At 38.0% G+C, this 244,373-nt stretch overlaps 6 protein-coding genes and 1 non-coding gene across 7 annotated transcripts; 2 read left to right on the top strand and 5 right to left on the bottom strand.

The window, feature by feature from the left end:
- Nucleotides 1-10,053: 10,053 nt before the first annotated feature.
- LOC139726968 (uncharacterized) lies at nucleotides 10,054-17,820 on the bottom strand. Its single transcript, XM_071637955.1, has 4 exons — nucleotides 17,301-17,820; nucleotides 15,866-16,243; nucleotides 14,753-15,285; nucleotides 10,054-14,135 (listed from the first exon to the last, which is right to left on the bottom strand). The coding sequence occupies exons 2-4, from the start codon at nucleotides 16,206-16,208 to the stop codon at nucleotides 13,935-13,937; spliced, it is 1,077 nt and encodes a 358-aa protein (XP_071494056.1). The 5' UTR covers nucleotides 16,209-16,243; nucleotides 17,301-17,820; the 3' UTR covers nucleotides 10,054-13,934.
- Nucleotides 17,821-18,041: 221 nt separating this feature from the next.
- On the top strand, nucleotides 18,042-30,837 carry LOC139726958 (tRNA (adenine(58)-N(1))-methyltransferase, mitochondrial-like). The gene is made up of 8 exons (XM_071637945.1): nucleotides 18,042-18,122; nucleotides 20,901-21,721; nucleotides 22,428-22,530; nucleotides 23,449-23,639; nucleotides 25,015-25,106; nucleotides 25,925-26,103; nucleotides 27,816-27,887; nucleotides 29,715-30,837. Exons 2-8 carry the CDS (start codon nucleotides 20,915-20,917, stop codon nucleotides 29,768-29,770), a joined length of 1,500 nt encoding a protein of 499 aa, XP_071494046.1. The 5' UTR covers nucleotides 18,042-18,122; nucleotides 20,901-20,914; the 3' UTR covers nucleotides 29,771-30,837.
- A 1,030-nt stretch (nucleotides 30,838-31,867) lies between these two features.
- Nucleotides 31,868-41,521, bottom strand: LOC139726964 (speedy protein A-like). Its single transcript, XM_071637952.1, has 6 exons — nucleotides 41,434-41,521; nucleotides 35,668-35,726; nucleotides 34,954-35,039; nucleotides 33,466-33,637; nucleotides 32,436-32,757; nucleotides 31,868-31,923 (listed from the first exon to the last, which is right to left on the bottom strand). The coding sequence occupies exons 1-6, from the start codon at nucleotides 41,519-41,521 to the stop codon at nucleotides 31,868-31,870; spliced, it is 783 nt and encodes a 260-aa protein (XP_071494053.1).
- A 4,320-nt stretch (nucleotides 41,522-45,841) lies between these two features.
- On the bottom strand, nucleotides 45,842-114,677 carry LOC139726963 (uncharacterized). The gene is made up of 11 exons (XM_071637951.1): nucleotides 113,955-114,677; nucleotides 79,565-79,729; nucleotides 71,459-71,530; nucleotides 68,830-69,882; nucleotides 62,804-63,826; nucleotides 61,685-61,967; nucleotides 61,405-61,652; nucleotides 60,795-60,993; nucleotides 55,557-55,689; nucleotides 53,497-53,590; nucleotides 45,842-49,884 (listed from the first exon to the last, which is right to left on the bottom strand). Exons 1-11 carry the CDS (start codon nucleotides 114,141-114,143, stop codon nucleotides 49,834-49,836), a joined length of 3,510 nt encoding a protein of 1,169 aa, XP_071494052.1. The 5' UTR covers nucleotides 114,144-114,677; the 3' UTR covers nucleotides 45,842-49,833.
- A 17,310-nt stretch (nucleotides 114,678-131,987) lies between these two features.
- On the top strand, nucleotides 131,988-132,069 carry Trnal-uag (transfer RNA leucine (anticodon UAG)). Its single transcript has one exon. It is a non-coding gene; the product is annotated as a tRNA-Leu (tRNA).
- A 6,397-nt stretch (nucleotides 132,070-138,466) lies between these two features.
- On the bottom strand, nucleotides 138,467-167,545 carry LOC139726962 (tRNA (32-2'-O)-methyltransferase regulator THADA-like). The gene is made up of 30 exons (XM_071637950.1): nucleotides 167,496-167,545; nucleotides 165,522-165,741; nucleotides 164,946-165,060; nucleotides 164,225-164,541; nucleotides 163,169-163,289; nucleotides 161,270-161,460; nucleotides 160,321-160,408; nucleotides 159,561-159,802; nucleotides 158,806-159,131; nucleotides 158,041-158,245; nucleotides 156,693-156,985; nucleotides 155,898-156,124; nucleotides 154,673-154,736; nucleotides 153,986-154,210; nucleotides 152,024-152,235; nucleotides 150,916-151,457; nucleotides 150,236-150,373; nucleotides 148,835-149,050; nucleotides 148,126-148,369; nucleotides 147,589-147,850; nucleotides 146,653-146,898; nucleotides 145,612-145,834; nucleotides 144,226-144,668; nucleotides 143,117-143,287; nucleotides 142,436-142,583; nucleotides 141,630-141,754; nucleotides 140,707-140,791; nucleotides 140,086-140,212; nucleotides 139,341-139,510; nucleotides 138,467-138,553 (listed from the first exon to the last, which is right to left on the bottom strand). The coding sequence occupies exons 1-30, from the start codon at nucleotides 167,543-167,545 to the stop codon at nucleotides 138,467-138,469; spliced, it is 6,123 nt and encodes a 2,040-aa protein (XP_071494051.1).
- A 16,011-nt stretch (nucleotides 167,546-183,556) lies between these two features.
- LOC139726966 (TNF receptor-associated factor 3-like) lies at nucleotides 183,557-238,447 on the bottom strand. The gene is made up of 8 exons (XM_071637954.1): nucleotides 238,293-238,447; nucleotides 207,236-207,867; nucleotides 206,253-206,583; nucleotides 192,271-192,318; nucleotides 191,269-191,502; nucleotides 189,874-190,096; nucleotides 188,411-188,754; nucleotides 183,557-185,963 (listed from the first exon to the last, which is right to left on the bottom strand). The coding sequence occupies exons 2-8, from the start codon at nucleotides 207,772-207,774 to the stop codon at nucleotides 185,736-185,738; spliced, it is 1,947 nt and encodes a 648-aa protein (XP_071494055.1). The 5' UTR covers nucleotides 207,775-207,867; nucleotides 238,293-238,447; the 3' UTR covers nucleotides 183,557-185,735.
- Between the last annotated feature and the right edge of the window lie 5,926 nt (nucleotides 238,448-244,373).

The raw sequence follows: 244,373 nt of genomic DNA, 5'->3' as shown, positions 1-244,373 counted from the left end.
GAAATTACTGTTCAGTATATTGTTCAAATAACACTGTCCACAATGATTATTCATGCTGTATATTCACATTTCTGAGGGGCCCACATTCTACAAGACTTGTCTTTTTAGTGGGTCCCTCCATTTTTCGAATTATCCACAATGTTTACTTACTGTCAAATCACTCGAGTTTTATAATAATCTGTAATGATTGTAAGGTGCTACAATTATTGTATTCTTTTCATCCTACATAGTTTTGAGCACCTGATTTTCTGTTACCAAAAAAGAAGAAGTGATGTTTATATGTTCTTGTCGAAAAATGAAATAAAACATTGAATTGAATTGAATTGAATTGAATTTACAAATAAGCATGCTGAAAGTGTATTCTCTGTGAATAGATTTTGCTTACATCGTTTTAGGCTGATTTCATGTGGGTTATAGTGTCAAAATTGAATTGAACTAATGCCATTGGTAGATGCTTTCACATTTTAGATATCAGGATCACTCGAGAGTGGAAATGTTCATTTTCATTCCTTTTAGAGTGATCTCAGGGATCACTCAAAGAGTGACGAGTGATCCCTAAGGTCACTCTAAAATGAGTGAAAATGAAAATTTTCACTCAAAATTCACCCCAATTTTACTTTAAATTTACTGATTTCCGTTATTAACTCCTTCAAAAAATGAAACTTCCACTCGATTTTTTTTCTTTTTCGGAGTAGAATATCACTGGTTTTAAAAATATCTCCATAAAAACCCATGACGGTTTGAAATAGCACTACAATGTTCAAATTATATAAAAACTATAAATAGATAGCACAACAGACAAGATTGTACCAAAATTGAAATAATACATTTAATTTGGCGCAATAAACTATGTCAGCTTTGATGGCCTGCAATCTTGAAGGTTTTGAGTGATTGATCCAAATTTTGTTTTAAACTTTCTATCACTGGCGTAGCCAGGGGGGGGGGGGGGGGGCGATGGGGGCGGTCGCCCCCCCTAAGATTTGGACCGGGGATTTGGGAGGCGGAAAAAAAATGCGTGTATACTGTATGCATGCACATGAAGCGGGTCTCCTTTGCAACCTTTCATCAAGTAAGATATTTTTATTGAATATTTCACTCAAAGTGTGCACCAGATCGTTGAATTTCAATTCAAAATATGCAAAATCTCTCGTGCTTGGGAGGGGGTATCCCCCTCCCAAACCCTCCCCCTCTGTGCCTCTTTCCCTAGCTAACTACACTTTTTAGATTTACAAAAAAAAATTATGAATAATTCTGAGTGCATAAGACTTATCACTTATATTCCGAAAACTCAAGGTTCCCTCATGTATAAGGGGAATTTCCCCTTTTAATCGACCCTTTCCTCCTTCGGCCCCCCCCCCCCCCCATCAGTTTGTTTGCTTGTTTGTTTGTTTTTTTTTGTAATTTCCCAAATGTTGATTCCATCAAATATGCGTATACGAGATATCTCAATTTCAACCTTAAAAAGGCAAAAGCTCCATCGGAAGGGAAGGGTGGAGATAACACTCGCCCACGTCTTCTTCCTGCTCGCTCCCCCCCCCCCCCCCCGCCATGCATAGAAGTAGACTGTGGCCATGCCCAGATCGCTTTATTTCAATTCTAAAAACGCAAAAGCTCCGAGAGCGGGAGGGGGAATCCCCCTTCCCCTAAGCTCTACCTCACTAGACTTTATTATATACACACAGATGGTGCACATTCGGAATAAGAGCTAAATTCCGTGATTTTAACACTTCGATGAAAAAGTATTGCACCAAAAATTTGCGCCAGATCGCTGAATTTCAGGCCTGAAAACGCAAAATCACCTTCGTGTGGCAGGGGATATGCCCCTATCTACACCCTTGTGTGCATGCTTTTTCTGTTTGATTGCTGAACAGACAGCGTTCATGATATTCAATGTAAGAATTAATACAAGAAGACTAGTGTATTTAAATTATACCCGGTGAGATAGGCAAATTGTTCAATAATAATCTACACTAAAATATACTGCAACCTTAAACAAGTAGGACTGTTTCAACTCGTTAAAACACGCAAAAACATGCATCAAATTGCACCATTTGCAACATCAAAATGCAAAAAGTTCTCACCGTGGGAGGGGGGACACCCCCCTCCCACACCCTCCCCTCCCCCCTCGGTCGCTCCACTCGCTCGGGTTCAGTTGCGTTCATGATATTCAGTGAAACGAAGTAATACAAGAAGTGTATTTTAATTATATCATTTTATAGGCAAATTGTTCAATAATAATCTACACTAAAATATACTGCTATAAAGCGGGACTGTTTCACGTCGATAAAACGCGCAAAAACAAGCATCAAATTGCACCATTGCAAAATCAAAATGCAAAAAGTTCTTACCGTGGGAGGGGGGAAACCCCCTCCCACACCCTCCCCTCCCCCCTCGCTCGCTCCGCTCGCTCCGCTCGCTCCGCTCTCTAGGGTTCAGTCGCGTTCATGATATTCAATGAAAAGAATTAATATAAGAAGTACATTTAAATTGTACCATTTTATAGGCAAATTGTTCAATAATAATCTACACTGAAATATACTGCTATATACCTTAAACAAGTGGGACTATTTCACGTCGATAAAACGCGCAAAAACATGCATCAAACTGCACCATTTGCAACATCAAAATGCAAAAAGTTCTTATCGTGGGAGGGGGACACCCCCTCCCACACCCTCCCCTCCCCCTTCGCTCGCTCCGCTCGCTCGGGTTCAGTTGCGTTCATGATATCCAGTGAAAAGATTTAATACAAGAAGTGTATTTAAATTATACCATTTTATAGGCAAATTGTTCAATAATAATCTACACTAAAATGTACTGCTATATACCTTAAACAAGTGGGACTGTTTCACGTCGATAAAACGCGCAAAAACATGCATCAAATTGCACCATTGCAAAATCAAAATGCAAAAAGTTCTTACCGTGGGAGGGGGGACACCCCCCTCCCACACCCTCCCCTCCCCCCTCGCTCGCTCCGCTCGCTAGGGTTCAGTCGCGTTCATGATATTCAATGAAAAGAATTAATACATGAGGTGTATTTTAATTATACCATTTTATAGGCAAATTGTTCAATAATAATCTACACTAAAATATACTGCTATATACCTTAAACAAGTGGGACTGTTTCACGTCGATAAAACGCGCAAAAACATGCATCAAACTGCACCATTTGCAACATCAAAATGAAAAAGTTCTTACCGTGGGAGGGGGGACACCCCCCTCCCACACCCTCCCCTACCCCCTCGCTCGCTCCGCTCGCTCGTGTTCAGTCGCGTTCATGATATTCAGTGAAAAGAATTAATACAAGAAGTGTATCTAAATTATATCCTTTTATAGGCAAATTGTTCAATAATAATCTACATCAAAATAAACTGCTACCATAAACAAGTGGGACTGTTTCACGTCGATAAAACGCGCAAAAACATGCATCAAATTGCACCATTTACAACATCAAAATGCAAAAAGTTCTTACCGTGGGAGGGGGGACACCCCCCTCCCACACCCTCCCCCCCCCCCCCCCCCCCCTCGCTCGCTCCGCTCGATCGGGCTCGGTCGCTTCGCTCCCTCGCAGACTAACCGCCCCCCCTTAGATGAAATCCTGGCTACGCCGTTGCTTTCTATAGCATGGTTGTTTCAAGCTTCTACCTCTATTTGAAAGACATTTTTTGCTTCATCTCATCTGCTCCAGAACAATCTACTTTGAAATGATAGCGATCGGCGTCACCTGAGCTACCACTTGGTATGAAAAGTTAGTTTGCAGGCACAAACTCTTGTTTGTCAAAAAAGTCTGCGCGCACCAAGACTACTACACGCACCACTGGCACTGCTACAAGCGTCAGTGCCAGTGGTGCGTGCAGTAGTCTTGGCGTGTGCAGACTCTCTTTACGACCAACAAGTTCTTGTCACAGCTAAAGTGGAAATTTTTACACAGTGAGTTTTCAAGTTTGGGACATTATAACTCCTGATCGCATATGGCACTGACCCCTAATTTTCTCCAAATATTAATTATATATTAAACAACATTCTTTAAAATGTTTCAAGATAATCCTTCAGTCTTTTTCTGATTTATGCTGAATCAAGCATTTTCATGATTTTCCTTTTTTCAGAAAAATATCAAAAAATGAGTGTTTTTCCTTAAAATCTCAATCCAGTTATCACAATCTCCCACAAAAATGGTATCAACTTGTAGGAAATTTTATTCTCTTTCATATGATATCACATTTGTTGAAATCTGATGTTTCTATCAAATTCTATCTTTCAAATAGCAAATTCAGTAAATATGGCGGCCATCTTGGACGCCATTTTGGATTTGGAGGCTTTCGCAACAAATTTTTTTAGGTAGACCAGTGGTATGTTGTTTGTTACAATAGAAATTTGAAAATAAGCATGGTCTACTTAGTTTGTAGAGAGAGTGGAACTCACTTGTTAAGTAAGCGAGTTTTTAGGGTTTGGCCCTCCGGTTATTATGACATTTATTAATTTCGGGAGCTGCGTCTGGCGGCCATGTTGGATTTTCGCACTAAAAAAGAAACTGATTCTAATTTCAATCCACTGAATCTTATTTCTCTTACCATTTATCATCAAATAGAGTAAAAAAAAACCCATCCCCAGACAAATCTTAACCACAGAAGGCACTTATTAGGTCCTCTGGCGGCCATTTTGGATTTTTGGCGGCCATCTTGGATTCGGGACAGATTTCAAGATGGCGCAGAAGCTTATTTTGTTAAGTATGGTCTAAAGTACCAGAATCAAGTGAGAAAACCTTGACTGGAAAAAAGGCAGTTTTTGCCTGGCTCTGCCCTGTCTATACCTGGACAGCACAAGATCTGTTTTTCTGCCGTTGTCCATGTAACGTAGGTACAGGAGTTTTAATGTTTCTGATGTCAATTGGTAAGCTTTTACGCTATTTTACGAAAATAATAACATTTGTCATATTCTGTAATTCTATTAGAGGAAAAAAAACGACATCTAAACCTCTGAACTGGCCAAAAATACTGTGGACGATGATACTGTAGTCCCACATACTGAGATATTTGTTACAGGTTCATGTTCATAATTTTGATTGCCAAATTTTCCGTCCATGCCGGTCTCTGCAAAAGGAGCATATATTCCTCTCTTAGAAAACCATACAAAAGTATATCAGTGTATCTTCACTGCAATATTAAATTGTTTTACCTCCCGATTATTGTGAATTTTTGGACCCTTTTGTCATTAGGTATCTACCAAGGTAGACGTGCTAGAGTTAGTAATAATCACTATATACTAGTTGGAAAACGTAGATGTCCAGACTGCATCTGAACTAGAGAAATAGAGTTTGCCTTATTTTGCTGGTGATATTGAGGGAACTAGGAGCTGTGAAATTCTTTCTCTTTAACAGATTTACTTCGAAAATGTCAATGTTTTCCTTCCAAGATTTCACTGACCTGTTAGATGCTCTGATGAAGTTGTTAACATTTCACAAGGATTCACCATTTCCATTCCATGTTCACCCACTGTGAAGTCTCAAAGCTAAAATGCCAGTGTTCTATTCAGTTTGGGTGGGTAGTGGGTAGGAAAGGCTTCAATAAAATTATGAACCCCAATCAAAATTGGACTATTATTGTTCTACACTATCATTCAAAAAGAGGGCGACAATTTCGATGGGGGATGAATATAAAATAGGGCCTAGTATTATTTTGGGAGTCTATTAAGGACCATAACCGTAAACGTAACCCTGACCCTAGCCCTAACCTTAGCTAGGACACTGGGGGCAGCGACCTGCCCTTCCTACAGTGTAGCTTGCATCTGAAAACAAGTTTTTAGCATAGGAGTATGAAAATGATATTTTCCTATGTTTTACATGCTATATTATTATTATTAATATTTACATCATTTTAAGCATAACCCATTGTTTTTTCAATTTTGGTGGGAGGTACACATGGAACTCTAGCTAATGGGTATGCCAAGAGGTAGAAATGTAAGCAAAATTGTTAAAATTATTTAATTTCATTCATAAACACACAGACACATCAACAGGAATATATAGTCAACCCCGACAAAAATTTTCTTTTAATTTTTTTATTCTATTTCTCTCTACACCTTTTGTTCAGTTTTTTGATGAATCTGCCATGGCTCCTCCTCTACCACCGCTACGTGTTAAACTACATGAAAGAGTGAAAAGGACACATCCACAGCACTCCACAAACAGAGAGGAAGCCGACAAAGCAACACCCAAGAAGAGCGAATGTAACAAACTAGACAAGAAGAAAACTGCACAGAGGGAAAATGGACAGAAGAAAAACAAAAATCGAGGGCTAAATGGACATTGGACAAAAGAGCAGAAATTAATTTCAAACAAAGAACATGGAAAAGACAAGAAGACTTGTCTGATTTCTCTTTATTAGTTTTCTTACTTAGTTGACAACTAGTTGATGATGTTGTTAGTGTATATTAGGTCAAATTGTGTAAAGCTTCACTTTCTTCTTCTTCTTCTGATGAAGTCTGCCTTCTTTCATATCAGAGTTACAAAGAATTGAAGTCTGTGTAACATAGGTATTGTTCCACAGGTGTGCAGTAGATATAATTCCAAAGAACTGTTACAATAGTGTTATTTGTGGGAACATACATAAAGTCTATATGTGTGGGTTTTAACATCTCACACCACAATAAAGGAAATCAGTTGATATGTCGTAGTGTACCTCTGTTACAAAGACATACTGTCCGTGTAACATAGGTAGTACACCGTGGGCGAGGTTGTTGTCTGAAAACCCCTGATTATAACAATAAAATCATGTTTTCACTTGAATACCCATACAAATCACTTGCTTCAAATGTGGTGCTTTTAAGAATATTGTCATTGTATCACTCTTGATGAAAAAGTTAAACCTTTGATTGAAATTGTTAATGGTTTGTAGAAAAAAACATGTTAATAAAAGTGGCTTGCAGTTGACATCAGAACATACAATCTTACTAATAATGATCTCATGCGCCTGTTACATAACATGTTGATGTGCTATGGATGAAAAAAACGTGGATGTGTTCATTGTTATCATTTCAGAACACAAAATGATGAAGGATGTCAACAAATAAAGTCCGTGTAACATAGGTATTTTGCCATACCTGTTTACCCATGCTGACTGAAAGTGTGCGAAGTAATAAACAGATTTCTAGTGGAATATGTTGAAGAATGGGAGTAACAAATCAGGGGGAAAAAGGAAATTTCAATTTGCCCAACTTGAATTTTCAACTTGTATGTCACAATTTCAGTCCCATCCCCATGGAATTGCCCATCTAAACCATATAGCAGTAACATGTGCCAACGCTTCACATCAAAACTTCAAAAACTAAGATTTCGGTAGGCCTACCACATAATTCTCTCTCTCTCTCTCTCCCTCTCTTTCTCTCTATCTATCTATTATATTATATATACTATATATATCATATATATTATATATATTATACATATCACATATACATGTATATATACACATATATATTATTTAGAGAGAGAGAGAGAGAGAGAGAGAGGGAGGGAGGGAGAGGGAGAGGGGGAGAGACAGTGGCAATAATTATGCTCTTACCATGGCAACCCATTGCCTGGCATTGACAAAAAAAAAAATGTCTTGCACATCTAAATATTGTTGTGGACATGTATGTCAAATTTCAAGTCAATTTCTAAAAGTAATTTGAAAGACAATATATTGCAGCGGAGTGCACGCCAACCAACCAACCAACCACACAGTGATTCCTATGTACCCCCTTACACACTTTGTGTGGGCGGGGATGTAAATGATGCAATACATATAAAGGAAAGTCAGGTTTGCATGAACATTTATTTGTAGAGTTATGCTGTTCTGCAACCTTTGAAACTGAAACAGATGATCAAATCGCATATAAAAATAAATTAAATATGTGCAATCTCAGCATTCACAACTGAAAACCATTTCAAATTGTATAAAACCTTGATATGTCATTATGCACTTGCTACTACATTTAATGGGATGGTACAGTTTTGGTTGAGATGGGGTTTGAGGTTTACGCACATAAACAAATCTCAGCATTCACAACTGAAGACCATTTCAAATTGTATAAAACCTTAATATGCCATTATGCACTTGCTACTACCCTTAATGGGATGGTACAGTTTCGGTTGAGATGGGGCTTGAGGTTTCCAATGTTTTTTGATGATTATTTTTCTTTTTTTTTTTTTTACTTAATGGGAAACCTCTGATGAAATATGAAAGAACATAATTCTACAAGGAATTCAAGGTTTATTTGATGAAAATTGGTTTTGAAGTGGCTGAGATATATATCCAAAAAGATCCTAATAAAAGGTGAAACCCACCTTTTATTAGGGTTGCTTTGTTTTACTCTGTTTTTGGATATCTCAGCCATTCAAATTGGATTTTTATCAAATAAACATTGCATTGCTCTTTACCTATAGAATTGTATGCTTTTTAACATTCCTCAAAGTAGTTTTTAAGTATTTCGCAAAAAGTTAAACGCTGCATTCTCACCTCCACCAATACTATACCACAGATCCTTTAACAATTTGCAATAACAAGTGTCCCATATCTTAGGTCATTTCCTTCATCTGATAAGATGAAAAAAAAAAAATAATGTAAGTATACAGTGTAGTATGATTGCTGCAGGAAATATGAAAGATAGTACTGATGATAAACCCACAAAATATATACACATAATCCTCCAAAATTAATGAGCTTTGAAAAGGCATCAAATCACAGCATCATATATGGCAATTTCCTGCTAAAGATTGCAATAGAACAATAGAAATTCAACAAAATAAAATCAAACAAAGAGAATGGGAGAGATTTGATCAGAAATTGGACTTAGAGGACCCTATGAAATATTAGATATCAATTGTTTTCATAAAACAGTGATATTGGTAGAAGCCAAAATTAATGTAGATGAAATGGCAAGCCCATGGATCTGTACATACAGATCTTCAATATACAGTCAACCTTGCTTACACTTATGTAAGTTGACCTTGCATTTATAAGTCAAATAATGACCAAAGTCAAAGGTATTTTTAAGTCCTCTTCTTTTTATATTCTATTGATTTTCGAATTTTCTCAAAGTCGAAGCTATGTCTTGAGTCCACATAGAATAGACTTGGGCTAGGTTGACCATATTTCCTTTTCTGACATACATTCAAGGCTCAATATAAACTTTTCCTTTTGGTGGCCCAACAATGAAATATGGTTGTCCAAGCAGAACTACCTCTTGACATTATTGCCTCTGACATATTCAGCTGATATGATTTCAATCATTTTCATCTTAGACATTTACTTTGGGTCATTTTTATCTGGCTCACCAAAAAGTTACCCTTTGCTGCTCCTGTTATGATAAAAACAATGAGCTCGCTAACAGAGTTATATCAACATGGCATAAATGTAGCAAATTCTTGTTGTTTTTCAACCTACAGCATCCATGAGTTTGACAGCAGAGGCTTTACATACGGAAAATTGACACACAGTTCCCGATAGATCTTCACTGCTAATACTACATCACAGCTGTATGGCTTCATCACAGAAATGCCTATTTTTCTTCATGCATCATTATTGCAAATACCTCCAAATGTCAGTCTGCATATTGACATCAGTTTACATATTAAGTTAGCTTTACTTTTGGTGAAGAGTGAGGGTAATACATGATTCAAATGAAGGGTGACATCACCACTCTTATAATCAACACAAAATCATAAGATTACATTGCAACCATTTAGATGACAAAGTATAATGAAAATAAGGAATGGATATTGCAAGCAAGGTTTAAGAAGAGAGTCTATCACAGATAATACATCAAGACATAAAGACAAATGGGTAACTCAACATGAGAGATTAACCTTTTTCTTCACTTGAGTTGTAGCATCATGCAATTCCATCAAATCTGTGCATACTGGTACATAAAGATCAAAATATACCCTTACAGGGTGTACAAAAAAGAGAGAAGTTATCTAATGACAAAGACTGACATACATGTCGACTCTTTTTAATATAGCATATTTCTGATAAACAGTGATTGCTTTCACATATATCACATTTTTAGAACTTTTTTTTGATTGGTTTTGAAAGTAAGAAACCAAGAAAATTGCAATGCTCAAGAACCATATATATATCTCATATTTACATGTGCTCAATATATGCAAAATCATTTGTGAGTTAGCATGCACCTTTCAGTAAATTCTTCCATCAGTTATAATGTCCATCTTTAAAGAAAAACAAACAAAACATCATTAAGGAGAAAGCACAAGCAAAGTAAACTTCAGTCATAACAACTATTGTTATTCTAAATTCTAAACGCAACATACAGGAATGATGCAAAACCTTGTACCATACACATACATTGTACAGTATTACACCTGCAGGCTTACACCAAAATAATGTGACATCACCATACATGATAACAAATACTTAATGACATATTTCGTCCAGTCCGTCATGTTTCATGACGGATCCTTTTCATCATTCTACAGTGTACTTCAAGACACTTATGTGGGTAACAAATAACACTGCGATTATATACTGTGCCTCAATAACAAGTGCCACAGATGCAACTTTACTTGAGGCCAATAACTGGCCCGAGTCATCATGGCTGGTTTGGTATAGACAAGCTATTACCGGTATACAACACATGTCCAACAGAATGGGAGAATATAGACTTCCTTTCTCTTCTTTTGATTTTCAAGGTTGGGTATTATCATCATACATCTTGTTTTTGCAAAATGACTATTAAAATTGCAATGTAATATTTCTATTTACTATCACTTCAGCACTGTTTTGGAATCAATTGAATTTTTAAATTCAATTACGTGCTCAATTAGTACAGAATAGAATACAGAATTGCCACGAATTAAGGGTTTGTGATAATCTTCTTGGACTGAATAAATACAGTATGTTCATTCAGAAACTTGACACACACATAACTATGCTTTCCCTTTCCATAAAGGTACTCACAAAAACTTGGGTGTTTGAAAGTAATCAGTACATTCATTATCAGAAGCAATGATTGTCTGGCATGCAACAGAAAAATATGCAACTTTGTGCATAGATTATATGTTCATAGTAGCTCAATGCTGCAGATAGATCTATAAATGTAGAAAGATAAGCATATCTCACATTAGCACATTCATAACCCTGAAATGTCTGGAATAAGGGCAGAGAAAAACTGTTATTTGGCACATTAGTTAAAAATGTAAAATATCTTAATGATATTGTTAACCCTTTAACAGATATAAATTACCTGCATCAAATCATCTACATTTTGTATTTTACATGAAAAGCTGTGGATTCTTTGAAAATGCACATTCACAGACCCAACAATGTTGCTTTCAGATATGCTTTACAAGAAGCAAATCCATGGCACACAGAATTTGCAGAAGAGAAAAAGTCACTAGAATGCAGATTACAGAGCATACAAGGTATGAACATATGAGTCAAAGTTTGAGTAAATTTGGATAAATATCATGAAAATATCACACTTTGAAAGTTTGAATGAAAACAACATCATTTAACATGATATTCTATGTGCACCTAACTGAAGCCAGCTTTGTGGTGTGACACTGCATAGCATTAGTTGCCTGAAAATCCTCATTAGTCTTCTAAAGGACATGTTACGTAAATGTCAGATTTGGTGGGCAAAAACAACAAAGAAATCCAATACTGTAACACAACAAAGGAATTCAATACTATAAAATGAGGAATGTTCGTGTGCATTCTAATTTTGCAAATTTAGTGAGAGCCGAGTTTCGCAACATTAAAATGCACACTAAAGATCTTGTCTACACTATATGCATTGAATTTAGAGGCAACTCACGAAAATTTCATGCTGCGAATGAGGCCATCAGCTCCCATTTGCGAAAATTTCATGCTGCGAAAATATTGTGTACACGCTTTTCCTTCTTCGTATGTACTGTCCAACACCCCTTCGTAGGGGCCAACCGGACAGAAGGTGCGCTGGTGTTAAATTGAGCGGAGAGAGAAGTGTGGGGTCTAGCTTGTTTCGATTTGTGTGAACCTTATGGAAAACCACTTTGCTTGACTGAGCAATCAAGCTGAAATAACTGAATGGATGGGTAAAAGGCAGAGTTGTTTCATCCATTCTCAATAACACATTAAGTGAGTCCACCGTAAGAATTCACAGGTGATTTTGAATACATCTGTGTACAAGACAAAAGAGTCACACGACCAATGGGGCTGTCTATATATATTACCAAGAGATTCAGCACTACAATTATTCACTGATATTAATAAAGCTTCATTTAAAGTGTACCAATACCCTAAGTATATGTTTGCTACATTTGTAGAATATACAAATGTACTTGAGACATGACCTCTGCAAAATATCAGAGTTTTTTGTCACTGATTTTTATTTATTGGGGTTTAAATACAAATCTTAAAGAGTATACAAAAACAAACACGACTTGAAATAGACTAGTTGATCACCCGATTCTTTTAATTGAATGATTGTGCTATAGATATTTTTCTCCAAATACATCTTGAACAATAGTAATATGCAATAATGCAGCTAACCGATCGACGTGGTATCTTGATATTATGTGTAAAAACATACGTGTATAGCTAGAATGCACGTTACACATTTAAGTACTGGTGCTCACGGGACAGAACTTAACTATGTGGAGCACAAGTGCCAAATTATTATAGAGAAATGTTCTGATTTATCGAAATATGTATACTTTCTGGGGCTATCACAGGTGAATCATGGCTGTTTTTTGTGTATTCTAGCTGTACACAAATTTGATTTCCAAGGCATTGGTACACTTTAACTGCCATCAACATTTGCCCACTTTCATCCACTTTGTCCTACTTCTTTTGCTAAATTTGGCTTTATTCACAGGCTACAGGTTTATGTATTTGGAACCTACTTCATATATCACACAGCTCCATGTTATTTAACAAAATTTCAGCAGCATGGGTGTGTGTATGTATGCTACATCTACATCAATGAAAGCTAAGAGATACAAAGATATGAGACAGTTTAAGGTTAAAGACAGAACATGGTTCTGGTATGCCTGCAAAATTGTCAAATTTCGCTCCAAAATGTACACGTATGCCTAAGGAATGTGTGGAATAATGCTGTAATAAAGGATAGGATATGTAACAAGGTATTTGTTGGGTAATAAGGAAAATGTGAAATATCAACCAAATATGTTCGCATCTCAGAACTTTCCTGATTGGGGTCAGGCTAACTCAGACTCGGGGACAACTTGGCCTCACTTTGATGGCGGGACCAAGTTGTCCCTCTGAATTTTACAGTGTTTTACTATGGAAGCGCTTCGCAAACCTCTTTGGCGCGCCTACAAAATGAACGCGCACCTATGTATAGAATACTCAGTAACGGCGATCACAAACTGCGTATAAACTGTCTGAAATACGGCCGAGTTGTCCGTGAGACCAAGTTAACCTAGATCCTTCTGGAATAAAAGTCGATATACCGACTTTAATTTTTTATCTCAAAATACTCCGAAACAACTCATCATCCCAGCAAATCATGTCAGCCAGGTAAGTTTCTTGGTAGACTCTGTCGATAAATTGCAAACAAATGCGAAATGGTGCACGATGGGTTCTCGCACCCTTATCAAAACTATGTTTTCACTTTAAGAGTGACTGTTATTCGCATTCATAACATGATTATCTTTAATCAAATAGAGCTGTATGAGGTTGTTACTCATCAGGTTACTCATACAATTGTTATGATACCAAATCAAAATCAAGATGGGTGTTAAAATAAATTCATTCGAGCAGATATAAGATATGGGGCCCATGATAGTCATACCTGTCCCATTCCATAAATTATGAAGTGTTTTAGACACTACAAACACAATGATTAAATCATAACACATGTGGATGCATACTTACATCCTCTGCATCATTCTGATGTTGAAAACAAGTGTTTTTTTCCTTTGAGGATGGGAATGTTTACGGAACAGAAGCAGTGCTGGTGACGTTGGAACACCATGCATCGGGTTTGCAGAACGGGTCAAGACAGAATGCTGGGAAGGAGCAACAGGTACAAATGGCATCATGGACAAGACAGACCTCGGTTGCCAGGTAGCAGCAGCCGGAGTAGTCGCCACAGCATCCCCAGTCTGCACCATAGATGTGCCAGCCATCACCATACTGCAGAGCGAGAGATAAGATTCCAGAAGATTCCAGAAAGGTTACACACATAGAAACGACTTAGGTAATAGTATACTGAATAAGGCTTTCCATCCTTGGACAAGATGTTTTGGCCATGATGACTCTCTTGACCCCGGTGTATATATTGGTACATGTGCCTGGCAACGCTAGAGTAGTAACAAAGGCAGGCCCTCTGGCAGATCTGCCCTAACACTGAAAAGGCTATCCTGGGGAAACAAGACCTTACCACTGTTATAATTGATTTCTGAGTGGAATTACTGGCAAGGTTATATACATAATATAGTTTCTATATCTTTTGAATATATGTGAACTTTGCACTTATGTGCAACCATCAAAACTTGAAGAGAACTGATGCTAAATTGCTCACAGCAAAGCATAATTATGTCACTCATCCAAACAAGGAGGAATGCACTGTAGAATCTTACATACTTACTTTGCCCACAGTAATAACTTAAAGGTCACTCAGAAGGTGACCAATTACAGTTTAACGAATGTTTAGTGGAAACAAAGATTTACTTTTAGACAGTATGAAGTTTAGGGTGCATCAACCTACACTGTATTAGCATATATCCTTGGCACAACCATAAGACACTCACCAACCACATGCCGCAGCCTGGCTCTACACAGCTGATGTTTCCACACGCTATAAGGCGGGCAATCTCTTCTGCCAGCTTGGAGTTGTTCCCGAGGGTGGTGTACAGCTCTTCCGCCATTTCGGCTGCCTCCTTACCATTCAGCTGAGAGAGCATCTTCTCTATGAGACGGCCAATGAAGCTCTGTCTACACACCTCATTGTTGCATGCTGCCAGCAGGTTGGGCAACACCCTGTAGATGTAGTCATTGTACTCTTGCTGGCAGACAAAAAGTCCTGCATGGTCGTACGCTTGGTGGGCGGGGCATGCCGACTCATGTGAAATTCCCTTTGCCAGGCGCTGGGCAGTTTTGATGATTGATACATGATATGTGGCAGATGCATGCACTTGGTTGAAATTACTCTGCAGGTCCACCTTCTGAACCAGGTCATCAATCATGCCTTCGTAGAGGTCAGCCAGGTCTGGCAACATTAATCCTGATGTTTGGATGGCCTCAAGCAGAGACTTGGCTGCGTGAACTATTCTCTTTTCCATATCTGTCACAAGCAAACAAAACAATGCATGTGACATAAACATGTACTTTGCACTCATTAACTCATCCATAACAACACTGCTGAGCACAGTACAATTACAACTGAAAAACTGGTCACCTCTGCCCCAATTCAAATGAAAAATAGACTCAAAGTCCACACAATCACAATGGTCAAGCTTGTTTGGCATAATAAGTAATCAACGCTAGAGCCTGTGAGCACATTTAGTTTAACAGAACAGGAAATTAAATTGTAAACAATGCTGAATGCAACATCACTGCATTGAAAAGCTCGTTTTCTCGAACTCCTATGGGGGCCTGTATGACGTTTGTGAACATGGTACAGGATAATACATCGTATCTCACATATTCAGAGCTGGCACTATCAATCTTTTACTAATATAAATTATCAACAGCTTACTTCCTCCCACTCCTAAACAACAAGATCTGAAACTACTTGGTTGTGTGCACAGACCTGAAACCTGAAACTGTAATTCTCCACAGGTATAAGAACAATATGCATGGAATGCCTACAAGTAACTATGAAACAATAAAAGACTTGCATGTTTGCTTGTTTTTTTTCTTACCAGGGATTTTTCTCTCAAACTGATACTTTGCTGGGAAGGAGACCTGTGACATTATGGTCGACTTTCTTTCATCTCCATTCAACCTGGTGACTGAGACTGTTGAAACGATGTATGACACCACACCAGGTTCTCTCCAAGCAGATGGAATATCTTTTTGGAAACCACAACTTAGGTCAAACTGAAGCTTTCCAGATGTGTAGACAGCCTCTAGACTGCTGGAACTAGTAGTGAGAGACTGGAGTTCCAGGTTCCCCTTGGCAGCAGATACTCCAAACCACTGCCTAACTGAAACCGCTCCAAGTAACAGCAGTGTGGTTTGCATGAGCTGGACTAGACTTTCCATGTCAACAACCACCAGACATTCAACTGTGAAAGCCCCTGCAGATGATAAATCAAGACTAATTGCAATAATCTTCAGGACTGAAGGAGGCAGAACAAACACAAGAATAAGAGAAAACATTGACATGTATTTATGCAACTACAATTAACATTTTTACTTTCAAGCACTTTTAATTACTAATTATTCACTGCAAGAACTTTTTCAAATTTCTCTATCTAGTTTTACTGTAAAACCCATGTAAACAATTATCTAACTAAATAAATGCAAGCTGAAAATTGCCCAATTTCCCCAATATGAAAAGCCTTCTGTTACATCATCAGCTTCTAGCTATACAGCACCTTGCCCGAGCAGAGCATGCGCTTTAGAGGATTCATGCATAAACCTCAAATACATGCTGCTTGAACTCCAACCCTATCTGCCAAAGGATTAAAAATCCTTTAAAAGAATCCATTCAATTTCCTCGATCACTACCAAAATCTAACTATCTCTTCCTTGTGTCATAATCAAGTTTTCCTGCAAGTTTCATTCAAATCCGTTTTTATAAATCCCTCTTTCATAATTGGAACCGTATGAAGCATTTTTCATCCATTCTTCATCATGCCCGGTTTCGAGTTCGACATGCAGGTCAAATATCAATTTCACTTGTAAATTTGAATCTAACATTTGAATATAGAGGTCTACTCCCCTACGGGAACAGTGTACGTCATCATGTCATCGACATCAACATGAAAAGCATCAACTCTAATAACTGCGACCAGCCTGAACACGAATCGTTTGTTCACTTTTGGGATGGTCACTATTATAGAACTCTACATTTATAATTAAACAGCTGATAAATTATTTTAGAATGTCATATTGGATATCACATGGAACCCTTTATTATCATCATCATAAATTTACAATATAAACATACAATGTACAGGGCCGGAGTAACACCCCGCCCTGGGGGTTAATACTAATAGTACAGGGGGTAGGGTAATAATATAGCTACATGTGATGTTAGTATTTAATGTAACTTACTTTATCATATTTCTCTATCATTTATTCATGTATTAAATTTTATATAGGGTCTACCGGTAATAATTGTAACCTTACTTTATCATCAAACGATATCTCCGCTTGTCTTTCGTCCTCGGCCTCCTTTTTGTTTGCCGACGAGCTCGAGTGCTCTCTCTTGATCTTATTAGGTGGGCGCCGGGCTGTAACGTTAGACCTCTCCACTAACGTTACTTGCTTTGCAAGCAGGATACAGGAGGAGCGAGATCGAGATGGAGCAGTAGTACAGTAGTTAGGCCACCTTTCGTCGAGCGGGCTTGTGCGGGGACTCTTCCACGAGCTAGCTAGCTTCTATAGAGCTATCAGTAGTATCACTGCACTGGCTAGTATAGCCTATCGGGCTATGACTAGACTATAGCTAGCTGAAAATGTCGAGTTACCAGCTCGACTTTTGCACTTTTGCCAGTTTGGTTGCGCATGGACAAGCGGGGCTCACAATCATTCCCTGAAACACGAGGTTCTTGTTCGGGTGGTCAATCCTTTGAAAAGAGTACGGCGTGTCACTCGGCTGTACACTCTTGTCTACATCTGCACTCTTTCCGTTTGGCAGAACTGCACACTCTATCTACACAAGCATTCAGTGTCATGTCACACTATGACTACATCATAGAGCTGTATTTACATATCGCTCTACGCACTACATATCGAGTACACTACAGCGAGTAAGGAAACAAATCATGTGATCTCCATTGGTACCCACAAATATCACGTGGTATCAACAGCATGTGCGATACTGTACTACGCTTCCGACTACTACGCTACGCTGCTACTACGGCCGTGATTGATAACAACCTCTAGCTCTGGAAAGTGTGCTCACGTTCACGGATTACGCCCGTCCATTCCGAGGGGAAAAGGCTAAAGGTGAAGATCAATTAAGGAATGCCGGTAATAAATATATTGTACGGTACTGTAGTTGTACTGTACCAGTTATTTGCCCGTTTTTCCATGTGTTAGAAACTGACTGCCATGATTATGGAGATTACCATAAAAGATCTAGTTTGGTGCTAGATCACGCTAAGATCTACAGCTGAAGTAGAAATAGCGACTGGATCTTGGCCTTGGCTTGCTAGAATTATAGAAACGACAAGAATCCAGCTTCCTAGCTGGCCAATCCAGCAAGACAAGAGTTGCATGCTGTCCTAACAAATACATCTTTTAGTTTTATGAAAGGCAGAACAGTGCATCCTCTCTTATAATAATATATGCCACGAGAATTTTTATGTGACAGTGTTAAACTACATTTCTGTAACGTACTCTAGATGAATTACTCGGCAGGGGCCGCGGAACGTTTTTCAGTTGGGGGGGGGGGGGGGGGGGGTGAGGGGTCAAGGTCAAGTCCGCGTGTGCATCATCTGTGTGTATGTACCTTGTAGACCCTGTGTACAAAGTCTTAGAGGGGAGGATGTGGGAGGGGGATGTACCTCCCGCTCGACGGAACTTTTGCGTTTTTAAAATGGAAATAAAGCGATCTGATGCACACGTTTTGTGGGAGATTCGGAAATTGTCATTCCCCAAAGCGTACTAAGTCTATGGAGGGGACAAATCAATGGGAGGGTGGCAAGATACCCCTCCCATATTCGAGGGAGCTTTTGTTTTATTTTTAGAACTGAAATTCAACAATCTGGCGCACAGTTCTGTTGGAATACCTGGAAATTTGTCAATCAAAGAAGTGCAAGTCTGTGGAAGGAGACATAGCAAGATGATGTGGGAGGGGATAAGCACTATTCTCCCTCCTACATAAGGGAGACTGTTTTTTCTGATTGCAGTTGAACGTCTGGTAATTGGTGCACACATTTTGTGGCATATATTTGGAAAACTCAAAGTGTAGCCATAATCCATACTTGCCAACTCTACCGCATTCGCTTTTGAATGATTTCATTAGCATTCAAGCTAGCGCTGCTCGCATAGGCATCCTGGATTCTATTTATCATGTTGGCAAGTATGATAATCTACTTGTATGCGGGGGGGGGGGGGGGGGGGCACAAACAGGGAGAAAGCGTGGAAGAGTGCTATCCCCACCCTTCCCGTACAAGGGAGCTTTTGCCTTTTTAAAGTTGAAATTGAGATATCTCGTATACGCATGATGGAATATTACCTTTGGGAAATATCAAAAGAAAAATGATCGGGGGAACTGAGAGAGGAAAGGTTTCATTAAAAGGGGATATTCCCCTTGAACATGAGTGAACTGTTGATTTTTCGGAAGGTACATAGGTAAGTGATAAGTCTTGTGCACTCAGAATTATTCAGAATCTTAAGAGGGGTCGACAGCCCCCATCGCCTTTCTCCCCCATTTTTGCTATACGCCGGTGCTTAGACGGAAACTTTATGTTAGGGCGGAATCTTTGGAAATTCAAATTCATGGATGTTATGATTTTTTCCCTGATTTTTCCTTCTTTTTTTTTCTATCTTTCTTTTCTTTCTTTTTCTTTTTTTTTTTTCACGACCCAAAAGTGTGGGGGAGCTGTAGCCCCCCCCCCCCCCCCCCCGGTTCCGTGGCCCCTGCTCGGGAATTCTAGTAAAATTTAAATACTTTTGCATGTGCGAATAGAACAGCACGTGCCACCATTTTCTACTATCTATTCTATGGATATAGAGTCAGGGCACTGGCAGTTTGCTGCAGGGGTCCAGTTTGTGGCACCCCTAGGAATATCTAACCATATATTCAAAAGTAGAAGGGTATTTTTTTTTTCTAAATTGTTTTATTTGAAGAGCAACTGAAGAGCTTTCTTTTGATACCAGAATCATGAAATAACTCGGATGATGGCCTTCATAATTCTAATTTAAACTGTCTGTGTCACGCTGTTTTTAAAAAAGTATGACTTTCTTAACAAAACGTTAAGATTTTGTTCTGTTGCTAGGTAACCACCATCATCCTTTGTTTGTATCTTTATACAAAATCTTACTATGAAAAGAGGCCTGGCATGGTAAGGATTCCTCGTGTAATTGTGTTAAATATTCTAAAATTCATTTCCTTTGTCAGTTTTGAGGATTGCAACAGTGACCAAAATGTCGGGGATGGGTCCGGTTTATGGGACCCCTATGGGATTTACACACATTTAACATGTCAAAATGGGTGGAAATTGATGAAATACATGCGATCTTGAAAAACTATGAAATGGTAAAGGATCGAGATAATGAATCCAAATAAAGTGTTCTAACAAGTGGGACCATCAAAAAATATGTGGTTTTTGCAAAATTTTAATGTTTGAAGAAATCAGGGACATTTTTGTGTGGGGTGGTGCAAACTGGACCCCTCTGCCGCAAACCGGGTCCTCTTGGTGGTTGCAAATTTTCTGCATAAAATTGATTATTATGACTAGGGTAATTGTCCACCATACAAAATTGTGATGCAGTGTTGTCAAGAGGCCTTTGGTATCTCTTCCAATAAAAAAAAATTATTTAATTTCTGTTGCCCGTTTTACCAGAATACTACTAATTTAAGTACTAAATACTGTTGAAAAGGCCTTAACCTGCCGCAAATTGGGTCCGCTACTTAGAGTACTTTCCGTCTGGTAACAAATATTTAATCAGAATGAAATAACCTTAAAGTCTTTTTAACCACAAAGACAAGATCTCATCAGAACATTGAGGCTGATGAGTTTAGATTGAACATCTCGGCAGTAATTTTGTTTCTTGCAGAATTGTGAACAAGAATGAGCTCCAGGAGGATCTTGTCTCGGCTCTCTCATATGGCCATTGCACAAGTTGGTGGAGGCAAGTGCAATTTACAAGCTGCTCCTTTTCTTCAACTTACCAAAGCACAAAACCTTACTCTATGGCAAGCAAGAAGACTGTGCAATTCCCCCAACAATGAACCAGGTGAAAGAAGTTGTAGCCACTCAAGAGACTCAGACAGAATTGGAAGCAATGTCGGAGTGGAGAAAGATGCAGGAAGTGGGGACAATGCTGAGGAGCGATTCAGTTACCTCGAAGCTCGTCGCAAGAGCGTTCTCAGAGGCAGGCGCATTCTATCTCCTCTGCAGAGGATTAGTGGGATGCTGCATTCAGCAGAGTCTGAAACTTCTCAAAGTTCTCCCAGTCAACATGAACAGGAAGCAGCTTGCCAAGAAAGTCGAAGTATCAACAGGGAAAATGGTGTTGATGTGGGAGTAATCCATAACAAAAATCAAGACAAGCAAACTGCTATTTTAACAAATGATGGGAAACAAGATGATTCGATTACTTCACTTCCCAGTAATCCTCCTCTTGTGGATGGGGAGTATATTCTTGTCATCAGGGAAAACTTGAAGAGACAGGAGAAGCTTGTGCGCCTTTTGGAACTCGATGCAAACCACCTATTCAAGTCCAAATTTGGCAACATCAGGCATGCAGACATCATCGGTCATCCAAGTGGAAGTGTCTTCCTCACAGATATGGACATCGAGCTCATGGTCAGAAGACCAAGTCTTGAAGAATATGTACTGTACATGAGGAGAGGTCCTGTTATCTCCTACCCCAAGGTATATACGAGTCTAATATTCTTTTTATAGCACTATAATTGATGGCATAGAACCTGAAAGAACGATTCAAGATATATATATTTTTTAACCTAATGTAAGCCCTTAGTATAATCTGACCAAATGCATAATTGTCATTGAGAAGTTTCAGCTACATCGTAACCAGTTCTGATGACATAGAGCTGACACTTCAGTCAGTTGGTGTAAGTTCCATCATACAATGCAGTGGCGGATCCAGAGGGGGGGCGCAACCAACGCACGCCCCCCCTTTTATTTTTCGTAAAAAACAAAAGAAATAAAAAGAAAAACAATGAAATGAAACCCGGAAGTGGCACCAGAAATATTAGTCACGCCCCCCTTTACAGAATTCCTGGAGCCGCCCCTGCAATGAAACGTTCAACCAGTTCTGCTCAAACTGTCATTGATTTGTTGCTTTCTCCTACATGTATCTATGCTCTTTCTCTGACACATTGTTGAGGGCAACTATCCCATTTGGTGGTTTCCATATCTTATTATCTCTCATCAGAACTAAAATTGATACCTTTTTTTACCCTCAAAATTATATTTTTGAGATACCAGGGGTATACCTATATTGCAAGGGAAAAGCATTTGTATCAGTCTTATCCCCTTTATGGAATGCATAGCAGGATAAGGGTTGTAAGCATAGTGTACCTCACATCAAAAGTCCTTTTTATCATGTTTAATACAGGATTGCTGTACCATGCTAATGATGATTGATGCATCTCCTGGAGACACAATAATTGAAGCTGGCAGTGGGTCGGGTGCTATGACCCTATTTCTATCCAGAGCAGGTAGGAACAATAGAATGACTGCCCAAACAACCCCTCCCCAAAGAGATGAATGAATGAATGAATGAATAAATGAATAAATAAATAAATAAATAAATAAATAAATAAATAAATAGATAGCAAGAGCGAAAGAAAACACAGCAATGTCACAACAATATCTCCCACGTATATACCAACACAAACAATAGTTTATCAATGAAGTAAGACTAAGGAACATATAGCAGAGCAAGGTACAGTACTAATACTACTATTATTTAGACTCCATTGTAGGTGAAACACTCTAACAAAAAAGCAAAGCAAAACAAAACAAAAAACACACCAAACAAATGGTATATGTTCGTACAGACATTTTAGAGCACAAAAGGAGTGCAATTTGTGGTTTTCTATATTTATACATGTACCTTCCTGTGAAGGGGGAAATTAATTTTCTTACAAGAAAATGTTCAAAAAGAATTAAAATAAATTTTCAATCTTGAGGTTGCAAGGAATAAATTTAGTGTAATTCATGGTCACAGAACCACATAGATCTGCCTGATTTCACTGCACACAAAAAGAGGGCATATGCTTGTGTCTAGAGCATGTACCGGTATGTGCAATGTATGTATGTCTACTGTAAAAGTGGATATTTTTACGCGACTAGTTTTTCGCTCTCGGCTGGGTACGAAGAATTTTGCGTGTTTTTAATTCCGCGGAATCAAGACATCAAATACTAAAACATACGGTAAGCAGAAATATTCACGTTTTTATTTAGTGCCAGTTTCTGGTTGCGCGAAGTGCGCAAAAATTTCCACTTTTACAGTATGTGAGTGCTTCAGACTTCACCACTTTTCTAAGTGTAAACTGACATTATGAAAAGAACTTACTGAAATCAGAGATCTTGTTTTATGAGGGCCATTTCTTAACCTGTTCTACATCATGCAGTTGGACACTCTGGGGGAGTGCATTCATTTGACCGCGAGGAACCCCACCAAAAGCTTGCTGTGAAAAATTTCAAGAACTGGCGGTCATCCTGGGACATCAGCCACAAGGTCAAATGGCCAGAGAATGTGTCATTTTATCCCTCCTGCTTAGAAGAGTGCAGACGGTTCATAGGAGATCTACAAGTTGATGGAGTAAGCCTTTGTCCTTTTATGTGGTTGCAACCACCCGATTGCTGTAATGGACTTCTTTCCAGTACCGGTATACAGTGGACTCCTGTAGTAATGAAGTCCTCAGGACCGGCAATTTTCTTTTGTTATATCAAAATTTTGTATAACCAAACAAATAAACAATAACAAACTACGGAGAGGATAATATTGCGGCCTGAATTTTTATTTCGTTTAACCGTGTTCATTATAACAGAAGTGCACTGTACTAGAAGGCTTAATGTGTTGCGGGTGCACTTATTGATTGTAAAGGATTCTGACTGTAATATGTAAGCATGTTTATTATGGTCATCATACATGTATACTGCCTTGCAGAGATATCTCACTGTGATGACTGATATAGGCATGTCTTTGTGCAGTTTTTGCCCTATGTTAAAGTGAAAACTAAGTTTCGGTAAGTGCTTGAAAACCCGTCTAGCACCATTTCATTTTTGCTTGCAATATATCGAAAGAGTCCACTAAGAAACTTACCTGGCTGACGCGGTTTGCCGGAATGATGAGTCGGTTTGGAGTATTTCGAGAAAAATAATAATAGTAGGAAAACCGACTTTTATTCCAGAAGGCTCCAGACTAACTCGGTCTTGGGAAAAATTCGGCCCTACTTCAGACAATTCACACGCAGTAAGTGATCGCCACATTCTACTGGCCACTGCATAATACCAAATGAGGCCTAACTGAATGGACAGGAAAATGCGTGCTAACGTAATCCTGTACAAAACAAAACAAAAATGACAGCGCGCGGTCCTCAGTTGCTGAGACGCGCGGTCTTTGGAGTTTTTGTTGTTGTTTATCAAGCGCCTTTTGTTTTAGAGGTGCTTGATAGGCGCACACTAATCTTGCATGCGCGCAAAAGAGGTTTTTGATGCGCGCGTTGTAACAACTCGGACCATTACTGCGAGTAGCCAGAACACGAAGCGCTACTAGTAGTTTATACAGGCCGCTCCCATAGGACAACACTGTACAATCAGAGGGACAACCATTACAACTCATCCCGCTGTCAAAGCGAAGCCGAGTTATCCCCGAGTCCGAGTTTAGCCTGACCCCGTTCGGGTAAGTTCTGAGACTGAACCTTTTTGCTTAATATTTCGCATTTTCGTCGTTACCCATCGAATATCTTGTAATAACATCATTATCCTGCACATTTCCTAAGCATACGTTCACATTTGGGAGCGAAATTTGACAACTTTTGCAGGCGTACCAGAACTTTGTTTGGGCTTTAAACAAGTTACTTCATCATAAACCAGTGTATCCCAATGACTGCACATCTGTTCATCTGTATTTCCTTTACTCTGCACGTTTGTGTTCCAGTTTGAATGATAGATATCATAATTTCTCTTCACAGGCCATTATCGACATGGAGGAAGCCTGGAGAGTGATGCCAACAATGGCCAGTCATTTGAAAGTTGGCAAAGCAATGGCCATCTACACAGCTAAGTGAGTATTGATTATATGGAAGCCATCTTTTTCCTGCCTTGTGGCCTTTTTGTCTGATTTAGTGTGACTGTATTATTTTGCATCTTACAGAGACAATTTCTTGTCAATTTCATAAAAATGTGTTAGGTACTGTACACATAATAGAAATCAGGTGGTGTATAATTATAAGTCCTCTATTCATCTACAACATGTCCACTGTTACCAGTCATATACCCAATTTGAGACAGTGAACATTTTCACAGCCTTACTGCCAGACTACATGCCCGGTATATGTTAATGAGGGGTGGTCATTATACTGCTCGAAAGTCTGTATATTCAATGGTTTGATGGCTCTATGCCTGTCAACATACAAAATACATTTTAAAGGGAGTACCTGGTAGTGAGTGTATGTCTGTGTAATGTGTAAAGAGGGCCTCTGTTTGGATGATGAAACAAAACTATTGTTTACTTTGATGGCATGTTTCATAAGTCTGCAAATATTGTCCTGTCAAGTAATAGGTAGTGGCTGTGACTTACCTGGTAGGTTAAATGACTGTTCCCTAGCCAGTGTCGTGCTAACTGTAAATATCACAAAATGCGTGCTTGATATTTTGTAGAGTTCCCTTTGACGTAAGAACCTAGTGAAACTAGATGTTCAGAGCTACATGATCTTTCACCTCATTCTACATTTCTACTCCTGCTAGCATAAACATCTCATGTACTGACTATGTTTCACATTGCACTATCAATTAATGAAAATTTATGTGCAATTGTAATTCACATGCACATGCTTGTACTATCTTTCTTGATGTTCTGTGCAAACACCTTTTTTTTTCTAGTCTTACCCAAGTCATTGATGTAGCTGAGATCGTGCGTAAAGAGGGGCTCCCTCTGGTGATGGAAACTGTCCTTGAAGTCTCCCACAAATCATGGGTGGTTAATGCAGCCAGGCGATATGGTGGGGCTGTCCTCCACCAACAAAATGTGGTGGATCACGACAAGCAGAGTGCCTCATCTGGTTAGTCATCAACAAACTGCCTCTCTTGTCCATTGTTTTATTTTTCTTTAACTTCTCTTCTTTTTTTATTCTGTACAGAGTCAAAATTGGTAATGCTTCTATACATTGCTCTCCCATTATAACGAACATGGTTATAACAAAATTCTGGTTACGATGAAGTTAAAATTTAGGCCGAAACATTATCCACTCTATGCATTTTTATTGTTTATCTGTTCGGCTATAATGAAATTTTGATATAACGAATGAAAACTGCCGGTCCCAAGGACTTTGTTATAATGGGAGTCCACTGTATTAGTTTGATAATGCAGTTTTCATGAAATTGTAGATACCCAATCTTAATTCTGAAGTATCATAGACGGTATATTGGATTCTTGTGCTAAATGCAATCCTCTTGAAACAGAGCAGAGAGCTAAATTCTGCTATTTGTTAAAGGGCTGTCTCTCTAGGCAAACTTATAGTGCCATGCTTCTATTAAGGAAATATGTATCATAAATGCTGTGTGCACATATTTTGAATTGAAAAAAAGACAGCCAGGCATGGTTGTTGGTTATACACATGTAGATGACTAAGTAATGCTGGGAATCATTTAATGAGGCATCAATTGCTAGATATAAAGGGGCATTCCATTTCATAATTTCACATCATGTAGTACATAAATCGACAGCTCCATGTACAGATTTGTGGAATTTATTGTGGTCCTTGAGTAGAGAAACCAATACTCTGAAAAATCTTCGATGAATTGCACTGAACAGTGTTGATGACATAGACCCCGTTTACAGTGAGTGAAAAGGCCGGGCTCGGCCGCGGCCGATCCCGGCCTTCATTTCAGTGTAAATGCGCAAAAGGCCAAATGCAGGGCCAAAATTGGCCGCGCATTTGGCCACGCTCTGGAGGTGGTCTCATCGGCTGTGGCCGAGCCTGACCTTTTCTCAGTGTAAATGCAAACTGGGCCAAATGCGGTACCAAATTTAGTCTGGCTTCCAGACCCTCTGTCCGTACTATTTCGCTATTCAGGATATCAAGCCTCAATGTCGAAAACTAGTATAGTTTAAGGTGGTTTTGCCCTGCAAAGGATTTTTCCTTCGGCAAAGGCGGCGACAAACGCGGAGTCCAGTTGGCAAAGGGTCTGGAAACCAGAATATACCAAACTGCGCTTGTTTACAAGCAGAGCGCCACTACGACAAAATATTGAAAGGTTTGAATTAAAAGCCCGCGCCGAGCCCAGCAGTGTAAACGGACAAAATTGCGGGGCTTGGCTGCGGCTCAGACCAGCCCCGCACTGTAAACGGGGTCATAGAGCCTCACATATTTCAGAAATGTAGCAGCGTAATTCATTAGAATACCACCTGCTTAACAAGTTCACCTGTGTAGAATCTATGCATGCCTTCTTCTTTTGTTCTGCTTCATTGAGCCCCAACTCTTATTCTTCATCCCAATCACTGTAAACACTGAAACTCAGTACTCAGTATAACTAATTTATAGTTGTTTTATAAACGTAAAAGTCTGAAAATCATCCGGAGGTCTCCTTTAACCATTGCTGATTGCACTCTTATTTTTGTGTAAACCATTGTATCTCTAGAATTTCTTCCTGTCAGTCTCTCCCTTATATGATATAGGCTGTTGTAATCTTGACAATTGGCAAGAGAAAATATATCTAATAGGTTTAAATAGCATCTCTGACATTGAACATTGTCATGTTTTGTTATTGTCAGGTGAGCAATACATGGCTGATCAAGTACCCAAGTATCTTGCCAGACCACACCATGTTCAGGAATCACACACAGGTATGTGAAGCCACGAAAATTACTCTATCGTCAGATGAAGCACATTTACGACAGCACAAAGTATTCCTCTACACAATACCATGTTAAATTACATTAAATTCATTTTTCTTGAACATGAAAATATTGACGTCACAACAAAAGATTGGCCTATATGTTTATTTCCCCTTATAAATACTAGCTAACTTGTTTTTATGTTTGTGATCAACATGTGTGTGTAGCTTACCACTTTGGCCGGGCTATGGTAAAAAAAAAAAAAAATTCCTAACTGAATGAATGGCTAAGAGCCATCACTTGACCAGTCTTTCATTTTGCCTAAAGGCCCAATTTTACTTTCCACAGGGCATTACTACTAATGACCCATACTAATGACCACTTGTCTTTGCTCAGCTGCATTGCCTGTGTGTTACAAATGCATTGCAAATATTTGTGTGTGTGGTTCAGTTAGCTTATGGAGCTGGTGCTGGCATGGGGATTTTGCAAAAATGGCTGCAGCTGAATTTAAATCATGTCACCATTTTATCAAACTAGAGTTCAAAGCATTTTCCAAAGCTTTTGTTGGGGGATAATTCTTCCTAATGCCTTGTGTAATGTGCACGATTTGCATATTAAAACCCCGTTTCATATTCTACCATGACCCTCAACCACCAGACCTTTCATTTGTTTTGCTTACACTCATTTCTGTTGCGTAATATTACATAATTTATCAAATAACCAAGTTTGATTGAGCAAACCACGTGTATACATCTTTTTTAATGTTAGGCAAAATATGGCATTGCATAATTGGACTCTGCACAATGACGTGAAAATCCATTTCATCTTTGTATGATCAGGCTTAATAACAGAAACAAGGTCATTGGGATGATTCAGGTCATCACGATGATAAAAAATAGAAAATAAAAATGTCAGGCGTGGCCATCGAGTTTCGGTTTAATTTATTTTTGCAGAAGTGCAGATACTGCACTGTCGAGTAATAAGAGCTAAAGATTAATGAGAATTTTAGCTAAATGAGATGGATATTCAAGCATTGTAATCATCAGGATCTTAATCACTCGCTGTTTAGAAAGTTGGATTTTTTATCAATTATCAACCCTTTTGGCAAAAGACAGTTTTTGTTTAATATACATGTGTGTGTGATTGCATGCAACATACTATGTTTCTTAATATAACCCCACATCATTCAAGTCATGCCAAGATTCTCTCTTATCTGCATGCATTTCATTGCTGTGGTTCATGCAACTGTTTACATTCAGGGATTTGTCCGTGAAGAAATTCAGTCAACCGCAAAAGTGGAATCCAAAGAGCCTGGAGAAAATCCTTCGACTTACATGAATTATGACACACCCAATAGAATGAACAAGTTTATATCCATCCAGGATAAAACTTTTCTTCAACTTAACCCATTTTTCGGCTTGTGGAAGGTTTTCTCAGGCAAGGTTGACCATTAATATAAAAGACTTAGTGATTTAATAGTACAATTTATTTTAAATTTATTTAGATTCATATACAGTACTTGTTTTGACATTGTGCTGTTTCCAATTACAATCTGATACATTTTGCAATAGTGGTACTGTAAAAGTGAATATTTTCATGGAACTAATTTTCGAAGAGTTTCGCATGTTTTTGATCCCATGGAATCCAGACATATACTAGAACTCACGGCAAGCAAAAATATTTGTGTGCTTTTATTTTTGTGCTGGTTTGGGATTGCGTGAAATACGCGAACATTTCAACACCGCGAAAATTTCCACTTTTACACATCTTGATGTTGACTCAACCTAATTTGTATGTTGTTACCCACCTCTCACTTTCTTTTTTTATGTTCCACAGCATTCCTTGTGAGGATGAGGAGGATAAGATCATCTACAGCAACTTTTAAAGTGTAATGAAGCCACTCCTAGCAAACACTGTAGTGTCATTCATAATTTATTGACTATATACAAACTACAAGGATCTAATCACATAATGCATTCAACCAGATAGGTGGAAATCAAGAATGGAAGTGTGATTAATAAAAAGTAACAAAATCCAAATAAATGCTTACCATTGTGAAATCACAAAGACAAACATAGAAACTTAGTACATTGCATGTACTCACCTCGCCCACATCACAGTAGTTCAGTCTTCCAAGTGACATATCACTACACAAGATGATAAGGTCACCAAAGTCAATTATGTTTGTACAATATACTCTCGTGAAAATGAACACGGTTATAATGAAATTCTGATTACAACAGAGTAAAAATTCAGGTCTCAAATTTGCCATCTATGTATCTTTACATACTGTACTGTTCAGCTATAACGAAAACCACTGGTCCCGAGGACTTTGTTACAACGGGAGTATACTGTACTGCCCAAACAGGGAGGGATTACCATGCTATCTGCAAATTCTTTTACACCACACACAGTTCAACAAAACAAGGGTCTTCTGTATGTCCAGGTTTTGATGGTGGTAAGATATCTTGTCATGTTTTTGTAAGCATTAAATTTCGAGATGATTAGTGGACCCTGCAAAAAATGAAGAATTTTGTTTTGTAAGTTTTTGTTTGTTTTTTGGGGTTTTTTTTGCCCTGCATACTTTTTCCCCACTTCATTTACTTGTTTGCCTGTGAATGTGTGATGGAAAATGAAAGTTCATACTGTGTTGAACATTAAAAAAAAAATGTCTTACTTCATGGAAAAAAGCAAATAATAAAGAAGTTTGTCACAAAATCTACTTGAATGTCTGTTTTGTTCCATTATGTCAATTATAGGTAATCCTTTTCTCTACTTGGCTAACTCTCCTTTTACACACCAAATTCCTGCTGCTGTAAAGGAATTTACATCCTGACAATATCGTCCTAATGAACAACCACCCCCCCCCCAAAAAAAATACAGATAAGCAGAGCGCATTACGTAACATTTTAACACAAAAAATATGGATAAATTAAGCAAGTTATATTCCTGAAATATTGCAGAGTCACAAGCACAACATGTACATATGTTCACTGAAAGATATTGAAAGGCTTCACTGTGTAAAGGAGTATTTTTTTCAAACCTTGAGAGTCATACATAAAATATGCCACTTTAAAGAGACTTCTTCTCATACTAGTATACAAATATATACACATGTATTGCAAAGTCCTCGTATAAATTTCTATATGTTTCATAAAATTTGAATATTTACATTTATCTGACCTCGCATCATATGTATTGCCACATATCATTAATACAAACTTATAATCTCAACTTCTCTGGTAAAATAAATATTTATACAATATGTGATAAATTACTTATAATCTCTGAAGTGGAAAAATATTTCCTTGAAATACATTGTAGTTCTCAAATTATACCAGATTTACATGCATGCTATTCACTAATTACCTGTATTGATGAAGTTTAGATTTTCCATTCTTATCTTAATTTACATTGTATATTAACCCATGTAATAGTAACAAAGCAAAACACATTTTAAGTACATATCGTCATGCGCATGGCAGATTGTTGTTAGCGCACTTCCTCGCGCATGGCAGAATGTTAACCCTATGTGCACTCCCACACCCTAATGACAATCTGCCATGCGCACTCACACTGTAACGACAATCTACCAGGCGCAAGGAAGCGCTGTAATGACAATCTGCCATGCGCACGACGATATACTTTCTTTGCAGATCACAGAGTACAGACATATGCAACTATGCAGCTGAAAGAACACATGATCTGGGATTCATGAAATGAGTATCTGTTTCTGGGTTTTTCCTTTTGTGATCTTTTATAAAGATACAGATACTCTAATCGAAGTAGTAATCCATAAGACATCTGCATTACACAACAGACCCAATTATATTTTGTCAAGGAATCGGGGGTATACTATGAGAAGATGTCAGCTGATTATCTATTGATTATACTGTCGTATCCTTATGTGTCACTTCATAGCTGTTTATTGCTGTGGCTGGGTCAACGTCGGGAGTACTATTTCTCCTTTTCCCTTGGTTTGCTTGGGATTACTCATCCCTAGCTGCCCAGATCGAGGTTTCATCAAACTTGAAGTCTTGTGGACCTGACAGGAAATGTAAAAAGCATGCTCAAGTGTTGTTGTTGGGGTTTTTTTGAATCCTTCGAGTTCTTTTCATCTACAGGCCCTAGAACAATGGTTTGCATTATTATGAACAAAATATTAGATTTAAATTAATTGAACTGAAATTGAACTGAAATTGAAGATTGTATTAAAGTTTTGTACACATGTATCAATATCCAAAGATAGCCTTTTTATCATTCGTCTGAATCTTATATGGCACGAATTGTAACTGCTCATAATTGGCACACACCCCAAAACCCATGCAAATGATTCAGCATTGAGGGTATCCATGCTTTCAGTTTTAATTTCCCCTTGTAAAGAAACAAAAGTGTTTTGAATTATGTTGTCCTTTGAAATTTCTCAAAACTATTTTTGCCTCAAATGAAGGCAATGCTTATATGAACACAATGCTTTGCTCATATGCTGGTCAAAGATCATCCTTATCTCAAATTTAGACTGAAAACAACAAAGTGGAATTGCTGCAAGATCAATACCTGAATGTTTCATTGGTGCATCCCCCAACTTCACGTAGGAAGAGCTTTCCATTTCCTCGACACTGTCCAGTGAGTTGTCAGAGGAGCTGTCTGTACAGGATGAGAGGTAGAGAAAGCCACTATCTGGACTCTGCAAGATGTCCAAATCAAAGGCAAACCCTCCAGCCTTCTCGCATGCTGTACAGTGGATGGGTGTTGCATCCGGACCCAGAGGCATAGCTTCATCCTCCTCACCGTAAGTGGGATATTTGCGAGTAGCTCCTGCATGATGAGCCATTCTCTCACGCTTCCAGATTACGTGGTTGGGAACCAAACTCATGACCTGCATCAAGTGAAATTACCATCAGTTGAATAAGTATATGCCCCACCTATTATTGTTATTATTATTTTTTTATTTAATCCTTGTAACTTTCGCACTTTACATCACTGGGTGCATTCACATTAGAATTATTGTAGTGGTATTAAAGACAGAAAATCAATTTATAACAAAATTCTACCATGAAAATGGTTTAGTGATGTGATGGTCATTGGTTCTTGTCTATTGGCACATTTATGTGTTTATACTTTCAATACATATGTCATGAGAAGAGAATGTGTTTTCTGGGCACACTGTCTTTCTTAGAATGATGTAAACATGGCATTTGATAGAAAAAAAAATTCCCTTTATTTTTTTCCTACTATATACTAAACTTTATATTTTATCTTTATTTGAGCTCAAAATAGAGGTGTACTAGATGTATTCTTCAGTACAGTAACAGGTGTACATTGATTTGACATAAAAAGCAAACAAGGGAGAGAATAGGTATATTTTTGAAGGAGACTTAAATTAGTGAAATGTGCAATAACAATAAAACAAAGAAAATCACAGCATTACAACAGGAACACTTGTATGCCAGGTGCTTTTACATGGCCCTACTTTAACAGCCTCACATTTAAACAGACTGTACTGGACAAGTCTCAGTTAAGGTAAATATCAACTGATATGTCCAAATGATGATGCCACAAGCAAACAGTTACTTGCAATTCTTACCTCTTCACAGCATTTTCTACTCACTGCAGCCCTGTAGTGAATAGATCTAAGCAGTTTATCCCTCTTGCGAAGGAATCCCGGGTAGGTATTCCTCCAGTTCCTTCCAAGGGCCCAGGGGAATATGTCGTATTTGGCATCTTCTTCGTCTTCTTCCATATCATTTGCCAAGTACCTTGAAATACCAAGATGAACAGGGTGTGGACAGGAAACTAGAGTTGAACAATTGTAAATTACCAAGAATCAGGCTATCAGGGAGTAGTATAAAACAGCTTATTTGTCTATAGTTTGGTTGGTGAAATATACAAAAACCAGGACTACTACACTGTCACATTGAAACTTGATTGTGGTTTCCCTAGTAAAAAGGAGTAGGTAGAATGGCAGTTACATGCAACTATTACTGGGACTTTGCACCTGACAAATAAAAGCTGATCATTCAGGATTCCATACACTTGCATTGCAAAATTATGGTATGTCAAGACAATAGGCAAAGAGCAGATATGATATACAATGCAATATGTCCTTGAATGACAATGAAAAACGTAATGGCCATCTACAGTGGACTCCCGCTATAATGAAGTCCTCGGGACCGGCAGTTTTCTTTCGTTATATCGGAATTTTGTTATAACCGAACAAATAAACAATAGAAATACATGGAGTGGATGACATTGCAGCCCAAATTTTTACTTCGTTATAACCGGAATTTCCTAATAACCGTGTTTGTTATAACGGGAGTGCACTGTATATACTATCCCAATCAACTCCCGTTACCACGAAGTCCTTGAGACTGGCAGTTTTCTTTTGTTACATCGACATTTCGTTATAACTGAACAAATAAACAATAACAAATATAGAGCAAATAATGTTGGGCCTGGATTTTTACTTTGTTGTAACCGTAATTTTGTTATATCTGTGTTCGTTATAACGGGAGTTTACTGTATAATTTTTAAAGAAATCCAGTGACTACTGTAAAACAAGAAATGTTCGTGTGCATTTTAATTTCGTGAATTTCGCGAGCGCCAAGATTCGTGAAATTAAAATGCACGTGAAATTTCTTATCTACACTATATGCATTGAACGCAAGAGGCAATTCACGAAAATTTCTTGCCACGAAAAAGGCCGTCGGCTCCAATTCGTGAAAATTTCGTGCCGCGAATATATCATGTTTTACAGTATCAGATACAAGGACGACATTACAAATTCACTGTTACATTGTACTTCTGTCCTCGTAAGGTGTTTGGAAAAATTTACCGGGTACCCTTTTTTCCTTTCATAACTAGTACAGTGGACTCCCGTTATAACGAAGTCCTCGGGACCGGCAGTTTTCTTTCGTTATATCAGAATTTCGTTATAACCGAACAAATAAACAATAGAAATACATAGAGTGAATGACATTGCAGCCTAAATTTTTACTTCGTTATAACCGGAATTTCGTTATAACCGTGTTCGTTATAACGGGAGTGCACTGTACTGAATTTGCAATTTACTCACAATGCTACAAAGAAATTCAGTCTCGTGTACTGCTTTGGAGAATACTGGGCTCTCTTGAAGTAGGCAAAGACCATGGCCAGGAGATACTGTAATAGATCATTGCAAGAGTATGGAAATGGACATTTAAAATGCACATATGTAATATACATATCTTTTTGTTGGTACAAGTCTCCTGAGTGGGCTCGCAAGTACTGGTTGGTTGTATAAACTGAATACAGTACACGTTCTATAATTTTGCAATGATACTTAACAGTGGATGTTTTCGCGTAAGCAATTTTTTAGATGAGATGGGTAAGAGATGAGATTTAGGTAAGATGAAATTTGAGTGTTTTTAATTTTGTGGAATCAAGACATCAATCACTGGAATATATGGCAGACAAAAATATTTGCGTGCTTTTTCGTGTTAGTTTTTGGCTGCACAAAAATTATCACTTTTACAGTACAGTATCAGGATATTTCTGTGATACCTAGTTCATTGATACTCTTCCCCTTGTATCAAGTTTGATAAAAAATCTAATCTAGATTGTGTTTATCAGGCAGGAAAACTGGATAGAATTGCCAGATGGACAACTAGATGCCATTTCTAGCTCATTAAAACAACATTTAACAAGAATATAAAGTAACATATTCTAAGTTTGGAAACAAACATATTATGCACACCTGATGGTGATCATATTTTGAAAACTTCACAAAACCTTATTAATTCAGCCATACCTTATCAGCTGTTTTGGCACAGCAATCCATCCATAAGAAGTCCTGAATGACATCATCATCTGCATTGGGTTAGAACAAAGTGATATTTCAAACTGAAACTGGAGTTCTATTGGCACCTTTGGATCTATAAAACTGAAACTTTGGTTTGCCTCAGACATCTGGTAGTCAATTTTGTGAACTGTTCTTGATGTGAATTATGGTTGTTGATTGTATAGGCCTACTAGACACAATCATACTTCAGCATGACTGTGATCATCCATCTGTATTTGTTTAGGGTTAGCCTCTACACTAGTCATTGTTATTATTATTTATTTATTTTTTTTTTTTGGTTGCATATGCCGCATATTAATTTATTGCATTACCACCACAGGTACTGGACATAGGATTTATGCATGTGTCCTTTAATATGCAACAAGGTTATGAATAGACTGGAAGATATTCAGCCAAGCAAGTTTTTTTTCAACTTGAGAACAGACAGCAGAGCTAGAGGGTACAACAAGTACAACTTATAAGATGACGAAGAACACAACAGATGCAAAACTGAACTAGAAATGTCGCTATGGCGACTGGTATGCCTCCGCCATAATGCATGATTTTCGTAATAGGTCTATAGTACGTGTGGACAATGTGTGATTTCATTTTCAAAAAACTGGCAAACTATTAAAATGACATGTTTGTCACAAATGTGTTGAATGTTCATCTTCCTTGACCTAGGTTTAATTGGATGAATGGGAGAGCATGTATTTGGAGATTTTAGGACTTTTACTTGACTTTGACCCTTTCAAAAGTTTATGCATTAAGTATTTTTCAAGGTATGGAGAAAACGTGCAATTTCTGTATTGAATAGTAAATTGTTACCAATTTCATCTAGCCTTTGACCCTAAAATTCATTATAAGAGAATCCCTGTCAGGCAGAACATGCACACATATGTACTAAGTTTCAAGATTTAATAACTTGAGCCACTTCCGAGATATGGAGGAAGAAGTTAAGTTCAGCACTTTCACTTGATCTTCGACCTTTTGACCTTTGAGGCAAAAAACAAACAAACAACAACTTACCAGAGAATCTCTATTGGGTTATACATGCATACACCAAGTTAAAAAAAAAATAAAATTCCGCAGGCATTGCATAAATATGAGGAAAATAGTAAAATTTTGAAGTGTTGCCCTTGACCTTTGACCCCTGACCTTTGACCCCATGAACCCCCAAATTCCCTAGATAAATACTGCCAGTCAGTACATGCATTCATGGAACATAATATGTTCCATGAAGATACATTAAACCATTTCCAAGATATGGAGAAAAAGGTAAAATTTTAACATTTTTACTTGACCTTTGACCTCATGACCCCAAACTTTCACCAGAGAGTTTTAATTTGGTAACACATGTATACACTCATTTTCAAGAAAATATCTTCAGGCGTTGCATAGATATGGGGGAAATAGTGACATTTTGAGCATTTTGACCATAACCTTTCGACCTTTGACCTTGAGCATGTGCACCCAAAAGTTGATAGGCACAACTTCACCCCCTGATATTGTACATACATGCCAAGTTCCATCAGGATACCTCAAAAGGTTTTTTAGTTACGCTGTCCACAAAATTCATTACGGCCGGACGGAAGGAGGGACGGAAGGACGGACAACCTGAAAACATAATGCCTCCGGCACCACTTCATGGCGGAGGCATAAAGATACGGTCAAATGTCTTGTCACAATGCTGAATGGAATAATCTCACGGACTATGTGGTAAACAGCACATAACTCTTTCAAATCTACTTTGTAACTTGCAGAAAGCATGGAAGACAAAAAAGGACAAGTAGACCTATGTATATCTGATATTACCCTGAGCAGCAATTTTTCATGTCCATATTATTATTCTCATGAAACCGCACAGCACAAAAAACACAGATTTGTTAATGCACTCAGACTAGGGGCCTATACTGTGTCTGGAGCATTTTTGTAACTTTTGAAATTCTGTGAGAAACGAATTGTGAATTATTTCATATGAAAGAGACTTACATCATTAAGACATATTTCAAATTTCATGGCGAAATGATGTTTCTATCTTGAGAAATTTAACTTTGAAATCACAGCAATATCACCCCCTTTTTTTACGAGCACGCATGAAAATGTGACCCAAATCATGTTTGCAAACAACGCCGAAAAGCTGCATTCGCGTGTGGATCTCCAGCGATCAGATAATGAGGGTACAGCGGTTAGAAAATACGCGTAACAAGCGCAGAAGCCACTCCCCCTATGTCTTGTCATACCCTGTGTGCGCTGCGTGCGTACGTACGTGCTCGGTATTCAGTTTACATTCGATTCACATGTACCGTATTGAGCGCCCTACAACACGTACGAACCCCGCGTATGTATGCAGGCGCAGCTAGCTAGCAGCAGCTAGGCAGCTAGCGCAGCCCCGCCGGTAAAGTTCGGGGAGCCGAGCGGAGAGCATCGCGATTGTAGGCCAGGGGAGCCAGCATGGCGAGCATGGTTCGAAGAAATATGCAGTCGATTGTCGAGAGCAGGTGCACGCAGCTCGCGTGAAATGCACAAGCTACAACCTCTACAGCCACAGGCTTGGAATTGATGCCACATTACCACTATTCGTACATGCAAAAATGGCCAAATAAGAGTCTTCCGAAATCTTTTCCACGTCCTTTTTGTCGATCGGGTGTTCGTAATACACCGCTGCCGCTACCACCACAGTAACGTTAGCTAAGGCCTACTTCGTTCGCACTTGGCTAAGCGGACATGATTGTATTCACAACCGATTTCTCGGCTTAGTGCCAGTGACTCGAGCACAGAGACTCCAACCCCAAGCACCTTCTGATCTGGAGGATCTCCCGCCCGAAACCCCTAGCAAACGGGAGACTCCAAGTGGATGTGTGCGAAGCGCGAAGTTCCTAGGGTTCTAGATGTTCTCTGGTGCTATCTACGGCTTATTTTTCAACATACGATAGCAATAAGTAAGAAATCCTGTCCATCGGGGGACACAGAGCCAGGGCGGGAGAAATCAAATCTCAAACGGGAGAACGGGAGATTTTGCAAAATTGGGCTTTCGGCGGGAGATCTCCCGTCAAAAACGGGAGAGTTGGAGTCTCTGCGAGCATTGCGAGTGCACTTTCGAAATATAAATGAACAACGATAAGATCATAACCAATCCACAAGTAAACTAATAGTAGTAGACAGAAATTTAGTAGAGTCTGGTTGTTTTGCAAGACGTACGTGATTTGTGAGCGTGACTGTATTCGATATGTACAGTACAGAGTGCATGCTATGTGATGCGTGTTGTAGGAGCTATTTCCGATCGCAAGCGACAGCCCAGTTTCCTGCCTCGTGATATGCACATCATACACAACACATACACACACAAACGTAGTGACACACACACAGTGGTAGCTCTCTATGTAGCTCTGCTGGCAGCATCTGGCGCGCGCCGCATGCACACGCGATCCATCCCCACACAACCGTAGAGGCCATGTGGTTTTAGACGGCGATGCGTAATCAAATTTACATATGCATTAGCCCCTTCGCGCGAAGTTACTATGGATTCTTGCATACGAAGCCCCGCCTAAAACGTTCGCTGTGACCAAAAAATTATTGCAAGGGGTATCTTCAAGGCGATATCCCCACACCTAGGCGTGGAGCTAGCGAAAAACTAGCGGCACCATCGGATTCAGCATGTCCTCAACTACTAGTATGTCTCACGGCAATACAAATGCCGAAGCAGACGCTGAGATATGGGGATAGATGTGCTTCTATCGATTTTTACATCAATTTATCGTCGGATTCATGTACCGCCGTTCTGATAGGATATGGAGAAAAACTTCCTCTTTCATATGATACCAAATTTGTTAGGATTCGTTAATGGCATGGTCTGGGGATTTGGCAATAAAGGCGAAATTTTGCTCAAAAATGCTGGGTCAAAACGGCGTAGGCGCGCGGCTCCATTGCATTCTATGGGACTTGCGTGTTATGAGATAGGGGCGCGTTTTGGTCGAGGGTTAGCAGTGCGCGATCAGACACCCGAATAGTATGGAGTTGAGCACTGCTACAAAACTTATTTGCCCCTCTGCTAAGCAGTGCTAGACATACTACTACATGTACTTGGCAGAAGGGCAAATAAGTTTTGTATAGTAGGGCTAACTTTTATTTTAAGCCAACAACCAGGTATGTTAACCAGGTAGGTACATGTCAACAAAGAATTCAGATAAACATCTAATCTAGAGTCTAATCTAGATTTCTAGACTTTCTAGTTCGACTCTAGAGTGGTCTAGGTAGACATGTCTAGTAGTACTCTAGTAGAATCTATTGCTTTAGATGTCATGTGGCAAGAGCAGCAAGAATTTAAGAAACTAGCATAGACCAGAAAATAGATTAGGCAAGACTATCAACTTCTATTGTTCTAAGTCAAGTTTATTAAATGGGGCATGGTTCCAGATATTTTAGATAAACTGTGACCAGCCCGCAAGCGAACTGTGTGAAGGAGCGCCCCCAGGGTTAGGTTCCAGACAGCATGTTCTAGAACTAGAAGTGCTAAGTTAGAGTCCTACTTCTAATATTACGTCGCGACTTTTTGAATTGTGAAGAGCCGAATTTGATAAAAATAAAGGACCAAAATAAAACAAAATTCAAACCTCGAGTCTTGCTTCGAGTCGACTTCTAAACACAAGATGTCTAACGTTAAATAACCAATAAGGACACAGAGTACGTGTTCTAGAGTCTAAATCCAAGTCATCTGAAAAAAAAAAATGGATCACTTTTCTAGTTCTAACGTTAAACATCATTTCACATCGAACAGACTTTTTTTTTTTTGGTAGGCCTCAGTAAAAACCTAGACAGAAAGATCCGTCTGTCCGGAGGACTCTTTTATATTTTGCCATTAACGCTGTCCTCCGTGAAGCCAGACGCAGTCTCCGCGGAACATTCCCCGACGGACAGATACAGACCGATCTTTCGGTCAAGTAAAAACCCTGTGTTAGTTCAGATCTAATGTAGAATAGGGTCTAACATGTTACTATAATATGCCCTAACACTGTTAGAACAGTCTACCTAGCTCTACAACTACCCTAAGAGATCAATCTAAAAAACTGTGTGAGATTCTGGAACACCTAACGTTAGATCGATGTCTATTTCGATAACGTTTGACTGTAGAGCTTTCATTCATACTCTAGACCTACTGTCATAAGGAGTCTTTGAGTCTTACTCTTAGCTCCAGAAAAGCCTAGATTGATCTAACGTTAGATAGAGATTCTAATTGTTGTATAGACTCCAGACCAACATGTTTTAGAAACTAGAATCTGTGCTATGGCTTTGTTTCTATATCTGATTTATTCTGACCCATGTCAAGTTTCCAGCGGCAAGATTGCCTAGGCTAGCCCAGGCAGGGCTTGCAGAACTTTCATTCACTCTCACTCAGCCCGGCAACTACGGCCCCACTGGAATCTGGAAACAGATGAGTGAAGAAGTCTAGTTTCTATGCGAGAGCTAATTTCAGCATTTTCAGTCATGGAAGGGGAGGCATAGTTATATAGAGTAGGATCTAACGACAACGTACTGTTGTGTTACTGTTAGTAAATAACAGTTACAGCTAACCCCGCCCGGGGCGCTCCTTGGACTTGGCCTTGTACACTACACACTAACTCCTAACCGCTAGGTTACAGTTGAGTTACAGGGGGTAGGCCTACGCGTTGGGGCTGGTCGCAGTTAAATTTAGTCTAACAAGTAGAAATCTACAGCATACTTGCACCTAGGACTTACCAAAAAGCTCATAAAATGCAGTTATTTCGTTGGAAGTGACGATCATTTTCTGAGGTAATGACCTCTTCCTTCCGGCAGCAGACAGCATCTCTTCTCGGTCGTCGTTCGTTTGCACAAACGTACAAGTAGGCTTTTACTGCAATCCCGCAGGCTGCTTACCCAGTGGTGGGGTAGTGGTAGGACCTTCTGCACGTCTTGCAAGCTTTGTCGAGGGATGTCGACCCTATCGATCTCAAAGTCCGAGCCACACTCGATGCATTTGTCGTCTTAATTTCTCATTTGTCGAAACTAGGCTCAAACATCCATTTACCCTGTCGATCGAGCTTGAAATCGACATTTGTCGAAAATTATTTTGAGTATGGTTTGTTGTCCAAAAGCGACGTTGGCGACGCGCTTAGCATGCGCAGGTACGTAGGTACTAGTCGTCAAGCGCTAAAAAGCGCACCGCAGTGTGTGCCAGCAGATTTGGGATCGGCATGTGTATGCGCAGCTTATTGCGTGCTGGATGGATGCATATCATGCCAATGCAGCCAACTCAGTATCGCTTGTTGAGATCGCCTGCTGCTGCATGCTAGTGCTATGCGCTGTACGTACTGTGTACTTTTGTGTAGAGTACCTCTGCTGCGCGCGAGTGATCTTGAAAAGGCAATGCACTACAATGCACTGTGCGTAAAGCAAGGCGGTGGGATAGCGATACGATTACAGCTGTTCATGGCCATCCTGCATTCATGAACCAGTTTCTCTGCGCGTACTTGTACAACGGCGCGCGCCGAAGTCCCTCGATCCCCGGGGTTCATTCTAGAGAAGTTCATTGCACCATGTTCCTACTGCTGTACTCGCCCCCAGAGGGCAATTACCCCCCCCCCCCCCCCCCCCGCTAAATACTGGTTAGTGGTAAGGTAAGAGTTGAGATTAGGGTTAGGAGCTTTTTGGGTTAGGATTATAGGTTCAGGTTCAGGATTAGGATTAGGATTAGGGCCAGGAGAAGGGTTTGGGGTATTTGCCCAAGGGGTAATTGCCCTAGACTCCTTACTGGTCTGTGGGATTGTCTTGGCAAACGGCAGAAGAAAAAAAAAAACCGCTAGTTACCCCATCCCACCTCTCTTTCTCTCTACGCTAATTAATCTATCCACGACTCGTCAGCAGTAGATGTCAAACTGTCAGAGTCCAGGGGGCGAACTAAGATAATAATAGAATTGTTAAGTTATTGATTATAACATATTGCAGTGGCAGATCTGCGGGGGGGGGGTTAATTTCCCCCCCCCCCTTAGGCTGCCCCCCCCCCCCCAAAAAAAAAAAATTAATGTGCATAGGAAAACGCCATCAGACTCACTAACTTAATAAGTTAATAACCAAACACATGATAACTCTGGATATAACTGTGTATTAAAATTTTCGTCGTTGGGTCAAACCCAGAGACTGGAGCCGGGGGGGGGGGGGGGGCTGCAGCCCCCCCATCCACCCCAATTATTTGGGGGAAAAAAATAGAGCATGTAAGTATGCTTAAAATCGTAAGCTGGAAACCCTAAAAATACAAAATCTCCCGACTGTCGGATGGGGGATAACCCCCCCCCCCCCACACTCGCTTCGCTCGCTGGGACGGTATACTCCCTCGCAATACCGCAGCTCAGCCCCTGAACCCCCTCCCCCCTCATTTACAGTTGGTCTCCATATATCTGGGCCAAACGGCAATGAAAGTGTCCTATATAGCTAATGTATTGATCAGTGGGAAAGAAAAGCATAATAAAAATGCCTTTTCGTTCGTCAGGCATAAACATTATGGGGGATGGCAACCTTAGAACAGAAATTGCAGTATTTTGAGGGCTGAAAAGGAATATATTTTGGGAAAAAACAGTATTTTACATTTTCCTGCGATATGTGTAGTAGGCTATGTGTAATGTAATAAGGAGAAAAATGGAAAAATCGCAAGCTGGCAACCCGAAAATGAAAAATCTCCAGACTAGGTTGGTAACAGGGGAATCCCCCTAACCAGACCCTACCAAGTCTTATCTTACACCTGGAAGAAGAAGAAAAAAGCGGGGGAGGGAATGTGTTGCCAAAACAAAAGTTATATTTTTCGGCTCTTGCTCCAAATGCATGATTAGCCCTCGTGCAATAACATTTTTAATTCCCCTGGGCATATGCATTTTGGGCCTGGTGACATAAATCTGCACTCCGGCTAGCTTTGCATTTGCTGTGCACAATCTGTAGGGCATACAGTGCATTCAATATGATGTACAGTGTATTATGTATAGATGAAGAGTTTGAATTCCAAAAGTGATTACAGTGGACTCCCGTTACAACTAAGTCCCTGGGATGGGCAGTTTTGTTTCATTATATTGAAATTTCGTTATAACCGAACAAATAAACATTAAAATAAAATGTTGTTGCTGCTTAATTATAACTTCGGTGTAGCCAGAGTTTTGTTATAACCATGTTCGTTATAACGGGAGTGTACTGCAACACCATATTCATTTTTTTTAGGTCATGATCGAATAGCAAAACAATCTTTTCAATGATACTGCTTTCATTACATAAGAAATATTTTGAAGATATTCAAATTTATCACATATTTCAGTTATTCTCAAATTTCAGCAGCTTTAACCTCAAATATCTCAAATTGATCAAATTGAGTGCACAATATATCTGCTTTTGTAATCTCTTCATAATATGTACATACATATAGATTAAAATATATATATATATATAAATATAGGGCCTTATACACTCGGCAAAAAGAAAAGCAAACACTTTTGCAAGATCATATTTCTCATAGATTATTTGACTAATCATGTTTTATATAAAGGTTAAAAGTAATTTAATTGGCTATCAACCTGGTAGTCCATAAAAAGGGAAACTAGATTATGCATGAGTGAACACATCCATTTTCACTTCCAATGCACAAAGGAAATGTTTCAAAAATGGACATGTTGTCATTCATGCGTGTGTGCTCTTCCATAACAATGAGAACAAGACAAATTAAACACAATAAGAAATGCAAATTAATTTGCCAATATCAACCTATCATCTCTGTCTTTGTAGCCCCCAAAGATAAAGACAGAAAATAATGCAGGAAAATGAAAAGCCTTCAGTCAAATTTAAACAACAAAGAAGCAAAAGCAAAAGTGAAAAAAAGTTACAAATTGAAATGTAATTTTTAATTAAGAAAATGAAAAATATTTGGTTCTTGAATTTCTCATGAATTCTTAAATTCATAAATTAAAAGAATGAAATAAAGAAATTGTCCATTTCATCACCTGAGCGGCATACCCTGTCATTTAATGTTTAAGTTGACAGAAAATTTGTATTTTCCATCTGTAGTTTCCCACTGTTTTTGTTTGAGGATATAAAGAGATACAAGGGAATAAAAATCTAATTTTACCAATTCTTGTCTCTCATTGTGTTAAACTGGTCTTTTATCATTGCTATCATGAAGGACATTTGCAAATGAATGACAAAATATAAATTTCTGCCATTTTTACTTTTGTGTATTTGAGGGCAAAAGCGGATGTGGTCACTCATGCGTTGATAAACAGGTTGGCAGCCAATTAAATACTCAAGTAACCCTTAATACAGTATCTTATATGACACGATGTTTTTAAAAACATTGATATAAGCCAAAATAATCTGAAAAATGTGAAATGGAATAAGTGTTCACTTTATTTGCTGAATGTATACATGTATATATATATATATATACATTCACATACACATGTACACACACACACACACATAAATGAAGTGCCAGGTCCTTGGAATGGCTGATCAGAAAGAAAATTGATTTTCCACTAAGGAATATAGAACCTACATGTACGGTTGATTCTCTTCTACACTTGTGGAAATTATATCACCAGGACCTGTAAAATTAAGACTACACAAAGTTCAATCCGATACAGGTACAATCATACTAGACCTTACCAATGAAATCTGTGTTTTTGTTGCGTTTCTTGTTGTTTAACTGTTCGGAACTCTACACAGGATTGTGCCTTTTCAAACTGGGGCTGGGGAATTTGCTTTGTGCTCTGTTCTCAGTAATAAACCTCTGTGCTCTTCTACCCTTGCAAATTGTCACACTAGTAACTTGTGCTGACACACATGCAAAGGCACTATAAATATGTGTGTATGTATGTATATGTATGTAAAAAAATATACATACATACATACATACATACAAACATTATGTATATACATCTCTCTCTATATATATATATTATATATATAATACATATATATAATATATATATATGTATATATAATATAATATATAATATATATATACATGTATATACATATATATATATATATATATATATATATATATATATATAGGGCCTATACATTATATAATATACAGTGTATACATTCATATCCTGTGTGAGAGGGTGTGTGTATATAAAGTTACTGCATCTGTGTACGTATTTTACATGTTGTTCCATTTTCATAAACATATTTCCAATGCGAATAATGCCACCAAACAGAAAGACACTAAAATGCTGTGATTGTGGGTAAGTATACATACCAGGCATTTAATTGGCACAAATCAAGTTCATTGTTTCATTTGTGCACCAGCACTCCTGCTTTCACCAAGAAAAGGTAAATTAATAGATAATTGAATAATTGCAAAACAAACAATGCCTGTGTGTGATATTGCAACAAGTAAGGGCATGATCTGGCTAAGACTGTAGGTACATACATGTACATTGAACACTACCTGGGGGCGCATCTTACAAAGCTGATGGATGTGGTCATACATTGTATTTTACATTTGCTGGCACAAAGGATCATACACAATGCCATTTTTCTAACTTCTTGCATGCTCTAAGGAGCAAAATGAGGACGATCTTACATGCAGGGTGAAGTGGAGTGGAGGAAAAGGAATTCACCATCCTGTTTTTAGACCAGAATTATATCTTTTGAGAAACAGAACTTGCTTAGATGGCTGTAAGCCCTTCAGTATCCATGTTGTTAGGGCATGCACAAAGAATGTATTGCAGCTGCCATGGGCTCATGCATGGGCTCATGCATGACTGATGTCTATGCTTTAATAATGCTCATCATTCTATGTTTCATTTTCCTCTCTCTGCTTGATTCATCTGTGGAAAAATGTCACTTTTAAGCATCTTTCCCCAAACCAAAGAAATACAGAGAAAACATTAAATTTGCTCCAACCTGTTGGTCAAACATGAAGGTAGAGGGACCTACTCTAGGGGATGCCCGATTCTAGGGGATGTGGAGCAAAGTCATGGTGTAAGATTACAGGAAATCAACATTGGCTATCATAACTGTATTGCTGCTGTTGCTTTGAAATTAATTGTGACAATTAGGAAATATTTCTAAAATGACATGGTGCAGAAGGGAGAGATAAAGGACAAATGTAGTTCAGAACATGGCACTTTCACATTCCCCCATTCCACTTGTTTTTACAGAAAAAAAAAGAACATGCCAGCTTTACAGATGAGTCAATGGTCAGATATATACATGCCATTTATCATGGAAACATGAACGTTCATTTTCCTTGTCAATACAGCACACAGTCAGTCTAATGGTTGCTCTGTCTATGGGGATGTGGAGTTGAACTTCATTCCCCTCACTTACACCTTCAGAGTTTCAGATTCTCAGGGGAAGTCTTCATTATGAGGACTTGATTTCAGCAGCATGCCACATGCATGGCACCATTGTCTCCATATTCATACACTTGTAATACTATTTCTCATCTTGGAGCTTGATCACTATCATACTTTGCATGCTATATAATACTGCCCTTCTTTTCCTTGCCCTTCTTTAATATGCTCACACCGGATTACACAGTAAAGCTCAATCATCCAACAAGATGAAAACAGATGAACTGAATGCACCGTGAATTACATGAATCTAATCTACCCCTCTTCCCATGTAGCAAGTCTAGGCAAGTGTGTGAACCTCTGTACACAAAATTAGTAAAGCTTGGTGCTTGCTGACCAAAAAAAAAAAGGTTTCAGGGTAAGTGATGTGAAAATATGATGGTTGACTTAAGGAAACTAAAATAAGATTAAAGTATACACAAGCTAATAGATAATCAAAACAATATACTCATAAAGGCTGTCACACAGAGTTGTCCTGTTGTTTTTTGTTTTTTGTGCACAGCTTTTTGTGCACAGCTTTTTATACACAAGATTCTGATTAACAAAGAACAAAAACAAATGCAAAGACATGGCAACAGTCTGTCTCAGAAATACTCTTGGAAAATTCAGAAAATCAGAAATTGACATCTTGCTATGACGGATGTGTAGGCAATGATTGCTTCAAAAATTGGCAAGGCACTAGTTATAGCACACTTTAGCACACTTTTCTGAGTTGTCAGGAAATGAAAAATTAATACTTAGGTTCTCATTTGACTTGATATTCACACCCTCTTTTCAAAGGCACAAAAGCAACTGACGACCCTGGAATTACCATTTTGTAAATACTACTTGGTGATACAACAGCTAGATTACTATGGAAAAAAACCCAACTACTGACTACACAATTAATATTAGTAATAAAAAAACATCTACACTACGCATACATGGCACATATTTAAACAATATTTTGTAACTTGATGATTACCTTTATTGTACCTTTATTAAAACCTCAAATCAGCACATTTTTTTTCCATATTTTCATACAATACATCAATTTACAGGGAAATGCATGTATACCATTCAGCGTGTATTTTGCAATTGGTTACTTTCTGTGATTTAAGATTCTGGCAAATCATGCTTCAAAAAATATAATATGCATGGAAACAAAAGAGGGGTCGTGCCGATGCTTACAAATCACTGCACGGCCAAGAAAATTGCAATGATACGTATTATGAAGATTTACATCAAAGGAAATAACAGGATTTTCCTACAACCCTAAGAGCAAACACAAAATACACAACTCTGTGTGATACATCAATTGCTGGTGTTATATTACTGTTTTACAGGCACTTTATAATATATAAGAATAATTACTGTTTAAATAATTGCAGTGCTGTACAAATTAAGGGTGTTACTACAATCTATAATGGACTGGAGCACATCTAGCTTATCCTTCAAGTAGCATCTACAGGACTACTGACTATATACTACTGAAAAGATCAAATTGCCTATAATTTTGTAGTGTCTTACATCAAACAGTACAATTACATTGCGAGAACAATTCAGAAATACCATGAGACATTTAACTTTGGTGTGATGATTTAAGCAGAGTGCTGGTAATAAGGCAGACCAATTTTCATGACCAAAGAGTGAATTGGTGTTGCAGAATAAAACCTTGACTTTTCGTTACAAACTAGTTTCTCAATTACTCCCCTCTATAAAGGTTTCTACAAAATTGCAGTAAATGGTAAATGGCACTACCATTCCGTCTTTTTCATTCCATCTGCTTACACAGGGAACATGTAACACTTTTGGTGAAATGGTCAGTCTTCTTGAATAATATACAGCATTCATGTCTTTGTGTGACAAACTTTTGAATCTCTTCCAAAAAAATAAAAAATAAAAAAAAATCACAATCCCTATGGACAAAAGGAAACAAACTTATGCAACTTCAAAAAGTTTTCCATCTTTCCTCTATTATTCTTAAATCAATGTGATATAAGATTCCTGTCAATAGATTTAGGATATCTTACTGGGTATGTACAGAGATGGTTCATGGCTTATTTAAGTGACTCGATGATTCAACAAATTGTACCAGTTGAAAGGAATGTCCTTAATTCACAACGGTCCAATATTTGCATTTTCAATGATACAGTTCAAACTTTTATTTTGATAAAACAAGTTTGAACTTATCTATCAACACTGTCCATATCACCTTTATCCATCAATCATCTCTACAACAAAATTTTTTTCTTTTTTTTCTTTCTTTTTGTTTTTCCCAAATAATCTAATGGATAAAAGTAAGATTTACACTCGAGTTTAAGCTTCATTTTCCATGCCTCAAAATCATGCCCATTAAATACACACACCTATTCTCATTACAATTCCAGTTTTCACACTGTGTACGTATGTTACAAAGTACTTTTAACATGATGGGTGATATATAACAAAGTCATTTGATGAAACGGGTACACTTTTAATGAAATTTCCTCAATACAAGTTTATCAGGATATATGCTAACTGTAAAAATATTTTAAAGGAATACATGGATTTTCACAAAACTCTCCAAACTTTTTACACATTGGTATCCTTAAATGAGATGAAGGCTCATTTATACAGGAATGAAAAATTCATATTTTGATTCCTTTTTCTTCCACCAATTATCTCCAACTTATGATCTGCAGGACCAGTGATCAATAAAAAAAAAAGTGGGGAAAAAAGCAGAACATGAAAAGCTGCACAAATGCTGGCTCGCCACTCCGCAGAGGTCACGAACGTCCACTTGCTCCTATCAGCGACTTCATGCTACTGTCAGAGTGTTGTTCACACCAAATTCTCCTTCCACCGTGGCCTGAGAGGCAGAAATGACATACACACACACCAAAGAAAAAGTTACGCAAAGAAGTGATGACAATATTCACAACAACATCTCTCGAATCAATTACTTAAGTTATCAGTTCTTCCATACATAATATCAGAGGAGAAACTCTTACCCACTGGGTCTGATTTGTCTACACGCTTTTGTTTTTTAATTGCAAAACATAACTGCACTTGATATAATCTCTCAAATATTTTTCGAGTGGAGAAGGTTTGTAAGAGACAAACAATTTAAAATTAGCAAAGTTTATAAATTCAGATCATAACTCATTATGTACCATAATTTGTGTGCTTCACTTTAGATGGAATATCCCACTTGCATATAGCTTGACAGCAATGGTATGTTCAAGGCAAAAGAAGGCAGTATGTTCCAAATACAGTCAAACCTGCCTTAGCGGCCACCTCTCTATAGCGGCCACCTGTCTATAGCGGCCACTGAAAAATCCCCCCGAGAGAAAAGCCGTGTTAAAGACCCTGTGTATAGCGGCCACCTGTCTGACGCGGCCAGCGGCCACAAATTTTGTTTCCCGCGGTAGATTTTAACCTGTCTATAGCGGCCAAAAACCCGATGCAGCCGTAGCCGAGCCGATAATTCAGGGTGTTTTTTCTGCTTTTTAGCCGTGCCAGTCATTTCTGGGCAACGTTCAGTGATCGCCACCGTTGCATTCATCACTTATTCAGTCACAATAATGCACTAGTGTTAAGCTTTCTTCATGACTGTGCACCGGCATTGTTCTATGCATGATACACACATACATGTACATGTATATGTATACAACGATGATACATGTACATGTAGGCAATGCAAATAAAGTTGGATTACCTGTCTATAGCGGCCACCTGTCTATAACGGCCACTTTTTCTGTATCCCTTGGGTGGCCGCTATAGACAGGTTTGACTGTAGATTGAGCTGCACTGACCCCTTTTCATAGTGTTGGTTTCTTTTATACAAAGTAATAATAGCTGGGGAAATTGTGAGCAACTAATTATAGTGTAGCTCAAAATCTCTCAATTGTTAGCAGTTTCCTTGTAAGATAACCACACAGCAAACTGTTATTCCTTGGCACACACTCACATGCACTTATTTCTACTTTCAAGTCACAAATCATAGAATCTGGAAGAAAATACATAATGTACATAGCTTGAGAGGAATATCTCATGATATCATAGTACTGTCAGTCCAAAGCTGGGTGGATTGTATTACTTTGAGTCATTCTGAATCATTCTGGCACAACCACACCATCCTTTACTTTTGAAAAAAAAAACCAACACAAACAACGGTAACCAAAAACTACAAGAAAACATATAGTCAGTACCAAAAACTACAAGAAAACATATAGTCAGTTATCACTGAGAATTTTGGAAAATTCCTTGGTGGTATGCTTTCAGATGTAAGTTTTCAAAGAGTATTTGATTTTGCTTTTCCTTTTTGTTTGTCCACTTTGTTTTGTTTGTTGTTTGTTTGTTGTTGTTTTTTGGTGTGTATGTGTGTGTGTGTGTGTGTGTGGGGGGGGGGGGGGGGGTTGATTCTGTGGGGATGGGCTTCATCTGAAAGTAAAGTACTGACATTAAGTGAAATGTTGTAGCCAGGCTGGTCACAGCAAAAAATCACAAGACATGTGAGGAAAGAAGAAATGTCCATGCACATCTAAACATTCAACTTTTGATAACTACCAAGTCCATCAAGGAGTTATGTTACATGGGACCATCGTGCTATTTAAAGAAAACCTTTTTCCCCCCTGTTTTTGCTTTAAAAACATATCCTCCAGTATGCCACATAAATATTTATAAGCATGGCTACAATTTCTGTGAGAAAACCAGGAAATGATTATGCATTACAAATTAATGGAATTTATTCATATATCTGTACATGACTTTTGTCTGTTTGTGCATTTAAATGGTCTGCATACATTTAGTGCTTATTGCTTGTAAAATAGAGTGTCCACTGTATCAATGATAGTAAAGCGTCGGCAGCAAGCATGCACGTCCTGTATGTATAGACTAACAAAATGATTGTGCAATATATCAGTGGCCAAAGATAGTATTGTGCTATGTTACATTGATTCATCAAGTGACACATTGTTACAGACCATCAACCCAGCAAAAGACAGGACAAATATTGTCCTTTTGTAAAGTCAATACTAAATTTGAAATGAAAACAGTTGGGATATATATTGTTATGAATGGTGCATCTGTCATACAGCAACTAGAAATGTTGCTGACGACTGGTAAACCTCCGCTACATTGCATCATTCTCCCACTAGATCTACATTACGTCTTGACAATGCGATACAACAAATTATCACTGTTCTGTTATATATACACCAATTCAGGGTGATACATAACTTGTTTTAAACATGTGCACTCGTAAGCAGATTTTCAAACTGTCGTAAAATACTTGCCCAAACAGAAAGTCCAGAAATCTGAGAAACTGATACAGAAAACCACTTGTAAGTCAAGAGCTTAATAAAACATAGCCATTTGAATTAAGAGCACACACTAATTCACAAGCTCAAACACATTGGAGTAACAAACTTGGTTTGATCGAGCGTTGGTGTTACATTGCATTGGGGCTTCTTCAGGCAAGTGCTGGAAAGCTGCTGAAAAGTAATTTCATGCATCACATCACTGAACAGTCAATTTCCTTGGGCTTCTGTATGCTTGACTTATTGGAATTGTGGGGAGGGGGGAGTGAAAAAAGATGGCTTCCTAACTTTTTTACTTGTCCAATTGCAGCAAGCATTTTCCCCCATCATTCCAAAACACTTGCCTGACTCTGATTTTTGCTTTTCCCGGGCAATTAGGCATGTGCTTATGTAGCACCTTGCGATTTTCATGACAATACTTTGAATCTTTTTCCTTCAGAGCTCAAGGAATCTTCCTTCCTTGAGCTCAGCATGCCCACTATCTAGAGCAGAATGAACTTTCAATGTAAGTCAAGATATGTTCAATTCCCTGTGTTCGATTTGAATTTGTTTGTTTGTTTGTTTGTTTGTTTGTTTGTTTGTTTGTTTGGGTCACATCTAAACTTTCAAACTTAAAAAACAATTAAAAAAAAAAACAACACAAACCAATGCATTCTTTCATCAAGGAACAAGACTTGAAAATCTCCAAATAAGACATCTTTTTAAGGCCCCTTCGTCTTCATGGCCCTGATATTGTTTTGAAATAAATGTTTTTCCAGCCGAAATAGTGCACCTCTGGAAAATTACAATGAAGCTTACAGCAAATGCAGCACTGATTCCCATCTAGAAAATTATCTTCAGATTCACCATTAAAGGATACTTTAAAGTGAAATAGGAATGTTTGTACTTTTGAATCTGGTAATGCTATCCACCAAGAACATGAAAATCTGCATACAAGAGTGCTTGTGCTTGGAACACAGAGACTAGATTGGCATGCAAACAAACTGGCAATGGTCTATAGACGACAACATGTATTGTACATAAATATATTTGTTACTGCCAGCAAAACAGATTGTTAATCGGGGTAAAGTTGCATTAGCACTCTCTGCTGGATAACAGTAAACGGCAATGCAGGATCAACTCACAACTCCCTTTCATCATCCTGCCCATGATGTTCTCACCTTCTTGTTGTCAACTTTGTCTTCACCATCCACAACAAACTTGTAAGTGTAGTCTCCAGCCTGGAGATTCACTTTTACACTGAAGCAGCCATCACTGTAGAGGTGTATGGAGGATCAAGGCAGGGGTACATGTGAGGCATTTTACAGGTGGTTTAAACCATTTAAACAGATACTACAGACTGCTTGAGTGATTTGAAAGTTGCCACATCCTGTCAACAGTGCATCATTGCCATTCATTTATTTGTTTAAAGTCACTGCTGCTTTTACAGCTAAACTGATACATCAATTTCTTTATTGACAGTATTTGAAGCATTAATTTTCTTCACTATTTCATTCTTGCCAATACTTGCTTCTAGCTGCCAAGTCTGAACTATAGCAAGAAAACTCACTGGAATTAAATGAGATGAAATGATGCACAGTTTGAGGTGGGGCAACTATCAAGCCAGCTCACTGGATCGGCCTGGTTGCTCCAGCACCACATAGCCCAATGTTCAACTGACTCAACTATCGTGTGATTCAAAAACTTGTGGGTGGCATGGACCGACAAAGTTTGTAAATGATGGTGTATTGCTGTGATCTGGCATGTATGAACACTGTCACTTTGGAGAATCGAGGCAGTGCGATGGGTATGAGTGTGGAGGAGGTAGACCGACCCAAACCTGTGCAGAATGAAGTATGAAATGAATGGCATCGTTCACACCCACACATCAGTTTACCTGCTTAGCACTAGCCCTCCACTCCCCGTCCACGATAAACTTGTACGTCCAGATCCCGGGGGATAGGGACAGCATTTGTGTGAACTTCCCATCCTCGCTACCTCCGTGAATGATTTTGAAATAGCAAGGGGTAGTTTCAAAGGGAGGTATAGTACATATGACAGGGGGTAGAGGCAGAAGGGTAAGGGGATAGAATTGGGGGGGGGGGGCAGGGGAAGTTTTGAAATGGGAACAGTGCGATAAACAATAAAAACAAAAACCAACATGAACAGTTTGCAGAAAAAAAAGGCAGATGCCAAACAAAAGACACAAATAGACGCATGAGAAATAAATGAGATGGAGGAGATGATGTAGTTTTATGGAAGGAATAATTGTGTAGATAACATGCAAAATGTGATCAAACAATTGAATGAAAAAAATTCAATTAAAGCTCAAATTTCATTGATCATGCAAAAGATTAGAATGATATCATCATGGGAATATATGGCAACAATGTTTATAAATAATGTGACAGATGCAGGTGTCATTCACAGAGAAAATTGTGCATGAGTATTTATGACATTCCATTTTGAATTTCATGGAACAACACACATGTGAAATAAATTGGAGGTTGATATACAAAAAAAAAAAAAAAAACAGTGAGAATTTAGAGTGGAAGACAATGCAGACTTGAGATAAATGGAGATGGACAAAACAGGGTTACAGTATACAGAACAATTAATATGTTAAAAGCAAGTTAGATAACTTCAAGAGGATGCAAAATGAAGAAATTTCAAGGACAATGGGGAAAAATGTCCAGGTTAGAAATGGGTTTGAAAATCACAGATATGATGAGATATGGGGGAAAAATGAAACAATATTGCCAATCATACATGTGCATTCGAAATGAATGACTGTGGTCACTTTAACATACTATAATTCAACAACAACAAAGTGAGATCAGCAAGTCATTCATTTTGATCTGCATAAACTGCAATGTAATAATGCAAATAAGAGAACTCGTGTTAGAATTCTACTCATGGCACTTCACAAGCATCCTATTTCAAGGTTTGGGTTTCAGTAAAGAGATAGCTGAAGCTGCCATATTGAATATAAATGATACTGATACATAGATGTATATCATTCCAATGCCAGGATCAAAATCTTATAGAATGCCATACCATCAGATGCAAGCATTTCAGTAGGTTGTAACAGTTTGTACGAAAAATATCTGATGAAATGCTTCATGAAATGCCCCCCCCCCCCCATGAAGTAGGAGTGAAGAGGGAGACATAGAAAGAGAAAAAGAGAGAGAAAGAAAGAGAGCAAAAGAGCAAAGGGGATAGTGAGAGAAAAACAACTCACGCTTGATCGAGCGGTATCTTGTCCTTCCACTCGTTGAAGCTTCCAGTGACAAAAACTTCCTGGCCACCCTCTTCCCATCGGAACTCCACCTCTGTTTTCTTCTCATCTAGGACCTGGTCCCCTGATGGACCATCTGTGAAAACAACAACAACAACAAAACATAAGGTTAGCAATCATTTGCTGGCCAACACTCAAAAAATAATCATCTGTCCGTAGCTCAGGACACTGCACTGTTGAGGATACCTATTCCTTCTTGCTAGAAGTGGCATTTAAACGATTGTAAATATAGATCAAATCAATATAAACATTGTAATAATTATGATTGTACTGCGTATGCCCGAATGCATCCTATCTAACATATGCATGAACAATCACCACATCACATGCACACTGTCTCGACTGCACTTTCGACTACACTTTCCAACCTCAAGAAGCATTTATGATTCATACAGACGTCATTTTCAAAGACGGCTGGCCATCATCTTCAAGCTATGCTTACGCTTTAAACGTGGCAGCCATCTGCATTTTCTAGCTGTTATAAACTGATATTTGTGTTCTTCCATAATGCAAGCACAAATCAAGTTTATGTGCCGGGTACATATTTTTGTTTTACACACTTCATTACATTTATCTTTTCCTGTTGTTAATTACAGGTAATCTTATGCCAATATATATATATTCATACATTTTTTTTTTGGGGGGGGGGGCTGTGATACATGCAGAAAATGCAGAAATTCAGGCTGTCCTGAACTATGGAAGCAAACCATCCCAAGAGTTGCTAAAAATATTTTCTTCTACACACATATTATGCAGAAGTTGCTTTAGACATTGTACCCAAGTAGCCATGTTACAATCTGAGTTTTGATTGTTACGTAGATCACCTGATCGATCTGTTATTCTTTTAGTCAATTCCATGCATGGCTACCTTGTTGACACTAGTATTAATTTTTTTTTTAATGCTTCTTATCCTCTTTAAGAAAAAGGAAGCATGCTGTTGCCTACGAAGAGTGAATCAGTTGCAAATAAGAGTTCAGAAGAAAGCAGGTTCTTCTTTAATACACACATACTTATTCAGTGCCTCCTGTAAGAATGAACAAATTAAACTCTGTTCTGCACTAGACAACTGGTATGTTTAAGTGGAGTGAAGCTACAATGCAATATTCAAATAAGTTCAGGTGCTGTTGGACAGACAAACTGAAGGAAAACAGGTGGGGATTTTTAAAAAAAAAGTAAACTGCAAGTCACCTAGTACCTTTCAGGCTTAAAATCATGGTGAACGACTGTCTACATTGGAACTCTATCTGAACTCTGACAATCTGAAATATTGAAAGCAATCTAAATATATATGACAGACAACCAACCTAACTCTCCTCAACCATCATTATACATTTATACACACAGACATCAACAAGGGTAAAAAACTATAGATGTGTCAAGAATTCTCCCCCAAACAACGAAAACTATTGAGACAGTACCATCAACTTTTGTGATTCTTACATTCACTCATTCTTCACTTAAACATACGGTAGAGAATTTTAGTTTTAAATTGCAACTTGTTGCGCATTGCAAACTGTCTGATTGCATGTACTATATAACTCTACAAAACAAGATTGACAAATATTTTTGCGCTTGACTTCAGAGGATTAGCTGAACACAATTCATGCAACAACAACAACACCACCACCAAGCCAAATGATCCTTGACATTTTCGATTGCTATTCAGGAATGCGGACACCATATGAAAATGCAATATGGCTGGCGCATATCTTACAGTTCACTGACAGCAGCTGCCGGTTTCTACCAGTAAAATGTTCATATTGGTGTGAAGATCTGGTTTTAAAGCTACTTTACGAAACACTTCCAAAAACTAGGGTATCTGCCATTTCTCAATAACTTTCAGTGTGCAGTAGCATAATAACTATTTTGAAATGTAGCACTTATAAAGTAGATACAACATCAAGCCTGCAATGAACTCGGTACTCTATCATACAATTCGCACTCGAGGCCATAGCATGCTTGACATAGAAATGCTACTTTTATATTATACAGCCGACTCCCGTCTAATGAAGTCCATGGGATAGGCAGTTTTCTTTTGTTATATATCAAAATTTTGTTATAGCTGAACAAAGAACGTATATAAAGATATGAAAATAATAATTTGGGGATGCCTCTACAATGGCTCCAATACTGTGGCCATCTCATTCTCCAAATATTTTTGTCTGCTGGTGAGTTAGACCCCGTTTACAGTGCAAGGCTCGGCCGCGGCTTGGCCGCGGCCGAGTCCACCTTCATTTCAGTGTAAACGCGCAAAAGGCCAAATGCGAGGCCAAAATTGGCCTCGCATTTGGCTATGCTCTGGAGGTGGTCTCGGCCGCGGCCGCGCCCAGCCTTTTCTCAGTGTAAACGCAAAGTGGGCCAAATGCGCGGCCAATTTTAATCTGGCTTCCAAACCCTCTGCCTGTACTATTTTGCTGTTCAGGATATTAACCCCCTAAACGTCAAAAACCAGTATAGTTTAAGGTGGTTTTGTCCTGCAAAGGATTTTTCCTTCGGCAAAGGCCTTTGCCGAACGGCGACTTCGTCGCCACAGAATTCATTTGGCAAAGGGTCTGAAAACCAGACAATACCAAATTGCGTTTGTTTACAAGCAGAGCGCCACTGAATCAAAAGCGCGGCCGAGCCCAGCAGTGTAAACGGACAAAATTGCGGGGCTCGGCCGCGCAATTGAGGCCGGGCTCGGCCGTGGCTGAGCCCGGCCCCGCACTGTAAACGGGGTCTAACAGACAGAAACACATACTTGACTCCACCTATACCCTTATCTAAACTTTTTTTTGACCCATTTGCTCTACATTGTGTGAAACTTCAAAATGTTTGATTATCAAGCAGGCCAGACTCCACTTTATCTTGCTGATAACTCGAGATCCAAACTTGTCTTTTTGATAACTCAACATTGAGCTTATTTGTTTTATTTGCTGAACATTTGACAATGAATGGAAAACATTGGTGGCACTGTAGCATGAAAACTACTTGAACAAGAGACCCGGGGGCCTCACATTCACCTGAGTATCGCAAGTTCACCTTCCACACATTCTTGCAGACTACTACCTGAGAACGTTGCAAAGTAGGGGGCAGCTTTGAGGGCTTTCATGGGGGCATAGTGTTCATTTGCAGATTCCATCACACTGGTAAAATACTTGTAGTACACTACATTTAGACAATTTAACTATGCAGTTAAAAAAAGAGAGACTAAAATGTAAAAACTAGCACTAACTTGGCTTATCGCTTCTGGTTAATAAAAAAAAAAAGAATTAAGAAGATTCCTTAATAATGTAGGGGCTCTATACTAAAGACATATCCCTTCCTGTATTGTATTCTCTGACCCATCAGCTGCACACAACAGTTAACAGCAACAAATTTAATACTTTTAGACTTTTTAAAAACTTGCCAGATGCACAAAGAAAAGAACAAAGTGTCATCTGATTACAGGATATGCACTACAGGAAGAAATCTGAGGGCACACTTTGGCAGTCTATAGTACAGAGCAAAGTTTATCTCATGGCACAGATGTTTGAAGCTTGATCATTCATGATATGCAGCTAAAGAAGTGTCTTGGATTTTTTGGTGTGAAAGTATTGACACTGCTTCGAAGGTGATGTACATGTGCTACAGTTATCATAGTATCGTTAAAGCATAACTGTTTTCTTGAATGCTGACAGCAGGTATGCAGAGGTCAAAACTCAGATGACACCCGCTTTGAATATTAAAGCTAGAACTTAGTTCTCAAAAGGGCTCAAAATTCATCTTCCACCATCAGGCATTTCTTTGCAGTATACTGTAAAACATGATATATTCAGGGCATGAAATTTTCGCGAATTGGAGCCAATGGCCATTTTCGCGGCATGACATATTCGCGAATTGCCACTGGCATTCAACGCATATAGTGTAAACAAGAACTTTTGCATGCATTTTAATTTCGCGAATCTTGGCTCTCGTGAAATTAAGATGCACGCGAACATTCCTTGTTTTACAGTATCAAAAGGCTCACCAAGAAACTTGTCTGGCTGATGTGATTATGTCAGGACGAGTATTTTGAGATCAAATTTGTGACATAATAAAAGTTGGTGTACCAAACTTTTATTCCTTAAGTGCCCTCCCCTTTCAGTAGCGGTAGGTGGAATGTTACTGTGTGTGATGATTGAAACTTTTTAATAGCAGTAGTATTGAATCAAATGCAGCTGAAAAGCTGCAGATGCGATGGCCCGACTGCTATGGCCCGATATATGTTGTAATCATTGTAATCAATTATAAACATCACCTAGCAACCACAATCAGGAATGCTCTGAGATTGCAATACTTTCAAGCATAACTTTTTAGGTAATATTTCATATTTTTGTTGCTACCCAACTGAAACTGTGTTATCACAGCATTATTTTACACGTTTCTGCATACATCTTCACTTTAGAGCAAATATCAATAGTTTCTGCAGTCATATGGAAAGTATGTTTTACCTTTAATACACTGACACAATGATAAATCAGATTTGACCTGGACCTTCTCAAAGAGAGCCTGTCACCTTGGGGCACATTTCACTGCTGTGAAACAAATCTTTTCTTGACATTAGACAGAAAATTGAGTTGACAGCGTATAAATTATTTACCCCGTTTCACAGTGATATGAAAGATGAACTAATAGGTGACATGAACTTTCAAAAATTGCCTGAAACTCATGAAAATATTTTTGAAACACATCAATCAGGCATCAGGTCTGTCATGGATCAACAATCTATCATGCGGTTATCTAGCCATGATCAATTGAGACAGATAAATCATGCTACTTTAGTCTCAATTGAGAGCCGTTTTTTGTTTCTTTCCATGATATGCAAGATTTAGCCAATCATGTTACATTATTTCACCACTATCTGTGATTAGATTACCCTATACAAAATGCATGCTGCTGATGTCAGCAGGGCTGCCCACCTCTGCAGATACCCCCACCAAAAAAAGCACAGCACAGTATACAGAAAATTGAAGACACAAATTGCATCTTTATCACAAAATGAGAAAATCGCCCTTACTTAGAATATCAAATGAAAAAAAAAAAAAAATCAAAAATATATTCTATCATTTAGGCCCTAATGGGGACAATACAAAACATATTAGCTGGCAGCTCTGTGGTTGAGCTCTTCTGTTTTTGCATGCTTGATAGCCAAGGACTTGGAAAAACAAAAAACAAACTCACTTGTGACTGCTACAGAGGTGTCATCCTGCTCTTTGGACTCCTCTGCAACAGACTCCTTGGGTGCACTGGGCTCCTCTGGGGCAGGGGTCTCTGTGGCAGCTGGTTCTGTGGTGGGGGTTGCTTCCCCATTGACAGCATCTGCCTCAGCTGCTGCACTGGGGACCTCATCCTGCTTGTCTGCTTCTACTGCTGCCTCAGGCTGAAGTATCAAAGACATGTGTGAGGTTGTAAATATCTCATGACTCCACAGGGGAAGCAGCAAAGTTATTTTTTTTAACAAACAGACAAGAACTCTAACAATAACAATCAGAATTAGGTCAATCACATGAACCGTGCCACATTTGAGTGTGCTACACAAGTTAAGCTGCATTCATGCAACAGAGTTACAAACAAGAATGTGTCTGAACATTTAAGGCACACACCAGAATACACATATAACATTTGGTGAAGACTTGTTATTATAAGACTGCAATCAATGTTACATCTGGACCTGTATCATGGCATCATTTATCTACTTTGTCCCCTACAACCACCACTCATCACTACCATAAATCGCACATATCATCAAACATCTAATATGGCATATTTTGGTGCATCTCTCCTGGAATACCTGAGCAGGATTTTCTGCAGGTGTTACTGGTGATGGTTCTGCAGGAGCTTGGGTTGGTGTGTTCACCTCTGCTTGTGTTTCCACAGGTGACTCTGCCTCTGCCCGTGCCTCATTTGGTGTTTCAGTTGGTGTTTCTACTGGTGCTTCTGCTGGGGCCTCTTTGAGTGTTTCAGTTGGCTGTTCAGGTACATCTACCAATGGTTCCGTAGTTTTTTCCACTGGTGAACTCGCCGACACTTCAGCTGGTGCTACTACCGGTATTTCAGCTACTGGTGGTGGCATTTCTGCGCTGGTGCTTCTGCCGGTGCTTCTGCCGGTGCTTCTGTCAGTTCCTCAGTTGCTGCCTCAGCTGGTGCTTCAGGCTGAGATTTTGCTTGTGACTCTGCTGGTACCTCTGGTTCTTCTACTGGTGCTGGAGCTTCTACTGAGACTTCTGTCTGTGCCTCATCTGGTGGTGGTACTTGTGTTTCGGCTGATGCTTCTACACATGCTGCAACTGGCACTCCTGGTGTTTCTGTTGTTTCTACTTTTGTTTCTGCTGTAGTTTCTGCTGATGGTTCAGGCTGAGGTAGAAATACCACAGATTGGGCTGTAGTAATCTTTATAAATACTAAATGGAAAACACACTAAATCCTTGTCAAATGGACAAGACTTTAAACAGGTAACACATGATGTGTCAAGAGCAGATACTCTAACCAATATGGGCTTCATGCTACATGCATTCAACTTTATGCATGCGGTAAATTTACATTCAAGAAAAGGGGGGAAAACAATACTCCCGGGGGAAAATATTTAAAAAGAAATGTACGTTGTGGTAAGAAATGTGCTCTTTTACATTAACTCATACAACTAAAATTAAAGTGGCTGGGTTAGGATAATATTTGAAATGTCACATATTTTTTCTCCTGTGCTTGCATGTGTCAGCTGTGCGTTAAATATGACTCAAGGGTAAGTGGTTATTCCAACTGAATATGAAGTTGCACAAACAGAGTAGGTACTTAAAGAAAACATAAATATGTAAATGGCTTGAGCAAGAGAATTTTCAAATTTACAAATTCCAACGGTGCCATCTATTAAAGCACTCTGAAAATGACTTGCCTGTGAAGATAACTGAATTAATCATGCTTTCACTATAGATGGAGAACTTAAGTGAACTGTGCAAAGTTCTGGATTTTATTTTTAATGAGTGTCATGCACAATAAAATGAGGTGTAAATTGAAAGAACTGTGTTTATATTCATTCATTGTGATCTGTTTTGCTGTTAAAAGAAAATTGCTGTTAAAAGAAAACCCCAGTGAACAAACTTAAGTGTTGGTCTTCAAGACAATGCTATAATGTGAGCAAAATGTGTATCATGCATCTGACAAAGTTACGGTGAGATTTATCTGTCATGGAGTACCTGGCCTGGCATTTGTGCAGGTGATGATGCAGGTGCTTTCACTTCCACAGCTGGAGCTGGTGCTGCAGCTGATACTTCGGATTGTGCCACAGGCTGGACTGAGGATTCTACTGGTGCTGCTTCTTGTGATGCTGCAGGTTCTGCCTGAGTATCAACTTGTATTTCTGCTGGTGATTCTGATGGTTCTGCAACACGCTCTGTTACTGGAGTTTCTTTTGGTGCATCTACCGGTGTTTCCCTTGGCGTTTCACCCTGTCCATCCAATTGTGCTTCTCCAGGGGTCTCTGCAGAAGTGTCTGCAACTGCACCTATTGGAGCCTCTGCTGGAATTGTGGATGCTTCCACTGGCACTTCTGGTGACACTGCCTCTGATTCTACTTCTGCTGGCATTTTACTTAGAGAATCATCAGGGGCTTCCACTGATGCTTCTGCTGGTATTTCTTTCTCTACTTCATCTTGCACTTTTACTGCTGATTCAGTTGGTGCTTCTTCTACTTTTGCTGGTGCTTCTGTTGGTGCTTCTGCTGGTGCTTCTGCTGGTGCTTCTGCTAGTGTTTCAGCTGGTACCGGTGCCAGTGCCTGGACAGATACTTGTGTCAGTGTCTCCTTCTCTGCCTCTTCTGTAAGTTCTACTGATTTCTCTGTGTGTGTTTCCTCAGGCTTTGCTGCTTTTTCTTCTGGTATTGATTCTGCTGGTGCATCCAATACAACTTCTGCAGGTTCTTGAGCCAACGGAACTGTGCATGCAGCAATGGGCACCTCTAATGGCACTTCCTCCAGTGTTTCAGCAGATACTTGATCTTGCATTTCCACTTGGGTTTCCTGCAGTGTTTCTGCAGGTGCTTCAGCCAGCACTTGTTTCGGTGCTTCGGCTGGTGCTTTCTCTAGCACTTCTGCTGGTTCCTCCACTGGTGTTTCTGCCAGTGACTTTGGCGGTTCTTCTTCAGGTTTATCAGCCGGTGCTTCGGCGGATACTTCCAACAGTTGTTCCTCTGGTGCTTTTGCTGGTGTCTCAACACGGGTCTACAGACAAGTAAAGAATTCAGTGACATAGTGCATTGACACATTACATATCCCTTACCACCATGTATCACACAAATCACCAAGTCCCTTTTAGAGATCTTGTGACATGGACCATGCAATTTTGTCTATGAAAGTTCCATGGGGTTTCCTTTGGCAGCACATGGAGTTATTGCTTGAGCATGCTTGAAAAGATTGCAAAATTGGCTCATTCATGAAATCTAGAAGTGATTATGTGCATTCAAGATATTGATTCTCTTTAAAGACAAATAATCTTTAGCACCTTAGCACCTTTTGTGAGGGAGGGGGAGCAGTATTTCTTTTTTCCCCCCCCCCCCTTGGTCACTCAGCTGAATTAAGTATTACAGCTATGATACTACTGCTAGGTCATTTCTGATGGCATGTTATCTAATGAAGCAATGAATATCGGTCCCTTTTCTGCCCAACCTCCTCAAGGTTTGGCAAATTGTGACTGTACAGGTTTTGGCTGGAAGCCAGAGCAAAAGCATATCATGCTGTGGAAGTTGTGACCAGCGCCTGCGGCATTTAAGACAATAATACAAGCATACCATACCATCCTTTTTCCATGCATGCAATCACAAAAGCATTCACCATTGCATTCACATTACACAGGTCAACCCACATAATGATGGAAGTGTTTCTGCAGAATACTGTCAATGCCAGTTTTTAAAGATATGACCTATTAATGCTGGGTTCCTACTGTCATATGATGCACCTGGCATGCCATGATTGGCCATTGGTAGCTGATCATGGAATATTTGTTTCTGTCTATCAAAATTTGCACAATGACCGAATCATGGTCTTAATCCTGAAGTAACTGTAGAGATCTTATCAGATCTTGAGGTCAGTCATGGCAATTGTATCGATCGCAGAAATTTTTGTTTAACCATCCAGAACTTTTCTACAATCAACACAATTGCTATGACTCACCTCAGGATCTGATAAGATCACCACGATTACTCCACAATTAGTGCTGCAAGTTCATTGTGGTGCAAATTGTGACACACTATTGGCTAATCGTGGCATGAGTAGCAGATCACATGATAGTGGGAACATAGCATTAGTGAAATAAAGACACCAGAATAATTTGAAGTCAAGATGGCATCTTGGTATTTAATGTATCATGCGGCATGAGTCATTACGATGTTTCAGCGTGTTAGATGTCACCTTAGTCATATCACTGTGATCTGATGATGGGAAACTGTTACTTAAGAAAATAATTCTAGTTCTGTGTAACTGCAGTAATTCAAATGATGTGTAAACTGGATTTATTACAGTTCATACCTCAGTTTTTATGATGAAATGTGGCCAATGAATGTTTCACTTTCCTTATGAAGTTAAATGATGTATTGAAATGACATGTGAACATCAAATACTCATCGTACATCTTGACTTTTGTATAGGACGAGTGCTTTTGAAACTTGGTGCAGCACATTTTATCATCGACCTAAAAATACCTTTAATATGAAGTCATATGAAATTTCCGCATGTCAGTTGCATGGATAACGTCATGCGATACCTTCCAGTACTCCATGTCTCACATGATTTTGCTCCAGCTTTTACACAGGCATCCTGAATGCATGCTAATTCGATGCAATGTACAGCACCACTAGCATCCTTTAAGAAGGCAAGTAGATGAGCGCAAGACTGTATTCGCTATGACTTAAGTGTGATAATAGCATGGATTTAAAGGTATGAAACAATACATACAGTCTTTATTTGCAGGTGGGTGCAAATGTAAGCACGGGAAAGGTCAAAGTTACATGGGAGCAGCACATAACATGGCACAGGATTCAACATGTAGTATACACCAGTGACAAACACCACATAAACATGGAACTGTAAATCAACAACATTAAAGAACATGCCCCTCCCAACATGGCAACATTTTTGGGAATTCAGCATTGCATTTCCGCAAGAAAGCAGAGAGCCAGTTCATTTTCTGATATGAAGAAAGCCAGCATGCTTTTATCAAAGATTTTTCCTTCTTCCAAGGGAAATGGTGTGCAGGAGAGAAGAAGAGTGGACTTTGGGAGTAAAACCAGATTACGAGCAAACCCTCCTATTAACACCACAAACCAGTAATTTCTCACTTGAATTGATGCTTGTAATACTGACCTTTGACAAGCTTGATAATATTTTACTTACAATCCTAACCGTTTTACAATTATTGAAGAAAGGAAGCACTTAAATAGAACTGACTGAAATATAAATCTGCTGAATTTCTGGATACTTTGGTACAATTTCACTCAAAGTATATTTCTCAGTCAAACTTTCTCAACAAAATAACTCCTGGATAAGATTAGGTCAAATATTTCTATTTATGTCCACTGATTATAAATCATTACACCAGGAAGACTTTTTGACAAGCAATCACGTCCTTTACCGAATATTATTTGAGCTCTCTGATACCTTTAGAATCATGTTTGCCTAATTGATGAAAACACAGCTAATATTTCTCCTTAATGGCTTTTGCAAAGACAATGATATTATGAACTTTGACATGTGGTCACTGACCCAATTCATAAAAGTGTTAAAAATCTGATAATGGTAGTTATTATGACATTCATGATATTAATCTCTATTTTCAAACCAAGTTTAATATGTGGTGGGTACAGTGTTTATTGTTGAAATAAAGATGGATCTCTTTTTTTTTTCTGTGAATATATATAAAGACTTCTGTGTGATGATAGAATGCATTTAAAACAAAAATCACACTCTCATCATTGAAGGAAATGTTTTAACATGAAATGTGACCCTGCACCTCAAAACAAACAAAAAGTCGTCAGACATGAATTTTTAGTTAAGACCATATTCTGAAAGAGCAGACTTTAAGCTTTAAAATGATGTATAACTAAAATCAAATGGACTCTCCTAACCTATCTAAATATTGGAAAGAAAGCACAAACTCAGGAAAAGTGTGAACTGAGAAAAGAGGCTCTGAAGTACAGTGTCTATTCAAGCGCTTAATCTTTACCAAACCGTGCTGGCTGTGCGATGAATGGGACAAAAAACAGGAAGTAAACCACCAGAGTAACAACAATGAGGGGATTATCAGATTAAACTGAAATTAAGCATGCCTCATTAACATATTCTGTCCATAATTAATGCCAACTTTCAAAGCAGTAGCACTATCCTTTCAAAAGTTATTATCTAGTTGAAAGTGAAGAGTGTGGATAAGGTTTTTCAGAAATGAAAAAGGGATTCTAAAGACACACCTAATCACACTATTCTACCAAAAATGTTTTAGATAAACTGCTAAAAACCACACTTTCCTGCCCGTTTTATGATACGAAATTTTAGCATAATGTAAATGAAGACCCGCTCTTTCAGGAAATATGAAAAAGTCAAGTTCGGCTAGGTTGACCCATTTCACTTATTTTCAGTCCTCACGCAAAATCAGTGTGTGCGACTTTATGTTCGTTTTGAGGTGCACGGTCACAAATAGCCATGCATGTCCAATGATAAAAGCTAAAGTACATACTTACTCTTCCTTTTGCTGGGGCTTTAAAAAGACTCACATAAGCTGCATCTTCCAGCAGCTATCATCATACATATACTTACTTGATCGAAACATTTCATAAAGATAACCCTATACATATATTATATAATTTTGTTCCAGTTTGAAATGTCTCTTTTTGCAAGCCTCATATGACAAATCAAAAGTTTGATGTATTTTGTAAAACTATGCAAGAATATGCATTTTTCTATCCTACAGAAATGAAGACAGCTAGAACTGTCATTTTGATAGGGTCCAAATGATTCCCAATGTTAACATGACTTTTTATGAAATATAGCAGGAACCCATAATAAGATTTATTCCCAGTGAATAAAAATAAATAATCGTATGGGCATATCAAGTAAGCTAAATTCAAAAATTAAACAGAGATGGAGGATGTAATAAACATTTGGATTTCAGTGAGTAAGCTCTTATGTTGTCCTATTGGAATCTAAATTGGCGAAGTGAAAATATGACTGTGATGGAATCTGAGAACTGCTCCTCCATTTTCAAATGGCAGTTGTATATGGCCTTTAAGAACTCTTCAAAATACTTCTCTGCATTAAAACTACTGAAATTTACTTGGGGGGAGTGTTTTTCATCTGTTTTGAGCTGGAAAGAAGCCAGATGCATATTGTTAGTTTCACTTCTTTATACTTTTTTAATTGATATGTGAAAGTAACAATTAAAAAAAAAAGGCACAAAAAACTTTGGCAACCTTTCTTTGGAATATTGATACTACAGGCATTCTGTGCTAAGTGTATAAAAAACAGCAATGGGAGCAAAGAAGAAATTTATTATGTGCACACATGCACAGAGGGCAATATTATCAAGATTTTATTATTGAACAGAGTCTTTAACAGTAAAAACTATTCTTCATTTTACCAAATGAATACTCACTGCTCACTTTTATCCCTGAAAAATATAATATCTACTCAAAGAATTGGAATATTGACAGCCTGGCATAGTGGCATGTGTATGAAAATATGTTTGGGGCATTCCTCAGACACGTCACAGTGAAACAGCTTAAATGCAACTTTGAGGTTTCAGTAAGCCTTTTAAGAACTGAAAATATCTAGGTTCTATTTGTAGTAAATCTCATGTTTTGAATGGAATATGAATTGTTGATGTGGTCATTATAAAATCGGAGAAGATGAAGAAAGTATTAAGGACTACTAGAGACTAGGAAAAATGGGGTCACTGCCACATGTGACATGAAGGAAATGTTATATAGTGTCATGAAAGGGGTAAACCATTAGGCCATATTAACCCACACGAATGAGTCTTATATGATTATTCTAACTCCGATATATCTTGACACCTTAACTGCAAAAAGTTAAGATTTGTGGTAAACAATCACAAATGAATACTTATTTTTATCTTCCTTTTTAACCTTTGTGCATATACTGCAAATTTTTGTCATATATTCACCAATCCTGTGTACTCATAATTAGTTTTCATGATTACTTGCGCTATTTGTCTTTACCTCAGCAGATTCTGTTGGTGCAGGTGCAGGGGCAGGGGCAGGTGCAGGTGCAGGTTCTGAAGGTACATCAGAGGTTTCTGTGGGTGCAACTTGCTCAGCTTGTGGTGGCACAACAGGTGCTGAATCAGGCTCTGTAGGGACAGTGTCCTTTTCAGGGGTGATTGCTTGCTGTGCTGGTTCTGATGGTGGTTCAAGCGGTGCCTGGACTGGTTCTGGGGTAGGTTCCTGTGGAGGCTCTTGGGTTGGTTCCTGTGCAGGTTCTGGTGCAGGTTCTGGTGCAGGCTCTGGGGTTGGTTCTGGTGCGGGCTCTGATTTTGGTTCTGGTGCTGATTCTGGGGCAGGTTGCTGAGCAGGCTCTGGGGCAGGCTCCTGCACAGATTCTGGGACAGCTTCTTGTGCTGGCTCTGGGGTTGGCTCCTGTGCTGGTGCTTGTGCTGGTGCTTGTGCTGGTTCTGGGGCAGGTTGTGAGGGTGCTGTTTCTAGCTCATCTGGCTTTGGTGCTGAGGGCTCTTCTTGTGCAACATCTGGAGAAGGTTCTGATGGTGCAGGTGTTGTTGGTTCAACTATTGCAGGCTCCTTAGAACTTGAATCTACCTGTGCTGGTTCCGGTGAAGGCTCTGATGGTGCAGGAACAGCTGGTTCAACTGGTGTAGGCTCCTTAAGTTGTGACTCTGTCTGTGCTGGTTCATCTGAGGGCTCAGATTGTGCAGGTGTTGCTGGCTCAACTGGTGCAGGCTCGGACGGTGCAGGTACTGCTGGTTCCACTGGTGCAGGTTCATCAGAATGTGACTCAACCTGTGCAGGTTCCTTTGACTGCTCTGATGGTGCAGGTACCGCTGGTTCAGCTGGAGCCTGCTCAGCTGGAGCTGGTTCTGAAGGAGCATCTTTGGCAGTTTCAGTTTCTGCTGGAGCAGGTGCTTCTGGGGCAGGTTGTGCAGGTGGTGCTTCAGCTGGTGCTGCTGTTTCTGCTGGAGGTGCAGGTTCTGAAGGTGCTGGTTCTGCTGGACTGGGCTCATTCACAGGTGCTGGTTCAGCTGGCTTCTGCTCCTCTACCTGTATGGCACAAAAATCAACAAAGAAACTTCACATTTGCCATTTTCAGTCCTTGGCATGAATGTGTAGGCCTATTTGTATCAAGTTATTAGAAATAGTTACACACAATGAGACCATTCTGAACAAGCTTGCAGTAACTTTGGATCTGAGCAAACTGTATTAGAACAAAGAAAAAACAAAATGATCCTATCAAAATCACCACACAAAAAACTGTTCTAGTATCAAGTGGCATGCTATCAAGCCTGTTCAAGTAGCATTTTCTTTTTAGAAGATTATATGTTTCTCTTGTGCAATCATGCAATGGAATCACTGCATGACCATTGCATTATGGAATAACCAGGGTAATAAGGGATGGTTGCTTAATGCACTGTGATAGTAATGTCTGTCAGAGAATTAAAAAAAAATACTGGTTGAATCTTGTATTTTCCAATTAAAGGACTTCTTAAACTTCTTAATACTGCTATTGCAGAAAACTGGACATCATATGCATTGCCAATATAGTGGACCATGGGCCCAACACATGACTCCTCTAACAAATAACACCACCAACAGACCATCTGAAAACACAAGAATCACAAATAGACTACAAATGTGGACATTTGCCAGAATAGTATAAAACATGCCAAGAAGTAGAATATGCCTTTGCATTAAGCATCTTTCTCCATCTTATCCAATAGCTATCAAAATACTCTGGCATGGTAACTATTATCCAGAAAGCTTCAGATGTACAATGGTTTAATGGATAATTCAAACTGATTTTCCATAAAGGTAATACTCAAGTAAAATCCAGTAAATAATTCATTAACTTTGCCCCTTGTAGTTACTAGTAAAATCATTCAACAAAAATGTATTTAGTCAGTGTATTTTGTCTGGCATTTAGATTTTTCACTCCATGCATGTCAACTTTAATCACACAAGTTATATTCAACAGACAAAATGGTAGAAGGTTTATGAGAAGCAGACAAATCAAAATAAGAGAAATTATTGGAATTTGATGTTGCAGATGTTTTCACTAAACAGTGCTTCTGGTCATTACCACATATCCTCAGACTAGAGGAAGTGATGCTGTCACTACCTCAAAGGTCTCACACTGACCTGTTCAGAATTAAAAACTAATATGAAACGATATAGAAGGACCATGTTGTAATTATGGTATTGTAAAATCCTTGCTATACTACCTGTTTGGGGAAAAGGGGTTGCAGATGCTAGATTTTGTCTGTGTGTGTTAAAACCAAAGAAGACAACATGGCCCCTTCTCAACATATATCAGTGTTTCACAGAAACAAGAGAAACTTCCATGGAAAGGCCAATACTTTCTTACTTCAAGTCAATTTATGATAAAACTTCAATTATTATTTGTTCAACTGTAGTCTTTACAGTCAAGGTTGACATGGGAGGGGTATTTTACTTTAAATGTAACAAATATGTGCGATGTAACAAAGAAAAGGCTTTGGATGTTCATACATATCTTCAATGTAATGGCTTCTGTTGAAAGTATGATGACACTTCTATCATTCATAATGTTGCATACAGCTATTCTCTCACAACAATAGGTGTCAGACAAATTTCTACTTACAACAGCAGCAGGCTTTTCAGATGCTTCTTCCTTTGGTTGAGATTCTTCCTCTGCTTTTACTTGTCCTGGTTCCTGTAGTCACAATGAATATAAAAGCAAATGGCATCAATACACACATCTAACTTTGTAGGCTCCTGTACAGTGGGCAAGTGTAATAGTCTAATACCGTCAGCATTTTTTTTTTTTTTTTTTTTTTGGGGGGGGGGGTTTCACTGTACATCTGTAGACAAATGAATAAGTCCTTTGTGTAAATTAGCACTTCGAGTAACCATTTCTTGTGTTAAGGTCAAGTGGCCAGATATTCCAGCCATAAAAACTAATAATTTATTATGTGTATATGTACTTCACTGATCTTTGTATCATCTTTAATTGGCTAAAGACATTTACTATATAACTAGGCTGTTTGCAAAGAAAAAGAAACATTCAGCTGTCACACTATTCCAAAGATATGATTCGGTATCAATGATCCATGGAAGAAATGTTCTATAGAAGAAATCATGGTAAAAAGAATAAGTAATAGCACACACAAACACACACACATACAAATCTGAAAATTGTGCAACTACACATGAGCTGGCATTGACATGGTATTTTCTACCACATTATAGAATTCCAAATGTAGTATTTAGCCAGTAAGTATAAAGAAAGTTTTTTTTTTTTAATTCAATTACAAAGTGTAAATATTTGCCTTGTTTGTTTCTCAAACACGAAAAAAAAAAATGCAATTCCAGTTAATCAAAAGATGTGTGTACAAGTGTGTGCATATTCACTCTCCAAAGTTTAGAAAAGTTTGTCTGAATTGGGTGCTCTAGTTTAACCCGTTGAGGAAGAGTCCTGAGTATACTCAACCCGTCCTCAATGGGTTAAATGAGTGCATTACTAGACATCCACAGGAACTGACAGGTGTTTGAATGAATCACTCTTTATGTGGGCTTTCACAACTTGATTTTCATTGTTGCAATGCCTAAAATTATTCAAACACTGCTCACCAATCACGGATATAGTGGCATACACACAAAAACAAACAATTACATCAACACAAACAGGACTGGTGTTGCATGCACCTGCTAATGTTACATAACACACACACACTGTCAACATAACATCCACTCAACTCCCATACAACAACTCACACCAGCTGTCTCCTTGAGCTTCTCCTAACAATAATGATTTTTCTTCTTTTATTTCCAAAAGATGGTCTGTGTACCTCAACGAATTATAGGCTTTCCTTAGTTTGACCTTCCATGTGAGGATATCACCAAACCATGTTGTCATAAAAAAGCTGATTTGTTCACTTTTACATAGTTCTTAAATTGAAGTCCTACATAGATCTCTGAGTTAATCATTAATATTAGGTAGTCAAGCACATTCATGACTAAACCTACATACTGGGTTACTGTACTTGAAAGACTGTGAAGTATACATTGCTTTATTTTTTTCTTCTAAATCTGATTATCTTCATACCTTCATGCTACAGTTTTAGAACATGTTTGCTGCTTAGCTAAATAATGCTTAACATGATATTGGTAAACTATGCTTTTCATGCATTTGTACAGGAAACAAATGTGATATTGGTAAATATATCTAGATACAAAACAAAATTCTATTCATTTAGAGCACTACTCTGTCACTGACTACTTAAGAAATGTGCTATGAAACATTCTGATAAATTAATTCCTCTTGCTCTGGCTTCTATAATCAATATTGGCATAAATTCATGTTCTTGCAATGGCAGCGCTAGGATCACACACAAATTGGCAGTACAGCCTACGTGTATGTATGCTAACTGCCTGCATGTTAGCCGCTTGCACAAACAGAACACCACTCTGCCATAGTAAGTGTCTAGATAAACAAAGTTATTGAGAAGATTTTCATTTCCATTGTATGTAAACTGAAAGGCCATTTGTAGAACAGAAAAAAAAAGAAATAAAGAAGGAAGAAAAACATCTTATAGAATAAAAAAATGCTCTTAGGAAATCAAATACTCCTTGCCTAAAATCAAATGAACAATTAAAGCAGGGGTGTATCCAGGATGTTTTCAAGGGGGGGGGGGGGGGGTCGTAATCAAAATTTTTGGACCTTTACCTTTGCGAGGGAGCGGAGCGACCGAGCGGGGGGAGGGTGTGGGAGGGGGGTGTCCCCCCTCCCACGGTAGGGAGTTTTTGAATTTTATATCTTAAAATGGGGCCATTTGGTGCATACAAAAGTGACTTTTTCGGCATGGCAGTGCAGCTTAGAAATAAGGTATGGCATATTAAATCTAAGTTACGAAATTTGCAAGGTTTTTGACAATTTTCTGGAACACCACCTGGTCACTTTTTTCCTGTTGTATATAGGTTAAAAAGCCCTCAAAAAACAAAATTGTCTTTTACAAAAATTGGACCTTTTGAAAATTTTTTTTTTTTGGGGGGTAGTACGACCCTCCCGACCCCCCCCCCCCCCCCCCCCCCCCCCTTGCATACACCCATGCAAAGGTTTACATACAGGGTATGAAATGCTGGGAAGTGATTTGACTTCTGGACTCTGCACAACATAATTATACAAAACCCGTACAGGTAACATCTGTCATGGTCAGTTGCTCGGTCAGTTGTTGGCATTTCCTCTTCCAGCCTCTGACAACTGGACAATTAGCACTAGGAGAGGCCATGAAGCAAATATCGATTAAGATAACATTCATGTCTACAACCATCCACTCAGCTCTATGCATCAAATGTGAGTGCTTATAGTTAACTTTTCAAGGTAGGAGTAGTTTAAAAGAGGAAGTCTCCTTTTGCAGGACCTGCCACTTTCCGTTTTATATCATCTGAACATCACATCAGATAGCTGTAGCCTACATGTTTCTAATTTCAGCTCAAAGTAAAAAAGCATTTAGGAGTGAGAAGTATTCCATTTAAAGACGCTTTTTAGTCCCTTGTAAGAAAGAAAAAAATCACTGCACTGTTTTACTACTTGTTTGTCATTTGATCAGTTGCTTTTTCTTTTTTGTTGACTCTCCAGAAAATCTTGCCATATCTCCTGTTGCCCCTGAACACTCTGAGCACAGGTAAGACGAACAAGATTTGTACCGGGTACGTAAAATCTTCACGAGCGCCTCATTGTCTCAGGCACTGCGGTCTGACTGGGGTAGACTGGATTAAGCATGATGTGATCTGGATATCATTAAGATCATGTACTGTATACCGGTATGCCATACATTTAGTGAAACTAATTTTTCGAGACTCGAGACTTCCCGACGATTTCGCAAGTGGTTAAATTCGAGATTGCGGAGTACAATACTAAATATAATGGAGATGTGTCATGCGTGCATGTCACGCATTCACGTCGGGATCAGAGTCAATATTTTTGTGTCTTTAAATTCGCGAGTAGCACCTGACTCATGATATTCGCAAAATAAAAACCTCAAATATTTGGTGTATCACATAGAGTATAAATCATCTACATGTAGTATTAAGTTCAGTTTGTTGCACAGGCTAGTGATATCCACATTTCTCTAGACATAACAAAATGTTCCTGGCTACTACTTACAAAACAATGTACATGGAACATGCACCATGTGATTCCACTTAAACTTCAGTAGGGAGGTGACAATGGAATGCATGCTTTTGCCATATAAGGCAGCTCCTGCTAATGCCTACATTAACTCGGGGAGTAAGAACCCTTTCTTTTTTTTTTTAGGGGGGAGGGGTAGGGGCAGTGAGAAAGGAAGAGGATTCATGTATCTTGACTCAGTGTGTGTGTGTGTGTGTGTGTGTGTTTGCACATGTGTATTCATAAGATGTAATGTTATCACAGCACTGCCTGAAGTATTGACCAGGTGCCAAAGGAGTTTGGTGGCAATGACATGACAGCAATACGCTGTGTGCCAGCCAGACAAAAGTCGTCTTGTCTTGGGCAGGGCCAAAGGAGCAGGAGTCGCAAAAGTTCACTCAGAGCAAGGCATGTGAAAAACAGCACTGTCTCCCGATCCCTTTGCCAGATGATTGCCAGGCTTATCCCCATAGACTCACCGTGACTGCCTGACAACATAAAAATAGCACAGGCTCATTTACGAGCCTTGAAAGGAATGAAAATAAACTCTGACCCATGAAATTACAAACAGAAAGTTTCTGCCTGGTTTAAAAAAAAAAAAAAAGGATTATTTGCACATATAACCTCCCAAAATGTGTGTTTTCTCTTACTTGATGTCTTGTGCAGGCTCAAAATTGATTTCTTCTTACATTTACAACTGCTAAATATCTAAAGCATGCGCATTTATGGATAATTTTCCTCAAGAGAACTATTGTATGAGCCAAGCTCCTCAATACATACAACTGTATGTTCCACTCTACACATGAATGTCAGTATTTGGAATCCAGTTTGGATGCATAATTTATTGGTACATTGGCCAAGCTTTGGGCGAGCTTTTTCATTTAAGTGATACTGTATTTACCTTGAAAATTAAGAAAAAAAAAAGAGCACCTACAAGGTACCCCAAATATGATGCTCATAATTGTTTGTTAATTTCCTCCATAATTTACAGATATTCATTTCATACCTGGCGCTTACGGAGTTAACTTCCAAATAAACTTCATAATGCCCTTTTCATGTGTGCGTCAGTTCACTGCAGCTGTTACAAAATTATTGAAGCAATCGCAAAAGTGAAAGCTGCATTGATGCTTACTATTGTATGCCTGTATACATCGCATCTTGTCGTGGTGCCGAGGAATGCATCACATGTCTGAATCTGCCCTCAGCCAATAGGGTGAGGGTATGGCACACAGCTACAACTGGTATCGTTAGTTTGTATTTGGCATTTTCATCACAGAAGCCTGAATTCTTATTTGCAATACATCAAATGAAATATGAAATCTAGTTGATCAATACAATCAATCACATATCATCAAGCTACTATGTCTGATGTGGCACACATTCACTGACTGAGCCTTAGCTAATGACTGTCAGCATGCTGACAAGAACATCACAAACTACACATGCTTTTCCCCGATTGGCAAATTCATCAAATTTGCTCCCAGACTGAACTCCTGGAAAGGATCATCATTTCTTTTCGTTAGCAATTTTGCACATGATCAATCAGCAAGAGCCTCCAGCCTGGCTCTCCTTGCCTCATCACGGTGGGTTGCTAGGCAACAAAGAAGTCACTAGGGATGCTGTCAATAGGTGTATACCTACGTGAACAAGCACTTTGGCAAATGCCACACATGCCAACTTATAATACACCTCTGTTTGTCTCCCTTTGGCAGAGACTCTTTCCAATTATACCAGTGTGAGCACTTCATGTGCTGTCTCTGCAGAAGCACTTATTTTGCGGAGAAAATGGCTGAGGCAAATCAAGCAATCGTTTTTACTTTAGCACTAGGAATTCAGCAATAACTGCCCCCATTCCCCTTCTAGGCGTTATATAATCACAAGGGATCAACTGGAACTCCCAACCATCCAAATTTGTACAGGATTATCACTCTGTAATCTTCTTTTTTCGTTTCTTTCTTCTTCTTCTTCTTCTTCTTTTTGTTCTCATTTGAGCTTGCAATTGTAACCATAATGAACTTTGGCAATATTTCATTTCCATATTGAGAAAAAAAAACACACAAAAAGAATAAACACTGAGGATGAAAATGTAACACCTGACACTTCGAGACATACATTTGTGATATAGTCTCTTGATGCTTTAATCTACCATAAGACTGCTTGCCAAACATGTGAAATCTACTCATCATTTATAAACTGAAAACCAAAAAATGGCATCAGCTCCAACAACACATGATGAGGAGGGGGAGGCAAGATCGGGGGAAGATTTTCATCTTTATAGCAGGAAATCCCAACTTCAGAAAGGTCAGTTGTCAAATCTTACATAAAACAGGATAATGCAACATATTTGCTGATGACATCAAATTCAAAATGAAGACCAAAGCACAGCTTCCCCTGGTCTGTGCCTCTGTGATATTTCTCAGGAAATGACTAACATTAAAAAAAGGGAACTGTTTGTTGACAACAAATGGTGCTATAGTGTGGATGCATAGAAGTGGCCTCAGGCTAAGATCTGGATGTGGCCTCAGGCAAAGATCTGGACAACACAATTTCTCAATACCGGTACAGCTTTTGACCACTCTAAATCTCTTTACATCATCTGATTTCTCATGAGTCTTTGTATGTGATGATGATAAAGTGTTTGATCAATAACATTAACCATTTACTATGCTTTTGACACAGCGAACACAATCTTCCCTCCCCATTAAGATAATGAAATTATCGTGTTTGAATTCAGAAATTACAGGAGTAAGTATTTGCCAAGAACAATCTCCACCAATCTATGTAGTAAATGGCAATATATAAACATGGTGGTTTGTTTTTAATGAATAGATGGATAAATCATACAACCCATTTGCTAGCCAGAAAAACAAAAAGGTCACAAGAATGAGCTCTCAATACCGATGCCACTATATATTCTCCTGTCACCTTTGAAATTTGACAACAGTGAAAATTTTATTAGAGTCAGATCAAAAATAAGGAAGGTATGAAATTTCAGAGATTTGCTATTTTTGTACAACAGTTCTTGAACAGCTGATGTGAATATGTATATATGTAAATGAGTGAGTTGATGATGTCATCACCTCACAATTTTCCATCGATCATGTACAAAAAAAAGGGGGCAAAAATTCAATTTTTCTAGTCTTAAAGGATAAAACATAATGTTACTCCTGGTTGAATAACTTCAAAATGATGATGAGTTAAATATCAGGATATGAGACTGGGGCATAATTGCAATTGATCAAAAAACTGAAACTTTCATGAATTTATGTACACACTGTTTGGCAAAATATGAGGGGGTAACATCATCAGTTCACTATCTGCATTATATTCAATTTGAATGTTCAATGATTGTTACTAGTACATGAAAATTAGCAACACTTCACAATTTCATAACTTCCTTAATTTTCATCCGATTTTGATCAAACTTTCACAATTGTGCTTGTGAGATTTAACTCTTTCTTGTTAGATTAACTTTTATTCATTACGGATTTCCCCTTTAAAGGGTCCTACTGCAGACTAAAATGACCCAAGTTTATACTATATCAATTAAATTCAAACCTTAAAATAGCTTAATGTACACTTCAAGATCAAATCACCAAATGCATTGTGATGAGAACTGATATCATTGTAGAGGACTGTCATCAGATATTCGAGATATTATCATTAAAGAAACCACAGTCTGGTTTTGAATAAGATCCCCCCTTTGTCTTTCTCACCAAAAAAAAAAAACAAAACCAAACAAACAGAAAAGTGTTGATAGGGTAAATGTTTGTAATATTTTTGATCTGTCACATGATTGCACTGAAATCTGACCCGTTTCACACCACTGGTTCTTTAATGGTGTCAGTGGAAAAAAACGGCTCGGATACCCGAGGAGCACATGTACGCCACGTAGCTGAGCGGAAGTGGGTGATTGCTGGCGGGTGAGTCAGTCGGCAAGACTAGCTCCACTGATGGCGCTGGAATGCAACATGATCCCATTAATCCTGAGATCATTCACATCGCCAATCAGACACACCAGGCTTAGAGCGGATTACATTCGTACTCTCTCCTCGTTCAACTTCATTTCCAGTCGAATGCGACCAGGTGAAGAGTTCAACAAGTCTGTCTGTCCATCTGTCTGACTTCATCTCTACACTTGTCTCCCTCTCATCTTCTGCATATGCACAGATACACATTCACACACACACAATGCAGTAGAGGCCTAGCCCTACTGTAAACTTTATACTGGATTGTCGATAATGTAATATCTTTGTATCTTTGCAGATGCTTAGTTTTATTTCAGTAAAAAAGTTGAATTTATATAAAGTGTCTTAAACTTTGATTCTGATACAGCAGTAAAGGTTAACATACATTCCACAGGTATTCACAAACCTAATATCATTGGAATACCCCATAGGGAACAAATTGGTTCTCATACCTAGGCAACAAATACCCAGCTTACTTTGACATCCGATTTGGGGTGTTTTTGGTGGAATTGTAGAAACAACTCTTTATACGACAATGGAAGGAGAGAATGAAGGAGAAGGAGGAGGAGGAGGAGGAGGAGGAGGAGGAAACTGAAGTCAGGTACTCTACCTGTGCAGGTTTGTCGTCTTGGCTTGCTGCTTCCTTGGCTGTTGAGTTAGACTCATCCCCAGCCTTTTGTGAGGAGACGTCCTCTGCTGCAGCCACTGGCTCTGCACTTGCTGCTGCCGCGCTGTCCTTAACAGCCTGGTCTTGTCCTTTTTCTGTCTTTCCATCCTGGTAATACAAAGAATAATATGTATCTGAATGAGTATATGAAGAGACAATCATTATAAGGGTGTAACAATCTTGGTATTCACATGAGATTTCTAGATAGATGCCACCTGATACTTCTTGATAATACACACACATATAGATCAGTATTTCAATTTTGTGTGTAACTGTAATTGCAAATGTGATTTGTTCCCATAACTGATATTAAAATCACTGCACGCCGAGTATAATAGCTCCATCATATATGTACCAACAAATAAACATATCTGATGATACAAACATGGGTGAGTGGAAGAAAATTAACCAATTAAGTGCCAGGGACTTTGGACAGTGTGTACAATACTGTAGGCTTTTCTGTGCCAATCTGGACTCAAAGCACATAGAGGGTTCAAATGACTGATTTTGACTGTTGTTGTTGCTTTTTTTGGCTGACAGACAAACAACACTCTTATTCCACTTAACTTTATGAACCATATTCAAGTACTTTGTGTAATAAGGTGCACATGAGCATCTTTCTCAGACATCTGAAATGACAGAATTTAAAAAAAAAAATTGGAGCAGTGTCAAAAAAGTATTGAGGGAGGCAATGACGACATGCTGTCGCACAATCAATTTCCTCACTATACAAATGCCACTGGTTTTGGCATATATTTGAAATCATGAGACATGAGCTCTCAAAGGCTTTGTCTGCTCATGGTTGCACAAAAATTATATCATGTCACTTCTAAAGAAGGAAGGGAGAGGAGGTGTGTGGAAAATTACAGATCAGGGTCTTTGGTTGGCAAATGAGATTATTGGATACAGGTGAGAGTAACATAGAAGATTAAAGCATTAATTTGCTAAATGTCACGGCCAATGAGACCTCATTCTGCCTTACACATACATGCTTATCTACCGCAGCGTCACATCACCTGACAAGCACGTAGGCTTGCTTGGGAGGAAATTGTTAATTGTGGTAACAAAATTTCAGCATTAAATTTCATTGAAAAGGTGAAGTTTGTCATTAATGAGAGTATCAACTCCCAAAGGTCTGTGACAGATTACGTGCTGGAACCAAATATAACACATGGTTGCTTTTCTTAGAACTTCATGCATACTTTGAGAGTAAGTCATCTATTTGTATGTCGTAACTTAAAAGTTATTATATGACAATATGGGCCTTGAAGAAATAGAAATAACTTAATGAATTGTACGTGTTCAGTTTTCAAGAGTATTCCAGAGACATACCTAATTTTCCCTAGCATCTGCCAAGAAACCAAAAAAATAAAAATGAAAAATATGTAAAAGTTAAATGGAACAAATCTTACTTCATTTTTTTTTTTGTGGTTAAATTCATAGGTGTGAATAGTCTCATATATCCTTATTCAAGGGACCATTGCATTAACCTTCTCTCATGGGCATACTTTGTACCTCATTCTTCCTGTAACTAAATGCATCCTCAGCCTGACAAGGTTGTAATAATTACCCGGTATCTGCAGAAACTTGGAAACAACACCTTTATACACAAATTGACAAAGCATCTCCCTCATCTAATACTCAAACTCCCCCCCCCCCAAAAAAAAAAAAAAAAATGAAATAAAATAAAAATAAATAAATAAATAAATAAATAAAAATCTCACCAAAAAAAGAATTTAAAAATAATGAGACTCTGTGATAGTCCAATTTTTACTTCAAGACAGCTATTCCAGTGCTCCCTCAATGACTTATGTTAGTTTTCCAAATATTCAGGTTAGTTCCCTATGAGAAGAAAAACAGTATTTCCCTAGTGTAGAATGGTCAAATATTATCACTCTACTATAGTTGATGCATGTTCAATTCATAGTGGCTGCTGTTATATAACAGAGAGAGTTTGAGTAGGACAAGCTACTTTCCAACAGAAGTTTTATAAGGAAACTCAAATTCACACAGGACTCCAAACACATTCTGTGAGTGCTTTGACCTTTGCAACCTCTCAGTGGCAAGTTGGAGTGGATCACTAGATAAAATTGTCAATGGCCTACAAAACACTTAACATTGATAATCCCTCAAAGGCTTGTTAGCATCACAGATAGAAAACTGCATGCAGTACCGTAACCCTATTCATCCAATACTGAAATTGAAATCTACGCTGGATCTAAACTGCAAAGTGATTGCCATATAAACTATGAGCACTAGCATTTCCTCTTTCCTTCCAAGGAAGGAAGTTCACCTTCAGATAAGTGCAGCCATACAACCATTATTGGTGCTGAAGTGGGCACATCGTGTTGCATTGGCCCCAATTCCCGACTGTGGGAATACCATGATTTGTATCAAAGGGGGGGGGGGGGGGGGGGGGTGACAACAAGACATTCGAGGAACAAGGTCCAGGTATGCCGTCCATGGAGACAGCCCCTAGTACGACCTCATCAGTTGAGATGCACCATGAAATCATTACAATTCATACAGCATTAATCTTCTCAGGGCCAACATAAAAACAGAAATACACCTGACATCTAATACAATATGGTTGCCAATGTTAATAGCTCAGACCCCAGGCAAATAGGGGAGAATGTTGGAATTGATTATACTGGATGGAGCTAGGAGGATGCCAAGAATGGCATTTGGTACAAAATCAACAGCTTTTCATTGGAACCCAGACAAGGGCTACAAATAGTTGCACTCAAGCATCAGGAAACTCTACTGGAAATCACAAGCCTTTGTCACATGAAATTTCTATGATACATCTAGCTGTATTTTACACATAAAAAGTAGTGTACATCAATACCTATTTGAATTCAGAGTAGATTTATAATTCTTTTCATATACATCATTGTCCTTGATTAACAAGTAAACAAACTCAGACAAACACTGAAATTCCATATTAAATGAAAATGCCTTGAGACCAGTGCCAGTACAGTATGTCCCCCAAAAAAAATTACAACGGGGCCTTCCGCAATGATATCTTTAAAAATAGTGAATGAATCTTAGTAAAAATTCAGGGTATGAAACTATAACTCATCGCCCACATCTTACAGAAAACCCCATTCGATTTGCTTCAGTGGTCAAAGAGAAATACAGAATTTTGTAGAGGATATCGGGAATCTCTTCTGTCCAAGTTCTGTCTATTGTTCACACACAAGATCATCGAAATGCTAAACTCGGAAGAATCCGATTCATGACATGCTTTACAACAATCCACATTTCTCTGTGACCGCTTAACCAAATTGAATGGGGTTTTCTGCAAAATAGAGCTAAGATGTTATACCTTAAGACTCTCAAGTAGCACGTACACAGGTTGATCATAATAGGTGTTATCAATTCGAAAATCTGATTGTAATTTTTCGGGCGACTTACTGCAGTATGTCCCCCCCAAAATTACAATAAGATTTTCGCATTGATAATGCCCAATATGATTAAATTTTTCAAATGCTACTTCAGGGTCTTGAAATATAACATTTTAGCTCTATTTTGCAGAAATCCCCATTCGATTTGGTTAAGCGGTCACAGAGAAATGTGGATTGTTGTAAAGCATGTCATGAATCAGATTCTTCCATGTTTAGCATTTCGATGATCTTGTGTGTGAACAATAGACAGAACTTGGACAGAAGAGATTCCCGACATCCTCTACAAAATTCCGTATTTCTCTTTGACCACTGAAGCAAATCGAATGGGGTTTTCTGTAAGATGTGGGCAATGAGTTATAGTTTCATACCCTGAATTTGTATTTAGATTGATTCACTATTTTTGAAGATATCATTGCGGAAGGCCACATTGTAATTCTTTTTTGGGGACATACTGTACATGTACCATAACGCACATGTCACACTGTTGTATTACGGTATATGCCCCTCAAACTTTACAAATAGCCTTTGGTTTGTATGATTAACTACACTGTAGTCTAGGTCAGCATTTCATCCTGATATTACTCCTTTATGGAATATCAACAATAGCAAAAGAGAGAGTGGCACGTTAGGTCATCGGAGGAGGGGGAATCTCTTTGCAAATAGTGTAGGGCCTACATCAGGGAGGTGAGACCTCCCTGTGTACATTTATGCAGAGGTCCAATAGCAGGACAATTGTATGTTTAACATTGCACTATCTTTGAGGTTCCATGCTCTAAGCCCCTCTTCTACACAGTTTGAATATGGTGACCAGAGAAATGGTTCTCGGTCAAAAAATAAAAAATAAAAATAAAAGACAAAACAAAAAATAAGACATATTTCAGAGAAGAATTCCTGCATTGAATTTGGTATTAATATTGTACAGAACAAATCCTTAAAGATTTTCTTCAAATATCCTTCTTATCGACGCCCGAAGACTGAAAAATCGAGGAATACTAGCATCTCATAAGAAGTTAACATTTAACCACCATGCGCACACTGTGCAGCAAAAGTTTGTTTGCCAGGTTTAGCACTTCAATGTTTATCTTTCAGATTAGTTTTAAAATGGCTAACACACATTTCTGTGTGTTTAGTGGCATTTCGCAGGGTAGTACAATTTTGTACAAATTTTTCTTTGTGTGTCCTGTTCTTTGCACACTGAATTGCTGCTAAAGATATTGAAAGGGAAAGTAAATTGCTGTTCACTAGGTTTGTTGTGATTTATGAGTCATGGATACACAAAAGTGCTCTCTTTTGTCAGAGCAATTGATTAACACCTGCAATATAGAGGGCATAGCTTCTCTGTGGCACTGAGCATGGATTCAAAGGAAAGGTTCTATTTTCTTCTCCTTTTAACCCGTTGATGGCTTGATTTTGTTACAACTAATAATTCCCCCAGACACCTGCCCAAGTATACTCGGGACTCGTGCGACGTCCTCAACGGGTTAAGACACTTCCCTGCCTTTTAAGACACTTGCCTGATCATCATTGACCCAATGAATGAATGAGAAAGAAGGGGTTAATGGCAATGCCCTGGGAAACAGGTGCATCAACAAATCACAAACATGGCACAGCTAAATGTGGCTGTGGCAACTCCACGTACAACATGACGCTATGTGCACATGATTTCATCATGGGGAAAGTCATCGTGACACCAAAACCCCGCAGGGTCTTTCCGTTATGCATCAGAACAAACACAACCTGACAACAACCCCTTAAACTGAGAAGCTTGTAGTCTTTGGAGCTCATGAACTTTGTGGTACTTGTCATCTTAATATTTTTGAAAGTCAGCGTTGACATCATACGCAAACATAGCATGTAATGATCTTGCCATATCAAGCAAGCTAGTCAGGATTCCTAATGAATCCCCTCTCTTAAACTTGGCTACGATGAGAGTTGGTGGGCACAGTTCCAGTTGTTTACTCATTAATTCCTACAGTTACATCCATCCACTCAATGAATATCACTACATCTATCATTTGTAAGTATGCTGGAACTTGTTTGATGGTCTTCTGGTGAAATTGAAGAAAACAGCTTTAAAAGTTTTCCTAATAAAGGCAACATGCCTCATGGCTAGTATGAATTATCTTTTACTCACAATGTGCAATAACATTATTGTCTCATTCGATATGCTTAATTCATGATTATGACTTATATAACTTTGTAGAATAATGCTATTACTTTCTTATCTTTGGTCTGGTTATTACTAAAACTTCTGTTTCTTTTTAAAATTTTCATTCTATCTATTACAATCAACTAAAAGACTGATTAAGTTGTGACTTTTGCAGGGTGTTCAGATGCAAAAAAATATATATATTATTAAAACGGTATATAGCTATATGATCAGTTTATGTGTCTGAACGCTGACTAACGAAACGACATATAATGAAACAACGTATAACGAAATGACGGTCAGAGCATTGTTTCGAACTAATCAGCATTCCGTGTACATCTGAACGTATGGCGATCATAGAACGGTATAACTGGGCGGGGCTTATGTGAGCGCGCGCACGAAAGGTGACCCTATTCCTCTCAGTAGCGGTGATGTCATGACGATGCAAACTACCTGCGTAGAGGGAGATTGCGCATCTATACAACATTTTCCAGACTGGTCGAGCATAGAGTCTGAACGGTCTGTCGGCTACAGTATACAATGATTCTTTATACATCGTTTCTTATCGAGTTTTGAGTTTCGGTATAAACTGGCTTGCGTCTGAATGGGGGGGGGGGGGGTAAGGGCCAGGTGTAACTTATTCTATTCTGAAGAATACAAGCACAGGAAATGGCAACATTTAAAATGCTAGTCTCCACCTATTGTTTATTTCTTCCTCTTTCTCTCTTCGTCACACTTTGATGAATTACTTTAAAGGCATAATTTACCATTTGCAGATGGAACAAAAACCTGGCATTGGTGCTTTGAAATAGTTCTAAAATATGACTTAGGGACAGAAACAACCACTGTAAAAATTTGAATCCGTGTAATTAATGTTCAGTATTGTAAAATACACAAAATGTGAACCATAGTTATAATAAGAATGCTGCCAGACTAAAACCGTCTACAGTTATGGTTTACTGAAAAAATACTGTTATCTCCTTATATTTTAGGCTCTATTGTGAACATTTCATATGGTAGGATGTTTTGTGATACAACAAACCTACACATATGCATCAAATGTGATATCTTGAACATTTTTAAAATCACTGCTTCCAAAGGTAAACTGGACCTTTAAGCCTGTCAATACCACAAGCTACTACGCTTCTGAAGATTCAGCGGTGTTAAGATTCAGCGATGTTTAAAGGGAAAGTCCAGGCAATTTTCATAACTTCACATCATATAGTAAATAAATCAACAGCTCCATATTTAGATTTTTTGAATTTATTGTGGTCCTTGAGCAGAGAAACCAATACTCTGGAAAAAAACCCAAATTACACTGAACAAGGATGATAACATAGGACTCACAGGAGATTCATGTATTTCAGAAATGTAGCAATGTAATTCCATTAAGGTCACCTGTGTAAAATTTATGCATGCTCTCTTCTTTGTTCTGCTTCATTGGGCTTGAGCCCACCCTCATGTATTCTTCTGATAAAGAGCTATGTCATCACCCGTGTTCATTGTGATTTCTTATATTAAAAATTTTGAAAACATTCTTATCCCTTTAAAGGGATCGTATAGTTTTGGTTGAGACCTAATTTCAGGTTTCTAACATTTTTTGGTGGGATAATGAGAAACCTCTTATGAAATATGAAAGAGCATGTAATTCCACGAGGAATTCAATGTTTATTTGATGAAAATTGGTTTTGAAATGGCTGAGATATCCAAAGTAGAGCGATTCTAATAAAGTGTAGGACCCACCTTTTATTACAATCACTTTGTTTTATTTTGTTTTTGGATGTTCCAGTCATTCCAATCCTGATTTCCATCAAATAAACTTTGAATTCCTCTTAGAATGGTATGCATGCTCTGTACTATTTCATAAGTGTTTTCTTAGTATCTCGCAAAAAGTTTCAAAGCCCAATTCTCACCTCCACCAATACTATACCATCCCTTTAATATCCCAATTACTATAAATTTTGAAATCCTGTACCCAGTATAACCAATTTATAGTTGTTCATAAAGTTTGAATATCCGGAGTTCTCCTTTCAAAAAGTCACAGTTTTGAGAGGGTTAATTCATCCCTTCATCTTTTTTTTTTTTTTGCATCTCCTCTGTCACCATCAGTATCCAGATCACAGCCTCTGTGGCAGTCAAAACCCCTTTACATGCATGCTCGTCTCTCTTGGGCTTTGAAGTTCAAAGTTTACTGGCACTGCAGGTTGCCACCATTAGCACACTGGGATCCATCCACTTTGTCAAAGCAAGTTACCCTGCTCTGGTGACAATCCTCTTCGGACCACAACAAAATCTCTCTTTCCCTTGCACTCTTCTTCCCTAGATCTATCTATCTATCTATCTTTCTCTCTTCTTCATGGTGCACATGTGTTTACTATTGCCAAGGGGCATGATTTATCTCAATGAGTAACATTTACTCAAAATCACACTTAAAGTTACACACACACACACACACACACACACACACACACACACACACACACACACACACACACACACACAAGATGTGAACAATGATGTTTAGTATTAAATGTAAAAGTGAATACTCCTCATCAAACAGTCCATTACAGAAAATTATTTAACTCAATGGTATCAGGGAAACAGAAATTTGTTATAGATAATAACCTCACTCAGCAATACAATACTTTTAAAAAAATGGAAAAAATTACCATGACATTTACACATGGAAGCAAAAGTGATACTTTCACAAGCTTATTTTGGCAAATAACTTGTTTAGTTATCCATCATTCATAAAAATCACTTTTGATATTTTTCATACATTTCTGGCATAGGCCTATATAACCCTGATGTATAATGTTATGATAGAATACTGCCCAACCCTAAAACACCCCGGAACTCCATTCCAAGACCTGGCTACTCCCCGTGATGAATTCCCCATCACCTTGCCGTGCCCGAGGAAAAGGAGCTATGGCACGAATGTGAACATGAATAAGAGCGCACATAATATCCAGTCCCACAGGGCCAGCAGGGGAAAAGATCCATCAGACCCTGATGAGTTAACCTCATGACACATGATACAAACCTCAGACCAGACGCAACAATCAAGATTGTCTGCAAGTCTCCATGGCAGCACATTCTTACATACCGATGCTCAAAGTTCTTATCATTGCCATTTCCAAACATTGCGATAGTTTCTTATCATTGCCATTTCCAAACATTGCGATAATTCCTTCTAACGGGGGACTCCGCACGCCCATATTTATATAATAGCTGTACATAATGAAAAGTTAAGAGGTGTGATATATTGATGATGTATAAAGATAAGAGATTGAATTTCACTTCAATAGCATAAACCACAATTCTTTTAACAAAGCTGTAGAGACAGCCTGGTATCTGTAACATCTGATACTTTCGGTTTTCTTTTCAAAACCACATGGGGGGGGGGGGTCTGATATCATTCTTAGATTTAATCAAGTAGTTATGCACTTTCGAAATGTTAATTTCCTCATAATTACTATCATTTAAAATGAATGTTAATAAGCAAAATACCAAACTGAATTGCTGTTTTTCGTAAATAAAATGTAGAATTTGAATAAAAAACAACTATGACTAACTACCTCTTCAGTACCGGAATTAGACTTTTATCAATAATTTGTTACAAGGGGCTGAATAATATGGGTATCACATGTTCAGTCTAGAAGCACTAGCAAATTTTACACAAAACTTTCCCCCTCCCTCCTCTCTTCAAACTTTAAAGATCTCCACTCTATCTTCATTTCTATAGAGTAACCAATTGCAGGTAACTAAAATTAATGATATTCTTCATCATCAAGACTGAAAAATAAATTGCCAATGAACTATTCCATGTTGTCATCACTTTTTGAAATCCAGTGGTAGTATTCATCAGAACCATCTCAAAGAAATACAGCATATACAGTGCACTCCCGTTACAATGAACACGGTTATAACGAAATTTCGTTATAATGAAGTAAATCTTCTGGTCCCAAAATTATCACCATTAAAGATAATATAAAGTTTTGGTACCTCAAAAGTTTCCCTGAATTTCCTTGTCTTAATTTGTGTTTCAGGTTAAAGTACCTTTCATATAACTAACACTGTGAGACTTACTCGCCCCAAAGTGCTCTCATGTCTTAGTAATCAAGCAATTAACTGCGACCAGCAGCCCCATACGCATAGCGTAATGGGGCTTCGCATTGCAGCATTCAGGATTAGGACAGATTTAGTATCGCGGGTAAATATCAACTTAAAATCCAAAAATTTCTTCAGTTTGAAGACTTACCAATTAAGTTTAAGTATTGGAAACAGGCTTCGGACAACGTTTGGTTCTGCCAATAATCCCTTTCTGTTCGAATTGATGACTGAATGTGACTCGGTCGAGAGGACCTTGGGAGAGCTACACTGAATACTACGGCCAGCGCATGCCCACATATCACATGCGCCCAAATTTCAAATCCATGAACGGATAAGATGTTTGTGTGCATGCACTGGCCGTAGTATTCAGTGTATGTAGCTCTCCCAAGGTCCTCTCGACTGAGTCACATTCAGTCATCAATTTGAACAGAAAGGGATTATTGGCAGAACCAAACGTTGCCCGAAGCCTGTTTTCAATACTTCAACTTAATTGGTAAGTCTTCAAATTGAAGAAATTTTTGGATTTTAAGTTGATATTTACCCGCGATACTAAATCTGTCATGATCCTGAATGCTACAATGTGAAGCCCCATTACGCTATGCGTATGGGGCTGCTGGTCGCAGTTAGCTAGTGTGTGCGTATGGGGCTGCACGCTGCTGGTCGCAGTTATCATGCAATAATGGTTTCGTACAATACGTGTACTACCGGTACCTCGCCGCCGTATGGCGGCGGCTCTGGTACGAAACCATTATCGCATGATTGCTAAGACATGAGAGCACTTTGGGGCGAGTAAGTCTCACAGTGTTAGTTATATGAAAGGTACTTTAACCTGAAACACAAACTAAGACAAGGAAATTCAGGGAAACTTTGAGGTAGCAAAACTTTATATTATCTTTAAAGTCTATGGTACAAAATTTGCTTATAACGAACACGGTTATAGCGAAATTTCCGTTATAACGAAGTCTTTTCCGAGCGCCACAGACAAAGAAAAACAAAAGAAATGTGCTCCGTTATAACGAAATGCGAATTAATTTTGAAAATACGTAGCGGAACAAGCATATATAGCGTCTCTGCATGGGTGAAAGCTTCACACCACTGTGTGTTTGCTCCTTGTGTCACGCACAGTTTCTGAGGGGAACTTGTGTTTATCATTGTAATACAGTTATCCCATCACATTTTACATAGCTTTCCAGTGAATGATGAGTATTCAGCAAACAGAATATGATATATATATATATATATACGTGATTTCCTTGTTTTCGTTATACACTCATATATTGTATTTGTTCGGTTATAACGAAATTTCGTTCTAACGAAAGAAAACTGCCGGTCCCGAGCATTTGGTTATAACGGGAGTGCACTGTATGAGGAAGGAGGCATCAGTAAAGAAAGAAAAAAAAAAGTCATTGCTTTCCATACATAAACAGTGTATATCCTGGAAACATAAAGCTATGGCAGTGAAGTTTTTGGAAAGGATGAATACAAGAAAGTTGAGAAAGAAACTTACAGCCAATGCCAGAACTTGTTGCTCAAACTGTGCCTCCACATTTTCAAGCCGCTTAGTGAGTGTGCTAATGGCGGTCCAAAGCGCATTTAGCGCATCTTGCAGAGAATACTGGCCAGTCTCATCCATGATTCCAAAAAAAAAACTTCACGAAAGTTGTGGACCAGCGAGAGAAGAGGACCAAGCCAAGTTGGAAAAGAGACTGTCTCAAACAAAACCACAATGAGTGATGCAAAGGAATGCCAATGACTGAGCTCTGATACTGACTCTGTGATTGGCGAGAAAGGCATGGAGTGAATGTCATATGCCAGGGCTGGGCTATCTCGGTCCACTAACTGCCTCTGGTGGATAGGGGGTTCCAATTATTGTTCATGTGATATATTTTTTTTTTTCCTCCTCAAACTCTTTCCCTCTCCCTCTCTTACTCTCTCGCTATCTCCTTCTCCTCTTGTAAAGCTGACAGACAGAGAGCTGGGGCCGATTCCTACACCCCGAGAGAGAGAATCGGGGCAAGGCTCAGGGGGTTGCCACAGCCAGAGGTGGTCATGTGATGATGATGTCATCACCAAAGCACTCTCAGAACTGTGCTTCTAACAGTGGGATACATTGTAGATTACGATACACGTGTGCACATTGGAATTTGTAGGCATCCACAAGGCAAACTCTAATCCCAGCCTGCAAAGGATTACATACTCTCCTTCACACGGGCATCATACATTTTATGTGTGTGCTACAGTCTCGAAGTTTTAAGCACTTAAATGAGTGGCTTTTTTTGTGACTTTCATTACAGAGGAGTTTGCAGATAAATGCAGTTAATCCCATGTCACCTTGAAGTCTGGACGTGGCTGGAGAGTAGAGCACTTATTAGCAACAGCTACCCAGACTTTTAATTTTTGAGAAGGAATATCAGAATACTCTATCCACACTTCATGAGTAAAAATCCTCAAATCCTCCACTCCCTCTGTCACAGAAGATATGACACCCACTCATCTCTTCGTCCTGATGCAACATACAGAAATGTAAAATATCAATTCTGTAATCAAGTTTTATTTCACACACATGTAACAGTGCAGATATTTCACTCCACATCTGAAACGTCTCCTTTTCTGCTGAAGTAATTTAGTACTGCTAACCAAATGAATTATGTCATTCATTTAAAATGACAAAATGAATATGAAATATATCTGATACTGTATTGGACCTACAAAAGAATAAAGTTAATCAATTTTTATCAAATTCAGATACAAGTTATGATCAGTTTGCGTGATCCCTTGACCTTTGAAGACCATGTGATTTCATATACTGTGAAAGTGGAAATTTTCACGGTGTCGAAATTTTCGCGCATTTCGCACAACCAGAACCTAGCGCGAAAATAAAAGCACGCAAATATTTTTGCTTGCCATATGTTCCTGTGCGTGATGTCTCGACTCCGCGGAATTAAAAACATGCGAAACTCTTCTGACCCGGCCAAACGCGAAAAATTAGTCGCGCGAAAATATCAACTTTTACAGTAGCATCAAGGAATACATTAAATGGGAATACAGGTGACAACTCATATTCATTTTCTACCATTTGGACAATGCGTTAATCACTTGGGCAGTGATTCAAATCACACAGAGCTAGAAAGTGCAAGCACTGTAAAACCACAAGGACAAAGATTCAGCACTATACTCAGCAATGCATGGATCGGGGAGATGGGAGTGTTCTATTTTGCACGCAGTTTAACAACCTTGTGTGTCAGTCTATGAATGGAGCACAGCCTTTGATAGGTAAGACAAGACTTGAAAGGACTGAGTAAACAGTACATGTCAGGCATGCCATATATCATAAGACTAACCTCTGTGATGTGGCTAATCTATCCTTTTCCACCACAGCACTGCTACATCACTATCTCCAGTAGATGGTGAAGAGGAGTTGTATGATTGATTAGTCTTATCTCCAGGCCATAAGCCTCTTTTATCTGCACTCAGGAAAGTGGAGGCATACATGCTAGCTGATAAAAGGGGCCCCTCTACTGCTTTCTTGTAGGAGTAGGCCTACTCAAGAGTTCTTGGGGCTTCTTAGGTGTATAGATAATAGTGTAATCTATAGCAATAATGTATATTTCATATGAAACTGCTGTATGGTTCTGAACATTTTCATCCTTAAGGATCATAAATTTCTGAGGAAGTGTGTCACATCCCCCCTTAAAATAGATATGATTGCATTAAATTAACAGCAAACATCTTTGGTTTCCATTTACAACTCAGAATTGACAATTTCGAGAAGAACAGCACCGCAAAGACTGCATAAGATAAAAAGTGAACATCATCTTTGATTTCCATTTGAAAACATGGAACTGACTGCAGATATTTACGACTATAACATACTAATTCCAAAGAGGGTTATTTACTATACTACACAAGTATGTAATTCACACAAAAACAGCGATGCTCTTTTTTAATGGGTTTACATGGGTAACTTTGAGAAAGATACAACCACTGTAACAGTAATGACTGTCATATTACTGTTGTAAGAATGATGGTGACAAACGATTGTGTGGTTTTCAAAAGGAAATTCTAAACTTGATTTTTTTTTAAAAATGCATCTGAGAACTGATTGAAAAACAAGCTCCCTGATACTGTGCAAATGTTTAGTCACAGGTAAAACTGTGTTGAATATAGACTTGACCTTTAGAGAACTTTTCCTTCTACTGGTAGTATATATTGTATGCCAGAGTAGTCTATTTCTCACTTAGATGATGTGTGTGCGTAAGATATCTTTCTATTATCATGATCAGAATTAAAACCAACACATTTCTGAAATGGCTGGCTTTTCATTTGAAACATAGCAACACCATAAAGACGATTATGTTGACTAAAAAGATCAATATCTGATGAATATTCTTCCATTTCTTTAGCAATTGGGCTTAATTATTTCATGATCAGTAACTTTTTATTTGACTGCTTTCAGTCTTAATTTCCAAATCTCCTCTTCACAGAATTTTCACACATGCCATGTCTACCTATGCTATTGACAAGGGTGCATCATGTGACTTTAGGTTTTGTTTACAAGAGATAAAATATGATATCTTCATTTTCAGCAGCAAGTAGCGACACGCAGAGATCATGTTTCATGGTTGAGATGTACTTCCTGTTTGGCAACGATTCAAGGAAATCCTTATATCAAAAGTATTCCAGCTTTCAGTGTAATTAACTGAAGAAGTTTTCAAAACCAACAGCCCTTGTACTGCAGTGAGTTTTGCTTGTCAGAGGACCATATTTATACCATCAACACAGCATTATCTACGAAGCATTTGTAGCCTGGCACACACATAGTATGGAGTTAAACATGTTACATGCTGTGTTTCAGTGGCAGCAAATCCCCAAAGTTCTATATGACAAACCAAAAATATTCCATAATCCTCTACTTTTGTTTCTCCAAAACACTGAAATATCACAGACTAAAACAGAAAAAAGGGAAAAAAAATGTTCCTACATACAGAAGCTGTAGAATCTGATTCATTCAAATACACAGAGAGCATATCATGAAAAGTCATACACATGTTGACTATCACCTATACCTCAGATACATTTCAAGACTTTTATCCATGTAGCTCACCTTTATGATGATGAGTTTGAAGTATAACTGCCATAGAAATAGATCTTTCATTACATGTACAACTATACCTCATACAGACATGTCAACTTACTAAGTACTGCACAGTTTGATAAACCTCATGTTTCCAGATTTTTATATTTGTATGGTACCTTGTTGGCCAAAAACTCCCAAAGTTTGAAGTGGCGCACCCCTCAGCTACATTGACCTTTGTCCAGTTTTGTTTACAATGATTACTTACGTAATATGGCCAGGACTAGTGTGTGGACATTACATGATGACAAGCATGATTGTATGTTTGCCTTCCCTATGCAGTGTTCTCTCTCTGCAGTGAATACACCTCACAGCTCTGCTAATATTTGAATATTTCTGTACCATTCCTTGCCCTGTGGAAAATCTTCCAGGGGTTACATTCAACTTATTAACAATCCTATACAAAGGTTACATCCAAAGAGTCTGGAAGCAATCTTTGCTAATACATTCAGCTTTTGCAGTAATTCCCTGAAAGTTCCTTAGGTTTTTTAAAATCAAGATGAAGTGCAGATTCTACTCTTCAGCAAACAAAATGACAACACCCCCCCCCAAAAAAAAAAAGAATACATAAACCAGAAAAATGCATCTGAATCTCTCCCCTATACAACTTTAAATGTACTGGTATTACCGTCATGCAAATTGTAACATGTACCTCAGTAACTCTAAGCAGAAATAAGTACCTCCGATCAAAGGTATGTTTCACAGATAATATGAGACCTGATGATAACCCTCATGCTGATGTTAATTCCTTGTTGCATGTATCTTCTTGTAACAAAGGCTGACCATTGAGTTACTATCTAGCTCTAAGTTAACCATTAGTCTACACAACTTTGCCTACACATACAAGGCACTGACCAGTCAATTGGCTTCAATGGTCAGACCACTTGATTGCTATCTGATCCATTTGGTCACGTTGTCTGAGTTTCACTTACCACCTCTTCTGGGTACTTGACTGATACATAACCAGCCATATGCAGTTAAACATCTTCAGGCACAGCCTAGATTCAGGTGTGTTACTGGCCAAATATGCTATGAAAACACGGAACTAACTGTACAGTTCTGTCAGATGGATTTAAGGTACAACTTGCATACATACAACCACCAACATCTGGCATGCCATTTTGAATAATTTCCTCAATGCATGTACATCAAAGCATGGGATGTACAAATCTATTGTGTTTTCAATAACAAACAACAACAGGTCTTTGGTTAGTTAATGTTATTTTTGCAGATATAGACTTTTCACTGTAATCTTCCTTCTTTTTTTTTTCCCAGCAAATATGAAATGAGTATTTAAAGAATAAGTGGACTATCACGAAGTCATGGCATGAAGGCCCTGCATTTAACTATCTGGCATTGAAAAGACCTTTGCATGGTGTGTAGAAACTGCAAACACAATCCACAACCTTTCGCTTTTCTGACCCTTGCATATACTGCCTTTTTGCTGACATACTGACAGATCATAACAATTTAAACAGGAACAATGAGATTCAAACTAAAATCAGAATACCGCTACCAGTACCACCATCATACAGACAAGAATAGTGCCTGTGTCTCTAGGCATTTGTACTGATCTAAGTTCTACAGAAACATCAATAAAGCAAAGTTCTGTATGAGTGAAATAACATTCGTTTTGGTTACTTCGGGTTTAAAACTGGTGATGTACAAATAAAAACTACGGCCCTACTTTACGAGGATTAGAGGTCTTTGGGCTTCAAATAACGTCTATATCCTTGGAGGGTGCATCATTCTATAAAGAGGCACAACCTTCATTGCAACCCATCTTCATTTGTATGCCGAAAGGGTTTACAGCAAAACACTCCACCGAAAATTTTACTGAAAATTGAGACAAATGGTAAATCTCAGGGTCATGTGACCATAGAGCCAATGTACTGTAAAATGAGGAATGTTTGAGTGCATTTTAATTTTGCGAATTCCGCGAGAGCCAAGATTCTTAAGATTAAAATGCATGTGAAAGTTCTTGTCTACACTATACACATTGAATGTTAGAAGCATCACGAATATTTCATGCTGCGGAAAAGGCCATTGGCTCCAATTCACGAAAATTTCATGCTGCGAAAATATTGTGTTTTTACAGTATGCTCCGTGATGTGACCAGACAGCTACACGTATGTTTTGCTATGTTTAGTTGGCCTTCAGACTGCATGTATATTAGCTGTCCATGAAATATTACAAAACACAGGGGTAGGCCAAAATATCATTGTTTTTTTTTTAATGTTACATGTACCTACATAACAAACAGTACTTCTAGTAACAGTTGTTCATGTTGTATATTTGCCAACAGGCCCTAAATACCACATCCGTAAACAATGGCATGTAAAAATGTAGGCCTAATCATATGTGTCAATTTGCACTCTTGGTGTAAAACTAAAGCCCTTTAATCAAGACTTTTTGTCCAATACACAAAGGTTGGCCTCTTTTGCATCTCATTCCAACATGCTTTATGTACCCCCAATGACACATGGCTATGACACCCTTGGAATGCTGGACGTACACACTCACACACACACACACACACACACACACACACACACACACACACACACACACACACACACACAAAGCTATGGGTAGGGCAATCTCCATCAATCATTCCTGGACAGAGGGGGACCCAGCCACCAACCCTCCTCTGAACAGCCAACAAGAGTTTTTCCAGCATTGCGTGGACATCCTGGCAAAATGCCCACGGGTTTTGAGGAAATGCATTCGTGGTGGGAGAGAAAGGAAAATGTCGCAGAGCTCCATCCCTCCTCACCAAGGATGGAGAAGTTGTATGATGTGATACGGGATGTCAAAAAAAGCATCCCCAAAGCCATCACCTATCAAGATAGAATGGAGGAGCAACAGCACTGGATAATTGCACAGCTGCAGCAAGAAAGTAATGAGACAAAGAACTACAAGATAGCCTGGACAGCCAAGCCAGGTGGCGGCAAAACAAGATCAAATATAGGACCTGATGCTAGCAATTGCAAAAATAACCCCCCCCCCCCTTCGAAAAAAAAAAAATCAAATTCGTGACTTTCAATACAAGAATTAGTGATTAAAAAAACGAAATAGTCTTGAAAACAGAACACTGCAGCAGACCTTGCGAAAAACTAAAAACACACACACAAAACAATAAAACCTTTTCGAAGTTCACATATTCTGTTGCTAAAAATATCACATAATCAATTTTAACTGTTACGGCTACTATCTGAATATGAAAAAGAACTTCATGCAGAATGTGTAGCAAACCATCATCAAAGGATGATGTCTTAAAAAAATAAAGAACACTAGCAAAGAGAGATCATACAGAATCAAATTTAAAAAAATCTATCAGACATTATAGCTGTTACTCCTGTACAGCAACTATCAGAAAGCATTTCAACTTTAGTGAATAACTAACTACATGGTAAATGAGTCATACATTCTGATATGGAGGATAATTAGTCAATTTGTGCACATGCCAAACCTACCAACGATAAGACATTCACATCCAACATGGTCAGGAATTCTCAAAAACGCTGCGAACAAAGAACACTACATCTTGTGTCTCTACTACAGTGAAAAAGGAAATCAAATTACCTGTACATCTGTGGCATTTTTAGGCTTGGTCCCATCCATTGAAAATAAGTGTAGGATAAACACTTTGTGACAATGTCAATGCACGAAAAGTTGTGAAAGTCTGCCAAAAAACAACTCCTATGTTCGCGTTTGTGGAAGGAGATGAAGAGTGGGGAAGATTTGGGCACTGCCTAGTTGGACCCTTTCTACTTTTGACCATTTAAGAACTTGAAGCTTTGTGATTGGATCTAGGGCCGGGCAAACCAAGGGGGGAAAAAAAAATGAAAATTTAAATCAGCCCACATTACAACATACAGTCAAGAGGGGTAATTGTTACTCGCCCATATTTTGCTTAGCATCAATGAGGACTCACACTGTTCACTAATAACCGCGGAATCCAAACAGAAGTAGGGATACATTGCATTCTTACAATTCTTCCAGGTTAGTTTCATTTAAACCAAATGAAAATTTCTGTAGATTCCTGCTGTGCCCTGCAGACCTGGTGTATTTTCTTTCTCAAGCTCCATTTATGTAGTAGGCACCTCTCTCAACAATGTGATATATATATTACAAGAGAGAGGGAGAGATGTTAGAGAAGAGATGGGCAAAACATAAGATAGAATCACGAGAGAGATAGAGAGAAGATGAGAAATAGAAAGCAACACATTCCCTCGAAAACTGCTTTGCTTTCGATCACCTTGCTATTGCAGGCATGAGTTGAGTTGAAAGCTTTGCTACAGTATGCGTGGGAACGGTGGGAAATATTGATCAAGAGCTCTTGTTGGAAAGACCACAACAATAAAGGAACCTGCACAGCTGTCACAGCACTGCAGTGAATCTGATACAGGCAAACCACTGGGCAAGGATCTGACAGCTTCCATAATGTTTTTATATAGATCTGCGATCCTCTGAATACTAGCCATGCACAATTTTGAAAGACACAATGTAGACTAGCTGCCATACTTTTTCTTCAACTATGTCCACTGTAATTGCTAAAAACATGACACTTTCCTTTTTATTTCTTGCCTTCACACATATCTTCTGCACTTTTCTCATTTAAGAATATAATTACCATATTATTACTCACTTTAGGTACACATCAACAATCAATTCGTGACATAGATTTTCCCATACTCCGACTATACAATATCATTGCACCATCTCTAATGCTACTGATGTACACTGTATACTGTTTACTCATTGTACATTATGTTCACCGTATCTAAACCAAATTGATTACATTCTGTTTGATTGCCATACCTTACAGAGCAACTCTTTAAGACACATTCTAGTGAAAAGAAATATCCATTAATCCATTAACAATTACATCCAGACAGCATCTAATGAGGTTCAACCTACTTCACAGCAAATTTTGACAAATTTCTAATAGGGCACTGCATGAGAGGAAATTAGAGATTAGGCAAATCATTCATTTTAAATACATTTTAGCCATGTACACAGTTTTAATGAACATTTGCTACATACCAACTCATTAAACTCGAATTCTTAATTTTTTTTCTTTTTAATTTCTGTGCTCATTTCTGGAACCATGAGAGAATATTAAGGCTAAAATTCCAAAGGGGGGAAAATCCTACTTAGAATACACTGTAAAAGCAGACTCAAATCTTCATGTTGTGTGACAATTTCACATTCCCTTAGTCTGTTGATGGAATACATTGAGGCAAATATTTTCCATGCCTTCTGGAAGAGTCAGGTTATGTGCTCTTTTGTTCTTCTACAAAAAATGAAAATAATAATAATAAATATTTTGTGTATTAAAGTCCATTTATATTGTCTTTTTACCTTTCTACCACAGTGATGTCATGAATTGTAGAAATTTCCATCTTGATAATGTAGCACAAATGAAACAACCATGCCTTTAAAAAATGTTTGAATGGATTTTCAGATCTTTAAACTCTCAATGAGCATGCCACTGATATTACTGCTATTTGATGAATGCAGAAAGGTGTAGTGGGGGAGGGGGGACTATACTGTACATTCTTTTTAAAGGACAAGTTCACCTTGATATATGTGTGGAGTGAGTGAATGCTGCAGTATTGGTAAACACATCAGCGAAAGTTTACAGTGGAAAATCAGACCATCTGTTTAAAAGTTACAACATTTTTGAAGTTTCAGTGCCACCATCTCTATAGTTTGTGACGTCACATGCATAGAACAATAATTAATTACAGAAGATAGAAAATTCAACATATTATCACTTTTCTTGCATGATAAAAGGGCACTTCATGACTTGACATGTCTCTTTAAGGATAACATCACCCCCACCCCTTCTACAAGAAGCAAGTCAAGTGCTCCTTTATAATGTAAGAAAAGAGAAAATATATTGAATTATTTTATATCTCATCACACATATGCAGGTAATGATGTCTATCAAATGTCCAGGCATCTGTCATTGGTCCCATTGAGAGACAATAGGGAAACTAAAGTATCCTCACAGAAAAGAGGTCTCATAAGAGATTGGCATTAGAAACTACTCTGATTGTCAGAAGTGGGAGGAGAAAGAGAAGGGACAGAGAGATGGTGAATGAGAGTGGATTTACTTGAAGCTGGTGCCTCATACTAGCAAGGTTTGGTGCACCTGTGTGGGGGTAATTTGTCATTTCAATTCATGACTGACAAGTCATAGGACAGTTGTGATGAGTCAATTGCTCTCTTTTCTCATGGGATGAATTGGTCTATGACGGATGTGTGAACGAGGGGTAAATTGTACTTTGACTGGCTGTCAATAATCATATGCCCTGCCGTACCCTAAATCACGGAGGTGCGTCTCACCTCCCTGCCTAAATATAAAAGAGTACATTTATGTTGTAATCATTTTATTTCACGCATGTATTATCCAATAGAGTCACTTGCAAGTAATAGAAGTTTTATCTTCCATACACATATTCAGGCAAACAACTGAGTTTGTATCTTATGACCTTACACAGATAATGGCAACTGGTCTACATTGCTTGGCTTATCAAGCTCAGGTACATTGTGTTTGTCTACAGCCTGCTTTGATGACATAAATGGGGCAAGTGTTGCAATTTCATCACTAGAAGGAAGGTGGGGCTTCGGCTCTACATGAAAGACCTCAAAGGTACATTTGCACTAATTACAAATCATTATGGTTGTGGTTACCATGACGATGATTACAATGCTCATACAGGTTTGATTATTTACTAGATGCTGCACAAGTAACTGCAATTAACTACTATGATTACACCAGCTTTTATAGAACCGGCACCAGTATACAGCATTTAAACATTTAGAACTCAATACAATATCATCAAAGGTCAGGTATCATAGCTACATGGAAACTTTGAGAGTACAAAACAAAGATTAAAGTTGAATGTGACATATCCTCTGACACTACTTGGTAAATACCGCACACACACAAAAAAAAATACTACAAATGGACTACACATAAAGTGGAAAAAATTTTTGCGGCATCTCTTTAAGCACAAACAAATTATACTGGCATCAGTTTTCTTTCATTCATTTTGCATTTTTCAATGCTTCCTTCTGTGGATAATCCCAAAATCTCACAGAATGATTTCTTGAATTATTTAAGTCTTAAAACTTGGCAGAAGAAGCCCTTTAATATTTCCCTCCCCCACATTCAGGAAAGGGAGTGTTGTAATACAATGAGTGATTAAGGCGGAGGGAAGCTCTAATCAATGATGTAGAAATCTAATAAAGAATTCCAGACAGCGCAAGCTGGAGGAGTACATTTCTGTGGCTGATCTTGTATAAGTGGCTTAACTGCATGTTACACAAAGAGCTAGATTATTGGCAAAGGAGAGTTTATGTCATTGAAAGACATGCCAAAGCTTTACTCTCATTCCATGATTGAATTTAGGAAGACATTACTCTGTAAACTTGTGTAAGTGTATAAACAGATAAACTTTTGAAGACAAAGCCAAAATAAGTCAGTGAATTCCTTTCAGACACTACTATAAATAGCTGATATGCCATCTTGGAAAACTCACATTCACATTCATAACTGCCAAGTCTCAGTATCAATTACTTGGTGGTAGTGGTCATCATCAGTATAGATAACACGTTTTAAATGCTTTTAATTATGAAACATTTGTCAGATGATGCAACATACTGCAGAAAACAAAAACTCTGGGGAAATTTTTATCATATTTCTATATATAACATATTTCTCTACCGAAATCAATACTTACACTTTAACATCTACCTAATTCCAAACATGAGGACAGAATGTCATGAACAAAGGGCACGTACACATTAGCTGGCTAGCATTACACCATGTGTCAGCCTGCACTGCATGCAATGCACGTTGTGAAAACAGTGTATGGTACCGCTACCAGTCGTGACAATTCAGTAATACGGTGTAGGCATGATGTGTATTAATCAGTGTACATGTTAGCATGAAAGCCTTTGTACGCTAAATGTCCTCATGATATAAGTATCTGAAGCTCTTTGTGTCTTGTTGATCATACAACTTCACAAAGAGGCATCCACATCCAAATTCATGTCTTGTAGTTACGCCAGATACTATTGAAAAGTGGAGATTGGTAAACATATGTATTTCACATCACATTTAAGACTAATAATCTGTCTTGTTCTCTGTCTTGAAATTATAAGATCCCATTATGACAAGAAAATGGCTCCCAAGACCTACCTACCCATGTCCTGCCGCAGGTATAAAGATAACTTAGCAACAGTTTGAATAAAAGACATCATCAGAAGGTTAGGACTGCATGCCTATAACTCGTCTACATGGCATCAAATAGGAACTAACAAAATGGCTCTCATTGCCACGTTGCATCATGGCATCTTTTACATAAACTTTCCACTTGCACATCCATGACTACAAATAAGGAGCAAGACTGTAAACAAGAGACCCAGGGGTCTTGCGCTCACCTGAGTATCGCAAGTTCACCTTCCATGCATTCTTGCAGACTCTTTATACTGAGAACATTGGAAACTTGTGGTGGGGGGTAGCTTTGAGAGCTGTGGGCATGGTGTCCATTTGCATATTCCATCACACTGGTAAAATCACCTGCCGAGTTCATCGTATTTTGTATAAGGTTGGAATATGCAATTTGAAAGAAAAAAAAAGACTTAAAGCTCTATCACATATCGTCGGTTGAGAATGATAAGGGCGTTAAGTTGCCACTAAACCCATAGTGTTCAAGACCACTTAACGCCCTTCTCATTCTCAACAGACGATGTGATTCTACAGAAGAATATTATCGAATATTCCTTAATAAATTAGGTCTGCATATGAATCCCTCCCCCCCCCCCCCCACTCAAAAGGGGGGGGGGGGCCTGGATGTGCAATGACAAACTTGGAAACAAAAGTCATCAATGTACAAACTGATGGTATTAACTTTGCTTTATCACTTCTGATTCTAGAGAAGAAGATTTGTAAATATTCATTAATGTTCGGGGGGGGGGGGGGGGGGGATTGGGCCCCCTAGGGGCCCCCACAGGAGCATGGTACCCTGTTGAACAAATTAAGATCTTAATCTCCTGGCATGCTACCTGTCAAGTTTGGTGAATATTCATCAAGGGGTTTTCAACGATTATAAACATGTACAATTTTCATCACCATTTGGACCCATCTCACCCCATTCCCTTGGGTCCCCAAGGGGGGGGGGGGCATCCCTGATTTTATCATGAACAAACTCATCAGTCATCAATATGCTGACACATTGTATTAACTTGTTATATAGCTCAATCACTTCTGGTTCTAGAGAAAATCTTTAAAGATTCCTTACTGGGGGCGGGTTGGGCCTCCCCCCCCCCCCCCCCCCCCCCCCCCGATCCCCCGGGTGGGGCATGGTGCCCATTTGAGCAAATTGAGATCCTTTCCCCCTAGGGATGCTACCTGCCATGTTTGGTGAAAATTGGTCATGGGGTTCTCAAGAAGAAGATGAGAATGTAAAAAGTTTATGCACGACGCACAACGTACGACGCACGATGCACACCGGACGACGCACGCCGGACGAAGAGCGATTGCAATAGCTCACTTGAACCTTCGGCTCAAGTAAGCTAAAAATAAAGAAACAAATCACTCATATGATGAGCAATTTCAAAAAACTTCCTTCACATAAATTTCTTGTCAGAACAATCTTTTCAAGGAAATGCCATAGTATATCTCACGTAGAAAAGTATATAGAGCTATGATTAGATGTATGAAATGCAAATCATCCATACTACTGTAAAATTGGATATTTTCGTGCAAGTAATTTTTTGCGCTCTGCCAAGTAAGATGAATTTTGCATGTTTCTAATTATGCAAATTCAAGACATTACATAATGGTACATATAACATGCAAAAATATTCATGTGCTTTTGTATTTGCGCCAGTTTCCTATCATGCGAAATGGGCGAAAATTTCCATACCACAAAAATTTCAACTTTAACAACAGTATGCTAAATCCAAAAATGTCAGAACGATGAAATAAACTTTTCTCCTTTATTGTCAATTATTCATAACATTTATCATTCTTTAAATTCAGCTTCATTTGATTCCATTTGATAATTCTCACCAGGTATCATTTCCCCTTATGACCATAAAACAAAGTCAATCCAACCCGCAGACAAAACTGGAGATAAGACATCATGGTACACAGTTCAATGCCTTCTCCGCTATGGGCTAGATATATCTCCTTAGCCCATTGGCTGGCATTTATCTAAACTGTCTGGGGCAGATGGTCCTATTGTTGATCTTTGAGTCTGGCTTCTAATGGTTTCAACACATCTCTACACACATTTCTTTCACTGAGTATTCATCGACTGCGAATCACGCAGTAATACAGTGAGAAAGCTGGGGGACAGTGTTCTTGGTAATTACAAAGAGGTGCTTTGACCTTTATCTTGCATAAACTGACTTCAGAAAGTATTACATCTTTCAAAGAAGAGTTTCACTGCTACACAAACAGGAAGTATAATTTCCTGTCTGTTTTCATTTATGAATATTCAGTTATTGTTTGCACTTCAAGTTTCTGTTTTACTATGGATATTGTGTCGAATAGAAATGCTTCCTTCATCCTAATCATTATTTCTCTTTCTACGTAGCCCCCCCCCCCCCCCCCCCCCCCCCGAAAAAAAAAAAAGGGGGAGAAATGCAAAAACATGTTTTGAAACCGTTTCTATCCATATCAAAGTCCAGCACAGATGGGAGTGTGGGGGAATGTGAAAATTGATCAATGGCAGCACATTGATTCACAACTGTTTGCCATCAAATCTACAACCATAGTGTTCTCCCTACAATTTTGATAGAAATTGATTCCCTTCAAAATAGTCTAGATTTTAATGGTTAATTGTAGACTAAAAAGCATTGACCATGTGACATTTGCAGTCAGTATATGATAAAATATTGGAGGTATAGCAGCCAATAAATGTCTTAATTTGGAGCAAGATACCGGTATTAACTATTCCTATACATTTTACAGTGACTTGAATATTTTCAAAATGTGACGTGATGTTGACACAAACACATACACTTACACACAAACACACACACACAAAGCTAGAATTTTCGAAATTGTTATCCCACATATGATTTGTTCAAAAGTCCTGGCAGTGACTGAAAAGCACTTTCAAACCTTTGTTCATGTGACACTGTCACGGGATCAATTCATATTTTCTTCTTCTCAGATGAACCATTTCTGTGCAGTGATCCATGGCTGGTACAATAGCTTGGGATGAATCAGTACTCCAGAGAAACTTGATTTTAACTGCAGAGGTCAATTAGACACGTACCAGTGAGTGTTCCTTTGGTGGGGTGTAAATTATATTGTGCCACTAATATTTACTTGCATGAATAAATGAGCTGGTAGGGAAGCTACAACACATGCATCAACATGTACTGGTGAGGGATTCTTCCTGGGTTTGAAATCGTATTGGGTCAATGCCTGTTTCTTTTTATCATTTACAAATCACAGTAACCTTCCATTCTACAAATCACTGTGAATTCCTCTGAGTGGATTCCACCAGCATTATACTTTAAAAGGCATTGAAAACCCCATAAACCCTGAAACTCTATCAAATATATTCTGTCAATCAATCAAACCATACACTTCAATGCTTCCCATATAGGCCTACTGTGAATATTTATACTGTGGATAACTGTGTGCTACATGACCTTGAACTGCTCTGTCGTCAAGTTCCTTCAGATAGAATATTTTTTACTTTTTATCTCTGTGTGGGTAGTTAAAGCTCTTTGAGTATTCTTTGACACCCTTTAATTACTGGTTGATAATGCAAACTTGAGAAACGATGATTCTCAAACATTAGTACCCCTTTTAGTAACTCAGGCATTTTTGGTCAGCTCCTGGCCCCTGCTACAATAGCCCACGCCAAGAAGTAAAAATTATGTTCAGTAGATCACTAACTTATACTGTATACGCCAAATATTTCACGAGGTTTTTATTTTCACGAATTTTGCGAGTCAGGTGCTATTCGCGAAATTAAAGACACGCAAAAATATTGACTCTGATGCCGATGTGGATGTGACGTACACATGTATTTTCTCCATTCAGTAGACTCCATGATCGCGAATTTAACCACTCGCGAAATCGTTGGGAATTCCCGATTCGCAAAAATTTAGACTCGCAAAATATATGGCGTACACAGTAATAGCAGAGCCTCGCTACTTTTCCCATGACCCATTCACGAACTCTGCTACGTAAGGGATAAATGCCATGGTAATTAAAAATGCGTTCCAGCAAAGGCATGTTCAGGAAATTATGACCTTCGACCAAGCAACAAATTTTGGCCGGAGCCTGGTGCGCTATTGTTCATAAACCCTTTGGTCAACGCTAGGCCCACTCCTGGTGCTAGCCTACAGCAGTGCCAAAATAGCCCAAGCCTTGTGCAGGCCAAAATGGCCCATGCCATTCATAAACCCAAAATTTCACGATTTAGCTCAGGCCTGGCCCGCACCACGGAGCTACTGAAAGGGGTATTACATTTGTTTCGAGGGGACTGTATTGTGGGGAAATTATGTATTGTGAAGGCTGGCCTAACTCAGAATATATTTGGGAACCCTAGTAATGGTTTAGAAAATGCTCACATTACAGGCTCTTGCAAGCAGCCCCATTGCGAGATGACTATCAAGCAGTTAGGACTTACTTTGGCCATCCTTGACTTTACATAATAGGATTTGTAACATCATACCATCACGCTTCAGTGCACAAATGTGTTGATGGGCAATTACATTCTAGCAGGCATGCACTAGCTGTGATTGTACTGCGATGGGAAGCGAATGAAGATTGACTAGCTAGTGCAGCTGAATATGAGCTATCAAGCCATCTTCAGATTGAAAAAAATAAACAAACAAACAAATAAACACACCACAGATCCATAATATCTGGCAATCAGTTCCTTTTAAAGACGAGCATGGCACTCTGTTTGGGAAGCCCTTCCAATTTCCAAGGAATTAATCACAGCAAGGTGACTATCATATTGAACCAAACACTTGTAATTGTACAAACAGAGCATCAATAACAACAGGTTTGCAGTTGAGAAATGCTCATTTCTCTGGTACTCGTACTTGACTTGAAGTATTACTGTAAATATGGTTTTATTGAGACCGTGCAAAGTCTAGCAGACACCACTTCTGTTCATAACCATTAAGCCAAGCTACAGTCGTGAAGAAAAAAAAAAAGAACCAAACCAAAACAAAAACACTCAAACGATTCTCTTCAGTCCAGACTGGAAGTAAATAATCCAATCTATGTCTCAAAGAGCATTTTAACTCATGAGACTATAAAGCAATCTATAAATCATGGGATTCAGACATAGCAAAAACAAATCTGTGATTTAGTATCAGATGACAAACGTATGCATGTTTAAAGGGATCGTACAGTTCTGGTTGAGACCTAATTTCCGGTTTCTACCATTTTCAGGTGGGATAATGAGAAATCTCATATAAAATATAAAAGAGCATGCAATTTTATGAGGAATTCAATGTTTATTTGTTGAAAATTGGTTTTGAAATGGCTGAGATATCAAAAAAGAGCGATTCCAATAAAGTGTGGGACCCACACTTTGTAACAATCGCTTTGTTTTTCTTTGTTTTTGAATGTTTCAGTTATTCCAAACCCGATTTTCATCAAATAAACTTTGAATTCCTCTTAAAATGGTATGCTCTGTACTATATCTTAAGTGTTTTCTTGGTATCTTGCAAAAATTTAAAAGCTCAATTTTCATCTCAACCAAAACTGTACTATCTCTTTAAGCAGTAAGTGTAAGCTGGAATGCTCCATGTTCACAGCATTTTCTGTTATGTAGCTACAAGTATTAAACATACAATGCATTATCAAAGCTCAGTGGTGCTTGACACAGCAAAATATTTAAGAAAAGTTTGTTTATGGGCTGGTTTAAGATATTCATCATTCAAAGTCCTCTTGAATACAGACTCGTAAAACTGGAAACTTGTGTACCTAGATGGTGTTGGGTTGGTGATTATCTTTCTTAACTTTGTTTATTACTGTATGACAACTTACCATTTGGGTAAAGAACCCTTGAATGTTAATTTTTTTTTTTAAAGTAATTTCTAAACAAATCCTTTTGCAGGAACTTCTCTAATTTTGCACGTACATCAATCAAAAATACTTGATTGATAGGATGTAAAACTTGTCAAATAAATCTTCCCAAGGTCTATATTTCTTTCAGACTGAATACCTCCCACATTCCATACACTTTTGACTGGCTTACTTGAATTCGTGGCTCAATCTTCTTACCTGGGTGGCATTTCACAAAGGATTTAAACCAATCTTGAAAGTTAAAATCAACTTCAATTTTTGTATGCTGCCTTGCTGGGTGTGTCTTCAATTGTATTCTAAGTTCCTAATAAGAACAGACAATTTTGGAGACTTTTTTTTCCATACATCCATCAATAAAAAATAAATAAAATAGGTAACAAAAGATTTGTTCTGTATACTATTCTCATTCAAAAAATTGACGTAGATCTGAAAGGCTGATAAAACTTAAGGAAATCAGTGGCATACCAAATTTTAAGTGTTTCTAAATTTTAAGATTTACTTAATTCTTTGTGAAACACCCCCTGACTATACTTAGCTCTTGCTGTATTTCCTTGCAATGCAAAGGTTTACTCTTGATTCAAACCAAGATAGCTATGTCACATGTTACATGACAGCAAGTTCTAAATGCTCATTCTATTTAAATTCACAATTTCTTACTTCACAATTTTTTAATAGCATTGCAGTCTACTTCATTTCCTCTTATCCAGAAAGTCCTTGTCCAGCAAGATAAAATGCTATCATGAGCCTCATATGAAATGTGATTATAATGATGAGTGAAAAGTCACTATGTGATGACAAACCACCTAATGGCAATGATGAGAATTAATAACTACTGGCAGAGTGCTTTCTATTCCATTGTATGGGGGAAAATACCTGTGAATATGATAATGTTCTTCAAAGCTTCCATTGATGCTTCTTTTTTGGCTGACCATCTGACGGTAATTCAACAGGCCTTAGGAATACAACCTACTGTAAAGGTGGACATTTTTGTGCAGGTTAATTTTCATATTCTGCTGGGTATGATTAATTTTGCAAATTATTATTCTTTTTTTCAACAGAATAAAAACATACAAAAATTGAATAAGTCACAACAAAACATTTTTTTTTAAACAGTATTTGAATGCCAAGCCTTCTTTTCTGTTCTAACCTCTTCAATGAACATCTCACACAATACTGTTTTTAGTGAACATAAATATAAATTGGATATCTGCCTGATCCCTTTAAGATTCCTTTGCATGCAAATTAGGGGAGTCTATCAAGGATAATACATACAAGCTGTTTACAATCTACGTAACTACCACCGGGGCTCAATTAGCATACAAATGAAACAGAACAGATTTGAAAAGTGACCTACAATGACAATGCCCGAGTGGAAAAGTTGCCTCTTTCAGGCAATCTCCTTTAAGTAGACACTTTGGAAAGGACATTGAGTTACTGTAGCTGTCTGAGACACACATTACATAATCACACATGAAATATCATTGCAACAGTTTAAACTCACTTAGACCTCATTGCAACTGACTGACACTTGGACCTTGTTCACAAAGGCAGTAATCCTGTTTATCTCTCCTACTAAACAGATTTACACATTTCTAAAGGATTAGATAATATCCCATAATTTGTTATGAGTGGAAAGGTGCGAGAATTCATGAATTTCACGAATTAAATGCCAGCAAACATGAATGTTTAAATTTGTCTTGTTTTGTTTGCTTTTTTAGTAAAGAATATGAAACTGGCCTTACCTCAAATTTAACTCTGTGTCCGTGGTATACTAAAATACCACAAGTGACTTCCTTTTCCCTGATTTTGCTATTTCCTTTACAAACCACTAAAAACTTCCATGAAATGCCAAGTGCATTCATAATTCATCCTTTCTACATAATGTAGCTAAAACTAAATGGCTATCAAGGTGGTGTTGACTACAATTTCTACTGTTATCTGAAGAAAGCAGACCTTTAACATGGCATACAGTACACTGTCTCCACAGCAACTTCCATTGCTTTGGAAAATATTTAAGTGTAAAAAGATTAAAGTATGAATACTGCACTGAAGAATGCCTGAAACAAACCAACAAAAGTCCATCAGTCTGAAGAAAAGCAGAAATGAAGAGTGAAAGCAGAATTATTGGCTTGTAAAATGGAGATTTGAAATAACCCTTCCCATTTGACCCTTTGAGGTATGCCCCCAAGTTTTGCAGTCACCCACTGCATAAAAGTGTAGTAAATTTTCAGGAGTGTCTCAAGATATTTGGCATATTTGTGTCAAACCGCACTGGAATAGAGGTGAGCGTGTGCCACAGAGTAACACAGCATGAAGATGCTTGTATAGTGTTGTACGCTGGAGGCCAGTTAGGGGCATAAAACACAGGTCAATCCACCCTGTAAGTACTGCTACATGTATGTTGCAGCCCAAGCAAGGGTCATACAATCTATACTAAAGCACAAAACATTTCCCATGTACTTCACATACAATGTATTTCACTGCTGCTAGTGTGACTGCACAGCTCCATCTTCTTCAAGAACAAAATGAAACTTTTTTTTTTTAATGAATGCCTTTGACATGACATCAGAATATAACTATGAATATGATGTGATATGAAGCTACAATAAATCAAACATGAAATTATTCAAGAGCACTCAAAGAGTTGGAGGTCTGAAAACAGTGAAATAGACAGGCCTACAAAATTGCCTCATTACGCATTTCAGATCAAATAGACCAATATACTCTTGCAGACTTTGATGTCTTAGATTGCATTGTGGAATCAGGAACATCTGAGAACCAATCTACACTGAACATGCTATGTCATCAATACCTGGAATGAGAGACATGGAGCTTCCAGCTATTGAAAGGGGGGGGGGGGGGGGGGTAAGGATTGGGAGAATGGTGCAACACCACTAATGGCCTCTGCTGGACATTCCACACTGACTCAACACATGCAATGCCCTTGGTAATCACAGCTCCATGAAAGGAGGTAGGAATACAACATGAGTCACAACCATTCTGAAAGTGACCTACTCTGAGTCTCTGGTCATCATCAAGAATACTAATAACCTGTCCTTTCACTGATTAAAAACTTCATGGACTCTCACTCATGATAAAAGCACTTCCTATGACTCGTGAAATCTAAGTAGGCCCTACAATATCATCAGATTTCATTTTTTATTTCATAATCCATTTATTTAATATCAATTAATTAATTTATTTATTTATTTATTTATTTATTTATTTATTCATTCATTCATTCATTCATTTGATGGTGGTGGTAGTGGTGGTTAAAAAAAGATTAAAAAAAAACTACTCAGACATCAGCTGTGGATAGGATGATACTGAGGTTCCTTTTGCTGAACAAATTTTGCTTTTTAATCATTTGTTATTGACAACATCCGCACAGCTTCTTAGCGAATGCCAAGTCTTTCACTAGCATACAATGCTAATTGCTAGAGCATCTGATTGACAGCACTTGTAAAATAATGGTCAGCAAATCTCTATGGTATTGCACTCACATCATATACTGAACAACATACAGTCACTGGAATTTTGATAAAAAGAAATGTTGACGACACTATGATATTTTCCTTTCACTACCTAATAAACTTGGCATTCTCTTACTGAAATGGTATTTCATATGATCATGTAGTTTCGCACAGAGAGTCTCTATAAAGACCTGAAGACCTGCTCGTACAATTTGCCCATGTGGACTTCTTTCAACACTGATGGTGAAAAGAAAAAGAAAAAGATGAAGCTACTATTTGTAATTGGTTTATTGGGTCACCTATCTAGAATCCTCAAAAAATCTAGATACCAATCACCATTTGATTTCATTCAAGCTTTATAAATGACAAAAACAATGGTATATCTTTATATACCCCACCACCACTGCCTGTCATCTTTACAGAACATAGCTAATCCCGCTTGAGAGGTGACTCAAAATTATCTTCAGAAGCTTCTAAAAGCCAATCAGTGATTAACGCTGATTCATCGCTCTGCGAAATCTTCCAGTCCTGAGTGTAACTCATACACCTGTACTTTCCTGACTAGCTGAAAACGACAAGACATTTCAAAAGGTGAGTAAAAGCTTTTTATGTTTTTGAGGCAGCCACTGGCATTCAAAATTCAGATATATGAGCAAAATGAGAGAAAGAGGTACCATAATTGGAAAAATATATCAAATACGTTAACGAATACTGTCTGATGAAACTGCATGACTAATATCATAGCCCTGAATAAAATCTTGATGGAAAACTGATCAAGATAACATTTGCTGACACTAAAAAATTAAATAAAGAAAAAAGAGAGTTTCTGGTTTTAAATTGCCTGGAGCATTTTTTTTTTCCTTCAAATTGTACATCAATATATCCAGTAGTAGTATTCTGCTTGTCTCCACTCTCAATTACAGTTAGATGTACAATCTTTGCAAGTTTTTTTTTAAACAAACTGCCATATTACCAAACATGTGTCTAGCATGTAAGTTTTTCATTAATGGAAAGCTTTGATTAAACTTCTAACAAAACAGTCTACTCCCTTATGTAGAGAATATGAATGATACATGATTATTCAAATTGAAGTCTAACATTATGCCCTTTTGTGAAGCCATTTTCATTTTTTTTTTTTTTTTTTTTGGGGGGGGGGGAGTAAAAGTAGCAACTACAAAGTGTACATGTATAATGTCACCATAGAATGTTACAACACATAATCTAATCACCAAATATTCTAAACTGCAAATTGTGGTAGCTTTCTTGACCTCAGTTCTTTTCATATTTCATAATAAAAATTTGTCTCTTGAAGATGACAAGAGTGTAATGGTTCACATTCCCCATTAGTTACCAATGTGTGTCCATACATTATATAAGTCATATGGGACTGAGAAAGGTACACGAGGGGTTTGCTACACAGTACATCATGGGGGAAAAACTGTTTGTACAGTCCAGAGTAATCTAGTGCTTTGGCACTGATTGATTCAAGACAAACACAGATAAAGTAAAAAAAAAAATCAGATGCTGCTACCCCAAGGATTATTTCTTCTCTGACCCTCATGCTATTGTCTGTCCAAAACAAATCGTGACTTGAGAAGAGATGGAAATGGACAAATCACAATGGGTGTCTAACAATGCTTAAACAATCAAAGAATTTTGATGTGCAGATATCCATCATGTGCTGAAAACAAAGGAAAGACAAATATCACGTGTTAACACCACGACTCATGAGGACCTTTTAGAAGACAATCTGCACGGAATCCAGATCAGATGACCATTAAGTTTAAAATTGGCAATATTACAGACCTGACAATGCTATGAGATATCCAATAATACGTTGTACGAAAGAAAACTGAAGTAGAAATACTACATACAGACATATAGGTCCTATTGCATATTTTATTGGCATATGAAGTCTTCAAAGTAAAAGACACCCCTTGCAGAAGATTAATTAATTTATACCTTGGCAGCTGCATCTGCCGCCGCATCAGTTGGTGATGCTGAGTCCGCTACCGGCTCGTCTGGTTTGTCGTCACCCTGAGTCACTGATGTTACTTTGACACCTCCTCCATTTTTACCAGAATCAGTGGTGGCTGACTCGTCCGATTTTTTTAAGTCATACTGGCGATTCTTGCTGAACAATTTCCCCATCTTGCTCCTAGGATGCAAAAGATTCTGTCCAAAGCAACTTTTCGATGACTTCTGTCCACTTCCTTCGCATGGGTTCGATACACTCAGCCAAGCAAATCGTGTTCACACGTGCGTCAAATCTTTGTGCAATTTTTTTTCTTTCTTCCACACGCTTGAGCAATCACACAATCTTTACGAATCAGACGACAATGCACACGATTTCTGTGCAAAAACAAACCGTTATTGCCAATACGTCGTCCAGTAGTCCATGTGTTTATAATCTCTGCTCTCGTCAGAATAACTGTGTTATGATATCCCTAATCTCTACTCCTACAAAACGAAATTAATCGCTTCCTTCCAAGGCGTGTTTCTCGTTTATCGCGGTGACGTGCAGCGAGCATTTACAGACAGATTGAGATGTACACTGATGGTAAGCAAATGCCCCCACGCGACTCGTGTGTCTCGGGCCAAGCTCGTCTCTCCCTCTCTCGAAGAGCAAGCTCACACACTGCGTTGGGTGGTGCGGGGTGACGGCTTCGAGAGGGTGGGGGCCCTGGTAGCTTGGCTGCAAGCAGAATGTGCAATACACACGCACGCGAAAAGCACGCCTCGCGTTGATGGCGAACGAAGCACCAGCCCTGACCTGTCAAAAGCACTCGTAATTTTAGTCCGCTCCACTTACTTGTTCTGGAAGCCTTTGTTGTTTGCCTGTCTGAAATTGAAAGTTCATTGTCTTTTTTTTTTTCTCTCACCTATTGCGAATCCTGAGAAAATACCGCGAATTAATGTTATCTAAAGGGAAATGAGAAAGTAGAGATGTTCCGTGGGAGTTCTATGTATTACCCTCATCCAGCACTTCTTCTACCACCACCCCATTTTAAAAGTTTTTATGGCCTTTCCACTTCTTCATTTAGGGTCATCTAGTACAACCATTTTAACCACTTATTCACCCAATTATGTCCGATTATTGTTGCATGAGTAAAGAAAACAACGAACACAAGAATTTTTACAGTCATACTATTCATGACAAGAGATTGAATGGTAAGCAATCGTTTGAAATGAAACCGACATGGCTGTAACAGATATATAGCATCATGTTGATAATGCGCTGTCTGCATTGCTTTTCATGTTCTGCGTGCGTCTTAATGAGCAATCAAACACCGTGGGATGACACTGAGCATAACTTGTTTTAGGTCATGTTTCCATAGGTAAGAAAATATATTACAGGGAAACGTGCAAGCCATCAGCAATAAGGTGAATTCCAATTGATGTATTTTGTTGAATCTAGTTGGTAGGCCTACTTATCAGTGATTGGTAGCTTATTACCATTTGATAGGATTTTGATTTGGAAGGTAATCCTGAAAAAAAAAGATGATACTGTGTAGAAAAAATATTATTGAATGGTGCCTATTCCATGGCACAACGTATTTACTTTTTTCCCCCATTTGCCGTAATTATATGATCTTTTTTATGAATCAACACAAATCAACATCATCTAGGCCTATTGTGCATATCCGTTCCCTTCATCTCCAGATCGCCTCATGTAGTATCGTTATGCAAGAGGGATTCCATGGCGTCAACACAGCCATGGTATTTTCAAGGGCAAATGAAAGCAAACAGTGCCATGAAGAGGGATAATTTTGTGAAGTTTCCTTTCTTCTTATCAGGGCTTATTTAAAGTGAGATTGGTACAAAAAGAATTCAAGATCACACATTTATTGCATTGATCTTATATAAATTTATAGTTTTCACTATAATCTTATGCCACCTTAATTTCATCACATTTCCATGAGTGCTATTGTATAATGATCAGCAGGAATTACGCCTCTATTTATCTATCTTATATCTATTATGCCTATTGTCGATGTACCCCTGTCAGGTAAACGCTATCTTCGTTGTTATTATTCGTTTAAGCCCTAAGTAGTTTTACATTGTTCTCATGGAGGTTTATAAAATTTGATTTGGGGAAGAAGTGAATACCTAAGCTCAAAATCGCCAGATTAAATCAATCACTCCGCATTCGGAATTTAATTTTCTCCAACGTTCACGATTACAGGGAATTGACCCAATGGGGCAAATTGACCGGAAATTAAACTCGTTTCCAATCCCGGAATGTGGGCTGCACTGATACAGAGGGCTAATCAACGTTGTCATTACTGATAGCTGTTTGCCAGTTATTCATTATTGAACATTCTCTTTGGAGTAAATATTATCAGGCATGCATATATAGCAACTCATGCATCCCCTATAGAGTTATGTATCACACTATAATTCCCCCTATTAACAGTATTGGTGGCGATTAGATTGGGCTTTTAACTTTTTGCGAAATACCAAGGAACCACTATGAAGTATAGTACAGACCATACCGTTCTAAGATTAATTCAAAGTTTATTTGATGAAAATCAGTTTTGGAATGGCTGAGACCTCCAAAAACAAAGTAAAACAAAGCAACCATAATAAAAGGTGGGTCCCTGCACCTTTTATTAGGATCGCTCTGTTTTGGATATCTCAGCCATATCAAAATCGATTTTAATCAAATAAACGTTGAATTCCTCTTTGCATTACATGCTCTTTACAACACATTTCATAAGAGGTTTTTCATTATGTCATTAAAAAATGGTAGAAACCTAACCAAAACTAAGGCTTAATATGAGTTATTCTATATAGGCCTATATCTCTTTTTACGGAAATACACACAAATACAATGACAAGTCGAAATGTTCGAGGTATATAACTACAGTATAAAGTCTATAATCGAATAGCCTGCAAGCCTGCATGTTTTGGAAGGAGGTGAATCAACAAATGGATGGATGAATAGATAATTTACGAAGAAAATAGTCAATAACGATTAATGATTCAGTGAGCTATACACTTGAATAAATAGTACCAATTACTACTATCGAAAGCGTGACAACACGGGAAATAAACAAATGACTTGCATGGTTGCATCAATAATGAATGCGTAAAAGAAAAGGAGAATAATTATATTATAAGCGTATCAAGATTTGATTTGATTTAATTTGATTTATTTTTCCAAATATCCATATACATGATAAACAATGAAACAGCCTTACAAAATAAAAATAAGAAAAATACATTCATAGCATAAGATATTCTTCGTGAACTGGCAAAAGATTACAATGATTATTGTCATGGAAGAATAAAGAAGCGTCATAGTTTGCATACCACAGTAATGTCCAGAAGTACAGGAAATGTACACAATGATAATTGCCTTCTCTATGCTAGAATTGCTATGTCTTATTATTTTTCTCATAGTAACTATAGGTAATTCTATATATACATTAAAATAAAACAATCTTCAATAGAGATTATCATACTATAGATGCAGCCGTTTTTACCCTAAGATATTCATGAAAATAATGACTATCATGATTATATTGAGTGCTAAGAACACAATCAGCAATAGAACACTGATAATGGCGCGTAATAGCAATATAGAGAGAGGAGCCGAAATATAAAGAGAGTTATCCATATTAGCATATCGTATTATCAAAATACTTTCTATGCTCTTGAATGAGAACAGTTTGGGGATTTTTAATTTCAGATGGTAAGGAATTCTAGAATGATAGACCAGTGCAAACTAATGTTCTTTGCATTGTGGGTAATTCTCAACAGAGGTATATGAATAGATATATGGAGTGCTAATAATTACAACAGAACATAGGTATCAAGTAGAAAGAGAGAGGGGGCAGAAATAAAGAGATATTATCTACAGTTGCATGGATATCAAATATTCTTTCGATTTGCCCTTGAATGAGAACAAACTTGGGGATTGTTTTGTCTGTAACGATGGTAAGGAATTCCAAAATACTGGAACACGCTCTTTGCATGAATAGTGTTTTCAACTGAGGTAATCGAAGAGATGGATTCAGATTGTCTTGCCGAGTAATGATGGAAACTGACATGTCATTTCAAAAACAGAATATAGATAACATGAATGAATAACGAAAGGGTTTAAATTCAACGGACAGCACTTGATTATCCCTATCAAACTAATGTACACAGTCCACTTTTACAAATTGTTTAATTCACACCATGCCGACGTACCAGTAAATAATCATACATTTACATTTTGGTATATATAGACATTATCGATGGACCCCCTCTCCAGATATACATAGATGTTCGTTAATTTTGAAATGAAAAAGAGCTCGTTGTTGCGAACGGTATAACATCGGTGTTGTTCCTAAGGTTTGTCAATCTGAAAATGAAATAATGTTCGTTATTACGAAGATTCGTAATCCGAAAATGACAAGAATCTTCGCAAATGTATGATGTACCACCGTTCTGTCAGTTGTTTGTGAGAAAGTGTATCAGCATGATCAAGATTTTGAAACGTTTCTAAGCTCCTCATATATAATTACAACTCGATATATCATAAAATTATTGTGCATATCACTGTACTTAATGAAAAATAAGAGGATTGATGAAGTTGAAAAATCACTTTATCTTGCTTTTTACTTTCTCTATCGGAGATTTCAATCATTAAAGTCTTCCAGTCAAGAAATGAATTGTATCCATGACGGCTTTTTCTTTCTTCTCGTGTTTACCATAAAATATGTTTAATGTTATAATTATGATAGTTATGATAAACCGCCGGCCTGTCAATTATTGTTTTTGAGAAAGTGTATCAGCATGATCAAGATTTCGAAACAAAAATCGTTCAGTTCATGCGTTTTGTTTGCACTGTAGTACAATCAATAATAGTCCCTGGGAAAGACACACAATATTCAGAAGATAAAGGGATAGTGTTCAAGTGTGAACGATCATTGTCGGACAGAGCAATGTATCAGCTGATCAGAATACTTCTGTTCCATCAGATGAAGGATGCGGTAACACACGGGGTAACACATTGTTGCACAATGGATTGATTTTCCCTCCTCAAAATTATGTTTGTTTATCTATTTTTTTATTTGCACTGGTTGTTAAACATCGAACAAGATCACCTTTAGAACCGAGAAAGCGTATTCAACCTTAATATCACCATTAATCATGCACTGACAAGCGTAAGGCTACAATCATACGAACCTTCGGAATAACGAACCAACCTTATTTCATTTTCGGATTAACGAAGCCTCGAAACAACTTATCTTATCTCATTTTCGGAATCACGAACTTTCGGAATAACGAACCTTCGAAATACGAACTTACGGAATAACGAACGTTTTGTCATTTTTGGAATAACGAGCATTCGGAATAACGATCAGTATGGAATAACGAACTGGAGCCGTATCCTAAAGCCATCACATTATTTTTATACATGTATATTCAAACTATCTTACACATGAAAGCACAAACAACTTCATGCTATATCTCTTAATGTGAAGACTTAAACGAGATTAATGAGATACTAGTAGCATGAGGGCCGGCGGAGCGTTTTCAAAAGTGTGTGTGTGGGGGGTGGGGCACTTCCGGGTTTCATACTTGTATTATGAGCTAAATTTAACAAGCAAAAAAAAAAGAAAAAAAAAGGTCCTCAGCTCATCTCTCCCCTTCCACTTCCGGGTTTCTTCAGCTGACAAGAAAAAAAAAAAAAAAAAGATCTTCAGCTTATCTTTCTCCTTCCACTTCCGGATTTCTTCAGCTGACAAGCAAAAAAAAAAAAAAAAAAACAACCAACAACAACAACAACAAACAAACAAAAAACAAACAAACAAACAAACAGGGTCTTCAGCGGAAAAACATATACCTCACACTTCAAGATATCTATTTCTTTTTAATGCCACGTACGTACTTCCGGGTTAAAAAAAAAGTGGAGGGGGGGGGGGCAGAGTGATGACACCCTTATTATGTATTCCTTTGTATGATGCATGAAAAGTGGGGGCCGAGCCCCTCCCCCATTAAGATACCCATTTATGAGTATAGCATCCCACTTAACATTGCTTTTCTGCGTATGATGAGCATTCTATATACACAACGTACAATATGCGCATTTTATTTTCTTGTAATGTTTATAGCTCGCGTGTTTACATTTATTAATATCCTCCATCACGCGGTTATAATGAAATTTCGATATAACGAAAGGAAACTGCCGGTCCCATGGACTTCGTTCTTTAGTGCACTGTATAGTGAATATTATCATTTTGAATCATTTTATCCTGTAGTGTTTGGTTGAAGGGGCTGCACGACACTTTTCAGATAATTAAAATGTCAGAATGTTGGCATGTTTGACACTCCATGGTGAACTATTTGCAAAATGACGTCACTTTTTATGACAATGTCATTTTCCAAGTAGTTATTATACTATCTGTGAAATGGTGTCACAAAGCAATTCTGACATCGCGCGCTGCTTCGTATGATATACCGTCACTCTGTGAATTAATGTAAAACTTTCCAGCAAAACACTTGATAACAATCAACCAAAGCAATTCTGACATCGTGCGCTGCTTCATACGGTCAGTGTGATTCCTCCACAAAATTTCATTCACCACACAACTTTCTCGCCTCACATTTCCCCTTCTTTTGTTAAAATCTTTGATCCACAATATATTCTTTAAAAATACATGTAGGGCCTATCTATGCTAATTTCGAGTTTCTGGCTAAAACTATTATGGTCCTCGGTGCCTCCAATAGTACTGTTGTGGCATGTCCAATTGTAACCAGAAACTCTCAAGGCAAAGTATGATATGACGTGAATGTTGCCATGTATTGTGGAGGCCTTACTACTATTTTGAAAGGATGTCACAAAGGATGTTGCAAAATTCTGCTACCCGGTTGTTAACGTTTACTAATAAGTTTGATTCCATATCACCAATTCTCCATTCCTTACATTGGTTACCTGTAGAAAAAAGGGATTAATTTCAAGATTCTGTTATTAGTACATTATTCAGTACATTCTTTTCCCCCGTATACCTACGTGACTCTGTTCAAAAATACATTGAATCCAACACAGAGTCTATATATACGTTGATCATCAGATGCATTGTTACTCCAAACACCCGGAGTAAAACATGTTATGAGGTGATCTGCTTTCTCCGTTATGGGACCGAAATTAAGGAATCAGTTACCTGTCATCTATACAGAAACATTCAAATCCAAATTTTAAACGTATCTATTCCTCTCACACCGAGGACTATAATATTGCTGTATATAATGTTCGGAACAATGTATTCTTTATCTGGTATGTGTTTGGTTGTTGTTTGCAGTTTCTTCTCTGTTGTCATGTTTGAACATGGATTGTATAATGTATATATCTATCTTTGCATTTTTTAAATCGCCATGAGCACTGTAAGGTGGACCTGTGCGCTACTACAAGTTGCCATTATTATTATTATTATTATTATTATTATTATTATTATTATTATTATTATTATTATTATCATTATTATTTTATTATTAATATTATTATGATCATTATTATCATTTTTATTATTACTATTATTATCATTTTTATTATTTTTATTATTATTATTATTATCATCATTATTATTATCATTATTATTATTATTATTACTATTATCATTATTATTATTATTACAAAGAAACTGGGACATCTCCCGCTGCTTCGTACGATCACTTTGAGAAAGGTCACACAGCAATTCTGACGTCACAAAGCAATCTGACATCTTGCCCTGCTTCGTACTGTCGCTGTGACAGGATCCCTCAAAAACTTTTCGCCTCATTTTTCCCTTCTTTTGTTAAGAATCTTTTTCTCCAAAACATAAAACAAATATACGCCGGCTAATTTCGAGTTTCTGGTGTAAAAATTATCAAGGCATCGTAGTATTATAGTTGTATACTATTGTCATACCATGCTTATTGAGGAATAAACGCAATGAAATATCCCATGCAAGTCAAAAATATAAACGATATTATGGATAGCATTTTCCTTTTGTTTTTAAAAGTTGCTTTCGATATCAAATAGATTAACGTATACTGTAGCTCTGCATTAAAGAACAGAATCGCTAAACATATTTAAGTTTTAGGTTAATTCATATCACAGACTGTCCTTTATTTTCGGGGTGCTGAAAATACACTTGGTTTGTTTGCTTATGAATCCACGAATAACAATAATAAATTTAGGATACCATCATCAATGAAGAACACATCCATTACCTACCGTATTGTGTAGATAAATTACAGTACCAATACGTCAAGAGTATGCAGAATGTCAAAATGCATCCTCAGCGCTTCCAGAGTATCTCATCTACAATATGGCCTTAATTCTAAATCGTGATGATAGATGAAGGCCCATTTCGCCTTTTTTTTTCAATTTGGATTGCGGAATGGGGTCGTCGACTGTACAATCACGCATACTCAATCATTGAAACAGTAAAACTTTACACATTGCAGGCCGGACAGTAATAATATAGCATGACGAGTAAATTATCGTGATAGAATATCAGGGCTCTATAATACAATCCAGTAAATCGTGTAGTCACATTCATATAAACATGGATATAATATTTTGTAATGCCAAGCTTGTATCATGTGCGTCAGTGGCTTTATTGAAAATTAAAGTTACTAATTATCGGTCTATGTAATAAAATGACAACAACAATAATGATGATGATAATCATAATGAAAATGATTGCAATTATGATAAAAATATATAACATTTCTCAAGCACTTAAATGACATTTTGTCATTTATCCTTTTTCATTTATCCTTGGACAGGCAATATCGTTTCTAAGCTCCTCATATAATTGCAACTTGATAGATTATATTGTGCATATATATATATCACTGTACTACAAAGTAAAATATTTAAAGATGATTGATGAAGTTGAAAAATCACCTTATCTTGCTTTTTACTTTCTCTAAGAATAGATTTAAATCAGCGTTATAGTCTTCCAGTCAAGAAATGAATTGTATTCATGACAGCTTTTTCTTTCTTCTCGTATTTACCATAAAATATGCTTAATGTTATAATTATGATAGTTATGATAAACCGCCGGTCTGTCAGTTGTTTGTGAGAAAGTGTATCAGCATGATCAAGATTTCGAAACAAAAATCGTTCAGTTCATGCGTTTTGTTTGCACTGATTGATAGTACAATCAATAATAGTCCCTGATGGGAAAGACGCAAAATATTCAGAAGATAAAGGGATAGTGTTCAAGTGTGAACGATCATTGTACACAGTGCTTCTTGATTGTTCGGACAGAGCAATGTATCAGTTGATCATAATATTTCTGTTCCATCAGATGTGTAGGATGCGGTAACACACGGGGTAACACATTGTTGCACAATGGATTGATTTTCAGTCCTCAAAATTATGTCTGTTTGAATTTTTTTTCCCTCATTTGCATTAGTTTGTTAAACATCGAACAAGATCACCTTTAGAACCAAGAAAGTGTATCAATATCCAACATTGTCACCATTAATCATGCACTGACAAGCATAAGTCTAGGAAATATGTCGAATTTTCAAACATGCTCTATATAAACATTAATGTTAGCACGTCTTGGAAATTCAAGATCCCAAACATAATTTATCTATGCGGAAAGTAAAGTTAGCTTGGTCTTAACGAAACCACCAATGTCATCGGCATCCTAGTTTTGCCAGTATTGCTTGAAGCTACATCGAGCATGAACATTCGGGTGGAGAAATATTTGTAATATTAGTGGATGGTCGGTAGTCGTGGTTGGGTGAAGGGACTATGGGTATTACCCCCCCCCCCCCCCCCCCCTCCTCCTCCTCCGCTTCGATGGGAAGAATCTCTGGGCGTAGCCCTTTCGAAGTTGTGTGCTTTCTTGTATGTTCGATTCTTTATTCTCCTTTTCTTATTTTGTTTTCTTCATTTTTTTCGTTTTTTTCGTTTTTTTTTTTTTTTTTTGTAAGAGCAAAAAGTGTGCTTGTGGGGAAGGGGCTGCAGCGTCCCCTTCCCCTTCTACGGCCACTATATGTTTTGTTTTTGTGTGTGCATTTGTGTGTGTGTGTATGTGTGTGTGTATGTGTTTTGGTAATGTGATGCCATGTCTGCATGCTGCAGATCCGTTTTGCAGCAATATTATGATATAAACTGAAAGCAAATCCCTATCGTTTATAGTGACAATACATTTTCTTTCTCTCCATTACTCTTTTTGTGGACTGGTTACATCAAATTGTACGCCACATTGAACAAAATCAATATCACAATTCTTGAGCTTCAGTGTTATTAATTGCAACATGTCGCTATTTCTCTATGTCCGTAAGTGGAAATAATCAAATAAAGACTTAATTCATATGAAATTTTCTCTCAATTGCTACTTCTTTATCATGCCAACGAAATGAAAGAGGGAGCTACACATCTTTGATTTAGCACGGGCGAGCCTGAAACTGTAAAGTGTACGTGGACAAACTCTGATATTTTGATGATTATGTATATAATTGTTACATAATACACTGATATTCCATTAATAAACTGATCATTATCAATGTCACTTCTTCGATTTTGATGGCATTTAACAAAGAGAGAATGTCCATGATCGAACTTTTATTCCTCGATACCCTTCATCATCTTCGATGATTCATGTGCTATCAAGCTCAGATGGTCTTTTTAAGGGGAAAGCGATTATGATAAACGCGAGAATGGTCCACAGCTCGAACGGCACATCCAATATACACTTGGTTTTGGGTGACGTCGCTGAGCTGGAGTTACGTCGTCGCCGACAGCAGACGTCAACGGCAACGTGAATCTCGCTTGTGCACACAAACAGACGTGTATCTGTCGCACAATCAAGCATGGAAGAAATATGGACTGTCTATAGATGTGAGAAAGGTCAGATTCCCCTCTGTGGCGGCTGATTAAACATTATTGCTTGATTGCCCGCTGCGCCAGATCCCTCGGCAGTCATTGTGCACCGGCTTGCTGTGTTGATGCCTGGAGACTTTGAATGGCACAAGAGATGCATTGCGTCAAAACACATGGCATCGCAATGTGATGGACATAAAGCCACGCCTTTCGATCACTGATTGGTTCCTTGGTATAAGGCGTGGCACTTTCCGGCATAGGCAACTGTGGATAACTAACATTCGGGGCATTGACCATTACCTCGCCTCCTTTTAGATGGATGATTTTATAGTGAATGACAGGATCTCTCCTTTTTATATCTTTCCGTTTCTGTGATGCCCCCATCAGGATACTTCTCATAATCTTTATGGAATTGTGTAGATTAGTTCTGGTATTTGTAAAGAGCATTTCCAATTTAAATCAGCTATAGGCATTATGATAATAAAGCTGACAAAAACTACTTCAGACAAAACAAACCACATCAAAGCTCCAACACACAAGACACTGAGGATATTGTCAGATATAAGGGGCTATTTGATTATATGAAATACATGGAAGAAAAAAAATGTCAATCATTGCAGAAACAAGACATTAATCAAAATAACGTATACACGTATACATTGATATCAATAAGTATACTTAGAATAAATTGACACAAAACACACACACACACACACATACACACACACACACATATATATATACACACACACACACACACACACACACACACACACACACACAAAATCTGATGTCCAATCCTTACCAAAACTATATCATCCCTTTAATTTGTCGACAGTGCCGACGATGCCATCTCTGTAATGAGAAGTGTTGTGAACGTTCATTCATTGCTTGCAAATGGAAGAAGGGTCAGTGGAAAGCAGAATGAATTCCAAGAAAAAACTGACATAACAGTATCGTCACGAAGGATTCCTGTCACAGGAAAATATTTGTAATAGGCTTACGTCATCGAAGCAAGCATACATATCTCACTTGGGGTAGAATTCGGGTATTTTTGATACTCCTGTTTAATGTTAAGGTATTATTTTTTTCTTAAATAATGTGAGTTTGTGTATTATTATCGCCAAGGATTAATTTTGCATTTCTTCATTTATGTAGAGTATTGATATTGTGTTGATATTATGATGTAAAAAGGAATGTCCTTGATTTGTTATTTTGTGTTTGTTGAACTGTTATATTTTGTCATTCTGTTGCAGGGCCCCCTAGGATAACAGTGTGTAAACCACTGATGGGGCTACCCTGGGTAAAGAAAACTGAATAAATAAATAAATAAATGAATAAATAAATGAATAAATAAATAAATAGATAAATGAATAAATACAGGTTTACGACATTATCCAACCCCAGCCCATGGTCGTATTGATAGGATAGCTCTCGTCTTCTCATGTGGATTTTCCTAATTTATTCTGTTGCTCATGAAAATAGTATTCTATTCTTTCAATCGTATGGGGAAAGTGTCCAATATCTCAGCATTTGAAGACCGATGTAACCATGTGCACTTGTTGAAATTATAGTAAATATAATTATTAGTGATATAGTAAAACCCCCTGTTACTGGATATTAATCTGCTAAGAAGAAAACAAAAACAAAACCATTATTAAAATGCATGAAGCTTGTCGGGTATTACAAGACCAAACTCACAAACATTAAATTTTATTACAAGAAATCTCCGACATTTTTTTCCGCAATATCACACCGTCCTGTACTGCTATGTCATCAGATAATTTTCTCAGTAAATTATCTACCGTGCCTTTGACAATGACTTTTTTAAAATCAAAATCGATGGTGGATAAGGCATGGACATGAAAATTCAATTGAATTCATTTTTAATTTTTCTTCCACAGAACATAATAAAAGAAAATTACAAAGTGACCTGTACAGAACACAATATTATGTACGAGAAGATTGCACAGCTAATGAATGATTGAAGATGAAGATCAATCTGATGGGAATAGTGCAAGCATCATAAGTGGTAATATTGCTTTTGTGGCCCTTATGATGTGAATGAAGCAGGTAAGAAGAAACACATGCGTTTGGACACTTGTTTTAGTCACACCCATGATAGTGGATTCCTATAGTAAAGAAACGGCACTCTTCCACAATATTAATATGTCGCATTGAGTTCATTGTATTTGCATTTTTTTCCATTATGCGATAATTGGCTGTTCTTTTGTCATGCCTCTTCCCAAGAGGATTGAAACAAAAATCTTTAGTCGTTGTTATCGGTTTTTTTTTTGTTTTTTGTTTTTGCTCTGTGTAAATATGAGACTCAAATATTCCTCAGGCCGTTGGCCTGTAGACACAATAGTTCATGGCAAGGTCATGATTGTTAACAGTTTATACATAATAATGCTCGTTAACCGAAGCTAATCGCTTGTGATGAATGTGATACATCCTCCTCACTCTCTCCGTCTCCGTCTACCCCCTCCCTCTCATCTCGCCCTCTCCCTCTCCATCCACCCCCCCTTCCCTCTTCGAATTCTCTAGCTCTCTCTTCAACGTCGGTGATGCGGGATTCATGCATTTGCATTGCACGTGATAAACGTGATCACATTATCAGTTAATGTACAATGGTATATACATGAATTTAATGTTAGTATATTTTGTTGGTATATTGGTGCTGTTGTTATTTACATTCCAGTGTTCCACGTCCTAAAAGCTTGGATTTTTAGTGGAACACTTCTTTCCGTCGTTCTGATTATTTCCTCTTTTTTTGCCATCATGACAAAGTGTGCATTGTTTCTTTTTTATACAATTTTTATCATCATTCGTGCATATACTTTATTAATATATTGTATTCGACGAACTGTCCTTATCAGATGAATGAATGTCAGATTGACCACTTGTACCGCTTAATGATACAGCAAGTATTCGTTAGCTAATTGTACAGATCTTACTACACCCGCTCATAGGCACCACGTCAAAACGTTTCCACCATCAGTGGTTGTCACTGCAAAAATAATAATAATAATATACGAACATCTTTCCCGTTAAGTATAATCCGATTATGGCTTCACATTAGAGGGCCGTCACACCATCTGTGTGATAAACTGCTTGGAACAAGAGCAGAGTCCATGTATCTCCCTTTCGACCATTTTGCCCCTTTTTCTTTTTCTTTTTTTTTAAAAAGCAAAATTAATCTTTACTATCTCTGGCATACCCTTATTTTTTTTAAAGCAAAACAAATGGCAATCTTCTTAGAATATTCGCAACTTTTTTGTAAAAAGGCCAACAAAATAACATAATAACACGGTGTAAAATATTCAGAAATTCTTTTGCCAATAAAAATGTTGTTATCTGTTTTGCTTGCCACCATATCATCAATTATAAGATAGTAAGATAAAAGAAGGAAGAGGGGTGGAGGAGGAGGAGGAGGAGAAGGAGAAGGAGAAGGAGAAGGAGAAGGAGAAGGAGGAGGAGGAGGAGGAGGAGAGGAAAACTTGAAAACATAATCCTGATGAGATTGCACAAAGTAAACGATCTGCGTGGAAAACTTCAGAAAAAACAGCACAAGGTGGCGCTGTTGAATAACCATTCTAGAGCCATCGAAAGATATAGATGGCTCTAAACCACGATGAACTGCAAAAATAAATCAGTGCAAAATGTACGTTGCTTGACATTTGATACGTTTATGTTTTCTTCTGTAAAATATTTCTCTTGTTTTCTGTTCTAATTGAATTAAGATCGTTATGATTTTTGATGAATAAGTATTTTAGCAGATTATAGCGACATGCAGCAAAGATGTCTGCCAAATTAATCATATCCCTAAATTTCTGCCCGTTTCTTATGAAATAATATATTTGTGGTGGCAATCAGACATCTGTTGGTCAGATGCCTTAAATTGTCATACTAAAAGTCATTATACATTTCCAATCTAATTCATTTGCATGACAAAAGAAATGTATATAAGGAGATCTATTTCCAAGGTTATCCAGACTTTATCCCAAGTATTGATCACTAGCCATTTGCTTGTAATACCTGCATACAATACATTAGATTTTTTTCATGTTCCCAGTGACAATTCGCACATTCCTACACTGTAAAAACATCGGTGTTAGATTTAGCACCATGGGTGATAAATCTAACACCGATCAAACTTCAATAGAGGACCACACCCACAGGTGTTGAAAATGTATTGTGACGGTGTTAAAAAGTGTTCGTCTGGCACTTCGTGGTGTTAATTTGACACCCTGGCTGGTGATATTTTTGACACTGCGCTAGAGTTAATTCAATAATGACACCGCATGGTGTTGATTTGATATTGGTGGTGTTAATTTCAATGGTTTAACACACGTCCAGCTTCAATAGGGGACCACACCAACTGGCGTTACTGTGGTGTAAATGTGTTTACACATTTTTTTCAAAAATCAAGTACTTTATCGGAAAATTCTTTATCGTCTTGTTGAAGTTCAAAATTTACAAGAAGTGCAGTAACTAAGAAACTATTCAAAAAACAATTTGAAATTTTGAAATGACACCCGGAGGTGTTAATCTAACACCATGAATGAGCACCGGAAATTTAACACCAGCTCGGTGTTTCATATTCAACACCGGACTTTTTGCAGTGTAGAAATGATCAAATAATTAAGGACAACCAAAAGGAAGAAAATCTCAATGTTTCTATTGTTATGCAAATGAAGTTAAAACCAAAATCACTTTACTTGGAAGATGACAACTGAATACGATCATAAAAGCCACAGAAGTATTATTATTCCATGTTCACTTATCGGGAAAAAAAACATACTTATAGGATGTGCTTAAGGGTATGAATAAATATGCTGCCATCTGTGTATGTAATAATCTATATAAGGCTCGATACTAACTCTCGATACTAACTTGTACAAATAGTTGCATTTTTGGTGGCCCGAAAAAAATAAGACAAACATAAAGATGGCATAAAAATAATGAAACAAAACTTATAACGACATCATTAGATATTAGCAGTTATGACAAATTGCGTCTAAATGAAACGTAATACTGTAACTAATTTAGGAAAAAAAATAGTATGAAATCATCTAGTAATTATTGTAAACCTTGACAATTATCATCAACCATGACAGCGGACCTATCTATGTGAAAACAAGTTAATTGACAGGTGGGTAAAAAGGGATATTTAAATATCACTTATACTACAACTATAGGCCCTACATAAATAATTAACCTGATCTTGATTTGAGACATAAACTTACGCACGTATTCATAGAATGATTGTTTGATTATCATGTAAAGGGTACATATAGGCCTACTTTTATTATTGAAAATATAAAAGTTTGATGAGAGGTATGCACAAATTTAGCAGACAGTATAAGAGATATAGGACAAAAATAAAGAAAGAAGAAATATATGACCCTGATCATATTACTTTATATTACACATACATGTTTAATGAACGATGTATACTGATAAATGAAACATGCAAGTGAACCATCCATTGTTTAATGTGCTTCTTTGATCTATACATGAAAAAATGTTTAGAATAATCATTGTCAAAAATCACTTGTTATTTTTACCGATGTCATTCGATTAGGCTTAGCCTTGAGGATAGATCAGTTTTTCCAAAGACCTAAAATGATGCTTAATATGAAAAAAAAAAACTATTACACGTGGTGTAGTAAAGGTCATGGCCTTTTGAGATCACTTACTGTTACCGAGAGGGAGAGAGAGAGAGAGAGAAAGAGAGAGAGAGAGAGAGAGAGAGAGAAAAGGAGGGAAAATTGTACGAGATAATTCATCTGCAGTTGTCTTTTTATAGGCCTACCTATATACCATGATTATTGTATCTGGTAAAGTCATAAGTCATTAAGCCAAATTAATACCAGTGGCCGGATTTAATCAGCTGACAAGCAAAAAAGAACGAAAGGAAAAAAAAAAAGGCTCTCGTGCAATTTTTCCCACTTCCGGGTTTCATTGGTTGACAATTAAGTAAAAAAAAAGTTTTAGCTTTTTTCTTTTTATTTTTTATATAAAAAAAAATAAATGGGGGGGGGGGTGGGGGCTCCCGGTTCATCCCCCCCTCCTCCCCGATATCTGCCACTGAATACTGATCATTGATATACCTAAATTAAAGGAGGGGCATCTGGGGGAAAAATAAAAACCCAACAATAATGGTTTGCGAAAAGAATTATTATTTCACACATTGATAAAATCTTGGGCGATTTGGGGGTACTGCTCGCATACTGACAGGTCTACTTGATAGTTTTAGAGCTGTTAGGCCTATTATGTGTTTGTTTTTTGTTTTTTTTTTCCTCGGCGACGTCCTAGGCTTATTTATTATCATGTTGTTTATGTATTCAATAAAATGACATTAGTTCTTATGAAAACCGTGCCCAAACAGAATGTGATCAGCTGCATTTAAATATATATATATATATATATATATATATATATATATATATATATATATATATATATATATATATATATATATATACAGTGTATAGTTAATTATGTATATGCGAAATAAGGAGCAGAAGCAGCAACTGTATAATGCTCTCATCTGCGTCATTGTGTTATCAAGGTGAAAAATATTACACTGTACACCACGGACTGGAGGTCCAAAACCACTTGTCCTCTTCTAGATTTGTAACATGAAGCAAGTGTACAAGGGAAGACAAAATGCCGAGAAAATAGCAACATCATCGACAGAAACAAACGTGTTTTGTTTGTAGTCACAGTTTTGTGGAAAACCCAGCGGATATTATGCTGGAGAGTCTCTCCGCGACACGCTGAGTAAACAGAGCCCGTGCATTTCGTTTCGCATCGAAGAGCCAGCCACAGACCACGGGACAGCGCTGCGGAAGAGTGACTCATGCGGTCGGTGCACTCAAGTGAATTCGACGATCGAGTCTTGCCACACTCAAGCTCTTTTGAAGCTCGCGCGAACGTTTATAAGCGACAGGTGGCGGCGTAGTTTTTGAGCGATAAAACTGTTTCCAGTGAAAAACGCAAAACAGTGCAATCTGTCTTACTAACAAAGTAATGACTTATTGGCCACTAGGCAAATATAATGAACAAATTTCAAGACATATTGTTGTGTTTCTAGCAGCCGCTACCGACTCATCTCACTCCGTCCTGAAGATTGGGTCGCCGCCGGCTTCTTCACAGACCATCACGGTAGCGTGGCCGAGCGGTCTAAGGCGCTGGTTTTAGGCACCAGTCATTTCGATGGCGTGGGTTCGAATCCCACCGCTGCCACATATTTTGGTGTTCCTCTTTGTTATGCAGCTCTGCTAATTCGTGCAGTTATCTTTAGATTTTCCTGCCCACCCTCAACCAAATGACTGAACTTCGATTCACTTTTGGTGAAATTATAATGACAACAGACGTAAATGAACTAAAATAGGCATTCAATTTAAAATTATGGCCATTCAATTTCAAGTTATGGTCATGCAATTTCATGATTTTGTCGATCAAAAGTGTAAATAGGAGGATTCAATTTAGATATGCATGCAAAACATCATGCAAATTAACTCTAGCTTCTGGGTTGCGAGTGTTCAAGCAATCAAATACTTTAAGAGGTAAACATGTTTGGTGTATTCAGGTATTTGTTTAGAGGTGACACGTCTCCCCAGGTGCGTGTAGCGCACACACACACACACACACACACACACACACACACACACACACAAATAATTTAAAAATAAATAGATAAAAATGAATGGATGTAAGTAAGTATAAATATATATATATATATACATATATATATATATATATATATATATATATATATATGATATATATCAGGGCTCGACACTAATGGTGGCCCGAGGCCACCAAAAACGCACGTCGGGCCACCAAAATTTCAGAAATGAAGAATTTGGTGGCCTGATCGGGCCACCAAAAAAGGTAAGATGATTGCCTTTGGGCCATCAAAAATAAAAGTTAGTGTGGAGCCCTGTATATATAAATAATTGATCAGTAAAGAGAGTCTGATGAAAAGAAGAAAGATGATTGAAAATACATTTATTAAGAATATGTTACTAAATGAAGATATTGTACCACAAAGTAGAATGAAAATATCACCAATTTGAATGACAACTTTGAAGATGATGATCTTTTCCATAAAAATGTGAAGTTTTTGATGGTAAATTTTGAACCGTGGGAAAAGTAATGTAGGATCACTTGATCATGATTGCTTGTTCACAAATTTAAATGGGGTGTTTATTAAACTGGTTGAGAAACTTTCATCAGTACATGTATCACTTTACTTTTGCCTTTTAAAAAATATACCAAAATTGACATATTTGCTAAGCATTAAGGATCCAAATGTGTATGTTTATGGTTGTTGTTTTTTTTTCAATGGTAGAACAGAATATAGGAATAAATAATTGGAGACCAACACTTACACAGTTGATTACACAAATGATGACTACCAAAAAAAGAAAAGAAAAAAAAGATACATATACTGACCTCACCTTGCTTCACACAGCATTGACACTAGTAATACTTCAATACATACTCAGCATGTTTGCAATCTTATAAAAAAAAAAAAAAAATTAACATGCCCATCCAAGAAGGCTCAAGAGTGCTTACATCATGTACTGATCTTGTACTTATTTGTACAAATTTGATAAGTTAATGTACATTCCTTCACAAAAACAAAAACGGAACTGTTCCCAGCCCCCTCCCCCACCCCCACCCCTGCCCCTAGTTATCCCGCCCCTCATGGGGTGTATCTGCAAACAGCAGATGGGGTAAGGGCATACAAGGGTAGTACAGTGCACGTAATGCCTATCGACTATTCTCTCTGGTTAGTGATGGCCGTAGACTCTTAAAAACCATACCTGATTTCAGATACATTTCCTATCCTACGGCTATGTTGATGTGAGTGACTAGAGGACAAAATACAAAACTTTGCATTCCTTGAATCAGATGGCATTTCAGAATATGACAATAATCTTATCAAATTGACAAATTACCCAGAGGTGTTGGGGACTGAGAAAGAAATGGCAGCAGTTATGAGAAACACTAAAGAAATGGATAAAAGAAAAAGAGCACAATTTGAAAAAAAAAAGGGAACTAAAATGGAAGGAGAGTGTTCACTAGACTTAATAGTATATCATGTAACATACCACTAATGTATGTCTTTCTAAGGCTATGCTTTTGTCCCTTTAATTAACCCCACAGAAAGACCATTTATGATACCACAGTTGGTACCAACAACATGTACAGAGGTGCCAAATCACTAACGGAGATGGCAAACCACAAAGTTATCCTGACATCAACACACACTAAGCTACAAGAGAATGTCAAACTGATTGTAAATGGTGTCTGTTACTCTCTAGAGGTAACCGACCAGTTTATTTCATCACTTCATGAACAGACGCATGATAATTTCAAGCAGAAAGTGAAGATTTAGCACCTTGCATCAATGAACAACAAAAGATGTGTTGAAAGGTATGAAATATTGTGAAGTTCAAAAACTATCTATGCAAGCCTACATGTGTAAATATATCTACAAGCATTAACACATTGACTTCCGATAAGAGATCATAAAAGTGGCCAACACACATAGGTTTTTCTTATTGCATATCTAGGTGTTATCTATAAAAATTGTCAGTTCCACTAAAATCAATCAGTTTAAACTCATAAACATTTTTTTCCTCAAAGTACAGGCTAACATTATTAAGTGTCATGGCAAAATCTGTGTAATGTTACTTTAAAAACACATTTCCCCTCACACAGAATGTGGTAAAATACAGGTTACATGCCAATGACTTGCCAAATGTACCATCTTAGGTACATATCTTATAGACTTGGGCTAGATTGCTAAATTGAGAGTTGAATAAGTTGAACCCCACCCCACCCCACCTTTTGGAAAAGAAAAAAGAAAAAAACAAGAGAACCAAAATAAATAAATAAATAAATGAGAGCATACTCAACTTCCCTGAAATGCTCTTCTGTCAAAAGCAGCTGAAAACATTACAATCATTATCACTATCATCCATACATGAATATTTCAAAAGAAGGGTGAGGTAAGGCTTTTGTTTAAGTTAAGATGAATAACCACCTTTCTGCCACACATACACACACACACAAACACACACACACACATACACACACACACACACACACACACACACACACACACACACATACAAAGTCATTACAATGTCGAGCTGAAATCTACATCAATTTTCCTTCTGACATCCCTTAATATGGCATAAGCACTCACGTGTACACATACAAATCATTACCTCAACACAGTCTCAAACAAGACTAGAATATCTCAACTATCTACGACCTCAAATAAAATTGCTTGAGGTTTCTCACTCATGTCTTGTCGGTCATCTATGAGCTTGCAGCAGACATGGACTTCATGCTTCGTTCATCTTCGTTCGCGAAGCAAAGCCATATTACTATACTACTTACTCATCAAATAATGTATTCCGCGGGGCAATTCATTTTCTTTCTTTCTTTCTTTCTTTTTTGTCACAAGGCATGATATACTTCTAGAGAAATTTAAAAGCATCAACGTTTGAAAGAAAAGTAACGGTAGTCATATCTATGTTTGACAGGGAATGTGCAGTAATGATACCCGACTGTAACTCATGGTTTCACACACTAATACCCTACCCAAAGAAATGAAGACTCAGAATCTATATGTATATCCAATAACATGTTAGAAAAGGACTCAAGGAGTTTTGTCCATTAGATATTCTCTTCTATGATGGCATTGTTTGATAACAGATGAGTGTAAGTGATGTACATGACACAATATAAATCTTTGAACGCACACTAACAGACATGTCTGTAAAGTGAGCACATGTTACAGGCCCAGGATAATTCTTCTTCATAATTACATGTATTTGTATATTGCTCACATGCTCACAAAACTACGGAACACTATCAAGAATCTAATACAAACATTTCGTTCATCCCGATGAACATATCCATTTCTAAACCACTTTCTTTTCTCTTCTTGTTCTATCGAAGCTGGGCAAATCCGTCCAGATGTCTATGGTAATCCATAATAATGTTTAAATTAATTCAAACTACAAGTGTGAATGCAGTTCTCCTCTTTCTCTTCTGACTGTCACTGCATGGGACAAGTATAACAGTTCCTGCTTCATCATACCTAATCATCACTCTGTTTTCCTCACAGAAAACTTCAGATCAAATATTACAAATCCTGAGAAATACCCTTTGATTGAATATTCATGGTGTATGTTGTATGACAGCTTTTGCAAATTCAAACCCGTACATCTTGAACAATAATGCTCGAACCGCATCCATCAAAGAAACCATAACAGACTTTTATGTCTAATTTGCAACGCAAGCTCTTGATTCTGTGGCTGTTTCTTCAACTTAAAATGTCATAACTAAAGAAGACAATATACTCTCCAACATTGATATACTTGCAATAACTCAGACACATTTACACAATACCAAGGTAGGTGTGGGATAACACACTGTTCTCTCATATGATATCATTTAACAGTATTTTGAATTCTACAGAGAAAAAATAACTCAGATGCATGTGAGGAAACCGAAAGTATTGACCCACTACTCCTAATTACATTCACGTCAGAGACAAAACTGACTTATAATGGAACGCTCAAGATGGTTGCAGCTTTTAGCTCATCCCAATATATGCTTCTATGTCACTTTAAGCTCCAATATACATGGACTTAAAAACTTTCTTACTCTTTGTTTGTTTGTTTGTTTTTTTCCCATTCGAGCCAGCCAAATGACACTGACGAATAATCATTATTTCTGAACCCTTCTACCAAATGACAAGATATGCATATCTTGCCTTGGAGAAGAGAGGAGGGGGAAAAAAAAAGAGAAAACCCACAGTCTCTCTTACCCTTGACAATTATTTCAAATCAAGAAAAAGGAAATTGAATTAAAGCAAGTTGAGCAAGTGTCAGTGGATGGAATAGTAGTCAATAAAAGCTCTGCATGACCTAAAAAAAATTTAAAAAAATCAACCCTACACTATGGCACAACAGCAGTGTATTGAATAAGATAACTAAATCATACATAAGTGAAGTGCCAGTAATGGATAACTCTTCATGGGTAATAGTGATATATATTATCTCCTCTTCCCCTCTGAATCGATTTGTACAGACAATTACATTCAGTCATACTCTGAATTTAGGATATGAAAACAATTAACATTACATTCACATTGCATAGCATAACCACAGCAAACAAGAAATGAGTAACATTACGAGTAAATCAGCATTAACAGATCTCAAAACCATAGTACAATCTGGGGATTTTGATGTCATGTTTTGATTTTCGTCAGGACATAACATCAATGATAAAACAAACCTTGAAAACATCACATAATTGATGACAACGCGCATAGTTTTGGCCAATTCATTTTTTTTTGCTCAATTAAACTCACTCATTTCTAGAAATAATTTCTCTCAAGACTGATCAGTGATACATTCACAAATCTCTTCCACTCACAACAAAAATTTTCTCAGTATTCATCTCATATGACAGCCATTCCAACAAAAAATAAAATCCTTCCATTAAGTGAGTGTCTTAATAAATAATAACATTTCATGTCATAGTAAAAAGAAGCACAATCTACAGACAGAACAATTAATTTACACGGAAATGGCATCTCTTACACTCAGTGAATCTGGGGCATTTTGTGTGTGAACAAAGAAAGCTTTGGTTAAAAATGAAATGTCACCCTCTAAACATGTCGCTAAAAGACCTATAGGATAAACCTTCAGAGTAATTTGTTTGTTTGTTTGTTTGTTTGTTTGTTTGTTTGTTTGTTTGTTTTTGTAAGAGACAAGATGATTTTCAAGCCCTCACAGTATATAACAGATTGACCAACACATGTCTTTTTTTCAAATGCAAGAAAGACTGCACACCGTCATCACATTCCCTAAGCACAGGTAACTCATTTAACTCTTGGGAGTGTCATCCTCCCATGTTTGACTCACAAAATGGTATGTCATGTCCACGCTATTCAGTTTAGTTCAAACCAATGAACATGTGGTGCATACTAAGATGGATTTATGAACCCAACAGTACTGAGCTGTAAGTGTCATGCTATGGATTAAACCTTACATATATATAGATCTTGTGATGCAATATAAAATCAGAAATATGGCAAAAATTTAATCTTTTTTTTTTTTTCTCCCTCTATGCTTTATATTTTTCTGATCTATTTGCTATGGGGATATAGGGTATCTTAAAAGGGTGGTACAGTTTCGGTTTAGATGGGGCTGCAGGTTTCCAACTTTTGTGTGTGTGAGTGTGTGTTTGTGAGAAAGTGAGAAACCTATCATGAAATATGACAGAACATGTAATTCTTAGAGGAATTCACAGTATATTTGATGAAAATTGGTCTTGAAATGCCTGAGATATCCAATTTTTATCAAATCAACAGTCAATTCCCCTTGGAATTGTATATCCTTTAAAATTTCATAGAGTGGTTTTTAATATCTTGCAAAACGTTAAAAGCTGAATCCTCACCTCAGCCAATACTATACCATCCCTTTAAGATATATACTGGGTTACACCATCCATCCACACACTCTTTGTGTGCATTCTATGTGTTTGTATAACACACATCAAGGTGACTGATCTCTTCGTGGGAGGAAATGAATCATCTCTCTCATCAATCCATCTCACTGGGTTTCTCCTCCGCATCCTCCTTGATGACTGTTGGGATAGCAGCCTTGAGAAGAGGAAACACGTAGAACATCTGGAAACAAACCAAGGGAAAAGAGAGAAAATGAGGTGAAAATATCAACTCCACTCTGAAAGTAAATACTGTAAAAGTGGCAATTTTTGCGCATTTCACGGAACCAGAGAAGTTAGCATGAAAAGAAAAGCACATGAATTCTTATGCATGCCATATATTCCAGTAATTAAAGCCCTGATTCCGCGGAACTAAGATCATGTGAAATTCATCTTACACGGTCGAGTGCAAAAAATTACTCATGCGAATACAAAAAATTGTATATCCACTTTTACAGTAGTCTACAACTGAATAATGGACAAGAGGAGACTTACTCACTCTATGTATCAAGAAGCCAACTAAGAAAGAAGACTTGAAATTAGAAGTAGATGTTGGCAGAAAGCGTAAACGGGTAGTGGTAGGTGATAGTTAGAGGGTAATATAGAAGTCTTAGTAGGAGTTACCTTGGTAATATGATTGTTTGTTGGATGCAGAAATGGACAATAGTCGGATGTAGAACTACATAATGGTTCCAGGACATTTGCTCCTGAGACAATTGCTTCCATGAAATATCTGCACACAAAGCCAAACATACATTTTATCCACAAACATAACCTTAGCCATAATCCTAATCCTCACATCAAACTACACCTAATACCCTATCACAACCCTAACCCTAACCCTAACTCTAACCATAAGTAATTGGAGAAAATAAGACAGGAGCATCAGTAGCAGGAGCAAATGTCGTGTCACCCTTTATAACATAAGATGAAAATCCTTCATGTTTTGGTAAGGATATCTACAATCTTACCTCCTGTAGGGATTTCAGATGGTCTGCGATCTTCTGACTTGCTTTTTGAACCCTCTCTGATGTGGGCTTAGTCAGGATTGACACTTCCTGAAGTAGACGCACATAGAGTAGGAGTCTGTACAGAGCCTGGTAGGGTTTACTGTGACCCGTTCCTGCATAGAAACTGTTAGCTGTGAAGATTAGGGTAGAAAGATTATTGGGTATAAAAAGCAACATTCCTCTTTAACATAAAAAAAGATAAATGAATAAAAAGTAAAGATGCTTCTGAAAGGCAAAATCAGATTTATTATGTGTAAAATATAGCTCCTACTCAGGGGCAGATCAAGGAATTCCATACGGGAGGGGGGGGGGGGTACCTTTACAAAATTAAAGGGGGGCGCACATGCCCCCCTCCAATTTTTCTTTTCATTTCTCGTTTTAACAAAAAATAAAAGGGGGGAGAGCACCCGGTGCGCCTCCACCTGGATCTGCCGCAGCCTACTGTCGGTAAGCTTTCACTAATCGTCCATCATGTCCAGCACAGCTATGTATCTAGAAGGTAGGGTGCCGCCATGAATTGATCACTTACACAAATACGTGTTGAATTCATCATGCTTACATCAGAGCAAGCTCAAATACACGAAAAGGTTTGATCTGTTTCATCACATCATTTCTGTATTATTGTGATAGCGTATGCAACCATACTCTGTTCATATTAAGACAAAACACAACTAAACGGAAGAGGATTATCATAACCACAAAGTACCTGCTACTGGATGCGTTTCCAAGAATCCTGTAATGGTAGTCAATTGTTGTTGTACAAAGACCCATCTCTCTTCATTCCACTTCCAAAAGATGTCCCGTTTACTCTCAACCAGACCGGGTAGAACATGCTGTTTCCACAGGAGATAAATGTGAAAATAAAATAAAATCAAATTATCATGCTTTGGACTGTGCATCAATCAACCATTAATACCAATGTCTCATAACCATACAGGTATCGCACATATAGGGCAACATTATCTTGTATGTCATTAAACAGGAGAACTTGCTGAAAAAAGGTAACAGAGAAGTAGAAGTTTATATAAAAAGGAAGTATTGAGATAATTGTGGTAATTGAAATGTTGTCATAAAGGCAGTCAACTATAGTGCTCAGTGAAAATACCATAATTCTGATCTACTTCATGTGGCTATGATACTGCCTCTGTAGTTTTACATTTGTTTTAAACTTAACCCATCAGCAGCATCACATTTTCATATTTCGAATGAAAAAATTTTACTTGTAACTTTTGAGTATGAAATAACTTTCAGACTGAGCAGGAATATGAAGCAAATTTATGTTTCATTTGGCAGTATTATATGAAGCTGCTCCATATGTTGTGCTTACCTTGACAGCCTGGAAAACTGCATCAGCTTCCATGACCCCTTCTGCATAGATGTTGATGCTTTCTTGTTCAAAGAGGTTCAGGGAGCTTTGGAGGAGAAAACAAATTATCAATGAAAACTATGGTTTTCAGTGTCATTTACGTTGCCTTGCAAACTCATTGGCAATGTATTATTCTCTTGTGAAACGTCATTTGGCTACTGTAAACATCCATCAACATTTTCATTCGATCAATTTTTTCGTGATGAGCGGATTAAAGACAGGTTCGTGAGTTCTTAAATTCACACTGCGCAATTGTCAACCCACTCAAAATGTGCAGAGACCATTGTGAAGATATCTTCATGGGTCGTAAAATTTGTGCCAGCCAACAGTAGCACAAAATATGCAAAAATTATATTACTGTGAAGATTTCTGTGTTTACAGTATCAGAATATACAGTAATTATTTTCCATACACAACAAATCCTTCTCAATCTCACATTCACCAATTTCTTCTTGCCAACATCTGCCCTTACCTCCCAATAAAACTTGTCACTCAAACTGAATGATTTAATGCAACTGGAGGACTTCTGATATTTGGACATGAAGGAGGCCAACAAAAAACTTGGATTATGAAGTAGATGCAGCCGCCACATCCTGTGCCAGCCGTGGCTGCATAATGTCACCCTATATTCTTTGTCCTACAAACTATTAACATCTGAACTTACACACTGCCAGCTTGGCCAAAATGATGATAGACAACATTTTCCTGTCATAACTGGTATTAGGCAACAACTGTTTGAGACATGTCACTTTTGCTTATGCCCGTGTGTAGTTCCATCGTTTCTGCACAATTTGATATATAGAGGTCAGTTCTAGATAACCCACATACTTTTATTTATATCCTCACTCTGTTTTAATTAGTCACAGCAAAAGTAATTAACTCACTTTCCACTTGTCTCTTCTTGAATCAATTCCTGAGCAGAAAAGGCATCACCTACGAGGAGGTTGGTGACTGCATCCAGAAAATTCATGTTGGAGCAAAATTTATTGCAAGTGTATCTCAGCAAAACCTGGAGGCAAAAGAAAAGCAAAGTTGTTGTGTCAACATAATTCAACATTCAACATAATTGATATACTGAGATTTACTCGGTATGTTTTGATTTTCCACATCATGAAAACCAGTTGCATCACTCATCGACAGAGGTTCTAGATTTCTTAGCAATGTTGCAGAGGAGTGAAGGTTGACTTTAGCTTATTCCCTATGCCTGACTTTGGCAAATAAAATGGCATCAATGAAGTACAGAAAAGGCATAGTGCATAGTAGTTATCAATTATTATCAATTATTATCAATTATCATCAATAATTAATCAAGCTTATTCCCAACAGGATGCAATTCACTACATTGAGAGAGGGAGAAGCTTTCAAATAACTAGCTAGTATGGGCAAATCCAGGAGACATAAGTTGTAACAGTTCATCAAAGAACAAACGAGAGAGGAAAATGGAAGAAAGACAGATATAAACATCAACATAACAACTCTACACACAAACAGTGTCTGAACTATGATTGATTCGAGAAAAAGAGTGTACAGTGAAAGGTACAATCAAGACGTAATGCTGCACAGCAAAGCATTGGAGATCATGTACAGAATTGGGGAGGGGCTTATAAGAAATATGGAAATATGGCAAGACTGAATGAATATGACTTACTGAGTGATAGAAAAAAAAAGAAGCATTTGACTCTTCACTCACCTTCAGACCAGTACTACAGTGCAGCTGATATCCCTCACCACCCGGGGACACGGTGTCATCTCTCGGTATCCTGGATGCAAACTTGGCTGCCTCCTCCCTCACAGAAGATTGCTCATCCTGCAAGAGCTGCATACCTGCCTGTAAAAGCCTTTGGGTACACAAGTAAAAACACAGCTGGTAAGAGGAAAGTAGTAGTAGTCTCAGAGGGTGTGTTCCACATCTTCATTTTTATCAACATTATCCCCTCCCCCCAATATCTGCTTCACAAAACTTCAGTCAATACTGCGAGAATGTGTAACAATAATCTGATTTTATGACTTAAAATTTGCTATGAATATGATTCCCCCAAAACAGAAAAAGGGCATTTGGCATACATTTAAATAATTCATCTGCACTTTGAAGTAAGACTGGTAGTCTACAAATGACATCCTGGATGGAAATAGGTCAATTTAAGAATAATAGGTAAAACTTGTTGAGACAAACTTCTGAAAGACATACATAGAAATTCGTGAAAAATTATGTTGGGTCTCCCCAAAACACTGATTGCTATATGCTACCGGTCTTTATTTTGATTTCTTTCTCTTCTTCAAAGCAAACATACCAAATAAAAGTGGAAAAACCATGGGGATTATCTCTCCTACTAATGAATTGTGTAGAGCCAGATATCAGGGTAGAACTTACATGAAGGCAAAGTCACAATGCTCGACTTTATCCGGTTTGCACATCTGAAAGACATGGAGGGCACAATGCTGCAGAGCCTTGGCTGCGGCCATCCGCAGTGTCTCGCACTGACCCGGGTCGCTGGCGGTCACTATCAGGTCACAGGTGTTATACATCAGGGTCTCATTCGAACTATCAAGAGAATAACGGAGGTCATCTTGAGGTCAGCCATCCAGTAATAAAATGAAGAAAATTAAAGTTTTACAATACCCGGTCTGATAATGATCTAAGAAACTGCCTATGGTCTATGTCATGTTGAGATTCTTTAAGTGTTGTAATATCACTCCAAAATCCACAGACGGATGCACAAACAAATGTGTATCAACTACACATCATAGTGACATTAACCTTGGTAATGTCCAAAGAAATTAAACCACACAAGTCTTTTCTATTGGAAAGAAAACTTGATAACTCCTCTGTCCAATTCTATTGCTTTGATTTGTCTCCAAAAATTTTGGAAAGGGATGTTTCTTGAGAGTGCCTCCTGTTATCTTTCAGTGAAGCTGTGAAATTCCTTTCAACCTCCGAACAGAACTCACTTCAAAATAAAAACCAAAAATGAGACAGCCCTACAGAATTACTTGTTGCCTCCAGAGTAATATAAAAATCTGCAATATCTACCCTTTAAAAGTGACACATGCACTGCTTTTGATAGCTTGCTTATGAAAACTGTAGAGATATAAGCGAATCTTATTGTGTCATTTTGAATCCAGACACAAACAGTCATCCTTATTTTTTTTAAACTGATATTGAGAAAGAAAATAGAAGCTGTAGAATGTATGATTGAAATACAGGCCAAAACATGAGTGTATGTCAGGGGCAGATCCAGGAATTCTGTACAGGGGGGGGGGGGGGGGGGGGGGGGGGGGGGTGCCTTTGCAAAATTAAAGGGGGGGGGGGCACACGCCCCCATATTTTTCTTTTTATTTCTTTTGTTTTAACAAAAAACAAAGGGGGCACGCTCCAGGTGCACCCCCACCAGGATCCGCCACTGTCGTTAACATATTCAGATGTGCTATCAATGATTCATAGGTGAAGCGAACGATCAAACTCCTTCCAACTGAACATACCTGTCAATATCACTCACTGCCAGCTTCAGGGCCACCCCGAGGGCCGGCAGTGCTGCCCAACACTGGCCGGTCCCTCCGTTGCCGGCGTCCAGCAGTGACAGCAGCCTGTTGGTCAGCGCCAACCAGTCACCCTCCGGCCTGGTTTCCACACACTTGGAGAACTCCACCCAGACATCCAGGGCCACCGGTAGACAGTCCCAGTCATTCTCCACCAGCAAGAGGTCGGTGACCTGCTGCCAGAGGTTGGAGGCTGTCTCTGGATCCAGCCTGGAACCTGCCAGGGTGTTCCGCAGCTGCTTAAGGGTAACCTCTCTGACCTCGGGTAGGCCATAGGTCAGTAGGATGCGAGTGAGGGAAGGAATGTCGGTGATGTGGGACGGAATAAACTTGAACATGGACAAGAAGGCATTGGTCATCCTCAGACCAAGGGAGGAGAGTCCAACCTGCAGGTCACAAGGACACAAAGGAATATGTTGACCAGGCAGAATGCTTGATGACACACAGAGATTTATAACCATACAAGACAAAATGCACCAAAACATCTGACAAACATTTTCATTTGCAGAGAGATTTCTAGAAGGAAAGAAAAATCATGATATGATGACATTAACCCAGGGTAGACTCACCAGCGTCAGTAGATCTTTTAACCTGTTAAGGATGGGCTGATTTTGCTATAACACGCATTTCCCATAGACACTTGCCTGAGTATACTCAGGACTTGTCTTCAACGGGTTACAGACTATCCCTCGGATAGGACATAAAATGGAGGTCCCGTGTATGAGAGAGTCACAGCTCATGCACGTAAAAGATCCCGCTTCATTCATTCATCGCAAAGAGCAGGGTGTCTAACCCGGTGAAGTGGTCCCACCCCACATCCAACTGGACCCCATGGAAGACCAGCTTAGTGTAGCTGAATATGGGCTATCCAGCCATCTTCACGGATGGAAAATGAACAACAACAACAACAACAACATAACGTCATGGAGAGAACATGTATTGGGAAGGTTGGCCATCTTGATTAGCTTTTTATTGGCTGCCCACTGACAGGAACATTCAAAAACTGTGACTACCATAGGCCTGCTGGAACAAAATTGCCTATCAATGAACATGTGCCCTGAGACATATGCTCATTGGTAATGTTCAACTCTCGTCGAGATTCTTCGGCTGCATGTGTTTTGTGTATAAAACCGTACACATTTTGTTTTAGGGATTCCTGTATATATCGTAGTGGGGCCAACCTCTTGCAATACACAGTCTCCCTACACTGCAGTGTCATGTTGCTATCATTATTCAAGCATTGACAGGCACTCATCAAACACTGAGGTCAGGAGGTATAACATGGATGAAGAACCTTTCAGAAGAGCAAACGGTCTCTTGACTCCTTACCTGATATGTTGGGGACTGGCCAAAGAACTCATCCACAATGGTCTTGGCTTTGACCATGAGGTCACTGAGGTCATCTGGCTTGACCCCAAAGGCCCCCTCCCACCAGAGGGTGCAGATCCCCATGAACTGAGCCCGGGTGATGGCGCAGGGGTTGGTGCTTGTTCCTATCCACAGAGAGTGCCCAAGCTTTGCTGTGATGGCTTCTACCGAGTCCTCCTCCAAACTGGGGGGGAAAAAAAAAAACAGTGGTCACTCTCTGATGCAAAGAGTATCTCGTAATCATAACCAAGTCTATACACAATAGACTAATAAACAACAAGTCACCAGATAAGATCAGTGACAAGATTATTTTTTAAACAGAAGGAAAAAGGACCAAAGGCAAATACATATACAGTAAACACCACAGTATACAATTAGGTTTTATTATGTCTATGTGTAAACAGCAACATTTCAGCAGTTTACATTCAGTCAAACACAGAACATTAGAAATCAGATTAGAATTAAAGCACCATATTGTCTTCGAGGTTGGAAAGAACATAGTTTGTTTATCGTATAAATATGAGAACAAATAAACCTATCTAGCACTTTTTCCAAACTGAGATATAATTGAACAGTGAAAGAATATCACTGATACAAAGTATCTAGCTGTAGACAACTACGATCTATTTTTTGACATCTAACATAACATAGCTGTCTATTCTCTGAGGCAAATTGGAGCAAATTTCAGGTAAAACACAAAAAGCACAAATCCACTACAAAAATGTTTATCAACTGCAACGATCCCGCGTCTGATGGCATGGACGGTATTCAAATTAAGAATAAACATGTCAGGAAAAATGGCTGATGGAGGAAAAATCATAGCATGAAACCAAGATTCTGGCAGATAGGTGCATACAGAGACTTTACTATTCCAACTTGCTTGTTAAAAGAGCAAGTGAGACCCCAATCAGCATAGATTGCACACACACACACACACACACACACACACACACACACACACACACAAATGGAGCGAGAGAGAGAGAGAAAAAAAAGAATCACCTGTTGTTATTGATGCATGTGTTCATCATCTTCTGAATCATCAGCAGGTTACCATGGAGACGATTCTGGTCAAAGATGACAGGGTGCTCACTCGGAGGCATCCAGCTCAGCAGCTGAAGAGTCATGTTGGACAACGACCCTGCATCAGAGAGGAGGGGCAGCATGGCTCGGGATGCGAGGTCGCGCACAGAGTAGATTGGGCTGGATACCAGAGACTGGATGGGTTGAATGAACTCTTGGAGGTCTCTGTGAAAATGTGAGTAGTACTGGTACAGTCAAAAGACCATTAGTAGTATCAGCATATTTACCTCCGCTAGGGAGGTTATGTTATGCTGGCATTAGTTTTGTTTGTTTGTTTGCTCATTTGTTTGTCTGTGTGCAATTGAAAATAACACAAAGAGCTGTGAATGGAATGGGATGAAACTTTGGAAACTTTGAAAATGTCAAAATGACAAAAGGAACAAATGATTAAATTTTGGTAGTGATCGTGGAATCTTTATGAATTTTGAAGGATTTTTTATCTTTTGGCAGGTAGGGTCAATGAACTTGAGAGTTTAAGCTGAATATATTTGAGGTTTGCATACGTGCACTATAAAGTGCATGCTCTGCTAAAGTCAGGCACCGTGCAGCTGGAAGCTGATGACATAAACAAAAGGTTTCCATATTGGGAAATCAGGTGATTTTCAGCATGTCTGTATGAGTGGAAATCACTGATCTCTCTGAAAGAACAAGATCAGTGGTGGAAATAAGCTGCTTGGCAGAGGTCTGCAGTCTGAGAGTGCTCTTTTAGTTGCTCATGTCTTTGTTATAGCCTAGAGAATCAGTTGTCATGTAGAATATTCAACTAGAGAAAGAAAAAAGGAGAATATTTTGAAAGCCAGCACATAATGATTCATTTTCTTTCAACATTTCAAGATGATTGTAAGACAAACTCACCTTTTCTGTTCTGGTGTCGCCATCCCACCACCAAGCTTAGTCAGGATGAGAAGCACCGGGTGGAGGCGGGGGATGAGGTGGAGCTTCCCACTACCGGTGGATCCAGAATCCTGGTGAAGGGAGGCAGCTGTCCTCACCTCCTGCAGGAGGTAGGCTCTCAGGCGGGGGTAACGCTGAAAGAACTCTGGAGCCGACAGCGTGTTGACCTGCGAGTGCTCGTCCTGCACCTTTTTCTGCCCAAAGATGCGTGCGATGAGTGCCCCTTGAGGATTTGAAGAGAAGTTCATTTGTCAGAAAACGCACGAAATTTGGAAATTGGGGAAGCACACAATATCGAAGGTTCTTACAATGAAGGCAATACAGTGGATGGGCATAATCATAATAATAGTACATGGCTTTTAATGGCACATATCCCTTCAATTAAACTATAATGCTGAGATTCATTTCTGACAATTCTCTTTATAAACTGACCCAACATTGAGGGACAGGGATTATCTATCCACAAATATTTCAATAAGTTTAGCATGCTAAACTTACCAAGTAGCTGCATACTGGAGTTCTGTACGGCCCAATTGCTGGAAGAGAACCCATCAATGGCCAGCTGAACCGCTTCTTCAGCATAGGGAAGGACATCCCAGGCCAGGGAAGAGTTCACAAACAGGGACCGCAGGATATTAAGGCCATGGGACTGAGGGAGGTCTTGTTTGGCATCGGGCTGCTCCGGTAGGGGAAGCCTCGCTATTTCCATCAGTTTCTCGACGGTATATTTCAGTAGATGCCTCTGCAAGTACGATGAAGAGAAGACTTCTGACCTAATATACACTGTAGTCATATTTCTTTTAATTCCTAGAAAGATGATCCCTATGAATTAATACCAGATGATATGTTCACTCATTGCAAGACAGATCAACATTAACCTCTGATGATTTAACGCGTTGAAGACTAGTTATACTCGGACAGGTGTCTATGGGAAATGCGTGTTACAGCAAAATCAGTTAGTCCTCAATGGGTTAAATGTGCTGTGAACACTTTGTGTATGAAATTTACAAGTTCTTGAAACATTCCACCATCTTTTCTTTATCTTTCTCTCTTTAAACCCTTTCTGTGTCAGAGACATTGGATGGTGTAGGCCTATGCAATGTTTAGGGATGTTTTTGTACCAATTGGCACTCAAAGCACACAGAGATTTAAAGTTCTAAATATGGAGTTTGATCGAAATTATGTCGTTGAAATTTAAGTGACATACCTCTCTGCCCCGTGGCTCAGCAACAATGATGGACTCCACTAGAGGGGGTAGACCAGCGCTCTTCTTCGTGTACGATGATGATGAGGAGGTGCCACCAATCACGGCAAAGACGAGATCCAGGAGCTTCCTTGGAATGGCGACCATCTCTGGGTCTGGGCAAGACAGCATGGCGGCGCAGACCTTGTAGAAACCAGACTTGCATCCCTCGAGAGCTCCCTGTTTGATGAGTTGAGGAAATGGATGGGAATCATGCTTGGAATGTGCATGAAATATATCTCAAGAATGCTGTCGACAAGACTATAAACCTTACATGTATAAACAGGCCATTTCAGCACACTTCCTCCGACTATTTCAACAATGACAAAATGTTTAAGAAAAATGCCAAAGAGACAGATAGTCCTTGTATAAAATAACTTAACAAATATGTAGCAAATGTGTGCTCACATGTAGAGAATACCCAATATATCTTCAGATGAAAAAGATGAATTAATGCAATCACATGAGATAATGCATGAGTAGATACTGCTGTTAAGTGCCTTACCAAGGTCAAGTTGCCTTTAAAGGGACTGTACAGTACTGGTTGAGGTGAGGATTCAGCTTGTAACATTTGGTGAAATATTTAGAATCCACTCTATGAAATGTTAAAGAGCATACAATTCTAAGGGGAATCAAAAGTTTATTTGATGAAAATTGGTTTTGAAATGACTGAGTTATCTAAAAACAAGGAAAAACAAAGAGATCCTAATAAGTTATGGTCTGTCAATTTTATTAGGATCGCTTTTTTTTGATATCTCAGCCATTTCAAGGCCAATTTTCATCAAATAAATGTTGAATCCTTCTTGAAATCATGGGCTCTTTCATATTTCATAAGAGGTTTCTCATTATCTCACCAAAGAATGTTACAAACCTGAATCCTCACCTCAACCAGTACTGTGCAGTCCCTTTAATAAATGGGGAAAAAATGGCTCAATTTTCAGCACATTCAGATATACAACGGTGAAACTATTGTATTGTCACATGTTGAATACAATGGGGATGGTACTTGTAGTTGCAACCATATATTCAAATTAGATGAGGTGATAATGTTATCACCTTGCACATTGCTCAGTGATCTGCACAGAAACCTGGTTTTGAATTTCCTTTTAAGATGAAATAAGAAAGAAAAACTTGGAATAATCAAGTCATTTTATTGTTGCCCTGCAAGGTGACTAACACTATGACTTCATCTGATTTGCATATAGTCAACCTCACATGAACTAATCTTGCATAAAACAAGCAACAAGATTGATTTTAACAAAACTTAACCATTCCATTTGTCTGATTACATGCTAGTTATCATAGCTAACTAAAGGTGGAGTGAAATTGGTTTTTGAGTATCAAAGTGCTGCTGCTGTTACTTACTTTGTGACGGCACTTGGTAAGAATTTGTACCAGGCAGTCTGACATGAGCTCAAACTGCTGCTTGTCGAGTAGATTGTGACTGGCATCACCAAATGGGGGCGCAATTTTGGCCAAAGCACCCATCAGCAAACTTGATTCCTGGACAATCCAGAAACATGGAATGTACATGATTAAGAACAAGGTGAGTAAATGCAATGTCACTGTCATACAGCAGATTACTTTAGAATGTAATATCTACGCTTCTGAACAAATCTACAGGAATTTCAAGTGCATACTGAGGCATTACTTTGTTATGTATAATAAATTGCAGAAATGAAAGAAAGGACTTTTTTCTGCATTTCTGATGATTTCAATGGAATTAACATACGTAGCACATAAATTCTGTATCAAAATATTAACATTAAGAAAATGCAATAGGAACAATTATCATGATTAGTGGCTCCACCCAGACAATTATGAAACTTGTTCAATGTTACAGCGATGTCATACACCTGTATTAACAATGACAGGGTTTGATCATCTATATGAAATATGAAATACACAGTGGGACTTAGGAGGAAACAGACATTTTGAAATGTATGCAAATTACATCAATATCATGGCTCTCGACCATTCTATGCCTTTCAACTCATGCAAACGAAAGCTTTGTACCCAGATATGGGGGATAGTAGATTCAATACCTTCAGAGTGAGCCAGCAACATGAGAGAATGAGTTGATGTTCGGTCGACAAAATGGCGGTGCTCTCTTCAGAGTCCTCGCCGCCTGCTCCGCCCCTCTCTCCAAGGTCCATCACCAGTTTCTCAATCTCCTCTCCCATCTTGCCAAACGATGGAGAAATGTGCTGGGAATCTCCCTCAGAGTTCCCTTGCAGTCCGTGAACTCCAAGCGCTGGACTTCCTACAGCACCATCAGGACCTGGTACTCCTGCAATAGGACCTGGACCTCCTGTGTCCATCTCACTGGGACCGTCTCCGCCATCATCACGCTGCATGCTCGTCGGGTCACCATCCCCCTTTCGGACTGGACTGCTCTGGATGGATGAGGGGGGGCTTGCAGCTTGGGCGTGTCCAGCAAGGAGGCCAAGAATGAAGTGAATGATGTGCCTCAGGGTGCCATTGATCTCTCTCAAGATGGCCTGCCAGGCTTCCCGGTCCCTAGCAACGACCGTCTCAAAGATGCGGGCATCCTCCAGCAGGCTCTTCCTCATGGCCAAGATGATGCCTGCATGTGAGTCAACAGACAAACAACAGGGAATCTTACAGCCAACCATCAGGATTACAGCATACCTCGCTAAGTCTTTTTGCAAAAGGCATAAACATATGTAGCATATGGCCTAAAACAAAACATTTCAATCAAGGATAATGTTCTCAGGTCATACCATAGCCAGCAAAAATAATGCTTTCAAAGCAAAGTAAAAAGCACATACCGGTACTGGTATTATGATAAGAGCAAACTTTGTTTGATGGTGAGAAGTGTTTTTTTAGACAAGTCTTTTATCATGAATGCCTTAGTCTACTTGGCATCTCAAACGTACATTTCTATTAAAGATACATGACAGTCAGATTTGGCACTTAAATATTCGTTTTACCTCTCTAGTTTTTACAATACTGCTGTAAGTGTGAAGTTTACTGAGAGGGTTCACGTGTGTGATTCGAGTACAATCATACATAAGACCTCTATCTCACAACTCCTCATGACAGAGGGCAAAACGCTCCTTGTACATGTATACATCACTTGTTTTTGACAAGTGTCCTGTGGAATCATGGGGATCACAAGAGGTCACTCACCATGCATTGGAGTGAGGGCAGCAGCCCTGAGGATGTTGGTCCGAGCACACTTGAACTGGAACTTGAGGCTCTGGAGGAGACTGACCACAAACTGGATCGGTGGACTGCCCTGGCTGGACACACCCTTGGCACTGTCTGTCGCTGCAGCAGCAGGTTTCTTCTTGGACTGCTTCACAAACTCCTCAAGACCCTTACTGCTCTCAACCACTTGTCTGAAAAGAGGCAAATTGATTCAAACAATAGATAAGAATGATACTGATGCCTGTGTCACTGGTCAGTCCAACATTGTCATAATCAGTGCTTCATTCATCAACACTACTATCTTAATCATCGTAATCATCACCTTTGTTAACTGTCACATTGCCAGTTCCATCATAACATTCCTATATCCACTTAACCCATATCGGGCCAATGCACCTGTGTAAACAAACACCCAAGTGGCCCAGCACCATTCGTGCACACACGCCGACAAACAGACAACTCTCCAAACAACTGCTCTTCATTAGCTAGCAATGAAAAAAACATAGACAAGTTATATATGATTTGAAGGAGGAAAACAATCTCTTTAATATGGTATATAACATGCTGCCATTCAATGTATAGTACAGTCATAGTACTCAGTGGAAGTGAATGCCGTCGTTCATATGCCATTTCATTCATTATGGGATATTCCGTATGTGGCCCCTGTGGCGTTCGGATGAACTACGGAATATCCTGTAGATGGCCTGATATGGGTTAATGGTTTGTTTTTTACCAATCCATCTGTACAAGATGGCTGCATAGCCATTATTCAGCTGCACTAGCTGGTCTTCCATGGGTTCCAGTTTTATGTACATTGGGCGGACCACGTCATCGCGTTTTGCACCCTGCTCATTGAGATGAATGAATGAAACAGGATCTTTAACGTGCATGGGTTGTGACTCTCTCGCACACGGGACCTCCATGTTATGTTTATCGCAGGGACAGAGTGTTCTGTCTGTTCTAGAGGGGACGGTATGATAACACACAACATTGCTCAGGAAGACTCACTGGGATTTGAATCTGCACCCAAACATGAGCCATTCAATTGCAAAGCAGCTATGCTACTGACTGAGCCAACTCGCCACCCATGGTCAAGATCATTTTTATCCATAAAAAGACCGGGGGGGGGGGGCTTTTTGGGCCCCTCCTCAACATTTTTCGCGAAAAATCTGGAATGTAAAAATTTCGCGCCGCGACTTTTTAGGACTTTTTTCTTTTAAGTCTTGCGCAACTTTCGAGACCAAATTCGCCACGCCCGGGTACGCAGTTCTGAAGTTATGCAATAGTTTGTAAGTGCATGTCAGACCCGAAATTGCTCAAAAACGTGATTTCATGTACAAATCCAATGCAAATTCTGTTTCTGACCAAAATTCATAAATGTTTCATTATTTTTACTTTTACTGATCAAAATCAATTAATTTCACGTTGTTTATGATCGAAATAGTGTCGCCGATGACTTCCATTGAAAAAAACAATAAAAAACAAAAAGTCGAAAACAATGAAATACATAAGTAATTCTAAAAACAATAAAATACATAAGAAAAATTTTGATTTTGATTTTTGATTTTTTTCTTTTTTATGTACATTCAATAAGAATCCTACACAGAGTTCCTAAGACAACAATTAGCAGTTTGGGATCTTTAATTACAGATTTACAGCCATTTTTTTCAAATTCATGCATAAATTAGCATAATTAATTTATTAAAAATAAATTTGAATATTTGTGAAATAATTACCTATTTAGTTTTGCAGATTACCTTGTGGGTGACGTGCATGCCAATTTTCCTTGCGATCGCGCGGACAACAGCCAAGATCTGGGGGGGTGGGGTCCAATGAGCCCCCCCCCCCCCCCAGTCCTACGAGGCATCAAAATAGCCCAGTCTTTTTAGGGTTAAACATCATCATCAGTCCTCTCTCACCATGGAAAAAGAGAGAACTTACCTGTGGAAGGAAATCTTGCATAGCATGGCCCCCGCCTCACACTCGTGGAACTTGGGGCTGCAGATGAGCTTCAGACCCTGGCACAGGATCTCTGAGGGACTGGACCATGGATTGGCTGGGGAGGATGGGAGTGGCCAAGGGAAGTAGCCGATCAGGAGGTCGTATGCTGATGACCTGATGTCATTGGATGAATCCAGCAAGCAGTTAACCAGTAGGGATGCATTCCTATTATGACAGCAGAATGGAGCAGAAGAACATATGTCAGAAGTGGGGTAACTTTGTCCACTTTAAGTCAAAAGTTTTCCAAATATGGACATTTGAAATTTTTAAGCAAATTCATACATAGAAGTTGTGGTACCTCGGTGAGCGAGCTCTTTGGTTATTCATAAGAATAAATTGCACTGAAATGGTGACTGATATGACATAGAAATTGACCTTGCAAACAGTTTTTATGGATGTTTACCTGAACAACATATCAATTCAATTTACTTCAATTTCGGTTTTATTGCACACAAAAAAACAAGGAACATTCAAATAAGTCTACAAGATGATATTGTTATGCTTACAGAGAAAATGACTACAGAAAACAAAACCAGTCAATGTGTTTCTGTGGATCTACCATTCTTTTCAAATACAAACATATCATTTCAACCGTAACCTGTACAGAAGCGATGGTTACCAACTGACCTTTCAGAGAAAAGGCTAACTTTCCCGAGTTGTCGATTCCATGATCCAAGCCTCTTAATTGCAGCTGATGAGAAGAAATGAACATCATTCAAAAGCACTGAAACATCATCCAAAGGAAGGCTAGATGGAGAGATCTTGGCCCTGTTTCATAAAACTTGTTATCAGAGACAAGTTGTCATAATTGTTACAAGCTACTGAAATCCTTGCATCTGATTAGCTAAGAGCAAATTTGTCATAGAAATGTGGCAGTTTTCACTGATAACCAGTTTTATGAAACAGGGTCCTGATCTTCTCAACCTCTCCCTCTAGGTTGATCTCTTTTTGAAATAAAATCAAGTGCAAAGTATTTGTGGATGAATACATTTTCTCCTATGCTTTTTGAAAGTGATTTGAATTTGATAGTCAAATTGTTCCTCACAGAATAGGACTAAGTAGTTCAGGAGTAAATTCAATATGACTGAACTTATGTATATCATGGTCCATTTATTCTTCGTATCTACAGTTGTATTATGCCTAAAGATAACTGAAGATAGCTAATTTTGTAGAGAAAGGAAAGCGATGAAATTAACTCACACACACACATCAAGCTTTCTGCTCTCTGTAGTTCAAACAAGGTGAAAGATGTTACATGCAGTTTTGGAAAGAACACTGTATTTTTGCAGATGATCATTCACATCTACCATCTTCCACTATTTAGAATTTGCTAGCAATACATCAAAAAGGTCAACCAAGAAACAAGTTTGGCTGACACGATATACCAGGATAATGAGTTACTTTGCAGTACTTTGAGATCGAAAGTGTAAAATAATTTAGATCACATGAATACAACTTATATTCCTGAAACCCCCTCCCCATTCAGAACTGGGCAGTATAATGTTATGTTATGATTGATTGTACCCTAGCAATCATATTTTCTAACAAGATACTTGCCATTCACTCTGGAGCAGACGATCTGTGGATGATGTTGTGACCTAGATTGTCGATTATCGATAATTAAAAATTATGTAGCAGCGAAAAATTTGGTATGCTCTAAGACTGAGGTAATTCCTGTGAACCTGTTTGGCTAAAATGTTGCATTTTTGTTGTTTCTCGACTGACATCATGCTATCACAGCATCATTCAACACATTTCTTACCCACATAAGTGTACATTTTAGAGCAAAAATGAATAGTTGTGCAGATATATAAGAACTACATTTTCCCTTCAAGAGTGGCTGCATGCTAACCTGAAAAAGATGTGCTTTGAGCGTTGCTCGCTTCGGCCACCTCTTTACCGGACGTGAAGTTTTCATACACCAACTGGAGGAGGTCCAGAGAGGCTCTTTTCCTCTGATAGCAGGCTCCAGGAAAGAGGGAGCCGAAGCACTCCTCTAGGAGCCAGTCCACCATATCCATGGCTGACAGGAGCTTGGCCTGATAAGACTGGATGAGAGGTGATGGATCCTGGGTCCCACTGCAGGTGGAAATGATAAATTTTGCTCAACACCCCTCAATCTCTTAACCCGTTCAGGACAGGCTGATTTTGCTACAACACACATTTCCCATAGACATCTGCCCAAGTATACTCGGGACTAGTCTCCAACAGGTTAACTATGAGACCTATGCGCCATGACTTGAATCAACACTTTTTATTTCCTTGGAGACAACTGGTTGGTACTGCCTCTTTCTCCTGTGAAGGTATCCTGACAAGAATATAGGCATCGGTCTCATGTTTAGCATGTTCTTTTGCTACCAAACTGATTTGGCAGAAATTCAATTAACGTGTGATGCCATCAGATCCTAAACTGATTTCTTGAATGACCAAAGCAATAAATATCATCAGACTCTACAACATACTTATCATAATTGATTGTGACTTAAACTCTCTTCTCCCCCCCCCCCCCCCCCCCCCTCTTCTGTACACATAAACATTTGCCACTTTTTCTCCTTACATGCATCACACACCTGCTAAATGTGATGAAGATACGGGGTGGAGTATTAACGTTTCCACAAAGCAAAAAGATCTCAGTTCTCACACCAACCTATCATCACTGGAATTCCCCTTTGCCAGGGCTGGCTGCAACCACTTGAGCCATGCCAAACTACTGTCCCTCAGCCGGATCACGAGAGCCTTCACCCCTATCCGCAGCTGGTTGCGCAGCGAGGTGTCGTCGCTGCTGAGGCTGTTGTGCACAAGCGCCTTCACCAGCCTCACCTCGCTCTCGTTGACAGGTTCAGCAGTCTTGGGGGAGTGGCACACCAGAGTGATGGTGTCACCACGGATGGCATCGCTATGGTGATGGGTTGCAGCTGCGAGAATAACTCGATGCTCTTCCTAGAGAAGTGGACCAAGAAAAGGGTTTTGTGAAGTAATGGATATTTGGAAACTTGTTAGATAATGAATGTCAGGGTCTCACTTCATGAAAAATGTTACAATAGCAACGCTTGCTTGAAAAGCAACTCCCCGTAGCAACAGCCTATCAGGATGCAAAATTCTTGCCGTTACCATGACACTTGCCACTGCAGCAAGAGATGCTATCAGAGCATTTTTTTTTTTTAATGAAATCAGGCCCTGGTTCCAAGGTCTGGTCCCCTGCACGGTAAAGAGCCATTCTCAGATATCCATTTTGGGATTTTCTTTCTGTCTGGAAGAAATGTCGTGTGTAATTGTCCTACACCTGTTATTTCATATCACATCAGATTTTTGAAGAGGAGAATGCTCCGTTTTTACTGAAATGTCACGACAGAAGAGTGTTCAACAGACTTCTCTGTTTATTTGTTCATTGTAACATCATAAGAAAAACACATCCTGCAGAATAGTACTTGGTCCACTTGGGAAATCCGAGCCCCATTTTATCAAAAGATATAATTGTTTATAAATTTCCTTTACCACACAGGCTGCCATAGACTTACTATAGAATTCAACTATATAATCAATCATAACTCTTTGTAAATCAGGGCCCTGGTCCATTTCAGCATGTTTTCGCATATTACGAGAAAGATACAGTGTGGAGTTTACCCTGAAGAGATGGCTAACCACAACCCAGTGGCCCAAATTCACAAAGGTGGTTTAAATTTAAACCATGGTTGATGAAAATTTCTTCTGCATAAATACGACTGACAGACTGCATACGCCAATAGACGTCCAGTAACAAATGCCCATTGATACGCACATGTCAAAAGGTACACCTATTTCATGCTTATTTTAGACCATGGTCTAAATTTGTACCATGGTCAATTAAGTTTAAACCACCTTCGTGAATTTGGGCCAATGTGTCAATGTTAAACTGCTGGTATTAATAATTCAACTTCAGCAACATGACTACTGATTATTTTGGGAAAAGTGCATAAGAGAGGAGTTGAGGAGCAGTGATTTAACAAAACACTCACCATCCAGTCCTGGCCAGCTAGGAGCTTACAGGCTCGAGCCTGCTTCAGCAAGATGATACTGCAGTGGAGACTCCTTGCTGCCACCTCTGCATCTGGTGAGGCAAGGCAGTCTCTTCCAGTGGACTCCAACAGCAACTTGAACGTCGCTGGAAACAGCTTAAATGTGGTAGGCAGCCATGTGTTGGCCATATTGTTCCTCACAAGCCTAGACAGAATATCATGACAGGATTAAGCAATTAATGTGACGTTAAGAGCGTTTTTTGGTCAAAAGAAACAAAGTCACATCACTTCTTTTGTAAAGTAGAAAGATCAGAACAAATTTTATACATGCAAATAAAAAATAAAACTTAACTCTAGTTTTTCGAAGAATTAATCAATTTTCCAGATGCTCATTAAGAAAAGCATCTACAGTGAAAATTTTGCATAAGCAGTAGAGGTTTTAACATCATGGGTTTCAGACATAAATTTGCCCTAGATTTAGGGTACTATGTCCATTCACACAAGAAAGCTAAGTTCATTAAAAAAACAGGAACATAGTCTTCTTACAAGAACAATACAAACAATTAAAAAAAAAATCATTAGATCACTTCAGGGATTGTTGAACTGAATCCTCATTTGCAGCTCATACAAGAAAATTAATAAGCCTGTCTTACTATCATCTGGATAAATATTCATAAGATTGAGTGAGATATTTAAACAGTCATGAGTGTAAGGCTACATTTGCATACCCGACACAACTTAAACACTCTCTTGCTTTAAACTCACGGAATGTCACTACATAGGCCAGCTGAGACGACTCCCTGAAAATGCACCTGCCAGCATTCCAGCTGCAAGTCGCCGCCCTTATTGGCTCCAGAACGGGACTCGGCAAACTCAGCCTTGAGTACCTTCAAGAGGGTCTTGTATGTCTCGTTGGCAGCAAAGACGAGATGGTGGGTGTCCAGACAGCCAAGGAGCTCCCTGGGAAGGGCTGGGTGAAGCTCTAGGGTGGCAGTCGCCCCCAGGTGGGAGATGAGAGTTGAGAGGAGGGTGTAGCGTCCTTTCAGGTGCCGTGGAGAGCTCAGGAGTTCACTGGCCAAGGTGACATACAGCTGAAGTCATGGAATAGCAGAAAAAAAATCATTTAAGTACATTTAAGTACAGTGAAACAAAATATGGCCTATTTCATCATTCTGGATGTCAAATACTGGGCTTTGGTTATCGTAGTTGTTTTCTATGGCAGTTTGTAATAATCTTGCTTTTCATACTACCTGGAGGGTGCCATACCACTTCATGCAATAAAATACTCACTATCATTCAACTATTCGACTATGGGGGGGGGGGGGGGGGAGACTACTACGCATGCATTGCAATGGAAATATACATCCATTCTGACATATTTAATTCAGAGCTAATCTGGATTTATTTCACGGGAGATTTTTTTTTTAATGAATCTAAGTTTTCAGACCTTGATAACTGGTATCATATTACACAAACAATCACAAAAAAAAAAGCCCAGTAAGAATTGTGCATTCACCAACCTCCTTTTCTTCTGAGTTAAGCAGTTGGTTTTCACTCTTATAGGCCTCCAGCAGAGAGCCAAACATAGTGCGGATCAGGTCTGGTACCCCGTCGATTGGGCTGTGCCAGTACCGCCAGACACACTGCAGCACCATGCTTACAATGCTTGACTGGCCCGTAAGGAAGCGCTGGGCATTGTTGTTGATGAGGGAGCGCAGGCACTGGAGATTGCGATGGGCACACTGCAGCCACAGTGTGAACACTTTACAATGAATGATAGGATGAAAAATACATTTTTATTCTACAATGACATATTCAATATCAAATATGGGATGTTTAATCAAATATAGAAATGTTTGAAGCATGTCTGCTTTAAACATATCAAGCATATATGACATAGTTTTGTTCAAAATTGAAAAGAATTAAAGCACACATATTTTGTCACCTGCCTATCTTGGACAAGTATATAACAGTCATTACAGAAATAATGTACAAGAGGGTTGTTTGAACCATTCTGAATGGAATTTCATAACTTCTGATTATGAAAATAAGATCCTGGTTGAAGGAAAAGTATTCAAATTGTTCATACTATAACACTGACTGATTTATGTACAATGTTGTATGTAACCCTGGTGAACTTTGCAGTAACTATGATGGAACTAGGTAAAACTTGTTCATTTATTTGTGGAGGTCAACTGAAACTTTACAAAGTCTATGAGCTGGTTCTGAGTTACATCACATGCATTTCTACTTTCAAACAATCTGGACGAAAAGACTTACACTGTATGGCGTGGAATTCTGATGATTCATGAGATGTGAGTAATTCCTGAGTGACGGTGAGGAGGGGGCCCAACAAGAAGACTTGACTCTGTGGGGAGATGGAAAACATTCATCCAAACCTGATTCAGTTAGTGCTCATTGATAATCCAGAACATATGCAGAAAGTGCAGCGAAATTCAGTGCACTTCCTGCAATTATACGCAGTTCTCCTTCAAAAGCTACCTTTTGCTGTAATTATTTGAAACATTTCGCCTCATAACCTGGGTTATTTGTTATCTGATATAATTATGTAGATTTTATTAGATCCATTTTCTGTAATCTCTGTTGTATAATTATGTCTGTTGTGTTATTTTGTCTGTTTTGTTTGACTTTTATGAATGAGTTTGTAACACAGGGCCTCTAGGGAGAACAGTGCATTGACTACTGATAGGGCCACCCTGTATAAATATGACTAAATAAATAAATAAATAAATAAATAAATAAATAAATGTAACAAACTTATTAAATACTATTTTCATATGGGAGAATGCTGATTTCACATGCTCTCCAACTCAAATTTTAACATCCTTGCATTGGAAAGAGCACCTCACATAGCTCCACCAGAGAGAAAAAGGGATGAGAACAATTTATCAAAAATTGTAATTTTTGAACTATTCTTCCTAACACTGCTGCACATTTCCACAAACATGGACAACTTTACCTTTTAAGCCTGTGGAAAGTGGTTCAGGAGAATGGAAGAGCTATTACACAGTGGCTTACATAATACGCGAAGAAAACTTGAAATCAACGATGCTCAGCATAAGGACTTATGTGACTTTACATCTCTCAAGGCACTGAGGTGTCTATTGAAAGATGTATTACTTTTGAGCGCAGCAAAGAAATTTTGACCTCCTAACAGTACAATTTGTAGGTGCATTTTGAAATCTCATCAAACAAAAGTTTTTCCCACCTCAATGTCTGGAAAGATGTTGTCTGGGATTCTTTCAAGGATGATCTTGGGATCAGCACAGGTTATCAGACCTCTTGTCAGACAAAGCTTGCCAAAGGCTCTCTCAGAAGGACTGAAATTCTGGAACATTAAGCTAGTCAGTCCATTGAATATCCCATCCTTTAGATAGGGGTCTTCTCGGGCAGAATCACCTATTAGCGTAATGAGAAAAGGCAAAACAACAACAACAAATTATCACAAAAAAGTTACCATAAAAATAACATAAAGAGAGAAAGAAAACAATTTGGTTTAAAGCCAAAAAATAGTTCTCAGAAGGGCTCAAAATTCATCTTCAACCATTTGGACTTTGCTTGCAATACATCCAAAGGGTCTACCAAGAAACTTACCTGGCTGATGTGATTTTGTGATCAGAAGTGCAGAACAATTTTGATCGTAGCACAGAAAATGGATGGAGATTGCTCTGTCCTGATTTGTTGATTCTAATCGATAACTGTGAAAAATTAATTTGCAAACCATGATCGGCTTACCTCTGAGATTGTGGACTTCCGGCAACCCTTTTTGGCTAACATTTCACATTTTTGCAGTTGCCCAAATAAAAATGTGTTATTACAATGTTCTTTCACACATTATTTTGCATATGTGTACATTTTGAAGCAATGATCGACAGTCCACTGGCATATGAGAACGATGTTTTGGCTTTAAGCCAATACAGTAGTATTGTCTAAATCCAGGTTCTTGAACAGAAGGCAATGTGGCATCATGCATAAATTATAAGAATACTTAAATACCTTGAGGCACATGCACCCTTATAAATGAAAGTCTAGGTGGATGATCAATGTTTACATTACCTTTAAAGAAATACTTTGGCACAAATCATCGGGAGGCATGATAACTCTTTAACCTTTGAGAGAACTAGAAATGTCGCTACAGCGACTGGTTATACCCCCGCCAAACAACATTTCATAAGCTTTGGTCAAAACAACATTTCATAAGCTTTGGTCAAAAAACTGAGGAAGTAGTTAAATACGCAAGATCTTTCCTTGATCTTCTGCCATTAATATGCCGTTACCATGGCAACGTACTTTCGGGTACTGTCGAAAAATGCGTCTTGCACATCTACAACCAAAGGCACACATCTATACCAAGTTTCATGGAAATTGGGCAAAAACTGAGGAAGTAGTTTGCAACACAAAATTTTCCATCATTTTGGCTCATAATATGTGAGCTGTTACCATGGCAACATACTTTTTGTCACTGTCAGGAAATGTGTCATGCTGACCTATATCCTAAGACAAACATTCAATATGAATTCCATGAGAATTGGAAGAACACTGATGAAGCAGTTTTGCCATGAAGCATTTTGCCCTATATTTTACCAATAACATGCCGTTACCATGGCAACGCACTTTTTGCCACTGCGGAAATATGTGTCTTGCACATTAACATATTCAGATGAACATCTGTACCTAATTTCATAAAAATTGATCAAAAACTGTGGGAGGAGTTCGCGACGCAAGATTTGTACCCATTTTTGCCCATAATATGCCGTTACCATGGCAACATACTTTTGGGTACTGTCAAAAAATACGTCTTGCACATCTACAACCCAAGGCACACATCTGTGCCAAGTTTTATGGGAATCGGTTGAAAACTGAGGAAGTAGTTCGCGACGCAAGATTTGCAATGGACCGACCGCCCGACCGACCGCCCGACCGTCCGCTGATTCCTATATACCCCCTTCAAACTTCGTTTGGCGGGGGTATAAAAACACATTCCTGCAAGAGAAATGGTGCATAAGTATTACGTACACCTATTAAATGCAAGGTGTGTGAATAAAAACAAAACAGCCATGCACTGAGATGATATGAAGGGAAGCATAAAAACAAATTTTTAACTGACCCTGATGAAAAGATGACAATAAGCTGGTTGCCATGGCAACTGCATCTCTAGGGCTTGTTGAAGTGTTGAAGAGCATGCCCACAGCACAGCCAGACATGAGACCACTCTCCCTTGAGAATTTCTGAAGATAGATTGCATTCCATGTATAGAGAATAAACATACAAGAATATTACAATCACACAAATATATTCAATTTTTCATGTCTGTTAATGACACAAGGAATACATGTACATCATCCCTTAGAGAATGATGTTGCTACAGATCAGATGAAGGAAATGAATAGAATCACTACCAAGCAGTCATGATAAATTTTTGCAGTATCAAATATTGATTATGAGCACAAATTATGTTTGTATCTTGTGCTATTCAATATTGGTTTGATACACCACATCCATCTAGACAGTGCCATAAATATGACCACTTTATGGAGGGGCTTCAACTTGGAGACAGTTGGGTCTGGTACCAACATAGACAAAGACAGGGATCTCTGGTCAGGAGCAAAAAATGTTTTTAAGAAAAAAAAAGACACCCTAAATAAGAGAGTTACTTATATCAGTTATACAACTGTATGGGCACTCAAAATATTCTTGTGTGCACCTACATGTATCAGTGGCGGATCCAGGCGGGAGGTGCACCAGCGCGCATCCCCTCTATAATTTTTGTTCACACAACAGAAATAAAAGGCACAGCGCCCCCATTTAATTTTGTAAAGGCGCCCCCTTTTACAGAATTCCTGGATCTGCCCCTGCCTATGCACAGATGTTAAGCATGTACTTGCACATGAAGTTACCATTTTTTGTGACACTCTTTCTACTTTCAACAGCTTAACCTTTTTTTCCCCTTATTTGCTCAATTTCATGTATTTGCTTATATTGCAAAGTTCTGATATGGCTGAACAATAAAACACACAAACAAACAAAATCTGACATGAAGTGTGTCCCAAGATATCAGTATATTTGTGCACAAACTTTGAGCCAGAATTTAATGCCTATATTCCATTTCTGTACTACATGTCACATAGTCATTGCCAAGCACTGTAAAAAAAAACACACACACCTTACAGCACATGATTGTGACTAGATTCCCAACCAGTCCCGACAGGTGCGAACACAGCTCCCGTGTCTGGTGAGGGGCACTTCTGTTCCAGATGGCTTCCCAGTGGTGCTGGGGCACTAACTGACATGCCTGCAGCATCAGCTTGGCCAGGACCAGAGAGTGAGAGGAGGCACCGGGGGAGATGGCGGTGCCCGGCGCAGAGGAAGTGACGTCTGCAACCACCCAGGTCATGGTGCGGTGCAAGGCACCAATGACTTGTGGGAAGTGGGCCTCCAGGGGTTTGTGCACCATTGGGCTTCCTTCAATCAGGTTGCATACTTAAGGTGAACATGTGGAGAGGAAAGAGATTTAATAGAATTACTTAAGTATCCATAACAATGGATTTCTCACTACGTATATCTACATCATTATCATCATCCTCATCATCATCATCATCATCATCATTATCATCATCATCAACAACAACATCAACACCACTGATGAACAGCATCAACAACAACAAAAATGGCTCAAACCAGCATAATAAAATGTGTTTTCAGTGAGCAATGGTATATTCTTTTTGAATGAAATATGTAAAATGAATCAGCTTTTTTATGAATGAAACTGCTTCGTGTTATTGATGAAAAAATTATGATGGAAAAAATGTTGATGACCATTGCTTATGAGACAGTCAAACCAGCTGGGGAAGACAACTGGCATGACTAGTCATCCAATGTCTCACCTTTCGAAGCTTGGGGAAAGGTCATGCAACCAGCATTTTCAGACAAGAGGACCAGAAACTGACAATCAATGATGTCTTCCATCTTACGAGATATTGTCTGTAGGGCAACAGCAGCCTGTATTGAAAAATGAGACACAGAGGGAGACATGTAATATGAACTTGGGCATTAAGAATTCCTGCTATATTCATATTTTTTCTTCTCTGCCCTTGGGAAGGCATCATCTTTTTTATTTCTAAATAGACATGAAAAGGTTTGGTAAATAATATTATTGTACTATTGTAGTGTACCACAAATCTCTTAACCAACATAAAGATGGAAATGATGGCTACTACTACACCCAAGTTGTTGTTGTTATTGTTTTGTTACGATATATCAATCCAAACACCCTTTCATCAGGTATACATACTGAACACAGGGCCCAAAGTTGTGAACAATTTTGAATTAAAAGACTTAAATTTGACAGTTATATAGAGATAAAACTTTGTAGACCATAGCATAAAGATGCAAACAAGTTTAATGCAAAAATGAGATGCTATAATGTGTGAGCAGGGCATATCCCATTACAGCACACTCACCTTGTGTAATATTCTGACCAGCTTGATGTCGACAGCCGACTCAAAGAAGAGCCAGCAGAATCGGGCCACCACTTCGTCAAGGAGGGACGGTGTCCTGTGGGCGTAGCTAGCTGAGGATCTCTCTCTTGCCACATTGGACTGTACCCCTATGGTGACCCCATGTACTTGCCTGGAAATCGCTTCAGCCGTGGCCAGCCACTGCTTCAGGTTCCCGTCAGATCTGTGGAAGAGTCCATTCACAGGTGGTTCTTAGGAAATTGTTCTACTTTATGGTCCATCAAATATGAGATATTAGAGAGAGAGAAAATTCACTTTACAGAAAACTTTAAATCCGGACTTTGTTTCCATTCCCAGATGCCGAGGTGAGAAGGGAGGGTAAATGCCAAACACTGATTCATATTCTGCACCTGCTTTCAGTGCAGTGACTGGTCGTCATAATGAAAGTTGTCAGAACCATGCAAATTAAGAATCAATCAATTCCGGTGTTGTGATGTACTATTAAATTAAAAAAAAATATTTGCATATGTATAGGTCTTTGGCCATATCGATACATAGAAAGGTACAGTAATTTCACATTCCACACAAATTCTGCATAGTTTAGCAATATGCTTCTACACAGTCAATCTCATTCAACTTCCAAACCATCCACCATATTATTCACTATTCAATGCTTTCTAGTTTGGAATATATTATTGCTATTCATTCATTTCACTATTTGCTCTGCATTATCATATAATACCCGGGCGCATTATCAATATTACTAACTTGATTCATAGAATTTTAAGTAGAACATCAATAAATATAAGACACATCTAGCATGTTCTGCAGGTGGGGCTTTAACCCTAATCAGGCTGGGGGGGGGCGGAATCCACCCCCCCTCGACGTTTCGCGCAATATCTTCGCAGCGCGATAAGCTCCCGCCGCGACATTTCATGACTTTTTTCTTTCAAGTATCGCGCAACTTTTGAGACCAAAATTGTTGCGCCCGCGCGTACCGTTTTGACGCGACGCCCGTTCGAAAAAAATTTGTCAACCCTAAAATTGCTCCAAAACGTGATTTTGTGTACAAATCCAATGCAAATTGTGTTTTTTCAATTAATTCACATAAAAATTCATATCTTGACTTAGAATGGACAAAATTAATTTATTTTAGCATAATAAAGCTTCGGAAAATGTCTGTGACAAATTTTGGCCAAAAAACAAACAAAAACAAAAGGTCGAAAAACAAGGAAATACATAAGAAATTCAAAAAACAATCAAATACATAAGAAATTAATTTCGATACAGATTTTTTTTTATCCTATGTCTCAGGAGAATGATACAATAAACATTTTAAAAAAGAAATTAGCTTAATTAGAGCATTGATAAGTGATTTAGAGCCCAAAACTGATTTTATGCATAAATTACAATAATTAATTAATATAAAATATAAGAAAAATTTTTCGGAGAAAGCAACCATACATTTTGATAGTATACGTCGCGGGCGTCGCGTGTGCCACTTTTCGGCGCGATCACGCGTTCCATAGGCGAGATCTGAAGGGGGGGGCGGAATCCCCCCCCTCAGATATAGCATAGCCAAAAAAGCCCAGCCTGATTAGGGTTAAGATGCTCTGTCAGCTAGCCAGTCCAAATATTATAGATATCTATATGAAGTAGCCAGGGCACAATTTTACGTGTAGACATGTCATTTTCCTTTCTACATTCGGGCCGATAAGGTCTACGGAGTCCAGATCTGTGAGTATATCTCACTAAAATTTGTGGTCCTATGCTAGTGTAGGAGTAGGGTTAGTTCTGGTTGAAGCACAAATTCTGTTGAATATAATTTATTCTAAGCTAGTCACCCCAAATTTAAGTATCATGGATAAGGTTGGGGCTGCAATGGGGTCTAAGGTTGGTGGTGGGGGTGTCATTATGGAACTCCTTGACATTTCAAAATTATATGAGGAAATTAGAATTATCTAATAAGTAACTTACCTTGCGATCTTTTCTGAAAATTCGCTGATACTCATGAGCAACTCTTCCATACTGGGATTAGTGGGAATGCAATCTATACTTGCTCACAGGTACACTACACCGTCTCTTTGCTGACTTGAGTCACCACTGTGTGAGGAGAAAACGTGAAGAAAAGGCGCTCAATCTGCTAGCTATGAAGCATGAAGTGCACAAGAGAAGAGAGCTAGAGAGGGGTCTATACTGACTATACCGGTAGTATACTTGGGTGACCCGCACCTCGTCATAGTTAATGTTTGCCCATAATTGAATCACATTTCGCCACTGAAATTCTTTGAAATCCAACTCACATACAGGAAAAATGCTGAAAATTCCATTGGAATCACAAGTTCACTGATCGATATTGAAAATTTGCAGCTATCGTCGTCAAAGGCGAACGATGCGAAAAAGTTGCGCGCTAAGGAAGGGGCCCGCAACTCGTCACCCCCGCTCTCCCTTAGACTTAGCACGTAAAAGACGTGTGCGGGTGACCGTGATGTTCCCATAGACATACACGTAAAAGATGCGTGCGGATGACATATAACACGTATTCCTATAGCCCTATTAAAATTTCAGATTTTCGCGAAAAACTGTTCGGTTTTCACCACAATTTGCTTGGTTGTGGTAGTCCTGCCAAGTTTCAAGCGTACAGAACACAGTCCCGGGCATACATTTTTGTTCAGTGCGCTCAAAACGATTTTAAGCGGGGTGACGGTATTCGGGCCCCTGACGAGGTGCGGGCACCTGGCTATATACTACTACTACTATATCTAGTCTACCTACGAAGAGTAAGACAAGATGTAATTCTTTTGAGGTAAGGTTCTACTTGAATCTGGGGTGCAAACGTTCTTGCTAAAGTTTAGTCTCCCTGCTAGTTGATTGTATCGTTACATCTCTTTTATGATATATTCAGTCTACATCTACCAAGGCCAGAGTGAAATTGGTATATTGGGTGAGTTCGAGTCACGCACACGTAAAACTACTTGACACTTCATACACACGCACACCTACCTGCACCACAGGGTATGGTAATGCCACGATTCCCCGTGCCCGGACTCCCGCGGTACCGGCGTCAGCTGCCTTCGAATTTCTCGCACTCTCACTCAGCGTTCTTCTGCTCATTTGGTGCGGCAAAGGCTTCAGATCATGTCAGTAATACGCTGTCTAGACTCTACAGGGGTCAAGAGAAAATCTTTCCATTTATCGCTGAAATAATCAGGCTACTACTGGTAATTCAGTCTCACGACGTACCGGCAGAACTCCCAATAGCTGTTATCGTATCACCTATTCTCTAGCTCTCTAACGTTTGGATGTTACATAAGTTACGCAATTACGAACCATTTTTGGCATTACAGAAGAGTTTTCATTCATAGTGTGTGTTATGTCACGCCGAGCGACCGAATCGCACCCCATACAAGTACGAGGTAAGGAGTGTTTATGAAAAGCCATATCGCGTCCTTGCTTTGTGCTTATGTTTATTGTTCATACAAAGTACTAGTATACATTTTTAGTTTCATCGCCACACATTGGCCTCAAGAATCATCATTGAAATGGAATAAATGATAACAATGATATAATAAAGAATAATAGCTATGTTGAATTGAATTGAATTTATTCGTTTCATTTCCATTTTACATTGCATTGTTGTTTACTTATTGACACATAATATTACAGTAATCAGCATGAATTGACAGGATATAGGGTACTTATACAAAGGGAAATGGGGGTGACCCAACTAAAAGCAGAGCTTTTAAAATTTGTAGGTCACCATGACGAGTAATATTCATAATTATGTACAGAGTAATTGATAATATAGCATATATACAGACTCCTGAAACATATTTACATAACTTGTACATATTTCCATCTTAAAGGTAATAAATATGAATGAGAAAGAGAGGGAGAGAAGGAGAAAATGAGAGAAATAGAGGAAATACAGTGAGAACCGAAGGGGGGGGGGAGGGGGAAGAAAAAGAAAGAAAGAAAGATAAAAAATAAACAGTGGAATTATATAGGAATTCCACATGAATAATATACCATGTACTAGACAAAGCTGCAAAAAAACCTTTCTAAACACTTACAATTCGTGATTGATAAACGTGAGGATTATCAAATGGACACCCTGATTACAAAATAATCATCTCTTAGCTGTTGATATTCATTTCATTCATTTCATTTATTTCATTTCCAACAACATTTTCATACACAAAATAACACAACATCAATACAATGTCGTAACAAAGAAAAATACATGAAGTTCACAATAATACGCATGAAAAAAAGCAAGAGAATATTGAATCAAAACTAAAGTTGTAGGAAATGGAGGAGACATGCTAAAAAGCTAAGCTTGTATTTTGCAGTCTCCTCGTGGACAAAAAGACTAAATAACATCGAAAGGCAATTAGCTGGACATAAACGGTGCACAACACATACAGTCCTATACAAGTAAACAAACAAACAAACAAACAAACAAACAAACAGACGGACAAACAAACACAAGCAACCTCTCTTGTAAAGAGAAAGATAGAGAGAGAAAAACAAAACACAGTGAAGGAAAAGGAGGAGAAGAGGAAATTATTTTGAAGGAAGAAACAGAAAGAGACAAGAGGACAGGAAAAGGCGAGAAAGGAGAAGAGATGAAGGGTCTATACCAGCACACGCGAGGTACATGGTGCGATGGATCACCGAGGTATATGTACATAATGTAGGAAGGAATAGATTAAAGAAAAGAATGAGTATAACGAATAAAAAAGGAAGCTCAAAATTAAGGGTAACTAAGATATAACTCATTCAACTATATAGGAATTTATGAACAACTTCTTCAATTTGAATGTAAATGTATTTAAACTTAGAACTTGTTTCATACTATCATCGAGAGAGTTCCAGAATTTGGGGCCAGTAAAAGAAAATAGAGATTTAGCAAACATAGTCCTAGTTAATGGCAAATGAAATGAGTTGGATTGCCGGGTATAAGGATACAGATGAACAGTTCTATTTTTAGTGAACATGGACTCAAACACAAATGGGAGAGAATTATTGATAGATTTGTACATGAATTGTCCGAGGTGTAGAAAATATATAGGGGTATAAATGCATTGTATTTAGTATACAATATTGAGGCATTTAATTCTCTAAAGTAACCACATCACCACACACACACACACACTTTTTAAAAATAATATTATACTTCCATTCAAATAAAACCAGAAACATTGATTCACTTTGATTTCACTGTATAGTCCTGTATAGTACACTCCCATAAATGCAAACCCAATTTATTTCATTTACTGGAGATTTCCTTTTCTTCCTCACAGTATACTGTACAACTAATATATAAATGTTTTTTAATTCTGTCAATGACGGTATTCTTAATTGCAACCTTGCCATAAATAGTTATAAAAATAACTATATGACATTATTTCACTCTTTGAGAATTTACTTCCATACCCGGTATATATCTTGCCAAATTTCTAATTAATTTTGCTATCTCAAAATACTCAGTCATATCCTGCTAAAAGGCTTTAATATATATGCAATTCCAAAATAAATGTAAATAAGTTTGTGACCTTTGACTGCAAAATGAATATAAGTTATCAGCAGCAAAAAACAAATTTTAATAACTATTCCTTAGTATAAACTGCCCCATGAATTAATTCAAATTGAAGTTCTTTAAGATCTCCGATAAGCGTTGAGTAATAGGCCTCACAAAAATAGCTCTCAAACTATATATTTTTTTTGAATATCACATTTTCTTATTCCCATCTCTTATTTCTATAAGCAATATGAATTTTGTAAACCAGAAACGAAATACGATATGCATAAGTCTTCCTTGATTGCACGTCTTTTAAAGTAATGATTTGCCTACAAATCTTTAAAAATATGTTACTGCATATCATACATGGTTTATATACTTTCGAAGCAATTATGCAAAATATCATCACATTTTCCATTTTAGAATAGAATCACAGAGATCCAGACATAATACAATATCATAACTGGGTTAAACCCAAACTTTGAAAGTAAGCGATCGATCTTATACGGATTTGTCAAAGCAGTGTTCCATGAATCTTTCGCCTGTATAAATCTGCATCAAATGCCATTTCCCCTTCAATACAATTATTTGTTGTTAAATATAAACGGATTACATTTTCTATCCAACACGCACACGTCACTATCCATCACATCAAAACCTCAAATTCTCTTCATATCAAGTAGCTATAAAATACTCCAGTAATCATAAAACTTATTAGAAGGCTGCCAAGTGTCGAATACTCAGTATGGGATTCGTACATTTTGTGGATTTTTCATGCACTCGCACTTGAGGGAAATAAAATCAAGTGCCATTCTATAGACTAGAAACCTGTATAGGCCTACCTGATCAAAGCCTGAACTTTGTGGGGTAGTAACCACATGCAGAAGGAATATACAGTAATCAAAATCTTTGGACAATTCTTCAGGTTGGATTTATCCCAAATGGACGTTGCTAATTAAAAGAACGCTGAAGTAAAGGTTATTGTAAGACACATCCGTCAGTCCCCTATTAAGCAGGAAAAAAAGTTGGCCTTTCTGAGGGTGTGAAGTGACCGAGTGGGGTACGATGTGCAATGGGAAAATATGATATCATTTTCAAACGTAAAAAAATCAATAATCTTTTCACCGCTTATGATTTGATTTGACACATTTTCAAAAGCCATGAAGAAAAATCTGTGATCTTTTTCGTGCCTATAACTGGATTGGTCTAACCTATTATCTATGTCAAGTTCAGAATCATTTATTTTCATTGGAATTCTCAAAACAAATTATTAATGGTGAAAAGACAATTGATTTTTACGTTTTAAAAAAATACCCCTTCTACACCTATAGGCTGCCAAGTTCAGCATCATCCTTCTTGGATTAGTGTTGCTGAAAATGTCAACTATCTCTTTCGGGTTGATCACTTTCTGGCTGGGGAAGGATAGCAAGAGACGTTGGTCAAGTTCATAGGCGTGTCACGGATAATTTTTTTTCTTCTTTTAATGGGTGGTGCAAGAATTGTCAGTATTTGGGAGAACATGGAAGCGAGGGACCGCAGCGATCAAGCTGGGTAGGTGTTGGGGGAGGGGGAGGGAGCTTTTTCATTTTCAGAATGGAAATTCAATGATCAGGTGGACACTTTGGAATAAATATTTGGGAAATCTTCAGTTTGAACAGAAAGACAATACTTTGGTTGTTCTATTAAAGTTGCAAGATAATGAGTAACATAAACTAAATTCTTTAATCATTGCAAGGCTTTCTCATTTTTATTGATCATATATATATTGAAAACTATTATCTATAAAGTGCAGCGACGGGGCGGGGAAGATGTGGGAGGGGGCTATAGATCCTCAAATTCCATACAAGGGCCCTTTTGCATTAGATTAGAATTGAAGTTTGTCAAACTGGTGCACACTCTGGTGAAATATGTGGGAGATATCCAATCAACGGCACATTGGATATTCATGTAATTTGCAAGTAAAATATGATTTGAAACTAGATTCTGTAATGTTGAATGGTTTTCTTGTTTACTAATCAAATCATATGAAAATCTCCCCTTCCTTTCTTGTTTCTTTCTTATACTTTCTCTCCAATCTCTCCCTCTCTCTCTTTTCTCCCCCTATATCTGGTTCTCTATAGTGTTATAATCACACATTCCTCTCTCTCTCTCGTTGTTTCTCTCCCTCTCTCCAACTTCCCTTTTTCTTTTTTCTCTCTCCTCTATCCCTTTAAAGGGATGGTATACTTTTGGTTGAAATGGAGATTCAGGTTTTATTTTTTTTTCTTGAGAGATAATTAGAAACCTGAAATATTAAAAAGCTTACAATTCTAAGAGGAATTAAAAATTTGTTTGATGAAAATCAGTTTTGAAATGGCTGAGATATCCAAAGACGAAGTGATCCTAACACTAACAAAAGGTGGGACACACCTTTTAATAGGACCACTTTGTTTCACTTTGTTGTTAGGATATCTCAGCCATTACAAAACTTTCATCAAATAAACTTTTAATTCCTCTTCAAATTGTAGGCTCTTTAATATTTCATATAAATGGTTTCTAATTATCTAGAAAAAGTTACAAACCTGAATTCCCATCTCAACCAAAACTATACCATCCCTTTGAGCTATGATCATCCAACCATCCCTCGCACCTACCTGTTTCTCCCTCCCCCCCCCCCGCCCCCATCCATGTATGCCTCAACGTGCCATTAATCACACACCCCTCTCTTTGTATTTTGCAATTTCTTTATAATTTCCTACTCTCCCTCTCTCTCCCTTAGTCTGAGTCACCATATTTTTTTGTTCCTTTTGTGTTTCATTGGCTTGTGTACAACCCTTTCTCATGTACGCTCTATATGGACTTATATCATAATATTGTGTTTTATGTTCCCTCTTTGTTACCGTGTTTGTAACCTTGTGTTTTTTACTCAAAGTGTATTTTATACGTGATGCAGGGCCCCTTGGCAGAGCAGTTCCGAGTGAGCTGCAAGGGCTACCCTGCTAAAAGAAAACTGAATAAATGAATAAATAAATGAATAAGATTATGTCATAATATGCTGGTTTCTTCTGTCCTTGTGCCCTCAGGAATCTCTTCATGTTTCTATATCTTCTCCTTTTTCTATTTCTTTTTATTACATTGATTACCTCCTCCTCCGGCAAAAATTATGTCTGCATTTACAAGTGCCATTAAGTAATACTTGTTTATGCCATGTTTATAAGTATCGATATACCATCACTGACACTTCTTGCTTTGATAGCACAGCTCATATTACTACTGCCACTTTTTCTGATACGCTACTTCTACTTCTGCAGAATTACTACCATAACTCCACTGCTATTTACTTCTTTCATTTCTCCTACTGCTATATGACTAATACATCAAAATATTTTCTACCACTGCCGACAATAACTCACTAATACTGCCATCAACACCACTCTTAGTTGCTGTAAAACTACTACAATAATCATTACTTCTTCAACAACTATTTTTGTATGTCAGTTATTACTTCAATTAATGTATATCACTTCCACAGCTACTGCTTCTCATTCATCACTTTTGCTTATTGTACTTTTTTTGTAATTCATATGGTTACTCATATGTATCTCACAATTTGAGGCAGAACACAACTGTATACAGAGAGGAGAATATTGGTAGAATGAATTCTTCAAGCTCAAGTATGATTTATTTCCTGCAATCGTTGTAAATCTTTAATAATTTTTTTTTTCTTCAAGCAGATGCTAATTTTCAGTGTACAGGACACCAAAACTTTCTTATCATATTAAGTGAAATATTGTACATATGCATGAAGTATATTCACAGATTTTGTCTATATCACAACAAAAACAAAAAGGAGAAGTTAACAATCAAAGCATTAGATATATACACACAAACTATTGTGAGAAATTTTATCAATTTTTAGACTTCATACTATGGATGCCATGGTATGGGTATTCCTGCTCATATATGTATGTATACATCCTTTCCAATATATATATACATATATATAACATACATATACATACAGGCTTACACTCATTTCTTGATTACAATACACACAAGCTGTTGTTAGGACGGTAATCCCAGTGTGAAAAAAAACCCCCAAACTTCTATCTATTCGAGTCAGAGCAAGATGCATATAACAGAAAATAGGCTGATTTCTAATACTAGACATCATCTTAACAAGATGACATCTGCACAGTATTATAAATGTTTTCTAGTGTGTAACCATAGCCGTCACTCATGAATGTGGCTACAAGGAAGGCAAATATATGCCGCTGTTGCATGCTCATTTACATGTTACGAATGGCCTGACACTGTCATATAACATTTTGATTCAAAATGTATGAAGACTAAGAGACAAATCCTTGTGCTTGTGCTATGACATCAGTCACTATGCGTTTACAAGTTTCTACTACACTACATTATGCGAACTACTGAAAAGCTAAAAAAAGAAAAGAAGAAAGAATAAGAAAAAAAGAAAACGTCCAGAAAACTAGGAAACTAATAATGCATGACAACGTGCAGGTAAAGCAAACTCCAAGAAACTTTGAGGCCTTCATACATTCATCCTTGGCTTTGATTTCCATTGCTTTATGGATGTGACAGGCCAGTGATAGAGTTTTCATGCAACTGTACAAAGAATTTGGACAGTCTGTTACCACACTGCGTGCATGCACACTGAGAGATCAGTACACATGAAAATTAAAGAGTGCTTCCCAATCAAAAAGGTTGTGCTACCTAATTCAAAACATAACATAGAAGACAACAATTAGAAGTGATCACTTTCACAAAGTCTTTGCTTGTTAGTCCCAATGGTAAAAATATATAACAATAAAATTATATAGATATCTTCATATTCGGGTCAATATATTGGTGAAATACACACACACGCACACACACAAAAGAACTGAGATTTTATTACAAAAATGATAAACTGCAACAATATACTGTCAGACTGATGAATGTAGTGCGGGATTTGTGTGTTTAATCTTCATAGCATGCAAAATCACAATAACCACGACTGCTGGTGTCACAAATAACTATCTGCTACATGGTATCATAAGACGCAATGTACTATTATAGGCCTCGGTTGTGCTGACTGGCTGCAGAATAACTGGTTGGTAGATATTAGGTGTTAACATGCCCACATTAATGTTCAATTACATTATAATAAACGACAGTTATGATGTCTAGCTTTGATTGTATGAGTAATTCAGAATAGCTATCACAGTGGCTGTCTTATATTCAATTTCAAACAGAATATTTCTGAATAGTTTCTCTTCACTCTTATTCTCATGTTTTTACCAGTCATGCATCTCCTTTTTTTCTGAAAATCACGCTGATAGATCTGCTTTCTGATGTATTCCAAGCAAAGTAACTAAGAACAAATATAACATTTATACAGACCTACTATTATATACACACACATGCCTCAATATTATTTATGATGATCTTTATGACAGGAGATACAAATTAATGTTATAATTCCTGTTTGAAGACTGATGCATTTATGTTTACATCCACAAAGTAGATGAACATCATCATCTTATAATGGTTTTTCTGTTGTCATTTGTACAGAGGTAGCTTCATTTACATTCATCCTTGAAGCAAAATACATGCATGTGTGGCAGACGTGACACAGAACAGAATGAACTTCAACTAAATACATATTTTCATCAGTCATAATCGGGCCTAACTTGGACAAAATTTGATTAGATCACATCAATCACGAAACACAAGTACGATACATATGCTGTCCGATATAATAAGTCATTCACAAGAAGAATGAAATAACAGAGATGGGATCATATGCATGTGAAAAACATCATCTACTCTCTTTATTCCTTAGAAAGATTTACACGTATATCAATTTCCATCACAGCATATAACAAACCAATATTCAAACTACACCACACATTCACCTATTTGACTTTGACATGCCCCAAGTAAGCAAATATGAAAAAATTTCCCCTCTGAAATGTTTCACTAAATACACCATCAACCTCACCTGAAGCAATCATGGATAGTTGATATAAGAACCCCAAAAATAGGGTTCCATGACATTTGCTCCTGCGACAATGGCTCCCATGAAATATCCGCGTGCTAAGCCAAACATAAATTCTACCAATAAACATAACCCTAACCCTAATCCTAATCCTCACATCAGACTAAACCTATAACCCTAACACAACCCCAAATACACCAAAGGTGGATTGTACAGACCACGAAGAAGAAGAAGAAGAAGAAGAAGAAGAAGAAAAAGAAGAAGAAGAAGAAGAACCCTAACCCTAAGTCCTTGGAGAAAATAAGACCGGAGGGATCATCTCAGGAAATGTTGTGTCACCCTCTAGAGCTTAACACTCTTCCTGTTCTTATGTAAACTGATTCCACTTACAACGGTGCTTCATAACTTTTTTATGGTAAATATTCATATCACTGCAATACTTTACAAGGAAAGCCTATATCACCATATTGATTACAAACTGACAATATTATACTATAGGTCAGAAAAATACAATTTATAGTTTACAAAGGGTATCCCTAGTTCCTGCGGGTATTTTGTGAAGCACACTATGTTTATTTCTTTTCACAAGCAAGTGACCAATTACTGTAAAACGAGGAATGTTCGCGTGCATTTGAATTTTGCGAATTTAACGAGCGCCAAGATTCGCGAAATTAAAATGCCTGCGAAAGTTCTTGTCTACACTATATGCATTGAATGCCAGTGGCAATTCGCGTAAATTTCATGCCGCGAATATATCATGTTTTACAGTATTCCACCTTTGAACAATAACAATAATAATAATAATAATAAAAGGGTAGAAGAAGAAGAAAAATGCTAACAACGATGATAGTAATGATAGCACTAATGAAAATAACAATGATATCAACAATTACGTTGGCTATTTGTATAACACATAAGTTCCCCTTTCCAAGGATTTTCATATCACATGCAAGATACATGCAAGATGATTCCTAGACCTTTTGACATTCATGGCACTTTCACAAACAATCAACTACACATGACGTGATATACAGGAGCACAGGAGTAATTAAACAACAATCAGAACCACAAGAAAAACATCAACAATAAAAGGGTGAATAAGTGCATTTCAAGTTTTGATATAAATTTTTCTTTTGCTGAAATTTGGTGGGAAGGCATGAGAATTGTTCAAGAGTTTTTGTCCTGTAAAAGAAATTGCTATGAATGCGTGACTGTTTGACTTTTGGTACGATCTGGTACCTAAAATCCTGTCATGCAAATGACAGTGCACACTAATTAATAGCACAGAGGTCTTGATAAGTCTTGGTGCAGCCATAGTTATAAGATTGTCGCATCAGGGGTATCAACCTTATGAACAACCATGTAGTATCCTGAGGGCTAAAATAGTGATTTTTTTTTTTTTCAAATGATATACAGTATTTTTCCTTTTTGTGATATATGTGGTGATACAATTGAAAAAAAAACCACATTATTTTCCATGAAACCTGTATCATTTTTTGGCAAATTTCAGTGCAAAGTACAGCAAAAAAAAAAAAAAAAAAAAAAAAAAAAAAACACACACTCACACACAAAAAGATCACTTGGCATCCCTGTTGTGTGCACACATTTCAAAAACTATCAGTGTATTCTCAACCCCTAAGAAACTGTAACTTCATCTCAAACATAGCTGGAAGTTGATGAAGGAAAACATTGTAATGGCTCTGAGGGGTTGCCATTACAGCATCAAATCTTTGAACTGTCCTGCTAAAATTTTGACAAATTAATCCGTGTTGCAAAATCTTTTGTTTGCTCAACATCATGGAATTGAACTTCAACAGCAAAGTCATGCTCTGCAAAAAGCATATCATACTCAAATTGCCAACAACAGCTTTACCTCAAACTAGCCATTAAAAAAGATAAAGTATTCAGTCTCATCTTTCCAGTTACATCTAATCCATTAGTTACAGCTACAAACATTGAGAAGAGTACCACAACCAAAACATAAAAACGCAATAGCTCTGGACTGGCATAAATGACTTAACAAGGTGTAACACTAAACAAAGCCACATCACATAATGGTAACGCCTGCAGCACAAAACTTAAGGTTCTTGTGGATCATACAAGAATTGTCTTTGCTCATACAAGGCCCTTGCTGCACACGTACAAAATATACCAAATCCACATTACACAACAGTGGAACTTGAATCACAAAATTTAAGGCTCTGTACAATACACAAATCGTCTTTGTTCACAAAGGGTCCTTGTTGCACATTTGAATACTTCCCCAAAACAAAAAGAAACACAAAGAAGACAATTCTGCCTTTAAAAAAAGAAACAACAAAAACATCAGTCTGACAAACAAACAAATAAAAAATCAGTTTTTCTTGATCTGTTATAAAAACAGACAGAGAATCCCCAAAAGAGAAAAGCAGACCCAACAGACCAAATTTCATTTTTGTTTTCAATACTTAAATTACATGGAGTGCCATGACCTTCCTGGCATTGGAGAACATACAAAAAAGTCCCCAAAGAGTGTGTATATGAAAGTGAAATAGTCTTAAAACTCTCATGTTTGTTTGAGAGAGTTGTGTGACAAACAAAAGAAAAGAAAAAAGAAACAAAAGAACTGCAAACAAAAAAGGAATAAGAGGATAGGTGATAATCTATAACAACTTACCAAAAAAATAAAAATAAAAGACTGTAAAAGAGAATTATTCACTGTCTACATAAAAGCCCCTTGAATGAAAGGAGCTACTTTAGAAGATTTCCTTGACAATGCAGTTAATATAATTGCACAAAATTTCCTGTTGTTCTTTATTTTCTGTGGCTGAATAAGAGTCTGTGACCAGTACACATATTAAGGTATGCGATATCATTTTTTTTTTCTGAATAGACAAACTTGTAATGTGGCATCCAACTGGTATATCAAATAGACATATAAATATTCTTTTGATAACAACACAGAAATAAAATCAAAGGACCTAGATTTAAAGCTCTAACACTGTTGAAAAAATCCTAAACATTTCTTAATCTATTCCAAAAAAAAGAAGATAGTTGATCAATGATAGACAACTAAGATTTATGCATGCAAACTGCTTTTTCCCTTGCATTTCAGTTCCTTTTGTGCCTACTTTTTTTTTGTTCCATCTAATACCGAAGCAGCTCAATTTTGAAGTGTAGGTCTCTCCTCTACTTTTGATTATGTTTTAAAAAATATTATCATTTTGCTCTATTTTCCATTTTTCAGTACTAAGTAGGTTTTTTGTTTTGTTTTGTTTTGTTTTATTTTGCTTGTTTTTGTTTTTTTTAAACAATTTCGCACAGCAGCTTTCACCACAAAGATAATGGTAGCATATCGCCCATCTGATATAAAAGTTTTTAAGTATTGTAGTTGTACTACTAGTGAGTGTCATTTCTATGGCAGCTCCAGGGAGCAAGAAATCAGTTGAGTATTTGAGTTGATGACGAAGTAACTTTAATTGTAAGCAAATTAATATAATGACTGCAGGCACCTCTAGTTAAACATACTTTGAGGACCTGCAGGTCTCTGCAATATAAATTGATATAGAGATAAGTTCTTATTAGTATTTAGCTAAAATACGATTGGGTTACACAAAAAGAAATTGGTAAAACTAAAATAGAAAGTTACGTCAAACAATGTTCCTGCATAATATATTGTTAGATTAGGTAAAGGATACACCAAGAATTCTCCAAAATGGAGACTCAGTGCAGGTAATATTCAAATCATTTGAACTCATTTTACTTTTTACATGCTTTATACACTCATGTATAGAATAAACAAGAAATACAGAACATGCCTTATGTAAGAGATAATGCCCATTAGGATATTTCAGTATTTCTTTATATATACTTTCAGTACACTAGCAAAAATACGAAATGAAATAATTCTTCATTTCATTTCCTGATTTCTTTTTTTGTGTGTGACGAAAACAGAACATTCATTTGACTTTGCCTTTAAAAAGACAACAACAAAAAAGAATAATGGATCCATACTTAAAGTGCTGACAAAATTCGGATAATCATCAACAAACTTATGGAAATTATAAGTCCACAAGCTAATAACCATAAATACTCAGTTACAATAGCAAGATAAAGTTTGTGAGAGATGTCAGAAAGCAATTATAAACAAAGAGCAGATGAATCCTTTCGAGTGGGGTAGTGCATTCACAAAGTATTTGTAGTGAGTACAGTCCTAACTCTGAATGCAAACAATCCATGTTTATAAGAAATCCACATTTGGCTGTCATCTAAGGAGATCCTTCAAGATCAAGGTAATGGGCAATTCCGCAGTTAGGTGGACATGACATGGATAAAAGAAATGTGCCTCTTTATCCTACTCTTTAATCTAGGTATCAACTAATGCCATGGATGTTCACCAATCATTAAGGTCTTTCAAATTCAGTAGATTTTATCTTTCGTATTGATTGATTTCGCGAGATCTAAAACCATCATTTAAAATGTACATGTGGGACTGGGGATGCTGAAATTTACTTAAATGCAAATTACAGTGGGTTCCTTTGAAATTTTTTCCTCAAAGTTTTGCTAAAGGGTAAAAGATAAATACATTTAAATACTCCAGAAGTCATGTGACATTTTGTCAATTACAAAAGGGTGAAATGACCTGCGGAATTACTCCGGACAAATGTAACGTTACTAACCGTAACGTTACTAACCGTAACGTTACTAACCATGCTTTTGGGGGTCTAGCTAAGAAATTATTGGTCGAACTGCTAAAAAACATTGTGTGAACATTTGTCATGATGCAATAATTGAAATTAATGCAACACTTTGTTTGAAGTAACTTGAATTTTTGCACACTTTTTGTTACAAGACATTGATTTTTTTGTCATGTCCTTTTTTCGTAACGTTACTAACCAGCCCTTCAAGTTGCCATAGCAATGCTGTTATGTCTTGGATTGTATTCATTCTTTTCTGTATCATAAACCTGGGAATGATGAACATGTTTTTGACATAATTTTGGCTTGAAATGAATAAATGGTAATTTAGTAGGAAAAACAAATATCTAAATTTGTTCAAATGTAACGTTACTAACCGCGGAATTGCCCTAATGCAGATACAGATAATTATCGAAATGACTGTTTTACATTTCAACTTTGTATACATAACATTCCCATAACTTCAAAATCATATACATACAGGGATATCATTCATTAGCTTTGCTTTGTTTTGTCTCTTAATTTTCAGAAAACTTTTCCTAATGGACTTGGGTCTTACTAAATATCCAGGTATTGAACCGTAGGTCCACTATTTACTGCAATTGGGCAAAGTACAAGAGACAAATTTCGTGAGCCTTTTCTTTTTCTATTTCCAAATTCAAAGTCAAGCAGCCTGGTTTGGCTCAAGTAACTTGAGCTCCACATTTGAGAATCACGAGCACACATTATGAACAGACAGGAATACATGTATATCTGCAAGAGAAAGAGACACAACTTCCACAAACCAATACGACTCTGATAAATTCCCCCTATATTAACAATCACATAAATTCATATATGATGCCAAGTTGAATTGTCAGCAAATACAATTTGGAAATAGAGACTTAGACCACCATTATGGTAAATTTTGAATCACTTTGATTTCTTGTTCTACGAGCAAATAAATTTTGTGAGGAAAAAATCAAACAGGACAGCAGGCTTATGCTCATTGTATGCTCCACATTTCTCGGTGTTTCAACCAGATCTCCAGTTTGATAGTGATAACTGCAGGTGTGCCCAATCTACATATCATGCACTTTATAGTTTCATTCTACTTTGTTTTCTGAAATGACTCCAATACAAACAAACAACAACCAACATCTTGCAATTTCTTGTGCTGCTTAGGAGAACCAGATATACACATGACATTCACTGCAGCACCATAGCCCTTTTATTTTGTTTCTTTGTTTGTACAGCTTCCAGCAAAATCATTGTTTCTTAGTTCTATTTCAATTTGCTGTAGAATCTATCCATCAGAGAAATGCAAAGAACTAAATGCAAATGCATCTTCACTTGGATTGATTCATAATACCCTGATCCTCACTTATGTGGTTCAAAGAATATCTAAATATGTGCCATATATTTCATAGGTATTTAATATTTCTACTATTTTTCTTCAGACTACTTGGATATGCAAACAAAAACCAAAACCAAAACAAACTTCCAAACTAAGATTCTATCAGCAACATCATCTGTCAATCTTTGCTAAAGTATCAATATGATCAACAAAAAAAGCAATGGAATGCATTTTCCTCTAGACGGAGCATAGCTTGCATGCTTCCCTTCAGTGTCTATTGCTAATCATATTAGTAACATAGAAACATGCTCGTTGTGCTCAGTTAGGGAAAAGGTGTATTCTCATGTCTTTTGGTAATCATATTAGTACTTTTAGCAGAGATTGACAGATGATGTCACCGACAGAATCTTGGTTTGGAAGAGTTTTTTGTTGTTTTTTGTTGTTTTTTTTTGTGGGAGTATAAAAGTAACCAGAAGAAAAACAAGTTGAAAATTATTATCAAATATGTGGCATTATTTTCATTTGGCGTCATGAAGAATGTTGAGGGTATCTTAAATAAAGACACAAGTGAACATACATTTGCATTATATAGTTCCTTTATATACAAGGGTGGGAAGCCATGACACTCTCATTAACCTCATCTGTGTATCTACAGTTGGTACCTGGCTGTCACCCACTTGCATCTTTCAATTTCAGAAAGCTCCTCCCATTAAGATTTTACTTCTGTTTCCCTTTAATTTCTTTCTGATTTGCGTCTTCACTTTTCTATTTCATACAAAACGTACATATGCTCAGTGAAGAGACATCCATAAGGGGAATTCACTCGAAGTCCCTGCTTCTGACAAGCTTAGTATGAAAGTACTGTGCATTTGTCTGTGCATTCATCTTTTGCATCTCAATCATCCCAGATCAGTTTTCACATTGAAATCTCTCGAGGTACATTTTCACTTCATTTTGGCGCTACCAGAAAGTGAGTATACATGAATGACTAGCTGCTCATCACAGGGGGAAAAATCAAATCAAACTGAAGGAGAGCAAGAGAAATCTTAAGAAATTAACATCTATGAGTGACCACTGGCACTGAATGAAGTGGAGATAGCCAGATTGTGTTCGGGCAAACACAGTCATAACAAATTAAGAGTATGGGGTGGTTTGAATCAGCAATTCATTTCTCAGGGATCAATGTTGACAAAATAGTATGGACACACTTTTTAGCTTTTTCTCTTGATGTTCAAACAATGATATGGGAATAAAATGGTATACAACACTAGAAAATTATATACATGGCATCCCAAATGGACGAGCTCTTGAAAAAAATGACACAATACATATGACATTACTACCTGGTACTGGTAATTCCAAAGCACATTGTAACATTTCCTGGTGTCTTTTCCTGTACAAACTAATCCAATGATATTACACTATTATTTTAACCCAGAAGGTAAAACAGAAAAATAAAAACCCAACAATTTTTGGTCTCATAACATTGCTTCTGAATAGTTTTAACATATTCATACCATTACATATATTGTTAATATCTCAAAGTGTATGTGCTGCTTGAATCTCAAAATTCCAGCTACTAGAGGTCGCAGTTTGTAAAGAATGAATCTATCCCTGAACTAAAGAGATTTTTGAAATCATGTCACAAAGAATAATCAAAGACATTCTCCCACAGAATAGGACATTAAGTAAAGCAATATATTACAAGGAGGAAAGACCAGAATCTCATTGCACAGTTTGCAATGGATAACTCTCACAAAATACTTTATTTTGAGGGAAAATGTTCTAAAGAAATCACTGGTCTTTCATTTCTGTGTTCAGTATTGCGAATTGATATTTCCAACACAGATGGCTGCATTTAATGATGAAATCAAATTCAGGAAATATTTTCTCTGAACTAGCATTGGCAAAGACAGTGTCTATACGAACATCTGTCATTTTTTTTTTTTAAACACAACACGGGGAAATGAAGACAACACACTGCAGTACAATTGGTACAATATAGGCATACTATATATTTGTCAGTAGCATATTTATCTCAGCTTGCTTTTGTATAGGCGTTTTCCTTGCTTATGTACTACAGAGTATTCAGTTTGATCCAAGAATCACACATCTGAACTTCCATTAAGACATTTTTGACTGATTCTTTTAAAGGAAAACAATTTCTTCTGATATAATCCCTTCATACACTCCTTTCTGAGTTACCTCAGAATAATCTCACTTTTTACACGCATATATACTTATTCATTTATCCATCTAATAATTTTGGGGAGTGTGTCACACAAATCAAAGACAGAAAAAAAACCCCACATAAAGTATATGCAACAAACAAAAGAGCAAATCAAAAGCCCTTGCCTAACAATTGCAACATGCTAATGTTGATGAGTATCACAATACAGCGCCAGACACTGAAAATGGCCAAGAATTGCACAAAGAGCGCTAGATAGTTGGGAGGCACAGTGCGTGCACTGAACAGCTTTAGCTTGATACGTCACACAGGTCATCAGGTGCACTGATGTTCAGACATTCTTCAGCTGTCCAGGGCGCTACTTACATCAGCGTCTGCATACCACCCCTCGTCCACCGGGCCCAGTGATGCCCGAATTCCCCAAGATGCCAGAAGTAGGGGAAGGATGGAGAGGGAGAGGAGGAGAGGAGGAGGAGGAGGAGGATGTGAAGGGCTAGGCGGAGACGGTTGCTAGGGACCATATAGATCTGTTGTTTCCACTACTACTTTTATAAAGATAGTATCCTCCTTAACGTATGCGTTGTCCTTGAGGACTGACTGGGACACAAAGAGTGGGCACCCCGAAGCAATGTTCATGTTGGTAGATGGCCGCTGGAAGCTGGTAGATGTTGGGTCGGGCCGGAAGGAGTCTGACAGATGACGCCTTCCCGTCTCCTGGTCCAGGAGCATGAGTGTCACCTAATGGGGCATTGGAGAGAGAAGGACGTGTGAGTTACGAATGGCAGCTTATGTGGAGTTTGTTCTGACAAAAAATTACCTTAAAAATAAAGTTTATTCAAAAGACAGAAATATTGCTCATGTGGCCAGTGTCGGTTTCTTTCTTCTTTTTTTTTTCAAACAAGAGGAACAAAAATAGAATCCTCAAGAATTTGTGTTAAAGACCTTATTTTGCTTCCTTTGAGGTGACAGCAATGTCCATCATACAGCCTGAAAGTGAGTCTAACAAACAAAAAACAAAAAATCAGGTAAATCAAGCTTAGCCTTCACCACAAATGTGACCCTGCACCTCAAAACAAACAAAAAGTCGCCAGACATGAATTTTTAGTTAAGACCATATTCTAAAAGAGCAGACTTTAAGCTTTAAAATGATGTATAACTCAAATCAAATGGACTCTCCTAACCTATCTAAATATTGGAAAGAAAGCCCAAACTCAGGAAAAGTGTGAACTGAGAAAAGAGGCTCTGAAGTACAGTGTCTATTCAAGCGCTCAATCTTTACCAAACCGTGCTGGCTGTGCGATGAATGGGACAAAAAACAGGAAGTAAACCACCATAGTAACAACAATGAAGGGATTATTAGATTAAACTGAAATTAAGCATGCCTCATTAACACATTCTGTCCAGAATTAATGCCAATTTTCAAAGCAGTAGCACTATCCTTTCAAAAGTTATTAGAGTTGAAAGTGAAGAGTGTGGGCAAGGTTTTTCAGAAATGAACTAGAAATGTCGCTATGGCGACTGATGCCTCCGCCATAATGCATGATTCTCCCAATAGGCGTACAGTACAATGTCTTCACATGTGTGATCCATGACAGTTTCACATAACTGGCAAAATATTGATATGACAGGTTTGTCAGAAATGACTTGAATATTCACTTTCCTTGAACTGGGTTTGCTATAATTGTGGAAGAGTGCAGGTGCACATATTTGGGGAATTGAGAATTTTTACTTGAATTCTGACAGACCCTATAAGTTTATGCATTGAGTAATTTCTAAGGTATGAAGAAAGAGTTAATTACAGTACAAAATAGATCTTTTTTTTTTTTTTTGGGGGGGACGCATGGAAACCTGGCCTTTGACCCTTAACCTCTGACCTTTGACATTCTGGCTGGAAATTTCCTGGAGAATCTCCATTAGGTAATGCATGTATATATTAAGTTTGAAAACTAATAATGCAAGCATTTCATATATTAGTGTATGAGGGAAACAGTAAAATATTGAGGAGTTGACCTTGACCTTTGACCCCATGACTATTGACCTACGACCCCTAAATTCCCTAGATAATCTCTGCCAGTCAGTACATGTGTATGTACCAAGTTCTATGAAGATACATTGAACCATTTGTGAGAAAAGTGATATTACAACATTTTCACCTAACCTTCGACCTTTTGACCTTTGACCTTATGACATGAAACTCTCTCTGGAGAATCTATATGCAGTAGTACATGTCTGCACCAAGTTTCAAGAAAATACCTTAGGGCATTGCATAGATATTGGGGAAATAGCAACATTTTTAGCATTTGACCTTGACCTTTTGACCTTTGACCTCTTGCCAATGTCACTAAAATCTACTCAACTAATTGTCCCATCATACATCATCCTTGGACCAAGTTTGGTGAAAGCTGCTTCATCCAGTTTTGAGTTATCACGTAAACAGATAAATTTCAGGATTTGACCTTGATCTTTGACCTTTGACCTCAGTCCGATTTCACTAAAAAACTAATCAAGTAATTGTCCCATCATACATCATCCTCCGACAAAGTTTGGTGAAATTTGCTCGATCCAGTCTTGAGTTATCGCGTAAACAGATACAATTTCATGATTTGACCTTGACCTTTGACCTTTGACCTTTGGCGGATTTCACCCAAAATCTAATCAACTAATTGCCCCATCATACTTTATACTTGGACCAAGTTTGGTAGAATTCAAGTCAATATTACTCAAGTTATCGCGTAAACGAAAGCGGACGGACGTACGGACGTACGGACGTACGGACGTACGGACGTACAGACGTACGGACGTACGGACGGACGGACAACCCGAAAACATAATGCCTCCGGCACCACTTCGTGGCGGAGGCATAAAAAGGGATTCTAAAGACACACCTAATCACACTATTCTACCAAAAATGTTCGAGATAAACTGCTAAAAATAACACACTTTCCTGCCCATTTTATGATACCAAATTTTAGCATAATGTAAAAGAAGACCCGCTCTTTCAGAAAATATGAAAAAGTCAAGTTTGGCTAGGTTGACCCATTTCACTTATTTCCAATCCTCATGCAAAATCAGTGTGTGCGACTTTATGTTCGTTTTGAGGTGCACGGTCACAAATAGACATATAGAACCACTCTAGTCACATTCACAATATGTAGCCCTTCAAAAATTTCAGGAGCAACTTGTACCTTCTGACTAAAGGGCCAATTCAGGAGAGCATCGTAGTCGCCCCGCATGACGACAAAGAAGAGAGACACGTGAGTTCCCTTGCCGATACCATCTCCATTAAGGTAGATGCGGGCGCACATTTTGTAGCCAAAGCGGCTGGTGTAGAATGGCTGGCTGTACAGGCTGAGTGTCTTGCCGTTGTCGGCGTCTCGCTTCCGCCGCGTGAACTCCTTGATCTTCCAGATGAGCGTGCCGTCGTAGCTGGCCGTCTCCTGGAACTGGAAGCGCAGCTCGTGCTCAGCGAGGCGCATCGAATGCATGCTGAGTTGGTCCTCCGCCAGACGAACTTTGTTAGCTGTCTCTGCTGCAGAGGGCATGGGGTGAACAAAGTCACCAGATTTCTCAAAGATGCGCTTCAAACAGACCCAAACAGTGATATCATCTTCCCATTATCAGACAAATTCAAACAGATTCATGTCCAATTAGGTGTGCAGCAATGGATGTGTGCCTGGCTTGAGCATTTGTATAGATACATATACCTGGCATCTGCTTGCCCCTAGAAATTTGTCACACCTGTCACATTTTCATGAGGATTAATCCACAATTTTCTCAGTGGCATATAACAGGGCAGACTGAAGTGGAGTGCCATTGTGGTGCTAGATGATCTTACACAAAGATGCCTACCATCTATGGAAATATCAACATGTGAATTTGTGCATACAAAGTGTTTTTCTCTTTTTTTTTTCTTTCTTTAGTATTCCAGTCACAAAAGTATGTGTTCCAAAGGGAAGTATTGATGTGACCAATCAGTTGTATTATTAAAGGATGTTTGAACTGAAGCCAAAGTTGAAACCAGGGATTTTTAATTTTGACCTGAATAAAAACAAAACAAATTAAAACTAGAGAAGCACTCTGAGAGCGCAGACCTCCGCCAAGCATGCAGCTCACATCCACCACTGATTTTGTTCTTTCATAGCTTATAGAGATTTTATTTCCACCCATATACGATACATACTCATACTTCAGCATTGTGCGCTGAAAGTCGCCCGATTTCCCAATATAGCAGCGTTTATTACGTCATAAACTCTCAGCTGTACGACGCGCCTCGCTCTAGCAGAAACTAGAGCACGCACTTTAGTGCGCGCATGCAAACCTCAAATACGCGCAGCCTGAACTCCCAAGCTCATTGACCCTACCTGCCCAAATATCAAAAATCCTTCATAAATTCCCAAAAAATTATCGGATCACTACCAAAAGTTAATCGTTTGTTACTTGTGTCATTCTCAACCTTTCCTGCAAGTTTCATCTAAATCCGTTAACTACTTTTTGAGTTATTTTGCACACGGACAAACAAACTAACTAACAAACGAACACACAAACCAACGGTAACGAAAACATAACCTCCTCCCTTGGTGGAGGTAACAAAACAATTATGGTATAGGATCTAGGGAAGCTAAAGTGGAATAGTTATGCTTGTACTCACACAACTGCTCCTTTGCCCGATTAGAGAGACCATCGCTTCCTGAGGCGGAACCGGTGTTGGCCTGATCCTGAAGGAGAGAGATGTGCTCCTTGTGGACTTCCAGCTCATCTTTCATGTCCTGGATGTCGGTGTTGCGGTACTCGTCAAACTCATCCCTGGTGAGACTCGCTTCCACCTTCTTCTCGATGGTGGGAAGTTTGGACAGCTTACTGAGGACCATTTTCTGCAGAGTGTGAGGTGTGAGTAAATATAGGTTTAGTCTCATCAGTACCCTGCATTATCAGCAAGTCAACCAAACAGGTTACAATTATTATTCTAAAAAAGAAATAAGGTTTGTTATTCGAAAGGTTTGTGATAATGAAATATGGTTCATTATTCCGAAGGTTCGCTAATCCAAACATGAACTCCGGTTTGTAATTCTGAAGGTTCATTCGTATACACTGTCTCTACATCTTGGGATTAACGAATCTTATTTCATTTTGAGATTAATGAGTCTTCGGAAAAATGAATATCATCCGACCTAACATCACTTGTTGTGCTAACATATTCCTGCCCTCCCCCCCCCCCCCCCCTCCCCATCTTCATTACACAAGAGTCACTTAGACAGATTTAGACAGACTTTTGCCACATTTGGTTTGCATTTTCACTTTGTGTACTTTTCTCAGCTAGATTGTACACCCTAGGAGTCAATCAAAACGAACAACTTTATGACCAAGAAGCATGACACATGTACTCTGGTACATCATTTGTATTAAGAAATCCAAGCTTGTTTATGCTTGAAACTATCCAGCATAGTAGTAAGTACTGTCCAATATTCACAAGTTTGTAACTTTAAATCTCTTGTTTATGACATTTTCAAAGCATTTTCTTGCCCCATGCTATACACTCCACACAAACACTGTCCATCAACTTTGTATTGCGAAAGGCCTGCAATTGAAATGTGGTATTCTCAGCAGGCAATATTTGTTTAAGGTATCAAGGTAATGCATTCTTCCAGGAATATGATATAGGGAGAATCAATGGTATTGGGATCAAGGCCTCAATAATAAATACAAGGGACCATCAGCTCTCAGAAATGTAATTGCAAATATGTACAGCACATATGCATTATACATTGTACTGAGAGAAAAAAAGAAACCTCAACAAAAACAACTGATGTCCTGGCCAGACAAAATCCTGTTACAGGAATCAACGTTTACATCAAAATGGACACAAGGCAGTAGTCATTGGAGTAATTTTCCTTGAATATGTAGGTTCCACTGATATTCTGAAATTAAAAGCAGTTAAGCCCTGCATTTCTCTCTGATCAAAACTACAGCACTGATGAATGATGCATCACACGCACAGCCTGATAATGCAATTTTTCCCTGAGAGTCTTTTTGAAAAATGACTGACCTGTAAACTCTTTATTGCTCTCTCCACATCTGTTATGCTCTGCTTGTTTTCGCTGGTCATGCCCTGGATGTCGGCTGAGAGAGTCTTGAACGTCTTCACCTCATTGTCAATCTCTGTCACCATGCGCCGGAGTTCGGCTATTTTGGCCTCTAGGTTCGTGGCCACACTTTTCACGAGATCCTGCGACGCCGCGGGCCTGACCTCGGGCTCCTGATTCCCTGAACCGCTCTTAGCCTGGAGGGAAGCAAAATGGCTGACACTGAGGATGACTTGTGGAGGGACCATCCTTCCATTACTATGTAGTTTTCACTTGTACTGGAAAACCAGAAATTTTTGCATGCACGAAACTTTCGCGAGGAGCTAAGATTCGCAAAAGTAATATGCACACAAAAGTGTTTGTGTACGTAAGGCATTGAATGCCAGTAGTGATTTGCGTTAATTTCATGTGGTGAAAAAGGTCTTTGGCTCCAATTTGCCACAGTCTCATTCCACGAATGTTTCTGGTTTTGATACAGTAATCACAGGAGAGTGGACACAAAGTGGACCCATGATATTCATTCTCATTGCATACCTCCACCACAACTCTGTGAGCAGTGCTGTCATGACCAAAATAGCATCTTCACTGTAAAATGAATCTGGCAATTCATTAATACAGAAAATTATTTCTAATGATGAAAATACTACAGAATTGACCAAGCATTTGTGATTTACTGGTGTTACAGTCTGACGGAAATATATTGTCTGATGCTACAAGGAACAAAACGCAGCAGGAATGGCAGAAACAAAAGCAAGTATATGCTAACAAAGATAATTCTTGACAATGCAGAATGCATTAACCATATTCACTTTGTTCCAAAAGAATAGTCAAATTAGCTGCAACAAATGCAAAAAAAAAAATATGCACTGGGCACAAATATTTGTACCCAGGAATGAAAATGGTACTTTTATGATATTACAAAGTACATACAGACTGTTCAAAGAGGACATAAGCATAAGTCTTACCATTAATTTTGAAATAGACTCTGTAAATGCACAAGTTTTTTGATGATCCTGTATAAAGAAAAAAAATAAAGGCAAGGGGAGAGAAAAGAGTTAATCTGAAGCTTTCTGATGAGTGCTAAACTGTTCAAGGCCGTCTTCCAACGCACAAAATAGATGATATAACACATACTGATGCACACATAATTAACATATACTATATACACCATATATTTAGCACAGAATCTGTCTAAGTTTTCACAAATCGTGACTTCTAAAATATTTTGCGAGTGGTTGAATTTGCAATCATGGAGTAAAGTAATCAACAGAGCAATGTATGTATGCACGTCGCATTCATGTAAGGATCAGTGTTAATATCATAATGTGTGCTTGAATTTACAAATAGCACCTGACTCGCAAAATTAGGAAAAATAAAATCCCACTAAAGATATGGTGTATACAGTAATTAACACACACAGATACACATGAAATCAACAAGCATAATACGTACACGTTATCAACAACATGCTGAAAGAATGGAAGTAAAGAGATACTGTCGTAATAACAAGCTTCTAATATTCATCCCTCATGCATGAAAGAAATTGCTTCTTTCAACAATACTAAAACTTGGTAGGCTGGGGTTTGAATTCATTAAGATTTCCTAACCAAAGACGCTCTGATGTTTTGAAACAAGTTGTATACGTTGTAAATGCTCTGTGCTCAAGAGTCAAACAGCTAAATGCATTTGGGATGGCTAAACTCATGTAAATGCAGGCTCACTAGAACCCATCAAAATTTGCATTTATTACCCACTGTGTGTGGCTACTTCTAAGCCAGTCAAGGTCCAGCATCAGTTTTATTCTGACACAGAGACAAAGAATGGTTTAATCACCACATTACATTTATTCCCACAACTTTATCAGTCACAAGTGAAAGCTACAGGTATGTGTGCACTGACCAATGGCATCATAAGTCTCTAAAACGTAATCTGCAAGGTATGACCAGCGTTTAAAAAAAGAGAGTGATGGCTCTCATCATGAATGAAATCCAATGACGTATGAGAGTGTACACAAACATCCCGCCACATGACAGTTTACGTAAACATGCACACTTCGTAAGCAGTTGAAAGTACATATCGTAGCTTATGAAAATACTGACTCATACAATATCATATTCCTCATCACTGCACTGTACAGGAAAAAAAAAAATCCCAGTACGACTGAAACAATATCTTTGACTGTCGAAAGGAATAGTATATATCAGAAAGTTGACTTTGTATGGGATTTTTCTCTTTCTATTTTTAGGTACTCAAGAAAAATGCGTTGGCAGCTAGTAAGTCTTTCACTAGTTTGTTATCACAATGTCGTCATGTCTCCTCCTATACAAACAACTACAGCAATCCTCTATCTTTCCATCTATTAGTGTTGCACGTCATTATCTTACCTTTTTTGGAGGGCATATTGCAAAGTGTCTTGAAAAAAAGTCTCAAGGACAATGACAATTATGAACATCCTTGACACTTTTCTTTCATTTTCTCTGAATGATAACGGTTCATCGCAACTACGATGTGTATTGTAGCTGAAGACCTTATGCACACAGTGAGGCTCATAACATTAAAAAAAAACACCAATCAAATATTGTGGGAGAAGCATAACATACTATAGAAACTTGGTCAGTCATCTTGCCCAAAGAGAAAGATGCATCAAACATGGACGGTAATTGACTATCCTATCAATCAAGTAATGAAAGTGAGATGACGAAGTCAACACGAACAGTTCGGAGAATTTATCTCCGCAAAATCATGACTGTTACCAAAATTATGCCAATCAGAAAGTCAAAGTTATGTGTCTATGGACTCCTGTGCAGTCCCTCACTCAAAGTGATAGTCTTGTAACTACTATGACAGCAGCTGCGTTACAAGATTCCTCTTTTGTCTGGCATTTAATGAAATAGTGCTCAACTTACAGTATCCATCATTTTTTTCACCAAGAGGAGAAATTCCTTAATGATTCTAATACAGATACATGTAGTGTATGCTATTATTTAAAACATATACCTTTCCAACACATCATCCAAGAATCCTTCCTAACTCGATTTCTTTCTTTCTTTTGTTAACAAAGCAGAAGAAAAATGCTTTGTTTGAAACTTCAGAATCAGACATTTTGAGGCTCCTGCAGGCTCTGTGATATTAAGTGATTTGATAATAACATTCAGATGGTATTTACAGTTTTCTCATTCTCCTGACATTGCAACAGTCAAATTTCCTATGTCAAATGTCTTTAAAATATTTCCAATGACATTCAAATTCAACCTGTTGTTTTGGTTAATCTTCCCTTATCTTTAACAATGTTCTCTCTAAGAAATACAATTTAAATTACAATTTTTTTTTATCAATTTTAATGAAGAGTACACATCCCCTCAACTTGCAATGGATAAATGTAAAGGTAGAATCATTACCCCCTGCATTCTGAAAGAAGCAAGTCGAGTGCTCTTTCATATGCTAGATAAGTAAAAATATGTTGAATTTTCTTTACACTTTCTGCATATGGAAATCTTAAGAATTCAAAACTTTTTAATGGATTGTCTGATTACTTCACTGATGTGTTCTTCTAATATTGCTGTATTCCCTCAATTCATGTACATATTAGGCCTACATATTTGGGTTTCATTCTCATTTCAATATAACTTCAGGCCATTGTGGCTACTGATATCAGCAGTGCTGAGTTGAAAAAAAAAAAAGATCACATGAACTCAACTAGACTAATATCATCTGCACTGTCACATTCTCTAGAATGTATTTGGGAACACGTTTCGCAACATTTTACAAAAAAACCTGGGTCAAAAGGTCATGTGACTCCCCCATGCTGGGTGCACACTCTGTTAGTTTCCTCATGTGCATGTGTACGGGGATTCCCCGATACAGTGTATGAGCACATAGGAGATGAGTATCACTTCATTCTAGTACAACTGTAAGAATCCATTAACATTCACAGGAAACGGTGCAGACTTCTAAAGGTTACATTGTGAACACAATCTTATGGGTGGGTCTTAAATCAACAACACTACAACTTGTAAGGGTACTGTATTTGCACACAGATGATGTCACCCCAAAAATACCGGCATGGAGAATAAGTCATCATTATTGAGACATTAATGGGAAGATAGTGGTAGTGTTACAGCCAAGAATATTCCCATGACCTGATTATTAAAGCAGGTTGTCTTCATAATATGCAGTAGATATCCATGACAAGAAAAAGACTACCTGCATCTACAATTTTGTTGCATGTATTAGCACCGTAGCCAAGTATTAAGTGAGCACTATGCTGCAGGCTACATGATTATATGTATGTTGAGAAGGCAGCATAAAAGGAGAAATCCACCACTAAAATTAACTGGGCACAAGCAAAAAAAAAAAAAATAATAATAATAATAGAGAGAACAGGACAGTGAAAAGTTTCAGCAAATTCTGATGATACTGAGAGAGTTATAAATTTTTGAAGTCATCATTAATCAAATACAAATTAGCAATTTTATGATGTCACATGCACACAGAGTTTCCATTTGCTCTGTAATATAAGATAAGAAATGCTCATAGTCCCACATTAATTACAAAACTTCTACTTGTATTGCGCACTTATTGCAATCATTGTAAATATCCTTTCTATATAAGCCTTGCATACAAAAATATATTCCATCAGTAGTTAAAAAAAACGGTGGGGGATAGAGATTTTAAGAATTTTAGGCACAGGGCAAAGGGTAAGTAAGAGAGTTCATATCACAGTTCTTACAAAAAAAATCATGACTTCCTTAGTTTTCATCACCTTTTATCAAACTTTTAACTGTCCTGTTCCTCTCATTTTGTTAATTTTTTGTTGTTGCTTCTATTCACACAAATTAATTTTTAAGTTGGACTTCCCCTATAACAGTACCCCATCACGTACACTACATGTACACTGGAAAGTAGCAGGCAGATCACCAGTCCCAATATGGGATAATCAGCTATGTGTAGCCATAAATCACAACATCCCCACATCTGTGCCAGTCTTAAGTGGTACTTGGGTCCTCTTATGGTACATGGTGAACAGGCCTGCCTGACAATATGGCACATCAAAATGAGACCCCACAGACACAGCTCTAGGGTTCTAGATGTTATTTCATGCTATATATTATTTGTTTTCCAACATACAATGACATTAAGTAAGAAATCATTTCAAGCGGGAGAAATTAAATCTCAAGCGGGAGAACAGGAGATTTCGCAAAAATGGGCTTTCGGCGGGAGATCTCCCGTCAAAAGCGGGAGAGTTGGAGTCTCTGCATTTGACATTTTTAAGATAAGAGGTCATGTCACCCTAACAGCTGAGAGTCTGTTATATTCTATGTTTATTGCTATAAAATCTTGCCAGCTTAAATGGAGGAAGGTCTCAAAACACCTTGGTTTCAGTCGATCCCCATTGTATTTTGGAGGTTCCCATGGCTATACAGATAGGTATAACGAAAACTGAAACCTACATTGTACATTTGTAGCTGAGGCCAGTATTTCAAGGAATCATCAAGTGTTTACAATATTCACCTAAGCTTATCTCCAGAGCATTGTTGTCCATTGTGAATGTCTTCCATCACTGTATTGATGAATGCAATGAATATTTCTTTTAACTAATCTTTATTCTTTTCTTCTTCGTGTCTTCTGCATAAATACTGTCTCATGAAGGAGAGGATTAAAGAAAATTTATAACATACCATTATTTTTGAGGAAGTTGTTACTTTCAAATTATTCTTTTTTTTTTACCACTAATTTTGATATTTGGCAAGCCTTTGATTCACCAGGGATTCACTTTTGCAAACTCAATGAATCACCAATGATTTCCAAATTTACCACTATGAAATACTGCACTTCACCTGATTTTATGGCATGTGCCCCCAAAACAGTGTCTAAAGTGTGTATAAAGAGCACATAATGTGCAATTATTTCTGCAGAGAGATACTCACATACAGGTACACCTATGTATAATGTAGATCACCTTACATACATGGATGATATGAAATAGTATTGCAGCATGAGAATCAGTAATAGGCAGATGGATTCTCCTTGATGTCTTTGTGGTATGTTATCATAAGAGTCACATCAACTGCAGTTGGAAACATCCAATTGTATGCAATGGCACACACATACTGAACTCATTTACTGCTACTGCCCCCTAGGCTTAGATACTGAAAGAGGAAATCCACCTAAAAAAGAAATAAACTCCTGAAGAAAGAAAAAACAAGAGACCCGCGGGTCTAGCGCTCACCTGAGTATCGCAAGTTCACCTTTCACGCAGTCACTAATCTAAATTATTCACAGCTCTACCAAAATTTGACCAGGCATTCTCAAGTAGAAGATGAAAATGTACAATAAGGGCCCAATTAAGATTCCTTAATTTGGGGGGATTGGGGCCCCCTGGGGCCCTCTGGGTGGGGCATGGTGCCCATTTTGATAAATTGAGATCCTGACCCCCTAGGGATGCTACCTGCCAAGTTTGACAAAAATCCATCATGAGGTTTTCAGGAAGAAGATGAAAATGTACAATTCAGGCCCCCATTTGGACCCTTCCAACCACCCCCCCCCCCCCTACCCAAGAGGGGCACCCCTGGATCTCCTATGAACAAACTTGAAACTACAGTCATTAATGTACTCACTCATAGTATTATCTCAGCTCTATATATAACTTCTGATTCTAGAGAAGATTTATAAAGATTCCTTCATTTGGGGGATTTGGGACCCCTGGGGGCCCCCTGGGTGGGGCATGGTGCCCATTTTAACAAATTGAGATCCTAACCCCCTAGGGATGCTACCTGCCAAGTTTGGTGAAAATAGGTCATGGGGTTCTCAAGAAGAAGATAAAAATGTACAATTTAGGCCCCATTAGGACCCCTCCTCACCCCCTCCCCTGGGTCCCAAGGGGGGCACCCCTGATTCTGCCATGAACAAACTTGAAACTACAGTCATCAATGTACTAACTCATAGTATTAACTTAGCTCTATCACTTCTGGTTCTAGAGAAGAAGATTTTTGCAGATATTCCTTAATTTTGGGGGGTTTGGGCCCCCTGGGGGCCCCCTGGGTGGGGCATGGTGCCCATTTTCACAAATTGATTTCCTAACCCCCTAGGGATGCTACCTACCAAGTTTGGTGAAAATGGGTCATGGGGTTCTCAAGAAGACGATGAAAATGTACAATTTAGGCCCCATTAGAACCCTTCCCCACCCCCCTCCCCTGGGTCCCAAGGGGGGCACCCCTGATTCTGCCATGAACAAACTTGAAACTACAGTCATCAATGTACTAACTCATAGTATTAACTTAGCTCTATCACTTCTGGTTCTAGAGAAGAAGATTTTTACAGATTCCTTAATTTTGGGGGGTTTGGGTCCCCCTGGGGGCCCCCTGGGTGGGGCATGGTGCCCATTTTAACAAATTGAGTTCCTAACCCCCTAGGGATGCTACCTGCCAAGTTTGATGAAAATCGGTCTTGGGGTTTTCAAGAAGAAGATGAAAATGTAAAAAGTTTACGCACGACGCACGACGGACGACGGACGACGCACGACGCACGACGCACGACGCACGACGGACGCCGGACGAAGGGCGATCGCAATAGCTCACTTGAGCCTTTGGCTCAGGTGAGCTAAAAAATCCCTACGGAATGTTCCAAAAATAAAGAAAATTGAATACTCAAGAAATATGGAAGATATGACAGTTTGAAATTCCACACTTCTTGATCAGTCCTTAATTATGAATATTCAAATGAGTGAGTTCATGATGCCATGCCCTCACATTTTTTCATGTACTATATGTATGTTATATATGAAATTCAGATTTTTATTATTATTTTTAGCTAATACAGGTAAAAGCATATTTCCATACCAAAATATATCAGAGGTAACACTTGGTCTTTTTTATTTTGGGTTGTTTTAAGGCAAATTTTATAAATATACATCTGGAAAATGAGATTTTTGGCATTTTGTATATGAAATGAATACGATTGTGAGAGCATGTCATCATCAACTTGCTGATTTGAATACTAATAATGACTCGTCGAGAGGTGTTTTCCTAAAAAACTTTGAAATTTCAGAATGTTATAACTTCCTTATTTCTTATCCGATGTTGATAATTTTTGTACTGTTCTGCAGGGATTTTTTTCAATTTTTTGGAGTGGATTTCTTTTTTTAGGAGTACAGTGACACAAGAATCATACAATGACACTAAAACTGCCAATCTTACATCATTTTAAGAAAGTACCTCATTGGAAACATACTAAAAAAGAGACCAACTATTGATAAAGTAATGGAAAATCTAAACTGCCAAATTCACCTTGCTGAAAGCAGTACCTCATTGTGAGCCAACTTGTGATAACAAGTGTCCCTTTAACACTTTAAAGAGGAAATCCAGTCCAAATATAAGTTAATCTGATAAAAAAAAGAGTAATGTTCTATGAGTTCAACAGTAAAAATTTGACTGAAATCGGATGAAAAATAAGGAAGTTATGAAATTTTGAAGTTTTGTTAATTTCTCCAAAACATTTCCTGTACACTGGGTATGAATATACAAATGAGTGAGCTAACCATGTCATACCCTCACAATTTTCCATTGATCATATACAAAAAAATGATGAAAATTCAATGTTTCTGTCATTGAAGTCTGAAACATGACGTTATTCCTGGCTGAATAACTTCAGAATAGTGATCACTTAGATATATGAGGATTTGAGCCTCGGGCATAATTGTGTTTGAATGAAAAATTGGAAATTTCAACATTTTACGTACAAACTATATATATGGTAAGTTGTGAGGGAATGAGATGCTCACTTTGCCATTTGCATATTCATATTGACTGTTCAAAGACTGTTCCCCCCCTAAAAAAAAAAAAAATGGTGAAACTTCAAAATGTCATAAGTTCCTTATTTTTCATCCGATTTCGATCAAATTTATACCACTGAACTCATATTATTCTACTCTTTCTTATCAGACTAACTTACATTGGACTGGATTTCCCCTTTAACTCTCTCTACTGTTACAACCAATGATGGAAGATGATCCTATATAATATTGCACTCTTCCCCTCCCTCACTGCTGCAATCCCCACAAAATGTGTACATACGATGATACTCTCCTGCATATATATTTTGTCTGGTAGTTCTTCCTGAAAGATGTTTGACGGTATAATCGGCAGGGGATCCTTCAGAAGAAAAAGCACATAGCACATTTTACAGTACTAGGCACAGACCAAGGGATTGAATTAAAATGTCCGATAGATGAATCACTTACATTTCCACCTCAGACAGGGACAATGGCCCTATTCATCAAAAAATTGAAAATGAAACTCTCCGCATATCAATTACTCCCATTTGTTTGGCATGACACATAAAGCATGCAGACTCCCCCCCCCCCCCCCCCCCCCCAGTTTGAGAGGCTGTTGGTTTCAAGTACATTGTACACAGGTATTTCTTCATTTGTACTGTCATAAAGCAGTGAGTTTTGAACATACAGTGTATATTTTATATAAAAACCTACATGTAATTAAAAGGGCAATCACTAATTATAGTAAAGTAATCCAGTGTGACAAAGTTGACTATATACCAAACATTTAAGTCATCTTCAGGGAAAGTGGACTAGAAATATTTATTTACTGACTCATACCAGCTTTACAACTGTATGAGCTGAGCATAATGTCCTGTGATTTGAAATTTTTAACGTGTCACAAAAACTGCCCATACATACTGAAGGCTCCTCATCACAAATCCATACAAAGACCACTCCTCAACTGCAGACAGAACAAGTTTTACTCTTCATGGTCACTGCTTCCAGTCCCCAGAAATCAAGCTGAAAGAATTTTATTTCCAAAGAAGCCTACAGCTTAACTGTATATTGTATGTGCATGCCTGGCTGGTGAAATATATGTGAATATGTGGTTATGTGGTTAGGTACAGTGTGTATGTGCCTAACCCACAGCAGAAAATGAAAGTAATCACAAAACTGTTTGTTAATAAAGTTATATACAACTGACTGTGCAGTCATTTATACTGGCATGTTTGTGTGATACTTCAGAACCTCTGAGAATTTAATAGATTTCTAAAACTAAACATTTTCACTATCATCTCTTCTCATGCAAAGTCTCACAATCTAATACTTTGCAAAGATATTTTGTATCACTTTTTAGATATGTATGTCAAAGCAACATTTCAACACAGAGGAACAGCATACTGCTTTATCCATTTTATAAATGTCATACCTGAAAATGCACAAAATGAGGTGTACATTGTATAATCTGATATATAATTCAAAGAGAAATTTTGGACCAGTTACAAGTTAGTCTTTAAAAAAAAAAGAGAGAAAAAAATTATAAGCGCAAGAGCGAAAATTTGATAAAATTGTGAAGTTTGATAATTTTTGTTCTAAAAAAATTGATATAAAAATGCAAATGAGTGATTTGATGTCATCACTTCACAAGTTTCCACTGATCATTGCATAAAAAAACCTTTCAGCCATAAAAAAGTACACATTAGTAATTTTACTCCCACTTCATAACTTCAAAATAATAAACAATCAGATATATTGAGATTTGAGGCTGGAGCATAACTGCATTTAAACAAAAAAGAAAAACCCTTAAAGATTTCAAGATTTTATGTACTGGTACAAACTATGAAGAGCAAGCTGCAAGGTGATTATATCATCAACTCAATCATTGCATTATATTCATATTGACTGTTCAAGAACTGTTTTGCAAAGAATTAGCAAAACTTCAATATATGTCATAACTTCCCTTATTCAAATCCAATTTTCATCAAACATTTACTGTTAGTGTTAGTAGTGCTTATCAACTTTCAATCTTTCTTATTAAACTAACTTTGAACTGATCCGGATATTGCCATGTAAGAGTAGTAAATTTGCAGTGTTGTAAACACATGCCATTGGACATTACTGTCGTGAGTAAACTACTTGAGAGTGAATGTACGGCTATGAAGCTGGTATGTCGAGTTTGTCCATCACGATATCATACATGTGATACATTTTACATACATTCCCATGGATACTGTTTATTGAGCGTTTTCTACTGAGAGTTTAACAGTATAAGAAGTGGTTGCAGTGGAGCGTGTTCACATAGATAAAGTGGAAACAGTGTACAGCTCTGTTGATCACTGACCACTTCAGCCACAGTATAATGGGGAACAACGGAACGCATTAATACAAAGAACAAAGGAAAAGAATAGCCACGTGGGCAGTCCTTGCAGTCACTGTATTACACGAGTGTGGAAAGATAAGGGAAATCCCCTTCAAGAGAGACTACAAAGGCACTATGTGTATTGATTTTGTGCGTTTGTTTGTGATGGGCAGAATGGAGCATGTGTCATGAAGGAGCAATGCTGTAATGCGGATGTACTGTACACTCTATAGGTGGAGTGTACAGTGTACCTGTATGCAATCTTGCATGGTGCTGTATTTAACCAGGATTCAAAAACTATCAGATGAATTGTTATCAAATAAAGGATTTCTTACAACCACATCTAACTGGTGTAACTTTATTGCTGTTATAGCTCCTATCCATATTCTTGCAAAGATACAGTCTCTACTAGCGAAAACTGGGGAAATCCCATCCTCCCCCCAAATCCCCCCACCCTATAAAAAAAAAAAAAAACCCACCACCCAACAGCAATAAAAGAAAGAAAGAAAAAAAAACCCTCCTGTCCATGTAGGAAGCGAAAAGATGAAATCTCCCTATGTTAGCCAAAAAAAAAAAAAAAAAATGTTTGTTTGCCCTTAATTGTTAAAACCCAAGAGGGTCGGTAGCTCGTTTTTTTTTTTTTTTTTTTTAATAAATAACCTTTTTTCCATGTCAATGCACTCAAAACTCCGAGGGATTCATTCAAATTTACGTCTTGCCAGGGCCCGGTACGCGAGGCAGAAACAACACTCACTGACAAACACTTATAACGTTCATCTTTGTTAAATTTTGCAAACAGCTCCAAAAAAGTACCTTCCAGTGAGATGCTGGCAACTGAACCCCAAACAGTTTTGGTGCCATGACGGCTGGTAACGGATGCTGCAAAAGTAGCCATCTTGGCAGCCGCGCTGTGCTGCGCCGCTGCTGTTACGGTAGCTAGCTAGCTAGCGCACTACCTATGCGCATATGCATGCATTGATTGGATTTTGTGCGCATGCACGTACACAATTGAGCCAAAAAGGTAGCTAGCATGCAATGCATTAAAACGTAGCCTGCGGCCCCACGTGGCCCGAACACAATTACAACGGGTCGATGAGATGAAAAAAAAAAAAAAAAAACACAAACATTTGAAGACTTTTTTTTTTTCATTCTTTCTTTAGCTTAAAATTGATAATTTTGGGTTTAAAACCATTCACAAATTTGAAATTTGTGGAAAAAATAAACTTGAAAGGGCAAAAAAAAAAAAAAGCGACTAGAAATTTCGGTGATTTTCTGTCGGTCGCGAAGGGCAAACAAACCATTTTTTTTAGGGGGGGGGGGGGGGCCTTATCCTGTGGTAGTGGAGACCTCTAACTGGGATCTTTAACCATCTATAGTACACTGTATGTGGGTTTTTAAAATCATAAACAAGAATGAAGATTTCAAATAAAACTAAAAGTTTCTTCAAAAGTTGATTTTACGTGCTTAATACAAACAGATTTTTTCATTTTTATTTTCAATAACTAAAATATTTTTTATCTGTTTTATTCTTCTTCTTTTTTGCCTCCAGAATGTTTTCAGTGCTCATCAGCAAGTTTTGTTTTGCTTTATGTCTGCACAGGCTTGTAGTCCCATGATTGGCATTTAAAATGAAGAAACACCACTACTACAAGAAAGGATATTTACACAAATAATAAAATATCAATGACAGAATGATATTGAACACAGTATATTAAGTCATTTCCCTCCTTTTGATCCCGAGCAACATCAGAATGCTTAATGGCAATACATGTAAGTGATAAGAGGTCATCACTGAGTAATATCAAAGGGGGCAACAATTCTTGTATGGAAAAGAATGTCCTTAATTAATCAAGGACTCCAGAAACAAGCCCCTCAGCAGAGTCGCCCTTTAACTGGTTCATGATTTGTATTTTTTTTCTTAACCCTACAAAGGCCGGGGGGGGGGGGGGGGGGGGGGGGGTGTTGAATCAACCCCCCTTGACATTTTTCACGACTAATCTGCCGGGCACGAAAACTTTTTGACCGCGCCGTTCACTGACTTTTTACTTTCAAGTCTCGCACATCTTTTGACACCATTTTCGCGAAAATCGCGCATACTGCTACGACGGTGCATGACCTTGTATACATGACTGTCAGACCGAAAATGGCTCAAAAATGTGATTTTGTGTATAAAGTCTAGATGCAAATGGAGTTTTCTCACCTTATTCATAAAGATACGATTATTTTCACTTTCATAGGCTGAAATCAAACAATTTTAGCATAGTTATGTTTGAAATAGGTTCTGTCATGAATTTTGCGAAAAACGATGATAAAGCAAAAGGTTGAAAAACAAAGAAATACAAAAGAAATTCATGAAACAATGAAATACATAAGAAATTAAATTTGATACCAGATTTTTTGTGTACAATGTTAGGAATACTACAAAGAATGTTATCACCAAAAATTAGGATTCTAGGAGCTTTACTTTCTGATTCAGAGCAAAATGTATGATTTTACACATATATTAGCATAATTAATCAATATAATAAAAATTTCCATTTCTTTTTGTATAGTTTGGTAGATTACGCCACAGGTAATGCACATGTCAATTTTCATGGTGATTGCGTGATCAGCGGCCGAGATCTCAGGGGGAGGGGGGTTGAATCAACTCTCCCCCAGCCACAGAACACCTCAAAAGGCCCGGCCTAGTTAGGGTTAAGTTTACTCCGCGGTACACCAGTTTTCATTTGCAGTTTTATCATTGAGACCACAAGGTAAAATCATGGAGGTGGACCTCCCTGGTAAAACACCATAGATCTTCACACTGACTACTCATTATACCAGGATTCCATCACAAATGTTAAGCAAATAAAGTTATAATGCTTCCACATGTTACATGTAGACCCCAATCAGCATTCTGGCTTATATTAGCCATGATTCACACTGTTGTCTGTGAATTTGCAGCTGTATCATGTACTCTTTTCACATTCACCAAAGTATGTCCGGCATTTTAAAGAGTGCTTTGGGAAAATATGGTTTAATGTGAAAGTGTATGTCACATGTAGAACCCAATCAGCATTTTGGCTCTCATAAGCCAGGGCTCGACACTAATGGTAGCCCGGTGGCCCGGGGCCACCAAAATTTCAGAAATGAAGAATTTGGTGGCCTTATCGGGCCATCAAAAAAGGTCGGATGTTTGCCTTTGGGCCACAAAAAATAAAAGTTAGTGTGGAACCCTGCATAAGCCATGAATTGCATTGTTGTCTGCAAATCTGCAGATGTATCATGTACTCTTTTCACATTCACCAAAATATGTAGGACATTTTAAAGAGTGCTTTGGGAAAATACGGTTAAATGTGAAAGTGTGAAATGTTACGTAGAACCCAATCAGCATTCTGGCTCTAATAAGCCATGATTAGCATCATTGTCTGCGAATCTGCAGATGTATCATGTACTCTTTTCACATTCACCAAAGTATGTAGGGCATTTTGAAGAGTGCTTTGGGAAAAATGGTTAAATGTGAAAGAAACAAAACATAAGAAATGTTATCAACATTTGCTTATTTGAGATATTTGGACCCTGCTCTAGTAGGGGCATACTGGGGTCACCATTACCATTTGTGCAAGCTATGATTCCTTGTCAAGTTTATAGTCAAGAGATATAATCCAGTCACCAGTTGTCAAGAAGACGATGAAAATGTGAAATAGTTTTCTAATAATGCAGGATGGACAGTGAGCAGTGAGCGATTGAAACGGCTTCACTTGAGCCATTCGGCTCCTGCAAGAAACTGAATCTGATGAGGCCCCAATAATATATTCCACACAGAAGACACTTACCTGTAATTTGTTTGCTACTAGTTGCATGTTGCAATGGTCGCACACCACTACGCGATAATCGCACCGGCTGCCTAAATGTTCTGCCAGTTCATTTCTGCGCACTGATTCCATGCATCCCTGGGATTTGTTCACACAATCAATAAAGACGAACTCACAGTCCTCCTCATGCTTATCCAAGTCTTTTAGGAGCATTTCTGCCCCACATCCAAACGGGCAGGTGATTTCTAACTTTTGCAAACGTCTATGGGCAATTTTATCCAGCTGTATATCCCTCGTTGGAATCATTTCCTCACAACGTGGACATGGGAGAGAATCCGGCTGGTGATTGGACCTGCATGGGGACACAACGTGGTCAAGTACTGATCAGTTGTGGGCAGGATGGACAATTCTGAGCACAGGAACATTGCACATGCTACCAATGTGTCTCTTTCTTGTCTTTACAATGCAATCTACTTTATTACTTAACTTCAAAACATCAAAAAATTTTCTTATAATAATGTTACACATCAATGAATTTCTACTCTTGTTTCTAATACAGAAATTTATGATTGTAGATTTATGCAACTTGAACTTAATGAAATTTGAATCCATAATTGCAGTGCAGTATTCATATACTGCAAGTTTTCTACAATTTTATTCCCCCTACCTTCTGGAAGAGGCAAGTCAAGTGCTCTTTTATTATGAGATAAAAGTGAATATATGGCAAATTTTCGTAATAACTTCATTGTATCATTCTTCGCATGTGACATCACGAACTGTAGCAGTCGTCATCTAGCAATGGTGGCAATGAGACCTTGAAAGTTCTTAACTTTTGAATGGATTGTCCGATTTTCCTTGGACTTTCACTGATGTATTAAAACTACTGATATTGTTGCATTCACTCAATCCACATGTATATGAAGGTGAACTTGTCCTTTAACTCTGGTTCTTCTCATCCATCTCTCTGGCCTCATCCCTGTCTGACAGGTGAACTCAGAACTCACCTTATATGTCTATGTAGGCAGCCGTGACAAAACAAGCCACATCCACAGTCTGTTTGAACTGGCCATCTGGTAATCAAGCCACATATCCCACACAGATAGTGATCATTTGGGGGCGCTTTAAAAATTTCCGGAGGGTAACCCTCCAGTTCTCTGTACGATAAGGGCGGAGACGTTCCAACGGATCCCGGCTGGCCCTCCGACTCCATACCTGAATCACTTTGAAGACTTCTAATGCTAGGTGCTAGGACATTTTCAGACCCTTTCTCAGCCATTGCACGACTTCTTGTCTTAAGCTTTCTCGTTGCCGTAGTCTGTGAAATGAAATCGTCACGTCCTTCACTACACTGCACACAATATGGCAACCTGTCTAGCTGCTGCTCAGGAATATAGTCCACTACTTTTTGACGAACAAAGAAGTACAGAAAGCCAAGGTATACACATTGCAATGCTACGCTGAAAAGGACAAATAACTGTAAAATTCTCTTGGTTTGAACATCAGCAGTAATGTCATAGTAGTTCAATCCATCGTTTAATTGCATCTTCTTTGAGCACACAGACTTTCTTGGAAGTAATAATTAGCTTTTGTTGTCACTGATGATCCACTATGCCATCCCATGGAATAAACAAAATACCTACATGAGGAACGAAATAAAAAGACAAAGAGTAAATGACATACATATATCTCAGTGATTAGCAAAACGTACATGATTTGAGTAATGCAAGTTGTCCTGTACATGCTTGGGATATACTCACATATCTCATATCTGAACTGATCTTAAAAATGAAGGACATTGGCCACACATGAAGAAGACTATGCTCACAGGATGTAACACAAGGAAACAGAACGTAATCAAGCACGCTCACACGAGTATCACAAGTTCCCCTTCCACACATTTTTGGAGAACGTAGCAAACTTGGGGAACTTTGGGGGAACAGCCAAAAGTGCATGATGTCCATAATTTGTAGATATCACAATGACAATAATACCTGTCAAGTTTATAGGAAATTTTAACATGAGTTTTCAAAAATAAGACCAAATGTGAAAACTGTCTCCCAAATTGGTCTGGGTCCATAGGGGCCACCACTGGACAAACTTGAAAGTGACAGGCGTATGTGCATTTACTACCAGTACTGTACATTGTATTTAGAGTATTTCTGATCCTCCGATTTGGAGGTTTATGGGCCCCCTGGGGGTCTCCAAGTGAGACTTGGTGCCAATCTGTATTCTATAATCAAAGTGAAAATACTTGCCAAGTTTGGTAAAAATTTGAAAATAAATTTTCCAGGAGAAAGAAGAAATGTGAAAATTGGGCCCCAACTTGGCCCCTCACTCCCAGGTTCTAAGAGGGGCACCTCTGGATCTGCCATGCACAAACTTGATCTAATACAGTTACCAATGTACTTACTCCTAGCCCTAACTAAGCTCTATCACTTGTGGTTCAAAGGAAGATGATTTGTAAGGATTCCTTGATTTGGGTTGTTGGGGCCCTCTGGTGGCCCCAGGTGGGACATGGAGACCATAATTATGAACAAATTATGATCCTATCACCATATGGATGCTGCCTGCAAAGTTTGGTGAAAATCTATCATATGGGGTTTTCAATAAGAAGCTGAAAGTGTAAAAAAGTTTAAGGACGAGGCACGTTGGATGCCAGACCTTTGGCACAGAAGAGCTAAGATAGGTAAACAGTTTAGCAGACATTGACTTTAACACATCCACATTTCGTTATTTCCATTTGGTTTCATAGTCAAACTTATCATATCCACATTTCGTTATTTCCATTTGATTTCATAGTCAAACTTTGGCTCACTTGTGAGTTGTGCTACTTACAGAGGATCAACCTTGAAATAAAAGGTTTGCAGTTCAGCTGTAACTGGAATATCACTCTCTCACTCCAAACACAATTCTATAATATTTCGATTCCTATGAATGTTATTTCAACTTTGTAATCTTGAATCAACAGAATTGTAAGAAAAACTGCTATCAATCTTAATGATTAACAAGCATTGTATTCACTTCTGATAATATCTGGTAACTGGTATTTACTCCAGCCCAGTACAGTATAAGTGGATATTTTCGCGCGACTAATTTTTCGCGCTCGGCCGGATAAGAAGAGTTTCGCATGTTTTTAATTCTGCGGTATCAAGACATCAACTACAGGAACATATGGCAAGCAGAAATATTCGCGTGCTTTTATTTTCGCGCTAGTTTCTGATTGCGCGACATGCACGAAAATTTCAACACCGCGAAAATGTCCACTTTTACAGTATTATAGAGTACCGGTAACCTTCACAGCTCTTACAAATTGCTTAATATACTTTCTATTACATTTCATTTTGCAATAAAAACATGTAAGAATGAAAAGATTTGAACATTTCTTCAGTCGTATTAGAAAACCAAAATGGATACAAGGGAACACAGCATTATACCTAGGAAGTATGCAAAACAATTTATTTCCTCTCCTGTAAAACCATAAACTTTTGCATGTATAATACTTTCATGAATTTCGCGAGGAGTGTTTGTCTACACAATGTATTAAATGCCAGTGGTGATTTGCAAAAGTTTCATGCTGCGAATGTTTCTGGGTTTTTATTCACTGAACTTTCACAAGGGTGCTTGAATTTATAGGTCCAGAGACTCCAACTCTCCCGTTTTCGACGGGAGATCTCCCGCCGAAAGCCCATTTTCGCAAAATCTCCCGTTCTCCCGCTCTAGCTCTGTGTCTCCCACTTGAAATGATTTCCTACTTATTATCATTGTGTGTTAAAAAATAAGCCTTAGATAGCACAAGAGAGCATCTAGAACCCTAGAGCTGGACCCCGGCCGCAAGGAGCTTCACACCTTGCGCTCGTGATGTGTGCTTTGTGCACATCAAATTGGAGTCTCCCGTTTGCTAGGGGTTTCAGGCGGGAGAATCTCCCGATCAGAAGGTGCTTGGGGTTGGAGTCTCTGTATAGTAGAGCAGATAAGCCCTCAAAATCACGTGAATTGTGCAAAATTTGACTAAAGCATGAAACTTTCACCAGTGTTAGTACATACCATAAGATTTATTTTAAGATCGGGAGGTAAGTCTGATTTGACCTCTGATGACCTCCAGAGGTCAATGTACTTTAGATATCAGAAAATCGATGTTTTTAGACATTTGCGAATGATATATGTGGTTATGTTGCACTAAACATGCATTTATACCACAGAGAAATCATTTCCAGATTCAACAGAGCACTGACAGGTTTTTACCTTTGACCTCTGATGACCTCCAGAGGTCAATGAACTTTAAATATCAAAATATCGATGTTTTTAGACATTTGTGAATGATATATGTGGTTATGATTCACTAAACATGTATCTATACTTCAGGGAAACCATTTTCTGATTTCACAGAGCATTGACAGATTTTAACTTTTGACCTCTGATGACCTTTGGAGGTCAATGACCTCAAAATATATTGATCTGTGATGTCATTGGTTAATGGTAACCATTGTTAAGATGTACAAAACAAGCATATCTGTCTTACAATGAAATTGTCTTCATATTCTAAAGAGCAGACAGGTTTCTACCTTTGACCTCTGATGACCTTGAGAGGTCAACGACCTCAGAATATCAGAATATTGAAGTATGACATCATTGATGAAAGGTCAAACATGGTAAAGATGTACAAAACAAGCATATCTGTGTACAATGACATCGTCTTCATATTCCAAGGCACACAGACGAGTTTCTGCCTTTGACCTCTGATGATCTCGAGAGGTCAATGACCTCAAAGTATCAGAATAGTTTGGCATCACCAATGGTAAACATGATGATGTTCTAGAGAGCACTCGTAGGCCCTGCTTATTAACGAGCCATTACCGTTCACCTATGAAAATCACACAAGGTCAAATACCTCGAATGAAATGTGAGGATGTTAATATTGATATTGCGATAGTTAATAGTTAATAATTGTTTATAATGTAGGGCTTACAAACCATGCATTTCTGTTACCAAAAAAGTGGCTACTCATTCCGCAGAACTTTTCAGGTAATTATCTAAGTCGGGTATGTGCACAGAGCAAGGGGTGTCGATCTGTTTTCACGTGGGGGGGGGGGGGGGGAACTTGGAAAATATGTAAAAGCATAAGTTCATGGTGCAAAGGAATGAAGCGGAGGGGGAGGGGGAGGATGTGGGTGGGGGATTGGATTTTTGCAGGTTTAGACCTGAAATCAGTGATTCAGTGTAGCTCTTGTTTAATGTGTGCGTCACCACTTATACGGAAGTTGATGGGGTGTGGGCGCATCTCACCTACCCTCCTCCCAAAGACGAATTTTTTTTTTTTTTTTTTTTTTAAGAATCTGATGCATACGTTTTGGGGAATATTTGGAAAATGATGGATCACCAAGGTGTACCAAGTCTATATGGATGGGAACCCAGCAAGCGCAGCGTTGGCGAGGGTAGGGTATTCCACTCCCATTCGAGAGAACTCTTGTATTTTGAGAAATGAGATTCAACGACCTGGCACACAGGCACTTTTGAAGGAATACCTCGAAATTTGTATCAAAAAGGTGTAGTAAGTCAGCCATCTATGGAGGGAGACCAATCGACAGAAGGATGTGGGTGGAGGTATCCCCCTCCCACATTATGGAGCTTTTGCATTCTTTTGTTTGCAATTCAATGATCTCGTGCCACTCTTGGTTGAACTACCATTTTGAAAAAAAAAAGTCCATACCCAAATGTGTAGCCATAATCAATGCATGGAGGAGAGGTTGATACAGCGAGAGGAGGGTATCAAAAAGGGGCTGTCCCCCAATCCTTCCCATGCGAGGGAGCCTTTGCAGTAAGAATAAAAATGTAAAAAAAAATCTAGTATACACATTTATGACATTTATGAATATTTGGGAAATTATCAGTAAAAGGAGTGTTCCAAATCTAAGGGTCGAAACCGAGGAGGGATTGTTAATTGAAAGATAACCCCCTCCAACAAGAGGGATTTTCTTTAATATGTCGGAACTGAAATTAAAGATCTAGTACATACTTTGTGATGATATAGAACAAAAATGGGACAAAAGCACTGAGCGTATATGGAAGGGGACATAACGAAAGATAGTGTGGGGGAGGGGGTATGCAAAGGAGATTCTGCCTTTTAATCTGGTGCATACTATAGCTGAAATGTTCAGTGACAATTCATTTTCTGTCAAAAAAGTGAAGAAAAAAAAATCTCCATCTCAGGAAATACTTGGAGGCAAAGTTCTATGTCCCCACCATTCCCCCTCCCATATTTTCTCGGGAGGCGGGGCAAATGCCTCTTGCCCTCCAAAATGAACAATCGTGCATATATAGGAAAGCCTTTTCATCTTTGGAATTCAAATAAAAATATCTCTTAAAAACATTTTTCATAGAATAAGGGAAATTATCATTCCCCAAAGTATGTTATATCTGTGGAAGGAACCAAGCAGGGGGAGGGAGTCTATTGAAAGGAGATATCCCCTCTCACAGAAGGGAGATTTTGCATTTCAGAATTAAATTTTAACAATCCGATGCACACTTAAAGTGAAAAACTTGGGCAGTTTTCTGTCTAAAAAGCAAAAAGCAAAAAACAACAACAAAAACTAACAACAACAAAACATAGTCCACATCTCAGAATTTAATGGGGTGGGGGTCAACTATCCCTGCCACCACCCCACCCCTCCTCCAAACTGATGCCCCGGTATGTGCATGTGTTTTATTCCACTTGTTGAAAAGAAGAGAGAGTTTTAAGAAACAATATTGTTCAGTGGTCGCTATCCCAGTCAAGTAAATTGTTTATCGATAAGGTGATTTCCTTCACCTGTATACCTTAAGATGATGTAGGCCTGGTATTTGCCTTGCACGTTATTACATCTATTTCTTTTTTAGTATTCTCGTTTACATTTTGATGTGAAAGTTGTTTACTTTGCCACGATTTTATTTGTACATAGAAAAAATAATCCAAGACTGAAAATTAAACTGATACAATATTTAATGATTGACATGATGCACATATTGTGTATTTCTATAGCAATAAAAGTGAGCAATTCAAAAGGCGTGTACTCATTTCACATGAACATTAGCGATGATCCTCTGACCTCTGGAGGATATTGAAAGATATGCATCAAAATGTAAGAATATTGATGTCTGGTCTCATTTGTTTGTAAGGCCAGCTGCTCATGAAATAATAATTATATAAAAAGTATGCATTGTGTGTGTGTGTGTGTGTGTGTGTGTGTGTGTGTGTGTGTGTGTGTGTGTGTATGTGTGTGTGTCCAAAATTGTATGCAGAGTATTCCACACACAGTTCAATTTTGACTTCCATCTAGGACAATGAGCGGTTATTTTTTTCTCAACTACACTGTAATATCAAAATCTATTGAAAAAACACGGTGGCGGCTGGGTCTAACACATTATCATTCCATTTCGTTGGAGATCCATGCGGGATGGTCAAAACAAACATAAAAAACAGATATCTCAGACCTAATTGTTATAACAAAGCATCATATCCTCACATACCCAACCCAACCCTCTATGCCCAGACAATGTAAACCACCCCATGGACTTACTTGGAGCTTTAGAATATCCTTTGTCAACAGAGAGAGACATCCAAACCTTTGCAGTGCCGACTAAGATCTGCCATGGAACTGATTGGTATTGGCTCTGCATCATTGACAGCAGATCTCGTTTCCTATTCTCTTTCTTCTTCTTCTTCTTCTTCTTCTTCTTCTTCTTCTTCTTCTTCTTCTTCTTCTTCATTATACTGTGTAATCTTGTAATCTGCCATGGAGCCTTTTCTTAATTGGTTAAAGAAGGTATCCAAAGAGCTATATGAAGCAAAAAACAACAAACAAATGCAAAAACAAAAAGAGAGACATATGTATCTTTTATAACAGAGCTGAATATTGAGTATCTCTCTCCTGAAGTGTTTCAAAGAGATACAAGAGACAGTGGCCTAGAGTAGCGGCCACCTTTTTGGGAGTAGGCCTACTTTGTGTTCTTGCAAGTGATGCCTGACATTTTTGGTCATTGGCCCTTTTTGAAGAATGCAGCAATAGAGCCACAACTTCCTGCGGAGTGGATATTGTGGGGTTCTTGATGCAGAACATCATCGCTGAATTTGCCTGTGCTGTACTTTCTTACAGGGATTGCCATTGTAGTTTTGTTTTGTTTTGCTTTGTTTTGTTTTTCAAGTGTGGCTGTAACACTGCTTGTTTTGCATATGATGGTCATTGCAGCTAAAGAGTGCATATCTTCTCTGGATCATTCCAAACTTCATGTTGTTTCACCTGGGTGAATGGATCCCAGATGATGCATACATATTCCAGGACAGTCCTGAGCGGCATGGAGTAGCAAAACACCTGAACTTTATGATACTCGTATCTTCGTCTGGAGAGAGTCTTTCGTTGAAGTATAACCTTTTTAAGCTGCTGTGGCGATTTGATTCCAGCTGAGCCTCCTATTGGAACTCCAAAATATTTTGCACAATCCGCTTTCTCCATGGTTTGCCATGAATGCTTATCTATTCCCTGGGTAAGTCTCGGATGGCAATAGCTAGTTGCAATACACAGGATTGCTTCACGTGGAATGCATGTTGGGCCTCGCAGTATGTCGAAGTTTTCAAGATGGTTCATGATGTCGCAGCTGTGGACTGTATACTCCAGGACCATGAGTCATTCATCGCAGTCATACTGTAACAACCCACCAGCTTTACACTGGACAATACAAGCCCACCAGCTGGAAACTATGCAAATATTGCCCATGAGCTTGACACTTAGGCAAACCAGTCCCATAATGAGTCCGACAAATGGGGGAAAAGATCTATGAGACTTACACTGAATAGATTAAACACTCTGTATATCAGTCTCGTGGGCCTTGTTTTCCTCGAGTGTCGAGATAATGGCCATATTTGCCTATATTTGCTAGTCTACATAACTAACCCAAACATAACAGTTATATTTGAGGTCACTGCCATCACTCAAGAAACTTAAGCTTTATTTCTGAAGTAATTGACCTCTCACATTTCAGAGACCTGTTACTATAAACCAATGCTCTTTGGAATATGCATACATACTTTGATCAAAACGTCAATGCGTGATTTGTACATGATTAAGCATTTACGATTACACCAATGAAGCCAAACATCAATACAGGTAAGCCTACACATGTGACCTAAGTGACCTCTCATTGTCCTGAGAGGTCAAAGTTGGATATAATGCACAGGCTAATGACCAATGTTCCATGGAATGACAAGATTCTTCTATTATAGCATAAATGGTTGCACATCGGGTATTACAAAGTTGACCATTGACTATACATAGAATATCAATATTCTGATATTTTGAGGTCATTGACCTGTCACCTTCCTCAGAGGTCAAAGGTAGAGACACGTGAGTAATTTCTCTTGCTCTGTGGAATAGGAAAACAATTCAATTGTAATACAAATGAATATAACATCTAAATCATGTTTGTCATCAACCAGTTGCACCAAATATCAATGTTCTGACATTTTGAGGTCATTGGCCTCACCATAGGTCATCTGAGGTCATCAGAGGTCAAAGGCAGAAATCTGACTCGAAAGGCTCAGTGGAACATTGAGGCAATTCCTCTTACAAAAATTAGTTTTTAGTACATAATTATCGTGTTTCAGTTATGAGTGACGCATTAAAATATCAATTTTCTGACATTTTGAGGTCATTGACCTCTGGAGGTCATCAGAGGTCAAAGACAGAAACCTGTCAGGGCTCTGTGGAATATAAAGACAATTTCACTGTGACAAAAATTAAGTTTTAGTACATCATTACTGTGTTTTATCATTAACCAATGATGCAAAATATCAATTTTCTGACATTTTGAGGTCATTGACCTCTGGAGGTCATCAGAGGTCAAAGGTAGAAACCTGTCAGGGCTCTGTGGAACATAAAGACAATTTCACTGTGACAAAAATTAAGTTTTAGTACATCATTACTGTGTTTATCATTAACCAATGACGCAAAATATCAATTTTCTTAGATTTTGAGGTCATTGACCTCTAGAGGTCATCAGAGGTCAATTCAGACTTACCTCCCGATCTTAAAATTAATCTTATAGCATGTACTAACAATGGTGAAAGTTTCATGCTTTAGTCAAATTTTGCACAATTCTTCGGCTTATCTGCTCTACTAGTAGGTCTGCTTCACAATCAATCACACTGAGTAGCAAAACCAAAGGCCAGATACATTAACTCAGTTTGCATTTAGGTAAAATGGATCACATTTTCCAAATCTATTTAAATCATTCCACATTGGCAGAAATTGCTTCCTTTGAACATTACCACCCATTCTAAATAGTCTGGGTGCCAGAGGCTGAACCTTGTTTTACCGTCCACCCAATGTTTTTTTGATGGTTTTACCCTATTTCGGGGGTGCTGAATCCGAATCCGGATGATGCAACTCTTGCATCCTTGAGGGTTTTGAGATATTCAAGATGGCCGCCAAGATGGCCGCCAAAACCGGAAATTCCCACGTATTTCCTTCTAAATGGTGAGATATTAAAAACAATTGATGGCTTTACCCTATTTCGAGGGTGCTGAATCCGAATCCGGATGATGCAACTCGTGCATCCTTGAGGGTTTTGAGATATTCAAGATGGCCACCAAGATGGCCGCAAAAACCGGAAATTCCCATGTATTTCCTTCTAAATGGTGAGATATTGAAAACAATTGATGGTTTTACCCTACGATGTATGTCGAGGGTGCTGAATCCGAATCCGGATGATGCAACTCTTGCATCCTTGAGGGTTTTAAGATATTCAAGATGGCTGCCAAAATGGCCGCCAAAAGTGACAATTTCCACGTATTTCTTTCTAAATGGTGTGAAATTGAAAAGAATTGATGATTCTCCCTATTTGGAAGGTGCTGAATCCGAATCTGGATGATGCAACTCTTGCATCCATGAAGTTTTTGTGATATTTAAGATGGCCGCCAAAATGGCCGCCAATTTAAACCGGAAATTCCCATGTATTTCCTTCTAAATGTTAAGAAATTAAAAACAATTGATGCTTTTACCCTATTTCGAGGGTGCTGAATCCGAATCTGGATGATGCAACTCTTGCATACATGAAGTTTTAGAGATATGCAAGATGGCCGCCAAAATGGCCGCCAATTAAAACCGGAAATTCCCACGTATTTCCTTCTAAATGTTGAGATATTAAAAACAATTGATGGTTTTACCCTATTTCGAGGGTGCTGAATCCGAATCTGGATGATGCAACTCTTGCATCCATGAAGTTTTAGAGATATTCAAGATGGCCGCCAAAATGGCCGCCAATTAAAACCGGAAATTCCCACGTATTTCCTTCTAAATGTTGAGATATTAAAAACAATTGATGGCTTTACCCTATTTCGAGGGTGCTGAATCCGGATCTGGATGATGCAACTCTTGCATCCATGAAGTTTTAGAGATATTCAAGATGGCCGCCAAAATGGCCGCCAATTAAAACCGGAAATTCCCACATATTTCCTTCTAAATGGTGAGATGTTGAAAACAATTGATGGTTTTATCCTATTTCGAGGGTGTTGAATCCGAATCTGGATGATGCAACTCTTGCATCCTTGAAGATTTTGAGATATTTAATATGGCCGCCAAAATGGCCACCAAAACCGAAAATTCCCACGTATATCCTTCTAAATGGTGAGAAATTGAAAACAATTGATGGTTTTACCCTATTTCGAGGGTGCTGAATCCGAATCTAGATGGTGCAACTCCTGCATTGTTGAAGATTTTGAGATATTCAATATGGCCGTTAAAATGGCCGCCCAAAACGGAAGTTCCCATGTATTTCCTTCTAAATGGTGACAATTTGAAAGCAATTGGTGGTTTTTATCTTATTTTGAGTGTGCTGAATCCGAAGCTCAGGATACAACTCTTGCATCCTTAAGGGTTTTGAGATGATAAAGATGACCGCGAAAAATGACCGCGAAAAACGGAAATTCATATGTAGACCCCCTATTTCCTTCTAAATGGTGTAAAATATAAAACAGTTGGTGGTTTTACACTATTTAAGTTTGCTGAATTTGAAGCTCCAGTATACAGCTCTTACTTCCTTGAAGGTTTTGAGATAATAAAGATGGCCGCCAGAATGGCCCCTAAATGGCCATCAAAAACGAAAATTTCCATGTAAGCCCTATATTACCTTCTAAATGGTGTAAAACTGAAAACAATTGGCGGTTTTACTCTATTTCGAGCGTGCTGAATCCGAACCTGGTTGATGCAACTTTCGTGTTCTTTTTTAAGGGTTTTGAGATGTCCAAGATGACCACCAAAATAACTGTCAAAAATTGGTAAATTTTAGGCCCTATTCAGCACCCTCGAAACTTGGTTGTTGAAATTCATCCATTCTTTAGGGTTTGTAGACGTCCAAGATGACAGCCAAAATAAGTGGCAGAAATTACAATGTTAATATATTTTTTCTTAATGGTAAAAATTGTATAATAAATTGATGGTCTTACCCTATTTCGAGGGTGCTGAAGGTCTTTGAAGGTTTTCGGACATCTATAAATGTCCTGTATGAACGGAAACTCCTTAACATTTTCTTATACTGAAATGGTGAAGTATTGTGCTCCAACGCGAAGCGGGCGATTAAACCCATGCAGGGTGAAAAGTAATAATTCGTATTCTTGAATTCAACTCAGTTGAGCGAATTTGTCAAATCAGCCAAAATTTATTGACAGTCAAAATAATTGTCACAATGGTATTGTAATATACTGAGATATTCCGATATGTCTCAAACGGAACTTTAACACGTACTGGAAAAAAAAAAAAGGAAGTGATATTGACATCATACCGAAACGTACAAACGCAAAGAAAGATACGACTGAAAATGTCTTTATGCATAATTGTTATGAAATAATGCTTGTGGTCGCCAATAACATGGCTCCATAGATGTAAAGTTAATCCTTTTCGGCTATCAATAGAGTAAAATTAAATTATGGCATGTTGGTATTTGGTGTTGAAACTTGTCTTGTATTCTGACGAGTCTCGCCTCGTATTCTTGTGAAACTTGTCGCATATTCTGATTAGGTCATTGGAAATGGTTGCATCCATGACCACTATAGTAGATATCAATAAGGGTAATTTCAAAAGCACTCTGCGCGATTATGATATTCGTAAGTACTGGATTATCAACTATTACCTTCCATGTTGTCGTTTGATTTTCATTCAGTTTTTTTTTTTCACGGCGCGTTACCTGTGATTTGTCCGTCCCCTCGTGTGTGTTTGTAATAGATTATATATACATATATACATATACACATACATAATGTTACATCATATGGAAGAAAAAATTGAAGCTTAACTATAAAAATGTCCCACTCGTGTCTTCGACAATGTCATCAAGACCACCAATATAAACCAAATAACAAATTTGAGTGTTCATGGATAAAGAGATTAAAACTGCTCATGGATTAAGGCAGGTAATGTTGGGTAATTTCTGTACACTTCTCTTCATCACTATCACAATATGATTTAGATGAACATGTCTTGTCCATTAATTGTTAGTGTTCAAAATTTATCCATTATATGTAGAGGAAACAGTGTAATCTTGCAATAATTCAACCGCATCTGTAGTCTTGAAGGGTTAATTGCTTGCACACTTGTATCGTACCAACTCAAATATATCCAGTAGAGCTGGTTTCACTGTATATACAGCAAGTTCAAACTGTGCCATTGACGAGAACCATCAATTGTTATCAATTTCTCACCATTTAAAAGAAGGAAATACATTGGAGTTTCCGTTTCGGCGGCCATTTTGGCGGCCATCTTGACTATCTCGAGGTGCATCATCCAGATTCGGATTCAGCATCCTCGAAATAGGGTAAAACCATCAACTGTTTTCTATTTCTCACCATTTAAAAGCTAATACATAGAAATTTCCGGTTTTGATTGGCGGCCATTTTGGCGGCCATTTTGGCGGCCAGCTTGAATATCTCAATACCCTCAAGGATGCAAGGTTTGCATCATCCAGACTCGATTCAACACCATAGAAATAGGGTAGATCCATCAATTGTTTTCAATTTCTCACCATTCAAAAGGAAATACATGGGATTTCCGGTTTTAATTGGCGGCCATTTTGACAGCCATTTTGGCGGCCATCTTGAATATCTCAAAAACTTCATGGATGCATGAGTTGCATCATCCAGATTCGGATTCAGCACCTTCCAAATAGGGAGAATCATACATTGTTTCCAATTTCACACCATTCAGAAGGAAATACGTGGGAATTTTCGGTTTTGGTGGCCATTTTGGCGGCCATCTTGAATATCTCAAAATCCTCAAGGATGCAAGAGTTGCATCATCCAGATTCAGATTCAGCACCCTCGAAATAGGGTAAAACCATCAATTGTTTTCAATATCTCACCATTTAGAAGGAAATACGAGGGAATTTCCGGTTTTGGCGGCCATCTTGAATATCTCAAAACCCTCAAGGATGCAAGAGTTGCATCATCCAGATTCGGATTCAGCACCCCCTAAATAGGGTAAAACCATCAAAAAAAATTGGGTGGACGGTAAAACAAGGTTAGGCCCAAAAAGTGGCTTTGGCACCCAGACTAAAATACGAGCGAGGGTGGGTGACCACTTGTTTATTATGGTCACCACACCACACTGACATCATGGAAATCCCCTGCAATGAAATCCAGAACTAGTGACCAAATGACCAATATGTGTGCAGAATGGATGTCTAAGCCTAGAAGTGTGCTGTAGCAAAGCACCTAGCTTACTTAAGCTTTGTTGGCTGTCACATCATTTAAATGCCACTGAAACTTTTCACAGCTTATACAACCAGTAAAACATTTGCAGGGACAGGGTGATTACCTATCACAAAGGCACATCAAATCCACCTTGAAACAGCTCTGATAATATGCATCCATCCATGAGACACTCAATTACTGCCACATATTCCTCACTCACTGTCATTGTTAAAGGGATCGAGACCTAATTCCGGGTTTCCAACATTTTTTGGTGAAATAATGAGAAACCTCTTATGAAATATTAAAGAGCATGCAATTCTATGAGGAACTCAACGTTTATTTGATGGAAATTGGTTTTGAAATGGCTGAGATATCCAAAAAAGAGCGATTCTAATAAAGTGTGGGACCCACACTTTATTACAATCACTTTGTTTTACTTTGTTTTTGGATGTTTCAGTCATTCCGTATCCGATTTTCATAAAATAAACTTTGAATTCCTCTTAAAATGGTATGCTCTGCACTATATCATAAGTGTTTTCTTGGTATCTCGCAAAAAATTAAAAGCCCTATTGTCATCTCCACCAATACTGTAACCATCCCTTTAAGGTTGCAACTGTGCATGCACAATACACAATGCAGCTTACTCATGCCGTGTAAATCATGTGAATGAAATTGATTATAAGCTTTATTCACCTGCTTCAATCATGTAAACATGTTTGCTCATCTTAGACTGAATACTAATTAATATTTGGCCTTTTGGCCCTCTTGTGTTAATTTCTCACTCGATTTCTTGCTAAATCAGGTGTAGACAGTCATCATAGCGGATGCCTCCATCATCCATGTTTATCATTCATTAGGGACTTTTCAATTGAATCAGCAATATCAGTCAACGCATCTTGTGAGAGAGGTGTTGATATTCAGATGACACATGTCATAGATTGTATTAAAAGCCTTTCCATTTGTAATACTTGTGTTTTTTGTGCCTAAAAACGAAGCCCGGCGAGCAGACGGTGAGCAGCATTTGAGTCATTGGTGAAAAGTGGAGTTACTGTGTTTGAAAATCTGATGCTCGATGCATGCTAAAGACTTGCAGGAAACAACCCCATCAGCCCTACTGATAACATCCATCTACACCTATCTGCTATGATTTTGACATCATTCAGTGTGGTATTCCAGCTGTGATTCTTGATTTTCAAGCTGTCTTCTTTTCAATTCAAGTTCAGCAAGATCCCAGGGGTCAGATTACAGCAGCAGCTACCGAAATTGCGGCTAAGATGCAGAATACGCTTCTATACTTGAGATGAAAACGATGAGTATGAGAACTTATGAGAACTTCATGGCACAGGAAGAAGTATCCAAAGATGTGGATTGAGGAGCTCAAGAGCCTGCCTTACCAATGGTTTAAGGATGTGACAACAAGGATGATTCCAATATGGAGCTTTATTCTTCAAGATAAAGCCATCTGATACTTCAAATAGTTGGAACTACTCAAATCCCTGTGGTATCGGTCTGGTGGCTGAAGGCTTTCTGAAAAGAGACACTGCAGTGCTCATACAGTGGATGAAGGGCTCCAGAACGACCAGAAATCAGTGCTGGCTATGACCTGTGAGAGATGAGATGCCGTCTGCCTTTCATTGCATCATATCCCTGTTTGTGTACCATGCCAACGGAAAGAATTTCCTATACTGGACAATGAAATGAAATCTGAATCTGAATCTGAATCAGTAGTTTTCTCTTCATAATGTCAACGATGCTTTGGGGAGAGAAAAGGAATCTAGTCATCTAAAAGAGCATCAAGCTCTGGACAGCTAGACAAAAAGGACCTGCCAGGCAATTACCATCCAAATACAAAGGTAAGGAGTAGTCTAGTATGGATTACGCTCAACATCATTGGGCTGAATATAAGGAAACTTGAAATGGAGATGGACAAGTGCTGGAGGAATCATGTTGCTCCTAGGCAATGCATCCTACCATCCTCAAATCTAGCACAAGAATATCAAGGCTATTTACATCAAACACCATTTGAATTAATGCAGGCTATAGACCAGACAATCATCTAGTTTTTGAAGCTATGATTTTGGAAGAGGCAGGTACAGAGCATTATCAACACACTGGAGACAGACAAAGTTAAGGAACTAGATCAGCACTAGCCTGCAAGCAATCGCCTGGATCAACCTGACTAGGAAGGATATGGGGTTGGCCACCACCATCCTGAAACTGTGCATAAGGTGCTGTGGAGTTTGGGAAGGTAGTAGCAATGACTCACAGGACAAAAAGAAGCATCTTGACTCATTGCTAGAATCAGCATGCTGGAACACCAGGGAGGCTGGAATTCGGAAACCTCACTAAGGATGACAGAAGGCTGGCCGGACTAGGTACGGAGAGAGTGTTGTCACTTGAGGGGCGTCAGCAAGTAAAGGAAACACATAGCCTTGTTTGACTCCAATTAGAAAAGATATTAAGTGGTCTCTACTGGGATCGAACCAGGGTAGCTGATGCGCAATGTAGTTGCTCATTGATGCCACAAAATACACGTATACTACAAAAGTACACTGTAGAAATTTTTGCACATTTTGTACAACCTAAAACTAGCACAAAAATAAAATCTAGCAAATATTTTTGCTCGCTACACTTTTCCATGTGTCTTGATTCTGCAGAATCAAAAACATGCAAAATTCATCTTGTAAACCCAGCCTAGTACAAAAAATTACTCACAAAAATATCCACTTTTATAGTACAGTACAGTTGTATGTGACGCAAGCATGGAGACTATTGTTACACAGCATATTTATGATAAATGTATTCCCTGCTCATTGACGACCAAATATTTGAATATAAGAAAGGCCCAAGTCCAAATTTTGCTATCATCTTTGGAGACCCCAAGAAAAGCAATGCAAATATCTAGATATAATCACTAAATCAGATGACTGTCTTACATAATGTCAATTTACACAGAACATTCCCATAAGTTGAACTGAAAAATCAAAAATATCATTGTTAGTTTGTTGTTTACTGTAGTCTTCTCAAAATTTTCTCTGATGAACCTCAGTTTCTTTTATATTCAGGTATCAAATTACATTACACAACATCTCCCCCAATCAGCAGATGATTGATTAATATCAGCAAACAGATAAGAGTATTGTAGAATGTGAAACTTGCTCAAATGAAATTCTGCTCTATTATTATCCTAATGAACTTCACTTGCTTCTAATTCTTGCAGATGTGCATATTTCTCTAAATTTATGCTTACTTTATTCTCTCCCCAAATGACTATTTCTTCTCATATTCTCATGCTACATAACACAACAGTTCGGTTTCTGGAGGGCAGGATTTGAGAACAATTTTGTGATTTTTCTACTTTTACAGTAACACTAACAGCTACGTAAAGCATCAAAGTATTAAAGCGATGAAAACTTGGATAAATGCCATATCAATTTATATTTTATGCATTATGCCTGTGCATCTCAACCTTTTTTTTAACCAGAAGGACACTTTTGCTCCTACAATCTTTTTGTAGTCCTCTTAGATTGAATATAAACCTTCTATATTTTTGGCCGACATCGCGGTCCGCCAGTGGGTTGTGGCCCACAAGTTGAGAAACACTGTATTACACAAACTTACACAAGAAAAATGTTAGTTGTCACAATATAATCTAACCTGATCCGACATTCTGATTAGAACCTGTGCAGTACTCTTTCGCTAAGATACCTCTTGTAACAAACAACCTACGAAATATTAAAACATTAAAAATTGCTACTTTCTGCCCCAAATTTTGCAATTTACTCTGGTGAAATTGACCGTCTATACTAATTCTGGCATTACAATCCATAGCAGGTCACGTGAGCTGAAAGACTCAAACTCCATTTCATGTTACGTCTTTTAGGAGCAACCTAAATCCTACTTTGTTTAACCATAGATTTTTTAGGTCAGACATTCTATTTCTTCTGCTTCTTTTTCTTTTTATGGCTCATCATATACTTTCAGTCTTTTTTGCTTTAGCCAGTGTAAAGCATCTTGAGCATTATTAGCATTGTGTATTTAATATTATTGTTAAAGTGATTGAATAGGCAATGTCCTCGCTTAGTCCCTAGCCCAGCTACTGGGAAAAATTTGCCTTTCTGACTGCAAAAACTGTCTTTCCTGCACCAATTCAAAGTGCTTTGCATTAGTGTGCCATGTGCATCACCTTTGCTCATCTGCTATGTACAGCAGTTGTTTCCAGTGCGTAATGCTTGAGTGTACTGCCTCATGGTGGCATGAATTTTAAAAAGTGCACAGCCATCCGGGCAACTTCTACCTTTACCAAAGCGGAGAAAAGTGAACTGCAGTGTGTGTGCAGATGAAGCAATAAATAAATCATTGTTTTTCTGGCAAGTGTTTATACATTGTAAAGGTCAAAATCAATAACTCCAAGACAAAGTAAAAATGATCAAGATTAGATTTATGTAAGATCTAAGCCTAGGTCTGTGAGTTACCTGTACCAAACATGTATCAGATTATGCAATCAATTCAAAATCAGTGTAATCGCACTGAGTCACCAATTTTTCTATGGCCGTGGCCGGTGGTATCCGGTACAGCCCCACCTCGAGCAGTGAGTGCTGTGTAGAGACAGCTAGACAGGGTTCTGTGTCTGGTTATAACAAGGAGATTCGAGAGATGGAGTTACAACTGACTATAATTATTCAATCAGCTGTCAGTTTTCTACGGATGGACAAAAGAATTCCACAGGTGCATTTGTGCCTTTAATGTTCGATGCTTGAAGCCGCCATCTTTCTGAGCAATCTGAAGATTCATTTTTAACGCTAACATAATATCGGGCATATGCTGCTCGTTTATATATCAAATGCAATGAAATTTCACCTAAAGATAAAGCATATAACACAAAAGTCAATTCCGTTCGAAAATATGTGCAAAAGCGTAAATCTGAGCTGTATTTTGTGAAAGTGTTTGACATTTTACCATCATGGAAAGCCGGTTTTCTCACTTTTCTCCTATTTCCGCCAAATGAAACTGTAATATGGTATCATCTTCAAGTACCTGGTATAGTTCTTTATAAATCAATATGTCAGACTAGAATACAGACACATACAGTTGAGTAATTTTGATATCTATTTCAGCAATATTTGAGCAATTTCTATTCGCCTCCCCCTCCCCCCCCCCCCCCCCCCCCCTTCCCAGTACTCACTAGTCTAGTAGTGGTAGCGCCGCGCTGCTACTAGTACTACTGCTGAGTGCTGCTGGTACAGTAACGACAAGAACGCTACCATATACCATAACTAGCATGACTAGTCTACTGCTAACATGGCATGGTTACTGATTTTTCAACTTGACATATACTGTGTAGGATCTACTGGTCTACTGGTTACCTTATCACACAGACATTGAATTAACATTTATATGGTTGTTATTCAATAATCAGACATGTCGACTGGATAGACGGGCGCCATGCCCTGCCCGCCCTGCTGGTTGGTCAACAATTAGATCTAGATGTTACAACTTAATGTAGGTCTATTAACGCTAGTTCCCAGTACACTGCAGTAGTGCTATAAATTTACGACAAAACAAGAAAAGAAACGCTCAACATACCTTTCTGTAACATTATGCACAAATGAATACGACCCGTAACATAAATACTGATATAACTGTGAATTTGGTAGTACTGTAGCCATTTTTGCCGTGACCTGCTAGTTTACGTATAGAACTTCTAACGTTACTGCCTGTGAATACCGGTTGCCAGCCGGCCAGCAGCCGCGTGCTTCGCAATCTCGTAATGTACATGTACTGTAGTACCGATACTAGACGCTACCGTACGCCAGTGGCGCGCATGCAGGTGTGGTTAAAATTAGGACATCGGGGATTCCCAATATCACTAGTCTGGTTTCCAGACCCTTTGCCAACTGGACTCTCATTACAATAGTTTATACCCTTTTTTGTGTGTGTGAAAAAAAGGGGGAAAGAAAAAAAATAAGAAAAGGAAAATAAATTTATAGAGCAGTGTTTGGCGTAAATATTCTAAAGAGCATGGAAAACGCCACTAAACACAAAACAAGAACAACAACAGCAGCATTCGGTTGACCATTTTTTTATGTTACTGCTGTACAGTGAAATACTTTTGGCCAACTTGTTGATCCCGAGAGCGTGGTTGATGTCAGATACGGGACTGTAATATTATGATGAAGAAAGTATGTTGAACTCTTTTGAGTCGTCACACCAGGGACGCTACCTCCCTGGTTACACCAAGGAGGTTCGAGAAATGGAGTTACAACTAATTATTCAATCAGCTGTCAGTTTTCTATGAATGGACAAAAAAATTCCACAGGTGCATTTTGTGCCTTTGATGTTCGATGCTTGAAGCCGCCATCTTTCTGAGCAATCTGAAGATTCATTTTTAACGCTAACATAATATCGGGTACATATGCTGCTCGTTTATATATCAAATGCAATGAAATTTCACCTTATGATAAAGCATATAAAACAAAAGTCAATTCCGTTCGAAAATATTATGTTCAAAAGTTTAAATCTGAGCTGTATTTTGTGAAAGTGTTTGAAATTTTACCATCATGGAAAGCCGGTTTTATCACTTTTCTCCTTATTTCCACCAAATGAAACTAATATGGTATCATCTTCAAGTATAGTTCTTCACAAATTAATATGTCAGATTAGCGTACAGACACGTACAGTCGAGTAATTTTGATATCTATTTCAGCAATATTTGAGCAATTTTATTCGCGCACCCCCGTGCCTTTACCATTGTCTACCGCCCATCGTTTGTAAGTAGGGATAGCGAAAAGTAATTACCATCACAAAGACATAATTATCTTCCTTGGAAAGTGGCTGGTGATTATGCAATGAGACACGAGTCAATTGTCTTCACATCTGAGTGGCAGATCCAGTTTGACACATACTTCATTAATTCAAATATTTTTGAGCAGCGGCTTCGAGCATGGGATCAAAGCGAAGAAGACTGTTGTGACTTCATTTCTCGAACCTCCTTGGTTACACCATAACGGCCAGTAGTCGATTACGCAAAACGACAGGGAGACTTTTTTCTCCTCTGAAGGAAAATTATCATTATTCCTTCTCTCTAAAAAAAATCGAGTGAAAATTTTCACTCTAAAAAGAGTGACTACAAAAAAGAGTGAATTTCGAGTGAAATTGGAGTGAATTTTGAGTGAAAATGCTCATTTTCACTCATTTTGGAGTGACGTCAGGGATCACTTCAAAACCTTCGAGTGATCCCTGACGTCACTCCAAAATGAGTGAAAATGAGCATTTTCACTCAAAATTCACTCCAATTTCACTCGAAATTCACTCTTTTTTGTATTCACTCTTTTTAGAGTGAAAATTTTCACTCGATTTTTTTTAGAGAGTTCATCATCACATTACATGTTTTGAAAATGCAAGCCAGGAGGGTATGGTTGTTATTTCTTCATAATAATCTTTGTAACATTCATTCATATTATATGCACCTGCACTTTGCAATTAGAAAACTATGCTAAAAATGTTCTTGCTTTCCTTCAAACTCATATCTGTATCATAATAATGACGTGATTCCAAGTAATTCTTGAATACTTTGGTTTATATAACTCCTCAAAAAGTCCTGCAATTCCAATTTGATGTATCATATTTCTCTTAAAACTGCATCACTTCATTCAAATGTGACATCATAAGAAAGCCTGATTAATTTTCTTTACAACGACAACTCATTTGTTTACATTATGCATTCCTGGAATGAAAAGTATGACTTAGTATGAGGAAAGGTCAAATGTGAAATGTTGCAAAATAGAGCAAACGTGTTTGTCAAACAGTGTAATCCCCATTTGCTTTGTCGTTTCAGGGAAGGAATGTGCTTAAAATGAATTCATTGTGAGAATATCATTTGATTCCAGGCTTCATCTACAAATTAAAAAACTGCAGTAGGTATTATCTGCAGATTACAACCAAACATAAAGGTTGACCAAACAGTCATCTCTTGTTTCGGAAATTGGAGTTTTTGAAAGTGCTCTCATTTCAGCATTGCTTATTCCAGTGGCCTTTTTTCATCAAAACTGTACATTATCAACAGCAGAATTCTTGTGACTTTTGTCATATTCAATGAAGATAATGACTGGATAAGAGAAATATATATATATATATATATATATATATATATATATATATATCATAATGTGTATATATATTTCATGTATAATGTATGCATTATTTTAAAGAAATAAATTATGGGAAAATGAAATTGAGAGAATGCAATGAAAATAAAATGGACAAATGTTTCAAAGAAAAAGAATAGCAAAACATTCATCTATAGGCAAAACATTCGAGAAGGGGCACTAGAGTCCAGAGAGGATGTGTTATCTCCGCACTGTATAATATTTAGACACAACTCGCCATTTCTGCAGGGTGCTCATCCATCACCTAAGGCAGGGAAAAGTACCCGGATGTCCCATTTATCTGTCCCTTCTTAAAATGAAATAAAATAAAATGAAATAAAATGAAATAAAATAAAATAAAATAAAATGAAATACAATAAAGTGAAATGAAATAGAATAAAGTAGAATAAAATAAAACAAAATAAAAAGCAGTTTAAATATTTACATCAGTGTATTCTATTTTCGTCATTGTCGAGTGAACAAAAGTCATCGTCTTTCCGTAATTTATAAGCCCGATTAAACTTAAGAGCTGATATACGCATCTGCAATGGTAAAAACAAGGAGGTATATGCCTGCGTGCGGTGTTTCTTCTTTGTTTTTCAAGTGCAAATGACCGACTATTACAGTGTAGAAGGATTAAATGCATATTATATAAGACAGAAAGTTGTAACATGAATACACAAACATAAAGCTTTATTTTCAAACAGGTAAGAGAAATAAATTGCAATGAAGAGTCTCTGTTTGTGTTTTTTGATGATGATATATAGCAAGAAAGGAACTCATCAAATGAGGTGAAATTAATCCAAGAAATGTAGGCCTATATCATTTTTCCGATTCCTCTTTATGACAAGTGTATCTGCATCATCGAATTCATTCACTAGCATTTATCAAAGCATCAACGAATCAGCGGTGATGAACGGAGCACTAATAAATTGGCAGTAAATGGTATGAGTCAGATACTCTGAGGGGCACACAAAATAAGGTCTTGCCTTTGTAGAATTTCACTGTGTGTTGTAGGGCCTAATACTATAAGACATTTCTCATTATGGAAAAAGAACACCTATAAGAATATTTCCTACCTGCTTATTTCATTACAAACACTACTCAGGATTTCATGAACAGGAAATTCGTCAATAAAATCCACAAAGTTTTCTAAGCATTTCATAAAAGAAAATGTTATGTGTGGTGGATGTAGTAATCATGCTCCTTCTCAGAAGAAACCATAGATTTATATCATTATTCTCTATACATGAATAGTGTGGGTATTTTATTACTTCTTTTTTTTTTAATCCAGCTAATATTTCCCTTAACTATACCGTTAACAATCAAATACTGTTAATGTTCAAAATTCTTGAAGACAATGCATCACATTCCTGTGATTCTATGTTGAAATGTACCTTCATCCACAATACAATAATCTCTATATTGTAAAGAAAAAAGAAACACCGCACGTCTGATTCGGCATTTTCTGATGTGCATTTTCCCTTCCAATCCAAAAGTCCCCTGTCCGCAGAGTGTTCCGCGATAGAGATCTTGAAGCTCGACCGTAGCTGATGGAGTCACAGAACCGAGTTCTGTGGATGGAGTCCGATGTTATGTAGTCCGCCCTCTATAGCTGACTATAACCGAGGCAAAACACGACGTCATGTTTGTTATTCCGAAGGGTCGTTATTCCGAAATACTCACTTATTTCGTATACCGAGATATTCGTAAGTCCGAAAAGAACCAACGGTTCGTCAAATTAATACGAAGTTTTGTTAATCCGAAAATGAAAAAAAAAAAAGGAAAAGAAAAAGGGATCGTTGTTCCAAGATTCAGTAATCCGAAATACCCTTATTATTGTGTGACAGGGTGACAACTTATTGCCTCTTTTGAACTTTTGAAAAGATGTAGGCCTACTATAATGGCTTGAAGGTGATATCGGAAATATCGTATGAATTACAGAAGACTGAGGACACAGTCACTCATTGAAATTTAATAACATTATGATATGCTGATGATACAATATGGGTGACTCTAGAGATGATGTATTCAAAATGTCTTACCTTGCACACTATTGTAACGATAAACTACCAAAATTGTTATTTTTCAAGAGGTAAAATCAGAAAGAAACCTTCCTTTCATCATTGCGGGGAATTCTTGTTTGGAAGAACTCAGTAGTGTATGAGTTCATACTATACTTAAGTGTTGTGCGTTAATGACAATGGGAGAATGAATAAAGCAGAAAAGAAATTATATAACCAGGCTAAAGGAAAGAGATGTACTCTCTAGTTACTAAATAAGAATTAAGACTTGGTGCAGTGCCTACTGAAACTAAAATGAAGTTACAGTAGCCTTGTACTACCCATCGTCACATTATGGCTGTGGAACTTTTGGCTACTCACAATGAACCCTATATATGATAGCTGAAAAAAATGTGTTTAAAATTTTGTAATATCCTTTTTAACTGAAAATAATCAACTTCTTTATACATTGTATGCTCGGAAACTCGGGCGTCATCCAATTATAGATTATGCAAGATTTAGACGGGTTAATTTTTGGACTACAGTGGTTCAGAAAGATCATTCTCCCATTGCTAATATCAAGTGTTGTCTAATTTGTAATAAATATACAAAATACCCAAAACTTTCAATCAGACTGGCTCTTCTACTGTACATAAAGACGTAGTGATTACTGACTTCTGGCTTTCTCAGATGTGTAGCAGTCCTTGGATTACAAAGGATGTCAAGCAAAAGTTACCGGATTAATATAGCCAATCTTGCTTCAGCACTGTTGAATCAAGTAATGCACGGTCAATAATTATGGAATTTAAAAATAACTTCAAGTTGGAAATAAATCTGTTGATTCTCCCTCACAAGCATGTTATTAATTTTACCATATTTTACAGGCTACCAAACAACCAACTTCCGGTGTTGTAACAGGAAGATATATGATGATGATTATCAATTACGATGAAAGAGTATGTACATTAGGTAAGATAAGATTTGTGACGAATTTCATACCCTGTTTGGAACATAGCTTCTTCAACACTCAGAGACAGGATAATGTTACCTAAATATTATTATTGATATTCAACTACTTTTAAAATAGAATAGTCATAGTGAAAATGTAGGTAGGGCCTAAATTGCTGGAATTGTATGAGCTTATTGGGGCTATATTGCGAAGTTCGGATCCTCAAAGCCGTCCTTAGCCCCCCCCCCCCATATCCGCCAAATATATCCCTCCGTTTGCTACCCCTCTCCAACTAAATTTACTTACAACTATTAGCAACCCTTAACTATGATAACAACCCTTATATATCTATTAGCTCAGGACTTTTGAAAGATTATGAAAATAACCATATTACCCCTCATAACATAATTCTGTTACTGGACTACACGTACTGTGTGATTTTTGCCTATAAATGCTGTATATCTTGTATTCTTTTTTTTTTCATTGTTTTCTTTTTTCCCCAAGTACTATATGGTATTATATTGTATAACACAGTCTATTCATAATAATGTATATCTATTTCACTAGTTTCATTTAAACATTATTATCTCACAATATACATGTACTACAAATATTTTGTTTAGCTCGTTTCTTACCCAAGTGATGTTTACCCTATGTTCAAATTTATGTACGTATACTCATTATGTATGATTAGTTTGTTTACATGTACACTAAACTACTCCCAGTGCATTAAGCTCTTGTAAAAATCCATACCCTCCTCCCTCTATAGGGTGAAGTATAGTCTTTGCTTTAAGAGCATTGACACTTAACCTTCCTTTGTGTACATAAGGGTTATATTGTTGATGTCAAGCCCTTTTATACCCCCTAAGGTCAAAAGATGTTTTCTTAATATACAATTGTGAAGTGAGAAAGGAAACGACATATGGAAAAGATTATGGAAGCTCGTAAATTACGCGCCTTCATTTCATTTTCGGATTAACGAACATTTGTATAGGTATATCATATATAGGGTCCTTGGGGAGTGTAACGAATCTTATTTTATTTTCGAAATAACGAACCTCCGGAATAACAAATATCATCCATTATCATGATTACAATGATGCTATACTGCTGCTGACAGTGATAATAATGTTTATGATGATAATAATGCTGATTATGACATTGTTGATAGCGGTGATGAGAAAATTATAGTACAACAGTATAGTAGCGCAGTACACTATAAAAAAACAACAACAACAACACCCAAAACTATATAAAAAAATTCAAATAGGGACTTACGAGATTTCTACCTAAATTCTGTTCAAATTTTAGATAGATTATATTATGCATATATGATCACAGTCTGAAGATGATCACAGTCTGAAGTTAGATATAACTCAAAATTCAAAATTTGATCTGACTGAGAATACAGAAACCTTGTAAGTCTTCATCTGAAATGATTTCCATCAAAAATTGACTAGTTTGTTTTTAGAGCGTTCTGCAACCTATATTCTCCTTTCACTATATATTACCGTTCGACAGCGATATTCACCACAACCACATAACTTTATACAAATAAAACGAGGAAGCGATAATGGCTGTTGTTGTTGTTATTAGAGCTGTTCATAAACAAAATACACCATGCACGTTATGTTAAGTTAAAGCGTTCATGCAGCTAAAATCAAAATGGAACTATTTCAAAACGAAAAGAAGCGCACACTGTGAGGAGAATAAATAGGTTAGGTGAAAAATGCATCAAACAGAAATATAACATAACCAGCGAAAAATTATGTAAAGTAACGGCGTTAATGCAAAAAAAAAAAATAAAAAATAACAGATCATGCGATGTCAAACTCAGAAATTAAAATAATTGTGTTTTGTCTGTCAGTACTGTAATATGGGGTGTTTTTATTCAGTTTTTCCCTCGCCGTTGGCACTGATGTTGTTTTCTGTGCGTCGTCATACATAATGATTATGCCTGTGCAGTGTTTGTGACGTGCAGCCCGCTTCTGTTAATATGCATGAATGTTGCAGAAATCTTGCATTGATTAGCACATCCCCCCCCCCGCCCAATCCCCTGTGTTGCTTTTATAGGTCTAAGTTGGTCTAGTGGTGACTATATTCTATGAATATATTGCAAATGATCTTTGAAACATTGGTAATTATATTATAAGGTATTGGTGTTGGAGTAAGATCTTAGTGAAAATCATTCATTAACATTACTTTTTTTTTCTGTGACAACGGAATCGTCTCACGTAACTTGAGTTACGGGATCGCAATATATATATTTTTTACACTATACTTAGGGGCCAAAATCATTATTTTTCTGTATCAACATCGCCTAGTCACGAATTCAAAGTCCATAGTAATTTGGTTGGCATCCATTCGTCTCGAGAAACGATGGCGTAGCGCTATAGGGAAGCATTTTTCACTGCCTTCTTCTTCTTCTTGTTAAGTCTGCCTCCTTCAATAAACTGAAGATTCTTGCAGACAGAATTAGGACCCGTTCGGAATTTCAACATCTTGGTATAGACCTACTGATCTGACGTTAGGCCTGGCATGTTATGAATTTGCTCTTTTATCTCACATATATTACGACTGTAATACGTTAGATTCACAGACAGCAACAGCCCTGCATGATTATGCTGTCTGGCCATCTACTATTGAGTAGCTGAATAGTCCCACTCTTGAATGACAATCTCTGGAGCACCTCCATGCAGCAGATGAAGTCCGTTCGGGCTGAGGCTGATGCTGCCCTTGCCCCCCCCCCCCCCCCCCCCCCCCGGCTCTCCTGTCAGAAATTTGTTACCAAGGAAACTAAGTTAATTTGCAATGTGTGCAAGAGACTTGGAGATTTGTGAGCCAATGACAAAATCACCCAACCTTGTTGTTGTTGTTGTTTATGGAAAAACATGAATTGGGCCCTACTGAAAAATAATTTGCCCCATATGCAGGCAATATGCGCATACACATGAACTATTTCGACGCCTCAGCGTCTTATCTCTGTCTGATTTGGTTTTGTATAAGACTGGAATTTTTATGCATAAGTTCATTCATAATAAACTTCCATCTGTTTTTATGGATTATTTCAAACGTTGTAATGAAATTCACTCAAAAAAACAACAACAACAAAACACGGCATCAATCTAATGTTTATCCATTTTGTTTCCGAACAACTCGTGTCCCAAAACAGTCGATAAGGTTTCTCGTTCTATACCTCGTTTTGTTTTGTTTGCTTTGCTTTATGTGGTGTTATTTGTTTTGTCCTCTGTCTTAGTATGTTTTATTCTCTCCGTGTTCCCTTGATGTTCGTAGGTAACTTTGGTCAATCTTAATTTTGTGCTTGTTTTAATATGTTTTATTCTATCTGTGCTCCTTTTATAATATGTTGGTAACCTTAATCATTATTTGGTATTTCATTGTTTAAATTGCAATATGTGTATGATTTGTTTTCAAGGGTACATTCTTTTTTAACAAGCCTCTGGCTTTCTCAGAACTGTACCTGCTACATTTTGTAAAAATTTTATATGCAAACGATTTTTATTACTGAATGAATGTATGAATTGAATTCAAGTGTGATTTCTTATGGGAAAATATGAATGAGGCCCTATTGGAAAATAATTAGCCCCATGATATCCATTTAAGTGAGATTTCATAAGCAGCTCACTAACAATCATGTTTGCATGTGAAATTTGGACCAAAATAATAGGCCCTTCAATCAATGTCTATATCAGGAATACAATGTTTTGTGAAAACAATGAAAATCTCAAGTATCCTATACCTTTTTTATTTTGACCTATAGACCTGATAAATCCCACCTTCTGTTTGTGTAACTTTCACTCTTAACCCCTTTTAACTCCTAAACGCTAGCTTGATAGCACTGAGTGGAACATTCCTCCTAACTCTCTCTGTGTATTTTTCCGATGTCGTGATGCGCCACCTCATGTTCCAAAATGAACAGAGTCGCGATTTCCATTACACATTAAGCGGGAGAGAGAGGACTGACATCGTGGAGCTCTTTGGAGTCGCGATATTTGCGAGTCTACAAGCCAGTCGTGAATATTTACGACAGATAATACTAATAGCAAACATCTGCAACGCCGTTGTGTTGTTCGCGACTAAATTGACAGTATAAATCTCACTGGACATCCTTTCTGAAAATTCGGGGGGGGGGGGGAGGGGTGCAGGAAAGATAACAACATAAGTTTTACGACAAGCCTGCAAATATTGTAGCACTATTAATGTCTGCAATTTTTCAAAGTGAATATTGCAGACTTCGTGAGATGAGATTTTTCAGTCTCGCATCGGAGCCTGTCGGGCTCTCATCAAAAGGATCGCGCGGAGCTGACCCCATGACAGGGAGCTGACATTAACGATTCTAATGAGTCTGGATCTTGATATCAATGTGGTGAGGGCAAAGAAAAGAATTACGTGTGATACGTGGTACACATCCTTATGAGCGTCTCCGTCAGACCGATAGATTGCTCGCATAATCATAGACGTACAGATTAGCTGTTTTGTCTATAGACATACAAAGTTCGAGGATAATCGCTTTTCACTTGGGGGAGCCGAGGATAATCGCCTTTCACTCGGGGGAGCCGAGGATAGAAATTATCATTCCAAATCCATCGCAATAATGGCCACTTATTTAGCGTTTTAATCTACTCAGTATGATTATCTTCTTTCATTGCAGTCTATCCTCAAATTTTCGAAGCTCCCAGCATGTCCTCCCAGTAAGTGTTGTCTTTACATATATTATATATACATCTAGTTATGAATATTTTTGGTCAGCAGAGTTCAAGGAGCACACATTGTCATATACCATGCCGCTCAATGCGCATTAAATTAAACGAGATGCGAGACAGTGTCAAGACAACATTAGGGTGTATACCATCCGTGTATAAATGGCATCTGTTAGTAACTAAGTGTGTTCTTTGAAATTCGGATACAATTTGCAGAACTCAAGGCCACAATTACCGCTTTATTTCCACGAGATGATTTGAACACTACATTTCCTAACATTTTTATACGTCTGTACATTCAGCAAAATACTCAGCGAATGTTTGTGCACGTATGCTCTGTGCAACTTTGCGTCATGACGCAGTGAGCTCTACCAAAGCACTAGCAAAATACAATAATGAAAACAGAGAAAACGCAAAGTACCTGAAGACGGAAATATACAACACATTATATGATCCACGTTCAGTTCAAACTTTCTGACGTATCGCATATAATAAAGCACACATAGCTATAGCGGAAATAAATTGAAAAAAAAAAAGTCTAACGCTTCGCATTGAGCAATGCGGGGAAGTCCACAGTTCTTTGTGTCTCTCCAACAATCTCTAGCACGTCTATAGAACCTTAAAAAAATAACAAAAAACCCAAACACTGAGATACGCCGAGAAAAATTCTGCTTGGGAGGCAGAATTATACAAGGGACAAGGAAAACAAACTAGATTTAAAGAGGTTACTGCTAGAATCAACAAAAATGCATGACAAAAAAGCCCTCGATAAACAAAATAGACAAAACTAGTACTATGTAAAATAGATCATAACAGACAAGCATAAATAATGATGAAAGAGGAACGCACAAACAAAACTAAAGTTAATACTTAATATAGTTTATCCGCCGGACACACACACACACACACACACATGTATATATATATATATATATATATATATATATATATATATATATATATATATGTATATATATATACACACATATATATACCTATATATATATATATATATATATACATACATACATATACATAATACCTATATATATATATATATATATATATATATATACAGAGAGAGAGAGAGAGAGAGAGAGAGAGAGAAAGAAAGAGAGAGAGGGAGATATAGTACACAGACATATACAGAGCGTTCCATGCACTTTTTATCGAAGCTTCTAAATAATCCATTCAGCTTGAACATGTTGAATATCTCAATCTCACATATGCCTTACTCACTCTGACATGTATAGCTGGACAGTAAACTAAAATACAACTACAACTAACTAGAACATGGATTACGTATTGCAATGTTTGTGTGTGTGTGTGTATGTGTGTATGCGTGTATGTGTGTGTGTGTGATATCGAAGATGGAAGCACCTTCTCCGGTAGAAACATATGCATTCATATATCTATTAAAAACAAATCAATATGGAGGGGGGAGATGAGGAGAGAGAGGGATGGGGGTGGGGTGAGGAGGAGGAGAGTGAGGGATAGAGGAAAAACATGCCATGTTAGAAAGTTGACTCACCCAATCAACGCCAACGCAGTGCACTGGTGTTCCAACCATTATGACATAATAATCCAAGAAGAAGATGACGAGACAAATAGTCGGGGAATTTTGAACGACAATTTCACTAAATACCGACGTTGGTCTACCATCAAAATCTGTCTTACTCTGGTAAATGCTACAGCACAAGTGACGCAGAAGCAAAGATGTAAAGCGTCGGCTAGTACTTAGTATAGTATGGGGAATCCCCGCTATCAATATTTTCCTATTTTGTTTTTTATTGGGTTTTTGCCGTTCCCGCGTTTGCAGTACCTCGGGTTATTTCCAGCATCTTGTTCAATTTTTGAACAATGTATGTATCTACAATGTTGTATAGATTTTTATATGCAAAGAGAAACGTGGTATTATCTTAGCACTTGCGAGACATTAAAATGGAATACATTTCGTATCACAACAATATTGGTACATACTGTGATATGCGCAGCATGTCATCATAAGGCAGAAAACGGGGATTCCCCGCTTCCGCTGACAACAAAACCGCGCGCGTTCGCGCGTGAGAGCATTGTGATCAAAGAGATTATACCACAAGAGGGCGTAGTCCAGTGGGGATGCAGCCGCGCGAGGAAGCTGCCATTTCGCGTTGTGGAAGCTGCCATTTCGCGTTGTGGGAGCCGCCATTGCACGGATCCTGTACAGTTATTAATCAGTAGATGGCAGCGCACTGTTTAATGCGCTCGACTTGAATATTCGGCGCAGTGACCTTGCGTTGTTTTATTGTGACGTCACAATGGTCATGTTTAAGCGTCATAATGGTGTTGATGTTGTTTGATTTTATGGCGTGAGTGGGAATGTACGCGAAACAAACGTCATAATGCTCAAGTACTGTCTAGTCTACACCCAAGTTCCCACTATTTATTTTGCGAACAACAAAAAGGTCTGGACTCTACCAAATGGTTCAAATAATATGATATCATCGTAGAAACTAATATGTAAACAATTAACCACATTGTGATTCTGAAAATAAAAATGTGTAATGAAGAATAACATATCATTCCAGATATGATATGAGAAGATATGACTTGAACGTAGACTTAGATCCAGCGCCAGGAGCTGAGTGTGCGCCACGGTGTGCGCTCCCTCTTCAATTTTGGACGCACTATTTGTACGCACGCGTATGGCGAGTACTTACTCTATAGCCGGGTTCACACGTACAAAATAGCGGGATGACGATCGCGATGCACATCCCGAGTTTTTTTGCGAGCGTCCACACGTACCAAATTAGCGGGATACCGATCGCGATCGGTATCCCGCTAATTTGGCGAGCGTCCACACGTACCGAATTATCCCGCTAATTACCGATAATAGAGATAACAGCAAAGCCTGCAAACTGGGTCACACAGCGCCCTTTTCTATCACTACCTGTGCGCACTTACCTTTGTCCACTGTCTTTTACGCGTCAGTGGTGTGGTTCGCGCGCTGTTGTTGTTGTGTTCCAAAGGGGTGAAGGACCTCTTCGCAGAGGCCTCGCTGTTGTGATGTGCGCATTGCATGATGGGATGTAAAAACTCGAGATTGTAATCCCGACCGTTCACACGTACCAGCGCGGGGCCAATTATCCCGCTAATTGACGAACCAGCGCAAGATTTCTTGGGATTAGCATCGCGATGCTTATCCCGCTAATTTTCGGGTTTTTTCTGTCCACACGTGCAAAAAACTCGGGATGACGATCGCGATGCAAATCTCGAGATTTGTATCCCGCTAATTGGTGTACGTGTGAACCCGGCTTATAGGTATAATCTCTTTGATTGTGATCAACTCTGTACCACATGCGATTATCATTCATGAGCCATGGTATACCAGCCTCAACCAGCGCATTCCTCCTACATACTGGCTAAAACCAGGGAGGTGAGAAGAGTCTCTCCCCACCTCCCTGCTAAAACCAACTAGGAAACCAACAATCAAATTCAGCTGGTCACTTCGATTATCACTGCTAATCGTCCATTGGCCGTCAGAATGCTATGTATAATTATGATAACCGTCGAATACAGTTCTGCTGACTGTGGTGGTAACAAACAACTGGGGATAATTCAAGTTGGAAGTAACGGAATTCGGAAGGGTCTCCAAAGGCACTTTCCCTGGCGCTTGCCTGGGGTTTTATCGCTGGCGGCTTAACAACTTTCCGTTCACCTTTCCGACACTTACTGCGGCGTGATGGCTTTTGAGCGTGACTACCTCGACAGATCTGTATCAAAAGAAACTTGATTAAAAATTAAAATTTAATCAATAGGCCCTACATATAGCACTTCATGTAGCATGCACCCTGGGCTGGACCATGTGGGCATACAGAGGGAAATTCACGTGACTCTTTTTCTTATTCTGATTAAGAGATCTTGGAGGAGTGGACAGATCCGAGACAGACAAAAACCTGGAAACAGAATGCCTCAGGCACCCGAGGGGGATCGAGGCATATACAACTGCAACAGAACTACCTATAATATACACTGTACAGTTGTATTATGTAAAAACTTTAACATGCAATAGGTCTCGAATAAAGCAACTATCAAGACATAAGTCACCTATTATAACATTTTGAGAGATATAGGCGGGTTCTAATTAAGCAACTGAACTATGGCACCAAGCAAGAGATGCTCATCTGAGCAGCGCATTTCACAGAAACTGTACTCTGGGCAAACTCTTCAAATATCATGAGATTAAGGGTTTGCCCTTTAGGCAACATCCTCCTAATTTGGGACATCTCGGCAGGGCGCGGTCGCCCTCTTTCCCTTTGAGGAACCATCACCATTCATTGTGCACATGCAAACTGTAATCCCTCTTGGGTAAGGTTATCTCATTAGGTCTAAAATGCGGCTTTGAAGAGATGAGATTGTCAACAAAAAAAAAAAAAATACAATCGGCGCATTTAGAGAATTTGTGGGTTACAGCTCGTTATTCCGAAGGTTCGTTATTCCGAAGGCTCTTTAGTCCGAAGATTCGTTATTCCGAAGGATCGTTATTCCGAATTTCATTTTCGGATTAACGAATCTCCGGAATAACGAGCCTTCGGAATAACGCCACAAAATAATGCTCGGATTAACGGACCCTTTTTCATTTTCGGATTAAAGAACCTGTAGGTAAAGGGAATATGTGTGTTTCGGATTAACGAACCTTCGGAATAACGAACCTTCGGAACAGGGAACCTTTGGAATAACGCACAGCACCCGAATGTGTGTCCTACCTTATCATAGGGAGCCACAATAGCCGTGGCATCACGCCGTTTGTATGAGCTTTCTTTTCATTCCCTCTCACATTGGTGATTCTTACTAAATTTGGTCAAAAATTCAGAAACCCGTTCTTAAGAAGATGACAATGCCCAAATTGTGAAAATAAGCTAATTTGGGGTAGGCCCTACCCGTACCCCATCTTAGGGGGCTCCCAACGGGGCATTATATAGTCTATTCATCTTTTCACGCCGCCCTTTATGCCAAGTTGGGTCAAAATCCAGACACCAGTTTTCAAAAGGAAAATGGAAATAAAGAAATGGTATAGAAATATAAATGAAGAAATAAACTGGTAATGTATTTTTCGCCAATAAAGAATGAGCTCATTCGACTCAAATTCTCAGCGGCCTCCGCTTTCTTCAGGAGTCTTGACAAAGAAGGCGGAGGCCGCTGAAAATTCAAGTCGAATAAACTAATTCTTTATTGGTAAAAATGCATTACGGTTCCAGTTTATTTTCTTCATTTCTTCGTGGAGCCAATAAGTGAATTCTCAACATGTTTGGACATGGAAATATAAATACATGTACTGTAATATAGAAGTAACAAGAAAAGTTGTCATTATGAATGACAGACACCCAATAACGCCGGACGCCAGACGGACAATGCAGTACAGTACACTTGCGTTATAACAAAGTCTGATCGGGACCGGCATGCACTTTTCATTTTGTTGAATCATTTTTTTTTTTTCTGACGAAAACACGCAAACAGTGCGTGTGGGTATCTTGTTTCCTGAACAGTCATCATACGCTCAAAAGAAATGTGAAACGAGATGCTATCTCATTAATTTATTTTACATTTGAGATAGAGCATGAAGTTATCTATTATGTACTCTCATGCTCAGTTTGAAAACACATGTACGAAATTTGATGGTTTAGGATTCGGTCACAGTTCGTTATTCCAAAGGTTCGTTATTCCGAAGATTTGTAATTCCCCCAAGACTCGTTCTTCCGAAGGTTCGTTAATCCGAAAATGAAGTAAGGTTCGTTATTCCGAGGATTCGTTGATGCGAAAATGAAATAAGATCGTTTATTCCAAAGGTTCGTTCTTACGTCGGTTCGTAATTCCGAAAGTGAAATAGGGTTCGTTATTTCGCAGGTTAGATAATCCAAAAATGAAAAAAAAAAAGTTTGTTATTCCAAAGACTCAATAATCCAAAAACGATATGAGGAATGAAATTCCAAATGTTTGTTAGTACTCGTCTCTCTCTCTCACATTTTTTTTTTCACTTTCGGGTTAAAGAAACCGATATGATTTCATTTTCCGACTACAAAATTTTCGGATTTATGCCATTTTCGGATTAACGAACGTTCGGAATAACACCAGAAATGTTCGTAATAATGAACGCTATTTTATTTTCAAAATTAACGAACATCTAGGTATACATAGGGTACTCGTGTGATCCGGAAAGCGAACTAAATAACTTCGTTTAATTTTGGCTACACAAATAATGTAAATTCTCATTGGAAATGGTACTTACACAGGGAGCGAACGCATAGACGTTCTTTAAATGATTGGTCTGCTATAAAATATTATTTCGCAAGCGATCTATGCATTTTGATATAACGGGAAAATTTCTTTTGTTTCTTTCTTGGTCAATGGCACTCGGAAATGACTTTGTTATAACGAGAATTTCGTTACAACCATTTTCGTTGTATACATGGAAGTGACTCTAGCGCCATGATTTGGGGACCTAAATTTTTACTTCGTTGCAACAAAATTTTGTTATAAAGCTGATTTCATCTCGTGATACTGTATCTTGAATGAGAGAAGTAAAATATACATGACACATCATAGAAACATCAAGGAAGCAGACATCACCGGAAAAAAGTAAACAAATGTTCAAATTGTATGACTGCTGTTAGCCATTAGATGGACATACATGTCAATTTATTTAGCACCTTTGTGTACATATCCCTCTTTCCCAATACATTGTACATGTAGTACAATTAGAAATATACTCTACATCTCACTGCAGTGAGGAGAAATGCTAAAACATTCTTTCTGGGAAGGTTTACAGAAATACAATATCCTCCCTTCATTAGAAGTTTTGCACCAAGCAACTATAGCATTACAAATCTTCATAATCTCATAATATATTGCTAAATAACAAAAGTTCACAAATAGACAGTACATATTGTACATTATCATCAATGAAGATTGATCACACAGAAGTGGAATTTGATGCTCAAGAATTTAAGCCTGGGTATCTCTCTTTACAAGCTACATCTTCATTGGTGCGAACAAAATGAAACAAAGAAAGAACGGGTAGCTCACAAAAGTTTACAAAGTTAATGATTGCTGATACCACACAAAAATTTATATCTGATGAGTATATGTAAAATGCTATATGTATCTTATCTAATAAATTGCATAGCATGATTACAAAAAAAAAAAAAAATCACACACAATAGATAATTAAGATAAGCAAACAAAAGAAATGATTAAAAATATAATCACGGTTTGCACAGATGTAATATTAGATTTGAATTTTTTACTAGCAATGGTGACTGATATGCCTCTGCCAATTTGCATGGTTCACCAAATAGGTCGAGAGTACATCTTGACAATGTGAGTGGACAGTTTCACATAATTGTTAAAAAATTCAAATGACATCTTTGTCACAAATGTGTTGAGTTTTTATCTTCCTTGAACTAAGTTTAAAGTGAAAACATAGTTCTGGTAAAGGTTTGAGAACCCGTCTTGCACCATTTCATATCTGCTTGCAATATATCGAAAGAGGCTACCAAGAAATTTACCTGGCTGACGCGATTTGCTGGGATGACGAGTTGTTTTGGAGTATTCTGAGATCAATAATAAAAGTTGG

Source organism: Diadema antillarum, unplaced genomic scaffold (assembly GCF_040938485.1).
Source record: "Diadema antillarum isolate AM-2024a unplaced genomic scaffold, OU_Dant_1.0 seq00000106_RagTag, whole genome shotgun sequence".
NCBI classification, from domain to species: Eukaryota; Metazoa; Echinodermata; class Echinoidea; order Diadematoida; family Diadematidae; genus Diadema; species Diadema antillarum.
The sequence above is the reverse complement of the archived record's forward strand: the minus strand, read 5'-3'. Positions and strand labels throughout refer to the sequence as shown.

What these genes read in the sequence shown, in the direction of transcription:
- LOC139726966 (XM_071637954.1), bottom strand. Translation starts at nt 207,774, where the DNA reads ATGCAATTAAACGATGGATTGAACTACTATGACATTACTGCTGATGTT. An exon ending in TGCCTACATAGACATATAAG is followed by an intron (nt 206,584 to 207,235) that starts GTGAGTTCTGAG and finishes GTCCCCATGCAG; the next exon opens with GTCCAATCACCAGCCGGATT. An exon ending in TCGGGCAAAGGAGCAGTTGT is followed by an intron (nt 188,755 to 189,873) that starts GTGAGTACAAGC and finishes TGCCCTCTGCAG; the next exon opens with CAGAGACAGCTAACAAAGTT.
- LOC139726962 (XM_071637950.1), bottom strand. Translation starts at nt 167,545, where the DNA reads ATGGAAGAGTTGCTCATGAGTATCAGCGAATTTTCAGAAAAGATCGCA. An exon ending in TGGTCAGAATATTACACAAG is followed by an intron (nt 165,061 to 165,521) that starts GTGAGTGTGCTG and finishes TTTTCAATACAG; the next exon opens with GCTGCTGTTGCCCTACAGAC. An exon ending in AGAATTCCACGCCATACAGT is followed by an intron (nt 159,803 to 160,320) that starts GTAAGTCTTTTC and finishes TTCATTGTAAAG; the next exon opens with TGTTCACACTGTGGCTGCAG.
- LOC139726958 (XM_071637945.1), top strand. Translation starts at nt 20,915, where the DNA reads ATGAGCTCCAGGAGGATCTTGTCTCGGCTCTCTCATATGGCCATTGCA. An exon ending in ATGGCCATCTACACAGCTAA is followed by an intron (nt 25,107 to 25,924) that starts GTGAGTATTGAT and finishes TTTTTTTTCTAG; the next exon opens with TCTTACCCAAGTCATTGATG. An exon ending in TGTTCAGGAATCACACACAG is followed by an intron (nt 27,888 to 29,714) that starts GTATGTGAAGCC and finishes TATGTTCCACAG; the next exon opens with CATTCCTTGTGAGGATGAGG.
- LOC139726963 (XM_071637951.1), bottom strand. Translation starts at nt 114,143, where the DNA reads ATGGGGAAATTGTTCAGCAAGAATCGCCAGTATGACTTAAAAAAATCG. An exon ending in CTGCACAAATGCCAGGCCAG is followed by an intron (nt 61,968 to 62,803) that starts GTACTCCATGAC and finishes TTTCTACCTCAG; the next exon opens with CCTGAACCATCAGCAGAAAC. An exon ending in AAGATACCGCTCGATCAAGC is followed by an intron (nt 53,591 to 55,556) that starts GTGAGTTGTTTT and finishes ACACCTCTACAG; the next exon opens with TGATGGCTGCTTCAGTGTAA.
- LOC139726964 (XM_071637952.1), bottom strand. Translation starts at nt 41,521, where the DNA reads ATGCTGTCTGCTGCCGGAAGGAAGAGGTCATTACCTCAGAAAATGATC. An exon ending in GTGCCAAAACAGCTGATAAG is followed by an intron (nt 35,040 to 35,667) that starts GTATGGCTGAAT and finishes GATCTATTACAG; the next exon opens with TATCTCCTGGCCATGGTCTT. An exon ending in GTAGAAAATGCTGTGAAGAG is followed by an intron (nt 32,758 to 33,465) that starts GTAAGAATTGCA and finishes CACTTGATGCAG; the next exon opens with GTCATGAGTTTGGTTCCCAA.
- LOC139726968 (XM_071637955.1), bottom strand. Translation starts at nt 16,208, where the DNA reads ATGGAAAGTCTAGTCCAGCTCATGCAAACCACACTGCTGTTACTTGGA. An exon ending in GTTTGAGAGAAAAATCCCTG is followed by an intron (nt 15,286 to 15,865) that starts GTAAGAAAAAAA and finishes TGCTTGTGACAG; the next exon opens with ATATGGAAAAGAGAATAGTT. An exon ending in CAGGCTGCGGCATGTGGTTG is followed by an intron (nt 14,136 to 14,752) that starts GTGAGTGTCTTA and finishes CTCGCTCTGCAG; the next exon opens with TATGGTGATGGCTGGCACAT.